At 39.3% G+C, this 288,358-nt stretch overlaps 1 long non-coding RNA gene across 1 annotated transcript; it reads right to left on the reverse strand.

Moving 5' to 3' along the window:
• Nucleotides 1–44,292: 44,292 nt before the first annotated feature.
• On the reverse strand, nucleotides 44,293–193,901 carry LOC109489991. Its single transcript, XR_002143166.2, has 5 exons — nucleotides 193,563–193,901; nucleotides 182,731–182,802; nucleotides 176,002–176,084; nucleotides 169,640–169,765; nucleotides 44,293–44,408 (listed from the first exon to the last, which is right to left on the reverse strand). It is a non-coding gene; the product is annotated as an uncharacterized LOC109489991 (long non-coding RNA).
• Nucleotides 193,902–288,358: the final 94,457 nt, after the last annotated feature.

The raw sequence follows: 288,358 nt of genomic DNA on the forward strand, positions 1-288,358 counted from the left end.
CTGTGTGCACCAACTTGAAGAAGAGGATTTCTGAGTATTTACAAAAGCCAACTTACTGCCCTTCACTCTAATTTTTACTTCTGGCCTTTCTGTTTCCATGTCCGCCCCATAACATAGCCATTTAAGGAAAATGTTCTTAAATCTTAAATCTCTGATCAAAAATGTCACAGTGACATATCATAAGTGATTCTCATGATAACAAAATTACCTGTAGATTCCAAACTGCATCTCAGATTTAATTGCACATCTACAAATTTTAGCAGTTTTTTTCTCCAGGTACAGGACACAATCACCATGTAAGAAATGCTTGAGTACAGGGAACATCATGTGATTGAGTCATTTGGTGCTTTCCAGCAACAATCCCTTTTCTCTAAAGCAATCATTGGTTGTTGGCAAGTCTACTTCTGTATTAATCTGCCATTTGTTATATATCTACTTCGGTATTTGCATCAACAAAGTGTAACATTAAAACTTTTTTTAGGGACAACTGGGTGGCTCAGTCGGTTAAGCATCTGCCTTCAGCTCAGGTCATGATCCAGGGTCCTGGGATTGAGTTCTGCACTGGGCTCCTTGCTCAGCGGGGAGTCTGCTTCTCCCTCTGCCTGCCCCTCCCCCGGCTCATGCTCTCTCTCTCTCTCTCAAATAAATAAAATCTTTAAAAAAACTTCTTTTTTAAGAAATTTTTTTAAAGATTTTATTTATTTATTTGGCAGAGATAGAGACAGCCAGCGAGAGAGGGAACACAAGCAGGGGGAGTGGGAGAGGAAGAAGCAGGCTCATAGCAGAGGAGCCCGATATGGGGCTCGATCCCATAACGCCGGGATCACGCCCTGAGCCGAAGGCAGACACTTAACCGCTGTGCCACCCAGGTGCCCCTCTTTTTAAAGAAATTTTTAAACAGATTATCTGAACGCATTGTGTAAGTGTATGATAATGAATTTCCAATCTTTTTGCCTATCATGCAGATTTTCCATAATTTGAGAAGGATGAAAGAAGCACACTCTCCCTTTGCTACCGTAGTTCTGTGACGTGTCCTATGCCACGAATGCATTCTGAACACAAAACTGGCATTTATGAGTAAAACATGGTATGCTTCTGAAATCATACAGCACTTCCATGTTTGTTCCGGTTTCGATGATATTTGCATGCTGCTGAAGTAAATATTTAGCTATTAAGCTGGGCCAAAAACTAATGGCAAGTAGCCAACTTTGGCCCTGTACTAGAACTTAAGGCAAAATTCGGTGCATTCCTAGTATAAATCTATGCAGACGTGGATGTTAGCCATGTAGGGAATGAAAAGTAAAGAAGCACAGGAAAAGGGAACTATACTATGCCCAAGCTCCTCAGCTACAGTGGAAGGAAGGTACCTGCATATCAAACAAACAGCATCAAGGTTCCAGGTGGTGATCACTGTTGCCAGAGGGTGACCCATGACAAAGCCAAAAGCAACACTACACTACAGTGTGGGTGTAAGTTAAATGCATGAAAAATCCTCTAATTAGACCATGGATTGGAGAATGTGCTTCCTTTAAAAGGGGAATAAAAGGGGCAGTCCCCAAATAGATTAAAATTAAATTACCCTGGTTATATGTTGATGAAATTCTACCCATTGACTATATCACATATGGCCACAAGCTCTTAAGTTGGTATAAAGAAGAAATAAGATTAATACTAATGTCAAACCTTTATTTTTATCTCTTTTTATTTTGGTTTAAAAAGGGTAAAAATCTCCCTATTTAATTAAAGCTTAGGATATTCTCTTACAGTTAACAATCAAGTTTTGTAATGGTAAAATGTTTGCTACCTTGCGTAATGCAGCTGGGGAAACAAGCAAATTTTCAACATCAGGACACAAAGAAGAAGCTGCAATGTCTAACCAACTAGTCTTCAGAAAGCAAATAACACATTTGTAAAGGATGTACTCATTTCAGACAGCCACTTTACATTTTTATGCTGTTATGGGCTTTCTGATCAAACTTTCTATGTGACTTCGTTATAATGTGCAACTGTTTTCATAACAGCACAGCTCTTAGATCAATGAGAGAGTATCAAAACTCACAACCACTATTTCATTCTGAGTTAACATAAAGGATTAAATTTTTCTAATCAGACACATAGATTAGAGACCTTATCCAGTGTTTTGGACTGAATTGTGTTCTCCCCCAAATTCACATGTTGAAGTCCTAAGCCTAGAACTTTAGAATGTAATTGTATTTGGAGATCAGGGCCATAAAGAAGGGGCAGTAAAATGGGGTCATGGTGGTGGTCCCAGTCCAACAGGACCGATGTCCTTAGTGTAAGAGGAAGAGAAGCAGGGAATTAAAAGGCCACGAAGACTCAGTGAGAAGGTGGCCATCTCCACACCAAACAAGGGTCCTAGGAGAACCCAAAGCTGCCAAAACCATGATGTTGGACTTTTACCCTACAGAACTGTGAGAAAATAAATTTCTGTTATTTAAGCTACCCCACCTGTAGAACTTTCTTTGACAATCCCAGCCAACTAACACACTAATAGAAAGCATGCTCTGGGCTGAGAGTGAGAGCAAAGGGGTGAGTCTGCTGCCTCTGCACCAGCTGTTCCTGTGGGGTTCCAGAAGTCTCTCTCCCTGTGATGGACGGGAACCACGTGTGTAAAGATTACCTGCCTCGCTACCCGCCATCTATCCAACCATCTAGCTTCTCTAATCTGACTTCATCTTACCTATTCCCTAGAACACTGTCTCTAACCAAAAGCTAGCTACTTCATCTGGGGCTCCGGAACTGTGCAATGAATTTCTGTTGCTTAACTCAGCAAGTCTGTGATACTGTGTTACGGTATCCCTAACAAACTAATACAGCCAGTATCAAACTCTATTTATAATTTTAAGAATATAAGCCAGCAAGAGGGACAGGAAAAGCAGGGAGAGGTCTACTACAGCCTACAAAGCTCCCAGGGCCGCCTACTTAAGCATGTAATTTCTAGATAGAATAATAGATAAAGTCTCTATGTCAGGGGTGCAGACTGTCTTTCACAAAACAAGGAAGTGTTAAAATTATGAAACACCTGCATTTTATATCCATAAGAATTGTATAGCTTATGTGACATTCTCCAGGGAGCTATGCTTCAGAAATCTATACGTTGCAAGTTTGTTTCCCACAAGTAAATGCAAAACAGAAACAGCCCACTCAAAATACTGGATAGATAAGAATTTGCCTCCTAGCAAATACTGATACATTTGCCTGGAGGTAATGTTTACAAGAAGAGTACACCCGTTTTCTGCCTGTTTTTTCTCCCCTTCTTGGAATACCCCATGATAATCATAGGGGGAAAAGATCACAGGCCAGCTGCTCTAATTCCCTCTGTGCACATTCCCCACCCCCCGAATTTTCTGGCAAATTTCCTTTAGGATATCAAAAACCTCTCTGAAGCTTTTGACCTAGGAAATTACTAATTCTAACTGAGCTATAGCTGAAGTAGAATGAACTTGAATTTAAATTCTCCTGTGATAATTTCAGACTTCCATATATAATTTTTGTGTATGAATTTTATTCTTTCTATGTCTGTATGTAATAAACACATGTTCATTGAAAAAATTAGAAAATTACCTAAAACAAAAATATTAGAAGTAGTACTAATACATGTATGTGTATCCCAATATTTTCCATATATTCACACATAAAATTTACAAAAATTAGCTTTTCATTTCATAATCTGCATTTTAAAATTAATAACATATTGTGAACTCATTTCCAGTCTACTAAGTATGCTTTTACAAAATAATTTTCATGGCCATACAGTGTATGTTTATCCTATATCATAATTATATTCCAAAGAAGTATATATATTTTAATGTAATGGTTGATGAACCAAAAGTGCACAATGATTCCGCAGATAATAAAGTACATATAGAATGCATTTGACCATTTCTCTGGATTAAAAGAGTCAAACAGTACAGCCACCCAGTGGTAAACTTATCTATGCCGATCAAAATTTATTCTCCTTTGCCTCCTGAACGCACAGCGAGGGAATATCCTTGTGTGGGTACTTTTCCAGCAAGAAGAAAAATGTTCCCACTAATTTCTCAGCAGAGAGAAAACACACAGTGAGAAGGACTGAAGTGTGCTATGTCTAGGACACTGGCACTGCTGTGGGCTCCAGCTTCCTCCCCAGGGGGAGACCCGATGCCCTTTCCATCACAGGGCTGAGCAACAAGCACTAGGACAAAGCCAGTTCTGAACTGACATCGCGGTTGGTGAGTGCCTGCAAGCCCCGAGACACTCCATGCTGCCCTGCAGTTTAAGCGACTGCATTACTGGTCGGTCTTCCCTGACCCTGAGGAATATGCTTCCTTCTTGGTGAAGTGAGAATCACCCACAGCACAGTCTTCCCTCCTGCAGCACTGCACCTCCGCAGTGTGCCTCTGAGCTTCCTTTCCCTGATCCTGAGCCTCTGCTTCCAACAAACATGCCTCCGTGGCCCTTCTGGACCTCTGCAAATCTTGTGAACACAAAGACATTTCTCATTTTGTTCAGAATGTCAAGAACTCTTTTTTTTCCCCCTGCTTCCAAGGTTACTGAAACATGACAAAAGGAGGCAACGCTCCTCTTCTACCCAATGGGAGCCCTTTCTCCCCAGGTAGTTGCTCAACCATATCATTGGTGGCAAAGGACTTTTCACATCATCATATAACATTGCTACTGACAGGATTTTGTAAATCATATAGTTAACTTTAACTTTTTATGAATGCACAAATGAATGCTTGGGGTAGTCTGAAAATTTTCACAATGTCACAACCGAGATCACAACTCAGAAATCCTATTTCCTAGGTAAGTATCCTTTCATTGGCTCCAAAATGCAAGCATAAAAAAGAGGAAAGAATTCTATCCCAAAAATTCTGACCCTGAATTTTACCTTTCCCATGATCTTTTGTGTCAAAGCAATTCCAATGCACGCAACTCATTCCATTCAACCAGGCCAAATTTTAATTGTTCTTTCATTTAACAAACATTTATTACACACCAAAAATGCATTGATTACTTTGCCATGTGCTAGAGACGAATGGTTAACAAGATATGATTTCTTCCCTAAAAGTGATAATCTTCAGTAAATAGCCAATTACAACATATTCCAAGTGGGATGTACTTTATACAGCTTGGATAAATATGGGGCATTATAGACTTAAATAATTCAAGCCTCTTACACAATCTAAAAAGTCAGAAGAGCTTCCCTAAAAAAAAAAAAAAAAAAGTTTTCAAAGGTAACATAGTCAGATAAAGGGGGTTGGGGAGGATAGGAAAAATCAAAACCATCAGATTTAATGAAACTTTGGACAAATCCCTGTCCTAGCCTGTCTCTAACGCCTCAGGCCCATTACCTGCTCTGGACTTCCTTATATGCTCTTTCTCCTAATGAAATCCCTGTTTCAAGCAACAGGATAATGCTTGTGACAGCAACTGTAAACATTAAAATCCTATTCAGTCAAAGAAAATAACTGGAAAAAAGCTTTGTTTTATTCTCTACTTACATCTCTTGTTTACCAAAGCATTATTATTCTCTACAAAATGTAACTGTATGGTGCATAAAATATCTGGCCTTCTTGTGCATGAAGGAGTATGATTTTAAAACGCTGCTGGGAAGATTCTTAAAGATTAATGAGGCATTCAAAAGTTCCTATAATTTTGAGTGGGGAAAAAAATTGAAGAAGTAAATAGGCCTGCAGTGTAGTCTCTGGGTCATGAATAATCTTCTCTAAAGTGTCTACAATTAAATAAGGAATGTCTCTCACTGACAGCATAAGGGCAAATTATTCACATACTGCTGGACACTGGGGGAAAATCTCGTAAATACAGATATTAGGTCTCTTATATTTTATTAAAGTAATAAAATTAATTAAATTAAATAAAATTAAAGTAATAATTTAAAAAATTTATGTTCCATGCTTTATGATGAAATAACACACTTATATTTTACATGCCTTAGAATATTTCCATAAAATTTAAAATAATTTTATATAAATTAGAAATCAACATATGATGAATGTTTAGAATATTCTTAAAATAATTTACAAAGTACTTAATGTGTTAACAAAATTCAGTATTTCTCAGAGAAAGACAATTATCATATGAACTCACAGATATGTGGAGTTTAAGAAACAAAACAGAGGATCATAGAAGAAGAGAAGAAAAAATAAAACAAGATGAAACCAAAGAGGGAGGCAAACCATAAGAGACTCCTAATCACAGGAAACCAACTAATGGTTGCACGAGGGGGTGAGGGTGGGGAGATGGGGTAACTAGGTGATGGACATTAAGAAGGGCACATGATGTAATGAGCACTGGGTGTTATATAAGACTGATGAATCACTGAACTCTACCTCTGAAACTGATAATACACTATATGTTAATTAATTCAATTTAAATTTAAAAATTAAAATACAATTCAGTATTTCTTTAAAGGAGACACAGGTAAAATACTGAAATTTTACTAATCAAATGTACTATATTCAAAGCATTTCAAATTGGCATAAGAAAGTCTTGACCAAAGCTCATTAGGAAAAAAAATATGAACATATCTATTTATTTCCTGCCTATTTTTAAGAAAAAGTTACTTAAAAAACTTACTACGGTATCAGAATAGATAAGAAAAACAAGACCTATCTATATCCTGCCTACAAGAGACTCATTTTAGAACTCAAGACACCTGCAGATGGAAACTGAGGGGATAGAGAACAATCTATCACGCTAATGGACATCAAAAGAAAGCCAGAGTAGCCATACTTATATCAGACAAACTAGATTTTAAACCAAAGTCTGTAATAAGCAATGATGAAGGATATCATATCATAACAAAGGGGTCTATCCATCAAGAAGACGTAACAATTATAAATATTTATGTTCCCAACTTGGGAGCACTCAAATATATAAATCAATTAATAACAAACATAAAGAAACTCATAGATAATAAGACAATAATGGTAGGGGACTTTACCACCCCACTCACAGCAATGGACAGATCACCTAAGCAGACGATCAATAAGGAAACAAGGGTTTTGAATGACACACTGGACCAGATGGACTTGACAGATACATTCAGAACATTTCATCCTAAAGCAGTAGAATACATATTCTTTTCGAGTACATATGGAACATTCTCCAGAAAAGATCACATACTGGGTCACGAATCAGCCTTCAACAAGTACAAAAAGACTGAGATCATACCATGCATATTTTCAGACCACAGCACTATGGAACTTGAAGTCAACCACAAGAAAAAATTTAGAAAGACCACAAGCACGTGGAGATTATAGAACATCCTACTAAAAAAATAATAGGTTAACCAGAAAATTAAAGAAGAAATGAAAAAAAATACATGGAAGCAAAAGAAAATGAAAATATGACAGTCCAAAACCTTTGGGATGCATCAAAGGCAGTCCTAAGAGGGAAGTATGTAGCAATATAGGCCTTCCTCAAGAAGCAAGAAAAGTCCCAAATACACAACCTAACCTTACACCTAAAGGAGTTAGAAAAGAAACAGCAAATAAAGCCTAAAACCAGCAGAAGAAGGGAAATAATAAAGATTAGAGCAGAAATAAACAATATAGAAACAAACAAAACACAGTAGAAAAGATCAATGGAATTAAGAGCTGGTTCTTTGAAAGAATTAATAAAATTGATAAACCCCTAGCTAACTTATCAAAATGAAAAGAGAGAGGATTCCAGTAAATAAAATCATGAATTAAAGAGGAGAGAACACAACCAACACCACAGAAGTAGAAACAATCATAGAAGAATATTATGAAAAATTACATGCCAACAAACTAGGCACAATCTGGAGAAATGGACAAATTCCTAGGAACATACAAACTACTAAAAACTGAAACAGGAAGAAATAGAAAATTTGAACAGACCCATAAGTACCAAAGAAGTTGAAACAGTAATTAAAAATCTCCCAAAAAACAAAAGTCCAGGGCCAGATGGTTTTGCAGGGGAATTCTACCAGATATTTGAAGAAGAGTTAATAACTATTCTTCACAAACCATTCCAAAAAATAGAAATGAAAGGAAAACTTCTAAACTCATTCTATGAAGCCAGTATTACCTTGATTCCAAAACTAGACAAAGACCATACTAAAAAGAAAAATTGCAGGCCAATATCCCTGATGAATGTGGAGGGGATGTTCATCCCACCCAATTCTCAACAAGATACTAGCAAATCGAATCCAACATTACATTAAAAGAATTATTCACCATCATTAATGGGATTTATTTCTAAGCTACAGGAGTGGTTCAATATCTGCAAGTCTATCAATGTGATACACCACATTAATAAAATAAAGGATAAGAACCACATGATCCTCTCAATAGTTGCAGAAAAAACATTTGACAAAATACAGCATCCATTCTTGATAAAAACCCTCAAAAAAGTAGGGACAGGTAGAATATACCTCAACATCATAAAGGTCATATATGAAAGACCCACAGCTAATATCATCCTCAATGGGGAAAACCTGAGAGCCTTTCCCGCATGGGCAGGAACAAGACAAGAATATCCACTCTCACCAATACTATTTAACATAGTACTGGAAGTCTTAGCATCAGCAATCAGACAACAAAACAAAATAAAAGGCATTTAAATTGGCAAAGAAGAAGTCAAACTTTCACTATTTGCAGATGACATGACAGTCTATATAGAAAACCCAAGAGATTCCCTGCCAAAATTGTTAGAACTAATACATGAATTAAGCAAAGTTGCAGGATATAAAATCAATGTAGAGAAATCTGCTGCATTTCTATACACAAATAATGAAGCAGGAGAAAAAGAAATCAAGGAATTGATCCATTTATAACTGTACCTAGAACAATAAGATACCTAGGAATAAACCTAACCAAAGAGGTAAAAGATCTATACTCTGAAGACAATAAAACACTTATGAAGGAAACTGAAGACGACACAAAGAAACGGAAAAACATTCCAAGCTCATGGATTAGGAGAACAAACACTGTTAAAATGTCTATACTACCCAAAGCAATCTATAGATTTAATGCAATCCCTATCAAGATACCACCATCATTTTTCACAGAACTAGAACAAAGAATCCTAAAATTTGTATGGAACCACAACAGACCCTGAATAGCCAAAGCAACCCTGAAAAAGAAAAGCAAAACTAGAGGCATCATGATTCTGGACTTTGAGCTCTATTACAACGCTGTAGTCACGAAGACAGTACGGAACTGGCACAAAAACAGACACAAAGCTCAATGGAACAGAATAGAAAACCCAGAAATGGAGCCACGGGTATATGGTCAACTGATCTTCAACAAAGCAGGAAGGAATATCCAGTGGAAAAAAGACAGTCTCTTGAAAAAATGGTGTTGGGAAAATTGGACAGCCACATGCAGAAGAATAAAATTGGACCACTTCCTTACACCATAAACAAAAATAAATTCAAAATGGATGAAAGATCTAAATGTGAGACAGGAATCCGTCAGAATCCTAGAGGAGAACACAAGCAGCAACCTCTTTGACCTCGGCCATAGCAACTGCTTACTAGACACATTGCCAGAAGCAAGGCAAACAAAAGCAAAAATGAACTACTGGGACTTTATCAAGATTAAAACCTTCTGCACAGTGAAGCAAACAGTCAACAAAATTAAAAGGCAGCCTACGGAATTGGAGAAGGTATTTACAAATGACATATCTGAAAAAGGTTAGATATCAAACTCAACAGTGAAGAAACAAATAATCCAGTTAAGAAACAGGCAGAAGACATGAATAGACATTTTTCCAAAGAAGACACCCAGATGACCAACAGACACATGAAAAGATGCTCAACATCACTCATCATCAGGGAAATACAAATCAAACCCACAATGAGATACCACCTCATACCCAACAGAATGGCTAAAATTAACAACACAGAAACAACAGGTGTTGGCGAGGAGGTGGAGAAAGGGGAACCCTCGTACACTCTTGGTGGGAATGCAAACTGGTATAGCCACTCTGGAAAAGAATATGGAGGTTCCTCAAAAAGTTAAAAATAGAACTACCACAATCCAGCAATTGAACTGCTAGGTACTTACCCAAGGGTTACAAAAACACTTATTGGAAGGAGCACATGCACCCGAATTGTTTATAGCAGCACTATCAACAATAGGCAAACTATGGAAAGAGCACAGATGTCCACTGACAGATGAATAGATAAAGAAGATGTGGTATATATTTATATACACGATGGAATACTACTCAGCCATCAAAAGGAATGAAATATTGTCATTTGCAATGACCTAGATGTAAGTAGAAGGTATTATGCTAAGTAAAGTAAGTCAGTCAGAGGAAGACAAACACCCTATGATTATACTCATATGTGGAATTTAAGAAACAAAACAGATGGGGGCGCCTGGGTGGCACAGCGGTTAAGCGTCTGCCTTCGGCTCAGGGCGTGATCCCGGCGTTATGGGATCAAGCCCCACGTCAGGCTCCTCTGCTGTGAGCCTGCTTCTTCCTCTCCCGCTCCCCCTGCTTGTGTTCCCTCTCTCGCTGGCTGTCTCTATCTCTGTCAAATAAATAAATAAAATCTTTAAAAAAAAAAAAAAAGAAACAAAACAGATGAACATACGGGAAGGGAAAAAAAGAGAGGGAGGCAAGCTGTAAGAGACTCTTAATGATAAAGAACAAACTGGGGGTTGATGGAGGGAGGTGGGTGGGGGATGGGCTGGATGTGTGATGGGCATTAAAGAGGGCACTCATGATGAGCACTGAGTGTTGTATGATGAATCACTGAATTCTACTCCTGAAACCAATATTACACTGTATATTAACTAAAATTTGAAAAAAAAAATTCAGAAGGATTTTTTGATAATTTTATGGTAATATTTTAGCACGAAAAGGTAATTACCAAAGCCTTGCTTTTAGGAATTGAACTCATTCTCTTTAGACTCTAACTTCAAATATGTGAGGATTTTATTTTTAAAGGAAAAAGCTCAATAATAATCTTTAAGTAATGATTTTAATGTCACATATCAGAAAGAGAACATATATGTTAAATATGAGGCATCATTTCTCCAGAAAAATTTACTATTAATGAAATTGAAATATTTGAGACATGAACAGATACGGAGAAAATTATCCACTGGGAACTATGCGATTTATTGCCCTGTGGTTTACATTCTTCCTTTCTGAAACAACCCAAAATCACACCAAGGTCAGCGCTCTCCTCACCTGCTCCCATCGTGTCCATCCTGGTCAAGACTCTTGTCTGGATCCTTTTTCCTCCGAGCCAGACTTGCACTCAGGTCATGATCTCAGGGTCGTGAGATGGGTCCCTGTATCCAGCTCCTCGCTGGGTGCAGAATCTGCTTGAGATTCTCTCTCCCTCTCCCATGTCCCTCCCCCGCCAACACCGCTCACACATGTGCAGGTGCACCTATACAGTCTCTCTTTAAAAAAACTTATTATTTTAAGCAACACATCAAATATTGCATAAGCACCAAGAAAAATACACAGAAAGAAAACAGTTCCTAGCATTCTGCCTAGTTAGGTAGATCCCAAATATTATGTTAAAAAAATTGTTGAGCTGTACAGAATTGCAACTTCAATTGTTAGGTTCTTGCATTGTTTTCATTATTTCCAAATTTGGTGATCCAGTGTCAGGAATATTTCTTACAACATTCAGAGTTTCTACTTACTTGCTACCAAAAGACTATATTATTTCAACTTTTCCCCATTTATTCTGCTGATCCTGTGCTGCTTTACAGCAATTTTTCTTACAGACCTTCGGTGTAGAGATATTCCTCATTTACATTCCTAGGTTTAAAGAAATGCATGAAAATATGCTGACCTTGTGATCTGTGGATCTGCAGCTTATAGACCTCCACTCACTGTTTTGTTTTCACTTGTGTTGCCGTTCATCTTGCTTCTGAAAACTTCTGTTAGGATAAAGTCAAATAATTTGAGGAATTTTGTGCTAGGTTTTTTTTTTCTTTGTTGTTTGATATATCAGGTGCCAACACTCACATTTTCAAATGTCTTGATTCTGTAGGAAGCTGAGCTCTAATGCAACAATTATACAACTAATTGAAGGTAAGGAGAAGATGGAAGATACATAGGCACCTAAATATTGCTTTAAATCACAGCTATGGCCCATTAGACTACAAATGAAAAGGGATGAGCGTCCTAATGCAAACCGAGGTGAACGCCGTTCGTCTGCAAGAGGCTGTAATTAATCTCGTACACCAGTGTTATCTTTCCCTGCAGCGTTCACCATGGTGCTGGGTGCTAGCCTGCTTCTCTCCATGCTCCCTGCCGCTATCTCCTTCAGACCAGTGTCATCTCTCACCCTGATTAATAAGGAGTCTCCAAACTGGCTTCTGTGCAACGTAAACATGTCTGTGGTCATGCTGCCTGACCATCTAACACTGCAGACATCTCTGGCATTCCCTGAAAAGATGGCCTCTTAGCCTTGTTCACACATCCCCAGTCAAAGGGAGCTCAGTGCCACACATTCGGTTCACAATGAACAAAACTTGTTTCCAAAATTCCATGACATCTGCTTCCCCGTAATTTTGTGTGCTTACTGTAGTTCTGCTCAGTGGCACTACATGGGTCAAAGTTCCCTTTACCGTTTTGTACCTGTGAAAACCCTGCTTCCTAGCATTCCTTCCATGTTTTAGTTCTAGATATCACCCACACGGCCCGATTTTCAGACTCATTCACAATCCTTCTTCCTCCCGTACGCACATTTCACTTGCTAGTATCTTAATCAGCAAACCACAATGATGAGACAACTTCTGGAATGGCCGTGTGGGAACCTCTGGACTCTGCACTGACATTCGTAACTGGTGAAAAGTGTGAAAACAATGCATACAGCTATTCAAAGTCTCTGTAAATGCAGCAAATGAAGATATATTTATTCCATAAAATCCACTGAATCTTAGAATGGCAAAGTCCTTGGCATTTAATCTATAATCCACTCCCTCCCATTCTTTCCAGCTTGGCGTAATCGAAACTCTACCCCAGCAGGCCCAGCTGGGAGGACAGGCTCCCTCTGTCTCCAGCTCCCAGTCTAGGGCTACGGCTCCTCCCCCAGAGGGGCAAACACCCACATTTAGGATACCTCCCAGCTCTCTGTTGCAGGAGCTCTACTCCAGGCAAGAGCAACTGAGAGGCCTGGGGCTCTGTTCCCCCCCACACGACCCCCAGCCGTAGGGCAGAAGGACACCACATGGGACACACCAAGAACACCAGAGTTCCTATCACACCTGCCCTGCACGCTGCCTGGGAAGCTAAGGTGTGGTCCTCTAAAAGAATGCAGTAACTGTCTTTCTGGCATTTCCCTGAAGGTTCATGACTATTACTACTATCCTGGAATATGATTCATCTGAACCTGTTGGTGCAAACTCTTTAAACAGTTAAAATTAAGAAAATAAAACACTCTTTTGTGCTTTGAATGCCTCTTAAATATTGCTTTCCACTTTTCTAGTTTATATATGCTATTTAACCTAACCAAGTAAACTTTTACTCTGCCTCTGCCATATTTTTCACGTATATTTCATCAACCTAAGTGAGCCTCTCACCTCCCTTCTCTGCTGTCCGTCCCCAGTGCAGATGCTCACCGTCTCTCTCTTATCAGGACATAAAATAAACTCTTCACGTTAGTTTCTGCTGTAGGAGATTGCAGACATCTCTGCCAAATTCATTGTCCAGCTCCCTAGGAAGCCACTTTCCTACTAAGAAATGTCCAAAGATTTCTTACAGCCTACAGAATAAAATCCCCACCCTCACGCTCCTACTCTCCATCATCTGGCCTAAACTTTCTTCTATATTCTAATCCCCCACCACTTCCTGAATGATATCCTAGGAATGAATGAAGAACCACTTCAGGAAATGATGCCTGAGAAACCACACCTGAATGAGTTACTAAAGACTTTTTTAAAGCCCAAAATTAAAGGGTTAAAATGCCTAATCAATTGAATAAAAATGTCAAATGATCAAATTACTATATAACCCATTTATTGAAATTCTTGTTTAAGAAAGTGAAGAGAAAAATGCTTTTGTTTGTTTTTCCTTAATTCAACTCTGGTTACTGGAAGCTCTTATTACAATATTGAGGATATTTAACAACACGATCTTAGCAAGGTTTCTTGTATAGCAGTGTTCTATAAATCCTTTTGGTCATGATACAATTTGTAGCAGATTGGAAGTTTATTTTTGAGAGCAGGAAGGGTAATTGCAAAATGACTTAAAAGGTTTTAAACTCTAAGACTTTTAAGACTGAAGTGTTTAAGGGGAGAAAATTATAGTTTTCAGGTATATTAAACATATTCCAAGTCGTAAAAGATCACTACAAATGAACAGGTCATTTTTATACTGAGGACTGTATCTTAAAGGTGTAAAGAAGAAAAAAAAATCATACTTTAGATCAACTGACCTGTCTGTACTAAATATCCATCACCTCTTATTTTAATAACTAAATAAAAAATTGAGTCATATCAAAATATTATGAAGAATTACAACATAAATGAAGTTATAATAAGCTTAGTTTAAAAAGTTAAAGCAAAATAAATGTAAAACTGACTTTTGAGCTCAAATTGATTTACTATAATTTCAGGGATTTAATTTCTTCTTCTTTAACAAGAAAAGGATTGGTCATGAGAATTTCAGAGGTCTTTTAAATTGTTTATCATTCAGAGTAGCTGTAGGATCAAATCAAATCAAATAATAATAATGTCATTATGAATAACATATAGTGAGTCCTGAGAATACACCAAGATCTATGCTAAATGCTGTCCATGCAGTGTCTCATTGTATCCTTCCAACAAACTTATGAGGTAGACGCTTTTACTTCCACTCAAGATGTGAAGGGGAAACAAAGCCCCAAAGATTTAGGGAACCTTCTAATGAGAAACTCAGGGTCCTGAACAATAGACTACACTTTGTTAAAGTGCCGAACTTGGAAAATCCTTGTAAATTACATGTGAACACTTACTCCTCCAGAGGCTCCCACACGTGCTGTGACGGTCCACGTGAAGTGGAAGGTCATGTTTTGTGCTCAACGAGGGAACTATGTGGTGACACGGAAGGTGCATGGGGAGGAAAACCTGGGTTTAGACTCTGGTTCTGCCATGTTTCAACCACATGGCCTTTCATCAGTCCCCAAGCCTCCCTCAGTCAGGTTTCTGAGACCAAGAAATGAGAATAACAACACGTATTGTATTAGTTTGCTCGGGCTGCCTTAACAAAGTGCCACAGACAGGATCGTGGATTAGACACCAAAAACCTATTTTCTCACCATCTGGAATCTGAAGTCCACGATTAAGGGGGCAGCAGGTTTGGGGGGCTGATCTCCTCGGCTGGCAGGTGGCTGCCTTTCTGTGTCCTCACAGGGTCATCCGTTGGTCTGTGTTGGAGGTATGCTAATCCACTCTTCCTACAATGACACCTGTCAGATTAGGGCCCACCTGTATGACTGCGCTTGTCTTTCATTACCTCTGTGAGGGATCCATGAAGCCCTATCTCCAAATACAGTCGCATTCTGAGGGTGAGGATGAGGATGTCAGCCAAATTGGGTGGGAAGGGCGGATAAAATTCAGCCAATTAGGTTTACCTTCTAGAGTTACAGTAAAATTTAAACAGTGTAAATCACTTGTGTGGAATTAGGAAGCGTATATATTCTAGTATCTTTATGACACAACAGTAAAGCCAGTACAATCTGGGCATCTACCTTTTCCTATCTGTATATGTTAGTAAAAGTGTACGTATATTTCAAATGCTGATGTACCAAAAAAAGATTAACACAGGAACAGGTTTTGATTCTTATAAAGACCAAAGCCCAGCACTATTCATTCAACTACTTAAGGCTAGCTTTCATTTTGTTAAAGGACGTCTAAGGAAACACACAGAAAATAAATATCCTCACTGATGATAAATAAATCCTACATACACTTCAAATCACGGACCATCAGCTCAGTGGGACTGCAGAAATGTTCTCAACCAAACTCACTCAGTTTGCGTATGAGGAGGGAGCCTGAGGCTGGTGACATGACTGGTCCAAAGTCACACAGACAGTTAGTTCCCTGCAGAGCAGGTGGTGATTCACAGATCACTGTTCCTTCCCTATCCCACCGTCACCTGCAGTTTTCCCAGGATCATGGGCTTGACCGTTTCCCAGGTGATGATCTGTTTTAGAAATAACACTTGCTTCATGTCTGGAGAGTTTCACAAGTAGCTGCCTTCCTAACTGGCCTCTTATTTCAACCTAAATCCAATTTAGGCTAAAACAGTTTTTAAAAAATCCGTGACCTCATCTTGCAAAATATTTTTTAAGCCCTCGTGAGTACCTGCAGACAAAAATCTCACCACTCAAATAATACACATTTCTCTAGTTGAAACACATAATAAAATATGTATTAACCTTCCCGCCAAGATTCATTATAGCTCAAATGATGCAGTACATGTGCACACTTTCCTACCACTATGCGTTTTTCACCATCACTTGATCAAACAGCAGGTCTCAAATAAGTTCTCAAAATGCTTCCATGTTATTGGCCATCTGTCTTAACTGTATTAAGTAAAATGAAGAACAACTCAATTACGATTCTCCCTGGAGTCCTTGGAATACTGTCCACTCAGGAAAACCCCTTCAAAGAGCCATGCATTTTAAGAACTTTCTTCCAAAGTTCTTCCAGTGAGGAATCAGTCCAGAAGTAACGTCATCCTTCAGGAGAAGCCATGATATGATCCCGTCACACTTGTTGCCTTACGGGCTCTCCTCCAGCAGACACACAGGCCTTAAAGTGGGAATGCAAGCATGAAATTTTGCTCTAATCTGACTTGGAGAAAGCGGGAGCAATGGGGAGAGCACACACTTTGGACTCAAAGAGAATAGCATTCAAGTAGAGACCCCACCATTTCCTAGTCGTGTGACCACATCGGTAAAAATGGAGGTAACGAAACTGTTGGTTTGTCATGGACGTAAAATGAGGTAATGTATAAAATACATGTAAGCCTAGTGCTTGACATGCAATAGGCATTTTTTTTTTCATGGAAGTAATTATTGACAGAATAATGAGGACAAAAATAAGGACAAAGATGATTCACTGCTTTCCAGACAGACTGCACTGCATGGTGGTCCACAGAGAATTTTTATCACAGAATTTAGAAAACCAATGACAAGCCCTACCCCCTCCTCGAGCCTTTTTTTTTTTTTTAAGAGGTTATTTAAAATCCTAAAGAAGGGACAGAACACATTTCATCTATTCACTCTTGGATGTGGAGTGCGCCAAGGAGGTTTCAAGTAAGTTCAAGATGATTCCCTGGCAGAAGATCGTGTTTGGCTCAAAGTGCTCAGTAATGGATAGGGACCTAAGGGTGTGTGAAACAAGGACAGAAATGCAATCTGCTGTCAGGACAGGCAGTAAGGGGGGACTGCCCATGACAGATGGTGGAAAACACTCTGTTTCTATCCCCACTTCCATGTTTTAGGCTTTGTCAGCCAGAGGTTGAGAGAGCAGGGCATCAATAATGTCAATGATAAGGAGTGCATTTTCCCCCCGCCACCTTTGTCCACACAGCACACTGGCTTTTGGGGACACTTGGGGGTCAAAAACCCCAACAATATCTTACAATGTAATCAAAACTTTGGGTGAACTACTTAACTTTTTAGAGCCTCAGTTTTTCCAGCAGTAAAAAGAGGCTATTATTTAAAATGCCTCACTGGACAAGCTGCAAGCTGACTAAATGTTATGTTAGCATTATCACCACCTGCACAGAGTGTTTTTGTGAGGATTATGTTAAAAACATCCATGAAAGTACTTAACAAAACATGATGCATTGTGGGCAAAATTAACTATTCCACTTTGTGTCCTAACTGAGCCATTCAGCCTCACAAGCTGCTTACAGGAAGCAGGGCTGCTTGCTGAGTTAACGGGGGCTGGCAGTATAAATCTAAGTCACAGGACAAACTCTGGCAAGCAGCCACAGGAATGTGGCCCAGCAAAACCACCCTGGGAATACCGAGAACTCTCTCCCAGTGCTACAAGCATCAACTGTGTGTATTTAAGTCTTGAAACAGTTTTTGTGCATTGATTGTGCACCTGGCCAACGGACTGAGGGGTTATCAAGATCACACTGAATATGAGCAGAGGAAACACCACTGATGGGGAATGCGGGGTTCGTGAGCATAGAGCTGTCTACACTCCAAATGTTTTCTTCTTTTCTTCCTTCTGAAGACAGAATTTCAAAACCATTAATTGATTACTATGGGCAGGAAAAACTCTACGCCACCAAATTCTAAACAAGTTACAGGATTTGGAATAACTTTTGTCTTCAGATTACAAAGGAAGAAGCATTCTTCACATTTGTGAGGAAGTGTATGCTTTTACTTCTAAGTAGAGGGGAAAAAAAAAAAAAGAACAGTGGCAGAAAGTAATCTAATTATTTCAGTATTCTTTTGGCCTCCACAGCCGTCCCTCTTATTTGGGGCTATTGAGGAACCCAAGTTCAAAAGAGAAAACACCAAGTCCCAGGCTACCTCACACAGGAAAAAATATAACATACAACTGCAAAGAAAAAATATCAAAGGATCTACTACATGCTGCTTTTTTAGACTCTTATATAAAAATTCAAATTTTATATAAAATATTTACATGTGTACTATATATATTTTATTCTGTAAATTTTATTTATATTAATAAATAAGCATTTTATGGATTTATAATTATTCTATGTTTTTGCATTCTATAAAAATTTTATGTTTCTATGTCCCACTAGTTTCTACATAATTACATATATTCTTTATGTTTATGCACATGTATATCTATATAAATGGAACAGGATGTCCCATAATCTTCAGAAGATGTTCCAGTTCTTCTTTTCAGACATTTTTAAGTATCTGTGCCATTGTTATGGCCATTTGGGATTAAGGAGATCAAAGCTTTACACACATTTATGGTTTGACTTTTCCTCTCAACACTTTACAGGACCCTCTCTAACGTCCAACAGAGTTTCCCACCAAGAGGCCATCAGCCACCTTCAGTCAGACAGGCCGGCCCCAGGCCTTCTCCAGGCTTGGTTCCACCACCCTGTCCCTCATGATCCTCCACTTGAAGGCTGACCAGGAGGGAGCAGACTGTAATTACCAGATCTGTGTCTTCAGCAAAGTGTTCTCAGACCCTCTGAGAAAATCACAAACAAATATCTGGCAGAGTTGGAGAATTCACTCTGGATGCCCCCCTTTGCCATGCCAGTTGGTGCTCCTCTCCTTCTGCACATTGCTACCGTTCCCTTTGTAGATGTGGACCACAGTCGCCCCTCCCCCACCCCCGGACAAAGATGAGGTGTATGTGGATGTGGGGGGGGGGGAGGCTACAAGTGTCACTTCCGTTTGCCCACTCAGCTCTTTTCTCCTTCAGGACCCCGCCCTAGCAGACCCAAGAGAATAGATTCTGTGAAAAATGCTTTATATAAGGGAAAATTTGCCCATAATTCTTTTTTTTTTAAAGATTGTATTTATTTATTTATTTGAGAGAGAGAGAGAGAGAAAGCATGAGGGGGGGATGGTCAGAAGGAGAAGCAGACTCTCTGCTGAGCAGGGAGCTGTAGACAGAGCTCAATCCCAGGACCCTGTAATCATGACCTGAGCTGAAGGCAGACGCTTAACCAACTTAGTCACCCAGGTGACCCTGTCCATAATTCTTAACTGAAAAGTTTAATTTTATAACCATTTTTTTAAAGATTTTATTTTATTTGACAGAGAGAGAGACAGCCAGCGAGAGAGGGAACACAAGCAGGGGGAGTGGGAGAGGAAGAAGCAGGCTCCCATCTGAGCAGGGAGCCCAATGCGGGGCTCGATCCCAGGACCCCGGGATCATGACCTGAGCTAAAGGCAGACGCTTAACAACTGAGCCACCCAGGCGCCCCATAAATTTTATGACCATTTCTGAAAATAAAAACTCAGCGGTGGTTAATACAAGCAGTTTTACCTTGAGTGAGAGACGGGTCAGACAGCTCAGTTGCTGAGGTCCAACAATTCTGTAGTGTTCAGTTCTACTCAGGATAATTGGCCCTGTCCACTTCATGGACATTTTCATCCTTAAGACCAGACATCCGTTTTTTAAAAAAAATTTTTTTTAAGCTCTACTATGGCATCTGCCCAATGAATTCTACCTAATTTCAGTCCTGAAACGTTCATCATTTGGTCAAGTAACTCAGAAAAACCCACTGATTTCTTTTTTGACTTGGTATAATGAATTATTATTACACTATGGCATACTGATTTATTTCACTTAGCTGTCCTTCCTTTGCATACCAATTGCTCTGACCACAAATAGGTGTGAATGGTAGCATGGTGACATTTAGAGTCACACAGCTGTGTGGCCTTCACCCTTTCCTGTGTGATCTGACAGGGTTATAACCAACACTATGTGTGTAAATGAAAGGACGGGACTGGAGAATGGCTGGAACACAACTTTGCACACCCTGACCCTGACTCCCGGAGGGGAGGCCTGGGCCGTGTCCCACGCCCTCCCCTCTGTGCCACAAGGCTCTGCACACTCGGTTCTCCGTGACAGGCTGCACTGCCAGGGATCTCAAGCTCTGAAGAACTTGATTGCTGCAATTTGGCATATTCAACATTTAAGAACTATGTGCTCTGTAATATTTTGGCAATCATAATGCTGGCTCACATAAAATGAAAGAAATTTATAACTGGAAAAAAAAATGGGGATTCCTAAATCTAGACAAACATAACAAAATACAAGCAGGTATCTTGACTCTAACTCAAAGGTAAGTGATGGCTGACTACTGTAGAGTTTGTTAGCACAAAAAACAGGGACTAGAAGCCAGGGCTGCTGGTGTGTAATCTCCTGCAATTTCCATGACCATAGTCCTTCTCCCATGCTAGGCTCACCCCCTGGCCTGCATTCAGTCACACTAAGAGTGCATATAATAACATCAACAATAGACTAGTATTTATCCAGCCCTCACTATATACTAGACAATGTGCAACATTTTTGCATTTATAAATTTCCTCATTTAGTCATGCAATAGTATGAGCAAGGTACAATTATCCCCATTTGACGAATACAGAAATTTGGGCTGAGAAAAGCTAAGAAATTTACTCAAGCTCACACATCCAGGAAATGTCAGTTAACCATGTTTTGGGAACAATCTGTGCCTCTGACTAGTATACTGCTGTTGTCATTCCTTTCTGATGCAAACAGTCTCTTTTTATCTTTCACCTGCAACAACTAATATAGCTACTATTCAAATGCATCCTAATTGCTTCTCAAGAATGGCTCTATTGAAGCCAGCAAATAATATCTGGATTTCCTTGGACTTATTTCCAAATGTAAGAAGGGAAAATTTAAAGTCATATAAACCAAATCTAAGAGATTTTTTTTTTTACTTGAATATGTTACTTACATGCCCAGACAAGGGAATTCTTGCCATGACAGAAAAAAAGAAAAGTTTCATAAAGCAGTGACATATATTATATTTGATCCCGAAACAAAAATTAGTTCCCCTAAAAGTCATAACAATGGTCACTAGTACTTGGTTCATTCCTTAGGAATGCCATTCAGTAGAGCAAGATTCATTTTGAGAATGTGAATTCATATTTATTTTAAGACACAAATAAAACACGCCACAAAATGGTCAGAGGAATATCACAGCAGCTCCTCCAGGTTAGTGGGGGACAAGACACAAGATTACTGCTTGACACTGAAGATGGTTAAAAGGGAGTACTCTGGATATGAAGAGAAACAGACTAGTGTTCTGGACCTAAAAATCTAAACTGAGGGTGGTCCCTGAACTGGTATTGACTCTCATCAATCACACTCAATAAAGGTTGTTCATTGTTGTGGAACAATTCAATTCTGTTCTACCTGTGCTTACTCCAGTTAAAGACAAATTTGGTTGTTACCTTTCAAATTCAGACTTTTATACTTACAGCCTCCATTAGAAAACAATGTCTAATGAAGTCTTCTAGAATAATTTGTAAACATCCATTTATACACATTAGATAAAAAATATACGCTGTAATTGCTCGTGATAAAAAGTGCCTAATTTAAGGGGACAGTAGACATTTAGGCAAAAACCAGCGTAGACTGAGCTTCTGATTATCATTTAGAGGCCATGGAGTGCAATCCCCTCCCCAGTGCCAGATCCTGTCCATATAATCAGTCTTTGAGTATTTCTAACCATGAAGAGATTTATGGTTCATGTCATTTTTCATTATCCCTAATTATCAGGAAGTTCTTCCTTATCATTGCAGAGAATCCTTGGGAAAATCCCCTTCTTCATGAGGCAGATCATCATCAGATAGTAAATAACAGTAATTTGTTCTCATGACAACCAGACTAAGATTATTACCTATGGGTTTTCAAGTCAGAGAGATGCACGTGCCCCCTCCCACAGTACAGACTGCATACACACACACACACACACACACACGACCAGGGAGAGGAAGGCAGAACAGCTGAAAATCTCATGCTTCGAGCCCCTTTGTTTAGATATCATGTGTAGTTTATTTTTAGATTTCAGTGTCTCAGAAGATGAATGGGAATTGGGCTTAAATATGGCCGCATGGGCACAATTTTAGAGCAGAGAGAAGCAATTCAAGGCTTCAGTGCCCTACACCCACACCCCTCCTGGAATGACTGACTGATCAAAGCTGGTGAATGCACATCTGTGGTTACGGTCCCACTGTAAGTCACCTCTCTGTCCCTTGAGCTGTGCCAGATCTGGGGCCCAGGGCAGGTTAAGCAGTTGAACACTGTCACCTTCATGCAGCTGGCATGATAAGAATGGGGATTTTTTTTTTTTTTTTTTTGCTGGGCACAAGATTTTTTTTTTAAATTTTTTATTATGTTATGTTAGTCACCATACAGTACATCATTAGTTTTTGATGTACTGTTCCATGATTCATTGTGGGCACAAGGTTTGATATAAATGTAAGCAATGCAATATTTTGGCCAATTTCTATTTTTTGTGTCTTGCAATTTCCATTACAACCAAAATAATAAAAAAAAATGCTTTTTGTCCAAACTCATGAAATTGTACACGTGAAACATGTACAGTTCCTTATATGTCCATTAAAGTTGTTTTAAGAAAATGTGGAAGCAGCTAAAGATAGATAAAGATAAATGTAGCATAAGATAAATTATGCTACAACAGCAAATCAGCCCCAAATGCCAGCTGCTAAATTCAATACAGCCTTCATTCACATGGCATGTTTATCCTGGGTTAGCATTGTTAGCTCACAGACCCCCCAACCCGGTAGAGGATTCCCCAACATTAACTTGGGCATCTTGAATATGCTGTTTCCTCGATGCAAACAGTGGGGACAGCACTGATGTATCTCATAGCAGAGACCAGAGGTCATAGCTCAGAAAGAATCTACCCTCCCCTTCTGCTAGTGTCCCGTTGGCCAGAACTGACCTCACGGAAATGCAGTGGCTGGGGCGCCAGAAGCAGCAAGCTCGAGATTGGTAAGCTCTAGTAAGGTCCATCACATGACCACTTAGGTAATAAATAAATGTCCTTTACTCTCCAATCTAAACATGCCTAACTCTTCCACATGTTCTCCAAATGGCCTGGTTTCCTCGACCCTTCTCCTGACTTCCTTCCAGTCACTGCTCTATTTTAAAGATTTTAACACTGGTATGTGAGCCCCTTGATTTCACAGATAGGATTTGGGGACCGTGTTTATTTTGCTAAGGAAAAGGGATATAGCTTTCAGTAGACTCTCAAAGCAGTTGTCCTGAGAAAGTTTAGGGATCGCTAATCAGGTAGCTTGTCATTTTCTAATAAAACATCCAGTTGATGCAATGTTCTAGCAAAGGTCTGAATAGCACTGCTCTGCTACTTACTCTGGATATATTCAATACAAAGATCATCATAAAATAAACAAAAATCACATTCTATTGTTTAATATACTGTTGCCCCTATGGACCAAAGAAATATTTTAATTTTTAAAAAGATTTATTTATTTTAGAGAGACACATGACACAGGATGAGGAGCAGAGGGAGAGGGAAAGAACTCAAGCAGACTGTGCTGAGCACAGAGCCCAATGAGGGGCTTGATTCTATGATCCTGAGATCACAACCTGAGCTGAAAGCAAGAGTCGAATGCTTAAATGACTGAGCCACCCAAACGCCCCTGACCAAAAAAAAAAAAAAAAGTATATATTTTAAAAGGTATACCACTTGCACTCTGACGAATTTTGCCTTTTCTTAATCAAATGGTTTAGAGTGGTCTTTGTTTTTATCGATCTTTAGACTACATGCAGAGCTATCCATTTCTCTTTTCATGGGCTCAGGACTCACACTATTTTGAATACTGATTCTAACATATATTATACCAGCTGTCTTTCCCAACAAATTTCATATCTTCTGCATGCCATCAATTTATTCACATAAATCATCTACACAAGCCCTGAACCAGTTCAGTGCAAAGGGCCAAACCAAAGAACACACAGGTGACAGTTCCCTCCAGGAAAATGTAGTCACCAGCATACTCTGGGTATTTTCCTCGTTATCTTCTCCCACATGTGTAGTTGTCTTTGTTTACCTTCTTAACATGGTGTCATCACGTCTGTCCCTATGCTATAAAGTGGTTCTCTGCTATCAAATAAGCTATTTAAAAGTCCCGTGTCCTAAAGGCACCCTGAGAGCTCTAAGACCGCTGACTTCTATTCTGATGATGCTTTGATTTTTTTTCTAACCTCCTGCACCTAAAACACACTTTTAATAGTAACACTTTTATTATAGAGCTATCACCAAAGACGATGTGAAGCAAGATTCCTAACATCTAAGGACTTGTTTTCTTTAAAAAAATGTGGGGTGCTATGGTTGGATAAATGGTCTTAAAGTTTCCTACAACTCAAGAACTGCATGATTCTGCATGATTCTGTGACTTTTGCTAAACTTTTCTTCCAAGGAGTTCAAGGAAATTCATTGATGGAACTGTACACCAGACTCTTCCTCCTCGCCAGGCATTGAAATGGCCCATGTGCCAATAGCAATTGACTATTTAGCGTTGGCTGATGCCTCCTTCTAGGTTGGCTGTTTGCTGCAGAAGGGTAAGTACATTCAAAATATTACAAGGTTAACTATGTAACAATTCAGTAAAATTTATTCTAATAAACGTTTTAAGACTGTAGAATTGGAAAAAAACAGATGTCCTACGCTTGAGTCAATTATAAATGTTTAGGCAGGTGAATGTACCTGCAGCTTACTGGCTACACACATGGGCAGTGCTTGTCCCGACCACCACGACCTCTGTATCAAGCTTCCAAACTGCCCATTCAGTACTGAAGCGCCAAGTCTGCAGCGCTGACCTTCTCCCATGAAGGTCATACCTAATCACACAATATAGTGTAACAGTCTTCTTTTGAATGTATCCAAAAGCACTTTACAGTTATAGGAGAATGTCATCATTTCACGATAGAAAAAAAAAATCAATTCTACCTTGCCTCATTAAAAAGCACAGATACACCATATTAACTGAAGGATCATGTGGCTTTAAGTATTTTTTAAAATATATTCCATATTAAGGAATCATTAAAAACTATAAATAAACCTTATTCCAATCCAATAAGTAATGCCTCCAGGTCAAATGTGAGTTGTTTACACAAGAAAAAATAATTGATCATTATTTTTCTTCCTCTTGCCTTACCTTATATAAACACTGCTTATAAAGATAATCTCCAAGGGGCATCTATAGACCTAAAGTAAATGAATTTCACTTAAAAATAAGTAAACATTATCTTTTTATTGGTCTACTCCTAATGAGGATTCTCAACAAGCAAGTTTGAGTTGAGTTTTGATTTTTGTTGTGTGTTTGTATTTGCTTACATGGGTTTACTTTGGTTCTTATTCATTAAGCAGAAATTAAAAAAAACCCTTCATTATCATTTTCGCCAATTAATAAGGCAAAAGTGGTGTTCAAATGATAAAGCATTTTGATAAATAGCTATAAATGCATTGGCTTAAGAATATTTCATCAGCAACTACTAGGTTTCCAGCACTAGCGTAAATTACTTAAAAGTAGATGGCATGGGACATCAGAAAAATGGTGTAGTAGGACATTCCAAGGGACTGTCCCTCCACAGAAACACCAAAGAAAGAAGCAAAGACTCTCAGAATAACTTCATTGAAACTGTAGAAATTAGTCAAAGGTTTACAGCAATGAAGCTCTCAATGAATCAAGAGGAAAGTGATTTAAACCCAGTAAGAGAATAATGATAGCATTTAACCCACCCAGTCCTTACCCCTGTGCAGATCTGTGATGGTCTTAAGGCAAAGTCCATGTTCCCAGTGTGGATTCCTGAACCCAGCGGGAGCACAGCAAATCTTGTTCTAAAGGAATTACACTTGCCTGTTTTGAGCCCCTATCTGGGCTCCCGGAGGGACAGATCGAAGGCACTCTCCTTTGTCTGGCCTCACCCAGAAGTCTCTCAAGGTGGATAACAGGCAATGCTGAGGGCATTCCTTGATAACCCTGACAGACACATGAACAAGCGGGGAAAGGAAGACAGCTGGGGCAAAAAACAGACACCAACAGCTTGAGAGGAAAAGCTAGAGAGACACTTCAAATAACAAGGGTTTGAAAAGTTCCTGTGTATAATAGGAATTCTAGAAAGCCACACATAGCCAAGGCACAGTGCATCAGGGAAAAAAGAAGAGAAGACCCAAAGGGTCTTTCACCTCCTGCTGCTGATGGTTTGGCTCAGGGTAAACAGAAAGAAATGCTAAAGCAAAGTCATAAACAGCACAGCTAAACAGAGGATCCAATTATCAAGACTGGGAGAGGGCTTGTTCATTTAATTTTTTCACTTGATTCCGGGCATTTTAGGAAATCATGACCTAAGCAATAGCTGACCACAAGCTAAAGGAACAGGAACTCCAGGGACCACAGGACAAAGAATACAATATTTACAAAAATAGTGTATAAAATCACTAAGCAAATACAACACTCTAACCCACATTAAGCAACAGCAACATACCCTGAAGACAGCAACAGCGGATGCCCAGAGTCCCCACATCATATTATTCAAAATGTCCACGTTTCCACAAAAGGTGTCAACCACACAAAGAAAAAAGAAAATAGGGTCTACTCACAGGAATAGAAGGTAGTAACATAAACTATTCCTGAGGAAACACAGACATTGGAAGGAAAATCAACTGTCTTGAAGCACCTGACTGGCTCAGTCAGAGAAGCATGTGACTCTTGATCTCAGGGTCCTGAATTCAAGCCCCATGTCAGGTGTAGAGATTACTTAAATAAGCAAAACTTGAAAAAAAAACAAACTCAACTATCTTAAATATGATCACATGGTGGAAGAAACCATACACAACAAAAGGAAACCAGAAGAAAGATGTCTCAATGAAAAAATATTAATAAAGGGATGGAAATTTTATTTTATTTTATTTTATTTTATTTTATTTTATTTTATTTTTAAGGAATGGAAATTTTAAAAAGGAACAAAATAAAAATTTTGAACCTGGAAAGTATTTGAAATGAGAAATGGCCTCAAAGCTTTCAACAGCATATTTGAGCAGGCAGAAGAAATATCCATTAAACTTAAAGATAAGGCTAAGTAGCAGAAAGAAGAAAGAATGAAGATAAATAAGCAGAACATAAGAAGCCTGAGGGACACTATCACATGTACCAACATATACATAATAGAAATTCCAGAGAAAGAGGCAAGAGAGAGAGAGAGGAAATTAAAGAACACCTGAAGAAATAATGGTTAAAAACTTTCCAAACTGATAAACAAACAAGCAAAAAACCATGAATCTATACACCCAAGTATCTCAATTAATTCCAAGCAGGATACATTCAAATAGATATATATCGAGACATATTGTAACCAAAATGTTGAAAAACAAAAGCAGAGAGAGAATCTTGGAGGCAGCAAGAGAGATTTACAAGAGATTCTCAGTTAAGATTACACTGAATGTCTCATCAGAAACCACAGAGGCAGTGGGAAAACATGAAGGGCTGAAAGAAAAAAAAGCTGTCCGAAAACCGCAATTCCAAATCCAGGGAAACTAACCTTCACAAGTGAAGATGAGGTTAAGACATCCAAGATAAACACACACTACAAAAAATGCTAAAAGAAGTCCTTCAGGCTCAAATATAAGTCACCAAATGCAACCTAAAACCATCCAAAGAAATAAAAATATTGTTAAATATAACTACATAGGTTAATAAAAAAAAACAGTATTAGTGCATATTTGGTTCATAACTAATCTTTTCTTTCCAAATTATTTAAAAGACAAATGCATAAAACAATAATTATAAATATATTAAGGAGGGCACATATTGCATGGAACACTGGGTGTTACATGCAAACAAGGAATCATGGAACATTACATTAAAAGCTAATGATGTAATTGTATGGTGACTAACATATAATAAAAAAGCTACAATAAACAACAATAAAAACATAAATGGGAGGGAAAGAGCTACATAAGAGTACAGCTATGCAAGCTACTAAAGCTAAGTTCCCATAAGTTTAAATTAGATTTGTTATAAATATAAGATATGAAGTATAAAACTGAAGATAACCACTAAGAAAATAAGAAAAAATGTGTAGAGAAAAGGAAATGAAAAGGGGATCAAAGGTTTACGGCAATGAAGCTAACAATGAATCAAGAAAAAAGTGATTTAAACACAGTAAGAGAACATTTTAGCATTTTTAACTCCCCCAGTCCCCACCCGCAATGCCAATGTGTGATAGTCTTAAGGCAAAAGTCCACGTTCCCAGTGTGGATTCCTGAATCCAGAGAGAGCAGACCCAACCTTTGACCTTGACCATAGAAACACTGTTCTAGATGTCTACTGAGGCAAGGGAAACAAAAGCAAAAATAAACTATTGGGACTGCATCAAGATAAAAAGCTTCTGCACAGTGAAGGATATAATCAACAAAATGAAAAGACAAGCTACTTAACGGGAGAAGATATTTGCAGATGACATATCCAAAAAAGGGCTAGTATCCAAAATATATAAAGAACTTACACAAATCAATACCCAAAAAAACCAATTAATCCAATTAAAACATGGGCAGAAGACATGAACAGACATTTCTTCAGAGAAGACATACAGATGGGTCAACAGTCACATGAAAAGATGCTCAACATCACTCATCATCAGGGAAACTCAAATCAAAACTATAATGAGATATCACCTCACACCTGTCAGAATGGCTGAAATTAACAACACAAGAAACAACAGATGTTGGTGAGGATGTAGAGAAGGGGGAGCCCTCTTACACTGTTGGTGGGAATGCAAACTGGTGTAGCCAACCTGGAGAATAGTATGGAGATTCCCCAAAAAGTTAAAATAGAACTATCCTATGATCCAGCAAGTGTACTACCAGGTATTTACCCAAAGAAAATGAAAACACAAATTTGAAAAAAACCTATGCATCTCTAAGTTTACTGCAGCAGTATTTACAATAGCCAAGATATGGAAACAACCCAAGTATCCACTGATAGATAAATGAATAAAGAAGACATGATATATATATACAATGGAATATTACTCAGCCATAAAAAATAACGAAGTCTTGTTAACTATTTGTGATAATCATTTCACAATATATGTAATCAAATCATGTTGAACACTTTAAACTTATACAGTGCTGTATGTCAACTGTATCTCAATAAAACTGAAAAAATGTAAAGAAAAAAATATGACCCAACTATATGCTGCCTACAACAGACTCATTTAGATCAAAGCACAAAAAAAAGTTGAAAGTAAAAGGATGGAAAAATACATTCTATGCAAATAGTAACCAAGGGATAACCGAAGGATACCTGGAGTGGCTGTACAAAGTCTATGGACAGGAGAAATTTAATCAAAAATTGTTACAAGACACAAAGAAGAAATTTATATGTTGATAAAAGGGTCAAGATCAAAAATATATAACAATTATGTATGGATAAGCATCTAAAACAGAGCTCCAAAATATCTGAAGCAAAAATTGAAAGAACTGAAGGGAGAAACAGAGAGTTCTACAACGAATAGCTGGAGACTTCAATGTCCTACTTCAATAATGGTTAAAAAATGAATGGAAGATTGGGAAGGAAATGAAGGATTTGAACCATGTCATAAAACTGAATCTGGCACATGTATATAGAACCCTCCACTAAAAATCAGAATACAAATTCTTCGCAAGTATACATGGAACATTCTCTAGGACAGACCACATATTAGACTACAAAGCAAGTAAGTCTCAAACAGTTTTAAAGACTAAAATCTCACAGAGTATCATTTTAAACCACAATGGAATGAAGCTAGAAATCAATAAAAGAAGGAAAACTGAAACTTCACAAATAAATGGAAATTATATAACACAGTATTAGAACAACTAATGGATAAAAGAAGAAATCAGTAGGAAATTATAAAATACTCTGAAGTGAATAAAAACAAACACAGAGCAAATCAAAACTTTTGGGGGGCAGCAAAAGCAGCACTCAGCTGGAAATGCACAGCTGTAAACATCTACATTAGAAAATAAGGAGGATCTCTGATCAATCACCAAAAATCACACTTTAGGAACTAGAATTAAAAAACAAAATAAACTCAAAGGTGGCAGAAGGAGGGACATGATAAAAATTAGAGCAAAGATAAATGAAGTAGAGACTAGAAAAACAACAGAGAAAAATCAACAAAACTAAAACTTAGGTATTTGAAAAGATCAACAAAATGGACAAATACTTTACTAGGCTGATGAAGAAACACAGGCAGGAGACCCAAATTACTAGAAGCAGAAGCGAAAGGAGGAAATGTTACTACTGACCTTACAGAAATTTGAGAAATTACATAAGAATACTATGAATAATTACTGTATGCCAACACACTGGATAATCTAGAAAATTTGGACAAACTCCTAGAAACACATAAACTACCAGAATGACTCAAGAAGAAAAAAATCTGAAGAGATCTATAACAAGTAAAATGACTGATCAGTAATCAAAGAAATGTCCAGGACCAGACAGCTTCACTGATGAATCTTATCAAACATTGAAAAGAGAATTAACACCACTCTTCAAACTGTTTAAAAAAGTAGAAAAGGAGAGAAGACTTCCTTACCCTTTTATGAAGCCAGCATTACCATGACACCAAAACCAGACAAAGATACCACAAAGGAATCTACACTCTAACATCCCTTATAAATATAGATGCACATAGCTTCAACAAAATCTAGCAAACCAAATCCAATAACGTATGACCAAGTGGGATTCATCCCAAGAATGCAAGAGAAGCAATCAATTTAACACACCACACAAATAGAATATGGGAAAAAAACACCACATGACTATTTCAATGAGCACAAAAAAAGCATTTGATAGAATCCAACACCTTTCATGATAAAAATACTCAGTAAGCTAAGATTAAAAGGGAACTTCCTGAAGCTAATAAAGGGGGTTTATGAAGAACCAACAATTTAGGTAATACTCAGTGATTGAAGACTGGATATTTACTTTGAAGATAAGGAACAAGACAAAGATGCTTGCTTTCTCCTTTTTTATTCAACATTGTGCTAGAGGGCCTAGCCCTCTGGGCCTTGCCCAGAACAATTAGGCAAGAAAATAAATGAAAGTCATCCAACTAATGAAGTTAGAACTGAAACTATCTCTATTCACAGATGATATATTATGTATAGAATTCCTAAAGAACAAGAAAACAAAAACACACACAAACCATTACAGCTAATACATAAATTCAAAAATGTTGCAGGGTATAAGATGAACACACAAAAATCAGTTTTATTTCCAAATATCATTAATGAAAAATATGAAAACTACATTAAGAACTTAAAATAGCATCAAAATATAAAATGTTTGGAAATATATTTAACAATGGAGGTAAAAGTTTATACATGGAAACTATAAAACAGTGCTGAAAGAAACTAAGAAGATTCAAATAAATAAGACTTCTTGTGTTCATGAATTACAATTCATACAGTGTTAAGATAGCAATATTCCTCAAAGTGATCTACAGATTCAATCCAACCCCTATCAAAATCCTAGTGCCCCCCCCCTTTTTTTAAGAAACAGAAAAGCCAGTCCTAAAGTTCAGATGGAATTGCAAGGCACTTCAAATAGATAAAACAATCTTGAGAAAGGAGAACAAAGTGGGAATCCTCACACTTTCTGACTTCAAAACCTGCTACAAATTATTCAAAACACTGTAGCACTAGCATAAGGTTATACATACAAGACCATTCATTTGGGAAAGAATGATGTCTTCAACAAATGCTGCTGGAAAAACTGGATGTCCACATCCAAATAAATCAGGTTGGACTCTTAGCTTACATTATATGCAAATACTAACTCAAAATAGATCAAAGCTTAACTATAACAGCTCAGACTGTAATATACTCATTAGAAAACATATGAGTACATTTTCACAATATGCAATTTGGCAATGGCTTCTTAGAAGTGACACCAAAAGCATAAGCCACAATAAGAGGAAAAAATAAACTGGAATTCGTCAAGATTAAAACCTTCTGTATATTGAATGATACTATCAAGGAAGTGGGAAAAAACCTACAAAATGGGACAAAATATCTGCAAATCACATCTCTGCTAAAGGTCTAGATTCTAGAATAAAGAACTATTACAACTCAACAACACAAATACCACACTTAAAAATAACCAAAACAAATAGACATTTTCCCAAAAGAAGACATACAAATGGCCAAGAAACACAAGAAAAGGAGTTAACATTTATTAGTCATGAGGGAAAATCAAGCCAAAGTGAAAGTAACATGTTACTTTACACCCACGAGAAAACCTAGGATTTTTTAAAAGACAGGGGATATAGACAGCAAGTGTTGGCCAGCATGTGGAGAATTTGGAACTCTCATACATTGTTAGTAATAATGTAAAATGGCGCACCTGTTGTAGAAGACAGTGAGTTGGTTTTTCCAAAAGATGAAGACATGACTCAGCAATTCCATCCCTTGCTATATTCCCAAAATAATTGAAAACAAGTATCCAAACAAATATTTGTACACAATATTCACAGAGAAGTAGCCAAAACAACCACTATTCACAACAGACAAATACAACCCAAATTCAACAAAGGATGAACGGATAAGCAAAATATGGCATATCCATAAATGGAATCGACTGCATTTATTATGAACTATTCCAAGTAGGGGGACAGACAAGAAACAGATTGGTGATTGCCAGGAGTTGGGGGAATGGGTACAGGGTGGGGAGTGAATGCTTCCTGGGTACAGGGTTTATACTGGAGGCAATGAAATGGCTTTGGAACTAGACAGAAATGATGGTTCTCAATAGGGTGAAATGTACTAATTGCCATCAAACTGCACAGTTTTAAAATGGTTAATTGTACATATGAATTTTACCTCAATAAAAAAAGGTATATGATACAGCATAGAGCTGTTTAAAGTACATCTTAGGAGAGGACTGACATATGTAATCATATAATTAGCAACCAATATAAAAAAATACATACTTTAGAACACACCAAAATCATCAAATCTTTGTACAGTTTGAAAAAGGGGAAGAACAACCAGAGCTAAGGTTTATACTGAATGTTTATGGGAAAAGTAGATATTGCTCTTTTATTAGCTCATGACAAATTATGCTGTGGTTAAAAAATATTAATAATAATACCTCAGTGGCTTACAATGACGGTATTTTTTGTTCACATATCTGTCAGCTGATAGCAGGGTTCAGGGTGACTCCATGAAATTTTTATTCCAGGCATGAGGCTGAAGGGGCAATTTCTATCTCTATTCTTGGCAGAGGGAAAAGAGAAATAGTGCAGCCAATCCCAGGCTTTTAAACTTCTGCTCAGTATGGCATATATCACTGCCACTCACGTTCCTCTGGCCAAAGCAAGTAATTCAGCCAAGTGATGGCCACAGGGTCAGGGGTTTACTCTCCCTCTGTAAGAGGTGCTGCAAAACGTCTGTCAATGAGGATGGGTAATCCTATCACAGGGACACACAATACCTGGAAATTACATCTAATCCATCATTTTAAAGGATAAACCATAGAAAAAAAGGAAAAATTCCCGATAGTGTATATAACAGGTATCTTTAGGTCCAAGGATATGAATTTTTTTTTCCAGTCTGGTACATATTCCCAAATTGTCCTATAAAAATGCTATAATAATTGACTTTCCCACCAGAAATGCATGTAAGTTTTATCAAATTTTAGTATTATCAAACTTGTTAAATGCTGCCGCTCTGGTTAGTAGAAAAAAAACCACTTCATCATTCTTCTATTTCTTTGTTTGATTTATGAAAAAAGTTGAGTATTCTATGTATATTCGCCATCTATTTTTCCTAATCTACACACTACCTGTTTAGATAATTTAAGAAGAATAAAGTTTTAGTCTGAGCAGAAAACGGAGTCAAACTGTTAAAATTCTTTGTTATCTGATAAAAGCCAGATTTGAGGCTTAGCCAGTGTGGCTAAAGCCATAAGGTAAGTAAAGAAAAAGGATCCTGGACCTGGAGTTTATGCTTGTCAGAGCAAGTGCCAGAATTTATTCTATCTCTTTTTAATTAAAATATGTTTAAGTACCATCCCAGCAAAGACGGAGGTTACCAGACGTGGAAGAGTTCATTCTGGATGAAAATCTAGGTTCTGTAGATTATAGGGTATTCCTCTATGGTGCTCCCTCTGCTGTATTTCCTAAATTGTATTCTACAGAGTATTAACTTCAGCAGATGTCACAGAGTGAAAAAGGTTTGGGTAAATGATGTGGTCAAAGAAGTTTATGAAAGACTGTCTATACTGGATTGCATCCTCAAAGAAAGACTTGCTAGCTGCATAAGCTTGGCGAGCTCAGAACCTCTCTGGGCTCGGCTTCCTCGTGTTGACAATGAGGGTAATATTAATACACATGTTGTAGACTTCTTGTATTAAACAAGTTCATTCAGGCAAAGCCCTCAGAATAGTGCCTAGTACACAGTAGGCACCTGATAAGTTTTGGTTCTTATTTTCATGATTGTTCCATCAGCATTTAAAGGCTCTGAAAAGCTCTGCAGTAAATCAACCCATTTGGTTTTGTGCAGCCAGTTTTCTTCAAATAATCTGACACCAGAACAATTCTGGTGTCTTCACCCAATGTCCTGCACTTTGGGCAGTGCTATGCAATTTACCTTCTTTTACTTAATGCCAGACCCAGCAAGTAGGAAGAGGGAACAGGGTGGGAGAATGACTGTGCTTCGGGTTGCCAAGAGAATCAGGCTGTTTGTTGTCGGTTCTCCCACAGGTGTCGGCCTGGAAAACCAACAACCCTTGTACCAAATCTCAGCACAAACATTTAATTCAGCAACGTCAAACATGATCATTATCTCTGTTGGGGAAAAAAATAAAAAACTCTGTTCCTTATCTTCTGTGTTCCTCTTCTTACACCAAGAGATACTCTATGCACACTTTTGAGTAACAAACCTGCTGGATATTTTCAAGGAAAAGATTTGAAGTCCATGCTTTCTCTTGTTACCCCGTCCACAATCAGTAAGCAATAGATTTCTATTTCCAAGAGTAGAGTCCAACTTCTTTCCTGTATTTAAATTCCAGGGTAGGATGAAATCTAACATATATTTACTTAATATTAATAAACTACTTAGTGGGAATTCTTGTAAGACACAAAACTGCCCTCCCTGGTGCTGTGACTGATGTGACCAATCAGGGTTGGTTTAATGAAAAGTTAGCAAGGTCTGTGCTTAGTAAAAAGAAGAGCATCTCCGAAACCCCTCAGAAGGCACAGCCTGTGAATCTAGTGCTTTCTATCTGGTAAAGCCAACCTGAGACATAAAAGTTTCCCCACCTGTCATTAGATACACAGATCATGAGATACATAGCACTTTGGGACAACCCTGTGACCCAGAGTCGATAAACAGAAACATTGCATTTCATATTTTATCAGAAAACACAGGAAATGTAAATTAATTTGATAAAGCATTTTAATCTGCTCACTATAAAAATATCTGGCAAATACATTTTGAATTTGAATACTTAATAGTAAATGAAGGTTCAAGCCACAGGAAGCAGTACAGCCCAGGAAACAATCTGCTCAACAGCTCGCCCTATTCCTCAAATCCAGATTCCTGGGTTACAACACTGCTGGTTGTCGACTTCAAAACCAAGAGCCAGATGAGTACCAATCTGAAGGGAGAGAATGTGTGCAGCATTGATGGTTGAGAAATCACACTTGCTTCTGGTTTGGGGAGTATTCATAGAAAAGGCCACATCTTCCACAGAGGCACACATCCTGCCCTTTCTGCTCCCTTGATGCTGGGGATCCTGTTTCCCTGCCCACCACGGGTCTGCACCATCCGAGCGCCCCCGCCTGGCTCTGCCCCACCACCTGCACTGCCACGCAGCTCCTCAGGGCTCTGTGTTCCTCAGTCTGTCCTCCACCATCTTCCACCATCCCGACCCTTCTGCTCATCCAGGACTCCCAGAATGATCTTCCTGAAGTACAACAAACTCCTTGAAAACCCTCCACGTTGCCCCGTTACTTTCTGGGTAGAATTCAAACTGCTCATTTGCCATGCAAGGTATTTTGTGACTGTTCACCTCCCTGCTTCTTACCTCCAAGCCTCATCTCTCTGCACTTTCTTGAACATTCTCCCTCCCCTGCCTCTTTGTTTCTCTGGAATGTTCTCCCTCCTTCCTCTTGCTTGGCCAATTCCCACTCACCCTCAGAGTTCCACTCAGACCCCCTCCCCCAGAAGGCTCTCTCACACACACTCGCACACGCCCACAATACCCATAGGTTGGGTCCCTTCTGTGATCGCTCAGTGCTGTACCGAAGTGATCTTGGTAGTTACGAGTGTGCGCTGCAATGCCTTCCTCCCCACCTCCCTCCTAGATAACGGGCTCCTACTGACTCGACACCAAATCTTGTGAGTCCTAACCTCTGGCACCCATTTGAGCAGTGATGGTTTCCTATGTAAAGTAATAAACTTCATTCTGAACACCAATTCAGTCAGTATTTGCTTATCTCTTTTGTGACTAATGTGATGTACACTACTAAAAAATAACAATAAAAATAAATAATAAGCAATAGGTACGAAATAAAGTAGCCTTGAAATTAACAAGCCTTTCTTCCATTTAAGCCATTCAGCTAAGCAGCCGTCCAGATCACTGAAATAGGCATCAGTCCTGTGCACTACCAACCGAAATACCACAAACTGCAGACTTCACCTCACCTCTCCTACTCTAACCCCCTAAGCCGCGGACAGTGAGTCTGGCTTTCTCAGCACCGCACTGCTGGTGGCTGCTGGGGTCACATGAACGGACACGTGCTTCTTCAGCACAACAGCCTCCTGAATCCCCCAAGGATACTATCTCAGAAATCAAGCTGCATGGATTCTCATGTCTTCAGGGGAAACTAAGTCACACCACTGGGAACTTTTTCAGAGATGCTGTTCCTGGACATCCATCCTGCCATCTGCACTCCGGGTCTTGTCTCGCAGAAGCTCTGTGACTTCATGTTTTCCTTTGTGGAAGTGGCCATCTCACTAAATTTCAGTAGAGTGGGTACGTGGGAGGGGACAATGACAAAAATATTCTTACGGTGGCAGTACTGTCAGAGAAAAAAGGTAACGTATGGCTCATGTCAAAGAAATCAGCAATTGATTTATTACAACATGGAGGAATGGATGAGCAAAAGTAAATAAATAAAACTATAATCACTACCAGACCCAACAAAAGACACAGGAAAAGGAGACTGGTGTTGGCAGAGGAGGGGAATGTCTGTTCAGTAAAAGCCAAGCCCCCTTGAGCATGAGGACCTTTCTTTCCTGAGTCTTTTAACCCAAATGCCTGGAAAATTCTTGGCACACAGCAAGCACTCAAAAGATATTTCATTATTAAATCAATGCATGAACAAATGAGAATATGGTTTTATTCAGTAACTAAAATGTAGACTGGATAATAAAAGAGAAACAGAGACTGTACATTTTTATAGGAGATACTAAGTTTTGCTAAGGAGAAACAATAGGTCTGACAGAGCCCTCAATTATACCCCTTTTGTAAAATGACCGACCACCTAAGACTACTGGTTATTATTTCAGAGTCTCATTCATGACAAGCTGAATTTTCTCTACTTCTCTGGAAATGTCTTTCACCTGGAAGCAAGAAGGAGAGAATCTCTAGAAGTCTCAGTCATATCCTTTCCCAGATACAAGCTGAGACCAGAATTACGGCCCTCCTCCTGCTAAGAGCTGACTGGGAGCCCCAGAGCACCTTCCCCCATGCCCAACCACCCGGAACAGTGGAAAGGGAAAGGCCATGAGAAGAGAGTGGAATTCTGCCTCCCCAGACCCCACAGACCCTCAGGACATCACACAGCCCTCAAATACCAGGTTGCACATATGAGATGCAGTACTTTTCAAGCACAAAGCTCTGGAGTGAAACTGTCTTAGATTTGTACCTAAGTATACACCGGGCCAGCTGTGGAGGCTTACTGAAGCTAAACCTTCCCAATCACAGTACTCACGTGGACAAATGGGGGAGACCGCTCACACCTGCCTCATCATATATAGAAGGGTTTATATAAATAGTGGGACTTTTTTAGTACAGCAATCCTAGCACAAAATAAGTGTCTTTTAACTAATAGCTAATGCTGTTATTTAAATGATCTCAAATTTCTTGCAGAAGAAAGGCAGTGATAAAAGATACGACCACCTTTATTAATTTTCTAATGCTCTGCAACAAATAACTCTGTGTGTCTCTGTGTCCAAATCTTCCTTTTTATAAAGGCGTCGGTCATATTGGATTAGAGGGTCCCTCTAGTATAACCCCATCTTCACTAATTACATCTGCAACAACCCTATTTCCAAATAAAGTCACAATTCCCATTAATCTGGATCAGTAACATTGTCATGCAAATTTCCACTTCCTTTGGAGAGGCTGCTGGAAGCAGTGTGTTATCCATCCATACAAAAGGCAATATAATACTTACTCTAATCATAATCACTGCCAGTAATAAAGCACTAGCTGTGTGCCAGCCACTGAGCTACCACCTTGCATGCATCCTCCCCTGTTCTGACCCTTCAGGGCAGGGCTTAACCCCTCCCCATCATACAGGGGCACCAAGAGGCTGACTTGCCCAAGCTCACACCGCTGGCAGGTGGAAAGGCTGGACTCAAAGACAGACTTTCTCAATCTTGATCCCAAGAGATGAACCGCCCCCTCTGCCACTCGGTATGCTGCAGGGAATCAGGAAAGATCCACGGGCAGAAGTCAGGCCTTCCTAGCTGTAAACGCCACCCGTGCCTACACGGTGGCCTACCAGGTAGCACTTAATTCAGGAAGTACAAGACGGACAAGTTATCTTATTCAAAGATGTACCCTCTTCGACTAGTATATACCTTGCATCATAATCTTGAGTGAATTATTATTTTCCTCATCTTTTTGTCACAGGTGCTTCCAAGAGATGGTTCACGGGGATAGAGGAGAACACCATTGCCAGCATCCAGTTTGCTGACCTGCAGGCTGTCCTGAGCTGGAAGGCTGGGAGGAGGCTCCAGGTCTGGCAATAATTAACTGTACCAATTTCCTTGCCAGTTTAGATGACATCCTTTCGATGGAAAGTTAAAAGCCATCAAGTCCGCCCTCCCCGGGGCAGGCCATCCATTGTCCTTTTGAACAAAGCTTCTGGGCTAGGAACTGGCACCAGTCTCAGCTGAAAATGTTCTGGGGGAGAGACTAAGAACTGGCCTTGGCACAGGGGGACATCTCACTCCGAGCAAGCCAGTGTCCTATGTGTTGGGTCCAAAGGCAGAATCGAAGTTCTTGGCCTTCTCTGCAGTAACCTATGAAAATAGGAGCGTATACAGGTACCCAATTCCAGTCACAGAGAATGTCAGTTTCAAACAGGACTTGCTTCAAGTGAAGCACTTAGGAAACATCAAAAATGTGCGATGATCTTATTTCTTTAAATCACCTTATTCTCTTAAGATGATTTGCAGTGAGCAAAATCAAAGGCTATTACTAGCCCTGAAACAAAAATGGACAGGAGAAGCCCGCAGAACACGTTAATGTCTTTATTAAACTAGGTGCAACTGCATACAGTAATTGCCAAAGGACTACAGGGTGACAGTGAAAATCCAGGGGTGAAGAATGTAAAGATTAACTGAAGAACCACCCTGCGATGACCCCCAGTCCAACCAATCCCCACCTGCCAGGTCTGCCATTCTCTGCAGAGCACGGTGGGCATGCCTTGTCTCTTCACCGCAGGGCTGCCGGCCAAGAGCTAGCCCTCCACCGGCCTCACCCAGGGCCTCCCCCCCGCCCCGCCCAGCGTGCAGTGTCCACGTTTGATCTACTACCCCAGCACAGGGAACCCCACCGAAAACACGACGTGCCCAATTTAAACACTGAACTCAAAGTCCTAGAGGAATGTTTGGTCCTCAGCGGGATTCCCTGGCCATAATATTCTAGAGCCTCTTACTTGATGTTGACTTGGGACTGGCACGTTCAGAATGACACAGAAGTCCCTACCGAGGTATGTCCTTCAAATATAGCCAGGTTTCTGGGAGCCCCAGAGCAGGGATAGCTGTCTTGGCCTGTGCACTCCCTACTTATTCCAGTGGGCTCCACCACTGCCTGGGGATGCCTAGCTCAGCCCTGCACCCTCCCCAGTCCTGCCCATGCCCCAGCCTCAGTGCTGGTCTCCCCAGGGGCCAACTCAGCTGCTCACATCCTCTCCTCCTTGATTCTGCAAGAACAGGCCCTGCTACTAACTGAGAGCAGCCCCCATCTTCTTAACGAGGCAGAACACTGACCTGACCCAGGAGGACATCCAGTTATTGCATCCTGCACAGAGTACGCTCTTCATCCAAGCTTGCTGTTTTGAATTGATTAATCAAATTACAACCCCAAATAACTGCTCTTAGGTTCAACCTAAAAAGTTAGCTGTATCAAGAAGATGCAAAAAATTTAAAAATTAGAAACATCAATATTCCCTTGAATATCTGATATCAAATAACCCAGAGGACACTTGGGACAACTCATTTATTTTATGCAATTTGTTATGAAAGAATGGCAGTAAAGTCCCATGGCTTGTCTAACATCAAACAGGTAGTTATTGGTAAACCCATGAAGGACCTTCTATCCCTAAATGTCTGTGAATAATGAATGCTTGTTAGTTAACAGTGTGATAAATTCTGCACTACACGCTGAAATAAGAGATCACATCCCACTGCTATCCCAGCCCCGTGTAGCAACTCTTCACTAAACTGCAGTTTTAATAGAAAGTGCTTTAATTTAAAGACACGACTGGATTTCAGGCCTTGGTATGGTGTTTGTGAAGTGTCAAGGTTAGACAGGCCTCAGATCCCTCCGACTACCACTGAGAGCTTAAAAGTCAGCCTGGAACAACCAAGACAAACTCTAAAGAAGAGGGATTTATGCCACAGTGTCACCGTGAGTTTTGAGAAGACAGAGAATGGCCCTAAAACAGAAGGCATTATTTATAATCCACAATATGTTTGCTGAAGTTCATGAGCCAAAACCTAATGAAATGCCTATAAATTACATTGTTATCCAAATCCCCAGTGAAATCTGAAATTTCCTTAACCTTCTTGAAACTATCTGTTCCTCTTTACCCATTCCCCCAGGACACAATTAAGTCAGCAGAGAAACTGTGAGTACAGAAAATACACACACATTATGGGAAACAAATATGAATTAAGTTTCAGCCATCAGTTCTTTGATGCTCTCTGTCATCTGCATGAGTGAACCAGCCAAAAAAGAAATCACTTGGCAAGAGACTTTTCAGCCCTAAGATGTTCCGCATGCTAATTAAGGGCTCTGTTAGGGGCCTGACCTTCAAGGACTAGGTGCTTATTAAACCCCTTTGGTTTCTCCCTCTGACTGAGACAGGATTAGATTAAAAAAAATTGTACTTAAATGCTAATAAGAAATTATTTTAGCTCAGAACTTTGATGTTGCCTGTGCACTGTGGATATGAGATTTCAACTTAATACATAACTGACAGGTTGCTCCCCATGCCCTATCCCAAAATGTAGTTAAAAGGTTTTTTTTTGCTTTTTTTTTTAATTTTCTTTTCGTAAAACATTCTATCCTGGCTTTAAGCAGATTTAGCTTATTTTATTATAACCAAGTAGATTTTCTTTTTTGCATATAATTTATGTAAACACAAGAACTATTAGGATCTAAGCCAGAAGACCAAGAGACTTTTCAAAAAAAGTATGACTCCTAGAAAACCAAAGATCAGATAAGATGCCAGATTAAATGAAATAAAAGGTGTTAAAGCAAGCAAATAGGAAAAAAAGGAAAACATCAGCAATTACCCAATAACTCCATCATTAAAGTACTAATAAGCCTAGGCATGGTGTTTCTACAGCAGATGGCTGAGAAGCGTCTACACCAGAATCATCCGTGCTCATTTTCTTTAAATGGATACTTGACCCCCACCCACCATGTCTTGCATCTGTCTTGGTAGTTGGCATTTTAATAAATTCTCCCCTAATTAAAAACCACTGTTTTTGACAACTGCTATTATTATAAAGGGACACAGAGCACTATTTCCCAGTCTCCCCAAGTAGCTTCCATCTTAAGTAAAAACAGTAACTATTTTAATAAGAAAGGAATTTTGATATTTCCCAATAATTTCTAATGCATCACCTTGTTCATTTCTTTATTTAGCAATATAAAACCCTGAAAGCAGAGAGGCAAAATCAGGGGCATCTTATCCCCATGTTTACCTGTACTGAGAATAGAAGGCTCCTGGAAGAGGGAATGATCATTATGCAAGAGTATGTTCAGAAAAAATTAGATACACCTAAAAAATGGAGTCTGGAATAGCTGCAAACCATTTGCTAACACTGAATATGATAAAGGTTTCTCATGGGGTGGTGTGGCAAAGTCAGTGGTGGAATCAGTGGAGAGGTACAATGGGGAGGACACTACCTCCCCTGGATCCTACAGCCCTAGACTTAACCGCGGCTGTGAGCATCATGTTTCACCAACACGCTCCCAGTACATGTTTGCTCTGCGAGGCACCGTATGAGAAATGCAGCCCCTAAAAGCAAAGACCTAAAACAAAGTGTGCTTCAAAAGGTTGATTTGGGTTCTTGATAGATCATTACACTCATCCTCCTGGTCGGGCTAGACAAACATTTCTGCCATTACTTGTACAAAGGGGCCATCTCTGCACGTGAATATTTATAAAACAATCTAGAACAATTACAGGAAAGTTAAGGACTCCTGTGGTAGTATCGGAATAAAGCTTTTCTTTTCCTTATTGAAAAGATGGTTAACAAAATTAATTCTGCATTCATGCCAAGAGCTAATGAAATAAACATGTTACATTAATGTTATAATGTGATTTTTAGAGTCAGATAGTCAGTAGTAATGTTTTATAAAATATACGCCTCATTGACGTCAGCCCCAAATAACAAGTTATTACTTCTGTTCATTAAATGCACATAAGTACATCAGGCAAAATTAGATTATTTTATAGCAATCTATTTCATTAATTTTTTACCAATAAAGTAAGTATTGAAGCATAATTCCTCTTCAAACACAATTTTAAATTGATAATTTACTCATTTAGAAAAAGACACACAAGCAAGGAGTGAGCCATTTAAATGGATGCTTCTTGCTATTAACGCAACTGCAAGTTACTGTGATTTATCCCCCTTGGAAAATCTTCATGTAGAGGAATTGGCTCCTCACAGAGATTCTTTTCTGGAGGGGTGGGGGGTGGTGAGTTGAAAGTGGAAACAAAGTCTATCCTTATGACACTGACCATCAAAGTTTCCTGATGGTTAAAAAAAAAAAAAAAAATTAGTCCTTTGGCAGGATCTGGCAGTCAGGTCAAACATCGAAAAATCCAGAATTCAAAATCAGTGAAGGTGCTTCTGTGAGAATGGAGCTACCTAGTAGACTCTTTCTCTGTGACTGGAAAAAAAATCAAATGCCAGTGAGTTCTCCACTGGTGTTTCAGTAGGTTTGCTAACGATGGAGGAGCTGATTTTCTACGTTAAAATTTCACACCATGGCAGTATAGTCCTCTGGATGCCTGAAACCATTTCTACTGGCATTAGTAACTCCAGAGTCTGTTTATGAATTATGATGAAATCGAGTAATATATGGTATAGGCGTCATAACGCCTCTCTAAAATCCTAAATCGGAATAATTTCTGAAAAAAGTTAAATTGTAAAGAATTTCTACCCCCAAAAGTTTTGAATAAGGAATTGTGGATCTGTATCTGTATCCTTACCTAGATCCGTTGGAGTCTGTCAACCAAATCACCATCATGGCCTGAGGCTTACCTTCACACCCTCATGGGGAGAGCAGGTGGACCATTCCAGGTTGTGGCAGGAAGCACCTGAGGGGCTGTCGAGAGGTGATCAGAGGAGGCCTCTTGGGATGACACTGAAGGTGAGACCTGAAGGGAGAAATGCTTCTCTCAATACAATAAACAGGAGCGCAGCATCCCTACCCCAGCAGAGAAGACAGCAGAGCAGATGCAAAGGCAGGAACATGGCCTGTGTGAGAACATGAGACAGAGCATGGAGCACAGTGAGGGGAGCAGAGGGAGGAAGGAGAGGAGTTCAAGTGCACAGGCAGGGACAACCCAGCATAAACAAGTTGGATTTTTATGTTAAGTGTTCTGAACAACAGGGATGGCATTTAAGGGAGGGGGAAGGCATGACCAGATTGATCATTTCAAAAGATAACCTTGGGGCAAGAGAAAACACAAGAAACTTAAATGCCTATCACTAAGTGAAAGAAACCAACCTGAAAAGGTTACATTCTGTATCATTCCAACTCTATGACATCAGAGGAAAGCTAAAACTAGCAGATAATTAAACTATCAGGGTTGCCAGGGACTAGCTGGGGAGAGACAAACAGGTGGAGCACAAAAGATCTTTAGGACCATGAACCCATGTGTATGATGCACTCAAGGTACATATGTCATTTGTCCAAACCCTTAGAAATACTCCAAGAGTGAATCCTCAGGTGAAGTAGGGACTCTGGGTGAGAGTGATGCTTCCATGTAGGTCCATCTGTTGTAACAAATATTCCCTCTGGTGTGGGGTGTTGATAATGGGGGAACCTGTGCATGTGTGTAAAGGCAAGGGGTGTTTGGGAACTCTCTGTACTTTCCTCTCGCTTTTACGTGAATCTAGAACTGCTTGAGAAAAATAAAGTTATTAAAAAAGAGGTAACTTTGGCTGATTTGTAGTGAATGGACTAAGGGGCAAAAGTAGAAAGAAGACAACCAGCTTGAAGGCCTTTTCAGCAGAACAGGAGAGAAGGGGAGGTGATTGTAGTAGGGTGGGAAGTAAGGATGCAAGTTAACATTTTCTTCTTTTTTTTATTATTACCTTTTGAGAGAGAGAGAGTGAGCACACAAGCAAGGTGGTGAGGGGCAGAGGGAGAGGGAAAGAATCTTCAGCTGATTCCATGCTGGGTATGGAGTCCCATATGGGGCTCAGTCTCACAACCCTGAGATCATGACCTGAGCCCAAATCAAGTCGGACGCTTAACCAACTCAGCCATCCAGATGCCCTGGAAGTTAACATTTTAGAGGGTTAATCATGGAAACTTCCTGAATGGACTGTACGCGAGTGAGCAGGCAGTGAGGGACAGAGACAGGGGAGTAATACTTGGAGGAGAGGCATGAATTCTGCTTTGGGTATTACAGCCCCTTTCAAATAGAGAGGTCAGTAGTATTTCATATATAGATCTGGAGTTCAGGAAGAGATCAGGAAGGAAAGATAAATTTGGGGGGTCATAAGCTTATGGAAGGCACTTAACGCCATCACCACGTAGGGAATTCACAAGATGACTTGGGGAAGGAGTATAAATAGAGACATAAGGTTGCCTGGGATCAAGACCTAGTCAACTATAAAATTTAGAAGTCAAGCAAAGGTTAATGAGAAAGAGAAGCCAATAAGATAGGAGGAAAAACAGAGAAACACAGAGAAAAAGGTACTGCAAAAAGGTCAGCTCTGTTTTGTGCTGCTGGGTTATCCAATACGATGAGGACAGTGAAGTGTCTAAACGATCTTTGCTGTCATTTCAGGCTGGCTGGCAGGTCCACGGAAAGGATGAAATACAGTTCATCCACCACAACTGTAAGCTAGCGGAGTACAGCTGGTAAGCAGCACAGAGTTCAAAGCCAAAGCCTAGGACACATGCTCCCTCTGCTCCCCTGTCCTGCAGGGAGTGACCCCCACACTGCCCTCAGCCCCAGTGTGAACGGCCTCTGAGAAGCCACCCTGACCAGCCAGGGGCCGGCACGTCCTTGTCACAGTCCTGCTTAGAAGACTACAGTCCTTCCTGTCATCACATTCCGTTTGTGTGTTTATGCCGCCATATTTTGCTGCCAAGTTTTACTTCAGCACAGGGGGAGGGGGTGAGCTGCACCCCTGCACCCACTGTCTCCAGTACTAGAAGCACAACAGGTGCTCTACAAACATCTGTAGATAGAAGAGACGTTCTTTAATGGGTGAAGACTGCTGTGGCTGACGATGGGGGGAATTTGTTTTAAAATCAGACTAACATAGTTCAGGGATCACTGAAAGTCTTACTGCTGAAACAACCTTAGATTTAAAATTATAAGTGACAGAATTTAAAAATTGCTAACTAAGGCCTCCTACCTACAAGAATTTCTTAACTTGTCTTAATAGAGGACTGGAAATTCACCTAATATTAACTCCTTTGGCTTTAAAATTCTTTAACTTACACAAATATTCCTTGAGAGAGGTCACACGTGTAGTCACGCTCAAGCACGTTCACCCGAGGAAATACTAGAGTAGTCAGCACCCAGCAGTCAAGTGGACATGACCAGGAGTGCTGAGATTTGGAATGAAAAGCAAGTGTTCTGGCTCCCAGGACGCCTCCTCCTGAAGCTAGGACTCTACACAGTCCTGGGATTCTAATAAAAGATAAGGAAGAAGCAAAGACCAATTTTCTTCCCTACACCATAGGAGTCAAGCAAGGGTAAAAACAAAAAACTAAAAAACTGGCTTAAAGAGTTGTAAATTCCAAAATCAACAACTTCTGCCCCCTGCTATGGACACAGCGCTAACAAGTAGCACAGCCAGGATTCAAGACAAGAATGGTGTTGCATGAAATTCACGCTTCCTCCAACTCCTAAAACCTACTTAGATAACCCCCAGGAGAAACTAGCCCTCCTTTGCTCCTAACTCACACTCCTGCTTGTAACCTAATACTTGCACATTTAAAAGCCCATAGAGAACACAGCCAAAGGTTAATATTACTGGTATTTTATGTACACAAACCAAGGACTGGAGTCGGCCAAAGACCTCGGGGTTAACACATTGTTCCCGGTCTGGTCAGAAATCCACAGAGATTCGATGCCTGCTACGCATCAGACACTGTATTTATCCAGCACAGCAACCCACAGAAGTCATGTCCCCACACTTTTTCAGTCAGAAGACTGAGATTCAAAGAAAAGAAATAATTTTGATTAAGGTTGAAAGCTGAGCAGTAACGAACAGATTTGCTTTCAGGTAAGAAAAGCAATTAGTGAAATTATTCCTAGTCACAGGCTTTCTGCCACCAGATCTAAATCCAGCAATCTTTAAAATGTGCTGGACTTCACAGTTTATATTTTTCCAGGACAATCTACTAAAACTGCCAAGTGAGTTAGTACCTGTACCCGACAGCCACCCACAGCTGGCATTCAGAAGTTCCAGAATCAATATTTCTTTAAGCATCAAAATGGCCTGGGGGCAATGGGTCAGACAATCTTCCTTCTCCCTATCAAGGTTGCCAGCAGTAAGCTAACAGGGCAGAAATGGCCCCAGTTGCAAAATAAAGCACTCACTCCAACCCTGAAGGTTTGAGCCAACAGGATGCCAAATGGCTGGTGTCCTTTTCTCCTCACACACGTCTGCCCTCGAGGGAACGGTCTAGCTCTTGTACCCTCGAGTAAATGCGGTCCTCATGAGGATGGACACTCACTTTTGGTGCAGACAGGCTGTGTGGACCACAGAACATGTTGCCAGCCCTCTGGGGGATAAATGACATAATAACACGTCGGTACAAACTGGGACATTATGGGCCCCTCATCAGTCACTCAGGGAATCAGCCACAGGACTCCTCCCGAGCTCCATTTTGATCTGCGTGTCCTTCCAGATGAATACCTCTCTCCTCAAAGATCTAAGTGTCCCAGAGTCTGCAGGGAAGTGTGGGGTTCCACACAACTGAACCCCACAGAGGCCCAGGCCATTGACACAGAGTCAGGGCCTCCCTCGTCAGACCAACCTGCACAGACGCCGTTCTCAAGACTCAGGGAGGCAGACACATCCCTGGCTATCCTTATTTCCAATTCCTTTTAACTTTTCTATTTTCGTGGGGGTTATAATTAAAATTACAGCTCTTTTATTTACATGATATAACTAATACAGGTATTTCTTTCACAACTTAACCTTAATTCCTCATAAGAATCCTATCTTGTGTCTAATAGGAACCCTGTGAAAAAGGCATTACAACTTGACAGAAACTAAGAACCAAGTGGCTTCCCCAGGTTCTGGGCTTATGGGTGACAGAGCCAGCAGTGTCCACCCCCAAACCTCCTACTCTTCCTACCAGGACACGGTGGCCCAGACTCCCTGTACCCACACGTTCTCACTTCAGATATCAGGGAAAGAGTGCTGAATTCAGAAGGTCTCCCCTGGCTCCTCCCTGATGGCATGACCTTGGGCACGTCACCCAGAATCAGTCTCTTCCAGCAAAACCGAGAGAGGCCAGCACCTTCCCTGGACCAGTGTGCTCTTGGCATCCACAATCCATTCTCCACGTAGTGGCCAGAACAGTATTTTTAGAATATGATGTCCTTTGCTTTCCTCCCCGCGCCCTCCAGCACTCTGACCTTGAACAATAAACAACTTTCCACTGTGATGTACTGACCCTACCTGATCTGGGTCATGCTGTCTACTCAGTTGTGCCCCTCCGCTTCCCTATTCCATCACCGTCCTGCAGCTACAGCGGCCCTTCACACATGTTTCCAACAAACCAAGCTCACTGCTGCTCTCACAGCTCCCAGCCCTCCTGCCAGCCCGTTCTCACTGCTGGGGTGTCAGAGGCTGCCCCGTGTCCTCTCTCTAAAGGAGCTCCTTCTCTGCCCTCACCTCCCTCCAGACCCATCACCCCACTGCTTCATGTCCATCACACTATCACCACCTCGCTTCTGTCTGTTCTTCTGCTTTTCATTTACTTTCCCCCTCCCCACTCTCTACTCCTTTACTAGAATACATGCCCCCTGTGTCTTCTTTACCCTCCATCTCTGTCTCCATTATCCTAATGCCTTAATGTCTGGCACCTGCTAGAGCTCAAAGCATCTTTGTCAAATGACAAATCATCTGTAAAAAGCCATATAAATAAAAAATATAACCACTATAAATTCAGATCTCAAATTTATGACATTTGTTTTGATCTGGGCCAAAACTTATTGCCCTACTGTCAAAAAAAACAAACAAAAAACCCATAATACCCTTAAGCAGATTTAAAAGGCAAAAAAGAAATTTTGAAGAAAACTTTTCTTAAGTATTAAAGCAACAACCGAGACCAAATACACCATCCGTGGGAAACCGATGAGTCTTGAAGGAAGTAAGACCTGTGGGACCTCTGGTCATAAAACTTTGTTCATAGATTACTACTGCATATTCGCTTTAACATAATGAAACAATATTTAATATTCCTTCTTGTTCCTCTAAATCAGACTTCTTTAATTTAGAGCACCTACAGAAATTCCCTACCACAACCTCCTCCTCATCCGGTCTGCCTCCTCCTTTGCTCCGCCTTCTTCAAGACTAATTACTCTCTTGCCCTAGAAAGGAAAGCTCTGCCTTCCCTTTGGAGGAGACACAGAAACCATGCACATGGATGCACTGAGCTGCCCACAATGACTCCAATCAAAGACTCAGTCAGGACCAGCACCTTGTTCTCAGTGATTCTCAATGCTCGCCAACACTGAATTTTATCATCATAACTAAGCCGCGACACCTTTGAACAAGAGCTATGTCTTCTATTTCATTCTTATTCCCCAAAGCACAGGACTTAGTAGATATCCAATAAGATACCTATAATTGATTCCCACCAATTAATATAAATTAACCATGTCTTACTTCATTTTACCTTTCTGGTATTTCCCACATCTTCCATAATCGATTAGGACTACAGAGAGAAGACCAAGTGCTAGCACATAAGATACTAAAATGCGGGAAAGTTTCTTTTAAAGATAAATAAACACAAACGGCTTTACGCACAGCTTGCAAAACCGGAAGTTAATTGATGCAAATGTGCTGACATACATTCTAATGTTTTTATTTTCTACTTCATTTAACAAATGTCGATCTCAACTATTTTTCAGAAGAGCCATTTTCTTCAGGCCTGTGTTAATGTGTTCATTATTTCAATTTTTACAATTATTTAATACTTTTCCACAAGGAGTTTTTTGGACTTTATACCCATCACACAGCGCAGAGAGGAACTTTTTCAGGAAGGAAGACATGTAAGAATAAAGCAAAGGGAAGAGTCCTTCACTGACGATACTTAGGGAATATTAATAGTTCCTATTATTACTCTTCAAACATTAATTCCTTGGGATTCTCATCAATCCAATCAGACAAGGTGGCCACATGATAATAAGTGATCTCTTCAGCCAACTTCCCGGAGGAATTTCCCCATGTGAGGAAATCTCTCTCATTTTAAAAACATGCCCTCCATCACCTACCTTTGCCATATATAGGGAAACTTTTGGGGAAATCATTCTAGCCTGACAAAATGGTTTTTGACCTCAAATACTTTGCTTCCCTAGCACTGCCTATGAGCTAGGAAATAGCAAGAAGCTAAAAAAGATTCCTTCAACAGAAGGCAGGAGCCCTTAGTCACGCCTCTGTTTCTGTAGCTGCCTCTATATCTACCGCCAAACTGGGCTTCAAAATCAACAATGACTGAAGATAGAAAGCTTAAAACAGGGCTTGAGGAAACTAACCAAATACTTAAATGTAGTTTGGGCCTTTTTTAAAAAAAGGTAAAACTTTTAAATTAGCATGATTTCAAGACATGCTCTTCAATAACATTTTCTTTTTGAATGTTCATAGAAAAATAATCTTTTTTCTCAACTAGCTGAACTATCCAACTATATTCAAAGAACTATCACCTATTATCTATCAGTAAGGAAATAAAGATTCCTTTGGAAACCTACCCTGAAGGACAACGCAAAAGACTGCCGAGGAGTGAAGCATTTCAACTGCAAATTGCACCTTCATTTGTAACATCTGCCCTTGAAACTCTTGATTTGCAGCCTTAAACTTTGCTTTCTTAAAATACCGTCCCATCCCAGGCTATTAAATTTCTACCATTTGTTCACTACTTTTCAGTGATAAATTTTTCAGATTTTAGATGTTCCCCAGATATCACAAGCAACCAATTCAGACCTCATCTTTCAAGCCATGTAAGAGAGGAGTCCCTATTCAACTTGAGGTCTGCCGAATTCAGCTGGCAGAGATAAACAGAATGAGCACTCAGAACATTCTGATAAAGACCCATGACTAACACCCGCTGAACTACTCATGAATACTGAGGTCTTCAATCCCATTTTGTAGAGAAGGACAAAAGAATTTGTGTTAGAACAGTATATACAGCCAGGAATATCTGTCTCTAGAAACTGAAATTATGATACTCTATTCCATTCAGAAAATACCTGGCTTTCATTTCAACCAGGTTTGTGAGCACACCTACTTCATTTAGGGGACATTAATCACCAACCTGACTTATTACCAGTGAGTCACCATTCCCTCTTCTGGGTTCCAGTTTGGTGAATGGTAAACCATCTGGTATCAAGCTTTTCATTACAATCACATAAAGAATTAGTTCAGAAGCTGCCAGTGAAGAAGGCATGTTGAGGAGGCCCTCAATTCCCTGGTTCAAACATTTAGAAATATTGTTGGCAATTTTAAAAATAAGTTTTTAAAACCTGTGTCAAATTCAAAAGCAAGTAAGGGGACTCTTTGGCAGAAAATAGGAACTGAAGACTGCAGCACAGAGTATGAGTTGAAGTTGCAAAATCTGGAGGTACCTAAATACATGTGAGAAGCTGGGTTTTAGCACTCAGGCTTCAACTGCTTTTGAGGCCATATTTAGTGGAAAGCTAGCCCCGTGCTTCCTGCAAAAATAAAGGCCAAAGATGGAAAGCTATCTCAGCTAGAACAGAAACTTAAAACAAAAAGACTCTGCACACTTTCTCCAAGGCTTAATCTGAAAGCAGACTTTCCTTCTGAGCTGTGGGTGAACACGGTGATTACGAAGTATGCAGAACCCTTAGCCGGCCCTTTCTTACTATTCATTTGGTATGAAAACCTAAGGGAAAAGCTAGTGTAAAAACTGGTCAGCATTGAAATCCCCATCCAAGGAAACAGTGAAGGAAGACAAGTCCCACTGAAGATGAGCTCACAGAAAAACACAAAGCACTAGAGGAAATTAGCCGAAGATGACAGCTGACCAGCCAATGGAACCTAGAGGAGATTTCTCACCCCATGTAATAGCAATATGTCCAAAGGGAGAGGAAAGGACCAACTCCCCAAATAGGCAGAATGTTATGAAAAAAGAACAAGTAAACTTAAAAAAAAAAAAGGCCAAGAGAACTTCTGGAAATGGAAAAACCATTATAAAATTAAGAAAATAATAAAACAGTCAAAAGGTAAGTGAGACAATTCAAAAGAGCAAATTTGTGATTTGAAGGACAGACTTGAACAAATTATCCTGAATGCAGTACAGAGAAACGGAGAAACATTTCTAGTGTTTCTTGACTTCAAGACTTCAGAGAGCTTTTAAGATCAAATATAGTGTAAAGACAAGTCACTCTATAAAGATCGGTAACTCTGGAGAAAGATGTTGAAATGTCAAGGGACAAAAAAAGTCAACCTGTTAACACAAATAACCTCAACTGAAAGCTCTGCTCTGTGCCGGCTGGTCCCTGAGAACCCCACTTCCCCTTGACCTTGAGGATCTGCAAACATCTGTATTATTCAGAATCCAGGAGGCTCTCTCCACATAGTCACCTGCCTCCTCTTCTTTATGCAATTAGCTTGCTCTAATATTTTAAATTCCAAATCCACAAATTTGGATAAAATATGCACAAGCAAAATTAGTTTCCTCCTAAATTTGCATAGAAGGACAGACCTTCCCTTGGTTGTCTTAAACATGTCCGGGAAAACTGAACTTCACGGCTGAATTAAAAGACCATCGCTTGCCCTGTGGTTAAAATTCTCATTATCCCATGAACTTCTGATTTAAGGTTCACAAATATTTTTTTCTGGCATAAAGAGACTTTTGATATTTTAGCTATAATCCAAATCAATTCCTAAATTTGTAACTACCTGATGTGTATATTTTACTCTGGTGAGTAAGACTCAAAATTTCTATAAAGACTTACTTCCTTCTGCAAATTTTCTGTGCCTGAGACCCCTGTCTTGTAAGTAAGAGTACACAAAACATGGAATCAGATGACACATGAGGAAGGACCTGGGCCACATTAATGAAGGGAAAATTAAAGGAAACCAAGAGTTAGTATCTGGCATCTGAAAGTCAGCTTGCCAGGAGGAAGCAAAAGGTCTACCAAGGAGTTGCTGAGATGCCAGGAAAATATGCATTAGAACAGAGGACTGATTTTGGATGAGGCAGCTAGACAAGTAACAGGAAGGCAGAGAAAATAATCTCCATCACCTCTGGACAGGTTACTATGATCTAAACAAGATTTGGCAAATACCTGGCTGACAACTACCAGATTTCCCTTGCTTGGCAATGGCAGATAAACCCATCAGAACATTATTCCCTTGATCCCAGTCTAAATAATCTATGGAAGAGAAGGAGTAGAGGACAAGTTAAGAGTATTCCAGTTTTCACGACGATGGGCTACATGGTGGGAGAACATCAGTGCACGCAGTGCTCTAGGAAGTCATTGCCAATCATCAAAACAAACATATGAGATGAACCTGACTCACAGAAATCTAGACTCTGAACTGATACAGAATTATAGCAAGCACATTCAGCTCCAAACGGCCTGCCACTATTAAAGCCAAACAAATGACAAGTTAAGGTCAATTGGAGAGGTGGTTTCATCAAAGATAGTTACCCCTTAGGAGTCTACCATCCTCTTAAGATTTCATCTCACATATATCTTCTCATTTGATCTCTAGCACTCTGGGAGGTAGGCTCAGGACGTATTATCCCCTTTGAAGATGTATAAAACAAAGATTACAGAGATCCAATGATAGAGAAAACATTGCATTGAACTTAACAAATGGCTGGAAAGAAAGGTCACCATCAAGAGTGATAAGGTTTTAGGCCAGATGCTCCTGACAAGTATAAAGAAAACTAATATTTATTTTTCTCCCAATTCATTTGAGTTTCTATGTAAACATTAGCTCACTAGAAACACCTCAGCTAAAATGACACCTAACTCCCATATTCTTTCACGTTCTGACTGTCCCTTTTGTTCCTTCCTTGCCCTTATCGGAACTTTCTGACGTATACATTTATTAACTTTATTTTTTGTCTTCCTCACTAGAACACACACTGCAGGAGAGCACGGTTGTTGCCTATGTATACTACTATATCCCCATTACCTAAGGGACATAATATAAGGTTAATAAATGTTTGTGGATGTGTGAAATAAGGACGAATACATTGAAGGTCCCATATGTTACATACTTTACAGACCATCTTATTTTTTGGAACTAGATGTCTGAAATACCATGAGATGAGTAAGAGGTCGGTGATGAATTGCTGAGACAATTCTGTTTGCATTTACACAGAAAAAAATTGTGTGTGTGTGTGTGCACGCACGTGTGTTTAATGAAAGTTGGCTGTCAAGGGAAAGCCCAGTTGGGCATGTTTCTCGTGTTGTTCAAGGTACGCTCCTTCATCAGAAACTGTTCTGAAAAAGAGGTCACCACTATCTCATTCCCTGACCACTCATTGAATGTTCTCAACAGGAAGGTAATGCTGGCTTTTTATTTTAAACTAGTATGAAACTATCTCTGGCTACAGAAAGTAGAGGCTCTAACTAGGCATTAACCCCTGAACTTTTAGACCCTAGACCAAGAAACTGCCTGGGGAAAAGGCAAGCAGGCACAGGTGTAGAAACAGAGGGTCTGCATGGATCTGAGGGTCCAACCTCATGTCCCACTTCTTCCTAGCTGTGTGACCTTGGGTCATTTTCCTTCTGTTTCCAGGCCTCCGCTCTTCCTCAGGAAAGTGGCAATGCAATGTCTTCTCACAAGGGACGCTGTGAGTGCTGACTGAAATCTTATGTGAGGGTCATGTGATGACTAAAAATTAATTATACCATTGAAACTTAGGCTCATGCGTTCGGAATCAAAGAAGAGCAAATCTGGTGATGTGACTTACCACAAAGTTAAGTAAGAATTATTCAAAAGGGAGACGGAAAATAATTTGGAAAATTTTAGATCCCCCAAACAAAACTATTTTTGAAGCTTAACATCTTTTCCTTCCATTAAAAAAGCCAAATACCTGCACACTGTCATCAAAAATAGGATCCTTTCAGGCACACTCAAAGGCTCTTTCCTGTTGTCTGAGTTCACCTGTGTCCTCTGCTTACAAGCCTGTTCCCGTCCTCACAAAGGATCTGTTCCTGGGCTTCAGAAACACTGGACTTTGAAAGAAATCAAGGCAGATAATTAAATTAACATGAACAGGAAGAGGGGTTTGGCGCATACTTCCTTGTACCATGTTAACAGCTCCACGCGGTGCTTGGGGAGTCCCTCCCCTGCCAGTGCAGGACAGAAGGAGTCAGCGTCCCCTAAGACCTAGGACGGTGGGAGACACGAGGCTCAAGCGGCCCCGGGGATGGGCTATGGGGCGAGGGGTTCCTGGATGCAGGCCTGCGTCAGGGGCTGCGCAGCGCGGCCTGGACCTCATGCATGGCCCTGCACTTAGAAGAACCAGTCTGCGGCACTGCTCTACCGTCACAGTCTTGAAATTCTTACTGTGAACGGGGACTCACAATTTAAAATTCCTCTAGGTCCCGCAAATCGCGGAGCCCGCACGACCCAGAGGACACCAGGGAGCCCTCCAGCCTCCGCAAGAACCCACGGCCGAACCAAAGACCGTGGCCTGCCGCGTCCCAACCTTGTATAGATCACGGCTGCCCCGCCTGCGCCACCTGCCCCACCTGACGGCACCCCGAGTCTCTCCCACGCCAGCGGCGCCACCCGCAACTCGGAGAACTCGCGGGTTTCCCGCGCTGCCATGGAGGCAGGGCGCCGTTGGGGGCGGGGCGTCGAAGGGGCGGGGCGTCCTGGGGCGGGATGCAGTCGGGGCTGGAGTCCTGCCACAGGGCGCCATGGGAACCGGATGCCGTCGGGAGCCAGGCGTGGAAGGGTAGGGGCGCCCTGGGGGCGGGGTGCCGTCGGGGACATGGCCTGCTCCGCGGGGCACGCTCTCAGGGCCCTGTGGGCCGACCTGTTCTCCTTAACCCTGAAACCTGAGCGGCTCTCCCCACTGCCCTGGCTCCCAGAGTGCGCATCCTCAGTTCCCCTTCAGCCTCAGGATTCACGCCGACCCCTGAACCAGTCCCCGTCACTGCCACCCCACACCCTCTGTCGTCCGACCCCTCCTGATCAGACCTGGTTTCTGCACTCGGTCTCAGAAGAAAAAGGAAGGCACTGTGTGCCGGTGGCGCATTTGGATGAAATTTCCTGAACTTTTCTTCCCAAGTGCTAACCCTCCCGTGAGGCGCCCCTCTCCTGGGCACACAGCCCCTAAAGCGGCCCGACAGCACCCCCTGCCCACGCCCACCCCTGAACACCCCCGCCCCGCGCACCCCTGCCCACCGCTGGGGCCCCGTTGCGCCCCCAACCCCCTGCGGCGCGCACCCCAACCTCCCGGGCATGAACCCGGAGTGTTGTACGTTCTCAAGCAGCGCCAGTTCATGCTTTCTCTGAGAGAATCCAGCACCTTCATTTTATTTCATTTAAGCGACAGTGTGTCCCCTTAAGAAAGGGGGAGCGAGAAGAGGAAGAAAGAGGGCCAAGAAGTCAGTTTCCGCGCTCCGGTGCCGCCCGCGGGACCGAGTCCCCGGGCCTCGTGGCCAGGGGCGATTTGCGCGGGCCCACAGCGCCATCTAGGGTCTGCGCGCTGGAGCGACGGCCTCCCAAGTCCTCTGCGGTCGCGCGCGCTGTTTCCAGCTGCTCACGTGCTCCAAGTACATCTTCACGCTCCCTTCTCAAGTCACTGGGGTCCCAACTTCCGGGATTAGGAGGGGTGGGAAATCTGCGGGGCGTAGGACTGAAGAATGCAGTTAGTGACTCTGACAAATAAAAAGGAACCCTCTGCGTGCTCCTGGAAATTAGCCCTGGGGAGCAGGGTGGAGGTCCCTGGGAGCAAGGATAGTAAATTAGTGACAACAATTTAAACTGAAGGTGGTGGCGGCCCAGGGCGCAGTTGGAGAGAAGGTGTCAGGGATGACTCCAAAGAGTTTTTACCTGAACAACTGCAACAACTGAGTCTCCATTTACTAACTTAGGGAAGACCGGGGTAAACTCAGTCCAAGGACATCTCAGCTCCACACAAATAAAATCCCAAGTAGGTAAGATAAAAGAAGCCGACCACCACCCACCACCACCGTCCCCAACTGAAGATGACCCTCTTTTGGCAGACCAGAGCTGGGGAGAAGGAGAAACCTCAATGTTGAAACAAGTTCAAAGTTTAAATTCTTTTTTTCAATACTGTATTTACTTATTTGGTGGGGAGAGACAGAGAGCCGGAGAGCACACAGAGGCAGAGGGAGAAGCCGACTCCCTACTGAGCAGGGAGCCCAACGTGGGGCTCCATCCCAGGACCCTGGGATCATGACCTGAGCCATAGGCAGATACTTAACCCACTGAGCCACCCAGCGCCCCCAAAGTTTAAATTCTTAACATGAGAATGCAGATACTACATACAATTCAGCACTTTGTCTTAGCAAGGCACAACCAGGAAAGACTTGGGGTAACTGAAGAATATTCCCAAAAGATAGAGTGAGAGATAATAAAGTTGTTTGACACATGTCTGCCATGAGTCGGTCTGTTTCAAGATGAATTGTATAAAAATTCAGGGATTATTAGCCATTTTTTAATCTATGTATTTTTCATCTATGTATTCTTCATTGTGTTTTTAAACGTCTTGTACATTGGAGGTCCCCCGTGTATTTATTTGTTCATCCAAGTATCTAATGAGCAACTGCTATGAACCTATTGATATGCCCAGAAATTTGGGGGCCAGAGATGAATAAGACATGGCCTCTGTCCTCAAGGACACATAACCCTAATGACTGTTATCACCAGTAGCTAGGAAAACTACAGTATGCACTTTGAGTGCCGCCAAAACTCAGAAAGGATGGTCAGGGAAGCTGAGAAGGGACTCTGTGAAAGAGACACTATGTATAATCTGTAAGGTGTATTTCTTTTGTTACTTAACAGAAATATTTAAATGTAGAAGGGGCAGCAATGTCGGATTTGCAGGCCAGAGAAATTCCCATGAATAAGCATGAGTTTCTATATTTTAATGTTTGGAGAGTGTGGATGTCCCTAGACACAAGTCAAATGCTGCAGGGTGATCATTTCCCTGAAAGAAAGCACTCCCCACCCCCAAGGAACTGGTGAGTGGATAGAACTTCAGATATTCCTGCAGTCCTGTCTCCCCCCGCCATCCTTCCTGAAAAATTCCCCATCTCAGTTCACTGGTACTTGAAATTTGATAGCAAGAATTTCATGTTTTAATCTTTAAAGTTTAGCCCCAGTTAAAATATGAATGCCTGTGAACAGAGAGAATACTATGTTGGAGAAATAAAATATAAAAGAAAATCTCCTCCTAACCCAGAAAACCTCTCCACAAGGTAAAAGAGAAAGAAAACAATTTTATTATTGAATAAGCATTAAACCAGAATGTGATGCTCATACAGGATAGTCTGCAAAGAGACTGCAAAGACAATAAGAAATCTTACCCTTCTACATAGCCAGGCAGATGCATTCCATTACATACATGTGTTCAAGATAACCAGTAACTAGTCCTCAAGAGGATTTACAGCAATGTTTATCACACACAGTTAATCCCGAATTTGCTTGGTAATTGTTGTGACCATCTGTTTGCTAGCTGGCTTTGTCTAAAGGAAAAGTAAATTCCTATCTTTATGAGAGGAGGTAGTTTTGCAATTTGGAGTGAGGCACTCACAGAAGTCAGGTCCCTACTGTCCCATGGAAACTGGGAGATAGGGGTGCTATCTTTCCTAATTGGTTACATTGGGAAGACAGTTCTCAGGTCCTTGCGAGAGGCATGCCTGGCAAGAGGTTTAGCTTTTAAAAAAGATTTGTATATATTTTTAAGGGATGGAGAAAACTTACAATTAAAAGGTTTCTAAGTTGGAGGGGCAGAGTTTCCTCCCTTATTTTCAACAGGGAGAATTAAGCTTCTTATAATTTGTATTTACCCTTACAACTACTAGTCAGTCACACTTTAGCATGATAGAATTTTGTAGGTAGTTGTCTGAGGGAAAGTTCTCTTAAAGGTGCAGACTGTGGTACGTACCAAGGGGCTTGCTTCCCTGGGTACAAAGGGCTTTGTCGAAGCTGACGGCAATCAGAGAGAAGAGCTGGGGGCCAACAGCCAAACACAGCTTCTGTTCCATCATTTTAACCTGTAATTTATTTCTGAAACTCACGTAAACTCCTTCCAACTCCAGCCATCTGCCTATCTTTCCTCCAGTGCCTAAATACCCAAGCTTCCTTCTAAAAAACAATTAAGAAATTATGCTAACAGATCCCAGGAGCTACTCTGACTCAGTTTGCCAAGTGAGATCATTCTTTAAGTGGTGACAGGCAAAATGACTCTGAGACACTACAAAGCAAAATAAGCATGCCAGTGTTTAGAGCCTTCTGCTCAGAAGTACGCCTCTGAGGATTGTTCCATGACCTGTCAGAAGACACCAGCTGAAAGAAGATGCTCCCCTTTGTATGGGCACCAAATCACCAGTACACATTGGAAGTGACTGCATCTAGGCAAATCTAGGTCCTCGAGATTTGCTAAAGGGGTTCTCGGCCAGAATTTCCTATGTTCCATGCTATAATTCTCTGGCATCAGGGAATTTGCAGTTGCCCTACCGGACCCACATCCAAGAAAGCGATATCCAAAATCCCCTTCAGGGGCAGACACTGCCAGCATCTATTCCTTCATTCAGCAAACGCTTCCTCAGTGCCTACGATGTGCCAGGAAATGTCTTCAGCTTTGGGTACTGGAAATGGAGGAGACGCAGCCCCTACCTTCTGGGAACTCAAAGTATGCTCATACTCAAGGAGGGGTAGGGCTGCATGTTATCAGTCAGGGAACTAACCACCAACAACCTCAGGCTTTATTTATTTTACAGAGACAGAAAAAGAGATAGAGAGAGTGACGGGAGAGGGAGAAAGACAGAACCTCAAGCAGACTCCAAGTGGAGCAGGGAGCGCCATGCAGGGCTCCATCTCATGACCCAGAGATCATGACCTAAGCCCAAATCAAGAGTTGGATACTTAACCCACTAAGCCACCCAGGCACCCCATGCCTGACACTTTTTAAAACTATGTTACGTGTATTAACTTGTTCAATCCTCACAAACAATGAGAGGAATTATCAACTTCTGCAAATTAAAGATGAGACATAAAGAGGGTTAATATCATGCCCCAAGATTACTCAGCTAGTAAGTAGCAGAACTGAGATCTGGATCCAGTCTGGCTCTGTGTGTGTGTGTGTGTGTGTGTGTGTGTGTGTGTGTGTGTGTACACACATAGGCTCACACACATACAGTAGAAACCAAATCTCTGTATGAGCACAGTTGGTTGTACCCACAGCCATGTCCAAGGCCATCATAAAGTTGATGCTCTGTTTCTATGCTTCAATAGCCCAACACTACAGTCCAGTGACTGGCCACATTTAACAACTTGTTGATATACTTGGCTTTTAAATGGATTCCACAGATTGAAGTCATTTTACAGAAGAAAGAAGAATAAAAATTAAAGAATTGAAAAAAATCTCTGGTGCCTGAACATCCCAGAACTACTGAATCATCCCCATATTCAAATTAAATGTTGGGATCTAAAAGCAAATAAAAAATCAGTGAGTCTTTTTGCTGGCTTTCCCAAGAACCTGCACATTTTTTTTTTTGAGATCTGTCTGCTCTGCACCTGCCAAGTGAATTATTAAATTTATGAGGGTGAAGCAAAGCCAAAGCTACTGATCAGTGAAATTAGTTGCAACTGGGTGGAAGAGCTTCACTGCTGAGAACTCCAGCAAACGGCAGCATCACTCAGAGCGTGCAGGATTCTGCTGTGGAAACATTATAAAGTCACATGCACTTGGATTCCTGGCTGCCAGAGGCTCAGAGGCGAAGTTACTATATGAGCCTTGTAAACGTCTATACGGTGCTGGGCCAATTGCTCCTTAAACTCATAAGATTCGAGTTTAGAAGAAATCTGGCTCAACTCTGGAACTGGCCTTTGTTTATCAAGATGTTAAATCAAAACCTACTTTCTAGAGAACACCTTATTAAAATAGCTTTACACAAGGAAAGAAAACTTTTCTTTTTCCCTTTTCAGTACCTACATGGGATGATGGATGTCAACTAAACTAATTGTGGTGATTATCCCACAGTATAAGTAAGTCAAATAATTATGCTGTGCACCTTGAACTTACACAGTGCTGTATGTCCATTACATCTCAATAAAACTGGAAAAAAATAAAATAGCTTTATTGAGCATTTGAGAACTGACCTCCTGAACTTAAAGTTATCATTCTTGATTAGTTATTTACAACTTACATGAATCATTTTCATATTTTTCTATTTGTTGTTGAAGAGTTTGTAACCAAATGTAACCAATGTAAGCAAAATGTAATTATAACGGATAGGATAAGTACTGGTACAAGAAGGAGCTTTCCAGAAGTCTGGAGAGCTATAAGCAAACACATTACTCATGGATGCCTGAGCACTGACTGTGTTCTCTCTCACGAGGAGTGAGAACTTGATCCTGTCGATGTCTTTCCTGTTCTAGCACCAGGAATGTTATAACATTTCTCTAAATAGAACCACAGGGACTGCGAGCGTAGATCTTTTGAAATAGAAATGAAAACTCACAAGTTAAATGAGCAGTGATGTGCAATAACTGTGTGTCCCAAATGATGATGGTGTCATCAGCAATGCTCAAACTTGCTAGTGTTTTCCCAGCTTACTGGCCTGGTAGAATCATGTCCCAAACAAGATTCCATGACAGACCTGGCATCCTCCTTTGCTTCTGCTTCACTGACCGTGCTGGGTTATGTGCTCAGCCCTCCTAAGATCCACAAACAAACAAACAAAATACAAAACAAAACAAAAACACAAAACACAAAAAAATAAAACAAAAACAAAAAACAAACCAGTTCACTTGGAGATCTCTGCTGAGCTAATTAGTCATCACTCTGCTATAATTATGGGTACAATCCCTAAGTTTATGGAGGAGGGGGATTCTTCTCAACCCTCAGCTAAGCCCAGGCTATTGCCTCTCCATTACGAATCAATTCTCAAGCTTTATACAAAGGAAAAGGTGGCCCCTGAGTGGTCATTTTCTCTTTCTCTCTAGACTTTCAGTAAGAACACTTTCCTGACATGTTAGAAAGTTTCAAGTCACTTCTTCCTACATTCAGCTGTTTGACATGAAATCTCTGCAGTGCACAGTAGAAACTGGGATACATTTTTAGAACTAGAAAGCTGCTATTACTAAGGCAATCGTTAAGATGAGACGTTCTGGAGTCACCTGTGTACATACATGGATGCTTTCATTGATAAAACAACAGTTACAGCTGATGAATCTCATAATCCCACCAGATCAGTATAAGTAGAGCTTGCCCTTCAGACCATAATATCTGAACATGGATTTTGATGTGCAGATCCCTGGTTTAACTTAAATTTAATTTCTTCCATGAAAAATACCATTTACTTTCCCCAAAAAAGAATCTCAAAATCCATGTGGCTAGGAAAGCTTTGTGACCTTTACAGAGCTGCTAGTGTGAGAGTAACCATGTAATAACAAATACAGCAGAATGGCCAAAATCTTAGCTAACAAGCAAAACCCGAGGACAGATGTCATTACCTTTCATTAACTGAAATCAATGTGCAATTACGAGCGACAGAAGAGGAGTCAGAAGCACTTCCACTAGAGTAAAAGAAGCAGGATGGATTGGCCGCCTCCCTCATCCCCTTCAAGCCTCACCTCCATTAAATTTTGCCACCTAAGAAAAATTGGGCTCCTAAAAATTGAAGATGTGTGGTTTAATGGAGTACGTTAAGATTTTCTGATGGTGTTATAAGGTATAAGGTATCGTTTATTGAATTCTCATAAGTTTGAAATAAACAGACATGACCAACCTGTCTAGAACTCTAATTTCTGAGTCAGCCTCCAACTGTCTCATTGGTTCAAAACTTGCAGAATACTTGGGCTGAATCCATTTATAGAATGAGATTTGTAGATATGAAATATAAGAATAAATTAGCCCCACAGGAGAATTGCTCTATGGTCACAGACCCATTAATATATCCTACTTGTAATAAAATATAATAACCAAGTGCTCTAGGTAGCTGAAGTTAAGTCCAGGATAATTAAATGAGGGCCTCGTTACTAGTAGTAAATAAAGCACGGACAGTCCTGGCACAGAGTAGCAGTTCAACTATTAAAATACTTATAGGCAGTGAACTGCAATGACACACCATTGGAAGGAAAGGAGTTAGCAGATTAGCAGGTAAAATATGATACATCAGACATTTGAGAATTATGGAGGAAATCACACCTGCAGAGTAGTGGAATTGTGTGACTCTTGCTAACCTCAGCTGGAGTTCTACAAAAAGACAAAGAGACCTGAGAGTGATTAATTGGTGAGTAAAAGCTAAATGTGCACAGGCCCAGTTCCAGTTCAAGATGGCCCCATAGGGATATCTTGAACTCGCCTCTTCCCACAGCCACACACAGTCTACAGGTGACTGTGGACCAATATCCTGCTAAAAAACCTAAAGGGTGGCTGAATGATGAGTACACATCAGGCCAATGAGAAGGAAACCACACTGCAGGAGGTAGGAGAGGCTGGCACAGGATCTCACCATAAACGCCACCACTGGCGGGGTGTCCCACCCCTGGGCAGGAACTCAAAATCCAGAGGAGAGAGTGAAGGGGTTGAACCCCACATTAGGCACCCAAACTTTCGAGACCTGCACCTGAGAGACAAGCCCCCAAAATGTCTAACTTTGAAAACCAACGGTGCTCCTATCCTGAGACCCATAAGAATGTAGTGATCTGGGAAACTACTCTTAAAAGACAGGCGCATTCTGACTCACACAACCCAGGGCTAAGCTCGGAGGCAGCCAGTTGTGCACAGACAAAAATACAATGGGACTACATCAAACTAGAAGCTTCTGCACAGCAAGAGAAACAACAAAATGAAAAGGTAAATGACTGAATAGGAGAAAACACCTGCAAATCATATATCTGATAAGGGGTTAATATCCAAAATATATAAAGAACTTACAAAATTCAATAACAAAAGAAAACAATCTGATTTTAAAAATGGGCAGAAGATCTGAATAAACATTTTTCAAAAGAAGACATCCAGATGGCCAACAGGTCTGTGAAAAGATGCTCAACATCATTAATCATCATGGAAATACAAATTCAAACTTTCATAAGATATCACCTCATACCTGCTAGAGTGGCCATCATCAAAAAGACAAAAATTTTTAAAAAGTACAACAAATAACAAATGTTGGCAAGGACATGGAGAAAAGAGAATCCTTAATGCACTGTTGGTGGGAATGTAAATTGGTGTAGCCACTGTGGAAGACAGTGTGGAGGTTTCTCTAACAATTAAAAATGAAGCTACCACATGATCCAGCAATTCCACTTCTCGGTATTTATCCAGAGAAAATGAAAACTCTAACTTGAAAAGATATATGCACCCCTCTGTTCATTGCAGCATTTTTTTCAATAGCCAAGGTATGGAAACAACCTAAATGTATCCACTAAGGGATGAATAAAGAAGATGTGGCATGTACACACACACACACACACACACACCTGAATGTGAAAGTCAGGGAGACTCCTTGGTAGTGTATAGAAAATTCTCATTCCCTGCAGTGGGAAGGCAGAGAAAGCTGAGGACAGATCTCAGGAATTAATTTTAAGAATGGCCAAGCTCCAAAGAAGGTTAAACTCTGAAACGAAGCAGGTCTGCTCTGCCAGGGAGAGGGCTCTGGTCGGAAAAGAATAGAATTTGTTCAAGTATTCACTGGGACCCCATTGCACCTTAGCTTCTCTCTGCCCTGTTGTGCTTCCTTCCTGGTCCTTCCACAGGTGCTGATCCCAATAAGTTTCCCTTATAAATGTCCCATACATTAATCTGTATCTTGGGGGGGGGGGAAGACAAGCAATACACGCCTTACCAAAAAAAAAAATGTGCAAACCTACAAAAAAGGACTGTGTATTATCAGGACGTACAGGCCTGGGAATCAGAAATACTGACTGGAGTGTAGAGGTCAACTCCGGGAAGGAAAGAGGGGAACAGGATGAGGGAGGGATACACAAGGTCTCCATCCATACCTGCAGTGTGCTATCTACTCTCCTAAGAGAGAGAGAAGGAGGAAAGAAGGGGAGGGGAAAAGGAAAGGAATGCAAGGGAATGAGGAGAGCCAGAAGGAAAAGATGGAGGTAAAAAGGAGGAAGGGAGTAAGAAGAGCAAGATGAAAGGAGAGAAGGCAGGAGAAAAGCAAATGTTTAGAATTGACCAAACTGGCTCATGGCTACACTGACATTTTATATTCTTTATATTTGTTTTTATGCTAAAAGTCTTTTTTTTAAATTAGTAGAACCCCAACATTTGAAACCTATTTAAAACTCGAGGGGCTCAGAGGGCAGGGGGAAGAGCAGAGCCCTGACCTGTCCTCCCCGACCTGGAGCCTTCAGACGGCTCCTCAGAACACACTGGGCATCAGTGGTCACAGCATCAGCTTCTTTGGGTCATGCTGTAGAAAGAGCACAGAAAAGATGTCCAGGGACTTGGGTTTTAATGTTCTCTCTGGCACAGACCATCTATGTGGCCTGAAGCAGGAGGTGTAACTTCTCAGGCCTTAAAGGATCTCGAAAGCTCCCTGATCTCCAATAAAGAGCCTATTCACAGAGTGGCCCTTCTGCCTTGAGGCCTGTGGGCTAACGACATTGCAGTCTAGACCTAGATCCCAGCAATTCTTAGTAGTACCCACAGCACCTGGGGGAGCTGTGTCAACTCTTGCCTCTCCTGGGACACCACGGCAGTGCTGAATAAAGGACGGGCTCCAGACAGAAGAGGAAGCGCCCTGACCACAGAAGCCACTGAAACACGTGGCTTGTGACACCACCATGTACTTAATCTGCCCTGTCCTCTTTGTGCACTGCAGAACGGGGGAGCTCTGTGACAAGCCCTGGTCCCGTTTAACCCAGCCATTTCTTGTTCCTCTCAGGGTGTGTCCCCCAGGGAGCAATGAACTCTCCAAGGCCAGGCTGGAAGACTGCAGGCATCCCACAGCCAATCGACTTTTTTTGGGTTTTAAAGCTGGCTCGTTGTGTCACTACAAGTTGGAGTCCGAATGTCTTTCGGTGGAGCCAGATCTCGGCAATCACCATGGCACGCTCCACACCCGTCCAGTCCCCAGCTCTTATCATCAATTTAATTGCCTACGTTGATGTTCTCTCTCTGCCTCAGAAGTTTATGATTTATGTCCAAAGGCAAGGAGTATGCCTTCATTCATTTAATCCTTAATCGATAAAATCACTTACTGCCAGGCACTGGGTTATTTCCTGTGGCTAAAAGACTTTTTTAAAGGCACCCTCATAATCTATTAGAGAGACAAACATTGTGACTTGAGTTATACATATTAAAGTTACAGTTACAATTAGAAGCATGCCTAAGGCCCCTAAGGAGAAGCAGGAGGGCTGAAGACAATGCAAGGGGAGAAAGAGGCTATCCGGAAGGATCTCCAAGATAATTTCCTAAGCTATACGTAGAAAATAGAAGTCCAGATAACCAAAGGAAAAGCAAGCATTCCTGGCTCATGGAACAGCATTTTTAAAACCACAGAGGCACGAAATGCAAAGTGAGTCAGCATGCGGAGCAGGTTAAGTGTGAGAGAATGAAGAGCTGAATCCCACAAGTGCTAACGTTGACTGGATGGGAACCCATGGCTCAACCTCAGGCATGAGGTTCTCAGGAGGACTTAACATGATAAAAGTTACTGACACCTTTGGCACAAGCCTGGCACATGGAATGCACACAGAATTTCATTTAACCTGATTCTCCCGGCAGTGCCAAGCACTGCGGTCACCTTCCGTGGACGTTCTACGGATCTCCGTTCTAGCATTCCTGCGGGCCATGCCATGATCTCAGCAAGGAAAATGTGCTGCTGTACCTGGGCAAAATAGTGTCCTCATTCGACTTTCTAGTATCTTTATTACCAAATCAGGTGTACCACATTTGTCTGCCTTTTCGTCTACAAAGGACGGGGTGGCTAATCTGTGAAGGCAGCCCCTAATGAGCCATATCTCCAAGTAGGTATTCACACTTCTATGCGGGGTCCTCACACAGTGGATCTGGCCCTGTGACTCACGTTCACCAAGAGGTGGTGGCAGAAGTGACCTGCAGCCAGTTCTGGAGCTAAGCCCGAAGAAGGCAGCTAGCTTCTGCTTTTATGTTCTTCTGAGCCTTGAGATGATAGGTAATGAGTTTGCTATCCTTCCGGGGAGACTACATGGAGAAACAGCCTAGAGAGGCCATGTGGAGAGAGACAGGAGCTCTGAAACTGTGAGGAGAGACACGGGAGTGTGGCCATCAGCACGCCCCATTTGAGCCTGGGCTTCCAGGCATCCCCAGCAAGGCACTAGATGTAGCTATCCTGGACCCTGCGGCCACACCTGCTATCTGCCCAGCCTCATGAGCTCCCAAGTGAGATCCCTCATAGAAAAAACATCCAACTGAACCCTAGTCCACCCGCGGAGGCATAAGTAGCCATAATTGTAGCATGTAAGTTATGAAGCTTTGGCCTGATTGTTCCATGGCGATCATTGGCTGAGACCGAGCAGGACTCTTATCTTTGCCAGAAAACTGGAGAAATAGCTGTATCTGTGTATGGTGGCAAATATGGGCTGATCTTGCTTTATCTGCATTCACTGTTTAAGTAATCTCATTCAGTACCTGAGTTAAATACCATCTGTAACACAGCATACTAGCTGTTCTCCAACAGTAAGAGCAGTCTCCATTTTTTATCTGATGTAAGTCTTTCCCAAATAGTGCATTCTTAAGCTCCCTTGCTTTCAGGTGTGTCCAAATGACCCAAGTTCTGTCTAGCATGCTCTCATTCAAAATGTCACATGCAGCCTTTAGACAGAAAGGGAGGGACCACTTCCTCTTACCTGCTTTCCTCCTTCTGTTGCTTAAACAGGGACATAATGGCTGGAGCTCAGCAGCCACATTAATCCACGAGATCAAAATCACATAGAGCAGATCAACAAGCTAGAAGGAGTCAAGTTCCCTGATGATTGTGGAGTCACGCTCCTGGACTGCTCAGCACCAGACTTTCTGTGTAAAGGAAATATAAACTCTGATTTCATGTCAACCAATATGATTTTGCTCTTCTGGCATTTGCAACCCAATCTAAGCCTAACAGAGAAACAATTTTTAAGCTGAAGATCTCCAAATTTATAACTCCTGTCCCCACCTCTTCCCTGAACTCAAATTCATATGCCTATCTATTTACATGTCCACATGGATATCCCGCAAGTGTGTCAGATTTAATGCATCTAAAATCAAACCCCTAATCTTACATGCCTCCAGTCTGCTTCTTCCCATCTCAATTACTGGACACTCCATTCTGTCAATCACTCAAGCCAACAACCCTGGGGTCATCTTCACTTTTCTTTTTCCTGTTCTACCTCTCCCAGTCTGTCAGCAAATCTTATTGCTCTACCATCAGAAGCTGACAGCTTTCCCATACCTCCAACCTTACCCAAGCTAGCTTGACCCTCACCCAGACATCTGTAATAGCTTCCACTCTTACTCCCTCCCAGTGGTCAGCATGTTCCTTTTAACATATGTCAGATAATTTGGCTAACTTTTCTAAAACTCTCCAATGGCTTCACACATCAGCTCAGAATTCAGAATCTTTCCCTCATCCTGCAAATCCCTACATGATCTCACCTGTGCCCTTGTAAAATCCCTCTGACTGCATCTCCCACCACTGTGACTTGTGGCTGCGTCCCAGACACACGGACCCCCTTCTTTTCCTCACCTTCATACGCTCTGACCAGGGGGCTATTAATCCGCTGTTTCCTCTGCCTAGGACACTCTTAGCCCCAGGTATATATGTATCTTGAATAAGAAAAAAAAAAAGGCTCTGAAAGGAAGAGAAAAATCTGAGGGCACTTCAACTACATTGCTCTTCTCTGTGATCTGGTCTCCAAGCTCTAAAGTGCCCTGTGGGCAAACACCAGAGTGTCCTTCCAGCTGGTGGTTCTCCAGGCCAAGTCAGGAGACAAGAATTTCAAAGAGGGGGGGCGCCTGGGTGGCACAGCGGTTGAGCGTCTGCCTTCGGCTCAGGGCGTGATCCCGGCATTATGGGATTGAGCCCCACATCAGGCTCCTCCACTGTGAGCCTGCTTCTTCCTCTCCCACTCCCCCTGCTTGTGTTCTCTCTCTCACTGGCTGTCTCTATCTCTGTCAAATAAATAAATAAAATCTTAAATAAAAAAAAATTCAAAGAGGAAAAGAGGGAAAGGCCAAAACCCAAACCAGAGGGAATGTAATGGCCCTAACAAGCCAAAAGCCAGGTCCCTAGTCTTTGGATTGTGAGACAGCCAATAACACTTAATCCTGTTCGAAGCTTGCTTCTCAGTGCTGGGTAAGTGGTACACAGAATAGCCGACCTTAAAAAGCTGGGAATGCAGTCATTAGGCACCATCATTGACCTTGCCTTGTTCATGATGATTGGAGACGTGAAAGGCTAGTTTCCAAACATGCCTGCTGACCCCTTGCTGGCTGAGGCTTTAAGGAATGTAAGCAAATTCAGTAGTTGGGGGCAAGGATCATTAGGTACTGAGTAACCCTTTTGGTTTTATGTTTTTTGCAACAAAAATCTTTAATTCCATTTAAAAGCTGTTTTTGAGTATCGAACCCATTATTTTGCAACCTTGGCAAAATCTCCCGGAGGCATTTCCTTGCAATACTACCCTCTGGACCAGAGCTTGAAAAGTCCGAAGCAGGAGGTCTGAGGTGGAGCCCAGGCATACATGATCTGGTTATGGACTTAATTTTAGCTCCAAGGATATCACAGAGGCTCAAGTTGAAAGGAGTGCCCTCATCTGTTTAAGGCTCTGAACTGAGCTCTGTGCGAGATGTCAGAAGGAAGTGACGTGTGGTCCCTGCTCCCAGAGAACACATAAATTACATTAGGGCTATCTCGGGATGGTAGGATTATGGTGGCAAGTAACCATCCATCTTTTGCTTTTTAGTTGTAGAGGCCAATGGCAGGCCACCCCAAGATGGGCCACTTTGGCATGAAGACAGTTTGAATTAAAAAGCAACCCAAACTCAGCAGATTAAGGAATCGCTCTTTACCTCCCCCTAAACTGCCTAACCAGAATTTAGATAGAGGACCTGCTCCTGGAAGAGAGCTATCACCAGAGACAGAGAACTGTAGAGTGATAGGAACTGGGTGTGGTAGACAGGGAAGAACCTAGAAGGCACTGCGACCAAAGTCCTCTCTTGGTCCCATTGTTTCTGAAAGGCCTGGCAAACATGCATTTACCAAACAAAATTACTCTTTTTCATCATCCTGTAAAGTGCATTCCTTCCCTTTGAAGGCCCAGATCCCCACCCCTCTTCTTAGTTCAGGATATAGGATATAGACCTCATGGTGCCTGTCTGTGGAATTTCCATGTCTGTGTGGATTCCCCATACGTACGCCTATTAAATTTGATTTTCTCCTGTTAATCTGTCTTATGTCAATTTGATTCTTTGTCCAGCTAGAATGACCTTAAAGGGGACAGGAATTCTTACTCTCTGATACAGTATTTTCTACATTTTATTTCTTTTTTCTTTTTTCCCCCTAAATGTTTAATAATCACCATGTATTAAAGTTTTTATTTTTTTAATACAAGGGCCTGAAATCTTTTTGTCCTCCCCACTGACTTTGTAACTATAAATCAGAATGCAACAATATCTGTGACTAACAGCATGCAGGTATTGCTATAGGCAACAGGTGCTGTACGCGAGGAATCCACAGGTATCAGGGATGGAGAAAGCTGAGGGTACGAAACCTTTGAGAAGTTTAAAGGGCTGAACAGGAGTCTCTGCAGGCACTAGAATCGTTCACCCTGTGCTGGTCTGTCCACAGTGAGAGTCAAACCCCTTTAACAGTTGTTCTGTACACAAGCTGTATTATCAAGCAGTCCTATTATGTAAAATGAAAGGGTGGTCGCGGGTCCCCTCCACCCGCCCCGCCTTGCTGGACTCAGAGAGGCTCTCCTGGAGGTCTCTGTATAGTTGCTGGTCCTTTTCTCTCGGCCAGGAGAGATGTCTGCAAGATCTCGTCCTGCCTGCTGAGTTCTCGACCTTAGTGTTCAAAGCCTGAAAGGAAACCCCTTTGAGAGCTTGAGCCAGAAGAGTACTTGAGAGTGGCTACACTTCAGCAGTCCCCGGGCCGCCTGTAATGAAAGCAGACTCAATCCCTAGGAGTCACCACCGCGGAGTAAATTCACCTGGGGCCCTGCGCCTGGAGACCCTGAGGCCCGGAGACCACCTGGGACCAGCGGGAAGGAGTCCACGCGCCCTCACAGGGCCAGGTCAGGGCTCCTGGGGCAGGGTCTTAGGCTCACGGGGCGGGGTCGCGGGCTCTTGGGCTCTTGGGGTGGGGTCGCCAGGTCACGGGCGCCCCACCCCCCGCCCTGCGCGGGGAAGCAGGCGCACCAGCCAGGGGTGCTGTGTGCTCACTTGGTGGCATCTCCAGGTGCGACCGCAGCCGCTTGCACAGCCCTCATCGCTCCTCCCGTGGGCGGCCCCATGTCCCTGGACAGTTTGTTCGACTTTCCCACTGATGCCCATTCCTCGCTGTGGTCTGTTGAGCCCGGATTTGGACTCAGTTTGAAGGCCATTGTCCTCGTTGAACAGAGACACGGATTTCTGCCGAGATGTATGCCCCACATGCCGTGCGTCTGCGGTGACGGCCAATAATGCCATCTTAGAATCGTCATTCTTATAATTTTACAGCTGTTGGGGGGGGGGCAAAATGAAGGTGGTTGAAACAACAGAAAAAGCTGAATTACAATAAACCTCCGAATCTAATCCCAACATTAATCCCAAATGATGATAAAAAGTTTTATTTGACTTTGATCAAAGGCTTAGCTAAATATGCAATGATTTGTTATATTATGTGAAATATATTTATTATACAAAATAGAGTGGCACAAAAATTATAGCAAGTTGTTTTCATTTGTTTCCTTGAAATTTGCCTTATTTCCCCCAAAAAGCTGGGTTTTTTGTTTTGGTTTGGGTTTTGAGACCCCAAGTGTATTTGCACGTCCTCCAGACCTTTCCCTAAGGAGACATTTATGAAGTAGAAAGACAATGCCTTCATTTTGAGACTGAAACTACGCAAATGAGGAACTTATCCCTGTCAATAGAACTGTGGAGAGGGCGAGGGAGAGGGATCTGCTTGAGCTATATCTAGAGGACACCTCAACAACCAACTATTCCAGTTAAACTGGAAGTGGAGGAAGTGGGGTCAAGTAGCTGTGAGGGTGGATTGTGGAACTGTTGGACAGCACTGCTTGATTATTTTTACTTTCCGTTTAATGGCTTTAGTCTCCTATACGTTTATCTGCAATGATCTTCCAACTATCCAGTAACATTTGCTCACCCTGTTCTAACTTCCTTTCTTAAAAGCTTTCTATAATAATTACAAAAACAATAACTAACCCTTCCTGTGGTCTTACTATGCGCCAGACACCATTCTTTCCATGTAATAACTCATTCGCTCCTACAACAATCCACTGTAGCAGGTGGTATTTTTATTTCCAGTTATATAATAAAACCAAAGTCAAGTCACACTGGGATTGGAACACAAATTTCACCCATATTCATAAGTATTATTATCATCATCCACAGTTCTCCATTATTACAGAATAAAAGATAATCTCCTTACTAATCATATATAAGACCTTTTATAAACTGACCTCACTGTTTCATGAACTCCCGTTTCTGCCCAAGGGTTAAGTTACCCTACATACCTGCTTTCTTATTCCTTCATCTCTCCCCAAATCCCCATCCCCACCACTGGTGTTTCCTATTTCTTTTTTTTTTTTTAAGATTTTTAGTTACTTAATTTGAGCTGGGGGGAGGGGCAGAGGGAGACGCAGATCCCCGCTGAGCAGGGAGCCAGACACAGGAGCTCCATCCCAGGCCCTGGGATCAGGACCTAAGCCTAAGACAGAAGCTTAACGGACTGAGTCACCAAGGAGTCCCCCTATTTCTCTCTTTTTTTTAAATATTTTATTTTTTTTAAGATTTTATTTATTTATTTGACGGAGATAGAGACAGCCAGCGAGAGAGGGAACACAAGCAGGGGGAGTGGGAGAGGAAGAAGCAGGCTCATAGCAGAGGAGCCTGATGTGGGGCTAGATCCCAGAGCACCGGGATCACGCCCTGAGCCAAAGGCAGACACTTAACCGCTGTGCCACCCAGGCACCCCCCTATTTCTCTTTTAAGACTAAACCCAGTTTACCTCCTTATGCTGATTTTCACTATTTTCCTAAACAAATCCCTCCCCATGCTAGCATATGCATGTTACAGAATCTTATTAGCACCTGTAAGATTATATTGTAATTATTCATGTGTATGCTTATCTCCCTTTCTTAGAACAGTATTTTCCCAACAGGGCTTGTACCTATTAGTGGGCTGTAAAATCAATTTAGTAAATCAAAACCAAATTTTTCTCTAATAAGGTAGAAAATATCACATAGTAAAACAAAAAGAATACTGATTCATGAAACCATTGTTTCATCGTGTATGTGTGCCTGTGCGTTATTATGTGTTGAATAGTGTCCCTCAAAGTATATGCTGAAGTCCTAAACCCCAGTATCTCAGAAGGTGACCTTATTTGGAAATGGGGTCATTGTAAATTGTTAAATTAAAATGAGGTTGTATGGAGCAGGGTGAGCCCTAATTCAATATGACCAGTGTCCTTTATGAAGAAGAGGCAGAGAAGAAAGAAGAAAAAGAAGGCATCGGAGAGAAAGCACTCAGGGGAAGAATGCCAAGTGCTGACCTAGGCAGAGATTGAAACATGGCAGCTTGAGGACTGCCAGCAAACTGGATGCAGAAGAGGCAAGGAAGGGTTCCTTTCTACATTTCAAAGGGATGATGGTCCCTGCCTACACCCTGAATTCAGGCTTCTAGCCTCCAGAATGTGGGACATGGATTTCTGTCGTGTTAAGCCACGCAGTTTGTGCTTCTTTGCTAGGGCAGCTCTAGCGTATTAATGCATGTATGTCTACAGGTACTGGGTTGCAAGGTAAGATGTATTCCTACTGTGGGCCCAGTCAGAAAAGTTGGAAACCATTTTTCTGGATTGTGTATGATGCAAAGTCAGTGATTACATCTTTACATTACGTGTGTGTGTGTGTGTGTGTGTGTGTGTAATGTGCTCAGTGTTTGTCACACAGGGACTTAATAAATGTTTATGATCAAAAAGGGGGAAGCAAGAGGGAGGGGGAAAAGGGAAAGTGTAGGCATGGGGAGAGAGGGAAGGGGGAAGGAGGGAGCAGAGGAAGGGAGGGGGAGGGGAAGGAGGATCAAAGAGGTAGGGGAGGGAGGCACACCTCAGAGAGGGAAGCAGCCCAATTTCGGGGCATCATGGGGTTGAAATGGAAAATCAAAGACTGGTGTAGAACAGATAACAAGAAAAAAGTACTGTAGGGACTTCCTGATTCTTTTGGTTGAGAAAAAATACAGGTTTTTTGTGAGAATGACAGAAAAAGTTACAAATTCTGCCCATGTAGAAATGGCTCACTTTTACTCTACAGCCAATTCCAGAAAGTGTCTATAAAATGAAGGGCTAATACTTAAAAGTCCTGTGATGTAGCCTCTACATACAGGGCTGGGTCACAGAGCACACAGACAACTCGTGTACAATAAAGGGGAAAGCACCTCAGCTGCTCCAGCTGCCGAAAGATGAATTCTCATGTATTTTATTTGAAATCCATTCTTTCTCTCCTTGGTCCTGTTTGCCTTCATTTATAATTCCACTTGTTAAAAAGACATTGTTCCCTGGTTCAGAAGCCACAGGGGCAGAAACAGTAAATGCTTTAAGGTAATAATAAGCCGCCTGCGTAGGTTAGAGTGGACACAGGTTCATCCACACGTGACGCGCGAGCACCTTCAGATAGTCATTCCCGTGCCAACATCTTGACAGCTGCAGAATCACAGCTTCTAAGCCATTTAATTCACTTTGAGATAGCACTAGAGTGTCAGTGCATAAGCATGCAGAAAGAAGATAAAAATAAAATATTCCATCAGGTTGCAGAAAGTAAAAGTGAAGGCTACTCCAAGCGTCATATGATCTTAATCATCATATGCCAAGACTGCTGGAACGAGAGCTTTGCGAGGGCTTATGCACTAGCTATATTACTCTCTAGCATGTATTCATGAATGCACTTTAGTTGCAGTAACAGTATTTTTATTTTCATTTTTTAAAGATTTTATTTATTTATTTATTTATTTATTTATGTAGAGTGAGAAAGAGCGTGTGTGTAGTGTGGAAGTGGGGGGAGGAGCAGAGAGAGAGAGGGAGAGAGAGAATCTCAAGCAGGCTGCATGCTGAGCACAGAGCCCAACCTGGGGCTTGATCTCATGACTCTGAGATCATGACCTGAGCTGCAACCAAGAGTCAGAAGCTCAACCGACTGAGCCACCAGGCACCCCAACAGTAACAGTATTTTTAAAATAAAAGTCAGGATATGTACACAAGTAAAAAATTTCTTTTCTTACTTCTGAGTTTACTCATAGGAAAAGGTTTATGTAGGTAAAAACAATACTGTAAATCCCATGTACACACACTGTGTACATGTAACAAATCTCTTACTTAAGTCATGGCTTTCTAAACAGCCAGGATATGGATGCCCAAAGCCATACAGTGCCCTGTGTTGACTTCCCAGTCTGGAGTCTGTGGTCCACATAATTAAGATCAATTATCAGCCAAGAGAAATTCAGAGAATTTCATTACTTAACATATACTTCTCTATGCCTTTAGTCTCAGGCCAAACACAACTTAAAGAAATCAGCTTTCAAAGATTCTATAAACCCTGAAATCATAATTCCAGAAGTTGTACAATACTTGGCTATCCACAGCAAGGTAGATAGGTAATATTCAAGGGAAAGACAGATTACTGCTGGTTTTACCTCTTTGTGTTAAAAAGTCTTTCTCATGTTTTAGTAGTCCAAATGAATCAGCTCCTGGGGGACCAAATCTCAAAAATCCTAATATCCCAGTGAAGTAGGAAGACAATGGGATATACTTCTCTTGTGCTGGGTTCTGATCTGGGGCTGGACCAGAAAAGCATTCAGTGTTTTGATATTGCTGTTAAGAGTCTTAAATATATTATTATATTTGATGGATGGATCAAATGTAATGGATGAATCATCAAGGAAATACAAATTAAAACCACAATTACTTGCTTTACACCTGTCAGAATGGCTAAGATAAAAAATACAAGAAATAACAAGTACACTATCGGTGGGAATGCAAACTGGTGCAGCCACTGTAGAAAACAGTATGAAGATTCCACAAAAAACTAAAATTAGAATTACCATATGATCCAGTAATTCCACTGCTGGGTATTTACCCAAAGAGAATCACAAAGCCTGGGAGGCTCATTCGGTTAAGCGTCTACCTTTGGCTCAGATCACGATCCCGGGTTCCTGGAATCGAGTCCCGCATCGCACTCCCTGCTCAGCGGAGAATCTGCTTTTCTCTCTCTCCCTCTGCCTGCCACGCCCCCTGCTTCTGTGCTCTCTCTCTGTGCCTCTCTCTCGCTGACAAATAAATAAAGATTTTTTTTTAAAAATGAAAGCACTAATATAAAAATATAGATGCTTCTTTATGTTTATTGCAGCATTATTTACAATAGCCAAGATATGGAGGCAGCCCTAGTGTCCATCCATAGATGAAAGGATAAAGAAGATGCAGGATAGATAGATAGATAGATATAGAGATAGATATAGAGATATATAGATATAAAATATCTATATATCTATATAGATATATAGATATAAAATGGAATATTACTCAGCCATGAAAGAAAAAATCTTGCCATTTGCAACAACATGGATAGACCTAGAGGGTATCATGCTAAGTGAAATAATTCAGTCAGAGAAAGACATATACCATACTATCACGTATATGTGTAATTTAAGAAAGAAAATAAATGAACAACCAAGGGGAAAAAGAAACAAAGCAAACAAAGCAAACAAACAAAGAAACAGACTCTTAAATATAGAGAACAAACTGGTGATTGCCAGAAGGGAGGGAGGGGATGGTTGAAATAATTATCTTGATGACCACTGAGAAACATATCGAATTGTTGGATCACAATATTGTACACCTGAAACTAATATAACACTATATATGAATTATATTTGAATTAAAGAAAACAAAAAACCAAGTGGTGAACCTACCAAGAGGCCAGCAAGGTAAGTTTGAAATGACTGATTTTTCTAGAGTTACACATCAGCCTCAAAGTCTGCCAAGACTAAATGTCATTAATCCAAACATGCAAAATTTATAAGAATTAACTGATATCATTAGTTCAAAAAGATATCCCTTCAGTTAAAATGTCCTTCCAATCAGTTTTTCCTGTCTTAGATTTTTCACCTGTTTGTTTCCTACCTAAATAAATGCTGATTTGATTTTCATTCATATGTGTCAGAAAGCAAACATAAAAACCATATTTTTTTCTATTTTTTAGACATGGCCAAAAAAGTTATAGGAAACTTCTGCCTCTGCCATTAAGAACTCTCATTAGCTCTCCTTGGAAGGACAACGGGGAACCACAGAAATAATCTGAACATGATAGTCACGTGAATAATCTAAGCAAGGTTTAGAAACCTGAAAAGAGCCAAGAGAGTCACAGTGATTCAGTACGGAAGTTCAGGTCTTAGAATCTAAGATAAAACGAGGTGCTCGACCCAAGGCAACAAAAAGAAGGCAAAGCCAGAGGGCCAGAATCTTTGGTCCAGCCAAAGAGTAAGAGCAATTACTAAGCCAAGTGGTGCCTATGGGAGACAGATGTTAAGGGCAAGTGCCAGGCATATGGGAAGATGGTATAGGGCTGAAGTGAGGAAAAAGAAGTATCCTAGGTGACTGTTTTTAATGAAACTGAAAGGTTCTGAATGTGAATGAGTCAAGATGCCTTAAAGGCATGATGAGATCAAGTAAGATTATAACAATATTTTAAATATTTTTCCTTAATACAGAAAGCTAACTAGATGAAATGAGAGGTGCATTTAAAGGCTGTCAGAAAGGTAATCTTATCGAGGACGAGTGCTACACCTCCTGGGCCAGTCACAGTTCTTAATGGTGTTGTAATAAAATATGCCTGCCCTGCCCGCAGGTCTTAAGAGGGCTCTTCAAACTATCTCGGGACCTTAGCATCCTGGCAGTGCCTAACTGGACCAGCAGTGAGCAGTTCATCCAACACCAGGAAACCCATTTCCTAATCAGCAGCAATATCATCTTTCTCAAGAATTTCTATTAAGATTAACTGTACTCAGAGGGTAGAAGACTCTTGAGCTAAAGGTCCTGTGGGTTCCCGAGGTCCCCATGGCAGATACAGTAGTGAAATAAGTAGTGTCTTACATATAGATAAAAGTAGTGAAACCCTGTCCTCAGAGAAGGAGAATGGGACAGAAGTAACGAAAGGCAGACCCTTGAGAGCCTGGACTCCAGGAAGTGCTAAGGAACGACAGAGAAGCTTCTGGAGCATTATTTTGCCCACTGAAAATCGCCGCTTAGAATGATTTACCATTCCATCGATCATCCTATCCCTCTTCTTTCATCTTCCTTGTTCTCCAAAATAATGAAGAATATTCTAACACTTAGCAGAAGAGCAGGGATACTATTTCTTCATGTCACAAGATAAATTCTAGCGTAGTTATGAAAAAAAGTTAAGCAGGGAAAAAAGGTTACATTGTTGACCCAACACAAGAAAAAAATGGATAATTTTGCTCCTGAATTTCTGGAGGAATACAAGATACAAAAGGGAAAAAAAAATCATCTGCCTAAAGAAAAATCTTTTTAATCATCTTGGGACACAACATACAAAAATCACGAAGGAAGAGAAGATCTAGTTATCAGATAGCCATTTTCAGGTCCCACAGAAAGGCCCAGGGATAAGCAATCAAATACAGACATAATCAAATGATATACTTGACAAATGTTTGGGACTCTTCTTTCTTTGCAACAAAGTAAATAGCAAGACTACATTCTTCTTCTTCTTCTTTTTAAGATTTTATTTACTTATTTGAGAGAGAGAGAGAGAGTGAGAACACGAGAGAGCACAAGTGGTGGAGAGGGAAAAGCAGGCTACCCATCAAGCAGGGAGCCTGATGCGGGACTCAATCCCAGGACAGTGGGATCATGACCCGAACCAAAGGCAGACGCTTCACCGACTGAGCCACCCAGGCATCCCAAGAATCCATTATGCTTATTCAGCAGGAAAGAACATCTTTAGAAGAAAATGATGACCAAAAACTTGGGCCAGCATTCTACAGAGAAGAGCAGCAAGCTGGCTGGATGTCATAGCTAATGTGGAGCTAACTGTGCCATCACAATGATTTTAATAATACCAATTATTTTCAGAGAACACAGAGCACAAAGGACAATTCATATCAGCTCAAAAGAACCAGCAAAAAGAAAAACTGAAGATGTTCACTGTATTCTCACTTTAAAAGTCTTTTGCATTGCTTCCACAGAACAGATGTCTTGGTGGTTAAGTGTATATGCCTACATTGGTAGGGTTTCTCCTCCAAGTGCTTTAAATGATCATAATAAATACAGTATGAGCAGCACATCCAGAAAAAGTTAACGATTCTTAACAGATATTTCTATAAAAGGTACAGTTTATGCTAAATCTAGATACCAACATTTGACCAGAATAGACAGATGGTAGCTATTCAGTCAGTATGGATGTCTTACTTATAACTGTACCTGAATGGGTGGTATTTAAATCTGAATTTTTGAATTTTATGTTAACTTTGAAAAGATTTTTGGAAAGGTCTGAACCTAATGCTGACATAGAATTGTATACATTTTAAAGTACATTAACTTAAGCATAAATGTATATAATTGTGATGAGATATTATTGAGTAGATTGGTACTGAATGGGTAAGGCTATGTTCTGTGGATGTTAAAATAGCTAAATTTAGACAAGATTTATTGAGTAATACATACCAGCATGATGACCTTGGCCAACGTAGTCTGCCTTCCCAATTTCTTTACCTATAGAATGGAAATAATATGAGGACCTACCTATTGTCCTGTTAGAAAAATAATGTAAAATAAGCCAATTAGCACAAACCGAACTCACTACACAGGCACTCAGTCCTGAGGCATGATGGTAATAATGATCATGACCACGACTATCACAGTGACATCTCTAGTTCCTCCTCCTTGTGGGTCTGCTCTGAATATTTGCTCTGTCCTGTCTCCTAATTCTTGTTTTCAATGATATCTGGTGCACGGAGGACATTGTCTTGCTCAGCACCTTTACTCTTCATAGATAGCGTTTTGTCTTCACACCACAAATATGTAAAGTTCTCTTTCACTGTAGCCCATACACTGATTTTTCTTCCCTCTACTATGCCTTATAAAAGTGAGCCACTTGTTTCACTCGCTAGCACAGGAAGGACATGCATCTGCTCTCCTTTGACACTACAGTTCCTTTCTGCCTGCATTCTCTGGGATGAGAGCACCCACCTCCCTTCTGGAATACACCTGGCAATAAATTCCCCAACTCTGTGAAATCATGATTCTTCCTGGGTAACACTTGCCTCTAACAATTAAAAGTGTATCACAGCTACCCATTCTGTACATTCAACTGGGCCAGTGTTGGATTCAAATACACCGCCCTATGATTGTTTGTTGAGCTACCTTAAATTAGATCATGAAGATAATATGTCAGAAAGCCATTGGTCAATCTTTCTTTAACTTACTGACATCTTGGCCATTGGCTGTGTGACTATTTTCTTCTCGAGGAACTCATGAGCTTACTCTAGTATCAGTAGTAGGCCATGGTCCTACCAAGGTTAGGCTGTTCAATTCCCTCAAGTCACTTATGTAAATTATGAGGGAAGGGAACAAAAACATATAAATTACCTCAGTCTTTATATATAGCTCTACTTGACATCATGGATTTTGCTTATTTGCCACATTAGAAGGTTTGATCTGTTAATAAAACAGGCTCAAGGCTCATGTACCAAATGAGAAAGGAAATGTTTCCACTCGATGTCACCATTTTCAATTACTTTGACTTCTCACTGGGAGCCAGGTCAATTGAACACCAGGAGCTCATCCGCAGTGCATGGCTACGGAGCATGGTGCACCTCAGCCTGTCTGTCCTTCCTTAGACAGAGGTGGGGTCTCCACTAATCTGATGGGCAAAATATTTCAGGGAAAGGGACTTCACCAGCCAAAAGCTGAGAAAGCAGTGAAGGTGAGTGCTTATTATTAAATAATGTTTTTCTAAAGTAGAAAATTGAAAGAATGTCTGTCAAGCACATTGTGAGTTGTGTTGTTGTGAGGAAGCTAACACTTATGTGCTTGTATAAAATACTATGTCTAGACTGAATAGGAAAGAAGGGAAAGCCAGCAAGATTCATAAAATGGGACAAAAGAGGGAGATAAGAGAAAAAAATTCATGGACTTTGGAGTGGGGGCAAAACAAAATTTCATGGGCTTTGAAAAGACTGAGCTGGGGAAACTGGATAATAAAAATAGAGTGATAGAGAATCATGGTCATAAAGCAGAGTACTTATTAAGATTTTAGAGGTAACAAATGATGGCGATAATCCTATAGGAGAACATGAGAACTTGCACTAGGGAGGTGACAATGGAAATATAGAAGAGAAATGGCTCCAAGAGCTTTGTAGAAGATGAACTTGACATTCAACACAATTAGTGAAGTTTGGGTTATGAGGACTGAGGGAAAGGAAGGAGTTCGACTTGACTACAGAACTCTAAGTGAACTCATGGGACTTCAAGGGAATGTTTTTGAGCAAATGATAAAATGAGGTTTTAGACATGATGAGTTTGAAATTTATACTTGTCTTACACCTGACTGCACTTCCATGTGGGTAGGGGCCTTGTTTGTCCTGTTCTTCATAATATCTTTATCAACAACAGTGTCTGGGGTATAGTAAATGGTCAATAAATGTCTGTTGACTAAAAGGAATTCAAGGGAAGATGCACGCAAAAACTAAGGAATAACATAATACCCAGTGTGAAATTACTTCAATAAATTTTGGTAGGCCATACAATAGACTATCTTAAAACCAAAAAACAGAGTAGTATAATATCTATACCAAAAGGATTCATGATATAAGGGGTAGAAAAAAAGAATTTACAAGAACTGTATCTGGTTAAGTACAATAAAATCATTTTTGTAAGTAATTTATTAGATAGGCAGCAATATCTAGCTTTGTTTACATTTGGATGGCAGAATAATGAGGGGTTTTTCTAAAGATCTTATTTGAGAGAGAGAGCATAGGAGACAGCACAAGTAGGGGGAGGGACAGAGGGAGAAGCAGACTCCCTGCTGAGCAGGGGGCTTGACCCAGGGCGGGGCTCACACTGGGCTCCACAAGGGGCTTGATCCCAGGACCCTGTGATCACAACCTAAGCCGAAAGCAGACGCTTAACCTTCTGAACCATCCAGACACCCCAAAGAGGGATTTTTATTTTCTTGTTCTTGGACCATCTCTCTTTCTAAATGTTCATGTAGACATGCCATTATCATTGACAGGTGTTTTGTCTTCTTTGGTTTTTGTTGAAGATAATAATAAGCCAAGTTGGAATCAAACAGAAATATCTCCGGTATGGTCACTGACAAATCTGCTAATGTTTTTGATGTTTTTTGTTTTTTTTTTAAAGATTTTACTTTTAAGTAATTTCTACAGTCAATGTGGTCCTGGAACTCACAACACCTGGGATCAAAGGGTTGCGTGCTCCACCAACTGAGCCAGCCAGGTGCCCGTAATCTGCTGATGTTCTAAGCAGGAAGCAAAAGTTGACTTTCATTAATGCTGTCCCCAAAATGGAAGAAGTTAACTGTCTAAGGTGAAGCCACTTGTTGAAGGGAAAACAATTTGGAGACTTTGGGGTTTGATTCTGTTGTCAATTTAATTTTGTTTTGTTGGACAACATATGACTGACAAAAGCTTTCTTTTAACAATAATTTGTTAGCCATAACAATAATAACTGGCTCTGGCACAGAAGGATCTTATTTTACTTTTTTCCTTACCAGCAGTTTTGTGATAAACCTTTGTTGCAAAAAGACTTTAAAAAGCACTAAAGAGTGGTTCCTGGATGGCTCAGTTGTTTAAGTATCCCACTCTTGATTTCAGCTCAGGTTGTGATCTCATGGTCCTAGGAACAAGCCCCGAGTCAGGCTCCCCCTTCAGCAAGGAGTCTGCTTGAGATTCTCTCTCTCCCTCTGCCCCTCCCCTGGCTCCTGTGCTCTCTCTAAATAAATAAATAAAATCTTTTTTTTTTTTAAAAGCACTAAAGAGGTCATTTCTTCCTTTTCCTATACGCACTAATTTTTCTTTCCACTGCTCTGGAGCTTATGTGTCCAAAATGATCTTATAATCTCTAGCTATTTTTTTTTAAATCTAGTCCTTTGCAATTGGTTGATGGAACTCAAAAAATAAAAGATAAAAATGAAGTTGTCAAATTCCAAAATATAGAATAATTGAGTTTAAAAGGACCTCAAGATGTACCTTAACCAACCACCTCATTTTATGAATGAGAAACTGAGGCTGAGAGGAAAGAGATTGATAGTTACCTTCTACCTCACTGTTTAGTGCCTGCATTTGCTAGCCAATGCCCATGGGGCTAATCAGAGCCTTCTTCACCAGGTTTCTGCGATGACTATTTCCTTCAGGAAGAGGAAGTTAGTCATTAGGAAATCCATATGCCAAATGCCAGGACCTTCTCTAACTTTTGAGAATGTCAAACCTGAATTTTATTGTCAAGCTCACTTTTTATTCTACTAAAAATCAGGTTTGTTTGTTTGTTTGTTAAACACTATCAGCTAATATCCAACAGCCCCTGTCATTCAAGTATCTTTCCTACCTCCAACTTACTCAGAACCAAGTAACTGTCATAGGGACATACTTCCCCTTAAAATACACTTAGAAAGCTTTTCCCAAGGATTTCTACCAAAACAACAACAACCAAATGTTTTTAAGCATGATCCTGAATATTAACATTCTGAATATAAATGAGCTTTCAGAGCCTCCTTTTGTTTCCTACGGGAAAAGAGTGCCAAACTACACACAACACACACAAACACACAGAGATAGCAATTTTATTAGGAAATCCCAAAGAGTGGCTTTAAATTCCTCAAGACTCCAGATGCTCTCCTGGAAAATAGAATGAATAAAGATACTTAAAAGTCATCTATATTTCCCCACTGCATACCTATATTTGACCCATATTTTAAAAGACTCTGATCCTTTCCTACTGTCACGTAGCCTTAACTGGCATCAAATGAATGGCATTTACAAGAAAGATTTATACTTGCATTAACCCTCTTTGAAATAAATGGACAGGGTGCCAACTGAAAGGAGAATCCTATTAATAATTGATCTTTTGCATTTAGCAGCGATAAAGGTTGATTTTACCTTGAGGCTCATAAACTTATAAAGCTGAATATAGAGATTAACTTTCTAATGAATGACATCTTAATCACTATGCATTAGTTTAATAGCCGAAATGTTTGCTTTACCGCCTAAGCTTTAAGCTTTACCAACAGCCACATCTCTATTTGGCCATATTCTTTGCTACTATTATTTAGCAAGTGTGCTACAACTAATTTTTAGATGACTAGCTAGGAAGCCATTGGTACTATTCACTTGGAATGTATTGTGGTACCAAAGCCCTCAGGACAAAAGCAAAAAGTGAGCTTTATTTGGCTCTAAATGTTGGTGAATGACATGGAATATACAGTAAAAGGGAGGAGGTGGCTATTCTAGCTCTGTTGGGAAGGCAGCGGATTGTTAAGTGGGGATTTTTTTTTTGAAAGTAAAAATCATAACTCTTGTACAGATGTAAGCTAAGCACATGGCAATGATTCTATTTAACTCATCATTAAATGAGAGAGCAGGGCATATTTTAAAACCAGTTCAAAAGAAAATTGAAGATAGGCACACTTATAAACCAGGATTATTGACATGAATTGAAAAATTGATGCAAAAGTGGCTTTTCCAAGGAAGGGCTAGATTTGTCCCTCTACTAGACCAAATTTTTTACTATTCCATAGACAGAAATTATTTAAATAGCTATCTAAAATTTCAAGAGTTGTAAAATAGCTGAAAAGCAATAAAAGGCACAAAGCCTTTGCACAATCAGAATCAGAATCAGATAACTGGGTGAAGATGGTGTATAAAAATGTACTGTATTTATGAAATAAAAATTTTTCCCTGGAATCAAACAGAATGCGTGGACTTTTTTTGTTTTTTAATGTAAGCACAAAATCAGTTCACCCAAGAGGACAAGACAATAAAAATCATAGAATGCTAGGTTGAAAATTCCACTGAGATATAGTTTATGCCATTGCTTCTAACTGTATTAGAAAACATCAGAGTTGCATTCAATATAGGAAGGCAATTAAATACCCTACTGCATGATCTCCATTAAAATGGGATTCACCTCTGAGTGAAAGAAATCTGTAGGATTGGACAAGAGGATGTAAAAATCAAACCCATTCTAATACAAGGATAACATTAGGAAATCTGCATGGTGAAGAATATATAAGATTACTTTCATGATATTACTGGAATTCTGTTATAATTCTCTTTATGAGACCTTCAATCCCACTACTTTATTTTTTTTTTAAGATTTATTTATTTGAAAGAGAGGAAGAGTGGGGAGGACAGAGCAGGACAGAGAGTCTCAAGCAGACTCCATGCTGAGTGTGGAGCCCGACCTGGGGTTGGAGCTGAAACCAAGAGTTGGACGCTTAACCAATACGCCACCCAGGCACCCCATCAATCCCAATACTTTAGATTCTAACTCTTGGCTGATAAAAGTTTGTAAAACACCATCATGGATATCACATAGGAGGACCACATAGCACTGAGTGCTGTAAGGGGGAACTGAACAGTCTTATCTCTTTTTAACTCTATATTTATAGTGCAACATTTTAGAAAATCCTTGTAAAAGGGGAAACAAGTCACTCTATTGTATTGTAAACAAAGAATGCCTGAAATATAACTATCTTAAATAAATAAGGATGAGAAGAAATAAGGATGGCTGAGCAATATAAAATCTGCAACTGGTTTTGTTTTTTTATTAACTACCAGTAAACTAGTGATTATAAATGAATGAATGAATGAATGAATGAATGAATGAATGAATGAATGAATGAGATATCCCGGTGTGCTGGTAGCTCACTATCAGTTTGAGAGACACATGAAAAAAAATTAGCAATAAGAGAGGAAACAAGACCAACACTCTATGTAGACATGCTGATCGCTATCTAGGGTCATTAATTATGGTGTCCTCACATAATAGTTATCTGCAAGGGTTAGTCCAGGGCCCAACAGAGTCACATTTCATTGGTGACACATTCCACACATGTAAGCATCAGAAGTGAAAATAAGTAGGAAGCAGTGTTAAGGAATCAGGAATTTGAAATATTCTGGAAATCTTCTGCCTATGGCTGGGGTTTCATAAAGTTTATTTTTATAGGAACACACACATTTAAACTTATGCAGGAAAACCAAGGAAATGGGCATACTCACAGCAGGCACAGGCATCTACACTACCTGGAATGGCTATAAGGGTTGCCTTCTCGAAGCTACTTTGTCTTCTTCCCTGGATGATTCCTTCTCTCTTCTCTTGATTTTTGAATTAATTCCCATAAAAAAAGAACAATCAGTAAGTAGCACCCATTTTCCCACCAGTATTTTCTCTGAGTGGCACTTGCAGGATATAATTTGGAAGGAGTTGAACTTGTTGAGGAAGTCTCCAATGCCCATCACCCCCTGGTCCCCCACTCACTTAAGCCATTCCTGCCTGACTCCTTCCCCAGGCCTGTAAATACTTCCCTTGAGGCTTGACAACCTCACCCTGAACCCTTCTTTGGGGTGAGAGATCAGGTGTCTGTACTCATGTTTGAAGGTGTCTTGTGATACATACAGGCTCCAGCACTGCTCACTTTCTCTTTCTCTTTATTCTTGCCCTTTCCTTTGTCCCTAAGCCCTTTGCTCTTTTTCCTCTCTTCTCCATTTGTTCTTTATTCGTTTTATAGTCAAAGCATAAATGTAGAAGGAGAATAAGTATTGAAGTAGTAAAACCAGGCTTCATTGATCTCTCCACAGTCCACAGACGTCCATCCTCGCTTAACTCCTCTGAGCTTACTTCCCTTCCTGTGAATTGAAGGTAATAATACTGATCCCAAAGAGATAATGGGAGAATTACATACTGATAGTACATCTAAGGAACTCACTGGTATTCATCACCTAAGTTAAGTATCCCCAAAAAGGTAAGTACTATTCATTATTATCATCATCAATGAAATATCCTACATTTCCTGAGCCTTCCTCCTGTCTCCCTGTGAGACCTCTTACTTCCCACAACCTTGCCTCATCTGGGTTTGATGATGACGCTCACAGATGATAAGCTGAATAGTATAAATATGATGGTGAAGATGAAGCTCATGGAATAGGAGGAAGGGGAAGAAGAGAAAGAGAAGTACATGAAATTCACATGGGCCAGATACCACGCTGGGAGTTTCCCAGACATTACATCCCAGACATGGCAATTCTAGGAGGTGTGTGCTGTTGTGACCATCATCCTTAGGCCTCCCTGGAAGGAAATGGAGGCTTGGCCACATTCACATGGGTATTAAGAGGCAGGGCCAGAATCTGAACAGTCTAGGCTCTTAATCACTTCACTACTTTGCTTCCCAAGAATGCACGATAATCTGAGACAAAGACATGGTAGGAGCTACTTGGCCTGACTTGTACAGATCAAGTATTCTTCTGAGGGGAGAAAGAGGGGAAGGAGGTGCCTGACTGATGCATGGCCTCTATAACCCCGCTGTCTAGTGTGGAGATCAAGGAAAGCCCAGGGCTTCATTCTACCTATGGAGCAGCTTTCACAGGGGTTAGAGTTCAGGTGAATGGGTGCTGCTGTGCACTGTTTATGTCCCTTCAAGATGCATATGTTAAAGGCCTAATCCCCAGTGTAATGGTGTGTGGAAGTGGGGCCTTTGGGAGGTACTTAGGTCATGAGGGTAGAGCCCTCATGAATGGGATTAGTGCCCCTCCAAGAAGAGACAGAATGTCTCTCTCTCCACCATGTGAGAACACAGCGAGAAGGCAAGCCAGAGACAAAGAACTCACCAGGATCCCCATACACCTGCCCCATGATCTTGGACTTCCGAGCCTCCAGAACTGTGAGAGGTCAGCCTGTTGTTCAGCCCACCAGTTGGTGGTACTTTTGCTAGAGCTGCACAAACTGACTAAGACAAGAGTGCTCTCTCTTCAGATGCACCCTCTAGAGTTCAGAACAATGCCAAGAACTGCTTTTCTCCTGGAAGGTCTGCTCATCACTTTTGGAGTAAAAAAGAGCATCCAAATGCTCCAGGTTTTAAATGATAAACATGCTTCTAAATCAGATGAAATCCAGGAAGGATGCAAGGACAGAGCTCTGAGTAGAGGGAACAGGAAAATAAGCTGGGTTAGCTGGTAGGTTTGTAGTGGGGGAAGTTTCTACCGTAGGACAAAGAATCCAAAGTCAAAGTCATTCTACACCTGAGAAACCCCGTAAACTCTTTCTGGAGAGGTGGCTGCTAGAAATGTAGAGTTCAAGTTTCATTTCTAGATGGAAATTCTCTTAATGCAGCATTGGAATGCCAGGAATGCAAGAGAGCAAAGAGGAAGTGGAAAGGATAGAATTTTACATATAAAAAAATAAACATCAAAAGGAAGGAGGAACATCGGGGAAGTTTTGAAGATTAACAAATCCACCATAGCAGAGTATTAAATATTAAAAAAAATTATTTTGTCATTGTTAACTTCTTGGTAGGCAATTTCTCCCAACTGAATTTCCATCCACAGTTCCTAGACTTGGGAAAATTATTAAATTGACAAAGATGAAGAAACACATATGTATATGTGTACGCATGTGTAGAGAAATATGGATGTATTTCTTCATCTTTACCAACCATATATACCACACACATATGTATTCTCTTCTGATTCCTCTACATATGATTTTTCTCCAAGATAAAATCTGGCACTGTTTATAGCACAATGATCTAAAATAAAATATTTGCCATGTTCTGAGATTCTTACTTTTGTTTGGGATACGTTACTGTATAAGGAAACTGTTTCATGGGTTGAGAGTTACTTGCAGGAAAACTATCCGATGCTGAAGTTCTTATATGTGCATATCCTCCGGGAATTTTGGAAAAATGAAATGTCTGAGAGAGTGTGAGCTGCGTTTTCTCCAGTTCCAGAGCCACTGAATGGTGCCAAGGAGCAGCACCCGTTCAACAGAAAGCCAGGCTTGGGTGAGGCTGCTGAAAGGAGAAGCCAGAGCCCAGAACAGCCCCTGATGTCTGGGACTGAGCCCTGTGAGAAACAGGACAAGCAGTGTCTTTGCACACATTTCAGGACTTTAATTTTTCTGTCAACAAAGGCATAAGGGATTAGTTTTATTATAGCCTCACTGTGTAGCACAAACTTGACATAAAAAGAGAATTTATCTTTCATGTTTCATAAATTGTTCAATTTACGGTATCACATGTCATATCTTTACAAAACCGTTTTTTAACACTGGGTTACAAGATCAAGATGTTCTTCCATCTTTTTTTTCTCACCCATGTGTATTTTAGAATTTATTTACCACTTCTGCCCTGTTCCCCCACCTGTAAAGTTGATATACTGATAGTACCTCACCTCATAATGTTACGGAAGGATTAAGTGAAGTGATACGGGAACAGGATCTAGCCTCATGACATGTGCTTAGTAAAAATCAGCTGACCACTGTTGTCGCTACTAACACGTTGGCTGGGTTTTGGTGCCTGTATAATGATGCAGTTTGGTGAGCTGGGTTTGAGGAAGGAGGGACAAGAAGAGGAGGAATACCTACCACTGACCCAGTACTTAGGTGTATTAGGCTCTGTGCTGAGCACCATCACTCAGACTGTCATTTACTACTCACGAGAATCCTACTGCAGGAATAAAATTATGCACATAAGGAAACAAAATTTCAGAAAAATCAAAGGTCAGAATAACTAGAAACTGGTGACTCTGAATCCAGGGCCTGTGTTCTTATCAAGAATACTGTTTTGACTCACATAAAAATGAGTGACTTCTTAGTGTACAGTGTGGTTTTAGGCTTAGTCTTTAAGAAGCTTCCACAGCAAGATCAAAGATATTCATGAAAGCTTTTAGGAACTGACCCGCCCACCTCACCTGTAGCTGTAGCGGGTACACAGATAAAACTGAACCAGCTGGGGCACCTGGGTGGCTCAGATAGTTGATCGGCCAACTCTTGATTTTGACCTGGGTCATGATCTCAGGGTCCTGGGTTAGAGGCCCCGTTGGGCTCCCAACTCAGTGGGGAGCCTGCTTGTCTCTTCCTCTCCCTCCCCCTGCTCATGCTCTCTCTCTCTCAAATATATAAATAAATCTTTTTTTTAAATATTTTACTTATATATTTGAGAGAGAGAGAGAGAGAGAGAGAGAGAAAGTGAACGCATGCTGGCATGAGCAGGGGGGAAGGGCAGAAGGACAGCTGACTGCCCACTGAGCAGGGAGCTGGAGGCATGGCTCCATCCCAGGATCCTGAGATCATGACCTGAGCCACAGTTAGATGCTTAACTGACTGAGCCATCCAGGCACCCCAAAGATAAATAAATCTTAAAAAAAAAAAAAAAGAAAGAAAAGAAAAGAAAAGAAATTGAAACAGTAGTCCATGAAAGTGAGGTCAAGGGTCCATGATGCTCTCTTGGGCTTCTCTCACCCACTGGTGAGTGGAAAACAGCTCCTACTAACTCACAGGAATGGATTACTTAATTAGGAATGTTATGAGCTGGTTGTTAAACATAGCTATTATTAAAAATTTCATTATATAAACTTACAAATTAATTTTATTAAAACTTAAGGAGATAAATACTCAAAACTCTTCACTTCATAATTAGATTGCTACATCTTACTATTGTGATTTACTACTTTTAACTGTATCTGTATGGTGGAAATACTATAAAATAGTGTGCCACTGTGATCTCTTCATAACTGCATGTTCAGTGATGTTATGTTGGTAGCCTGACATCAGCCTTGGAGGTAGTATTTACAGCATGGAAATCATCAAATGAAATAACTCAAAGTTTGATTTATAATTTTGTTGATTGTTTACATCTAAGAAGGTGATAGAAGTTAATAATGTAGGTTAGAGTCAAAAATGTGTCTGTACACATGAAGAAAGGCTCAAAATCACTCAGCATCAGGGAAATACAAATCAAAACCACAATGAGATACCACTTCACATGGGTCAAAATGGCTAAAATTAACAAGTCAGGAAACAAAAGATGTTGGAGAGAGAAAGGAGAACCCTCTTACACTGTTGGTGGGAATGTAAACTGGTACAGCCACTGCGGAAAACAGTATGGAGTTTCCTTAAAATATTAAAAATACAGTTACCCTATGACCCGGCAATTATACTACTGGGTATTTACCTCAAAGATACAGATGTAGTGAAAGAAGGAGCACATGCACCCCAATGTTCATAGCAGCAATGTCCACAATAGCCAAAATATGGAAAGAGCCCAGATGTCCATCGACAGATGAATGGATAAAGAAAATGTGGTATATATGCACAGTGGAATGGAATATTACTCAGCCATCAGAAAGAATGAAATCTTGCCTTTTGCAACAACATGGATGGAACTAGAGGGTATTATGCTACTCAAAATAAGTCAATCAGAGAAAGACAATTATTTTATGATCTCACTGATATGTGGAATTTAAGAAACAAAACAGATGAACACAGGGGAAGGGAAGGAGAAATAAAATAAGATTAAAACAGAGATGGAGGCAAACCATAAGATACTCTTAATTTAGGAAACAAACTAAGGGTTGCTGAAGGGAAGGTGGGTGAGGGGGATGGGGTAACTGGGTGATCAGCATTAAAGAGGGCACTTGATGTAATGAGCACTGGGTGTTATATACAACTGATGAATCTCTAAATTTTACCCCTGAAATGAATAATACAGAATATGTTAACTAAATTGAATTTAAATAAAGAATTTTTAAAAATATGTCTGTAGCTATTACATGGTGAAGAGCACAAAAATTGAGGATCTAGTCTTACAGTACTCAAAAATAACATTTTGATCATATCTAGCCAAGTCATTTACTTTATTGACAAATGAGGGAAGATCCAGTGTACATCTTTGTTTTATTTTCATTTTATGCATTAATGTAAAATAAATCAACATTCATGTTGGAACCATAGTCATTCATCAATTGCAATCATAGTTTGGCTATGGATACACGAGTATGCCAAAAATCAATGAAAGTCTCTGGAAGAATCAATTGGTAATACAGAATTTATAATGAAAAGCATTGTATACTTTATTATTATTTATAATATGCTTTGTGTTATATTAGTAAATTGGTAATGAGGATATGTACAGTGCTGTTTGCAGTCCCTGAACTCAACTTGTCTTCATGGAGGAGGGGTTTTTCCACGGATCTGACTACTTTCCTTGGGTACAGATTATACGCATTAGAGATTATATGCATAAATATTTTTTCTCCTTTCTGATGCTGCTTTTCCATGAAACCTGATAGGCCCAGCAGAGACAGGCCAGAAACCTTTTGGAGCCATTTCATTGCACTTCGATGGTGGGAGCTACAGCACCTGCTGCTTCCAGATGCCTCAGACCCTTGCCATTAAAGCAGGAAGTTCTGAGACTCAGGGGTGGGTTTGAGAGGAGGGAAGTCGGCGGAATTACATACACTGCATCAGTAAGAGAACCCAAGCCTGCTTTCCGTGTAGACAGATCATTTCTCTGTATGTAATAAAGTTTTCCACTGTGTTTTGGGGCCAAGGCCACAGCATAATGAAAAATGCTTTCCTTGTCCATCATTTTACTCTGGCAATATATATTCCCTTTGGAAACCTGGAGTACCTTAACTGGATTTTTTTCCCCAAACAGCATCTTAATCTCATCCTCTTGCATCTTATATTTATTGTTCTATATCTTAGGGTTCTCACAAGTTATAGAAACAACACACGTCTCTGATTACACTTGTACCCATCTCCCTTCCCTGCCCTCGAGTCTTCAGCAACATGTGAGCGAGAAGACAAAGCCCAATGGGCTCCAGGATCTATTTGATCATCATATGGTTCTTTGAGACACCAGGGATGATAGATAAAGAATTATAAAATAAGGCAGAGGTAGAAAAGAAAGAATCGCCCAAATTTCTGTTAGTTCTGTAATTTGTGAAACAAAATCATGGTGCTAATTGTCCTACAACAAGGTGAAAAATCTGATTGTCTTCATGACCATAGAAAATTACACAAAGGGAGCAGTAAGGCTGCTGGGGAAGGGCTGACAGCTGTCATCAGCACTCCCTGGCTGGGAAGAACAATGGTATCCCATGATGATGCCCAGGAGGTTTCAGTGCCACAAAAGCTACACATGGTGGGGGGGGGGCGGGGAGGGGGAAGCAGCTTTGGAACATGGAGCAAGGTGGCTATGAGCTGCTCTTGAATGTGGACCTTTCTGTCCAATGGATGAGTAGCTGCAAGGAATTCAGAACAGATTTCACAGTGAAAGCATATGCCTCGCCCCTCACTCCAACCTTCATTTTTCCACTTTAGATGAGCAATTTTTATAAGCAATATTTTCCTTTTAGCCCTACTATAACAAAAGCCACTGCAAAGATGATTATAAACAGCAACTAAGACTTAATCTCATTAGAGTAAAAGTGGGAAAAGGAAGTAGAATGGCAGACTAGGGACCTCCTCTTCCGTCTAAACATGGCAGCTGCTACTCAAGTGAGCAAGTGGTATCTGTAGAAATACGGTGCTGGTGCTGCCAAACCCTGCCTTATTCTACAGAAGCCAGAAATATGGGTTTTATTAGAAACATCTGAACAGTATTAAGGAGGGCACATATTGCATGGAGCGCTGGGTGTTATACACAATGAATCATGGAACACTACATCAAAAACTAAGGATGTGCTGTATGGTGACTAATGTAACATAATAAAAAAATTTTAAAAAAAGAAACATCTGAATTTTAGGCATTCAGAATTACCAAAAATAATTTTAAAATAATGATAACTTTATAGACTGGAAACATGCAAACTACACAAAATCTACCTGGAGGATAATGGTGAGACATCCATTTGCAACTAGTAACTGAAATTCAGAAGGTAATTAAAAGGACAAGAAACTTACTATCTCGTTTTACTACAAAACTAAACACAAATTAGTTCTAAGGACATATGATGCTCTATGATTTAGCGCTGACCAAAAGGAGTGAGAGAACTCTTCACTGCACTGAATCCAACCTTTCCTACTTCTAAGGCAAATGGTGCTAGTGATTTTGTTGTTGCAAAGTGTGTGATGGCCTGGTTACTATTGCTCAAGTCAGGCCAAGTAGTGATTGGAGTATCTGGTAATGACTGATGAGCTGGACCTGCAGACAGATTTCATGCACTCCATTGACATTTTAACTACAAATTCAACAAATTGATTTATTGGCACACCAGATAAAGGCATTCACACTAGGCAGAACCATAAAGTTCTATAAATCCATCATGTGGTATCTCAGGCAGCTCATCTTTGTAAGTGTCTTTCATTAAGAAATGGATTTTTATTTTGAAGGCCTAAAGCAAAGAACTCTCTTATCCAACCAATCATTAATGCCCAAGAAATGTTCATGCTATCTTTTTTACCTACTACCAATTGCTTAATGGCAATAAAAAAGAAGAGTGAAATTTACTTTCTCCTCAAATAAAGCAAATGTTTGTGTTTCATACAAATAAATAAGCAAATCATCAACTAAATAATAAAGAGATACAGGTCTGTCCCTCATCTGCTTCATTTTTACAATGGTAGCCCATTTTGATGATTTTAAACTTTCAGTAACTATACTACCAATAAACACAGCTCTTCCTGATAAAATACAAGCCAGTTTCCAAAAGCAACGCGTTGTCACTTCCATACTATTCGACGGGGCATTTTCTAATGTTCTCTTTCAATAAGAATAAGAAGCACAAACGCAGAACAATGTGTCCATGTTCTTTGAGGAAGAGTTTATTCCACACCAATGGCAAGTACAATCACACGTTGCCAGTGACCCCATCTCCGAGCTAAAGCTACAAACATGTGACCAACTTCCAATGCAATATTTATGACAGTTTCCCCCTGAGAAATAATTGCTATCTCCGTGAATGCCTGCAATAAGAAAATATAATTTGGGAGATGTAGATTTCTTTCCGGCTCGGCACAAGTTTTAGAATTAGAGGACCCCTGAAAGGGAGGTTTGGTCACCCCAATCTTTTCTTTGTCCAGAAGTAACCTACAAAGCTTAATGATTCAGGCTGCTGTAAACACAGAAACATCTTTCTTGGTAAGAGAGTTTCCCTGTTGATCTTATGCTTCCCAATGTCTCTGAAATCTAGCCATTCTACCTGACCCAGATCAAGATCAACATAAATACTGGAAGGCCATGTGAAACTATTTTCTGAGGGATATGTTTGTGATATTGATTAAACAGAACACAAAATGTCACTGATGTCGATGTTTACTGGATTTCTCGAATTCAGTGTTGACTTTCCTTGGGGTTGTGATAACGGATGTGTTAGCAAGAGAGAAAGAGGCTGGTAAAATTTAGTAAAGTAATAAGAGGAGTGGTTGGCTAATCCAGAGTTAATGATGTTTTCCCCCAGGTGAAAATGTCATTTCCCTGGATATTTTTCAATAATTGAGGCTTGCTGGGGCTACCTTGCCAACACATATACTTAAAAAGTAAAAGGTAAGTGAATCAGAGGAGTTCTTGGTACTTCATGTTATCAAATTATAAGTTCAATTGAAATAACTATTGTTAGACACAGTTTATTTAAATCGAGCGGCAGTTTGAACAGTACCCACATGACACTAAAATAGATCAACTCAAGGGGAAAAGTAAAAAAAAGCAGATTGGATTCACACACATTCAGCTGACTGATAGAACCTCCCACGTTCTGCCCTTCCACCTCTGTGTCCTGGGGACAGTCTCAGAAGCAACTTCATAGAAACTCCAGACTTGTTTGTAGAGAGAAGGGAGTGTCTGAGAGGAGAAAATGTGACTTTTTCCTCTATGATTGTGCTGGGATGAAAAGCACCATTAAGAGCACTAGATTCAGAGGTGCCTGGGTGGCTCAGCTGGTTAAGTGACCGACTCTTGGTTTCGGCTCTGGTCATGGCCTCGAGGTGCAGCTTGGATTCTTCAACTGCTCCTGCAGGCCTGCATGGTACACAGTTGTTGACGCACTGATCCGGATTCTGGGTACAAACGTTACCCAAAGGTGAAAGTCTGCCCTTCAGAATCATGTGTGCAGCAATTCAAATACGTATAGTGCAGGGATTATGACTCATTCGGTCGAAGCAGTGTCCAAAAACTTGTAATTTTTTTAAAGCAATGCAGATATTGAGGCAGAGTTGAGTACCACTTGGAACTAGATTCTGGTTATCCTGTCATTACTGAGATCCATTCTGTGATGAAATCTCTCTCTCCTTGATCATGAGAGTAAAAAATGCGGTAAATTGTTTCTTCTGTCAACCTTTTCTTGGACACCAAGACTTATAAGAAGAGATTTTCAGTAGCAAACACGATGTTCTGTCAGGGTTTGAATACAGATTTTATGTTTCTTCGAATACTCACCATTGATGGATGAGCAACGGAAGCCCAAGATGACTCTACCCCATTACTAAAATAAACAAGCAGGACCCACAAAAACGTCCGTGGCCAAGCCATCAATATGGTAAAAAGCCAATTCCCTGTGGACATTTGAAAGAGTATATTACGTGTCTCTTTCAATCAGAACACTCTGAGTGGGCTTCGTGTGTGGGGTGACTATTTAATTAAAGGAGCTCATCACCACTGAGAGAATACAAGTGCCTCCTGGACAGCTCTGCAAACTATCAGGTGCACTTCTGCCACCTAGCGACGCAAGGCTGCATGAACACTTCCCGCATCTGGAGAGCAGCAGCGCTACTGTTCATAGCCAAGGTCACTTCAGGACGGCATGGGAGTAACAGGAAATAGCACTATTTCTGTAAATAACAAAACAGATTCATCCACTCTCACTCGGTCAAAAACCAGCTGGATTCTAATAAATTAAATCATGAATATTTAGATTCATTTGTGTGGGCTGAGCCACCTTCTGATGAAATCTGGCTCCACAAAATAGGCTACCAGAACATAAAATGTCTTTAAGGCCCTACCCCATTATGGAGGCAGTGGAATGTGATCTCCACTTCAGGTTTATAAACGATCTTTTTTTTTTTTTCCTCTGATTTGAAGGACAGTAGAGGCTGGCTAGTTACAACAATTTTATTTAACTTGCAACAAGAGGTTAATAGCGAGGACTTGAGTATTTTGGTGCTGAAGTTCATATTTCACAAAATACAACTCACGTCAAAATCATCTGTCCTGACAAAATGCCTTTGGCTCACAGCTCAGTGGGTTGAGCATCCCTATCTCTGAGCCATGTGATAATGACAAAGACACTTAATCTCTCACCTTGGGCTTCTCAGCTGGAAAATGATAAGCCTAAACTTACTTTCAAAACCAAGGAAGTGGTGAGAAATAGCTACTATGCGCCATACATCTTGTATTCAAAAAGGAAGGAATGTACTGTGAGCTGAAGCAATGCCCTATCCCCTACTAGAGAAAGAGCCATAGAAGAGTTAATGAGCATAGATACAATTCACTGGGTAATGAATTTAAAGAAAAAAAGCTTTAAGTGATAACCAGGGCTTTCTTTTGACTCGTACAACTGCACTGTTCTATGTCAAAGATTTTTTAAAAAGTAATTATATCTAATGACTAACTGTCATCATGAGAATTTGCCCAAACCATCATTATGGGGGTAGTCTACACCTAACCCTTCCTCTTACTACCATTACTTGCAAACCAAAGAAACTCAACAGTATCCACTGACTACCTATTATATGCCAGGCACCGTGGCTTGTCTCATTTAATACAAGAAACCTGAGAAGTAGGCATAATTACCTCTACTTACCAAGGAAGAAACTGACATTCAGAGAAGTTAAGTAGCTACATGAAGACAGCATGGCCAGAAAAGGATAAAGTCAGAACTTAAATCAAGCTTTCTTTGATGCCAAGATGCTTTTCTACATCCCACAGCTTTCCAATATCCAGGAAATCCCAGTGCTTGTGGGGAACAAGGAGGGCATCCAAAGTCCTAGCTCCTCCCTCTCCTCCCAAACTGCTTTCACTTTCTGCATGCTGAGCTCCTTAGCTCTGGCTGCTAGAAAAAAAAATAGTCTTGAAGAATTTCAAGGGGAGCAATATGTCTCAAAGATTAGACTCTCTCTATTGTGTTTCTGACAACAAACAGTGCATTCCTCACTTAAACATATCTTAAGAAAACATTCAAAATATTTGCAGCTAATGCCAGGGTTTTTATCAAGAGCATACTAAAATACATATTTCAGTAAGTCAGGACTCCAGTCCAATCAGTTTTGCCCAAAACTAACTTTAACCAAAAAACACTTACTTCACCAGTCATGTAAATGTTCCAAGGCCTTTAATATTTTCCTGGGGTTTTGAATAAAAGCCAAACTTCCTAACGAAGGATGTGAGTGACCTACACCTAGCAGGCATCTAGTCCTGCTCTCAGCTTTGTGAATTGTCCTTTCCACTCAGTTTCCTTCATCAGCTCATCAAAATGCGTCTTACTCACTCTTCTCAGATCCTCTGCTTTAGAAATTCTGAAGCACAAACTAACCTTCCCCAATTACATGTGTGTTGGATGCTATCCATATTCATAAACATGGCCTTTGTCCACCTTTTTTCAGGGCTTTATGGTCACAGTGTTTCTCAGTAGCCACCTGATCCTGTAATATCCCCCAGCCTGTACTTACTTCTTGCTCAGTTGTGGGACATATTTTTTTTTAAGATTTATTTATTTATTTGAGAGGGAGAGAGAGAGAACAAGCGGGATGGGCAGAGAGTGAAGGGGAGAGAATCCCAAGCAGGTTCTGCACTGACTGCAGAGCCGGACATGGGGCTTGATCTCATGACCCCAAGATCATGACCCAAGCCGGAACCAAAAGTCTGACGCTTAACCAACTGTGCCACCCAGCCGCCCCTATTATGGTACATATTTTTATGTGCATACACGTTTTTCCTCATTATATTACAGGCTCTTTCAGGGCAAAGATCCGATTCTACTCTATACAGCACTGTCTTTATTAAGCATCTACACAGAGCTAGGCACTGAGTTTAGGTGACCTCATGTTCCCATTTAAAATATATTGTCTGACAGAGGGCCTGATGAAGGTGATCAGAATGTATTTGTAGAAGGAAAAGAAAAAAAAAAAAAAAGGAAACTAGCATCTTCAAAGGTACAATGTGATCCAGGTACTATAGTAGACATTTTCATGTACTTATCCCATTTTATCCTAACCACAGTCCTAGAAGTAAAGCTGTCTCCTAATTTTTGTAGACAAAGGTACTGATATTCTCAGATTATAAACAGCTGACCAGAGATCACACATTTTGTGTGTGCTGGAGTTTATATCAAACCTATCGCTCCTAGTTTCAAAAGCTATGCTTTTTTCCATCTATGTGGTAGAATTTCCTTGTCTTTAATTTAAGAGAAAAATCCTGTCTTGTCCCATGCCTAAAAGGCCAAAACAAAACCCAGTGAATTAGTAAGAGTCATACTGAACATCTCTTGTTGAGGGAGGCCCAGACCCACCAGAGGAATGTTAATTTTTAAAGAGAGATTTTCTCTTTGCCACTGAAATGCTCCCCACCCAAATTAATTGAGACTGTGGGCTCTAAGTTATAAACAAGGTAAAAGAAAGCACTTTAACATAGTAGTTTGGATTTCAGTGCAAGTGTTTTTCTTTGAATTTTAAGGATATATTGACGGTTTCACCTATGATTTTCTGTGGATTTAACTAATTTATATCATACTTTTTACCCATGTGAGTTGGGTTATTTTTTCCTAGCAGACACATCTCCAAGGAAAGGTTAGATATATCCTAATTAATTTACCAAAGGACCTAAAATCATGTAAACACGCAGGGCAGAGACATCCATACCATGGCAGATGTAGCCTCCTTGACATCAGCAAACAGGGGACACTTACGGCGGCTCTAAAAATCGGTACAGACCACTGTCAGCCATAATCCTTTTCCTCATTTCCAGGTATGACCATTGCATAATAACTGCAATTCTTTCCACTAGTTTGAATACAGCTTGTGATAATGTTCCTGGAGGTTGTAATATTTGTAAACAGTTATAGCTTATTAAACAATTTAAAGTAAAAGTTTAAAAGCAATATGTATCAAGCCCTTAACCCAACATTTTCCTTGATTTCTATTTATTTACACTGTCATTTTTACCCATGTGGACTGGACTATTTCTTCCCAGCAGAGAAGACACATTCCTGCTATGTAGGGTCTGTGATAGAGCTTTAGGATGACTGAAGATCTCCCAGGGCTTAGGTTAGGGGCTCTCAAACCTGGCTAATCATCAAAACCACCTGGTCAGAATTCCAGATACAAGTTCCCAGGCTCTGCTCTGAAGCTTTTGATTCTGCTTCTAGCAAGGCTCCAAAATATGCATTTATAACTCCCCAAATGAAAAGAATGGTTTGCCAGTGCAAAGATTTCTCCAGTTTGAGTATCTTGGGGGTCTACGAGCCTCCAATAGGCAGGCCAGAAAAATACTGGTTATTATAACAATTTTAACAGATCCAATCATTGAGTGGACTTACCAGACTTCACAGGGCATACTGACCACTTACCTAATGATTTAAATAAAGGAAAAGATGCCTACAAGAGAAGCAAGAGGGTATGAGCAACATACTAGGGCCCCCAGGCCCTCCCAGGGGCAGCTCTGATAAAGTCCTGTTCCCTGGAGGTAGGCCTTTGTTACAGAGAACAAACTGCACATATTTCAAAATGGTTCCTTTCTCCTCCCCCTGAAAAAGATACACGAGTGCTTTTCCTTGGCTGTTCACTTGGTGAGGCTCCTGGAGGTAAAGGTTCAGAATGTGCAGGGCCCCTCCTAAAATAATAGTCTCAGTATTTTCTTATTCTCAAACTGCTCCACACTCAGCCTGCGGTAATTCATCAAAATTACTATGTAAGTGTTCCTACGGTTTCCAGCCTCATGGTCTCTGCTACAGTAAGCTGCTGTTAGCTGTGTCTCTCTGCACTCACTCTCTGTCTCTCTACATTCTGAAGTGCAGTTTGCCCTGTGATTTAACCTCTCTAATGGGTTCTAGAAAAGTTGTTGATTTTCAGGGCATTCAGCCTTTTTCTTGTTGGAAGAGTGGGGATAATGGCTTCCATGCTCTCACATGTCAGAGTGGAAACCTGAAGTACAACAATATTTTTATAAAGAAGTTCAGAGTCTGTTCCGGAAAATAAATGCAAGGAAATAACAACAAAATATTACACCAGGACTGACCTGCAATCCTCTTCATATTGCAGATAATATGTACTGAATTTAATTTACTGTTTCCCTGTCAGTGTAAGAGCAGCTTTACGAAAAAATCAGTAACACTGACAAGCTTATATGGCAATATTTTCTTAATTAAAATAGTAAAAAAAAAAAAGTCCATTTTAGAACATTTTTGTAAAAATAAAAAATTTTATTTGAGAAGCAAAAACTGCTTATTTATGACACACAAATATTCAGGTTCTGTCATTCTGTAGAACAAACTGATGTGTCATCCACAGACCATCTCCAACAAGAGTGACTGTGCTCTGAGCCATTCTTATTCTTTTTATAGGAATCTCCTAAAGGACAGTGTTGCTTATCTGTAAAGGATAAATGAATGGTTCAGAGGAAAACTTGATCACGATTTGATTAGCACAGGGTACTGCTCCAAAGTAAAGTGAAGTTCTCAAATCTTTCACCTCTTACCACTCTTTAAACTATGCACTCATAGAAGAAGAATTCAAACTAGGCCACATTTTTCCAAACTTGCCTATTCCTTAAATGTAAGCCTCCCAGGCAGCTCTGAAAGTAAGTAAGCACTGGAAAGCCTATTATCTAACTTGCTTTTGCTGCTGGACACTAGTTAATCCATTCTGTTTGTCCACCTCATCTGGATTAAGGGCATGAAGATGCAACTGTTGAAATTTGAAAACTGGATTCAATGTGTGTTCTATAGAAGTACTTAAAAAAATAATGCTATGAATTGTTACAGAGTTATAAACGCATACCAATATTGATTTAGAATCACAAATAATTTTATGCTGCTATTTTCTATTTTTCATATGCCTCACAATAAAGATATTGTTATTTAGAAATTTTCTGGCATGATGATATATCAAGCAAGGAAGGATTTAATTGGGCATTTGAAAATCATTCAGTTTTACATATGTGTGATCAGGAAATACAGATTAATTGGAAAAGAAAATGCACTGTCACTAAAAGGCATATTGATTTTGCCAGATGGAAGGCGGCTATTGTAGTAATGTAGTGGGAATGTCATGGTTGGCCCTTTAAAATTCATTTTGCACTATAATTTCAAGGTTTTGAAAGCCATATTCTTTCTGCAAGTTACAAAATTATTCTGTCTCACTTCAAAAATCTATTCCTTTATGTGAATTCTCCACTTCAGCAGAAATTATTTATTACTAAATGACTTTCATAAGACTGCAGGAAGTATGTTTACCCTCTTTAATGCTGCGAGGGAGGAAAACTTTCTCCTTCCTCCCTGCTAGCTTCTTTGTCTGGCCTAATAATTACATTGCCATAAGACAGATAAACAAGAGTAAAACAAATTTAATTTTGTATGTATGGGAGCCCATAAAGTTAGGAGACTCAAAAAATGACCAGTAGAGGCAGCTTTTATACCTTTCAGCCAAAGAACAAAATACCTGTGAAGAACCTACAAGACAAGGAAGTTTGGGCTTGGGTAGTAAATCAGTGAAGTAGTGACAAGGTCTGTTTAAACAGCCTTCTGGGTCCCAAATTCCCTGTCTCTGATATGGATGATAAGGATGGTAAGGGTGCATTCTACCCTCCAGGGGCAGGAAGGGGACCCTCACATGGGAGATCTATTTCCTGCTGTAAGGGGTGGGGAAGGAGGGTCAGAGTGTCCTTCTTGCGCTGACTTAGGTAACTTTAGTTCAATAATAAATATGTCAAAGTGGCACGTTTTGAGCGGCATATTCTGCTATCCTTTAATATCCTTTTAATTAAAAATGGAATCGAATCCACAGCAGAACATTAAGGTACATCAGGAGGGTAGGAAATTTGACTAACTTCTTGTTTTCTAATGAAAGTGTTCATGAAGAGAATTCTCTATGTTTGTTTTGATTTTTATTAAACCTATTTTCCTAGAAAGAAAGCCCAAACCTGACTGTAGGTGACAAGGCAAAAATATCATCTATTTATACTTTCTTTGCACAAAGATAGAAAAAAGATAAAAAGGAAAGATTGAGGTTATTTTTTTTCTCTCACCATATGAAATTATATCATGATCACCCAGTGTTGTCTTTTGTGTTCAGACATCTTGTGAAAATTTGATTTGTCAAAATAAATAAATAAATAAATAAATAAATTACCATCCTCATCTGTTAGTAGATATTGTTCCATTATAATTTGGATAAGGTATCTTTCCAAAACAAAACAACGCAAAAAGAATTGTAAAGCATGTGTTATCTTAATTTGCTTGTTATCTAAAATTTTAAAAAGTGTGTTAATGTTTGCTAAAAATTTTAAGTGGGTGTTGCAAATTCTCTTCCTATATCACCTCCACACCCCTCATTTCACAGGTCAGGAAGCTATTCTCTGGAAGGATCACTGAAATGATAAGGTAATGACTGCAACTCTCTGTTTCCTGACTTTCCACCCCGCTGCTCTTTCTGAGTCAAATATCCATTCCCTCCTCCAGCTCGCCTGGAGCACGGGGTGGTATCCATCTGGGAGTTTTCGAGGGTGGGATGTGTGCAAGAATGAGAGGAACCCTGGCACAGGGAGGGAGACACTGCCCACACAAGCTAAGAAACACGGCACCAGGACTAAAAATAGCAAAGAGCTTCCTTCCCAGATGTAGAAGGATGACCTAAGTCTTCACAAGTTGTGAACCCGGAAAATGGTGGATGGACACATTTCAAGGGAATTCAGTTTTTCTGAGTGGAGCACTCACATGGGAGTGAAAAAGAAATTGGTCAGGTCAGGCCCATGGAGGTCATCCTGATAGTCCCTGAAGGAGAATCCTACAAAAAATTTAAAAAAAATAAAAAAAATAATTTGGCTGGGAAAGCAAAAGAGTTCTAATAATAACGCTGATGAAGTGTTAGTTGAATTGTGTTTTACACATCTTTGTCTACAAATCCCCAGTCACTTACTTACTTCCCATTCAACTGAGAGGAATTTGGATCTATTTGGGGACTACATAAAACTGAACCCTGCTTCAAGGTGGGCCCCGCTGGAAAATGTGTGCCACAGGGGCCCCACCATTCTGGTCACATGTAAATCAACATTTCCCCATCTGTGCGAAGAGGCATATGAGGTCACACATGTGCTGAAATATTGGTCCTCGTATCCCCTGGGGAAGCTGGATGGGGCCCAAAGCAGTCAGAACCCAGCAGCAAACAGAAATATACCATCAGGGATGGACCATAAAGCAGGGACTATCCTCTCTGCCTGCTGCCTCCTTTATTTACTATGTTTACAAGAAAGATAGCACCTGGGTGGCTCGGTAGTTAAGCGTCTGCCTTCGGCTCAGGTCATGATCCCGGGGGATCCTGGGATCAAGCCCTGCATCAGGCTCCCTGCTCAGTGGGAAGCCTGCTTCTCCCTCTCCCACTCCCCCTGCTGGTGCTCCCTCTCTCACTGTGTCTCTCTCTGTCCAATAAATAAATAAAATCTTTAAAAAAAAGAAAAGAAAAGAATGCATTCTGGCTTCTAGTTCCAGCTCTGACATGTAAAGGGCTTGAAAGTCAAACTCCCACCTTCACAACAACAAGCCAAACAAATTGAAAATCGATGACTTTTCTTATATCTTTCAGAGAATCGAGTTCACAGGTAGACCATGTAAATATGATATCTCTGTCCCTCTGTAGTAATTATAGACTGAAGAATTTAGTTCTTCCTCACTGTCCTGCTTTTCATGTCCTGGTTCCACCCAGGCTGAGGCATAAGAGCATTTCTCTTTCAGACCTGTCTCTATGAGGTCCTCCTCTTTCATGATCTATGGGGTCAGCTCCTCATAGAGAGATGGAGGGAGGAAGTCATGAACTCATCAGCACAGAATTCTCATTCTGGAGCCCACAGCACCTGATTCTCTTCTCTGTCCATTCCATTCTCGTCACGCTCCCATCTGCCCTGGGCTGTGGACTGCTTGGTGATGGTCCTCTGTCCCTGCATGCGCTCAAGCCATGACCCTGGGATCATGACCTGAGCCAAAGGCAGGTGCTTAGCAACTGAGCCACCCAGGCGCCCCTCCCTCCCCACTTCTGTTAGCCCAGCACCTATCCAGCCTCTCTGCTCCTGTCAGCCCTGTGGTCCCCATCCAAGGAGTCAGCTGAGGAGTCGCCATGAAAAGAACAGCAGAACGCACACATTATACTCACTAATGAAGAGGTGACTTGTGGGGTAGGGGCTGACAAGGGATTCAAAGGTGCATGCGTGCACATATGTGTGCGCACATACACACAAACACACAGATTTCCCCTTGCCATGTAGGGTGCAAAGACAGTCGAACTAATACTTCCTACACAGCAATATTAAGCTTCGCTTGCTGCTTCAGAACCAGCACCTTGAAGCAATACTTTAGAGTGAAACCACCACATTCTCCCGAAGGAGCAGAGCCAGGGCACAATTTTCTTGCCATATAGGAACCAACAATTACATCTCCAGAGGCAAAACTTCCAGGTCTCCACCAGAGACTCCGAAGTCACAAGAACCATCACACTTTGGGAAGTCCAAAGCTATGCCTCCCACCCTATTTTAGTCCTTTCTGTCCTCCCAGGTCAGAGGCAGAGCACAGGCAGAGGTGGCTTCTACACGTGCAGTGCTGCTCAGGAACACAGCAGACATTCCACCTTTATCAGGTTTCTGGGAAAAGGGAGCTAGAGAGTTAACCCAAGGGCTAATTCCATAAAATAGAAGAAAGGGTTTTTGTTAACGCTTTACTCAACACAGTGTTATTTGAAACATGAGTGTTCTCTGGAGGTTCTCCCAGAGAGAGGAATTCAAACAGAGTGAATGGAAAATGACATAGGCCACAATATAAACACGCTATTGTTTCATGTGACCCTCAGGATCAAGGTAAGGACAGGCCCAGAGGGGCACTGAGGGATTTGCCACGGCCTTGTCTAGCATTTAAGTGAGCTCAGCGCTGAACAGACTTGGACAACAGAATGAAACCCATTGGGCAGAATTTCTACAATGAGCAGTGTAGACACAGACTTTCTAGGCAGGAGCACATTTCTGAGAAGCTCCAACCCACAGAGTAATGTGTGGGAATAATTTTGTTCCCAGTTTCACACAAAGATATGTTTGCCTGGCAGCCCAAGCAATTGTGTTGATGGTCTCCAAAAGGAAAAAAATTTGTTCACACCAAACGTGTGTTTATCAGGGTATCTGCTGAATACCAGGCACTAGTGAGACCCTCTGCTCATAGTGGAACCTTCCCAGGAGCACTGACAGGCAGTTCCTAGAACAGCACCCATATGCAAATCAGGAAACGGAGGCCCAGCTAAGTGCCATAAATGGAGAGATACTGCATTGCCGATGGATCCTGGCGCCCAGCTCAAATCCTGCTCTGGCTGACCCAGGAGAGTCCCTGCTGGAGGTTTTCTCACAACCCTGGCCACTCCTCTGTCCATAAGGATGAGGCCCTACACGAGCCCAACCTGGACTACTGTTCTGGCCTGGGCCCTAGATGCAGGGCCCCCCACCTCACTACCCAATTTTCAGTCTTGCTTGGCATCACCCACATCTCATACGCCCATGACTCTGGATCAGTGGGGCTGCTGAGCAGCTCTGCTTCCCTACTCCATCCTCAGTAGCAACTGAGGCTGGCAACGGGTGCCAAGATGCAAGGACGCTAGCTTGAGTCCATGATTCCAGAGAGTCTGAGAGCCCCCTCATCCTGGATATGCTCCTGAGGATGGCCGCAGGCAAGGAGTCACAGCCGGAGCCCACCTCTCTTTCAGTAAGCAGCTCAGTATATTCCAGCCCCAGCTGGAGACTGGCCCAGCCAGCGTGCACTAGACCTGAGTTTGTCCAGCCCTACGAGATCCCCCACTCCAAACACGGCCTCCTCCTCTCAGTCACAGATTAGCCATTCTTATAATTCAGCTATAAATTACGGAGACCAACAAGAAATTTTCATGTTTCTCTTAGAATGCTGGTAAATAGAAACATTAACAGGGAGGATGTTTGCTTGTTTTCCACATGTCTCTATGAGGAAAAACGCTCACACATAATCCTGTATTGTCTAGGGAGTAGCGGACTGACTCACCACACAAAATACTACTTCTACTTTCTACAGAGTACAATGCAGTGGGGAGAAATGAGATGATTTCTATTTTCTAAATCCACCATAAAAATGATGCTATGCTCAAGATGCAGAATGAGAAAGTAACATCACTTGCTTCAAAGACTTTTCCATCCTTAAATTAAATATGTAGACTAAAGAATATTTTAAGGAAAAGTAAGAAACCAAGGGACTTACGGGCGTTTCAGGATTTTGACTGTCAGGGTAACGTGGGGATGATCCCAGTGAGTCCAAGAGACAAATCTCTCCATTTTCTGGAGGGAGGTGTCCCATGGAACATGCCCCCTGAGCTCAGCTTGATGGGGAGCCAGCTTGGAGCCATGCACCCCAGGCTTCCCGGGGAGGTATAGGAAGGGGCTTCCTCTTACCAGTCATTCCCCATTTAGGCCAATGGAAACCTCAGCCTGAGGTAAAGAAGATGAGGAGTAGGAGGAACAGGACAGGTGCCAGTCAGCAGAGGGTCTAAGTAGGCGGCCAGAGACCCTCTATCACACAGAACACCCCAACCAGATGCACAGATGAGGGATGCAATTCTCCCCACCAAATGGTCCGCTGGAATTGTCAAATACAGGAAGCTGCAGCCGAACGGTGCTTTCCATCAGTCTCTGTCTCAAATCTGTGACCTCCTATCTGGAAAGGACATCTCATTCCGCAGCTCATCATGAGCTTTTAGTTCTTGGGAAAGAAACTGGCTCTGAAAAGAATAATGTTTCTTTCCATCTTGGCTTTGAGCTCTTCAAATCACTCTGCAGATTCCACAGCTCATCAGGTCATTTTCTTCAGAACTTTTCGTCTCTTGTTGGAAATCATGGTCTATGTTGATGGGAAACTATCCCACAAAGCTCCCTTTCTTTCTCTCAAAAAACTTCAGTCATTCCATTTTCTCTCTTCACGAGATGCTGAGCTGCCCTTTCGATTGAGTCTTCTTGGGCTGGATATCGTTATAATAACCAGGCAGGTGGGCTCTCCTCTTCTCCAGCACTCACAATGTAGAACCGATGTCTCTCCAGATCATTCATTTTACACAACAGCGTCCTTCACTTCCTCCATGATCCTCTTTCCTGGTCACCCGCATGCTCTCCCTCCTCTGGCTGCACAGGCTCCTGTGTGCCCTCTTCTCTCAGAGAGCCAGCGGTCCTGCAGACATGGCGGCTGACCCTGCACACAGCCAGGGGCCGCACTATGCAGGCATTGGATCTTCTCACTTGCCCACAGTACTTTTATACGTGTGCTAGCTTCTTCTGCTTGTGTTTTGCTGGATTGTTTGTTCCTCCAGTGTCTGGATCTTAACTGCAGTCCATACATCAGTTCTCTTTCATATGAACGTTTGAGGATTTTCTTTTCCCAATGTCTTACTATAATGTATATGATGTCTCTAATCATAGGTTTGTAACAATCTGGCACTTCTGGGTTTATGTCATTTCTATTACAGAACAAGACATGTTGAGAAACATTCCACTTTGCTACATCCACCACTAAAATGCTACTGGCATGTTCCTTATCTCCTATTAAAAAACAAAAAAAGTCTTTCCTTGACTGACTGAGAATTCTGCACAAAGCCAAGATAAGGTTGAACAGCTGAACTACCACATCATCCTCCGTCATCTCCCACAGATAGCCAGAGACAGCCCTGGCCTCATATCCTTGACCATAAAACTCCCCAATATCTCCTGGGTTGTCCAACTGTACAGATGCCGGCAGGATGAAATTCCTCCCTAGTTGTCCAGTCTGATGTAGAGACCCCTGCAGCCACCATGGCCAACACATCATGGAGATCACTGAACTGAGTCACTCGCTGACCTCAACCTGCACCAGGGAACTAGGGCTGACCATGCCTGCAGAGGGCTGGGTGGGCAGGGCTAGAACAGTAAAGAAGTCACACACCCTCTCCTTTGCTCTTGGCTCTTTTCCCCTCTACTTCAACTATTCCTCCTAGGGTCCCAAATACCCACCCTGTTTTCTGTGCATGCCATTTCCTCTGCCTTTCCTCTCGTTGCCCACAGTGTAGGAGAGCTCAACCCCATCTGAAACCAGTGCCTTCCTCACCCATGTTTCCCAGTGCCTGCAACAGGGCCCGACCAGGATTTGGTGCTTAGTGCTCTATGCATGTGTGTGTGGCAGGAATAAATATATGAGCATCTGAATGAAGAACAGAGGAGCGAAGCCATTCCTGGTCACCTCTGAGGGGTCTTACATAATAATCTGTTAAGCAGCTGGTTTCTTTAAGAATTAAAACTCCTGACAATATGGAAAAATGGAGTACATGCAATGTAAATGTTGAACAAGGTTTAATATCATGACCATGTAATATTTATCAAAATTCACTATTTTGGACAACAAAAAGGTCCTCAATTTTTCAAAATAAAATATTGCAATGGAGCTCATTTCCTGTGATTACATTTCAGTAGAATTAGAAACAAGCAGGGAAAATTTAAGTATGAACCAGGAAGCCTTCACCTGACACCACGTCTGCCTGTGCAGTGATCTTGGACTTCCAGCCTCCAGGGCAGTGAGAAGTAAGTTTCTGCTGTTCAGAATCCCCCTGTCTATGGCATGCTATGTTATAGCAGCCTAAATGGAATCAGACCTTGAATGTAGTGAAACACTTTCTCTTAGATTTCAGAAAATCGGAAGACTGGAATTGGAACGTCAAGTGCTGAAACAGAGTAGCCATCTTTTTCTCTCTCACATGGAGAAGGTAGACTTTGAAATTAAGAGAGAATGGAAAAACAGAGAACAAACTCTCCAGAGCCTTCCTTCCAGAACTCTGTAGGGAGATGCAGAGAGGAGCCTCTGGGAACAGCTGTGCTGGACTCCCCACCACCTTCTCCCAGCCACGTGCTCCTCCTGCCCCTGCCATCCCCAATCACTATGGAGCCGAGACAGAGAAAAGCCCCTTCTAGGCTGGCCAGGGGGCTGCAGCCCAGACTGGAGCATGGAGCTTGTGCACGGCTGAAAAGCACAGCTTGGCATCGCCATTCAGAGAAGTTTTCTGTATAGAATGACTGGAGGCCACACTTGTAGCTCTGTTTGTGCCTCCTTCTACTAATTAGTAAAATCCATTTTCAAAGAAAAAAGTGGCAGATCACGCCCACAGGTATCTATTGGAGGACTGCTGCAAAATCTGGAGGTGCCTGTCACTGTTTGTGGAATGAATGAATGAGTGCATGAGTGAATGCATGATGTAGACACAGTTGCTGGGCATATCTACGTATGCACGATGAACTCTATGGACTCTGTAGGTGCTTTAACCAATGGTGGAAAAGCCACATGCTCCTGGTAGGTTTTGGGGGTGGGGGGACACAGGCAAACTCACGACTCAAGGAAGCGTGCTCTGCTCACGCAAAGCTGAGGGCCAGTGTACTGCTGTGGAAACAAGCTCAGAGAGAGGAGAGGTATTGTTCCCTTCACCACTGACCTTGCCCTCCTGTGGCTCTCAGGACAGGTCAGGGCAGGTCATGACAAGCTGACCCCACTGTCTGTGACGCAAACACCCCAACTGCTCTGTAGCTGCCACCTCCAACCCTTGGTCACCATATGTCAAATGAGATGGTCATCTTACCTTTTTCCAAAGTGGAGGGAGGTATCTCCTTTACTTTCTCTGCAGCATCATTTGGCAGACCTGGTTCCCTAGTACCTGGGTTAATTCCTGCTGTGCTCTGTCATTTTAATTGCAGCTTTTCTCTTGTGGGTGTGAGCAGCATCTCACTGTGATCTCTTGACTATTTCCCTGATGAGAAGTGGTGCCAATTACTTTCTTTTGCTTACAGAGCTTTTGTATGATTTCCTTTGTGCATTTTCAAGTTTTATCCCTACATTTTCATTTCTTTGCCAGAATTTTTATATATTCTAGGACACGTCATTTCTCAAATGAATTTTATATTTTCTAACAATGTGTGTCTCATCTCATTTTCTCACTGGTGCCCCTGATGAGCAGAGTTTTCATTTTTGGTGAAGGGTAGTCTACCCGTTTCTTTTTTTCTTTGTTTATGGTTTTAATATCCTACCAAGACTTTCAGCCTATTCCAATTTCATGAAGAGATTCTCCTGGTTTGTTGTTGTTTTTTGTTTTTGTAGAAACTTTACTGACTTAGCTTTTATATTCAGTCATAAAATTGAATTAATTTTACATGACTGTTTGGCAGAGGTTGAGACTGATTACATCTCTCATAGATATCCAGCAGTTTCAGCAATACTTGTTGAGAAGTCTTTGTCTTCTCCACTAAAGGTCTTTTACGCCTACTTGAAGAATCTATGTCCCACTTACAGAAACTGGGCAGATGTCTGGATTCTCTCTTCTATTTCACAAATGTATTTATGTGTGCCCATGCCAATTCAATACTGTCTTGATTACTGTATTTTTATACATGAAATCATGAATTTTATACTCCATGAAATCATGGAGTATAATCCTCCCCTAATGCATTCCATATAAATTATGGAGTAGGCTGGTAATTTCTCTAGGGTTATAATTAACATTGAGTTGAATCTAGAAAGTATCGTGTAGAGAATTGACATTGAAATTGATACTTTTACATTCTAAATTATTACTGCTAAAATACAGAAGTATAAACTGATTGTTGTAGTTGTACATTGTCCTTGTACCCTAAGACCTTGCCAAATATATAGATTAGTTCTAGTTGTTTTAAAAACAAATTCCGTAGGACTTCTCTATATCAACTCATGCCTCTGGTGAATAGGAGAAGTTTCACTACTTCTTTTCAACATTCTTGCCCACTTTCTCTTTACTTTACCATATTGCATTTACTGGATCCTGTACCCAATACTGAATAGAAGTGATAAGAGCTGATTTCTTGGCCTTGTTCTCAATCCAGGCACAAAATTTTTCCAACTGTCACCAATAACATTAGCTCAAGGTTCTTCATAAATATATTTTATCACATGGAGGAAATGCCCCTCTATTCCAAATATGCTGTGAGTTTTTTCAAAAAAAAATAATGAATGGGTCATAAATTTTGTCAACTGATTTTTTTCAGAATCTATTGAAATGATTGTTTTCTATCTGTCCCTGATTAGGCAAATATGTTGGATTTCAAAGTTTGACATATGTAAACTGTAACTTGCATTGCTGCTATTATAAATGCCACCTGGTCATGATATTCTCTATTTGCCATATGCTGCTAAGTCAATATGCTTCTATTTTGTTATGAAATTCTGTGACCATGATCATGAGGCACCCTGGCCTGTCATTCTGCTTTTGTATACTTTGACATTCGGTATCAGGAAATACTGGTGTCCCACAATTCGTCATCAAGACGTCCCTTTTCTTCTGTGTTCCAAAAGACTTAGTGTAAGGCTGTTTCTTCCTTGAAGTTGATGAAATTCACCAGGAAAGTCATCTGAGCTCGAGGCTGACTTAATGTGGAAGATTTGCTATTTGACCTGAGTCATTTTGGTGAAGTTTAATATTTATAGAGGCATTTCCTCAATATTATTGGGGTGTTTACTTGGCTGAACAGCTGCACTGAGACTTCGCTCCTAGCACTTTCTTTCCACAGGTATCCCCTCCAGGATCCACCTCATTGGAATGACTCTGCAGTGCCTTCCATCAAGTGCTTTCTTAGGAATAATTTGTCCAGACTTAATCACTGTTATCTGTGGGAAGGTCAAGCTCCTCCATTGTGGCCAGGAGGTGTAAGTCCCCAGAGCATCATGGAACAGAAAGGAAAGGACCCCTCCCCTCCAGCATCACTCTCATGCCCTCGAGTGAGGCACAGTGGGCAGGGCTTGACTGCCCCTTCATCAGGATTTCAGTTCCACACTCAGCCCCTGGCCTTGGCTGGCATACCTTGCAGATGGAAGTGAGAAGCCCTGTGGGACCACACTGGGAGATGTCCCACAATGTCTTGTGTCTTCAGTACCTGCCCTTGGTAATCCAGGGAAGTCCTCACATTTGTTCTATAGGAAATTAGGGGCTCAGATACAGTTCTGGGAGAAAAAAAGGCCCTCCCCTTCTTGGGTTTCTAGAATCAGTCCACAGACAGTCATGGATGCTGAGGTTGAAAGAGTAGACCATGAGAGAGGACAGGGGAGCCTGGCTCACCATGACCCTCATCATCATGTGCATGACCTGGCACACATAGGGCCAAGAGCCTACAATTGTCGAATATATTAAAATATAAGGGAAAAGAAGGGTGCCTGGGTGGCTCAGTCAGTTAAGCATCTCCCTTTGGCTCAGGTCATGATCTCGGGGTCCTGGGATTGACCCTCACATTGGGCTTCCTACTCAGGGGGAGTCTCCTTGTTCCTCTTACTCTGCCACTTCCCCTGCTTGTACTCTATCTCTCTCTCAAATAAATGAATGAAATCTTTAAAAAGTAATAAAATAAAAGTGAAGAGGAAAAATGAGAAATACTTGTTAAGTAAAACAGGGGAACTAGCCTAAATACAAGGAAGGAGAGTAAGCCAGGGACAGTGAGCTGCTGGGTACTCTAATTATCCTTGCAAGGCAGAGGGCAATTCCATAGAAGGGACCTGGATGACAGGACTCTTTAGGGCGCCTGGTGTATGCTGCCCTCTGCTGGTTATTTTCAAAGAAAACGTTCATGGATTTCCTACAACAGGAGAATTTTGTGAGGGAATTGTCAGGGAAGCAGGTCACACCTAGACAGTGGCGGACAGGGATGAGATGAAGTCCTGGCTGGTGTCTTTCCCCACATATTGATTTCTCCAGCAGTGATGCTGACACATTACCTTCTCCCGGCCCCTACGTGAAGCTAAAGGGCAATGAGAGAATTTATTCCAGACAGGACATATGGATGCTGGTCATCCCAGTGCCAGACCCTACATGTCCACAGGGCCCGCAGCACAGCATGGCTTTGTAATAACCCTCATGACTCTTGCGACCACATCCCAGGCCTTAGGGTGACTGGCTAAGGCTTTACTAGTCACTTCTGTAAGAAGGTAGACACAGAAGGCCCATGCCCTGCCCAGAGATGGTCCTCTCTGCCTTCAAAGCAGAAACAACCAAAGAAGATAGGGACCACAATGAAGTACTATCTCAGGCATGGGGTTAGAAAGGAACCAGAACAATCCGCCTCCAGTAGATGCTTTTCCCCAGGATCTTGCTGAAAGGACACTCTCTAATAGTGGACTGTCATAAAGAGACAGTCTCTGAAGTGTGTTGGTACAAGATCCAGTTTAATGCCGAGTCTCCAAATCTGGGTGCCCCACAATCCCTGCCCCCACCCAAATCCTCTGTTTACCTCAGTGCATGGCATGATAGGTGCAGTCTTTAGCCCTCATGGTGCTTCTATTCTCTGGGAATACCCTGGTACTTGCCCATTCCTTTCTGCACAATGCCTGGCTCGGAGGTGCATCCTTGGGGGAAGTCTTAGTATAGGCTACTGTCCATTTCTGGATAGGTACTGGCTTCCAGGTACCAGGGAGACCCTTAAGTCCTATTGGAATCTTCTCAGGACTGCTGGTAGGCAGTTCTAAATGTTGGACCCAGGTAAAAATGGAGAACCTGAGACTCAGTGGCAGTCAGATGACCTGCAGGGTCTAGATCCCCATTATATACCAAAGATCTGAGGCACAACTCCCCTGAAGACTGACGGATGCTTTGGTTGGAATGGTTGTGTCTCTGGACCATGATCCAGTGAACAAAGACTAGCCTATTGTTCTGTACTGTGGGAATTGCCTTGTCTCAGACCAAAGGCTCTTTACTTAAATACTCAAGGTGTCACCCTCGCATCCTTCATGACATTCGCCACTTGCCAAACCTGGGGACAGGCTTGATCTTGTGTCAAACTAGTTGCTGGTCAGATCTATCCCATACCCATACTCCCAGACACTCCAGCACTTGGCATAAGATGCCACCAGGGACACAACATGTAAACCTAAAGATGGCATTGTGAAGAGTGACACTGGGATAAACCCATCATCTAGATGACTATTTTGAGGGCCACAGTGGCCCAGGTCTCCTAGAGACAGGGGGCAAAGGTGGAGATTTATAAACTGACCCACCCCCATCTTCACTAAGTGTCTACATTAGCCTGGCCTCTTTCAGAGGTTCACACAGGCAAAGGGCAACAGACATGGGTGGGTCCAGTCCCACATACTCCCCACTTCATAGGCCTCTGTGTCCACTCAATCCTCATGTCAGCCAGTCTTTCATTTAAGAATATTTATTGAGATCATGAAGGAGCTTATACCTTTTTTTTTATAATGCTGCTGATAGAAACATTAACAGAGAAAGTGTCTTTTTATTTCAAATGTTTCTGTGGAGTAAACTGCTCATAGATAATATTGTTTTATTTAAAGAATAGTAGGCTGACTGATCAAATAAGAATATTATTTATATTTTTTAGAGAATATCATATAATGGGATAACTTCTATAAGCTCCTCCACAGTGGCCCAGTCTGGCACAGAAGTTCCCAGCGTCATCAAGGCCAGCTGGACCACACCACCCCATGGAGATGTCTGCTCTGGGTTCTATCCAGAACCAAACCTGCACCAGGCAACCAGGGAAGACCACGCCTGCTGAGGGCTGGGCAGGTAGGGTCAAAGCAACGAAGAACTCCACACTGCCCTTGACTCTTTCTTTCCTTTCTTTACCTTCTCCTTCTGTGGTCCCCAAGGGCCCACTGAATCCATAATGCACAGCGTTCTCTCAGGCCAGAAAGCCCCACTTTTCACTGCCCACATGTGGGGCACAACCCCACCTTAGACCCACTCTTTTCTCTCACTCAAGTGGCCCCAGTGCATGAGACAGAGCCCGGCCATGGTCCTCCATGCTCTGTGCATGTTTGTGGAAACAATCAACATGTAATGCTCTGCTGACCAGCAGATAATCCATTAGGGTATTTTAACTCTCGTGGATGTAGACTAGTAGAGTACTGCAATTAAAAAGGTTGAACAAATTTTTAACATCAGACAACCATGGCATTTTCCTCAGAATTCACCATTTTGAATTACAAAGAGATCCTCAAATAACTTTGGAAGATTAAAAACTGCAGTGGGGGTCATTTTCAGCAATCTCCTTTTTAAAAAAAATTAGAAAGAAATAACAACATTTAAAGTAAAACCAACAACTGTCTGGAAAATTCAGAGATCTAAATAATCTTTAGATCCAACAAGGCACCAAATAAAATTCTGCGCAAACCGTGGAAAGTACAAACAATGAAATATTAGCCATAACATTCTGTAGGATAGAGCCAATGTTATTCAACAAGGACAATCTGCATTATTTAACACTGAAGAACCCCAACAGAAGAAGAGAATGTGAAAATTAATCTAATAATTGAAATGTTCCCCAAACAGTTAGAAATTGACAAGGAAATTCCTTCAAAGGACGGAGAACGTTGGGCTTACATAGGAAAGGCCCGTACTTGGGGCGCCTGGGTGGCACNAAAAAAAATAAAAAAAATTTTAAAAAAAAAAAAAAAAAAAAAAAAAAAAGGAAAGGCCCGTACTGAATGTCTCAAAGACTGTTACAGAATTCCAAGAGCTTATTACAGGGAGGTTATTTTTCTTTTCCTCAGCAGAGTTTTAAACAATGAATTGAAAACTAGGAAGAGCTCAAAACGAAAGACAAAGTAAATCCTCGGTCTTCTTCCAAAACTAGGTGCAGGGGTTGGCAGAAGAGGACATGGAAGCTGCCTTGCCATGGACTCCAGTTCCCCACCTTCACTGCCAGCTGTCACCAGCTCCCTGCCACCCCAGCTGAACATGACATCACCTGGGGCTTGGCCACACACAGGGCCTTTCTCAGAAAAGGAAATCAAACATTGCCACTGGGGCAATGGAGGATGCACTGGAGGTGGGGCGGGGGGTGGGGGGCAGAGGTTGTACGGGGTCAGGTAGCCACACTGGGGCAGCACCTGGATGGGTTTTCTCAGCAAGGTTTCAGAAGTGGTACTTTCAGCCTCACTTGTAGAATTTGGTGTAAAAAAAAAGTTGACAGGGGCGCCTGGGTGGCGCAGTCGTTAAGCGTCTGCCTTCTGCTCAGGGCGTGATCCTGGTGTTCTGGGATTGAGCCCCACATCAGGCCCCTCTGCTGGGAGCCTGCTTCTTCCTCTCCCACTCCCCCTGCTTGTATTCCCTCTCTCGATGGCTGTCTCTATCTCTGTCAAATGAATAAATAAAATCTTTTTTTAAAAAGTTGACAAATATAACGATAAAAGGGTAGAATGACAGCTTCTGGATTTCAGGGCCTCTAAAGGAAAATTGTTCTCAGGAAAGATGCAAGAATAGACCTTCCTTCAGGGATGTACATGCTCCTGTTTGTGGGATGAATGAATGAATGGATGAATGAATGAATGAATGAATGGGAGAATGAGGGACCCAGACATGAGGCCATTATTGGCCAATCCATGGGGATGCACAGTGAACTCTGTGGACTCTGCAAGTCGTTCCCATAAGTAAAGCATAAAATCGTGGTGGGTAAGCCACATCCTTCTGGAGATTTTTTAGGGTCCATGTGAGGTAACCCCACATAATCTGTTCTTGAGAGCAGAGAGCCCCGTGCACAGACGTGGGAGCTGAGGCTCAGAGAGAGGAGGAGCACCGCTCCCTAAACCACTGAGGGCTCTCAGGAAAAATCAGGACGGGGCTGGCCCCCCCAGGCTGGGAAACGTGCACTCCCTCTCTGCCACCTCCAGCCCTTGGTCAAAACAGATGTCAAAGAAGGTGTTACGGGCATCTTCCCCTTTTCCTGTCATGGTACTTATTTGCTTTCTCCCCAGCAGAGTATGGCAGTCCCCACTTCCTTGTGTCTGTGAAGATTCCGGTTGTTTTCAGCTGTTTGAATTGCAGCTTTTTTCCTGGAGGTGTGCATAGGATCTCATTGTGGTTTTCATTAGTGTTTTCCTGAGGAATCATGAGGCTGACTTCTTTGTCTTGTGTTTATCGACATTTGCGTTCCTTCCTCAGTGCATTTTCATTTCAAGTCTTTAGCCCACTTTTTAAAAAATTTCTCTGCATTTTTATTGGAGAGTTGTAAGAATTTTTATATATCCTAGGGACAAGTCTTTTCTCAGATGAAGTTTACGAATCTTTCCTAACAATCTGTGGCTTGTCTCCTGATTTCTTACTGGTGCCTTTTGGTGAGTGGAGTTTTCACTCGTGATGAAGAATCTATCCATTTTTTTTCCTTTTTTCTTTAAGGATTTATTATTCTACCTGGGACATTTTTGCCTCCTCCAATTTCATGAAGGCATCCTCCTGTTGTCCTGTAAAACTTTATTAACTTAGCTTTCACATTACGGCCTTAATTTTTGTTGAGGATGTGTGACGGAGTTCAATATGGATTCTCTCTTCACAAGTATCCAGCGGTTTCAGTAATACTTGTTCAAAAGTTTTTTCATCTCCCATTAAAGGCCCTTTATGTGTACATAGAAATCCAAACAATCGTTATATATATAGTGGTACTTATATGCCACTATAATGTACATTTATAAATGGCATTCTATATATATAGTGAGATAACGTATATATGATGAGGTGCCTATATATAGTGAGGTGTGTACACATATAATATGTATATCTATGTATATATATATACCGTGAGGTGTATAATCACAGTCCAATACACTGTTAGGAACATGCATGATTTAAAACTTTCTAGAATCCACATTAAAGCAGTAAGAATAAACATTTGAAATTAACTTTAATGAAATTTAAACCAAAGTACTCAAAATATTATCATTTCAACACATAATCATATAAACACATTATTCACTGATATTTCTCGGTTACTATTTTATTATAACATCTTGCGATTGGGTGTGCGTTTACATCTCAATTCAGACTAAACATACCCCAAGCACAATGTTAGTGTCAGGTGTACAATATAGTGATTCAACACTTCCATCCATCACCCCGTGCTCATCACAAGTGCCCTCCTTCATCCCCATCGTCTATTTCACTCATCCCCCCATCCACCTCCCCTCTGGTGACCATCAGTGTGTTCTCTAGAGTTGAGTCTGTTTCCACATATGTCTCTCTCTCTTATTTTTCCCTCTGTTCGTTTGTTTTGTTTCTTAAATTCTACATAGGAGTGAGATCTTACGATATTTTCTTCCTCTGACTCATTTTGCTTAGTATTATACTCTAAACATGTATTTTTTATGTAAAAAAATGTCTTCTCTGATATAGGGAAAGGTTTACTTCTTTCCAATATTCTTGATTTTTTTTCTTTTCCTTGATATACTACAATGACTAGAAAAATGTTGCATAGAAGTAATAAGAAGGGATACCCTTGACTTTTTCTCAATGTGAGTAGTAAAACTGTCCATGTTTCACCATTAAGGCTGATGTCATCTATAGTATTTTTACTGATTTCCATGCAAGATGGCTCCCTTTATTCTAAGTTTGCTAGAGTTTTTATCATGAAAGAATAATGAATTTTTAAATGACTTTTTAAAAATCTATTAAGATGAGTATATAGTTTTTCTTCTCTATTTTGTTAATATAGCGGATTTCAGTGATTGATTTTTAAGTGTCCACTTGTTAATACAGTGGATTATTTATTATTTTTTATTATTCTTCATTTCTGGGATAAACATGACTTGATCGTGGTATGTTTGTCACAGGTTGTTGGAAACAGTATATTTTGTTAAGAATTTTTACAAACATTTATGAGCAATACTTTCTTGTAATAGTTTCAGATTTTGACATTAGGGTTATACTGGCTTTATCAACAAATTGAGAAGTATTCCTTATTCTTCTTTTCTGGAAGAGTTTGTGTAAGACTCATTTTATTTCTTCCTTCGTGTTTAATAGAATTCGTGAGTGAAACCAACTGAAACCGGAGTTGTGTTTGTGGCAAGTTTTAATAAGAAATTAACTTTCTTTGGTAGATATAGGGCTGTTCAGAATTTTCTATTTGATTTTGTATCATTGTTGTTAACTTTTATTTGTCAAGGAATTTAACTTGGCAAACTTATTGACATGAAGTTCATAGTAATCCCTTACGCTTTTGAGATCTATTAGAATCAATAATAGTATCCCCTTTTTATTCCTGATGGCTAATTTGTGTTTTTTCAATTGTTACCTTGGTCTGTCTAGTTATTGTTGTTGCTATTATTATTATTATTATTATTATTATGTTCCAATTGCCATAACTGGTAACTGGAAAAATCAAGGACACAGTAGTATCTCTTCGATGTGGTGACATTTCTTATCAAGACAGCAGAGGGTGCTCTTCTACTAAAATACACTACATTATCCACTAGGAAGTGTTTCAAAATGTTCACTGAAGAGCAAGAAATATATTTTAATACAATGATTATCTTAATGGCTTTCCTCAATTTGTTGGTTTTCAAAGGAGATCATTTCCTGAATTTAGATACCATTAGTAATATTCCTGTTCATTCAATCATCCTTGAAAATGGTAATGAAAGCTACAGACCTGCCAAGAAAAGTGATCTACTCACATGTATGTAAAAAAATGGTGAAGAATTTAGGGAGATACAAAAAAAAAAAAAAAAAAAAAAACCAACAACCAAAAAAAAACCAATTAGAATATTTCCAAAATATGCTTAACATTTTTTCAGAGCCAGTTTAGAAATTTTCTTATGGAAAAAATCAAAAATAAAAAAGTAGAGAAAACAAAATGATGAATTGATAATTCCCAGCCTTTCTCCACTATGTCCCCCCAAGAAAAACACACTGATTGATTCTGAACCCAGTTCCAATTATCACATCAATCCTGCCATATATCATGTGTGTATCTTAGAAGGATAAGAACTTAAAAAAAAAATAACCAAACAGTACTGTTATCACAGCTTAAAAAATGAACAATTCCTTAATATTATCAAATATCAGGTTATCATTTTCTCATAATTTTTCACATTGTTTGGCTCAATGGACCTAGACAAAGGTGTAGACACTGCATTTGATTATTATGTCTCTGGAATCTTTTTAATTTATAGGTCATTTCTCTTTTTTCTTCTTGTTACCCTTAAGAAAGTAAGTTTACCTTGAACCTTGCTACTACTCTTGGTACAGTCCATGGACCAGCAGCACTGACAACTCTTGAGAGTTTATTATAAGTAAAGAATCTCGATCCCACCTCACAGTGCTGTCAGAAGTTGCATTTTAACAAGATCTTTGGTCAATTTATATGTATGTTCAAGTTTAAGCACTCCCGTCAAGTTTCTAACAGTCTGGATTTTGTAGATCGTTACTCCGTGATGCCATTCATCATGTTCCCATCTCCTGCATTTCTTGTTAACTGTCACTAAGTCTGCAGGGCTGACCTGACTGCAGGTTCATTTCTTGACAAAACTACTTCCTTGGTGTTCTGTGTACTTTAACCAGATGGAGCGTAATGTCTGACTGAAACACTTTTGATGTCACTATCAGCCACCGATCATTGTTGTTTTTGCCGAATAATTTATTTTGCAGTTTCCCAAATGATATGCTAACTTTAACATCCCTTCTTTTATTAACGGGGATAATTTTTAAAAAAGAAAACAAATTTTCTCATCGTCTATTTTATTGCATTCGATATAAAATTTATGCAGAAAATGTAAGTTCAGTTTTCAGAATGCTAAATCATTCCCCCCTCGGTAGCAAAGGTGTCCAAGAGGCTTTTTAAAAGTATACTTGTGGATTCACGTGATTTTAAAAATGATATTTGGTTTTAATTCACCAAATCTTATTCTTGTTGGTCATTCAGTCGTTATTCTTACTGATTCTCAACTTGTCCCAACTTTTGCTATTTGGATACACTTCTTGCTGGCTCCTGATTCCTTCTGACATGACCATGACCTCAATACTCTTTAATAGCTTTTCTTGCTTTCTGTCATCACAAAATATTCCAGGCTTATCTTATACATTTTCTGTCCCGGTTCTGAAATCAACTGTTTTTCTAAGGACCCTCAGCTTGATTTAGGAGGAAATGGCTTTTACAGATCAGAATCTTTGCATTAATAGTGCTTACTGCAACTGAAGAATCATCGGTTATTATTTGTTGGTTATTTTACCGGACAGAGCTAAGAAATACATATTTATAAGAGTATATATCCTGAGTTTATACTAATAATCCCAAATTTAAAAATTTATTAATACAGAATTTTGGTTAATCTCAAATTTTTTTATCATGAAAATCTTGATTCTTAATGATATTAACATAATTATAGTTTTATCCCACTATACATGCAAAATAGTATTAGGATAACAATATAAAATTTTACCAATGATATAATTACTGAAAACAATTTTAATTTTTGCTTTGCTTTGGAGTTATTTTGTTCTTACGATACATCCGAGTAAAAATGTACAAATTTCTGTGCTTTAAAATAATCTAAAATAACTCCATTTTGGTTAAGTCACCAGCTCAATGCAAAATGAAGTTTATTTATTTTCTTTTGCTTTCCATGCTTCGGAATGCTTTTCATTTTCATTTTGATTTAATTTTGCTTTGTCTGTAGTCATTTTCATGGTTCCAAAGTCAAATCTATAACCAAGGTTTATTCTGAGAAGTGTAGTTATGAGAACTATTTTTAAAAAACCCTACCTGGGTTGATGTCACAACACAGAACAACATCTAAATCAAGTCAAAATGCACACAGTCCAGGGCAAGATGCAGCCAAAACAGAAAGCTTGGACTTTTTTTTTCCTTTGCTCCTCAAAGTGAAATACAGGGCAGCTAAACTTATGTTCTATAACATACCCCATGCACTTTAGGAAGTGCCCTATGTGTAATTTGGGCACAGTCCTTTGCTAGGCTGCGAACAAACCATTGCACATGCTGTGACCAATCTTACCACAGTTTTGGGCATTGAGTTCATGAAGGGAAGAGAGGCAAATATATATAGCTTAATTTGGGGCAAGTCATTTCATCTTTCTAGGTTTTTTTTGTTTTTATTTTTTTGTCTTCATCAAAATGAGAAGTTGAATCAGATGATCTTTCAAATACTTTTCAGCACCGAAATTCTGTTCTATTCTATGCATGGAAGGTAGTTTCCAAAGATGACTGCCATCAGTGCCTGCCTTTGTGTACATGCCTACTGCTCCTCACATGGAGATGGAGTCCGATTCCCCTCTCTTTGAATGTGGGCTGGCCCCAGTGACTTCCCTGACTACAGAATATGGCGGAAGTCAATTCTAGGCCTCCCAGAGCTAGGTCATAAGGAATCTGGCAGCTTCAGCTCTGGAGGAAGTGAGCCCCCATGTAAGAAATGCAGTTATCCTGAGACTGTCCTGCTATGAGGAAGCCCATGTGAGCCTCATGGAGCAAATACAAGGAGACTCAGAAGTGCCCGGCCACCCTCATCCGTTCCTGTCATCTCAGCCTGGGCATCAGATGTGTGTGAGTGAAAAAGTCGTGTTATTTATTAAGCTTAGTCAAGCCCCCAGATGACTCAAACCCCAGCTGCCATCTGACGGCAACCACATGAGAGACTCCAAGCAAGAACTATCCAACTGACCCCAAACTATGGAAACATGAAAAATGCTAATAAATTATTGTTGTAATCACTAACTTTTGAGGTGAAATTTGTGAAACTATGGACAAACAAAACAATATACGATAATTGTTATAATAAAAAAATAATCAAAAGGCACAAAAGAAGGCAAGACTAATTGCCACTGTGGGAAATAGGGACTTTCTTAACAAATAAAGTATTTTAGTTAGGTCTCAAAGGATAAGAAAACACACTGAAGAAATATACAGGAACAGAAGTATAATACAGAATATCTCAGGGAGGCTTATTATCAAGAGTATCTTTAAATAAAATTCAAAATAAACTCATTAATATTTCTTAAAGTTACATCAATTAAAAACCAAGAACGTACCACCAAAGAAAACCTCATTAAAAGCAAAATATAGGGGCGTCTGGGTGGCTCAGTCGTTGAGCATCTGTCTTCGGCTCAGGTCATAATCCCTGAGTCCTGGGATCGAGCCCTGCTTTGGGCTTCCTGTTTGGTGGGAAATCTGCTTCTCCCTCTCCCACTCCCCCTGCTTGTGTTCCCTCTCTTGCTCTCTCTCCCTGTCAAATAAATAAATAAAATCTTTTAAAAAAAGCAAAATATAGTCCAATTGTATATCCATATCCTTATGGTGGATCAGACTTCAACCAGTAATAGCATATAGACCATCAAATGGAGAGAACTGTCTGCATAACATTCAAATAGTTTTTACAGTTCATGCCCTTTCTCTCAGCTCCTCTCCTTTACAGGAGTCAGATCAGATGTTTGGTGAAACAGGTGCGAGTGCTGGCATTCTCGTTTCAATGTGCTTAAAAACCAGAAAAGTAGATATAAGTTGCTTCTATTTGGGGGAAAACTGCCAACTCTGATTAAGCTCCACAAAAGGCCATCCCATCTCTGCCTGCACATGAAAGATAACATTAGGCCGTCAACTTTTGTTTTGTTTTGTTTCAGCTTATCAATGTATTGTGAACATTTTTCATGTCATAAGTGTCATTTTAAAACATGGCTTACATTGGCTGAATATTATCCCATCCCCGTGCCTTCACATATTTAACTATTCCTCCACAACCAGGACATTTAGGTTATGAACTTTTTGCTTTATAAATAATTTGTGATGACCATCCTTACAGTAAATTAGTTGTACATATGCATGATTCTTTTTCCTTAAGAAATGAATAGATGATCTTTATAGCACTTATTTTTTTAAAGATTTCATTTATTTATTTGAGAAAGAGAGAGCACAAGCAGGCGGAGGAGCAAAGGGAGAGAGAGAGGGAAAGAAAGAGAATCCTCAAGCAGACTCCCTGCTGAGTGTGGAGCCCACTGAGGGGCTGGATCCCAGGACCCTGGGATCATAACCTGAGCCAAAGGCAGATGCTTAACCAAGTGAGCCACTGAAGCACCCCTTTATTGTACTTTTTAGTCCTGAGTGTCCATGAAAAGAAATAAAAAAAGACAGAATGGTAAAATTGGCCATAATTGAGGATACACAATAATTTAAAACACAATAACACCCTGCTTTCCCTCAATCATTATTTCTCTTTCACATGGTTCCAAACACAACTGGTATAAATCTTAGAATAAAAAACAAATTTGAAGAAGCCGAATTTGAAAAGTTCTGGATTACAGAGGTTTACAGTCTGGAGTCAAACTTGGTCATAATCACACTGGAACATTTTTAGGCAGCTTAGGCAAGTTATTTAAAAACTTTGTTGCATATTATAATCATCTGGGTATTTATTTAAAATTCAAATTCCTAAGTTCCAAGCCCCTGATATTTAGTGTATTCTTTCAGAACTACTGGCTGAAGACCTACCTATCCTGGAGACCTGGTATACATACGTTTGAACCAAAATATGGAGGCAAATTGTCCTAAATGATTATAGGCCACACACTATCCTTAGTATTCTCAAAATCGCTGCTAATGATTGTGGATTTATCTCTTGTGTTTTACCTCCAGATTCTTAACACAGATCTCTTACATGGCCCATTCTCTTCTTCTGTCTTTTTCCTCCTATGTAGTCATTATGGAGGAAAAATTGCCTTTTACCTCCACCATTCTTCACCATATGCAATTTTTAAGCATTATATCATGGCAATAAAAGTACTTTATGCAGGTTTTTCTTTTGAGATAAAGTTCTCTGTTAAGAGTTCTCCAGACACCAGTTGAAAGGAATGGTACATCCTGTGATTCGAGGCTCTAGGCAGAATTGCTGGAACAGGTGATTTGGGGTAGGTTGGTATTCAGGTCATATCATGAAGAGAGGACAAACTTTACTGAAGCAAAAATGTTCCAGGTCCATAGAGATAGCAAGTAAATCACAGTTAGGATATATTTTCATCAAATACGACATGAAAAATTATTTTATCAAAGGTAGCTGTGGAAATTTGGAAATTCAGAAATATAGCTTTTTAATTCCAATTTATTGTGCGAAAGCCCTGTTGAAGATACTACCTAACCCAAGGAAAAGAACTTGGACCTCAAGACTAATATAAAGGGATTCTGAGAAAGAGATAAAAGAAAGAGCAACAAGAAAGGAAAGGGGGATGAAATAACTTACCAAATTATCCCTCCACCTGACTGAACTTGGAAAGGAGGACATGCACCTCTCTTTCCCACACACACTCAATCTATTGATATGTTAACAGTGCGTCCTCAAAACACACTCCTCAAATTGCCTATTTTTTTTCTGCTATGATAGTACTTTTTCTTTGGCGGGGGGGTTTCACCTTTTCAGGGAAAACGTGGTTTTGCTTTTTTCATGCTTCCCAGATGTTTGCTTATTTCTCCCATCCTTGTAAATTGATCAGTGTCAATCCTAGGCTTTAAAACGGCTGACTAGAGGGAGATTTTCACTAACATAATTGATCAACACAAAGCAGACTGTTTCCTGACTAAAAACAAATCATAAACATGACTTGCTGAGAGAGAAAGGGGAATTTGAATTTACTCTATTTGTAAAATCTGGACACAGACCGGATGACCAAACAAGGGAAGGAATACAACACATCTGGACCCTAAGACCACCTGGAATCTGACACCCTTGTGCCCCAGAACTCACTCTCCATATATTCTTCAAGAAATATTTGGAGACAGTGACATCCAGTTTTACCAATCACACATTATTAGCCCAACTTGCTAAAGAGAAAGCTAAGGCTAGAAGGTTTGAATGACTTCCTGAGTTCACACAAACTAGTATGTAATAAAGTTGGACTCAAAATGGGGCCATTCTGACTCTAGAGCCTGAACTGGGAAACTCTAGGATCTGAATGCGCTGAACACACCTCATTTACTGTCTAATGTGCCAAAACTAAGTTCTCCATGCCAGCTGTCATTAAATAGGCTAATTTAAAACCTGTTATTTTTTTCTTGTGTTAAAATGAATGAAAATTAGTGAAAATTAATTAATGGTTTAACATCCATGTCTTAGATATTTTTTCATTGTTTAAAGAATATATCGAAAACAAACTGCATTAAGAAACTAACATGGAATGGAAAACAAAAATCAATCATTTTCAGTACTGTATACACCAAATGCTACTTATCTTTACCTACACGCCAGAAAAGGTAATCCTTGGATTACCAATATGGATTTGAAAAACAAGAAAATAAAGGATTTTTGGAATTTTTTATAACAACAATGACATCATCAACTACAATCTGATATTCCACAATATTGTTCTAGTAAACTGATTGTTAGAGTAAAACTGAACCTAACAATATAAACCTTCATTATCACAGTATCATAAAATATAACCTTTAAATGTTATAAATGAATAAAAAGACAAAGCTTCTCTTATCATTTATCTTGACTTCAGTGTCCTGTAAGATTTATTAATCGAAAGGGAAATTTTTTGGTTGGCATTTACCATCATCATTGTATACCTTCATCAATAATACTCGTTAAATGTACAAGCTGACCTTAATTCATTATTTAAATAATGCCATTTATTCTGGGATTTTCTTGTCTCCCTGAGAATTAAGTTCACTTAATGTTCTTCTTCCATGATGTACAGATCTACCCCAGAAAACCATTTGTAATATCTGAAAAATTAGCAATTTCTACTCTAGTTATTTTGTATCTCTTTTAAAATATACTTTTGGTATAGTATGTGAGACACTTGAATAGAAATTCTCAAAATTCTCTATAAACATCATATCCCTTATAATCTGACACCTAAAAATCATGGTACCTTTTTCAGAATCAAGGTTGAATCACTGAAAAATGATTTTTTTCTGAATATTTTTTTATTTATTTGAGAGGGAGACAGAGCACCTGAGCACAAGTCAGGGGTGGGGGGCAGACGCAGAGGAAGAGGGAGAAGCAGACTCTCCACTGAGCAGGGACTCTGATCCCAGGACCCTGAGATCATGACCTGAGCTGAAGAAAGACACATAACCAACTAAGCCACCCAGGAGCCCTGAAAAATGAATTTTAAGAGACTTCTGCATCAAGAAAGATGGAATAGATGCACTTTTCTCTATTCCTTTTGGCAAGTTCATCTAACAATCCTGGACATTATATATAAAACAAACATAAAAAGATTCTAAAAGGTGGAGAGAAAAAGGCCAATCAGCTAGAAACATCAGGACCCTAAGAACAACACAGCACTGAGTTTCCTAGGTTTTCTTTTTGTTTCATGTATTCAGGACAGGGTGCTGGAGAAGATAACACCCTGGAAATGCAAACAGGTACAGACAAAGAAGCTCCAAGAAAATCTGGATGCTCTGAGATAAAGGACCAACAGACAGGCAGCCTAGCAAGACAGAAAACTTTAACACAAATAAGCACTCTACTTCAACCAAAAACCACAGAAAAAAACAGAGGTTCCACCCAATAGCCAAGGCTAAGCAGGAGTCACCTTCTTCACCCTCTCAGGCTACAGTAAAATGCTTCAGACTCCCTGCTGGGGTGATATCACGAAGATCCAATAGAAAGCCAGGATTTTCATCCCCCTGGGGTAGTCATAAGCCCACACATGGAAGAAGGTGTCAGTGGAGCCTACACAGGGAACCTGGACTTCCCACTCCCCTCTTGCAATAACAAAGGGTCTCCCCACTCTCACGCTAGGGTGGTGCCAGAGGAGGTCAAATAAAGACTCCAACTTTCACCACTTCTGGTAGTAACAAAGCCACCTGCACCCCATGGTGTCAGTGGAAGACACATGGGTAGTATCAATGAGACACCCCTAAGTCTTCTTGCCAGCTGGTATCAGCAGAGCCCTCCTGAGAAACCAGAAGTTCTAAATCCAGCAGTAACAAGGAGATGCCACTGCAGATATAAATAAGAGGCTGAGTGGGGAATTTGTACTTCTACCCCACCTGGCAATTAAAGATGGTTTCTACCAGAGTGATTTCAGAGGAGGCCTGCTAAAACATAACATGGAAAGAAACTTTGGGTCTCATAACATTATGCCCCAAGTGTCCAATTTGTAATCAAATATCACTCCACACCAGGAATCAGGAAAATTCTAACATGAATGAGAAAAGACAGTGAACAGATGCAACCTCAAGATGGTACAGATGTTAGTATTATTTTAGGAAGATTTCAAAACAGCTAAAGTAAAATGTAAAGTAAAATACATTGTTTCATTGAGCAATACAAACATGTTTGAAACTAATTTAAAAAAAAGAAAAATTTTGCAAATTTTCACCCCAAAAAAGAAAGATATAAAAAGAACTAAATGAAAAATTTTAAATTGCAAAAATGCAATAATCAAGATTTTTTAAAAACCTTCAAGGGGTGACCTCCAAACAGAATTTGGAGGGTAGAGGAAGGAATCGGGGAACTTAAAGACAAAACAATAGAAAGTACCCAATCCAAAAACAAAGACAAAATAAATACCCCCGAAAGAATAGAACCCCAGGACCTGTGGGAGTAGAACAAAAGATCTCGTGTTTATGTCATCAGAGTCTAGGAAGAAGTTAAGTAAAAGAAAGGAACTGAAAAGATTCAAAGAAATAATGGCTGGCAATTTCTTAAATTCAGCAAAAGCCATAAACCAACAACTTAAAGAATCTGAGTGAATTTCAAACAAGATAAATCAAAGAAATCCAGACTAAGGCTATCATAGTCAAACTTCCGAATACATAAGACAACACAAAAATCCTGAAAGCAGTGGAAGAGAAACGACACTTTACTTTTGTACATATTACATTTCTCATCTGAAATCATGAAGGCCAGAAGGAAGTGTCACAGCATTTTTTAAGTGCTGATAAAAACAACTGTTGACCCTGAAATCTACAGCCAGTAAAAATATCCTTTAAAAATGAAGGGGAGATCAAGGCAGTTTCATATGAAGCAAAGATAAAAGAATTTATCACTAGCAGACTTACCCTAAAGGAATGGCTAACGTAAGTTCTCTAAACAAAAGAAAAATGACTAACAACATCAACAGAATCTTAGGATAATAAACAGGAAAAGAGAAGACCAGAAAATGAAAAAATGTGTTTCCTTCTCATCTTGAGTTTCTAAATTAATGTTTGATAGTTGAAGCAAAATTATAACGATATTTGATGAGGTTTTTAATGAGTAAAGAAGAAATATTTTAAATGACTTTTAGTAGGAGAAGGTAAAGAAAGGTGAGGTTTCTACATTTCACTTAAATTGGCAAAAAGTTGATACCAAAAGGCCATGAGAAGATATGTGTATACAATGTAATACCTGAAACACTACAGATAAATCAAAATGGAATTCTAAAAAATGTTCAGTTCAATTTTTCCATAAGAAGTCATGAAAAACAAAACAGAGAAACGAAAACCAGAACAGAAAACAAAACAGAAAATGGCAGATTTAAAACCTAACATTAAATGTAAATGTCCTAAATACACCAATTAAGAGAGAGTTTGGTAAAGTGGATTAAAAACATAACCTAACTAGGTGCTGTTCATAAGAAACTGACAGCAAATGTAATGCCATAGGAAAGTTGAAAGAAAAACAATAGAAAATGATATATCACACAATCATTAACTCCTAAAAAAGCAGGAATAGCGAGATTAATATCAGATAGACTTCAGAGTAAAGAAAATTACCAGAAAAAAGAAACATTACATAATGATACAAGGGTCTATCCACCAAGAATACACAGAACACATAAAATCCTAAATGCATCTATATCAAACATCAGGGCTGTAATACCTGTGAAGCAAAACCTGATAGAACTGGGAGGACAAACAAAAATCTACAATTATAGCTGGAGACTTCAGTAGCCTTCTCCAAACAACTGATAGAACAACAAGGCAGAAATGAGAAAGAATACAGTAGATCTCAACACAATCATCAACTCACAGGATTTTATCAACACTTATAGAACACTGTACCCTAGAACAGCCAAGTGCACATACTTTCAAGCACCCACAGAATGTATCCCAAGATAGACTGTATCCTGGGTCATAAAACAAACCTTAACGTTTTTTAAAGAATTGAAATTGTACACAGTGTGTAACCCAACCACAATGAAACAAATTAGAATCCACTGAAGAAAAACAAAAAAGTCTCTCAACACTTGAGAAAAACATTAAAAGCTGGGTAAATGTGCTCGTGTCTGTTAAAATTTGCTGTTGTTACATTTGGGAAGCTCAAGAACTATATTGTCTATGACTAGAAATAATGTGACTATTAAATTAATTAACTGATTAATTAAATGATAAGATAGACAGTGATATGGAAAAATTGAAAAATAGGGTAGAATAATTGGGATTGAGAGAATAGGGCAGTAGGGGATAGAAACAGAGAGCTAGATTATAGTATTAAAATAAAAATGGTCATGATAGGCCTCCTTGAGGTGGTAAAATCTAAGCAAAGACTTGAACAAGATGTATAAACTTGCAAGTGGTATATGGGGCATGCATAGATGAGTATTCCAATCAGAGGGATCAGCAAGAGTCAAATCCCTATACTAGACAGAAGCATCCAGATGCATATTTGGCACTGGAAGGGGGCAGCACAGATGGATGGACATGGGCCAGAGGAATAGGAGAGATGAGGAAGGCAGTGAGGTGTTTGGGGCCCCATACACTCTTGAAAAGAAATGGCTTTTATTTGGAGGTGAAATGGTTCTGAGGCAGAGGGCCAACATAATCTAAATTATGTTTGAAAAAACAGTCTGACAAGATTAGGAGCAGGCCAACTGTAATCCAGTCTACAGACAGTGGTGGCCTGGCCTGGTGGCCTGGCATGAGGACATGGAGGTAGTATGTGTGTACTTTGTGGATTTGGGAAGGAGTACTAAAAAAATACGTATGAAGATACATAATGAAATTATGAATTCTATTTTTTAAAAAAAGGATAGTTTTATTTTGCTGTTGGCAAGATGCAGAGCAGTGGGCCTCCAAAACTGATCTCTATTCTAGGTCTAATTATCTGTGTAAATGTAATGTTGCTACACTTTATTTTGCATAATCAGTTAAATAAGAGTTCTTCCTAAGGGGTTCCTAAATTCCCGTCCAGCTTCCAGAGTTACAAAATAGATTATTGTGAATGAAGTAGAATTAACTTTAGTCAGAATAGATGCCATCAAGCAACTCTGATTTCTCATTCCTCTAGTACTCGTTTATAGCATGTAGATATCAATGCATGAATCACTGGGAAGTGAAGTGAGAAAACATACAGAAAATGTTGGCCTTCTTTCCACAGTCCGAGACTTTAGGGCTGCCTAATTTCGAATAGACAATGGTCTTTCACCTGTCATAAAATTATGATTTGTTTCTGATTTGCTACCTCCATTTGCAGTATTATTAAGTGTTTCTTAAAACACTACAGTCACCCTGGACCAGAACTAAAGATTTAACTGCTAACTAACAAGGTTTTAGTGTAACTAGAAAAATGTATGAAGCCCTCATTTTGTCATATGGCCTGCAGACATTCTCATGGTTTCCCCATTATGTGAACAAGGTAATGACTGGCTCAAGTGTAACTAAAATTGATCATTGCTCAGCAAACATCTATTGTATCTGTGCCAGACACAGTCCTAATCAGTGAGGAAGCTGCTGGGCTGTGATTCCAATTCTCTTGAGTCTCACTGTGTGATCAAGAAGACAATTTAACATATATCTAAATATGATGTATGTGGTTAAGTGCTACCATGAAAGGCATGGGTGTGACTGCATGCCATCCATGCAACCTCTCTACCCCTCAATATCTTCCCATCAAAATAAAGATATAAGGGTTATTTTAAAGACCAAATGAGAGTACTATGTGTGTGACCTGTAATAAATGTTCAGCAAAATTGGTTATCATTACTGTTGTGAAAATTATATTACTATTACTATTGTAATGGAAGTTGAGTATGGAACGTCTATGAAAGCCCAGAGGTAGGAGCATTGCCCTTAAATGTCTAGTCATTCTACTGTCATTGGGCAACAAAGTCTAAAGGAGGCTGAGTGGATTGAGAGAAGTTTAAAATCAAGTAGAGTTCAAATCTCAGCACAGCCATAGGCTGTGTGAGCCTGCAACTTCCTAAACTCTTCTAAGTTTTAGTTTTTTTCCTGGACAAATGGAGCCAACCTACTTTGTAGTGTTTAGGGGAATATCCAAGAAGATAATATCTAAAGTGCTCAGTACAGGGCCCAGCAAATGAAGAGTTTTCCATAAAAGGTAGCAAATGTGACGATGAGGAGTAGGATTATAAAAGTAGATAAGGTTTGACTAGGGACCCAAAGTTCTAACCCAAGTTAAGTGACAATTCGTTTACTTCTAGATGTACTAAATCTTGAACTGGGATTAAGCTGCTTTATAGGCTTATCTGTATCTTTCAGTCTCCACTGCCCCAGTGCTGAGAGTCTTACCATGGGTCCTGCTTCACTTAGGAAGAAAGGGACGCTGAAGAGGGATAGGTAAAACAGAATCCCTGCATCTTCTCCATTATCGGAACAGATGGCTTCTTTTAAAACCATACCATATCGAGTTTTACGTTGTGCATTTTAAAGTAAGAAGTCATAAATTCTTATCATCTGTCTCCAGGTTCAAATACTAAGACTGACACACTGCCACAGTTCAGGGAGGAAGGGCCCCTTGGGTTATTGTAAGACTAGATGGTTATGATGTACAGTTTACGCTAATGAAGGTAGGCTTCCAGTCAGGAAGTGGAGTCACTCCCTGTGGTGAGGCCGTTAAGTAGCCAGGAATGAGATGTGTCTATAATTAGAGAGGCATTAGGCGTTAGTGATCCCAGTGGCCAGGGATCCTGTGCCCAGTGGACGAGTCAGACTGGCTGGCTACCCACCCAGAGCAATTTCCTACATCTTTCAAAGTCAGAAGCAATGTAATGAGGGGTGGGCTAACAAATTCCACGGAACTAAAATTACCCATTCAAGAAAAATAATAACTTTGTGAAAAATAGACTTTAAAATTGCATATGCTTAAAACAAAAACAAAGCAAAACAAAACAAAAATCCATGGTATCCAGTAAAGCAGCAGATTAAACTACAAGTAGCAAATCAGAGTATTACCACATCATTGTTCATCTTAATCATTCATAGGATCTGAAAATAGAAGAGCCAAGAAATCTGGGATGAGTTATTACATTCTTCTGGAATGTATATTTGTTTAAAAATGCACAAGGTGTTCATTGTCAAGGATCCCAGTGTACTCATCAAGAATATTTTTAAAATGTGAGTTCTGGGAAAGATGGCAGAAATGTTAGTTTACCTTCACTGTTGCAGAGATAAAAAAAATTCAAAGCTGAGAAGGAACAGCAGAAGAATTAATGTAACCACAGCTATTATTAAAATGCATCTTTCTCTGTGCACTTTTTAGCCTTATTTAATTTCCCTTTCTTTGCCTTATTTGATCCTCAGTCCAATCCAATGAAGCAGTGACTTACCATTACTCAGACGCTATACATGAGAAAACAAAATACCAGAAAGGATGAGTAAATTATAAATGCCCGTCTTTGAAACCAGCTTCCTCTGAAGCTGTGCTCCTAATAACTACATGGCACATGTCTTGTCTAGTATTTCATAGCTACCAGTATTGGTAGAGCCAGAGTTAGGGTTTAGATTCTGTGGTCTCAGGCATCCCTTCCTCTGCATCACTCCCAGTAGGCTAGACTGCAAACCTATAAATTCTGAACACAGCTCTGTTGACTGTTTGCTTATAGTTATGGGAATTCAATGACATTAAAAAGGAAAATTCCCTGTAAGAATTGAGTTCATCTAATCTGTCCAGTGGGTACTATAATAATGTACTTTATTTATACATTTCATCTGTTGTGCTCATCACTTTATCCTTATTGCCTAGAGCAGAGCCTGGGAGATAGTAAGTGCTTAATGAACAGTTTCTAAAACGAGCGACTTTATTATGTGTCTACGACGTGCTGCTAGACACTGCTTGAGGGGCTAGGACAATGGTGAAAAAGTACAGCTTCTACAATATGGAACTTGTAATAGTTGAAAGAGATAGTAAGCGAGCATATAAATACCTAAATAATTTTTAAATAATTTTTATTTTGTTATATTAGTCACCATACAATACATCCCCAGGTTTTGATGCTATGTTCCATGATTCATTATTTGCGTATAACACCCAGTGCACCATGCAATACGTGCCCTCCTTAATACCCATCCAGTCTATCCCATTCCCCCACCCCCTCCCCTCTGAAGTCTTCAGTTTGTTTCTCATAGTCCATAGTCTCTCATGTTTCATTCCCCCTTCTGATTACCCCCCTTTTCTTTATCCCTTTCTTCCCCTACCGATCATCCTAGTTCTTATGTTCCATAGATGAGAGAAATCATATGATAATTGTCTTTCTCTGCTTGACTTATTTCACTTAGCATAATCTCCTCCAGTCCTGTCCATGTTGCTGCAAATGTTATGTAATCGTTCTTTTTGATGGTTGAGTAATATTTCATTGTATATATGGACCACAACTTCTTAATCCAGTCATCTGTTGAAGGGCATCTCGGTTCCTTTCACGATTTAGCTATTGTGGACATTGCTGCTATGAACATTGGGGTGCATATGGCCCTTCTCTTCACTACGTCTGTATCTTTGGGGTAAATACGCAGTAGTGCAATGGCTGGGTCATAGCGTAGCTCAATTTTTAACTTTTTAAGGGACCTCCACACTGTTTTCCAGAGTGGCTGTACCAACTTGCATTCTAAATAATTTTTTAAGAAAGGTTATGAAGAAAATAAAACAGGATAATGTGATACAGCATAACTTGGTGGGCGCCTCGGAGGAATTCTTTCCAAAGTGTTGACATTTGAGCTGAACCCTAAATATCAAGAGGAATGCAGCCATATGAAGATCTGGGGGGGTGGAGAATTCCAGATAGAGAGGACAGGAAGTGCAAAGGCTCTGAGGCAGAAATAATTTTGGTGATTTTGAGGAAGAGAGAGAAGTGCGGCTTGAGCTTAGAGAACACACGGGAAAGTACAAGATGGTAGGCAGAAGGTGGAAGCACAGCATGGAGACAAGCGGTCCCTTGGGGCACTTTAAATACTGAGGCCTGTTGTAGATCCCACTTATAAGTGAGACCATACTTCCCTGTCCACTTGTTTCACTTTGTATAATGTCCTCAAGTTTTATTTGCTGCAAATGGGCAGGATTTCCTTCTTTGTTATGGCTGATTAATATTCCATTATATGTGTGATAGATAGAAACATATAAATATATCTATCTCACATTTTATCCATTCTTCCATCAACAGACTTAGGTTGGCCATTATGAATAATGTTGCAATGAACATAGGGGTGTAGATACCTCTTCAAGTCAGTGATTTTTTTCCTTTGGGCCAGGGACTGGGTGGGTGGGGAAAATGGGGAGATACTGGTCAAAATATACGAACTTTCAATTGGAAGATGAGTAAGTTCTGAAGATGTGATGTACAGTATGGTGACTAGTTAACAATACCATATTGTGGACTTAAAATCTGCTAAGACAGTAGCTCTTAAACGTTCTTCTCACACACACACAAATGGTAACTATTTGAGGTGATCTTACTGTGGTAATCATTCCACAATATATGTGTATATAATTTAAAATTTTAGATTTATAATTAACAAGTTTGTCTAGAATGAGCTGTGCAAAAAGTATTTTTATTTTTGTTAATTTATTATCTTTTAAAATATTTTATTTGCTTATTTGACATAAAGAAAGAGGCAGAAGCACAGGCAGGGGGGAGTGGCAGAGGGAGAAGCAGGCTCCCCACTGAGCAGACAGCCTGATGTGGGCTTAGATCCCAGGACCCTGAGATCATGACCTGAGCGGACACTTAACCAACCAAGCCACCCAGGCGCCCCCAAAAAGTATTTTTAAAAGCCATTTTGTAATTTGGGGGCTATCCCCCAGAAAAAAATTAGTTGGAGAACTCATGCATTTGGCACCTATAGCCAGACAACCCAAGTAACTCAGGCTAATTATAGTATCTTTTTTTGTGTGTGTGACTATATGTGTGCATTTAAAAGAATAATGTGCTCCAACTTCTCATGTTCTCTGTTAGAACACAGTCTGCCCCTATTTATTTAATGCTTTTGGTTGTTCCTTGTTAACCATGATCTTATGTTTCTGTTGATTCAATTTAAAAAATCCTACTTCATTAGATTACAAAAAGAGAAAAAAAAAAGCACCTTCAAATATTTAGATTAAAGCATCCTGTGTAGTACCAGTCTGATTGTCAATTACAATAAACTTTGTGTGAGGAAACAGAGATCAACAGTAAAACCACAGAAAATGTCCTTCCCCCAGCCTCTCCTTAAATGGGTGTGGTTTCCTTCAGGGCAGTCTTCACAGACTTGTCAGCCAATCCTCCTAATCACTGATGCTTGCTGATAGAGCTCACGCATTACAATTTCACAGTCCTGTTCCATCAGAGAGAAAGAACTTTGATTTACTGCTAATTAGAGTAGCCATGTTTCCTCTGGGGCAGGCAGTGTTTTGAGTGATGTAACCAAAAACCAGGGTTTTATGATAAGTCAGTACACTTTAATGGAATAGAGAAGGCATTATTTTCTCTGTGAAATACATATTACTTCTGTATCAGACAGAAAGGCTGAAAGCATTAAAGGCATTTTTCTTGCATTATAAAGACTGAGAGACAAACAGGAAATTATTCCAGATTGCTAAATCAATCTGAGAAGATTTGTATACTAAAAAAAAAAATCACAGGCTTCTGACTCATTGTCAGACAATTTGTAAACAAACAGGTATAGAATTGCTATCACTGCTCAGAAAGTGTATTTGCTTGTTTGGTTGGGAACTGAACCAGACATTACAAGTTGGTTACAAATATGGATTCACTTGAAAAAACAAACAAACAAACAAAGTCATGGGATGTGAACTCTGTTGTTCCCAAACATGAGCATTTTATTTTATTTTAATATTTTATTTATTTATTTGACAGAGAGAGAGAGACAGCCAGCAAGAGAGGGAACACAAGCAGGGAATGTGGGAGAGGAAGAAGCAGGCTCCCAGCGGAGGAGCCTGATGTGGGGCTCGATCCCAGGACTCCGGGATCACGCCCTGAGCCGAAGGCAGATGCTTAACGACTGTGCCACCCAGGCGCCCCCCAAACATGAGCATTTTAATATGGGCCACAGGAGAGCAACTCAACAACCTTGCAAGTGTCTAAGTTTAAGGCAAAAATTGTGTGGTTAACATGCTCTCAGCCATTGTATTTATATCACTCGAAATTTCCCAAGGTCACAGGTCGCTGTTTTTAGATATCCTCAATTTCAGTGCTACCAATTTTATCTAATGCTTTGGTTTATTTTGGCGGGGGGAGTAGTTTGGGGAGACATATATTATGTTTCAATTGTTTTACTCAGAAAACAAAAATGGGCATGTCTGAGTTTCACTCCAAGAAATATATACTAGAGAAACAGTACCTTTAGTATTTCAAAGAGCTGTATCGGCTGGGGTTTATAAGCTCAAGGAAAAAAAATCACCTATGTATTTAGAGAAATGACAGTGAAATGTGTGTTTCTCTTAAACACATCAAGAAGTTCCGTAATAAATAAAGTGAACTTGGACTGGTCTGTTGAGAGACCAGCCGTGAGATACGGGGTCATCGTTAAAAACTGTAACTGAAGTTTCTTTTCTCTGTGTCCGTGACACAGTCCCTTCCTAAGAAAAACTAAACAAATATATAGCACAAAAGCTACAAAACAAGTGACATAAAGATAGTTCAAAACCAACATTGAAAAAAGGAAGGATGTGACAAGGATTTTTTTTGTTTGCTTATTTCACTTTTTGCCTTTGAAATACTGAACTAAGAACCCAAACAGTAGAGCTGGTTAATAAAGTTACAGATTTTTGTAAATTATTGAATATGCCTATTTTTAATAGGTTAGAGATCACTGAGATTTGATCCAATGGAGCAACAGAACAATTCTTAGTTTCCTATTAAGAGTAAGCGCAACATTCAGAAACATTTAATTTGCTAAATAGGGCGGGAAAATCTCTGACCTTGAGATTTGCCTGTTTCAAACTTTTTCACCAAAATACCCATAGTTAGTACCCAAAATAGAAGAAACTTCTGCTTCTGAAGTATCTGCCTGTTTAGCCTGAAAACGGACTCTCACGACTTAATTTTTTTTGAAGGCTCATATTTTTAAAACCACGTATGTATTTTGTATGTTATTCTGCAATATATACTTTTGTGTTAATATAATTCTCCACCAAGTGACAGCATCAAACTGACACAGTGAAGATGTGCCGTCATGTTGGACGCAGCATACCTTCCGGCCCAGAATAAAATCGCTCTTAGAAATAAGTGCATCCCAGTTATAAAGCAACCGACTGGAGAGAGTGGCATTAGGCTGACCCAACTACTTTTTCCCCCATAAAAATAATGCACTTTATAAAATTGAGATAATATTTATAGCATTTATTGAAGAAAAAGTAAAGTGTCTGGATTGGCTATTTTAAGGTCAACCCCAGACTAGAAACTGCAGGACTTCAAGTTGTAACCGAACCCACAATTGTTACATGACCTTAAACAGGCCAAGCAGGTTGTGGTCACAATTATGTATACAAGCCGCCCACGCAAGGTATCATGCCAAGGTCAATGTGTTTGTGGCAAGCATTTTTGTCACACATGTGGAACTGCACACAGTCGTTCTGGGTACAGCAGCTGGAATAGGTCCCAGCACAAATGTGATGAACGGCCCAGCCAGAAAAAGGTGGATCAGACAGGCCACACGGAGCGTTGAGGCACTCAGGAGAATGAATCAATAAACAAGCATCTATGTTACAAAGACTAGTCTAGTGGTCTGGATGAGCTATACAATTGATCACAAAATTGCAGTTAATTGTTGAAATATCCAATAGAGATCATTTTAGGGACAGGACATTCATTCCTCCCAACTGACATGTATTTTTCCATTAAAACAATCCACGATGGTAAAGCCTAGGGGAGATGACATCAATCCATCAATAAACTTTACATTCTCAACAAATTAGTAAGCAAAACCAACTTAAATTTTTAAAAGCCAGATAACCTTAAAAATCATTCCAAACGAGTAGTCACACACTGCCAAGATTTGGTTCATACTCATGTACAAATTACATATGAGATTTGAATTTTTAAAGGAAAAGAATTTAAGCCTATTAGTGCATTTATACAATAAGGTACGTGGATTTATCTTATTTGCATTTTAGTTTTGCCCAAAAACGTGTGGAGCGCCAGTCCACAGAACGTAACCCCAAAAACTCCTGTGGAGCGCCAGTCCACAGAACCTAACCCCAAACCCTAATCACACGCAGCGATAATTCTCTGCACATCTACCCTCTTTACAGGTGCGGCGTCTGCAGTGGTAGCTTCATAATATCAAATAAATGAAAGGATTAGCTAACTCACTAAAGGAAAGAAATCAGGCAAAACAATCTGTTTGTAATTGTGTTTTTCACTTTTCTGCCTACAGCAGTAATATCACATCATCATCCTGATAATACATACTAAGAAACATGACATGTTCGGAAATTGATACCAGCATTTAGGATGAGAACTGGAAGACACCTTAATGAAATCTAATGCAAATAAAATGCCATGTTAATAAGTGGAAATTCTTGGTAAAATATGTAATGCCATATAATACTTGTTTATACACATGTTATATAAAAGCTTTCCTTCCTCACTATAGTATTGAAAGGACTAATATCTAGAATTTTTGAATGACATTCCAAGGTTAATGTTTCTAGTGAATATCAGAGATATTTAGAACCCTGGTTTCCAATATTCTTTATACACTGTGGAAAAATGTAGACTAAAGGCGTAGACTCTTTCTCTCTCTATATATATATGTATGTATGTATGTATGTTTGTATATATATATTTATATGTACTTATAAATGTATGTTTATACATTTACACATATTTTATATATTTATATAAATATTATAAATAAAATTTACATTTATTTATTTATATAAAATAAAGTAGGGTGGCCATATAATTTATCATCACCCTTTTGGAGATGAGGGATGCTGATAATAATTAATCAGGATACAGGGTATAAACGCAAATTGTCCTGGGCTAACAGACACTTGCTCTCCCTAGCAAGGGTTATCACAACTTCATGCACAGAAAGAAGAGAGGAAGTTTCCCCTTGCTTCATAATCACAGAACATGCAAGATTTTGCAAACCTAAATACATTCTCTGCCCCAACTCATTAACAGCAGAATATGTATCCCAAGCTCCAAGTGTGGAACAGATGCTCACACGTGATGTGATTATTTGGATGCAGGGAACATACAGACATAGGGCAGCTGAACCTAAGAAAATTAGAGTCAAAAGAACTCTAAGAACAAGGCAAGACCAAGGTAAGTAAGCTGATTCATAACAGCTTTGTTACAGTTTTAAATCACAGGATAAAGTTCTTGGAACTAATTTTTAACACAAGTTTCAACTAAAACTGAATTAAAACCATAAATTAATTTTACAGATTGTTATGACTCTCTTAAGTATACAATGTTTCATTATATTTGATTCATGGCTTAGGATAATGTATAGGTTTTTTATTTTCTACATGATAAACTAGAACTTTTTCTTATTAAATTTATTATGACTCATATTAGACAAATATATTCTACAAAGTGAGTTTACTCATTTATTTGCATGACATTTTAATCCAAAGTTGTGATTGCTGTAGCTGTCAAAGGGTAACAGGAATAAAAATTTTCTCATTGCTTCTCTCATTTAATAAGTATTCATCACAATGACTCTCAAAATTTGCAGGAATTAAGAATTACCTGGAGGGAGGACTCATCAAAGCACAGATTGTTGGACCATGTCCTCTGAGTTTCAAATTCACTGGGAGTACAGCAGGGTCCAAGCATTGGCCTTTCTAACATGTTCCTAAAAAGTTTCCAGGTCATTCTAATGCTGCTCTTCTGGGTGCCAAACTTTGAGAAACACCGATATATTGAACATACAATATTTGCCAACGGTTATGTGCTGAGCAGACAGCAATAAACAGAAAAACAGGCAAAAATCTCTGACCTTAGACACTTTATGTTCCAGTGGATGGAGATATACAATAAATACATAATTAAAATATATGGCATGTTAGGTAGTGGTTAAGTGCTGCGAAGAAAAACAAAACAAGAAGTGGAGTGTAATAACGTGGTGGGGGTGTGATGAAGAGGGTGGTCAGGGAGGCCTTATCAGAAGCCAAGATTCAACCAAAGATTTCAGAGAGCTGGAGAAAGAGTCAGAAACATCTGGAGTGATAGTCAGTTCAAATGCCTTGAGGCTGAAGCACCCTGGTCAAGGTTAAAAACAGGAGGAAGATCAGAAAGGGTGTCGCTAAGGGAGTGATGGGGAGAGCAGAAGGGAACAAGGAAAGGAGGCAGTGGGAAGATCAGCTTGGGTGGGGCCCTACAGATCACTGAGAGGGCTTTGGCTTTTGTTCTGAGCGACATGGAAAACCAAGGGTAAAATATGAGCAGAGAAATGGCATTGGCTGCTCTGCATTTCCATGGTTGAAATAAGACTGGCAGTCAAGAAATACGTAGGCTGGCTATATACATTTGGGAGTCACCACCATATTGGTATTCATCACTGTGAAATTTGTGAGTTCACCAAGGAATGAGTGATCTAGAGAGTAGTCCAAGAACTGGGCCTGGGGAGATCCAACTTCAGATGTCAGACAGATAAAATAAGACCATAGAAAAGGGGTGGAGAAGGAGCAGCCTTGAAGTAGGGTGAAAATCAGCAGATGTTGGCATTCTGGAAACCAAGTGAAGAAGTGAATCATTAGGAAAGAGCTTATTAGCTTCTCACGGACCAAGTAACGTGAGTAAGGGAAGTGAGCTCTTCACACAAGTAACACTAAGTCTAGTAGTGGTGTTGGCAAGAGCTGCTTCAGTGGTGTGGTGGAGACTGAGAACTTCCATAGAACATTTCATGTGCAGATGTGAAGCCAGTGTGGAGAGACAGTATGCAGGCCATTCAAGCTCTGCTGTTAGAGAAAAGAGAGACATGGGTGGTGGCAGCTGGAGTAAATGATAGATCAAGGAGAGGGCTTGCTTTGCTAAGATGGGAGAAAGTACTAAAAATTTGTAAGTTGGTGGTCATAATCCAGTAGAGGTGAAAGCACTGATGATGCAGAGAAACAGTGGATAGTACTGCAGTGATACACTTGAGGAAGAGGGATAGCTGAGGTCTTCTGCCCAGGGAGGAGTTACATCAAAACATGAACAGTGCAGGGAACCTGGTGGCTCAGTCAGTTGGGCGTCCAACTCTTGATTTTGGCTCAGGTCATGATCTCGAGGTCCTGGGAACAAGCCCTAGCTCATGCTCCACACTCAGCGGGAAGTCTGCTTGAGATTCTCTCCCTCTGCCCCTCACCCAACTCCCTTGCTCTCTCTCAAAAAAATAAATCTAAAAAAAAAAAAAAACAACCCAAAACCCACACACAAACAGTTCATCCATAGTAATAGAAAGGAAGATGGAATATATGATATAGATGCAAGTGAATGGGTAGCGGTAGTGGTGTGTGATTCAGTGGAAATAAGATCACCAACTGAGAAAATGCATAACAAAGAGGCGCCAGAAAGTCTGAGATGAGAATCTTTAAATATCTTGTAGTTGAGAGAAAGAACAAGAATGAGAACAGAGAGGAGAGATTCAGAGACTGACATTTGTTCGACAGAGAAGTGGAGCAGAATGGCTACCAACATTGATACAATCAATCTGGTATTTTGGAATTATTTCATCCCCTGAGTATTTTTCTAAGTATTCGTAAAGCTACTAATCAGAGCCAACATATAACTTCCCAAGATCTCCCTTTTTTAGAAATCTGTCCCAAAATGAAGGTCATTTGTCATTTGTTGGACCTGTCAGTGAATCTGTTCATACAGAAATGCACTCAACTGGGATTTCAAAATAAACTGAGATAAAATATACTAGTGAATTCTTGCTTTGTGAGATTGAATAAAAACATCTGATGGATAAACTATTATATATGTGTGTATCTCTTTGCTGTGTTTGAAAACTTCAAAAAAATAACTGTCTTGGTTGAGGTGAAAAGGTAGTAATTAGACAGGAACTTTTATGCAATGGCCCATCAGACCTCCTATCCTTTGGTTCTCAACTGTTTTGTCAGAAGTCTGGTGTTCCATGAACTCTTCATATGTGTGTGGCCCAATTTTGATCAATGTACAGGTATTTTCCCTATAATAAATATATATGGTGTTACAGCAGCATCTGTTAGGAAGAGTACACCCTGCAGGTAAGGAGGGATAGATGCAACTAGTTGTAGTAGGTAAAAGGAGCAGTAGAACTCCAAGTAGAAGGCCCAGAAGCATGTGAAAATCTGGCCTGTTAAGTGTGTAAGAGCCTACACGTGGCTGTAAGAAATGTGTTCCACTGCACCCCTGACCCCTTAGTAAGAAATGTTATCAATCAGCAGTGTAACTCTAAAAAACATCTACAGGAATGCAAAGATAATGACAGATGCTGTTATGGACACTCTGAGGATTCCTCAGTCTTTGTAAAGAACCCTCCCTTCATCTGAGACAGCCCTCCAGTGCAGAGTGTGGATTTCCATGTGAGGGACCGTAGAGACTTACAGGAGGTGCACAGGGGAAGGGACTCTGGAGGATAAACAACACAAATCTAAAAGATTTGGTTCTCACTGTCAAGAGGTTTATTGTCTAATCCAGGAAATACCTGGGGCGCCTAGATGGCTCAGTCGTTAAGCGTCTGCCTTCGGCTCAGGGCGTCATCCCGAAGTCCTGGGATCAAGCCCCGCATCAGACTCCTCCACTGGGAACCTGCTTTCTTCCTCTCCCACTCCCCCTGCTTGTGTTCCCTCTCTTGCTGGCTGTCTCTCTCTCTGTCAAATAAATAAATAAAATCTTTAAAAAAAAGGAAAAAAAAAAAGAAAATACCTATAAATAAAGTAACAATATAAAAAATTCAAGATACTAAACTTTCAGTATTTAGGATTCTATATAATGTAGATAATAAATATTTTGCAGGGCCAGGGAAGTCATCATGGGGAAGCTTGGTCCTCAGTCACGCAGCTGTTGGCTGGGAGGTCCCACGGTACTCTGACTTACTCTGACTTTTGCTGTAAACCTGGACAACCACCACAATGTTCTTGAGAGTTTTTCAGAAATACAGCATCCACCATATCATGACTTGTGAGTCTGGTGCCCACACTTGGCTGCATTAAGTTATGAAAGGAGCCACCTCTCCTAAGACATATTTATTTTCTCATGGCACTCGGATATTATTCTTTATCCAAGAAACAGTGAAAGACATTGTCAGCACTATTAAGAGAGAAGGTTTCTTTGATTCATTTCTACTCAAGGACGCGAGGTTCCTGACCAAAACACACTAAATCCCGAAGTTCTGTGATATAAAATAAAATCATGCTTTCTGATCTCATGTAAAAATTACACTTTTCATATATTTTATGCTATATAAATCAATTACAGTTATAGTACGTGTTTCTATTAACTAGAAACTGGCAAAATCTTGTTCATTTTTTGGAATGCTTCTCAAATGTCACCTTGTCTATGAACCCAACCTTGACCACCTCTTGAAAAGAACTGCTGCTCCCCCCACCGCAAAAGAGATGTGGGGTCCATACATACCACCAACATTGTCATCATTAGCAAATATTGAGATTTATTAATTATTGTCATGGGTTGAAGTGTGTCCCCATCCCACCCCCCCAAAATTTTATGTGTTGTAGCCTAAACTCCAGTACCTTCAAAGAGGTGATTAAGCTAAAATGAGGCTGTTAGTGTCACCCTGAGCCAAACTGACTGGTGTCCTTATAAGATGAAGAGATCTGGACACATGAGAGACACACAGACAGACACGTGTATGCACGGAGGGACGACCACATGAGGATGCAGCCATCTACACACCAAGGAGAGAGGCCCCAGAAGAAACCAACGATGCTGACACCCTGCTCTCAGACTTCTAGCCTCCAGAACTGTGAGAAAACTAATTTCTGTTGTTCAATCCCCCCAGCCTGTGGTGTTCTATGATGGCAACCCAAGCCGACTAATTCACTTGTCCAATTGTCTTACTGAGGATGAGCTCCTGAAGGGCATGGACTCTCTCTTACATTTGGTACCCAGCATAGTATCGGGAGCCTAGTAAACATCCAATAAATGTTAGATAAATTTATTTATTCAAGAGGTAATAACTGTGATTATGAAGAAGAAGAATAAATATGTACTTCAATTATACATCAAAGTTATAAATTAAAATCATTTATCAGAAGCTAAAAATTATGTTTAATTTAGAAGGAATTTAGAAAATAAGAAAAGTTACATAGAAAAATACTTACAAGCCACTTATAATCCCACTCTTGGTCATGACCCCTTTTAACATTCTTTTTTTTTTTTTTTTAAAGATTTTATTTATTCACGACAGAGATAGAGACAGCCAGCGAGACAGGGAACACAAGCAGGGGGAGTGGGAGAGGAAGAAGCAGGCTCCCAGCGGAGGAGCCCGACGTGGGGCTTGATCCCGCAACGCCGGGATCACGCCCTGAGCCGAAGGCAGACGCTTAACCGCTGTGCCACCCAGGCGCCCCCCCTTTTAACATTCTGGTATTTTTCTTTGCAGTTCTTTTTTTAATATTTACATAAACTTTTCTTTTTCATTTTAAATATATATAAATAAAATATAAATACAAATAAATAAATAAATAAATGTTCTTTAAGAACATACTTTTTAATGGTTACCTAATGCTTTATCACATTTATCTACCTGAATTTAAGTATCTCCTATTTAGACAGTTTCTGATTTAAGAGCCAATGCTACAATGAACCTCTTTGTATAACCATCTCTTCTCATATCTCTATTATGTCTTTAGGATAAACACGTTGGATTTAACACTGCATATCCAGCAACTATAGTAATATTGAAGGCTCGTTCTAAGAGAGTCAAACTCAGACTGTTATCCATGACTTCTGTAATTTTTTATCCATAGAACACACTGTAAATTGCAATATGCCAAGCCCTGCATCTTACTTTCCTACATAAAAGAGAACGCTGAGGTCTCAAGATGAACAACAAAAGGCAGCAGGAAAGTATACTCATTACATCTACACAATGCACACCAGAATCCACTGTTTTACTCTAAAGAACGTTATGGACGGGCCTAGCCCTATCATTTGAGATGATCCCGGTAAGAAGAGACATGGAGGCTCCTCTGGGGTCTCCTTTCCCTTGAGAGAAGGGAGAAGTTGCCATGGTTGACCATAATCTGGGGAGGCTTCCAAGAAAGGCTGCACTAGGCACTGAAGAATAACAGAATAACCTCAGATTACAAAGGAAGACAAAACAGACCATCTGTGGGAATCTGTGAGTATGATATCTTTCATGGCAAATGGGGAATTAACATAGCAGAAGAAATGAAGGTTGCTAATCATCTGATCTTAAAGTGGGAGATTACCTTGCATTGTATGGGGGGGTGTAACCTTAAGTGAGAAGAGGGAGGCAGAAGAGTCACAGTCAGAATAATGAGGTGGCAGAAAGACTCCATCAGTCATCTCTGGCATTGAAGATGGAAGGAGCTAGGTGCCACGGGATGCAGGCAGTCTCTTGAAACTGGAAAAGGCAAGAAACAGACTTTCCTCTAGAGCACCCAGGAGAGTAGTCTCACTGACACTTGATTTTAGACCAGTAAGACTCCACAACTTTAAGATAATAAACGTGTATTGTGTTAAACCACTAATTTTGTGGAGATTCATTACAATAGCAATAGGAAATACACCATAAAAACACGAACTATCCTGAAGGCACAAAAGCAGAATTCATGGGGGACCTGAGATAAGCATATGGATTTTTTAAGATTTGTGCTGGTGAACAGTGGGAGACAAGTCAGGGAGTTAGGTTCAGGTGGGGAGGCAGGAAATTAGGAATGTCTTTCAAAATAATCCAAACTTTATCCTGCAGATGACAGAAGACGTTTGAGCAGGAAAGCAACATAAATAAAAGTGATATGTTTCAGCAAAATTAATCTGGCCACATCATGTAAGGGAGAGTTAATGGAGAAAGAGCAGTTAAGGTTTTATAATAATCCACATGTGAAGTGTTAAGTGTCTGGATGTGGCAGCAGCTTAAAGAGAAATGAATGCTCGGGCATGAGGAACATTACAAAGGAAAATCCACGTTCTTATTTTTTCCTGTATAGAGATCATTCTACAGACTGCCCTTAATTCCAGATTGTCAAGTGGAGTGTGGATGATCTAGGTAAATTATGAGATATCAAACAGTCCCTCACAGTTAGAGCTCTCCAAAGAGAACATACATCCTTTTAAAATCTGTACCATTCAACACTGAAGTCTTTTTGAGAGAGATTGATGCTTTCTCTTGTTTCACCCCATAAACTCAGATGACTAAAACATATGATTCTCTAGTGAGAGGAAAGTGAAGCCAATCGCCTGCCATGAATGTCATTCCATCTACTTAAAAATGTAATTGACTCCAGACAATGGGAAACCTTTTTTTTTTCAGAAACTGGGCTACATTCTGCCTTCACATACAAAATATTTCTCAGAGAAAAAAAAAGTAAAACATTTCATTCTGTTTTCAAAAGAGCCCATGATTAGATGAAACTGAATGTCGTTTTCCTAGTATTTTTTACCAGTAGATATGTTTACTTAAGTCAGTAGGATTATAAGGTTACTAGAAAAACTTTACAACCCCCCCTTGCATGTGTGTGTGTGTGTGTCCACTTTATTTACAGAAGTTCGGGGTAAAATGCATGGGATCACTTAGGTGTCAACTTGTGAAGAGTAATGTTTTTTTTTTCGAAATGCCCCTCTTATCCTATCATTCCATTCTATTCCACAAAACAGGTGATGGATTGATTGATACACGAGTTAGAATCACAGGATCAAATAATGTTTACATTAGTTAAGGATTATGATACATGCTGTAGAAATGTGTTCTGAAAAGGGACTTCATCTTCTAGTAAACATTCAGCTCGCTGTTACCTGCACTGATTAATACTTGTATTACTAATCTTTTTGTGAATTTGATATATCCCTCCACTGAATAAAGGTGAGATTAAGTATCTTCCATGTTCATTATATTTGTGTTTTTTCTCTCTGGCCAGTTGTCTGTTCATTTCCTTGGTCCATTCATATGCAAATTTGGGTACATATCTTAGATAATTTACACATACAATTTTATAAGTAAAACCTTTGTGGTGACTATTTTCTTGTTTGTTATTTGTACTTTGGTATAAGTGATTTTAACATGCAGAAATTCTATATTTGAAGATACTCAAAATCTTCTATTTTTATATACTCAGAAAATTCACCCCAGACACATCTCACCTCACTCTCCTCATGAAGCATTGTGGCCTGTGAGCCTTTCCTCACTGCAATCCACAGACCTGGGTGCAGTCCCTTCGTGGCCTTACAGATGGTGTCTCCTTTCCTGAAGTCTCTCCCTTCACATCTCCTTGTCTCTTCCCCCACACTGGTTACCTCCTGTGCTCCCTTCATACCTTTCTACCTTAGCTCCAGTTGTGTCTTCCTCAGGGTCATGGTCAAGGTCAAGTATTTCAGACAACACTCTCCAGAGTGACTGAGTAGTAATTACATAGTCTTAAAGTCAATACTGAATTAATATCTCTTTGGGTTAATGTCCCTGCCTTTCTCTATTGCTCATCCTTAAACCCATAATGCCTTACTTAGCAGGAAGCCTGACAAACAGACCCTCTGTCAATATTTACTGTATTAATTGACTGTGTTTAAAATTACAGAGACAAGTAGGGAGTTAAGATGGTGGAGGAGTAGGGGTCCCCTTTTTTCAGCTGATCCTCTGAGTTGAGCTGGATAGGTACCAGACCATCCTGAACACCCACGGAATCAGCCTGAGACGCAGGAAGCCTCATAAAAGTGGCTTAATAATTTAAGAGCTATTGATATATTTCTTATGAAAAGAAGTCTACTACTTTGCAATACAATTCAAGTTAAAAAGGACAATGGTCAGGTTTGTGTTGTGTTGTTTTTTTTCTCAGTTAATTGTAAATTATTCCCCTAGAGTGAAAAATCTAAAATTGTACATAGGTTTTTTTTGGTTTTGGGTTTTTTTGTTTTGTTTTTTTGTTGTTGGGTTTTTTGTTTTGTTTTTTTGGGTTTTTTTTTTTTTTTTTTGCACTATGAACCCTTGAATTTTAACATTTAAATTCCTTCCTCTTTTGCATTATCCTGTCTTCACTGAACATCATTTGAAACAAATTTATATTCTTGAATCCTGGCAATACTCCAGGGACAACATTACCAGCAATGAAATTTCTTCCAAAAATCCAGAGAATGCAATGAAAGCCTAATCTGGGCTCAGTTAATTATATGTTTGTAAAACACTCTGCTGGGTGTTTTTTCCTCACGTATTTATTTTTAACACAAACGTATACACTCTGCTGACTGCAGTGCAACCACAGTCATACCCTCTATAGGCCATGAGAGTTTACCTCCTGCATTTATTTACTCAGCATTAAACAAGCGTTTACTGAACACCTGCATGACAGACCTGATTCCTACCTTCGTGGAGCTTACATTCTAATACACGGCATTTACTGAACTATGTTCTGGGCATTCGTTGTGTTAAATGTTCTGCTTGCATCACCTCCTTTAAGCCTCCAAGCTCACTGTAAGGAAGTGACTATTTATCGTTGCTCCCTTTATCATTATTATTGTTATTATTATTGTACAGGCAGTAAGACAAAAACTTCGAGGGATGAACAACTGAGCAGCATCTCAAGAAAGGCAGTGGTGTGTCCAGCTCAAAACTCAACAATAGTCTTCCTTGAAAGCAGTGTTGGCATATACACAGCACTGGCCAATGAATTGCAAGGTTTTAGCTGATGTGTCTGAAAAAAGCTACTTAAATAGTGCATGCTTCAGCTGGCAGATGCCCTCCCAACCTCTGGGCTTCTGTGCTCCTTCTGCTGCAATTGGACAATGGCCTGATGTCTAAGGCTCAGGGCAACCATGGAGAAAGACTAAACGAACAATAAGAGGGTTACAGTGTCAGACTGCCTCCGTCTTCTCAAGGGCGCACCAGGTCATATCGCCCCCTCCTGCAGTGTGGCTCCACATCACCCTGGCAGAGAAATCCAAAGTCTCCTAGCTTACAAAGCCCAACGTGAACTGCCTCCTGTCTCCTGCCTGCCTCTCTGGGCTCATCTCAACCCGCTTCTTCTCTGCCTCCAATAACTAAGACAGGGAGAGCCTTCTTTCTGCTCTAGAACACGCCAATTAGGCTCCTCAGGGCCTTCACACCACCTACTGCTCAGGACATGTAGGTTTTCTGCTTCTCTGCCTGCCTGACCCTTCTTGTTAGGAAGATCTTAGCTTCCTGTCACTACTTCAGAGACCTCCCCTAACCACCTACTCTAAAGCAGCTGCCAGTAATTCACTCTCACATCCTAGCTTCTCTGTGCAGGACTTATGACTATCCTATTTTTCCATGTTTATTTTTTCACTGATTGTCTGTATCACCTAACCCACTTCCAACAAAATATGAACTTTTGTTTCTACTAAACACCTCTGGCACCTAAATAATGCCTGGCACATAGTCAAACCCAACAAATATTTATCAGATGAATGAATAGTATAACAAACCTCCTCCTGAGAGATATAAACCATTGTAATTTGAAATCTCTAATTTTATCTCATGCAGGTTGTATAATTTATATTAAAAATCAGTATATTTCATCATATAAAATACTATTCCATATTTTCATCTCTTCAATTATCCTTCATTTTGATGATGAGGATGCCACAATAATGAGAAGAGAACTCAGAGCTAAACCAAGAGTAAAAAGATGTCTCGGATGAAAGACAAATGCATGTCAAACACATGGAAAAATCAACTTTAACAGGTCTTTTAAAATTTTATTATGGGAGGAATCTCTATATTCTCATCTAATCTGTATGATTTCCAACTGATACTGTAACATTTGGGTAACTGAGGAAAATATAGTTTGAAACTTTTCTTCTAAGTATCTCTTCCGTGTCTTGGGTTGAACGGAGGATATGCAGCAAGTTTTAAGTTTACTGGGGAGCTCTCTGACAGACACACATCAGGAGTCTGAGTTGTTGAACACATTATGCTGTCTTCTTACAATTCCTTTTCAACATAGTGAGGTGACATAGCATAGTGGTTAAGAGCCCAGGCTGTAGGTCCAAACTGTCTGGATTTGAATGCAGGTCCTGCCACTTATTAGTTGTATGGCCTTAAATATAATACATAACCTCTCTGTGCTTTAGTTTCCCTATCTGTGAATTGGATCTAAATAATATTTACCTCAAAAAAATAATATTTACCTCATAGGTTGGTGTGGGGTATAAAAGAAGTAATTCAGGTGTTATGGACTGAATGTTTGTATGCCCTCCAAGTGTGAATGAAGCCCTAACCCTCAATATGATGGTATTTGAAGATGGGCTTTTAGGAGGTAATTAGAATTAGATGAGGTAGTGAAGGTAGGACCCCCATGATGTATCAGTAGCTTATAAGAAGAGGAAGATCGCTCTTTAAAGGAGTCATTTCAGAGACAAAGAACCAAACAAAATGGAGGCATGAATGCTGGGGATAGAGTGGAGCTGGCCAGTGCAGGTTCATTAGAGAAAATGAAACTTAACCTTATCTAACATTAGCTGCAGGAATTTACAGTTCTTCTTATACATCAGCAGGGAATGCCAGCCAATCACCAAATGCCAAGTCTGTTCTTGCCATGTCTGGGCTTCCTTGTTCCCCTCACGTAGCCACTCTGATCCAAATGAGAAAGAAGACCAGTAGGCAGCCAATCTGCTGAAAAAGCCAAATAACTTCCATATATACCTCATAAAAACTCTTTAGTCTATGAGCAACTCAGAACTCACTGTTCCTGTAAACCTGAGTTTCCCATCTTACAGATCAAAACCTCTGCAATAAACTCATCTTTCTCTTTGTTTTCTTGGTGGACAGAATTTGGTTTTTGACAGAGAGAAGATGCCTTATCTGAAGTAATGACATCATAATTTTATATGAATCAATGATTGGTATTTTATGATTTCATGATTGTGTAATTATAAAAGGCTGAAATGTCTCAAAAGTGGGACAAATGAAAACCTTAACTTCTTCCCTCACATGAATCAACAATATACCTAAATTATATACTTTTTACTTTCCTTGATTGAGTTCTTATTTATCCTTACTAAAAGCTTACATTTTCTCCTGATTTAACAACAATAAAAAAAATGCCTTTATAATAGCTCAACACTTTGTTGGCCATATGTAATAAATCAATAGTGTAGAATTCAGGTTCTACTGGCATTCTTTCAATTATGGTTTACTTTTCTCATTAATTGTACTTAGTAATATCTTCAAAATCCTTAACCCTTAAAAATATAAAATCTGACAACCAAAATTATCAGTGCTATTCTCTCATCTAACTTTTTTCTTCTCATTATGCTTCCACAACCATCTGTCTATAGCACCTTTGATAGACATACATGAGACACAAATGTGAACCACATATGCAATTTTAGATTTTCTAAGAGTAAAAAAAAAAAGATGAAGTTAATCTTAATAGTGTGTTTTATTTAACTCAATATAATCAAAACATTATCATTTCAACATACAATAAAAGCATTAATGAGATATTTTACATTCTTTGTTTTATACTAAATCTTTAAAATCTGGTACGTATTTCACACTTACAGTACATCTTAATAGGCCTAGACACATTTCAAGTGCTCAATAGCCACATGTGGCCAGTGGCTACTGTAGTGGACAGCACAGGTCTATACTTTCAACTCTCACAGAAAGCAAGCACAAAAAACAATGGTATTCTAGCACCTGACATTGCTATATTAGTAGCGACAAGGCCTCTGGCCTGAACCATCCACACAGAGCCCCTGTGCTGCCAAACTATGAAGCAGCAAGTGGTAGTCTAATGAATTCTAAAATACTCTGTATTCTCATATTGCATGGAGCACTGGGTGTTATATGCAAATAATGAATCACGGAACACTACATCAAAAACTGAGGGTGTACTGTATGGTGACTAACATAATAAAAAATTATTATTAAAAAAATACGCTGTGTTCTGTGGATGGTATCATCTGCAGCACAATTCCAGATATGACTCTGAACAGGCCCAATTTCTAGCCAATTTTTCTAAGCCAAAATTCAGAGTATATAAAAGTATCTCTGGAAGTAGTAAAAGTCGTGAGGCAGTTACCTCCCTCCAAAATTTCTCACTTTTGTCTTTAACACAGCCTAGTTCAAATTTCCGGTCATCAGCATGCTGTCTTTCACTCAAAAGCATCTCTGTAATGGATAGAACCTAATTATTTTATTATCAGTTTCTAACAATAGGTGATTCACACTTTGTTGTTCGTAATACACCACAGGAACAACTGCCTCACTTGCTTACCAGGTACTGTGTTCTGTAGGGGCCCCTGTATCAGAGGCTCAGCTGCGTGGTATCGATGTGCTTGTCATCTGATCCACCCATTTGTCAGTCATAAACCTCTTTTAACCAGTTCAGGTTGAGGTGAATTTGCACAAATTATTGTCTTTTTCAAAAAATATTAGACTTTGCTTCTTTGAGGTAAATATCTGATACTATCTGGTTCGATAGTTTTTACACATAATATACTCCCTGAACCAAACTTCCTATTAAGAAAACAAAGGGGCGCCTGGGTGGCGCAGTTGTTAAGTGCCTGCCTTCGGCTCAGGGCGTGATCCTGGCGTTATGGGATCGAGCCCCACATCAGGCTCCTCCACTAGGAGCCTGCTTCTTCCTCTCCCACTCCCCCTGCTTGTGTTCCCTCTCTCGCTGGCTGTCTCTGTCAAATAAATAAATAAAATCTTAAAAAAAAAAAAAAAAAGAAAAAAGAAAACAAACAAAAAGCAGCTAGAAGTTCTTATACAGAACGTTTCTACAAACCACATTAGTTTCAGCAAATGGGAAAGGAACTCTCATGGTTCCCATTTTGAAGAATGTTTCTCATGTGCAGAGAAGCAGGCGCTTGCAATGCCAAGTCCTCAGCCCACATATGTGTGTCTGGAGGGGAGGAACACGGGCTCTGACACAAGGAAAGGAACTTGCACTTTTAGTGTTCAGAATAATTCAAAGTCCTACGTCTTCATGTGAAATCACACTTATTCACACTCATACTGAGTCATCTTTATGGAAAATAATTAGGGAGTGTCCCATATAATCCAACACAAATCAGTGTCTGCATGTGTACTGAGTACCTCCTTCATATGACAGGTTACAATATGTCTTGAAGACTCAAAGCACTTAAAGATGGGCATTGTTTAATATCCCTGATGGCCTGAAGACTATCCCTGAGTGTTTGGACACATTTAGTGTCTGCCGTTAGTAGGCTATGAACACATGTTTACTGAAATACTTCTTTAATTTACCCATACACTGTTTTGCTATTTTTGCTGTGTTCCTCTGCACAAAAAAAATAAAAGAAGGCTGGATAGAAATATCCTGTAAGATAGATTAAGGTGCAAAAATGAGGAGAAAAAACTGCAAAAACAGACTGCAACCCTGCAAGGCAATACAACCAAAATAGTGCATGATGAAACACCCCCAGGTTTGGAATAACTGCTAAGTCTCTCTACATAATTATATTTTTTGCAACTCTAGGCACACATGTAGGTGTCTTGCAATTTAAAATGATGACGTAAAATGTAGCAGAATCAGATATTTTTAAAAGAGAAAACTGGAAAGATTATTACTTAGCTGATCTGACTTACTCTGAGCATGAGAATCTTTTAAGTCTATTTCACTCATTTGTGGAACATAAGGAATAGCAGGGAGATCAGTAGGAGAAGGAAGAGAAGAATGAAGGGGGGATAAACAGAAGGGGGAATGAACCACAAGAGAATATGGACTCTGGGAAACAAACTGAGGGCTTTGGGGGGGGGGGCTAGCCCGGTGATGGGTATTAAGGAGGAACGTATTGCATGGGGCACTGGGTGTTATACGCAAACCATGACTCATGGAACACTACATCAAAAACTAATGATGTCTGTATGGTGACTAACATAACATAATAAAAAAATTAAAAAAAAGAATCTTCTAATTGGTTGAACCCACCTAATCTGGTAGGTTCTTTAATTCAGATATTATACAGACACATAGGGATTTGTTGAGAAGGGTGGAACCAGAACTTGGGTATGAGACATCCATGGATGTTTGGCTGCATCTTCTACCCTTAAATTCAAAGCCTTCCCCATACTTTCTTTAAATTCTCATTTTAGTCTCTAAAAAATTACAATTTTCCACTTCTGCTTCTGCATCTGCTGCCTCATTTCCACTGTTCTGATTTCCATAAAACACATCTGTTGGAGAGAAGGATCTTGTTAATTCACTCTACTGAAGATTCGCTTGGTTCTCTTGAGAGGAGTCGCATCACATAAATCAAAGTATGTCCACCATTTTTGTGACTCCACTGTCATGCTCCAGTGCCTCCCCAAAACCCTCCCATCATGAGACCCTGGGACCAAAGGAAAGTCACCTGGGAAACGGTACGTTTATCCCCTGAATTCTATTGAATACAATGCAGTCAGTGTGAGTGTGTATTGTTTACCCTCCAGTCTAAAGACCCTTTTTCTTCTCTCCACACTAAAGAAATCATGAAAATTCTAAGAAAATGTAACTGTAGTACGATCTACATTTTTCCTCATCCAGCTTCCAATCTTCTATGACCCATACTATTCTGTTCAAGGGAATCCGTGCTTAACTCGCAGCAGCCTTGTAACAAGGCCTCTTGACCATGAGAAGATTATCTGTCTCTGTGAATAAAATTTCTCAAAATTCACTTTCTGTTCCATATTAGTAAATGATTCTGTGAGGCTTTGCTTCTCTCTAGGATATTGAACAAAATGCTGGTAGCTGTTGTACTTGTCACCAAAGGAGATGTTTCTGTCTGCTTGCTCTGCCCTATGACTCTCTGTCTACACCCCTGCTCTTTATGTGACTGCAGTCCATACCCTGATGTGGGGTCCCTCTATGCTATAGCAAAAGGGAGAATTACATTTGTTCTCTTTTGTGCCTAAGAGTCAGAACCAAAAATAGATTCCTCCCCTTGTGGCACTAAGTAACTTTCTTCACAACACCACTAAGTATCTCTGTACAGCAGGTTTTCAGATATATTACTATCTAACCATGTAAACCTCCTAGTTATGTAGGTTCCCCTAATTCATCATAGTTTATGTGTTGAATCCCAGTTCAATATAAGGTCTGAAATTCAGTATAGATAAAACACACATTCTTATTATTGGGGTCCTGTAACTTGCATTGCAAATACTTTCATCCTTGACAGAAATACAATGCAATTTTAAAGTGAAAAGGAATATTACTCTATGGAGTCTATGACTAAATTCAGAGACCCAAAATTGAGGATATATGGGAATCCCAACATGATGAGCCAAAGCTTAAATTTATTCTATAACAACATAGTAAAAGACAAGATCAAATGATCAATCTTATAGCTTAAGATGAAAAACCGTAGAAAGTCTCACTTGAGAAAATTCAAAAATAAAAATGCCACTTACAATATTTGTGTACACATATCTTCCTCTTTGACTTTATGGTAGAACCCTGTGTCACAGACATTTTTCCCTTTTGAACCCCTGCACAAGCATAATGCCTTACAGACACTGACTGACTGGAAACATGGCACTGAATGAATGAATGTGCACATTATTTTTATCATGGACCTGGCAAAAAAAAGTGAGAGACCCCTTCTATTTGTTTATGGACTTGATGTTGTGAAATGGACCAAAATTAAAAATCATACCATGGTAAGGCAAGTATATCTTCTTACTGAACTTAGCACTGGGCAAATATTGACTCCACCAGTGGGAATGTATGTCAGAGAGGTCACAACTTTACCTTTCAATTTTAATTTTGTGGTTTTAGTGGTAAGAAAAAAACCAGAAAATAATAGTCCATCCGTAGCAGAAGAGTACATGTTGGTAGAGAAGTAGTTAATGGTACTGTAATTAGTGAAAAGGAGCATGATAGGCCACAGACTAATTGTTGTCTTAACTAACTGTTGAGGTTGTTTTTAACCTCAACCAGCAAGTCCTCAAGACCGAACTTCATAAAAAATGATGATGATAATACTAATAATACCTTTCTATATATTCAGAGATCCTCAATTAAAAACTAATACACTTCCACCATTTCTTTGTTCTTCCAAAATCGTAATGTACCCTACTTTATAAAGTTATGTTATTAAACAAGAGATTGCCAAACATTTAAATTTTTATTTTGGTTTTTTTTTTTTTTTGGAGAAAAGTTTTTTTTTCCTCATCCATTCATTCCACAGCTCACTACAATTAGAATTACCATAATGGTAGGATGTGGTGGTAGAAATATATGACTTCATCCTTTATAATCACCAGCATGGCATTTCCCGGAACAACACTACAGGATATCAGTGAGGCTGAGTCTCTCTTCTCGGATCTAATGTTTTTGTGCATCCCAGTCTGAAAGTGCTGACTGTATCATAACCCTGGCTGCCAACATTAAGCTTGTAAAACAACAGAAGAGCAACAATAAAGCTGCTATTTGTGTTTTATGGAACTGTGTAAAACCAAGAAAATAGCAGACTATCCAAGGGTTGGGTTTTTAAATACTCCCCATGGTCCTAATCTTTGTCCCAACTCATTATGGCAACACCTCCAAAGTTGTTTTCTTTCTTAAGCTGGCTATATTTCCAAAGAATACAATGAAATACTGATTGAAATCTGTCTATGCACACCCAAAACTTCGACCACTTGTCTGAAATGGATGGCATTCTTTTGATGATTCCCATGTTATACTACTATAATAGTTTATACGATATTGAGGGAAATAGTAATAGGAGATGTTTTAGAAATTAAGCAGATGGCTTAAGTAAGTACTCTCAATTCTAAATTAGTAAAATTTTTAGCTGTAGTGTTTCCCAGTACATAGGCTTAGCTTTATTTATAACCCTCATCAGTGCACAATACTATAATGATACAGCTAAGCACTTGATTAACTTTTAAGTGTTTACTTGCTTGAGAAAATGGTAAATAAAGTTCGAAATTTTATCAGCATCTCCCAAAATATCTGCAGGACTTTAGTAACAATCATCCTAATATTAATTTTTGCCATGGTAGATTGAAGATAGCTATATATAATCTTTACTGCTCCTCCCACTGAGAAGTGGAGTCTGATTCTCTTCCCCTTGAATGCAGTGTGACCTAGTAACTTGCTTGACAGCGTTACCTCCAGAGCGTCTGAGGTTGATAGCAAGAAACCTTGCAACATTCTCAAGCTTCTTGAAACTCATTCTGGGTCCCTGAGCTACTGGGTATGAAATCTAGCTACATTGAGACCATGTGCTGGTGAGACCACTGTACATGTCACAGTTGACAATCCAGCTGGTTCTAACCTTTCATACATTCTCTTCAAGTGGCCAGGGTCTGGAGAGGCCAGACCAGTCTAAGTGCCAGCTGGAAACCCCCAGGAATCTTAGTTGATAACATAGAGAAAAGAAGAGTTATCCAACTGAACCTTGTCCAAATTCCTGACCCACAATTGTGAGACAGAATAAAATAGTGGTCGTCTTAACTTCTAAGGGAAAACTGTTTCTCTACTCAACAATTCTGACACCGAATATGTGTTTTTTTTTTAATATTTTTACCACACCAACCAATTCTCCAACTCTCCAGATACCAATTGGGTGTCCTATAATTCAATTAAATTCTGACACTAGCTATCCAGAGTTAACACGGACCCTGCAGGTTAGGGGCATGTGACTGCCCCTCACTTTAGATGCCAATCACAAGTCCTGGGCCTCCTGTACTTCTAAGTCAATGGCTTTAAATTGGGGCTTCCCACAACTTCCTCCTCAGATTCAATAATTTACTGTAAACGTTCATAGAACTCAGGGAAATACTTAACATTCACCAGTTTATGAAGGTTCATCATGTAGGCATGATCCATTACTAATTCAGTCTCCAGCCTTTCTCCCCTCCCTGGGGTACGGGGAGTGGGGCTGAAAGTGCCAAGCTTCTAATCATGGCTCGATCCTTTTAGTGACCAGTCCCCATCTAGGAGCCTACCATGAGTTGTCTCATTAGAACAAAAGATGTTCCTATCACCAGGAAATTTCAAGGGAGTTAGAAGCTCTGTATAAGACAATTCTATTACTCCCATTACTCAGGAAATTACAAGGGTTTTAGGAGATCTGTGTCAGGAATCAAGGGCAGAGAGCAAATATGTTTACTATCTCACAGCTGCTAAAGTGTGTGGATACTCGTTAGCAGAAGTAAATAACTAGGGGAACCTGGGTGGCTCAGTCATTAAGCGTCTGCCTTTGGCTCAGGGTGTGATCCCAGAGTCCTGGGATCGAGCCTGACATCAGGCTCCTCCACTGGGAGCCTGCTTCTCTCTCTCTCCCCTGCCTGTGTTCCCTCTCTCTCTTTCTGTCAAATAGATAAATAAAATCTTTTTTTAAAAAAAAGAAGTCAATAACTATAACACATATATTGTTGTATTATCACTTATAGTCTTTTAAACTTGATTGAATTTTATTGGAATTAGTATGAAACTCTATTTTAATCCTTTTTGTGTTAAGAAATTTCATCATTTTTGCTTTTGTTTCGCATCCAGTCTCTCTTTCTAAATGCAGCCCACACTTTCTTTTGGGAAATCCACCATTAAGAACAGTCTTGGAAAAGGCAATTGCCTCCAGCAGCCGAAGTGTTGGGTCCTTCTTCTAGCTACCCTAGGTAGCCAGAAGAAAGCACTTAAATCTTCCATTCCTTTCAAATCAGATCAAGTCTAAACTCCTAACTGGGTAGAAAGTACCTTTATAGACTGTTGTAGTTTCACTCTCACACCTCATCTCCAGTGGCTTCTAGATCCTCATGCACTAATCATTCTGAACTATTTACAGATTGAATTGTGTCCCCCTAAAAAGCTATGTTGAAGTCCTAAAGCCTAGTGCATCAGAATGTGACTTTATTTGGAAACTGGGTATTTACAAAGATAATCAAGTTGAAATGAAGTCATTAGGACAGGCCATCAACCCCATGACTGGCCTCATTATAAAACTGGGAAACACGGGGGCACCCGGGTAGTTCAAGGTTAAGGGTCTGCCTTCGGCTCAGGTCACAATCCCGGTATCCTGGGATCAAGCCCTGCATTAGGGTCTCGCTCAGCAAGGAGGCTGCTTCTTCCTTTCCTTGCTGCTCTGCCTACTTGTATGCTTTCTCTCTCTCTCTGTCAAATAAATAAATAAATAAATAAATAAATAAATAAAATAAAATGGGGAAATGTGGACAGGGGAGACATGTGGAGGGAAGACTGTGACGACACCCAGGGAGAATGCCACGTGAAGACAGGGTATTGAAGAGGTGCCTCCACCTGTCAAGCAATGCCTGAGAAGCTAGGAGAGAGGTATGGAGAAGTTCCCTCCCTATGCCTTCAGAGACAGTGTGCTCCACTGACACGGAATCTCAGACGACCTGCCTTAAGACCTGTGAGACAACACACTTCTATTATCTTAATCCACCCAGCTTTGGGTACTTTTGCTATGGCCGCCCTAGGAAACCAACATGACTGCCTGTTGCTCCTCAAGAGTATCATACTCATCCTCAAAAGAAATAAGTAAATATAAGAAAGGTTTATGTCAAACATCCCAAGATTTTGGAAGAAAGGTAGAAACAACCACGGACATTTTCATGAGAAAGAAGGCATTTGAGCTAGGCATTATAGTTCACATGGGTTTCAGCAGGCAGACTGGTGGGGATGGCATTTCTAATTCAGTGAATACTTGAAGCAAAGGTGTGAAAACAGGGAAGCATACATCATGCTTAAAAGAAAAAAGAGGTTGTGTCTTTGCTTTATGTATTAGATGTGTACAGTGGATTCAAGAAATATTACTGTCAATGGCTAAGTTTAATTAAACTTCTTCTAGAAGCAAGCACACAGAAATATAATTCTAGTAGTTCCTTTGGTATACTTTATTAGTCTCTCCTCCTAATTACTTTAGGTTATTTCCAGACAGAAGTCCCCAGACTTGTAGAATTTACCAAGTAATGGTCTTTATAATGTTTGTTTTCTCTAGTAAGTAAAGGACAGACAGCATCATAAGGATGTCAGCATCTTATCTTGGGACATAAGTGCACTTGACATTATTCTTATCTTTCACTACCATAAGTTCATTAAAGGAATATATTTTTAAGATTTTTTATTTTATTTATTTGAGAGAAAGAGAGAGAGAGAGAAAACACAAGCAGGGAGACGGGCAGAGAGGGAGGGAAAAGCGGACTCCTTGCTGAGCAGGGAGCCAGATGGGCTGCCAGGACCCTAGGATCATGACCTCAGCTGAAGGCAGATGCTTAATCTACTGAGCCACCCAGGAGCCTCTAAAGGAATATTTTGACACCAAAAAAATGAAACATCATCTTTTCTGAGTAAATTATCCTTTAAACTGAGAAAAAAGACAGCTTTGCGAAGAATTTCCCACATTATCATTCTCATTTTCCCAAACCAGAGAAAACAACATGCTATCTGGTGGTGATGAAAAACTGCTTTAAAATTAAACACACCCAGGGATTTCCTCCTGTCATTCACTAAAAGGGGAGCTGAGGGTGCTGACGATTATAGATTTTATTCAACAGGTTTCGTTGTAGAGGGGCCTGTGAAACACGCAAAAATTACAATAGTCCCAAACAGGTTTCTGAGGTTCCACGAAGAAATGGACTAGTTGTTCTTTTTGGAAGAAATGTTAGTTCACCTATTTCTACACAGGGACTGTTGGTCTTTTCCAGAGATATCATTTGTTTGCCAAAGGAACCACAGGGGTCTGCAGGGTTAAAGGTGTTTGTCCGTCTGAACTAACCAGGAGAAAAGGATACACAGAGCCTCCTTATGGTCAAATATCCCCCTATGTCTCTCCTTGACCCTTTGTACACTTCTCATTCAAAAGATCACAAACATGGTTTTAAAAGAAGTAAAAACAATTAATGAAAGGAAATACAACTGAATAAGTATACTAAGAGCTAGAGTAGATTAGTTTTAAAATCTGCTACGGTTTAAAATAGATCACTAAGCAAGTAAGAGTATTTATTACAATAAGCATTAGCAAATGCTCTCTGTGCAGTTACTTCATGGGAAAAACTTCATAGCAGTGGGCTCACAGGCTAGGACTCGTCATGAGCTGTCTACCTTCCTATTACAGGCACAGCCTCACACTGGAGATGTGGACGGCATGCTCCAGTCCCCGTGAATTCTTCAATTTCTCAAACATCCCGTGATTTCAATGTCTGAGCCCTGTAAATGCTGTGCCTCTTGGTCTGCCCTTTCTCTTCCTTTGCAGCAGGCAAATATCTATTTACTCTGTTCAGAAAGAATCACCTACCTTGCTCACTACCCTCCAGACATTGTTTTAAGTACTCCACGTACATCAATTCCCGGGCAGGCTTCCTGATCACTGAGACCCCATCTTACAGATGAGGAAATCTAGGAACAAAGAGATTCTTTACTTACCCAAGGACACTAGGCTAGTAAGAGCACAGCTAGCAGGAAACCTATCCACAGAGTCCAAGCTTCTAGGCAGTACTCTGTGTTCTATAGTCCTCTGATTCCCTCAGAACTCATCAGTCTTAACGACACTCACCAAAGTATTTCTAGATGTTACATTTATATAGTCCTACATACACTAAATCTTAAGCTTCTTGAAAAAAGGAGCTGCATTTTATTTTATATTTTTTCACACTCAACTCTACTACAAATAATTTACAAGTCAATTCAAAAACATATACAAAGTGAATTAAATGAAAATAATTCTGCAAAACTCAAAATTGATCTTTTTTCTTGACTAAGACATTTGTTTCCTTTTTAAAAATCTGTCAAGTCACTATTCTTTTTTTTCTCAACGTGGGTACTTTAACTTCTTAAAGAATGATGCTCTATTTTTTCATGACTTTTAGTGCCAATCTCTGTAAGTGGTATATTGAAAGAGTAAATGAAGCACTGTTTCTATTCACTTGTTTAGTCATTCACTTATTAGTCATTCATTTATTAAAAAAACAAATACTTTTTGAATACCTACACTTGCTAGCTACTATATTAGATAAGAGACAGAATTCCTGGTCTCTAAGAAGTCACAACTGGTAAATATACTGAGAAACCAACTTAGACCAATGGACAGTTGATCTACAAGAAGAATATATACCATATTATGGCAGAAAAGGACATGGAAGATGATGGGAAAACGGTAAAGGTTTCATGGACAACGGGTAATTGTGCATCTTTTATTCTGGGAAACAGTAATTCTCATAGCTGACTGAAATTCCATAGCTGACTGAAATTCCACCACCCCCAAAGGTTGGTGATTTGCCAGGGGGCTGTTGGTATGCAATTCCAATATGGAAAGAACAGTAAACACCCATCTTTTTGCGCTCCCCAGTTTCTCCCTGCCTTTGTGGAAGACTGACAGAGAAAGGTGTGAGCAGGTGGCACAGACCCAATTCAAAGGCTGCACTCCCTGAAATACGTGGTTCCCCACAAACAAGACATATCTGGCCTAACAGAAATTTGACATGAGTCAAGATAAGCCTTAAAAAAAGTACATAAGCTTTGGTGGATCCGACTTTCAGTGGTGCCCTATAATTACCAAAATTGAGCTGCCCAGTTTTCATTTCTATACCTCGTTGCTCGGTGTTTTCTCCCCACTCTGAGTGTGCAGTGTCTCCAAATGAGGGCTTTGGGGAGAACAGCATAAATGACTGGGAAAGTTATCTTGCATTTGTAAATACTGAGGAGACCACACATGAAATGGAGACACCAAATAATTAGTAAGACAGATCCTTTATTCAATCCTTGTTTAATATAACATTGATTCCATCTTCTGGCTCTCTAGTGTATTGTAATGGGGGAAAAAATCCAGAAGGCACTCACTTTGAATATCATGGAAAGTTTTAAGAGTGAAGAAAGAAAAACTTTTTGTAATGCTATCTGGTTCTCTTATACCTTATATTCATGAACTGGTTTTGCAAATGCAGCCATGACATAAATCATCTGTGAATTAAAAGTCAACAAAACAATGAATGAAAACCCCTAGTGGATGCTCTGCTCTTTTCATAAGGCACAAGAAAAAGAAAACTATAAGGAATGAAAGAAGTTAGGCTTATAGATGTTTGGGGTTTTCCAATCACTTTATATTTTTGTGAAAGCAAATCTTTCTGATGGCTAGTTCCTGCCTCATGCTGACAGTTTACAAATAAGAATAGCAAGGTCCCATTTCAGAGTAGACAGTGTGGAGCCCTTCTCAAAAGCATTTTTAAATTAGATTGACAGAGCCTCCAACCATTCCTGGCAGTAAAGGATGAATATTCGTGCTTGAAGAAAACAATAAACTAGATCTGGATCTACAGTCTTTTGCCTTCCCACCCCCCAGTAAGAACAAAGCTAGGCCTCCTGCAGTTGGATATTTTATCTTTTTGTTTTTTACACTCGTAAGTGGATAAGGCACAATAATGTAAACCTTGTTAGCAAGACATATCATTCTATTGACATACTGCTTCATTCAAGAATATTATCCTCTGCATCCCTCCAAATCCAGACACATCAACATATATACATAATGTATGTTCCATAAAAAACCTTTTATTCCCAAATGTTATGGAAATGAAGAATCCCAGGTGAGGTGACATGGCATGGCTTGAAGACAGACAGATAGATCTACGTAAGAAATTCCGGCCTACCTTGTAGGACAGTTGTTTGTTTTATCGAAGTCTAATTTACACAGAGTGTTATGTTACATTCAGGGGTACAATATACCGATTCATCAATTCTGGAGGTTCCTCACTGTTCATCAGGATAAGCAGGCACTTAATCCCTTTTATCTATTTCACCCATCCCCCCACCCACCAGTTTGTTCTCTGTATTTAAGAGTCAGTTTTTGGTCTCTTTTCTTCTTTGTGTTTGTTCATTTGTTTTGTTTCTTAAATTCCACATATGAGTGAAATCATATTGTATTTGTCTTTCTCTGTGTGACTTACTTCATTTAGCATTATACTTTCTAGGTCCATCCATGTTGTTGTAAATGGCAAGACTTCATTCTTTGTTATGGCAGAGTAACATTATGTTGCATATACATATTTTATATATATATAATATATATATTATATATGTATTATATATATATATATCTTCTTTACCAATTCAGTTGTTTTTAATTCCTCAAAGAATTTGGTTGTTACATGAGTGATACCAGGAGCTGACCCACCCATCAAAGTATATTATCTTCTATCTGCTTTCTTATATCAGGGAGACCTTCAACTAGATGGAAACCAAAAGATTGCTGTGGTCTAGATTTAAAGCTGTTTGTCCTTGGAATGCTTTTCTTTCCCTCTGGATATATACTTTCATTTTAACTGAGGGGAGAAGTCCCGAAAAAAAAATTCCCAACAGGCTCTGCATATCAGCTTCAAATTTGTTGAACTTCTGGCTCTAGAGCTACTTAAAAAATCTTTTCAAGTATCTTGTCAGGTTTTAGCCAGAACAAACAGTAAACATTCCCAGAAGGACTGAATAACACCACTGACAGAAGAGGCATCCGCAAAGAGGATACAAAAGATACTATCCTCCCCCTACCCACAGCCACTCCCAAAGACAGCCAAAGAAAGAAAGAAAGACCTAGACAACCTCCTGAGAGCTGGCAACAGTCAGCAGAATCTTAGCTACAAATGGGGGTGGAACCCACATTTCTGTGCAGACACACCTAGCCACAAATGGAGTGCAATGTACATTTCTGTCCAGTCATATTTGGGGTCCCAACCTCACAGCTGAACTGCCTGAATATGTAAGAACAGATAACCTGGGTGCCCCAGGCAGGCAGAAAGCCAAGCCAAGTTCTCAGAGCACAAAATGAGACAAGAAAGAATGTGATGAGCACTGGGTGTTACATGCAACTAATGAATCATTGAACACTACATCAAAAACTAATGATGTTCTATATGTTGGTTAACCGAATTTAAATAAAAAAAAAAAAGAAAGAAGAAAGAAAGAGAAAAAAGAAAGAAAGAAAGAAAGAAAGAAAGAAAGAAAGAAAGAAAGCAAGCAAGCAAGCACTGTCCTTGGGATGATGGACAACCAATGGGTATCCCAAAACCAACTTAACAAGAGTCTGGATTTGGAAAGGAAGCAACAACATGAAATGTCATCTTCCTCTCTGGAAGGCAGAGATTCGAGACAACTGACTCTGGTAAGAACTCTCAACCTTTGCTGGCTTCTGCCAGTTTCCCCAGGATCCCATCTGCAGGCTCCCAATCAAGTGGGGTTTCTTGTTTATCTACCAGAATTTGGCATGGTCTTCTTCCACTAATGTTAATTTCAGTTTCTGCTGGGCTGTTAAAGGGAATAACTGGTAGGAATTTACCAGAGAATCCCTCAGAGTCTTGCCAATGCTGGGAAGCACCTATGTAGGGCCCACCTTCCAGAGAACACATGGGATCATCTGAGTTGGTGTGGAAGGATTTGACAAAACCTTTGAGGACAATCTTTCCTCCAGTGTTCCAGATGACTGCAAATGAAGACACCAGTTTCTGGGCTAGCAGGTTAATGATGGACCCCCAGGAGGGGACAGTGCAGGAGGCCCGGTGTCTTAAGTTTCTGGCTCTGGAGCTGTTGCAGTTGTAAGGACACCAAGTTGACAGACTTTTGTTTACAGTTTACAGTCTTTTCAGAGTGGACAGAGTACTCTGGTAAAGGAAGGTAAAGGGGAATAGTAGTAGCCACATCAGTCCTTTGTTTGAGGTACCTCTTGTTTCTTTAATTTTTTATTAAGCTTTTGCAATGCACCTTTCAGTAAAGGTATTTTGGCTTCTGAGATTCCCATTAGTAATAGAGCCCACGATTCCTTCATGAGATGATTTCTGATGGCTTTTAATAATCTAATTTAGATTTAGATTTGATGGTTAAAACAGTCTAATTTCTCATCTTAATTATTTCTCCAAGTCCCCAAGTTGAGGCTCAGCGAGTCCCCCCGTTACAGAATTGCAATTCCATTTTTTTAGTCCTTTAAAGCTGCCTCCTGCTATGGACCCTAACATAACTATTCCAGAGCCTTTTCAGGACCCCAGAATTTTCTGGGGATTTTTTTTTTTTAAGATTTTATTTATTTATTTGACAGAGAGTGAGTGAGCATGAGCAGGGGAAGGGGCAGAGGGAGAGCAGACTCCCTGCTGAGCAGGGAGCCTGACATGGACTCAATCCCAGGACCCTGAGATCATGACCTGAGCCGAAGGCAGACACTTAACTGACTGAGCCACCCAGGTGCTCCTTTTCTGGGGATTTGAATAAACCTCAGAACCCTTCTGGAGTCTCGGGAAACTTTCTGGGAACTTTAACAAATTCCAGAACCTTTTGAGGAGACAGAACCATCATAGAAACTTTAACAAACCACAGAAAGGGGTCCCAGAACCTTTCCGGAAAATATATATGTATATATATACGCACACACATATATATGGTTATATATCGTTACATATTGTTATACATATATTTTGTCATATGTATATACAGGTATATTTTAAATAAAATCAGTTTGGATTGGAGAGCTGCACACAAGGGAGCAGAGCTCCAATCCAAGTGACTTACCCATGGCCTCTGGTAAGGATGAGGAACTCTGATCTCGAGGGTTTTAGCAGGTGCCTCGCCTGTGTGTCTCTTTGTCCCAGAGCCTGCTAGCAGTCAGCTTCAGATCTCCTTCTTCATCACTAAAAACTGTTAAAACAATGACGAAGACAATTTAGTTGATGCAAACAAATTTTATTTAACACTCCAGGAAGTGGGAAGTCTCTGTTTTCAAGGATCCAAGGAACAGCAAAACAGGGCTAAGACAAGACACTTTTATAAAATAAGGAATAAAGACAGGAGACAAATGGAGAATATCTGATTGGTCTGAGCCACACACTCAACCTTGTTTGGGTGAGCAGACCCAGAAGTGGCCTGCTATTTGGAGACTGACTGCATACAGCACTTTTACTGTGTAAATGTGGGCTATCTACAGGGACTCAAAAGTCATCTAAGTTTTTGGTTTGCTGACACAGCACCCTGGGCAGAAATGGCTCCATCTTGGGCACAGAAAGTTATTTCAGAACTTGTTAAAAGATAAACTTTGGCATACAAAAATTTTAAGCTTATTTAAGCAAAACCAGGAGTGGTTAGATGTGCAGGGGAGAGGCGTACATGGAGAAAGTACAAAAGCAGAGAAAGGAAATTATTTGATTGGCTAGAGCTTAAAGAACAGTTGTCTTTTTGTTATTGGTTGTGCTTAGTGTTTTGCTTTTGTAACCTTATGGCATTTACAGGCTTAGAGTGTGGCTTGCTCCTGTGGGCCGCCACGGCGTGAAAGCCAGCTTGGTCTGATGGCCTTCTGGTGTAGCTAATCTAACGGGCATAAACAAGAACTGGAACCTGACAACAGCAGGCTCTTGGTGGAGAGCAGTTATTTTACTGTTACCTTGCTAACATTAGTGTCACCATCAATAGAAGCAGCTTCTTGCTGGAGGCAGACCAAGTTTTTTAACTGGTTTAAACTTCACCCTGCATTAAACAGGGTAAGAAGCAGGAGGAGGGTGGTTTCAAAAAGCTTCAGACAAACCCAGCTCGTAGCCTGGCTCTGCCACTATTTCTACAGCCCAGGAAAGTGGCTTAATCCTTCAAATCTCTTATTTAATATGAGACTAATAGCTGTATTTACTTTATAGGATTTTGGGGAGCTTAGAAAGGACACTTTAGGTACAGTTCTTATTATAATTTCTGGTTCATAATTAAGTGCTCAAATAGTGTTAGCAATTATTAACATTACGACATTTTATTATTTAGTCTCAATGAAGGACCATCCTGGAAAGAGAAACCTAAATGTCTAATCCATTATAAGAGGGGGAAATTGTATATTTAAAAAGGTCATTTGAAATCTATTACAAGAAAACAAAAGCAATAAAATATGAATGGGTGGGCAGAAAAAAGACATAAACTTGCTTTGAAAATATTGAGAGGTGAAAGGAAGGACTTAAGAACAAATGTCCTTATTTTATTTAACAAATGCTTTATAATACTAAGGGACAGGCACTATTGTAAGCACTTCACAGATACTAATTTATATAACCCTAATAATCCTACAAGGGAGGTACTATTTGCAATCCAGTTTACAGATAAGGAAGGAGAGGCCAAAGTTAAGTAATGTATCCCTAGCCACACAACCAGCCAGTAGCAGAGCTAAGATGAGAAGCCGGATGAATCCTTCAGTGTCTGTGCATTTACTCCTTTTACTACTCAAAGAAGCTTCTCTTCCACACATGTTTTAAATGCGTGCTTGCAAAGACTACTGCAGGGGCGCCTGGCTGGTTCAGTTGGTAGAGCATGTAACTCCTCATCTTGGGGTTGTGAGTTTGAGCCTCATGTTGGGTATGGAGCGTACTTTAAAAATAAATGAATGAATGAATGAATGAATGAATGAAAGAAAGAAAGAAAGAAAGAAAGAAAGAAAGAAAGAAAGAAGAAAGGGAGAATCAGCACAAAAGCGCTACAAGGGGGACTTAGGAAAAAAGACAACATTGAAGCCTTGTATCAATCAGTCACTGTCTTTGGGGAAGGTTAGGACACTAAACTTAATGGTAGGCCAGGAACCCAATAGACAAGGCTTGGATAATTCCACTGTGGGGATGACAAAAGTGTATCATCCTACTAGTAAAACATGAAATAAACGTAGGAAGTTAATTGGAGATGTAAGTCACGTGATAAGGGCCAAAAGAGTAAGAGAAATAAAATTCTATTTTCTCCCCAGATGCCATTTTGGCCCTAGGAATCCAAGAGTACCAGAGTTGGCACACACTCAAAGATGATGACTAAACATGTCATTTTGGAGAAAAAGCACACGTGCTGCCTCCATTCTGGGGTGATGATGGAGTAGAGTTTGCCAGTTGTTGATATCAAGAAGCTTGTGTTTGCAAAACATGCTGGCCCTACCTGCCCAACACACCAACATCAAATTATAAATATATTCCATTTTGAGCTCTCCATTCCTGCTACTATCACAATTTGACCTTGACTGAAAGAAACAAATAAGACAATAATGCAGAATGTAACCATTCTTCCTCTAAAGTTTCCTATAAACATTTTACAGGTTCATGCAGCCGTTAATTAAAGAAACATTATTTGAGTCTTGACCAAGACAGATTCTTGGGGCATGATGATTTATTCTAGCTATCATGTTAAGATCGGAACCACTGAAATTGTCACCAGCTAGACCCCAGGACCTCACCTTGACTACCCACCTGCTTGTACTCACCAAGCTTTGTCCCACATTTTCCCTTGAGCTCTTCTTTCCAGCTTATCTCTTAACTCAGACAAATCGAAAGCAAAACCTCCCCTCACATAAGCAACTACCCTCACAGGACCTTCAGCTGGTCCAGACCACCCTGACCAGTTTGAGCTTAATCCCTGACTCATGCTGTGCAGATGGACCATGGCATGATCTCTCAGAATGATTGATGACCACATTTACCTCATTATTCTACTAAAACCTCTGCCCAAGGAGGAACACAAATACACACAATGCATGCATAGGCATGTTTCCTTAAGGCATGCATGAACTTATGCCCACCTCTATATACATTGACAAGGCTTCCCTAACCCTAAACAAAGGAACCCAACCACCCTTGCTCAGAGAATCAGGGCTTTGGAAGTTGTTCCCCGTGATATCCTTACTTGCTGCAAATAATTTTTATTTTGTGTGACAACCTCACCTGGCATACCTGTGTATCACCAAGGAGCAAACTCATGTTGGTTTCTTTACAAAATGTACCTTTATCACCTTCCATGAGTTGAGCTCCAAAAGTAACAGTTAAATACAACTCCTATATATGAGGTTTTGTGTGAAGAACATTTTTCTAGTAAAAATTCAGTGGACAGACACCAGTGTAAATGTTAATATAGATGGTAAATTTGGCAATGTGCATCAAAAAGACTTAAAATTTTGCTTATAATTTGATCCAGAATTCCCAACCTCATAACAATTTTAAGGATGTATACAAACTTTTTGTGTAAGGATGTTTACTGTATGAGTGTTCATGAAAATTTGTGGCATCAAAAATGAATTAAATATCCAATGGCAAGAGATGGTAATTTATAATGTAGTCACCAAATGTAGTAAAATGGCCTTATTAATAAGATATTACAGAGGAATGGTTAAGAACAATGATATGCAGAATGGTTCTCAGTGCACTGCATTTAAGTAAAAGTGCACAGAAAAAAGAAAAATATATTCTAAAACATAAGCGATAACTGATTTTCATTTTTACACTTTTATTTATTTTCATTTTCTAAATTTGTTTCAGTGAACTTTTATAAGAACAGAAAATTTTCACTTTTTTTTTTTTAAATACAAAAATTTGTTCCTGGTCCGGGGAGTCCCAAAAGGATGCGCTCAGAATCCCCAGAACCTAATGCCGGTAAGTATAGACTGGATTGAACAGGGGACCTGTTAAGGACCCTCTCCTACACTACAGCTTTCCCTTAAAACAATTAGATTTGGTTTTTGCTGTTGTGTAACAGTATGCGATGTTCCCCAACCAAATGCATATTGTATTCTAGAACTCTCTTACAGGCCTGTGTCCCTGCTCACTTTCTTACTTGTGAGCTGGGATGGATACTGAAAAAAACCTTAAAGACATCCTTTGATTTTTTTCCCCCTTAAATGTTCTAGCCTACAGAAGCACAGCCCAATACAACTGTTAATATTAATGGCAATCTTCTGTATTTACACTGCACCTTAGGGTAGCCACTAGATACATGTGGCTATTACATGTCTGAAATATGGCTAGAGAGACTGAGAAACTGAATTTCTAATTTCGTTTGGATTTTATCAATTAAATGTGAACAGCCATCTGTGGCTGGAGGCTGCTATAGTGGACAGTGCAGTAGAAGTGGTCAGGAATAGTTGGCTGACGTTTCCTTTTCTGAATTCCACTCTGGAATGTCAGTGCTGGAGAGTACGGGATCAAATCCTGAGATTCCCACTAAGGGCAAATTATTGAGCCCTGACTAAGCTTCATCTGTGCCTACTTGTTAACAGGCATTTAACACATTCTAGATTGATCTGGGAATATAGTCTTTGAGGGATTATTTATTGCTAACATCAAATACATAGACAATGCTTTCTATCATAGCCTCAGAAAGTAGCTCTTCTCCAACACAGGACAATTAGTAAGCTCTCACATGATGTGAAGAACTAAGTAGACGGGATATGGCTTTCCCAATGCTGGTTGGCTATGACCAAAAGAGCACCATGCGATAAATCTTTTCTCTGGGGAAAAAAATGGCTGGCAATGCAATCTTAAATAATCCCACTAAAATTACAAGCTGGCTGGGCTTTTCTGTATTTTCCATGGCGTCTCTATGTATCTCACATCTGAAGAAAAGGTAACTCCAGATCCATCAATGCTGAGCCTGAGGCACTGATGTTCAACTGGTGGGACTGCACCACCATCTCCACTTCACGGGTCCCAAGAGAGAACATGAAAGTGTGCTGATGGCCTGGCACTCTGCCAGTGTTCCTCAGGAGTGAGGCTGGGAATGACACACAGGCCCCCGCACTCCTTTCTACAGGGCTGTGCCACACGGAATATTCTCTCTGACCTGGAGCACCACTTGCCCCTGTTGTTAGCAGCTATTAGTGAAGACACTCATCTTAACCACATCTCCCTGGCCATCATATTTGTTCATTTACAACGAAATGACGTGATACTGTTCTTTCGGGCTCTTCTCGTGAAGTGTATTAGCACTGGATGTCACTATTGTTCCATGCAAACCGAGCACAAATGTGCCTCTCCCTTGGTGACTTTCAGAATGGCTCAGAGCCTCAGGGAGGAGTTCTTCACGTCCTCTGGCAGAACCACACGATACTCCTCAAGCAGCCTAGCACTGACGTTGCTATTTTCAGATTCTAAATCTAGTCTATCCAACACCAAGCTTGGGTCCAGGGAAAAGGCCAAGAAACCTCGGAAGCACAGAGTTTATATACATTTACCCTCCAATCAGATTACTGGAAAGGTCTATTTGTGAGCAAGAAATTCTGTGCTTGCTATACATTTCCTGAAAATAGCAACCACTTAATACATTCTTTGAATAAGAACGAATGATCCATTATCCTATGGAAGAGTCCTAGAAGCATTTCTTCAATAAATGAAACACAAATATTAACTTATTGCTTCTTATCCTGGTTACTTCATTACTCAGTAACAGTCAGTAATCAAGGCTATCAAAGCTCTCAGGCTGACCTTCTGAACTGCTCTTGGACATAAGCAAGCACAGCAGGCAGTGCATTTTAGGGCAATTACAGGCATAACTCAAGTATTTACAGGACACAGCATTGTAAGAGAACAATCTTTCTGGCATTTCTGAGGTAACAGTTAGATCCTGCCACAGTGGTGGCCCATCAGTGGTGGGAAAAGACCAATTGCTCCTGAGGGTAGAAAATAATTTTGCAGTTCGAGCTAGTGAGGGATGGCATTTCTTCTTCCACTACATGCAATGTTGAATGGGCGTGCTACAGCATTTTTTTTCCCATGATTTCCCTCATGACAATGTTGTGGTTACTTTAGCAGGGGGTGGAAAACTGATAAGTTTAATTGCTGAATCACAGGATGTATAGGATGTAAATATTTGCAGAGCAATTAAAAACTATTTGCCTCTTTTGCTTCTTAAAATAAAAGGTACAACTCAACAGCCAACGAGTGGAGATTTTTTTTAAAAAGTAGACAAGATTTTAAGTGGCAAGAATATGAAATGGTTTATTGAACGTTGATTTTGTGGTCTGGTCTGATGTAATGTAGGAGGAAAAAAGCACAATATCGTGGATTAGGAGAAATGTGTCATCAAATAACTAAAAATAACTTTCAAGAGAACACCCTCAGATTATAAATGGTCACAGTGTGTGGTGCTGTCAATTACCTTACCAGGCAGGGGCTTCTTTCGGGGAGATGTCTAATTGCCAAGTCGCTATTGTAATAAGTCACAGGGTTTGCCTCATTCATATCACCTGTAGGATGGTAATTAAAATAGCCATGTCAGTAAACTGGCATCCAATAATGCCAGTTTTTCTGTATGAAGAGCTTTTCTTTTCTACTCTTATCTGGTCCACGTGTAAAGATGTCCTATGTCTCAATCTATATTCCAAGTAACATTTTGATTACATTTGACTTATCAGCTGAGTTTCTAACATTCTGATCTTCACTACCAGCAGAGATAGTGAGAAATTATTCTGTATATGTAGAGCGTGCTGAGCTTGCATAAGGTAGGAAAGAGGAGGATTAAACAGTACTCTGATACTCCTATAACGTCTAAAATTTATATACTACAGTTTGGATATACAAAAATAGTTATTTATTATGTTCTACGATGGATCCCATTTTGCCCTTGATCCTCTATTTCTCGAATTAAAAATAAATTTTATATATATGTATATTCCAAGCAAACAGAAAACCCTTAAATCTGATGATGAACAGTAACTTTGTCTCTTGTGGTTATAAAGGCTCTCAGGTTAATTGAATCTCTTAAGGGTAAATAATCATTTTGGAGTTCTTCCCTTTTTGTGCTCTTAGGAACATACCTAAGGCCATGCACTCTCATGAGCACAAGGAAAAGAGAACTCAGATCCACATATGCTCTTTTAGCCCTGCTGACTCTGACCGAGGAATAACCAGTAAGTCTTGCCATTGGTCTCTGTCCTTCCAGCATAGATTTGTTGACTTGTCTGTGGGTTAGGGCGCGAAGGTCTGTGTTCTCAAGGTAGGCAGAGTGACTGCTCCCATGAAGCTCAATAAACTCCTTGTGCTAGTTAGGCTCCACATTTTTATTTTTGCTGGCAGCATAGATTCTCTGAGACCGCATGGCCCTTCCTTGGGGCTCTTTGACTTTGCCCTGGTTTCCTCACCCTAAACCATGGTAACCCTTTGGCAGTTGAGCCTAATTTTATTTAGTTATGCTTACTTTTTTTTTTTTAAGATTTATTTGTTTTAGAGAAACAGAGAGTGGAAGGGAGGGGCAGAGTGAAGAGAGAAACCCAAGTGGACTCAACGCTGAACACAGAGCCTGACACAGGGCTCAAACCCAGGACCCTGAGATCACAAACTGAGCCGAAACTAAGAGTCAGACGCTTAACCATTGGTGCCACCCAGGCGCCCCATAGTTATACTTACTTTTAATTCTCAGCCACCTACTTCTTCCTTCACACAGTCATGCTGGGACACCCAAACCTTTTCCATGTCATGCATGGGCTACAGAGCAAGTGCTTGTTACCCTAAGGCTATGCATCTAGACCTTCCCTCTGCCTGTAGTGACCCAGCACTCTGATGTTATTTTGCATGAAGCCAAGAGAAGCACAGAGGAAGCTCAGATGATCTTTGATTTGCCCTCACTTGATCCAAAATCCCAATCAGAGTTTATCAGATTGCCTTTCCTTCTCTCCAACCTGCCAAGTGTCCCTGGGCAGCGTGCTCATCCTCACCTGTCACCTGATTTTTATAGCCCTCCATTTCCTAATATCAGAGGTAGAAGAGCTTTCTAATTCCATTTCTACCTGAAAAGAAACAGCCTCTAATATATATATTTTTTTCACAGAATTGGAGTGCAAGGCTCTCTGCCTTGATTCCCAGTTCCATTCTGGATATCAAAAGGAAGCTTTAGGATGTAGAAATACTTTTGTTGTTTCCTCACAAAATCCTGACTTGGCAGATATTATCTTGCTCTGAACCAAAACCAAAACCAGAATAAAACCAAAAAAAAACCTAGAATTTGAAACTCCAAGGTGAACATGACTTCATTCTCTATTATACTCACTGAAGCAATATAAGCAGTTGATTCTTGCTTTGACAGTTATGAGGCAACAAAATTTGGGGAAAATCTTTTTAATTTTATTTATTATTAAAGATCATATTTACTTGAGAGAGAGAGAGAAGAACAGGGGGTGGGGCGAAGGGGAGAGGGGGAGAGGAAGAGAGAGAATCCTCAAGAAGACTCCCCACTGAGCAGGGAGACTGATGCAGGGCTCTATCCCAGGACCCTGAGATCATGACCTGAGCCCAAGGTAGAGGCTTAACCAAATGAGCCACCCAGGTGACCCAGGCGGGGAAAATCTTTCAAAAATCAGTTTAATAGTTACTTTTCAGTCATTGTTTTTTATGTGGTGCATTTTGCAGTGCACCGATTTTTTGAAGTTCAAGCTCTAGGTTTCTTGAAAGATGTAAGGTCTTTCCAGTTTACTGCAGTGTCTCCTCATAGGATAAATCTCAAGCTTAACTTTGAAAAAAAATCAGTTTAATGTCTTAAAAAAAATGATTTCAGTTACATTTCTTAGTCAAAAAATCTCAGTAGCTGCCAATGCTTTTTCAACTTGTACAAAGCTCCAGGGCACTAAAGGCATTTATAGGACCCTTCCAGGCTTCCTTCTCATTTCTGTGTGGGACAGGAAGGGACCTAATGATTCTAAGCTAAGACACAGCCAATGAAGAGAAATTGCCAAAAGGTAGATTTTGCCCAATCTAGTACAGGCCCATGTAATGTCAGAAATAGGCTCTGAAATTAGCACTTAAGGTAAATACTATATTTATAAAAATCATCTGTGAAATTCCTTAAATTACCTAGAAGTACATGTCAGTCTCTGAAAAGTCAAAAAATACTATCTTTTGGTTAGCTCAATAACCAGGTTTTACTCCCCAATAACCAGGTTTTACTCCCCAATAACCAGGTTTTACTCCTGAAAAAGATCTCTCTTCAAACTCTGCAATCTTTTTCAGTGATGCCCACATTATAAACATGGGACCAATGGATCAATAAAACTATTACTTCTCCTTTCTCCAAAGGATGCAGAGTTCAAGCTGCCCAGGTTAAACATGATTATGATGCAAGGTCACCACTTGAAGGCACATGTCCTGATAAATACCGCAATTTGATAATGATATGAATGAACATGCTGATAGTAATCAGGTAATGATAATAAGGAATGACAATAACACTATTTGCATATCTCTGTCCTAGGCAGGTCATCTCATTTAACCCTTGCAACACCCCCAGGAGGTAGATACTATTATCATCCCTATTTGAAGAAAAGAAAACTGACAGGTAATATTCAGAGAGATTGGTATTTTACAGCATTAAGTAATCAGCCTACAGAAGAAGCAAAATATGTTTTTTAAAGTACTGGTAATATTAGATCTATCATTTTCTGATTTAAAAAAATCAGAAAAGGGACAGATTACACTAAATAGCATAACATAAACATGAATATTTACATGAAAACTATTGCAAAAATATTTATTTCTGCTAGAAAAGAAAAAGAGAGAAACTAATCCTAGGATTCCTTTGCTGTTACCAAAAAGCTGTAATATTCCCTTGCTTGGAATTCTAATATAAAATAATTCATAAAACTCCTTGGTGCACTCAGAATTGAATAGGTATACTTTCTACTTGATTGATTTCTATTGTTTCCACATGCACACACCAATTAAAACAATTTCAGACTTAATTTGTTATAACATAACATTATTTTCAGTTTTGCAGAGCATGTTTTTAACATTAGACTTTGTCCCTCTACACATGCTAATCTTCAAAAACACTTTCTAAATCAGCCCTTGCCTGATAAATACATCCATTTGCTTTAGCTTTTTGACTCATGTTCCATAATAATTTTGATTTTTTTCTTAGCCATAAATTGGAGGCACGGGAAGAATGAACCCAGTGGGTTTTCTTTCCTCTTTTAAGTTTATACGAAGGTGAGGAGACATGTCTTTCATTAAGTAGATAGTATAACTCCTTAAAGTTTTTGGAACCAGATGGACGAAATGATAACCTCTCTGTTGATTAGAATGTCTGATTCCTTCTAAGAGACCCTAAAGGAAGCCAATTAGCATCAGCAGATGTGTGTGCAGTAGAAAAGAGGAAAGAAAAGATGGTAGTGGTAGCTTTTTGGGGGACTCAGATGGAAAAAAGAGAAGATTGCTGGAGTAGGGCAGGGCTAAGGCTTTAGTCACAAAGTCAAAGGACACAGTATAGGATGGGAGGTGGTGGAGGGCAGGAATGGGGAAGGACTGTCCCAAATTTGAGGGAGAGCTGCTGAGTATGGGATTAATGCGGATACTGTATGGGTGCTTATCAGGGATTTTATTCTCAAGAGGTATGAGAAACCAGGAAAGCCCTCTGCTATCACATTGTCTTTCATTCTGAGATTGTACTCTGGAATCAAGCATTGTAAGGATGTTAGGTCAAAATAAGGCTCCAATATTCCTCAGGGCTAAGCCCAGCTCCCCCAAGTCATCCTGAGCACAGCCCAAACCAGCACTGCTCAACACAAGAATAATGAGAGGCAGAGAGGTAATTTAAAGTTTTATAGTAACTACAAAAGAAGGAAAAAAAAAAAAAGGAGAGATTAATTTTAGTATTATGCTTTAGCCCAATGCCTAATATATATTATCATTTCAACAATCAATATTTTAAAATATGAATGAGCTATTTTACATTATTTTTCTTATATTAAGTTTTTGAAATCTGGTGTGCATGTTATACTTACAGAGTATAGCATATACTGTGTGGGAGCTAAATTTTCACTAAGAATGTATGATCTGTACTTAGATTTCAGAAAATTTACAGCTGGAAAAGTAGATTCACCTACCGATTTTCCAAACATCTTCAATGTTTTCCAATAACTAAGGCAAGGAACAAAAAATAATTTTCTACTCATATTCACAGCGACATTGACAAAACTGATTCATCATTCTTTAGAATAACTACTTGGTCTTTAAAACAAATGTCTATCAGTTTCTAACTATGTCTATGCAAATTAAGTAAATTTGTTAACTCTTGTGTCAGCTCAACATCAACATCAAATTCAAAGAACTTCATAAATTGAAAAGCAATTCGAAAAGCTTACCAATATCAACAGCATTCCTCAAATTTTTCTTCTACTTTTTGCAGCCAAATTACATAATACTGGCAATTACAATTAAAATTCTTTTAAGTTGATTCAGACTAAAAATGTGTAAAATAATTATTACTGATTTGGAATGTGAACTGTTTCAATTTTGACATAAATTCTTGTACCTGTCTAGCTAGGTTGCAAATATTTCCTTTTCTTAGAGCTTCAGATTTTGCTTATTTTTTTTTATACAGTCTGATATAAGTGAGAAAACATAAATCCCACTGCCATTTTTCATCATTATTGCTTTTGTTTCAAAAAATCTTTTGATATGGAGGTAACAATACATCTTTATAAAATTCTCCTATGACTCACCTAATGAGCACTAGCAAAGAACACAAAATTTAATGAATCTGTTGTCTTTTCTTCCAATAGTTCCCTAAACTAGCAATAGTTCATGATCTGTGAATATATGTATATCCATGGCCTTTACATTTAAATTTGAATAATTTTAACAACTGCATTCATGGCACTTTTAAGACTCATGTAATGAAGCAATAAGGAAACATGAGTCTCTTTTTTTAAAATTCCAGTGTATTTGAATTTTTGACCTAATGTAACTAGAGTCTCTTACAATAGAAAGTGATTTTTTGAGACATATTTGAAATTCTTCTTAACCGAAGTAAGCATCCAAAATATCTACAACATAACTTAATTTTCTAGGTCATGAGTTGCAAACAGGCTTTTTTTTTGTGAACTTGAAGGCCTTTTGAGACAAAATGTAACTAAGGTATTAACAGAGCAATACCTCATATTGCATGACTCACCTTAAATCCTAAAGAAAATATTTCAATTTCCTCAATTTTCAATCAATTGATCTTTAATATTTTTAGAAAGACTGTTTTACGGGTAATTGTTTGATGGTTTCATTGAAGATCTTTAACTTTTTATAAAATGTGTTTTTTAATCTTTTTCTTGTAATTATCTAACAAAATTGCCGTAATTAAAATAATGACTTCTTATACCATCGACTTAAAAGTGATTTTCTTTTTTGTGCAAGTATCCAAGCCATTTTATAGCTTGTCAAGGTATACGCTCAGATCCTATCAAAAAAAATCTTTAAACACATTAGACATTTAATTATCAAATTTACTATGCGTTTGCTAAAAATATCTCTGAATATTGTCCACTTTATTATCTTTTAAAAAGTTTTTACACAGCCAGCAAGCAGATTTGATTTGCCCAACAAAGTGTAATTGCCTCTTATCATTGCATTTTCACATATACTCTTCCAGTTTCTTTTTCTTCTTTACTGTTCCCATCATAATACCAGCTTCTTCCTTGTCAATTGACTGCATCAGATGTATGCTTTTATTTTAAATTTGAAAATTTGTCAATGCTTACATTAATGCTAAATATAATTGTATTATTCTTAACATATTTCTATTTAATTACCAATTACAATTTACATACTTACCACTGTAACTCACGCTGCCTAAATAAAAAATTTATGTAAACACATTACAAAAATCACCCCAAGTGAATCAATCCTTTGACACTGATTCAACTAGTGGTGTATTTGTAAGACCAAGAAGAATGTGCTATTCAGCACACCCATTACAGTGCAACAGCATCTAATGCAATACCATGGTTAAAGAGAAATGAGTCCTACCAAAACAATAAAGCTGTGTTTAACTGAAAAATATTTATACTGTTTCAGTTTTTAAACTGAAATTAATTAAAAATCAAATTAAATCAAACATTTTTTGAGTCTCACCAGTTTCTCAGTAACACTTCCAAGCGCTCACTAGTTGCTGATCGCTGATGGCTCTCCTTGAGTAGCACAACCCTAGAAAAGGTAGAATGCTCACTGTTAGCTTTATTTGTCTGTATGGTGGAGATGATTCTCAACTCTCTCTCCACTTGCCACTGACCGCCTCCTACAGTGTGGAGCAGTTATCTTGATGGGACTGGCTTCCAGAACAGTGGTTAGGCCATGTCTGCTAATCTTTCATGGCTGGTTACCAAGAGTTCCCATGGTTGGTGTGGCTTTCTCTCTTGGCCTTTGCCCCTACGTTTTCTGCTCTTTTTCTTCCAGAAGAAAGTGACCCAGGCCCCAATCCCTTAATGCAGACCAGCCATCCTGAGCTCTCAGCTCCTCAGATAGGATGGGAAGAATTTAGACTTATAAATAAACTCATTTCTTTTATCATGCAAACCAGGTGGCAGTAAGAAGAGGGCCCTAAAAGAAGGCAGAAGCTCCACTTAGTTCTTGAGCTCAGATCATCTGTGAATGTCATCTTCCAGCAAGTTCCAAATGGGGCAGTTAGTAGGTAGTTAACCCCAACAAAGGGGTGGGAACTAGTTTATCATCTGTTTACCTCGTATGACTATCACCTTCTCAGAACGTTATAGGATTGGAGTGGTTAGACTCAGTAATCCTAAATTTCCTAGCTAAATAGCACTTGATTATAGCCCAATGCTACACGTATTTCTAATAATTACCATTTTACTTTAATCTTGAGTTACAATGTCATCTTTGTGATAAAGACCCTGGAGAAAAAGGATGGGGTCTTTTTATCAGCTGATTAATACATGATACTTGGCACAGGATTATATCTTTATCAGACAATGATATTAATTGTAGTGACAAATTTTGAGGTTGATAGAAGGAATTAATTAGAATACTAATAGATAATATTCCATGCTTGTCTTAAGCCTGAGTCAAAAAGGTCCCTTTAGGGGTCACATTTGATCTATGAACATCTCATACCATTGAATGAGGTTGTACAGTTTCTTATTCCACATCACCCTAAGGCCTATGGTTTAACCCTCTTTCTACCGAAAATAATTAAGGCTTCCTGAGCCACCACTGCCACCTAGTGGTAATTAAAGAAACAGGTTGATCCAGAATTGATTCCCTATTGTATCACTTCTTGTATACATTGACTCTCTTCTGTCTTTCCATCCTCAGCCTTAATGTCCTCTATGCTAATTTTTATTACATGCACTGAAGAAGGAAATCTGATATGGTGGCTGGCAGTTCACATCTAGAACTAGACTTTCAAGGTTCACCTCTCTGCTTCACCCCCTCCAGCTCCGTGGCCTTGGACAAGTTGCTTAGTGTTTTTGTCCCTCAATTGCCTCATTTGTAAAATGGAGTAATAATAACACCTATCTCTTAAAGTTGTTTTGAAGACTTAATTATATAATTTATGTAAAGTGCTAAAATTAGAAGCTGGCATACAGAAAGCGATCAATAAATGCCAATAAATGACAGCTGCTACCTACACTACTCTTTTTAAACCCTTCGCATTTCCCCTTTCTCTTCCTGTTTTGGTTTTTTTTCCATCCCTCTCAAATCAACCTAAATCACATCTGATATATTGTTATAATAAGTGATTAGAGCTATTATGTAAAAGGAAAACAATGTATTTTGACAGGAAATTAGACATGACTGACACACCTGTAAATCTCTTGGCAATACTCAGAAGACCCATTTAGAGTCTCAGTTAAAATTTTCATTTGCTTCCTATTTTCTTCTGATTGAGCTGCTATAACAAAGTACCGCAGACTGGTGCTGTATAAGCAACAGAAATTTATTTCTCACAGTCCAAGATCAAGGAGCTAAGAGATTCATTGTCAGGGGAGAGCCTGTGTCCTAGTTCATACACTGCTGTCCCTGTGCTATGCCTTCAGTGATGACATGGATGAGGGAGCTCTGTGGGCTCTCTTTTTTATAGGGACATCAATACCACTCATTGAGGGCCCCATTCTTATGACCTCACTACCCCTCAAGGTTCCACTTCCTTATGCCATCACGTTGGGGGTTAGGATTTCAACATATGAATTTGGGGGGAGATATAGACGTTCAGCTGGTAACACTTTTTTAAACTTTCTCTTTTTAAAAATCATCAGCTGTCAAGAAAAAATTTTAAAGTATTTTACTACAATTTTTTAAAATCAAATCAATGATTTAAAATTATTTGAATTACACAAAACAGTAAATGAATACTTTCTTGTTGCAAAACCTTTAAACCAGAGAGTATGCAAAACATCTCCTTGGCTCCCACCTCCTCCAATTCTACAAACGGCCCCAGACATAAAGATTATCCCTTTCATGTACTTCCTGTAGGTCTTTCCCAAGCATTTTTCCATTGTCTCAAATATTTAGAAAATTCCTAACTGACTCTGGACACTTGTATTCCGGTCATGGTAGGTCATGGTATCCATTCTCCAACCCTGTGCTAGGAGGCTTACAAATGTCCCCAGGGGATGGATGGCAGGGATCTGTTGTCTACACTAACAAAAGAGTAGCTCAAGGCCCCTCTACCTTACTCCCTGGTCCTATCAAGAAGGTTCTTCTTCTCAAGTGAGGACCTAGTCTACCTGCTCCTTTCTCTCTTCACCTGTTTTCACTAGTCCTATGAGCAGAAAAATTGTCTCTTGACATTTTGGAGCCTGAAGCAAAATCTTTCCATCTTAGACTTAGGGCAGCACTTTCTTTAAATTTCTGCTTCTGCTTCCCCATGGACAAAGAGCACCCTTAGGGTTCAAACTAAGACAAATAAAGAGAAACCAAAAAATTAATATGTTGACATGTTAATCTATCACACATTTATTTATGCATATAAATATGTATATATAGCTTTATCTTGACTTACCATTTTCCCACAAATATGACCACTGTGTACGTATTTTTTAGACTGTTTTTTTTAAACAATCCTCTTGACATAAATTTAAAAATATTTATGGAGCACTACTACATGGAATAACTAATGAGTTCATGACTTAGGAAGTACTCTAATGGTACTTTAAGAATGTCTTTCCCACTATTTTGCAGTGCCAAATTTAGCAAATTTTTTCAACTTTGCTATCTCTAAGCATGTGCACTTTTAAACTATTAACTTACAAATGAACTTTATCAAAATAATCTACTTCTAAAGAGGTGGCCTGTATTTATATTAGAATTTTTCTTAAACTTAGCTGTTTTCACTTAATCTCTCAAGAAACTGCTTCTAAAAGTTCTCTTGTGATATGGTTCCAAAACGACAACAAAAAAACTCCTTAGAATACACAATCAATATTTTAAATCTTTCATAAGTGCCTTAAAATACAATTTGATCTTTCTATACAAAAATTTATATAAAAAATTTTTAAGAGTGTTTTGCTATTTTCTCCTGTGGCAAAATGTACATAAAGAATTTTCTCATGCACAATCATTCACAAATCAAAGGACTACTTGGTCTAAATGAAAGTGGAATTAAAGGTGAAACTATATTATAGTTTATGAACAAATTAGGATATATGTTTAATTTAAATATATTTCATGTATATATACTTCTTGTGCTCGGTGCTATGTACAGAGTAAGTAGCTGAAGAAAACAATATCATAGACAAATACTAAGAGGCAAATTCTGTTAAGTTTTAAAAAACATAAAAAGCTCACTACAATATTGGGTGTATTTTGGCTAATTCATAGACCCATTTTTCTTTTGCCTAAAATAATTCCCACTTTTTTATTCACAGTGTATATCTCTGTAACTACTATTGACAGCTCTCCCAACTCTTGGACATGTCTTTTTGGAACAGTATTTGTAAATGACATACAACTGCCTATTCCATGTGTGAACTTCTGTCACACCAAAAAGTAAAAAGCTTTAGAAAATTTAATTCAACTGTACTTTATTTTTATTTTTTTTTAAAGATTTTATTTTTAATTTATTCGACAGAGATAGAGACAGCCAGCGAGAGAGGGAACACAAGCAGGGGGAGTGGGAAAGGAAGAAGCAGGCTCATAGCAGAGGAGCCTGATGTGGGGCTCGATCCCATAACGCCTGGATCACGCCCTGAGCTGAAGGCAGACGCTTAACCTCTGTGCCACCCAGGCGCCCCCAACTGTATTTTAAAATATTTAAATATTTTTTAAAGAAAAAAGAAGAATCAAGTCATCCTTTAAGTTATACTAGGTTTGTACAATGGAGTCAGGGAAGGACACTTTAGGGTAGCAATTGTTATGCTGATAATAGTAAGTTGTGTTCTTTTTCTTGTTAATATATTGTACTTCACTATTTATTAGTTTTCTAATAAACCTGATACTGCATTCAAAATACAAAGTACAGTTAGAGGTTTGGATCCTTTGAATTTCACAAAAGTCTTTGATCATCAACCTGAAAAAATTTGTATAGAACATTCTCCAAAAACCTTACACACACACCCCACATCTTTGCTACAGACACGTCTTTGGCCTCGGAGCAGCGAGCACACATAGGGTGGAAGAGAAGAAAGGATGAAAGAAATGAAGAAATATTGTTTTCTGTTGTTCTGTCTCTATAATGTTGTAGCACTGAAAATAGCACCGGACTTACAGTGGGCAAGAAAATTATTTTTAAGCTAGTCACTAATTGGATATTCATGTGGGATATGTAATATGTAATCACTATTTTTTTTTTTTTAATTCTTGGGATAGTTAGCACTTTGCCAGCATCTCCTGATGTGGTCCTGGGGTAAGCATTTTCATGATCTCATTTTTGCAATTACTATCTCTTATTCCCAGGTAAGTGGTTAAAAAATGCATGCTGTGCATTTGTGGATTCTGTGTCTCTCTCAAGGGCTAATTGGTTTACATGCAGTTTTCTGTGGTTAGCCGCTGAACTTGGAAGCTGTCTTTTACCTCATGATTCATGATTCATGGCATCCTTCTCACTATATCAGGTCCTAGAGCAATTGTTCTGGTGTGGTTAGACACGTAATGATTTTCTCATCATCTGTTTTTGTCTCCCATTCTACACCATTCTGGGTTCTTGCCAAGGTGAAAGGAAAAGTTTAAAATTAGTGTAAAAGTTGCATCAACAATGTAAGCTTAAGTAGCAATGCCTGAAATCCAAATGTTCACTGCTTGGCTCTTCCAGAACACTCAGATATCACATAAATGCGATGATGTAAAGGATTTAGGTATACTCCCATGGCTACTCTTCCCTATCTCCTTCCAGATTTCAGCATAATTGTAAAATAGTATAAGACTATGTACACCCAAATATAATTGGTCTTTAATTCTGACATTAAATTGGTCACTATTCAGTGATAATACACACACACACACACACACACACACACACACACACCCCTTTCTGGTGGGCACCACGGAAGATATAATACTTAGGAAGGATGAGAATCTTCATAGAGGAACATGGTGGCAAGACCATAGGCACGTCTTTTGATTTCTGGGCAGGGTCCCAGTCTCTGCCCCTCCTTTTCTAAAAAAAGTGTGCATTGTATGATTGCTGGGGGGATTGAATAACATTTGTTTAGCACTTAAACAGTGCCTTCGATATAAAGAGCACACCATTAAGTACTATTAGATTATTACAGAGCATTCCATTGACAAGTACTGAACTTCATGGGATTGACCATGTGAGCACAGACATTTTGAGTGTGGTGACTATCAAGAAAGCTTTTATGCCCTTTGGGCTGGGCTTTAACTAAAGAAAGCAGGGCCTAGGACAGAGGAAAATGAAAACAAAGGTAGAAGGTGGTTTATCAGGAGAAACCATGAAGACCCACTTGACAGGGATGAAAGGGTGATGTGATGAGCAAAGCCATGTGGGACTGTACAAAGTGAAGATGAAAACTGGAGTGTGTTGAATTTTGTGTACTCGCCAGTGTAGTTTTTAAATCTTTAATATAAACTTAGAAACTCTTCAGAAAGTCCTTTCCTTTCTAAGGAGAGCCTGGTGTGTTTAAGCCAGAGAGACTCACTCCCAGGATCAGAGATGATTCCTACACATTTTGACTGTCTTTGTTTGGACAACAGTTAAATTATTTCAACAACCAGCCTGCTAAGATGAGAACTATTTTAAGAAAACATTTAGCTATTTGAGAGCAATGGCCTTAAAAATACAGGAAAAAGGAAAAACTGCTCCGAGGTAGGAGGAGGAGAATTACAAAGAAAGTGGGGTGATGAATATTCACGGATACATTTGCATCATCACAGTGGTGGAGCCTAAAACAGAATGTGAGATCTGTAATAACTAAGTCCTTGCTACCTTGCAGGGCATTCTTTGTTCCTAATGTCCCACTTGCTTTTCAAGTTCAGTTTTTTGTTTTATTTTTTAAATATACCCTTATCCTCTCAAAATCTCAGAAAGGGTGAAATTACAAGCGATTTGAAATTTAAAAACATTAAAAAAAAAAAAAAGAAAAAGATTGAAATTAGTTATGCAGAAGATAACATCCAGTACCTTCTTGCTGTTTGGGCACTGCCTGGCCTAGGGTTAGGGCTTGATTCACTGCTTACACAAGGATAGACCAGTGCATACCTGGAAGTCTTCCACTAATTCAAGGCATACCTCACTAATGACTGGCTAGACAGGCTGGTGTTTCTTTAAAGTGCCAGCCATGTATACATCATTCTTTTCCTCCCTGAAACACAGAAACCCTTGTACAAACATGGGCCAAGTCCAAACTCCATGTGATGTGTGTCTTCTGTTATTCAAACATCCATTAATTGGGCAGAGAGGCCAAGAAGTCCTGGAAAATTATCCTACCCTCTACACATACTTACGTCAGTTCTCTCCAGAGTAGATCAAGCGTAATAAATGGCAAGTAGCAGCATAATAGAATATGACTCAAAAAATAATAAACCAGCTTACCTGCTCAAAGCTCTCTTTTCAACCGACCTGAAAAAAGTCTAAAACTTCTACCCACTTCTTACAAGAAAGCATTAACTTCAAAAATATGTAAAACTGTGTTATTTGTGAGTAAACGTGTCACCCATAATGACTTTAGCAGGACGGGTGACTTAAGGAATGGGACAGAGGACAGGTTACTTTTGTTCAGACAGATGGAAACATGGGGATCTAGAGCATGATGAACTTTCCAGACACTCCAGGATGGACTTGCCACACACTGCAGTCCCACAGATAAACAGGAAGCTCCTCAAAAACATTTGGATGGGAAAAGGATCAATAAAAATGTATTGGGCTTATTAAAATGATTTGTATTTATTTTTAAAACTGTATGTGGAATATATTTATAAAATATTATTTTGTCACTCCTAAGCTAGTAGTACTTTTGGATAAATCACTATTATTTTGTACTGATCCATTATGACATATGGACACCAAGTACTATAAGATCTTATTCAAGAACACACTTGAATATGATACCATGAATACTGTTCACAATACATCCAATGTACTTTTAGATTTCTAAGTAACAATGCACAAATCTGAAAAACTTAGTCTTACAATATCTATCTTTAAGGATACTCTTAGCTATTAAAGATGTATTTTTATCCAGATAAATTAATATGATTGAGGTAATTATAAGATTTTACAAAAGTTATAACAGACTAATTGACCTATAAAGAGTATAGGTTTACTTCACTTCTTGAAGTACTCAATTGCTTTGAATAAAATAGGTAGTACAAGGAAACAGGTTTAAGATGGAATGAAATACCGAGGGTTTTTTTGGTCTATCTAAACACAAATGACACCATTTTATTTTATATTCAGAGGAAAAGAGTTTTTTACTTTCATCAATTTATCCAGGAGAGTTTATGAAAGAATTTTGTATTTTATTAATGAATGAATGATCAGTAAATACCTAGTCAGTGCACAACTCTAGGCAATCTCAAAGGAAGTAAGATATATGTTTAAGTCATCACAGGACACAAAGACATAAATATAAAAAATTGACCAAAGACCAGGCTATAATAAACAATAAACACTATAAAGGTTACAGTGTTGCCAAAATATATTTCACCGAAGTTTCTATCATACCACAGTCAGAGACTTTGCCTACTTTAGGGTATAAAATATTTTTATGGATGCCAACCCACACTAACAGCTAACCACATCACTTAGCACTCTCAAACATTGGGTCAAAGGAAACAGAGAAAGAAAATCTTTAGTTCACTCATCATAAATCCCTACAGCTTTCACTAAGGCATTTTATTTGAAAAACGAAGGTAGGTGTGAAAGTACAGATCCAACCCATCAGAGTCGGTTGGTGGAACTAGTCAGAATTTCAAAAGAACTGTTTGACGTCCCTCCATAGAAGTCCCTCCAAAGACGATGGCCCAAAACCAGACAAAACTGGACAAACTTGAAAATCCAAAGAAAGCACATGCAAATTAGAGGTTTTACCAATGTTTTAAACTTAGCCAAACAGTTTGCTGAAGGTTACATAACTTGTGCCTTGTATTTTTCTCCACCGAGTGCTGAAAGACTCTCTGGGACATCTCTTTTTCTCTTCCCTTATTAAGTTTGAAGGGAATGAGAGGTTTTCTGGGAGGAATGTGGTAAAGCTGATCATTTGCATTAGCTCTTATACTTGAAACCTGATCAGTAACATTGTATGTGCTGACCTTAGCCCCCAGTATGCTAGAGTATATACAAATCTGTTGCACACAAGGATTCCTGGAACCCCATGCAAAGTCTGTGACAGCTGTTAAAAATCATTACTTTGTTCACTTTTTGTTTGATAATAAGCTGGCACTTCTCCCAGTGCACCTGTAATAGAGAATCATATGCCACGTCCATGTAACTTGACAAAATGACAAAGCTAGCTACTACCCAGCTTGAGTCTAAGCCATGCACATCCCTCCCTAGATTCTCTGAAAGCACTTTCCACTATTTAAGATCACTTCTATAATGCATTATTTTTAATAGTGGGGAAGGAAACTGTGAAGATAACTGAAGAGAACTTATGTAACAGATCTTTCAGACCATATATACCTTGCCTTATAGTCATAGATACATTAGCTTTTCGGGCTAGAAAGGGCATTACTGACAATTTAGCCCAACCACTGTATCTTGTTAAAATAAGATTGTTGAGGCCTAAAGATATTACCGACTTATCCAAATCAGTTACTGGTATATAGAAAATAAAATTCATAATCACTGTCACAGTAAACACTGACTAGCATTTTTGTTTTTCACTATTGCTGCAAATGCTTCACATGCATCAACTAATGTAATTTTTTTTCAACATCTTTATGAGTACTTGTCCCCATTTTACCGATGGGGACACTGAGATGCAGAGAAATCGAGTAACATGCTAATTAGTGGCAGAGGAAAGGCTCACATTCAGGTTTATGATCCCAAAGAATGCTCCTGAGAGCTATCTTACAGGGAGGATTAGATTATCAAAGTTTCATGAAGATTTAATTGAATCTTAATTGTTCACAAAATGCAGAGAGAAGACTACCCTAAATATGGACAAAACAACTGATCTCAAAGAAACCTGATTTAATAATGTATTATAAGTATCACTTATGTAGATTCAATTTTGTAAAGACTTTCAATTGACAAGTGTGTCTGAGTGAAACTGCTAGAAGCATGGTGCAACTCTCGGCAATGGAGATGTGAAGATGATAATTGTCCTTGGATAAAGTCGAAGTTACTTTGTTTACCCAGCGACCCAATGATTGTGTAGAAAAAAACATAACTGGGAAGTTGAGAGGAAAATATGATACAGGGAATCCTCATATGAAAAGCTGAGAAATGACACTAATTATATATTCACATGGCACTATTTATATACCGACACCAAAAATATTAAGAATTATATTTTCTATTTCATATGGTCTCAAGTTAAGGTGACCCTATTTTTCAAGTCCAACGCCTTAACCACTCAGCCATCGCTGCCACAGGTGACCCTATTTTTGAAGTAAAATCTTGATGTAACGATATTTTTCAGGATGCATCAGCCTATTTAGGGGGAAAAAATATCGTTTCCCTTTTGAGATTAAGTTTGAGAAAACATATTAAATTCAACCCAAAACAGTATCACTTGATATATATATAATTTTTGTGTATCTTGACTCAGAACATCTTTCCCAGTGAACATTTAAATGTAATATTTTAATCAGTTTTATTGCTGAAAAAACTGATTTTTTTTTCTTCAAAGTGGTATTTACTACCCTTTGGCTTGGTTCGATTTTACAGGAGATTCCAGTCAACTTTAATTTGTGCTATTTTAACATTTTACTACAGTTCTCACCCCTTTTGAGAAAGAATTTATTCCTCCTTCAAAATTTATGAGATTCCTTTACAACTTCTTTCTTTAAGAAAAATCAGGCAGGTTGCAATTAATTCTCTTACAGATAGTTTATGAAATTAGTGCTGACTCTGTCCCTTCCTTTGTGAGGCCCTAAAATGTCATTTAAGAGGTGAGATGATAAGCACTTCCTCATTCAGGAAAAAGCAAGAGGAAGTATAAAAGCCTCGCAGAACGGTTCTTCCGTCGGCATTGTGAGTGGAGCGGGTGTGTCCCCTGTGAGTTGTGTTCTCTCAAAATAGACGGTGGCAGCTTGTTAGGTTCTAAATTCGAATGTGGTCTCGCGAAGGCGAGTCGGTTTACATCCGGAGGAATCTTCTGGAAGCCCCGTTTAGCTGGTACCTGCCATCTGCCCCCCCATCCCCCACCCGCGTGCTGAGCAGCAAGCCTCCTCCTCAGGGGGAGCCCTCAGCAGGCGGCAGCGCTCCACAGGCCTGACTCGCACCCCTATGAGGGAAAGACGTCCACGGGAAGGCAGGAGGCTGTGCCATCTTGCATTTCCCTCGCCCCGGCCCAGCCTCAGTTTCCTCAGCAAAGAACACCTACCTGGCGCAGGGCGCGTGGCAGGCAGTGCCCCTTCCCGCCTCTCAGCTCTGCCTCCGCTCTTCCACAACCGTGGGGGTCTGCGGCACTTGCGAGAACGGAGGACAACCGGCAGGCCCCGGCCCCTCCATGGCTTCACTGTAGCTGCTTTCTGACAGCAGCGCCTTCAGCTCTGCCAGGTCTTGGCCCGGCAGTGTGGAAGCCTACCGCCTCCTTCTGACCTCACGTCGGAGGTCAGCGGTAGCGTATCCTGCGCCACCACGCCTGCGTCACCACGCCTACGTCACTCGCCTCACATCAGTGGTCAGCAGGAGCCTATGTTGCTCACGTGAGGTCAGAGGTCAGTAGTAGCCGATTGTGTGCACCGTGCCTACCTCATTTACCTCTGGACAGAAGTCAGTAGCATCCCAGGGCTGCTTCGCATCGCCTGTGCCCTTCACGTCATGGCAGAGGTCAGTAGTAGCCTATCCCTATGTCAAATGCCCTCGCGCCTAGCCTCACCTTCTCAGGTGGGCATTTTATCGTCTCCCACCATCACGAGAAGCATGAGCGCAGTTCGCTTAAGACACTGAGAGAGAGGGAGAGACCGCACTCCACCACTTCTATTCCAGTATATTGTATTATTATTGTTGTGAATCACTTACTGTGCCTGCTTCATAAATCACACTTTCTCCTCCGTGACTTTTCTCCGGGAGAAAAGGGCATCTAGAGAGCTCCCCATTATCCGCGGTTTCGGGCATCCCCGGGGGTCTTGGATCCTAACCCCCATGGATAAGGAGGACTCCTTGGGCCAAATTATTTAAAGATATCTTACAACTCCTACAATTCTCTAAGAAACTTTTAAAAGTGCAGGGCAAAAATGGACAATAAAATTATAAAACAAAAAATATGTGACCAAAAAAGGTAAGATGTTAAAGCTAGCAGTGAATCATTCTTGAAGGGGAAAAGGAAAAAACAAAAAAGCAAAACCCCATGACATGACCCTCCCACCATAAACAGAGGGACTATTTGAATGTAGGCATAGTCCAGCATTTATGAGAGCCCCGCCCCTATTCTTTCCAACACAGCCCTATTCATCTGTTGTAACACTCTGTCTGAGCCTCAGATTTGAATTTGGAACTGCAAAATGTTTATCACCCCGCTAACCATTTTACCTACTTCAACTTACCACCCCTTTCAGAAGGTAATTTCAGTTTCTCTGAGTTGCCTGAGGCTCATATAGATGACTCTTGCCCAAGACCAACACTTGGCAGGTGGTGTAGACCGTCCCTGACTAATTCTCTCTGCCTCCGAGGCCTGTGCTGCTGACCACTCTTGTATTCTTCTCTCCAAAGTAAGAACAAGAGAACTTGAAAGAAGATAAATCCAACCCGAACCTGAACATTTCTTTCATTCATTTCAGACAAAGTGCTTGCCCATTGCCAGGCAATGTTCCAAATGGAGGGGCTGCAGTGGTTAATAAAACAGAGATCTGAGACACCTGGTTGGCTCAGTCAGTTGAGCGGCTGCCTGCCTTCACCTCGGGTCATGATCCCAGGGTCCTGGGATCAAGTCCCACAACTGGCTCCTTGCTCCCTGGGGAGCCTGCTTCCCCCTCTGCCTCTGCCCCTCCCCCTGCTCTCTCTCTCTCTCTGACAAATGAAAAGATCTTAAAAAAAAAAAAAAAAAGATCCAGTATGTGTGCTTGTCGGGAGACAGATAATAGGATTGGCAAATAAAATATAAAGTATATTGATAAAAAAATAAAGCAAGGACAGTCAGCATAGGGGACTATCTCTGAGAGAGTTGGTCAGGAATCTTCTCAGGAGGAGGTAATAATTCAGTGAGAAAGAACTCAGTGAAGTGGGCGGAGGGTGGTGGAGAGCACTTCACACCCCTCCACACAGAGGGAGTACACAGATCCTCAGTGGGGAAGCCTGCATAGTGGCCCAGACACTGAAGTACAGAGATCAGGTAAGAGTAGGGGAAGCAGACTCAGGGAGGTGATGGGGTTGAGGAGAGCAGGTGGAGTAGAGCCCCCGTCCCCCGCTCCCACAGGAAAAAAAAAAAATTCATACTGTGAGGTCCTAACCCCCAGAACCCCAGAATGTGACTATATTTGAAGATATGGCCTTTAAACAAGTGTTAAAGTTAAAATGAAGCCACTAGAGTGGGCCCTAATCCACCATGGCTGGTGTCCTTAAGAAAAGAGATTAGGGCACACAGAGGACACCAGATGGGAGCCCACTGAGGCCACAGGGAGAAGGTGGCCCTCTGGAAGCCAAAGAGAGAGGCCCAGAAGAAAGCACACCTGCTGACGCCTTTGTCTTGGCTTTCTAGCCCCCAGAACTGTGAGAAAATAGATCTATTGTTCAAGCCCCCTGGTCTGTGGTGTCTGGTAACAGAGGACTAGTAAACTAACACAAATCCCTTAGTAAACCACATGATCAAATGCATGTTTTCTTGGCGGGAATGAGCCCACTCAGACCGTAAAAACAAGAGCAAAAGTACTTTTTCTTTCTATTCTTCCCCCCATAAAGATAAATATATTTCATATATATTCTTTAATATAAATATCTGGGCAGAGTATATCCTACCTCAGTCAGTGTGGCAATCAGAGACATACTCAGGTCTTCAGCTTATTTGACACATGCATAATCTTAAAAGGAACTGCTTCACCTAAATATTGCCAATAAAGCCAAGCTATTGTAAGCCACCAGAACTTCTATTAACCATTTTCTTACATACGCTCTAAGGAAAATTCTAATTTCTAGATTTTTTCATAATGATTGACTTTTGTTTACTTGCGTATATTTTCTTTTTTTTTAATTTTTTTTATTATATTATTTTAGTCACCATACAGTACATCCCCAGTTTCCGATGTAAAGTTCGATGATTCATTAGTTGCGTATAGACCGGTGATGGGTAGTAAGGAGGGCACATATTGCATGTGCACTGGGTGTTATACTTGCATATATTTTCAAAAGTGTTGGAGTTGAGTTTGTTCAAGAAGAAATCCTCTTGAAATAATTTAGAATTTTGAAAAAATTGTTCATCTTATTACTTAGATAAACTTCTTAATTGTCCTCAAAATCTCCTTTTTGTCCTGAAGACTTAGTATTAGGCCGAATATAAATTGGGGAAATTCTGGCATAGCATTTCTGATAAAACCAAAGAAAATGCAGAAAAGAAGGGAAGAAAATAATGCAAACAAACCAAATGCCTGAAGAGCCTCTGAGCTTGAGGTTGTTGGGGGAGGAGGGTGAATATGGAAATCTGTCTTTTTAGGTGCCTCACATCTACACACACACACACACACACACACACACACACACACCCCAGCAAGCAAGCATGCACACATGCCCACCACAAGGGCTTGCCAAATAAAATACAGGACACCTGATTAAATTTGAATTCAGGTATATAAGAAAAAAATTGTTTAGTATACATATATCCCAAATATTGGCTGCATTTTTATTTGCTGAATCTGGCAACCCTGCCTCTGCAGTCGTCCCCTCAGTGGTGTGTGGAAATGGCTTGTTCAGGCTCGAAAGAGCCCATTGTACAGTTTTCTGGAATTTTGCAGCCTGGTTGAAATCAAGTTGGTAGCTTGAAATTGGCCGGGATAGGAGTATTAACACCACAGAAACTGGCAAAACTTAAACAGCAGGGCTTTTCTATTTGGAGGACTGGTTGTTGAGAGGATACCAGAACACCACTGCTTCCTGAGTGAGCAGACTACTCAGAGCATCATCTGAAACTATCTCTTTACAGGAATAAGGATAGCTTACAATTGCAAAACACTTTGCAGTTTACAAAACTATTTCACATCCTTTACTTCACTGAGCCATTACAATAACCCTGTGTTTGTTTTTAGTTAGGAGATGGGGGGGAAATTTCAGGGAAATAAAATAACTTCCTTGAGGTAAGCAATAGGTTAAGATCCAAATCAGTGAAAGAAGGAAGGACAAATAAAGTTAGGAAAAGTGTAAAATGACCTCCCAGATAACTTATTATAGAAAGAACTGGTTGTAAACACCTTAATCAAGGGATCAAACAGTGGCCAAACCTGACATGTGGTCAATACTGATGTGATGCAACATGAAATATACAATGTCACTGATGAGCTATTCTTGTCAAAATGTTACCTGGAATCTAATCAAGCTGTAGACCTAAATTTCAATTTATAGGAAGTACAGGCGATAGGGGGACATGTTACACTCCACAATGAGGAAGCAATAAAGTGAATTCAGAATATGGAACATTTTATGGATAAAATGGCCTAGACTTTTTTTAAAAAAGAATGTCGTAAAAAAAAAAAGAGGGGTGTATAGAGGGAACTATGTGCTAAGAGAAACTGAAAAGATGGCAGCACACACAATGTATGAGCTTAGGTTGAATTCTTTTAGAGAAAAACAAGAGCTCAAAAAGACATCCTTGGCGTACATGGGGAAATCTGAATATGGACTGAATATTAGATGCTAGCAAGGATGTTAATTTTCTTAGGCATGTTAATGGTATTATACTTATGTAACAGGCGGCTGTTGTTTTGAAGAATTTAAGGGTGAAAGTATTAACGCTGTCTGAAACTTATTTTCAAACATTTCAGAAAACAGATGTGTGTGTATTCATATAGAGAAAGATATAAAACATAGCAGAATGTTAATTGTTAAATTTTTGTGATATGAATACAGTTATCGCTGTACTAGTGTTTCAAATCTTCTGGTTGTTTGAAAAAAATTGTAATAAAAAGTTGAGGATATAAAAGAAAAACAATAGCATGGGTATTGAACAGACTCAAAGATAGCAGACACTGGTACAAATGGAGAAGCAGTGGTTATAAAGAAAAGAGAATGCTAAAAGTTTTGTGAGGACTGGCCGATAGGCACTCAATTGGCCACTAGAGACAAACCAGAGTGACTTTTTTTTTCTTTATTAGGTATATGGTATATGCTTATAAAATAAACAAAAACTTTCTCAAGTCATCCAGAATTTTAAACAGGTTCAAGATCCTTGCTACCCCATTGATCATGTAGAAGATAGGAAGCCCATGAGTTTAAATTCAGTTGCAAGAATGCAAGAAGTATAAATTCCTTGATAATTCTCAAACAGCCTGATTTCTATTTCAGTTTCCCTTTGTTCCTTTTTCTACTCAAGTTGCTTGTATATTGCAGGAGCTCTTGAAATAGCAGTCACCTCTCCGTCAGAAGAGGCTGCCCCATGGCTTCTCCACCCTCCACTGAGATATAATCTATCTGTTCCTGGTTCTCCACGCACAGTAGTTGCTACTGGAACATCCCTCACCCTCATCCAAAGGCCTTCTTTTGTCCAGTGTCTTCTAGTTGTTTCCCTACTCCCCCTGAAGTCGCAGGGGACATGTCAGTGCTCTAGGTCATGACCCCGTGGGGCCTCTGGATGTATAGTAGAGCTAGATAAGGCCATGTTTCCCAGTGACCCATCTACTTATTTCTGTTTTACAGCCCAGGGTCATGCTGGTTAAAGCCACAACTCTGGGACCTCACTACCTTGTTTGCATAAGATTTAGGTCCCCTGTTGTGAATTCTTTTATTTCCCTCCTCACCACTTGGTGGCCTTCATGAAATTCAGGGCATAGGTCCTTTCTCAGGGATACAACCCTATCTAAACTCTCTTGGATTTTCTTCCTCTTCTTCCCCACCCTCCCCCAGCTGCGGGAAGGGAAGCTTTATCTGCTTTTGGAGATAAGACAAAATCATTCAGGCTGCTTAGAGTCTTCCCAAATCTTTTGTTTATGCCCCAGTTCTAGACTTTTAAAACTCAGAAATAAATAGCTTCTCTTGTTCTCTGGATTCTTCTGGGTCATCACTTCCCTGAGGTTAAGTGTAGTCAGACCCAGATGCTACCTTAATTAGATGGAGAACAATATAACAGGCACATGGGAAAACTAAGCCCTTTGGGGTTTTTGTTTTGTTTTGTTTTGTTTTTTACATTGTTTTTTCCCATAGCTTTTTGGGTTTTTTTTTTTAATTTTATTTATTTATTCATGAGAGACAGAGAGAGAGAGAGACAGAGAGGCAGAGGGAGAAGCTGGCACTCCACTGAGCAAGGAGCCCTATGCAGGACTTGATCCTGATGCAGGATCACAACTAGAGCCTAAGGCAGACACTTAACTGACTAAGCCACCAAGGTGCCTGAGCCCTTTGTTTTAAATATCAACACAGTGTCCACTACATTAATAAAAACATTAACATTTACTTACCCAAGATTCTGCCAGAGTACCATCCTCCCACAAACATTTTATAATTCAGAGTATTCTAATTCTTTCTAATCACTTTTGATAATCAGGCTTTTGTGTGGGAACAAAATGAATTATCAAAGGGAAATCCAATGCAAATATAATGCAAAGTGTATATGAAATTTTAAATTTTCTAGTAGCTAAATTGAAAAAGTAAAAAGAAACAGCTGTAATTCATGTGATAATTGTTTCATTTAAATAATATGTCCAAAATTTTATTTCAACATGTAATCAACAGCAAAAATTTAATATTTTACAGTTTTTTCATGCTAAATCTTTGAAACACAGCATATATTTTACATTCACAGTGTGTATCAACTTGCATTTAGCCACATTCCAAGTGCTAAATATGGTAGCTACTGTATTGGATGGTGTGACTCTAGCACTGTTTTTCAGTATACAACAAAATATCAGAAACTTCAAAAGTGAATATTATTTATTTTTCTAAGTGGATTAAAGGCTTCCTGATGTTTGTAATATTGTCTTCATTTGATTCATGGGGGCAAACAAAGGATAATAAAAATGTCTCTATATCACACATAAAAACCATAATCCTCTGTCTTGGAAAACTATGCTTTTAGGTTTATACAATTTGTTTCATATATATATGCGCATATATATATATATATTTTTTTTTTTTGGAGAGAAATTTGCCGAGTGCTGATCTTTTTTTATTATTATTATTATTATGTTCAGTTAGGCACTGTATAGTACATAATTTATTTATTATTTTTGTGTTTATCCATAGTATGTATGGCTTGTCAGTAATGATAAATAATAATTGTGACTAGACTCTAAATACATAGGATCATTGTTGATTAGATGATGGAATTATCTGGAAGAGAACACTAGGTAGGGGAAGAGACAGAAAATGTCAAGAGTAAGAAAAGCTGAAGATATTTTGAAAAACTGGATTTTAAAAATTTTAACTAGTGTTTCCTGATGACACTTAGCTGAAGGGCAGGGTCAGTTATAATTTATGAAAATTGGAAGACAGCCTCGCAACTAGGAAGGTTCAAGTGAAAATTTCAGCTTTCAAAAAGGAAATGAAATATGTAAGGAGACATGGCTTCGCCATTTTTAATGTAGTGAGGCGCCATCTGTGGGGATACAAATGAAAGGCTCTCTGGATCCATGTTTCCCTAATGGTCCCATAGTGTTTCCCACATGTCTTAGGAACATAATATTTTTATATCAAAGAACACAGCAGAAGTGCAACTTGTTGAAACCTGGCACAACAGTGAGATACTAAGTAACTAGGACATAGGTTATATGAGTTTAATTCTTTATATGCTTTGATCAAAAGCCAAAAGCATGGCACTCGACATAATAATTTTTCCTACATTTGATTTACATTATGGTCGTTCTCAACATAATGGTCCCCACAAAATTCTGGAATTTGTGCTTTTTGCAAATATCCCATGTTCTGCATCTATCAATTTTTAAATTCCTGGATATATATGGCACTAATATTTGATGACCAGGCCATTCTTATAAATATAGCCAATGTCTGAATAGTTCCTCAAATGCAATTACTTTGTAACTAAAATGGTGGCTTGGCAGTCATATGGTATGCAGCTAGCAATTACACTGGGAACCAGCAGGTCAGTTTAGTCCTTTCTATAACCTATGTTCAATTCAGTCATTTATAAAGAGCTGATCTGATCAGTTATATAAAATTGATTATAGAGTTATTCACAGTTTTTTAATCCAGCATTATATGAATTTCCTATACCTAATGCATCAAATATTAAAAATTATAAATTTGAGCCAAAAGCTTGTCTTAAAGTGGTATAGGATATTAATTTTAGAAGTACCTGGCTGGCTCAGTTGCTAGAGCATGCAGCTTTTGATTTCAGGGTTGTGAGTTTAAGCCCCATGTTGGGTGTGGAGCCTGCTTAAAAAAAAAAAAAAAAACGATTAAAAGAAAAAATTAATTTTATTAGTAAAGGAATTGCTTTAAGTAGGTGAGAAATGTTTTTCTATGAACTGAGATCATAATAAAATTGGGGAAATTTTGATTCCACTTAACTTGGGAAGGCTTCTGACAATCTGGACAAATTGCCCAGGGAATTTTAAAGATATAATGGGGGGGGGGAATCCGATAGGAATGCAACATTCTTTTTCTAAGGGTTGGTGTAATTTAATCTCATTCAGTAAAAGAAACGTCTGTGACTCTTTCCTAGTAAGGGATCTCATAAAATTTGGAAAATATCATTTGAAGTTATGTTCTAACTCTCTAAGAGCACGCTTTTGAGAAAGCATAATGAAGGCTTTAGATTTCAGGGCATAAATATAGTCTGAAATGATTACTAAGTTATATTTGTTAGATTTATTATTTCCTTTAAAGAACTTATGTAGCTGCCTAAGATTTATCAAAGTGATGGATACCAAGAAAATAATCTGTGGTCTTAATTACTAAGTTCCCAAACCATAAAGAATGATACTAGGATCAGAGTGTAAAATCACTGCTTTGATCATATGGAATAAACATCATAGAATCTTTACTGCCGCACAAATGCATCTCTATGAGGAATGGTGGCTTTCTTTTGGTTTTTTTTTTTTTTGGTTTTTTGTTTTGTTTACATAATACACAACAATTACATTGTTTAAGGTTTGTTCAGATAATTAAAAGCCCAAGCTAGTATTTAGCTATAGTAGTATTGAGAAGCACTCTACTTAAAAATAATCAGCAGGACCAGTAGATGATATCTGATGTATCTCCCTTGTGAAGTTCTACGGTCCTATGAAGATTTTCAAATTTGGAAGAGGAATGGAGTTTTCAATTCAGCTTAGGAAAATCTTGTGTTTTTGATATCACTATCTATAGCTTCAACTCTGAACCAGTGAGTCTCGAATCTGTACCTAAAGCTCAAGCTTCTCCCTTTGGAGGCACAGATACAGAGACCCAGCTCATCTCTGAACACCTCCACCTGGTTCTCCCAGAAGCACCTCAAACTAAACATGTCATCTATCCTCATCCTCACCTTTTTTGTCACTTATCCTGGTAGATGATGCCACCACTCTTTCAGTCTCACAGGGCAAAAACAATTGGAGATATTTTAAATGACTCTTTACCATCCACATTCAGTCTTTTCAAAAGTTATGTAATAAAATGGTGTGACATAGGGAATTGAAATTGTTTCCTGTGTCTGCAAAGTAATCAACAGAGCAAGGCATTATGGTGAAGACCACTTCTACTTTCTTTGGGTAAGACCCTCAGCTTTTCCCCAAGTACAAGAGAAACTGCTTTGGTGGTCTTTATCAGCTAGAGGCACAAGAACGACCTGGGAAAAGAAAAAGGTCATCATCTTCTGGGACAGGCAGAGCTTGGAGAATGGTAATCCTCCCATTCAGTTTTCATTTCTCTCTATAAAGGAGAATATTCAACCCTTCTGTCCCCCTCTGACAAGATTACAGGTCTCAAAACCTCCCTTTCCTTGTCACACTGAGTGGAGACTAGTAAACATGCTTGCCTGAAAGTTGTTGAGCTATCAAATTGGTGGAACACCTGATGGTATTGGATGTGAAGAAAGGGTCAAGAGAGAACAGGGCAGCTGAGACAGGGAGCACTGAGATGCACTTGTATTGGGTGGAAAGAAAGGGTCAAGAGAGAACAGCAAGGGGCGCCTGGGTGGCACAGCGGTTAAGCGTTTGCCTTCGNGGCCAAGACAGGGAGCACCGCGATGCAGTCGTATTGGGTGTGAAGAAAGGATCAAGAAAGAACAGGGCAGCCGAGACAGGGAGCACTGGGATGCAGTCTGCATTTCCCATGCAAGGATCTGTGACTCTACATTTCCCTTGTGTAGACTGGAGACTGAGGCTTATGTCATACTTCCGGCTCCATCACCACCACCCCAACAAGGGCTGAGGGCATTCCATCATTAAGGGATCCTTCTCAGCAGGAAAAGCTATGGGATGAACAAATCTCCTATTGGGAATCTTGGAGGGAAGGAGGAACTGTCTAATTCCCAAGCCAGATCTCCCAGGTCAGAAGACCCCAAGGGATAACCTTGTAACATCCTACAGATAAAAACAAATGTGCCCACAAAAGAGAACTGATACTTGGAAGTCCGTCTGCAGATAGCTTTGCCCTGAAGAGTAGTGACCAAGACAAGGAGGAAAGTATTCCTGTCAGGAGCAACTTGTGTTGTTCAGGTAAGCCAGTGCCACCCCTCCCCCACACCTGTCATTGGTAGCTGGCAGCTTGGGGGGGGGGCGGTCTGAGAGTAGGAAAAGTAGAGGGAGGGAAATAGAAAGAACCAACCAAGAGCCCCTTCCCACAAGTTTCATCTGTGCTAAGGGAGCAGAACTTTGAATAGCAGAAAAAGCTTTTTGAAGAACACAAGTGACCAAAATATTATGAGATTATACTGAGATGTTATGAAAAGAGTCTGCTTCTCAGGAGAAAAAGAAAGTCTATAATTAGAAGCAGTTTGGGAAAGATAAAACTGTCCCATATTCAACATCAGTATGAGCAGAGACTTCTCAATCAAATCAGTGCATGAATATCCGAGCTCCTAAATATTTCCTAGATCTACTCTTAGCGTTCTTGTCCACAGGCCAAGCTCTGCATGATCACCTCTGACCCTGGCTGTTACACTAGTTCTTTTTTCTTCCTTCCAGGCTCCAGTCTTTCCCCAGCTTTTTCAGGACCTTTTCTTCTCTATCTTTTCTCACTTACAAATCTGATTGTCACTCTTCAATAGCTTTCATTTGCAGCAAATCAAGTTTTATTCATTTTGGATGACATTCAAGCCACTTGATGATCTGGCTTCCTGCTTACCCTTTCATCTTTATCTATTGCTCAAAATTTATACAAATGCAAACCTGAATTACTAAGAAGTCTGCCATGAACATTCCTTTCTCTTTTAGCGCATATGCATTTGTGTGTACTTTTTTTCTCCTTGCTTGGAATGCCAGAAAGTTCTGCTAGGTAATTCACCAGTTTTCAAGAATGACCTAAATGCTGACTAGCCATGAAGACTTCTCCCATTTCTGCAGGCTGACTCAAATGTCCTTCTCGTAGGTTCCCTCTGAACTCTGTATACATCATTAAACTCCTTCATTGATTCATTGCAGTTGATTGTCATTGCACAATAGTAAAAATTAACTAGACTTGTTTCATAAGGATTCACAAGAGGGCTTTCTCTTAGCTCTTAGTATTAGGAAAAGATATGCTTCTCCTGAATAATGTATTGGACTTTAATGAAAGGACACCTAATACTGTGCTTGTCTTTAGATGATTATAATACCCTAGGTGCTAAAGCACCTAGCAAATACTAGCAGATTAATTTATTTTTCTTGAATGAATAAAGAAATGATGATATATCTTTCTTGCATTGGTCACTGGGAAGCTCGAAGCTACATTTTTATGGCCCATCTTTAGCAACCACACAGGACTTCATGGCATGCAATTGGTGTATTAACCTTAATTTTCGTTTTACCTTATTTTTTATACGTTTTTATTCTTCATTATACATATCACGTCATCAGTTTATTTTTCTTTTTTAGAATGTATACATGCCTCATTTTCCTTCTGAAAGCAAAATAGGGCATAATCATAAGTTGTGATTATATGTTCATTATTTAATGAAAAAAGAATTGATGTAAATACAAAACCAAAAAAGTCTTGGCAGAGTTTAGTAAAAAAGATCATTGAATTTAGTTTGCTTGTAGACATAGTTATAGCAGAAAATGATAAAGCTTACCAATCATTTTTTAATTCACTTTCACTGTTCCATACCTCTAAACTTACATAGTCTAAACTGTAGATATGACTGCTTCTTAAAAAAAGTTGTGGCTGATTTCATCAGACTTTCAGCAAAATATGTTTCAGTGACAGGCATGAAATGATCAGAAAGATTATATCACTCTAGTTTTACTATACCAGATAGGTTTTTCCATAAGCACATCCTTGATGAATACCTAAAACTACAATGAACTTTTCTATTTTGAATTTCCCCAGTAATAAAGGAAATGTTTGTAACACAGGGACTGTTCCAGACTCCCTATGTGTGGTTCTTGTTAAGTTATCTGTACCTTCCATTCCTCAGCCCTTAGATAGGAAAATGTTTGCTAATACCACAGGGAGAGAAAGTTTGTGCTTTAGGAGATAAACGAACAGATGCCAAGCCATGATTCTTAGTGCTATTTTTATATTTAGCTGTGTGTGTGTATATATATATACACACACACATACATATACACACATACATGTATGTATATAACTGAAGTATAGTCACACAATGTTGCATTAGTTTCAGATGTACAACATAGTGACTCAACATCTCTATAGTTTATAATGTGTTCACCACACAAATAGTTGTGGATTTTGTGTTACTTGAATCCTGATGAAAAAGAATAATTAAATTATAATATTATTGAGGTTTCTAGTATAAGAAGAAACCCACTTGGGCATGATTCAACCGAAATGTACTTATGTGTCATACGTCATTTAAATATTTCTTGACACATAGGATAATGACACAAATGAGGTGACTTCCCCAAGGTCTCCCTAATTAATATACAGCTGAAACAATGGGTTAGGGGCCATGAGATGAGAGGTAGCCCAAAATAAAGGAACAGTTATGAACCAGATATGGATTTGAAACCATTGTCACCCACTAGCAGCATGGCCCTAGCAAATTACTTACCCTGAGAATCTGTATGGTGATAATTACACCTACCCCTTAGTGTTGTGAGAATAAATGGAATTGTGTATCAGAGATAGGGTACATGCTAAATAAATGTTTGTTCAATATATCAACAGATAATTGCTTAGTGAAAAATTCAGCATGGCTTTTAATGAAGATTAAAAGGATTAATATAAATTATTATCTAGCACAGAAGTACTAATAAATGTTAAGTAATATATTATTTATTATTAAGCCTCTAAACAATAAGTATTATTGTTGTTAATAAACTAGCTGCTACTGTTATTATTATTATTATTATCTTACCAAATTTGAAATTCAGCTCTTAGCTCCTGCTTACTTGTTATCCTGATTAGAAATTAAAACTATCCAGCCTGTCTGGAGCAAAACAATCTCTCTTCAAAGTGAGAGCCGAGAAGAGGCAAGTCTTTTGTGCTCTCCTCTCTGACCTGGCGAACCTACTTGTATTCCACATCTTGCCTGTCTTTCCTTGCTTGTTTTTGTAGAGTTCTGTACAGTGCTTCATGAAAAACTGCCCATGAACATGGCTACTTCTCAAAACTTGTCTCCCTAATTGGAGCCAGCAATAGTCCGTGCTCCCCTTCTGCTGGCCCAGGGCTATTTCCTTGCTTTAGGAGTGATGTGACACTGCCATTTCCAATTCACAAACCCACATGTCACTGTCACAGTCCCGGTTTGATCTTTGAAGCACCTCTTCCTAAACCGGTATCCTTGCTTTTAAGGAAGGGAGACCTGGTGCCTCCATCACATATTATTAACCTGAGGAGAAACACAAATCCTGCTGTGACAGATGTGGCTTGTGACATAAGCATGCTGTCGTCTCCAAGAGTCTGGTACAGACACACAGTCTGACGGCCACAGCCCCGCCTACTGACTGGCATGGCATGCACAGGAAACCATCCGGACAAAGAGCTGAATCTGTTTCAAATTAGGTGAGCAGAAATACAGTAAGATGATTGCACTGTGATTAAATAACTGAAAACTATTTATCAGCTCAATAAGTTGCCACACCATCTGTCACATAAATGAGTCAGTAAAACAGATTTGGCCTACAACACAGTCTGATGAAATGCAAACTGGATCAGATGATTCCTTTCTAAATTCCCGGTTTTTATTACCTTTGTGGAATGAACTTCCGACTTTTAGTAGTCACTCATCAAGACTCAGTCCTCGCTGTGAGGTCCTTGTGTTTTTGCTCTTTCATTTTCTGAAATCTTATTTTAGGAAGCAGGACTCGAAGACTGTACCAAAGTCTGTCGTCTTTCCATTCATTTTAAGAATCAATGAAACCTTAACAATAGCTACCATTTGTTGAATTATTAGGTACCAGCCTAAATGTTTACTAGGCGAGCTCATTTAATCCTCACAGTGACCAGACTAGATAGGGTTTTTTTAATGCTTACTTCAGGGATCCAAAAGCTGTGCCTAAGAAAAATTAAATAATGTATGCAAGGTCACACAAAGCTTAAGTGAAAGCTCTGGAACTTAGACTCAAGTTCTGACTCTTTGTCTGACTCCAAAGACTGTAGTTTGTACCACCTACTGTTCATTTGGACCCAATTCAATTAAAAAAAAAAATCATGAGGACCATCAGCCAAATACTGTGAGGAAGTCAGAGTCAGGATACAGCAGATTCAGGTTGGTAGGTGCAGTTGATAAGACAGTCTAGGGAGACAGGGTATAACTATTAAAACTGAAGTAAGTTCAATTCCTACCAGACTTAATCAAGCCAGTAACATATAACTACATAATATAAAATGTAACTATGTAAGCCCTATGGAGAAATTCTAGAAGTGTGCCACACAAGGAGCTGTGGATATAAATAGCCTGTACCTTAATGAGATTTTTGTAAAACAGATTTTCAGCTTACTTCAGATAACTTGTATTCTGATCTTATAGCCTGAACTGGAACATAGGTAATTTTCCCAACATTTTTGAGATATACAGAACCAGTTAACAATTTGTTGCCTCTTTGCTCCAAATCCACCCTTCTTTGCCCTGTAATCCCTCTCTCCTTTGCCAGCTGGCACAGCACCCTATCGGGAGCTTCTGAACTTTCTGCTGCTGTGTCTCTGACTCTTAACAGTTCAGCTGCCAGTGGACGGCTTCCATGCCAGCAGGTGGGCAGGCAGACCGGTCCCCTGCCATTGGTGTGATGGGTCTCCATAAGTACCCTCTTCCAAACAATGTGGCCAGCACAGCCATGGGCATCTTTCCAGTGAGTCTCGCCAGCTGGCAACTTCTCAGCAAGCCTGTATGGTACCTCCAGTGTGTGGTTTCCTTCTTCACAGCTTCTGCCTGCAGCACTCAACAAAGTCCACTGAGCAGTGGGCACAGCCACAATCGCTTCAGAGAAGTCTGGATCCCAGCCTTGGGCAGAGAAGGTGGGGGCCAGTTCTTCCAAGTTAGCTCCTTCCTTGGGTTCCCTCTCAGCCCCAGAGCTCTTCTCTCTATTATCCCTGCACGTCCTTTTTCTTGAAAGCCTAAGACAACCTCCTCCAGAAATCCCTTCAGGCTCCTAACGTTATTACCTCTGTTCTCTCAAGTTCCATTAAAAATTTATTTAAACCTCTCAAATTCTCCTTGGCTCTTTCTCTCTTATGTTTTAGGTGTAATAATTATGGGTTGTTTCACACCACTCAGGGTATGAATGAGACCATACTGTTTACTTCTCACATTAAATTAGTATTATGTTCTAGAAACACAGAACAGGTCTAGATGAGCGAGAAGTCCAGAATCATATTCTTGATGCCACCTCCTTGACAACCTATAACATCCAGGAAAGTGAGTCCAGAAAACAGGTCCTGAGTCTTCCGTTCTCAAGAGGGGACAAGTTAGTGCTTACCTTTTATACAGAGTAAGTAAGCAAAGGCTTACCACCAGCAAAAACGGCATCAGCAAGATGAGGAAAGTTCACTTTTTTCTTATTTTTTCATATTTTTTTCATCTGAAAATATATAAAAAGAGTATTTGAATTTTAGCACACATACAAGTTTTACATTGTATGGTTTAGTGTTGACTTTGATTTACATATGGGGTAAGCAGGTGAAAGTTTCTTAAACTTTTCAGGGCTCTGAACCCCTGAAGGACCTACCTGGGAAGAGCACTGGCATCTCAGTCAGCCCCCAACATCACCTGCTGGTATAGTGCCACTGCTGAGTTGTTGGGATCTCCCTTCCTCTGCTGACTGCTATTGTTTCACACTGAGTCCCTGCCTGGGCCAGGCTGGTCTTTGGAAGGAGGGTGGCTTTGAGCATGATTTCATTCCCTCATTACCACTTTGGTTATGACTCACCCTTTTGCTCAGGTTCCCGAGGCCAGAACTCTAATGCCAGTCCATCTGGGTACCCACATAGCCATCCTTCTCTGAGGCCTTTCCACATCAGAGCCTCTGAATCCAAGTAGGGCCAAATACTTATCCCCACAGACCCTACAAACTATGTCTCCCACGCTCTGAGAGATCATCCAACACAAAGGGTTCCTTCCACACTCTGAAGATTCATTTGCAAAGCCTGATGGTCATTAGAAAGGACTGAAAGCAAGGCTCCCTTCTAAGAGAATGAGTCACTGCCTCATTCCTTCCAATCAAGTCATTCTTTCCAGGGGTGGATGTAGAACGTCTTGCAGCAGTAGCAACACACACACACACACACATACACACACGCATACACACACACATACACACATACACACATACACACACATACACACACACACCCACACACACACCCCCACACACACACTTCCTGGTCATCTCGATATTCTTTATGACATTATCTTACCTTTTCTACTAGACTCAAAATTCCAAATGTGAACTCAGTGCCTAATTTATTTCTGTCCTTCCTGCAATACATAAAGTAATATTTTTGTATGTGGTAAGTGAATGAGGTATTTGTTGATTGAGAGAGTGAATGAACTGCATTATTTTTAATTCCAAGAAATTAGGTTGATTAGCATAAATCACATAATTAACATTTTCATTTAAAAATAATGTATCATTGAGAGTAACAGAAAAAGAACTCAGAAATTGCTTACCTAATTAGAGACTAGCTATAATAATCAACCATTAGAAAAACGTTTATTAGGCACCTACGATGTGCTGGGAAACATGTTAGTTTTTAGGGTCACAAAAGTAAATAAGATGCCAGTTCTCAAGGAGTCCGTTGTCTAAGGAGGAAAGCCAGCACACACACAAATATTTATTTTTCAATGTAATGAGGTCAGTAACGGTGAATAGAATGTACTGGAGATGCAGAAAACACACAGTTATGTGGCACCCTGTAATTCCCCCAATATCACACTCAGTGCATTCTAGGGTAGCGTAACTACCAGCTGAGTCATTGTCCTCCCGAAAAGACTGTAAGCGTTGCAAAGTTTGTGGCTGTGTTTGCTATGTTCGTTAGTCTCCAGCTGTAAGAGAGTCTGACATATGTAGGCACTAAGAAATATTTTGAATGAATGAATGAATGAATGATGACAATAGTATCACTGCTACTACTACCACTAGCTGGGAAGATCAAGGGAGTATAGGATTTTGGTTTAGGAGATCAGACACTGGTATTGGATGGACTTGATTTTAATCTTCACTTTGCTACTTCCTCGCTGGGTGGCCTAAGGTACTGGCTTTCTACTGCCTTGGTTTTTAGATCTGTGAAATGAGAGTAATACTGTGTAAGTCATAGCTTTATTGTGAGGATTAGACAAACCAGGAAACATAGTCACTCGGCACACTGCCTACTAAGAATAATTACAGTAAATATTAACTGTTTCCTGTATTGTATCTTTTTGTTACTTATAACAAGTGGAGGAAAATAGTGGCAATATGTTTCCTCAATGTAAATCTGATAATAGTGCTTCACATTTCTTGACAGTTGGGAAAAAGGAATCCCTGAACCCTCCCTTGAAATGCTGGTAATTTGTAGTCCTGATATACTAATAATTTTCACAATTTAAGATTCAAAGGCTGTGTCCTTATTCAAACCTCCTGTATAAGTTGATGATGAAAATTGACAGAGTACTGATTTCAAAGACTAAAATAATTCTCATTTCATATTGGAAACCTTAAAAAATATGAATATCCTTTGTCCAATCACAGGATGTATGCAATTATTTCAATCCAAGTTTGTTTAAGTCAGTGATATTTAGAGTAAAAATGGGAGTCCAAATACCCAGTAATGAGAAGTGGTTATATTATGACTCAAAGGAATAAAGGAACACATTAATACCATTAAATATAATGGTATCGAGAATACTAATGACAGGAAATAGTGCTTAATATATTAATCAAGAGGCTTGAAACTGTACATTCAATAAACATGCATAAACATGAATGTGTCAATGTTTATAAATATCCCTATATTTGTATGCATATAACATACACACACTACACACACACACGCACACACACAAAGTATATAATCAAGATATTAACAGTTGATATTTTCTTTAATAGGAGTAAAACCGTTTTCTGGTGTCCTTTTCATGATTAACTTACAGATATTTGATGGTAAATAGCACTTTAAAAAATAACATAGCACTGCTTTCAATTTTATGACTCCAAATAATTAAAGGCTTTATTTAGGGACTTCAAAATAATTTTTTTCTTTAAAGTGCCATCTTAAAATGGCTTAATTGGGTAAATAACAGGACAAAATTGATGACCAATATGTTTGTATCCATTTGAACACCCATTACTATAAAAATTTGTAAGAATATGGTAGTTATTAAGCTAGTTGTTTTATTTCTAAATGCTTTACAATTTAAATTTATAGAGAGAGAGCTGACTTGGTAATTCTGCATTTTTATAGAGTAGCAAAACTTATCACTACTCAACTCCCATCTTGCTGGTTAAATATATTTCAAGGTATATAAGATAAAAGGTATATATGACTGTGCTGTAGCTCCATTTGGTTGTCAGATAAGCATCTACGGTAGGAAGAGTAATAATGCCCACCACCAAATGTCCACACCCTAGCTTCCAGAACCAGTGCACATGTTACCTTCCATGGGAGAGGGAAGTTAAGACTGTAGATGGAAACTAAGTTGCCAATCAGCTGCCCTTAAAACAGGGAAATTATACTGGATCCTCTGGAGGGAAAAAGTCCAGTATAATCACAAGGGTCCTTCTAACTGGAAGATACAGAACAGTCAGGGAGGTGCAGTCCAAGAAGGACTTAGCCCATCTTAGCTTCGAAGGTGGAGGAAGGGGCCCCAGGCCAAGGAACATGGGCAGCCTCTAGAAGGAGGACAAGTCAAGGAAACAGATTCCCCTTCTGGAACACGGTCCTGCTGACACACTGACTTTAGCCCAGTGAAACCCATGTCACATTTTAACCTACAGAACTGAAAGATAATAAATTAGTGTTGTTTTAAGCTACTAAGATTGTGGTACCTAGTGACAGCAGTAATAGAAAATAATGCAGCATCTCAAAGTTAACAAAGCTAAAATTACATATTTGATCTTTCTCTCATACCTAACTGCTCCTCTGATCTTTCTCACTTAGGAAATGCACCTGCTATCCTCCAGCAGCAAGGCTGTGAATCTTGGAGCCGTCCTCGCCTTCTTTCTTCTCACATCCCATCTGCAGGAATTCTGGTCTGATCAACCTTTTAAATACCCAGACTTGAAACACTTTTCATCTTTTCCGCCTCTATGGGGTTGGTTATAACCATTATTTCCTCAAAGATTGCAGAACCGATTCTGGTCTCCCCACCTCTTCCAGCCCCATCACAGACGCTTGCTTGCACTGTAGTCAAAATGATCTCTTTGTGCCACTCTGCACAGATTCTGCCTGTGCCTTTCCACCTTAATGGAATAAAGCCCTTTCCACAATGGCTTACCATGGTCTGTGTGACGTGGCTCCAGAAACCTCACAGTCTCATCCTTCACCTCTTCACCCTTTCTAGAATTCTCCAAGCATGTTCCCACTGAAGAACTTTCCCTCCCTGGTGCAACGCTGTGCGCAGATATCCATCCAAACCGCTGGTTCCACTGGTTCCTTCTGATTTTCCCGGACATCCCACCTAAGAGACCACCTCCTTCTCCTAGACTTAGGGTCTCCTTGTCCTATTTTATGTTTTTCTTGGCACTTACCACAATTTTACCTATTATACCATTTATGTCCCCATTTGAATGTAATTGAGAACAGAGATGTAATTCATTCTCCCTTCCTTCCTTCCTTCCTTCCTTCCTTCCTTCCTTCCTTCCTTCCTTTTCCTTCCGTCCCTTCCTTCCCTCCCTTCCCTCCCTTCCCTTCCCTTCTCTTCCCTTCCCTTCCCTTTCTTTTTTGCAATTGTTCACTACTGTACCTTCCTCATCCAAGTTAATGTCTGAGTCCCAGAAGATGCTCAGTAGACATTTGTTGACAGAAGGAGTAACTGATGTTTAAGTCTCCATCATGCTGTTCATTAGCTCAGTACATAGTCGCTTTGTGAAACTCAAAGCAATTACATTAGACACACAAGATGAATGATTCATTTTCATTCATGGAAAGACATTATAGCAATCATAGGAGACATTTAAAATCTAGCCACAAAAAGAAGTCCAAGGTTCAAACTATATCAGAGCATAGACTCTGGGATCAGGCTGCCTGCAGTCAAAACCCACCTAATTCTGCCACTTATAAGCTGTGCTATCTTGGGTAAATTACTTAACTTCCCTGTGCCTCATTTCTCATGTATAAAATAAGAATAATTTTAACAGCCTACTTCATGATACATTGTTTTAAGTATTAAACAAGCTAGAATTTGTATAATGCTTAGAATGATGTCTGACATGTGGTAAAGTTCTACAGGATAGTTTTGTAAACAAATACACCCTCCTATCCATTTATATATATATTTCAGAACATAGAGAAAAAGAGAAAATTTCCTGAGTTCTTTTTTACAAAGTGTAACATTGAAACTAAACCTGATGAAAGTACATACTGAAGATCAAACCGTAGAATAATTACATTTTTGAAAATCAGTGTGAAAATAACATAGATAAAATATTAACAAATAATTCAGCAGTGTATTTAAGGTATGTTACAGAATAGAGAAGTATGATTCAAATGTGGAAAGCAAGAATGATTCAATAGTATAGGAGAAAAATTATTATCTTAATTGATGATGAGGGGGGCATTTCACAAATTTTTATTTCTATCCTTAAATGATGGGGAAAAACATTCAACAATTTCTAATTGCCTTTTCTTCTAAATTTCCTGATACATATGCCACATTTTATTCTAAAAAACAGACTAAAAATAAGGGACCATGTCAGTTGGAAACATTGATGTAGCATAATAAAAACAAAATAATATTTTTGTTCATTTTAAATAAGCAATATTCAACCAGCACTATTACACAATTCTAGAAACAAATGGTATTGTTTATTTTATCTTGATAAAAGAATCTAGACAAAATTTTCTGGGTTTTCCAACTTAGACTTGAAAGAAAAATTCACTTGAAATCTATAATAAATATTATCATTACTATGTAAGAATTAGGGTAGTTTTTTTACTCAAATTATATTGAAATGCCTACGATAAGGATTTGGGTGCAATATAATAATCAAATTAATTCTTTTTGGTGTTTTTTATTTTTTTGCTTCATCCTTGCTACTGAAAAAGCCTTAGTCATGGTTGAAGATTAAGTTTAACTTAATTTTGCTGTGATGATTGAAAATCACTCAGCATTATTATTTTTAATTATTTTAATTAAGTTCATTTTCCCAAATTACAGAAGTAGCACATGCAAATATTGATAAACTGCCCCAAGTTCGCCTCTCCATTTCTACTTCATGGCCATTCTCCATGCTGACTGTCTATCCAGCAGCCATTCCCTCTGAGAACTCTCTGATGGAACGCTGATTTTATGTAGTCCTCCTGCCCACGAGAAAGCTAACCCCTCCCTGATACCCTGGAGTCTGCATAATTGGTGTAAGGAAGGGTTTCCAAATTTTTGGTCTCAGGGTCCTCTTTATACTCCTCGAATTAATAAGCTTTCCAAAGAGTTTTTGCTCATCTGGGTCATATCTGTTGGTAAACACCATTTTAGAAATTTAAAATAACATTTATCAATCATTTTAAAACAGCAATAATAAGCCTATAATACATTAACAAAAATAATTTATTTTTATAAAAAATGGGTCTCAAGGGACCCCCCGAGGTCTCGTAACTGCACTTTGAAAATTGCTGGTCTACAGGAATTTACTCTCTATTTGATGGCTGAGGTGCTTGAAAACACAATTGACATTTGGCATTCCCACTGGAATTGGATCATAAAAGGCGATATTACTAACTGAGGCCAGTGACTCTTGAGAAAGATTTCACTTAGGTCTTCTGAGAAGTTGGTTTTCCCTCTCATGGTAAAGCCAGAAGAAAATGCCATCTCTTAGGATGCCTGGGTGGCTCAGTCAATTAAGTGTCTGACTTCAGGTCAGGTCATGAACTCAGGGTCCTGGGATCGAGCCCCTCATCCAGCTCCCTGCTTAGCCAGGAGTCTGCTTGTCCCTCTCCCTCTGCCTGCTGCTCCCCCTGCTTGTGCGCTCTCTCTTCCCTCTCTCTGCCTCTCAAATACATAAATAAAATCTTTAAAAAGTAAAAGACAATGCCATCTCTCTTTCTCTCTCTCTTCTCTCAGGTGTTGTGACATGTGAAGGGTGGCCATAGTTCTCAGTCTGCCTGGGAGTGTTCTGGATTGAGTATTGATAGCACCACCTTTCACTCTCCAAACTTCCCCTATTTAAGTGATGAAGTAGACAGACACCTAGGCGTGGGGTTAGGAGATAAAGAATTACAGCAGCTATTTTGCCAGTTTGCAAAAAGCAGAAAGAAGACAGAATCAGTACTCAAAACCTTCAAAGAGAGCATCCAAAGAAATCAGAGAGCACAGCCAGAGAGACACTGATCCCAGAATCACCCCAGGGCTTGATTTCTAGAACAGATTCCTATTCTAATCTCTTTTTGCAGTTTCAAAATCAATTTGAATTGAGATCCCTAGGACTTGCAGCTGAAGGCAACCTAACTATGTGCTTCCACCGCCTAACGTGACAGGGGATAGTGGTTTGGTGTGGATTCTGCCACCTTTCCTCATGGTCCTATAAGTTTGTTTTTATAAGAATGGAATTACTATATGCATATTAAAAATAATTTAATATGAATGTGCAAACCCTCTGGGTCTGTAGATACATATCTGATACTTTTTTCATAATTCATAGTATTTCATCACAGAAATGTACCACCCCTTTTCCCCCTGTTCTTGGTCATGTAGGTTGTTTCCAGGTTCTGCCACTTTTAATAATGACTTTAACACATATATCCTTTGTACTGTTGATTTTATTATGATAAAAGAGATTCCTGTATCTTTGACTTCTTTTTTTTTTTTTTAAAGATTTTATTTATTTATTCGACAGAGATAGAGACAGCCAACGAGAGAGGGAACACTAGCAGGGGGAGTGGGAGAGGAAGAAGCAGGCTCATAGCGGAGGAGCCTGATGTGGGGCTCGATCCCACAACGCCAGGATCACGCCCTGAGCCGAAGGCAGACGTTTAACTGCTGTGCCACCCAGGCGCCCCCCAGTTTCTTTGACTTCTTGATCAAAGAGAAGATGAGGATTATTATTCTTACAGGTGTTGGAAAGCTTTTAGATGGAGAAGCCATGTAATAAAGACCCCCAGGACGTATTAGAAGGAGCAGTGATCTAAAGTCAGTGTACTTCTTTCTCTGAGGGTAAATTTGGGGAAGGAAAGAGGTTTGGGATCTCTTTAATTGCCATCCCCAATTTTCCCCGGTATTTTGAAAAGAGAATATGGATGGAGAATATAGAGGGATACAGTCCCTTCATTTCGGGAATGCTTTTTCTCCCTCTTGGCATGTCGAGGATATCACACAATTGATCAGGGTCTATATGAAATATAAACTACTCAATTAATTAGATACATATCATTTTATTTAAAATGACAATGGACATTTTTGTCAGTATCTAGAAAAGTGATTTTAGAAATCATGATAGTAGGTAGAAGATTAAACTCCTGAAAGCTATTTTAATTATGAGACATAAAAAAATACATTAAGTTTAATAGTGCCTCATTCAAGGCATAAAACTAATTTATTTTAAGGCTCTGACGTTGACAACCTGTATAACCATGTATAAATGAGCAAAAGGAAGTCATAAACTGAATATTAGGTTGTTTTTCTATTAGTATTCATGCAAAAAAATACTAATGTTCTGGATTTTATAGCAATATCCACTTTATAAAATAAATAGTTTTAAATCTCTGTTTCTCTCTAGTTCTCTCTTTGTTGCCCCTGCAGTATGGAGTAAAGGTTGTGGAAACCAGGCAGAAGAAACTGGAAATAGAGGTTATACTTACAATTAAGTATTCACCAATTTCTTTCATTATTTTCTAATTAAAGGGTTTAAGAGATTCACACAATCACCAATTCATTCCTTATGGAGTTCAAACACTTCAGAATTTCCAATCTATAGATTTTGAGGGAGTATGAAAACACAGAGCAATTATTTTTTAAGTTGTCTATTTTAATTGAGATATAATCAACATATTAGTTTCAGATGTACAACAGAATGATTTAACATTTTTATATATTTCAAAATGATCATTGCAATAAATCTAGTTAACATTTATCACCACACAGTTACAATTTTTTTTTCTGGTGATGAGAGCTTTTAAGATCTATTGTCTTAGCACCCTTTAAGCATACAATACATTATTATTAACTATAGTCTCCATGCTATATATATATATTATTACATCCCCGGAACTCATTTGTTTTATAACTAGAGGTTTATAACTTTTGACCCCCTTCACCCATTTAGCCCATCCTCTTATCTCTGGCAAACACCAGTCTGCTCTCTGTATCTACAATTTTTTTTTTAGATTCCACATATGACACGGTGTAATAGACAAGAATACGTATGTGTGTATTATTGCTTTTTACAGAAATGATAGTCTGGTACTGAAAGCATCATGTTTTTTTCATACTTAACATTGTGTCATAGAGTTCCAGTCCAGTTCCAATCAATATGTACCTATAAAGCACAGTTTTTAATTAATTAATTTATCTATTTTACTATCTTATTTTTATTTTTTTAAATTTTTAAAATTTAGATTCAATTAATTAACATATAATGTATTATTAGTTTCAGAGGTAAAGTTCAGTGATTCCTCAGTGGTGTATCAACACCCAATGCTCATTCCATCACGTGCCCTCCTTAATGCCCATCACCCAGTTACCCCAGCCCCCCCACCTCCCCTCCAGCAACCCCCAGTGTGTTTCCTATGATTAAGAGTCTCTTATGCTTTGTCTCCCTCTCTGATTTTGTCTTGTTCTATTTTTTCCTCTTTTCCCTTATGATCCTCTGTTTTGTTTCTTAAATTCCACATATGAGTGGAATCATATGGTATTTGTCTTTCTCTGATTGACTTATTTTGCTTACCATAGTACTCTCTAGTTCCATCCACATCGTTGCAAATGGTAAGATTTCTTTTTTTTGATGGCTGAGTAATATTCCATTGTATATACATACAACATCTTCTTTGTCCATCCATCTGACATTGGACATCTGGGCTCTTTCCATAGTTTGGCTACTGTGATTGCTGCTATAAACATTGGGGTGCATGTGCCCCTTTGGATCACTACATTTGTATCGTTGGGGTAAATACACAGTATTGCAATTGCTGAGTTGTAGGGTAGCTCTATTTTCAACTTTTTGAGGATCCTCCATACTGTTTTCCAGAGTGGCTACACCATCCTGCATTCCCACCAACAGTGTAAGAGAGTTCCCTTTCTCTACATCCTCACCAACACCTGTTGTTTTCTGACTTGTTAATTTTAGCTATTCTGATCAGTGTGAGGTGGTACCCCATTGTGGTTTTGATCTGTATTATCTTTTTTAAATTTTAATTCCAGTATAATTAGCATATTCAGGTATACGGTATAGTGTAATGTGCACTCCTTCATCCCCATTACCTATTTCACCCACCACCCACCCTCCTCCCCTCTGGTAACCATCAGTTTGTTCTCTATAGTTAACAATCTCTTTCTCGGCTTATTTCTTTTTTTTCCCCTTTGCTCATTTGTTTTGTTTCTTAATTCCACATATGAGTGAAATCATAGGGTATTTTTCTCTGAGCAGCTTATTTTGCTTAGCATAATACTCTGTAGCTCCATCCATGTCATTGCAAATGGCAAGATTTCATTCTTTTTTATTGCTGAGTAATATTCATATATTTGTATGAATGTATATACATATGATGTATATACGTACATATATATAGGAATGTATATACATATATATACATATGAATGTATATACATACATATGTGTGTGTGTGTGTGTGTGTGTGTATATATATATCACCTCTTCTTTATCCATTCATCTATTGATACACACTTGGGTTGCTTCCATTTTTGGCTATTTTAAGTTATGCTGCAATAAACATAGGGATACTTTTAGAATTAGTATTTTCATATTCTTTGGGTAAATGCCCAGTAGTGGAATTACTGGATCATTAGGTAATTCTATTTTTAATATTTTGAAGAAACTCCATACTGTTTTCCACAGTGAATGCACCAGTTTGCATTCCCACCCACAGAGCAAGAGGGTTGCTTTTTCTCCACATCCTCTCCAACACTTGTTATTTCTTGTGTTTTTTATTTTAGCCACTCTGAGAGGTATGAGGTGATACCTCATTTTGGTTTTGATTTGCATTTCCCTGATGATAAGTGATGCTGAGCATCTTTTCATGTGTCTTTTAGCCATCAGGATGTCTTCTTTGGCTGTCTGTTCATGTCTTCTGTCCATTTTTAAATTAAATCACTCACTTTTGGGGTGTTGGGTTATATAAGTTCTTTATATATGTTGTATTTTAACCTTTTATCAGATATGTCCTTTGCAAATATTTTCTCCCATTCAGTAGGTTGCCTTTTAGTTTTGTTGATTGTTTCCTTCACTGTGCAGAAGGTTTTTATTTTGATGCAGTCCCAGTAGTTTATTTTTGCTTTTGTTTCTGTTGCCTGAGGGGGCATGTCTAGGAAAATATTACCATGGCCAATGTTAGAGATATTACTGCCTGTGCTCTCTACTAGGATTTTTATGGTCTCAGGTCTCACATATAGGTCTTTAATCCATTTTCAATTTATTTTTGTGCATGGTATAAGAAAGTGGTCCAATTTCATTCTTCTGCATGTGGCTGTCCTGTTTTCCCAGCACCATTTGTTGAAGAGACTGTCTTTTTCCCATTGGTTATTCTTCCTGCTTTGTCAAAGGTTAATTGATCATATAATCATGGTTTATTTCTGGGTTTTCTATTCTGTTCCCTTGGTTTATGTGTCTGTTTTGTGCCAGTACCATACAGTCCTGATCACTACAGTTTTGTAATATAACTTGAAGTCTGGAATTGTGATACTTCCAGCTTTGCTTTGGTTTTTCAAGATTGCTTTGACTATTCAGGGTCTTTTGTGGTTCTGTACAAATTTTAGGATTGTTTGTTCTAGCTCTGTGAAAAATGCTGTTGGCACTTTGATAGGGATTGCATTAAATCTGTAGATTGCTTTGGAAGTAGAAATATTTTAACACTATTTATTCTTCCAATCCATGAGCATGGAATGTCTTCCCATTCCTTTGTGTCATCTTCAATTTCTTTCATCAGTATCTTATACATTTCAGAGTAGGTTTATTTCACCTCTTTGGCTAGGTTTGTTCCTAGGTATTTTATTATTTTTGGTGCAACTGTAAATTGATTGTTTTTTCAATTTCTTTTTCTGCTACTTCACTGTTAGGGTATAGGAATGCAATAGATTTCTAGGGGCGCCTGGGTGGCTCAGTCATTAAGCATCTGCCTTCAGCTCAGGTCATGATCCCAGGGTCCTGGGATCGCCCCGCATCAAGCCCCGCATCGAGCCCTGCATCGGGCTCCCTGCTCAGTGGGAAGCCCTCTTCTCCCTCTCCCGCTCCCCCTGCTGGTGTTCCCTCTCTCACTGTGTCTCTCTCTGTCCAATAAATAAATAAAAATCTTTAAAAAAAAAAAAGGAATGCAATAGATTTCTGAACATCGATTTTGTATCCTATGATTATTCTGGATTCATTTTTAAGTTCTAATAGTTTTTTAGTAGAGTCTTTAGAGTTTTCTTTTTTTTTTTTTAAGATTTTATTTATTTATTCGACAGAGATAGAGACAGCCAGTGAGAGAGGGAACACAAGCAGGGGGAGTGGGAGAGGAAGAAGCAGGCTCACAGCAGAGGAGCCTGATGTGGGGCTCGATCCCATAACGCCGGGATCACGCCCTGAGCCGAAGGCAGGCGCTTTACCGCTGTGCCACCCAGGCATCCCTAGAGTTTTCTATATAGAGTGTCATGTCATCTGCAAATAGTGAAAGTTTTACTTCTTTCTTACCAATTTGGATGCCTTTTGTTTCTTTTTGTCGTCTAATTGCTGTGGTTAGGACTTCCAGTAATATGTTGAATAAAAGTTGTGAGAGTAGGGGCGCCTGGGTGGCACAGCGGTTAAAGCGTCTGCCTTCGGCTCAGGGCGTGATCCCGGCGTTATGGGATCGAGCCCCACATCAGGCTTCTCTGCGATGAGCCTGCTTCTTCCTCTCCCACTCCCCCTGCTTGTGTTCCCTCTCTCTCTGGCTGTCTCTATCTCTGTCGAATAAATAAATAAAATCTTTAAAAAAAAAAAAAGTTGTGAGAGTAGACATCCCTGTCTTATTCCTGATCTTAGGGGAAAAGTTCTCAGTTTTTCCCCACTGAGTATGATGTTAGCTGTGGATTTTTCATCTATGGCCTTTATTATGTTGAAGTGTTTTCCCTCTAAGCCTAATTTGTTGAGGGTTTTTATCATGAACAGATGGTGTGCTTTGTCAAATACTTTTTCTGTATCTAATGAAATGATCATATGTTTTTTATCCTTTCTCTTAGTGATGTGATGTATCACATTAGTTGATTTGGGAATATTGAACCACTCTTGCATAACCAGGAATAAATCCTACTTGATCATGGTGGATGATATTTTTTTCAGTTTTAAAATTTTTAATTCACATATTGTTGGATTCTGTTTGTTAGTATTTTGTTGAGGATTTTTGCATCTATGTTTATCAAAGATACTGGCCTGTAGTTCTCTTTTTTTCTGTGGTGTCTTTATCTGGTTGTGGCATCAAGGCAATGCTGGCCTCATAGAATTTGGAAGTTTTCCTTCCACTTCTATTTTTTGGAATAGTTGAGCATAGTTCTTTCAGATGAGCTGCATATACTGTTTAACCCTTCTCCTGTTATACATCTATATTCTATTTCAATTGTTATAAATAATACTGCAAGAAATATCTTTGCACATGTCCTATGCTTATGTAGGAAAATTCCTAGATGTCAAAGGCATTTGAATTTTACATTTTGACAGTATTGCAAAATTGCCTTCTATAGAGATGGAACCAGTTCCACTAATTGTGTGTGGGTAGTCTGCATGCCACAAAAATTTTTAAATCTTTTGCTTGCAAATCTGTTAAATAAAAAATGGTACCTTACAGTACATCCCTGGTTTCTGACTAACATAATAAAAAAAAAGTTAAAAAAAATGGTACCTAATTTTCATTTTGTTTGTCTAAATATAAGTGAGATTGAGAATCATCTTATATGTTTAAGAATTTTATTCTTTCCTGCTGACGGTTTATATCCTTTGCTCATTTTTTTTTTCTGTTGAGGCATTGGTCATTTTTTAATTTGTTGTTGCTCTTTCTGTATTACAGTAATCAGTTCTTTATATGTAGCACTTATGGAAAATGTTTTCTTAGTTTGTCATTTATCTTTTTAAATTTTTATTATTCTTATTATAGGTAATTTTAAATATTAAGGTCAATAATTTTTGATGTTACAGTAAATAAAATTCATTTATTTTCTTCTGTGGCCTGGATTTAATGTCAATCCTATAATGGTTAGTTCTTCAATTTTTCTTTTTGAACATATATTTTCTCCTAGTTGCTAGTTTTATTTTTCTTATTTAAATGTCTGATCCACCTGAAATGTATTTTGGTATGAGTGAAATTCAGATTGAACTGTTTTCCTCAACCCATTTATTGATTAACCATCTGAAGACACAAAGAGACAATGCCACTTTTTTTCATATAATTTATTTCACACAATAAATTATATACAGAAAAAATACACATGTAAAAAAACAAAATATGATGTCTTAGTAATCAGGCTAGTTTCCCCTATACTTGTAATTTTTCAGAAGTTTTCTGGCTATGTTTGAGTCCAGGATTGTTCCTCAGAGCAACAAACTTAGTGTGTCCTGCAAAAGGATATTTGTGGGAAGGGTAGTGAGATTTAGAAAGTACTTATGTAATCTAATATAATTCCATTTAAATTTATTTAAAAAAATTCAAACAAGAAAAGCTTTTTATTAAAAGGAGAAGATAAATCACTAGGGGTGCAGACATGACATCAAATTATATAAATCTCTGCCCTCCAAAAAAACACACATAACAACATCCTTATTCCAGTGGGGTTCTCCTCAGAAGATAATTTTTGTATTTGGTTGTTCAGTTGTTGTTATTTGGGAAATGTGACATATTATCTGAATTTCTACAATAAAAGAAAATGGTGAGCACTTTTTTTTCTTTTTCCCCATGTTTTCAGAACTAGTTTCCACTAATTAAGCAGCAATTTAGCTCCTTACACTTTGAAGTTTGGCTCATTACCTGGCTTCTGTATGTCAACAAAAGGCAACATCTAAAGCCCTCAGTATTGAGCCATCACTTTGGGGACTGCTAATTGAATGTAATTACTTTATTTTGTGCCAGGGTTCATACTTGTTACATTGCCTTGTAATAATTTAAATTGTCTGCATACTGCAGGGGGACTGTTTGACGCCAGAGTGGAGACGGCCAGGCAGCCACTTGGGTCTTGGAAACAAAGTCAAAAGTAAGGCGACATTGTCATTTGCTTACCTACTCATTAGCTGCCCTCTCTGTCTGTTGTTTGGTGTGGACAGGATGTGTAGTGACTGAATCTTGCCCCTAAAAATAGTTGTGAAAACATGCATTTGGGATGTACAGTAATTGGTTGCTTAGTCGATCACAGATATTTTTAGACCTTGAGAAAAGGCAAGATATTTTTAAACCATGACCTTCCAATACCACATTACTTTCCTCTCTCTCTCTCTCCCTCTCTTTCTCTGTCTCTGTCTTTGTTTCTCTGTCTCTCTCTTTATAAAAAGAAATAAGAAGACAGAAGAATTGTAACAGAGCAAAGATCAAAAGGATAAAACAGAGAGTTATCCTTCATTATCTCATTTGAGGAATTTGAAGAACAGTGTGTCCTTGAAGAATAAAACCATGTATTTTTGCCATTTCAGTGGCCTGATATTTTGACAATCACCTTACTTTCAACAGGAAGCATCACCTGAACTTGCCATTTTAACTGCATGTTAGAAGGAAGTTTGTTGTAGAAGGGGAAAATTATAAGCTTGAAGCCCTTAACAAGCTCTGGAAGGGCCCTCTGACCCACGCACAAGGTGCATTCCCAGCTGAATTTTTGCCTCCATTCGGGTGATTAATCATATGGTGAATCTGGTCTCACTAGCTCTAATAATGGGGCTTACTGTTTGTCTTTGTGTGGAGCAGGGAAGTAAGAGCACCTTCTCTGAGTGTCAGAATCCTTCCCTTTTGTTCATGGTGCCAGCAGGTCTAAAGCACTGGCAGTTAAACCTAACGTGAACCTTGTATTCTCAAATTACATTTGAGTATAGAAAGAAAAAATGTTATGGTTTTGAAGGAAAGGGTAAAGTGTATGGTAACAGGGAAAAAAATCACTGAAAGAAACAAAATGACTTTGAATTGGATAAAATTAAATGTAAATCTTGATTTACCTGAATCCTGTGTAATTATTTCTTCAAGATGATTAGAAGAATAAAATGACCACCAAAGTAATAGATGCCAATTCTTTCCTAATATACATGTATTTAGTGTGTGTTTTTTAAAGATATAATTCACATACCATAAAATTCACCTTTGTAAAGTGTGCAGTTGACTGGATTCTAGTACATAAACAAAAGTTCTATAGCCATAATCACTAATTCCATAACATTTTCATCACCCAAACATGAAACTCCATATCCATTAGCAGTCACCCCGATCCGCACCTTCCCCCACCATCCCCTGGGACCCTGTGTTCTACTTTCTGTCTCTATGGAGTTGCCTAACCTGGACATTTCATATAAATGGAATCACACAATATGTGGCCTTTTGTGATTGGCCTTTTTCACTCAGCATGTTTTGGAGGGTTCGTCCATATTAGCCTGACTCAGCGTTTCATTCTTTCTTATGATTGAATAGCATTCCAGAGTTTGGATACACTGCGTTTTGTGTATTCATTCATCACCTGCTAGATATTTTTAATTCTACTTTTTGGCTCTTTTGAATAATGCTGCTATGAGCATTCATATACAAATTTTTATGTGAACACATGGTTTTGATTCTCTTTGGTATAGTATCTACCTAGAAATAGAATTGTTGGGGCATATGGATGCTCTGTTTTAATTTTTGAGGAACTGCTAGACTGTTTTCCAAAGTGGCTGCACCATTTTACATTCCAACCTGTAATCGATAAGGATTCCAGTTTTTCTACATCCTTACCAACACCTGTACAATTGCCTATCTTTTTTTCCCATTTTTTAAATTTAAAGTCAAGTAATTAACATATACTGTATTATTGGTTTCAGAGGTAGAGGTCAGTGATTCATCAGTCTTATATAACACCCAGTGCTCATTACATCACCCAGTTACCTCATCTCCCCCATCTATTGTTTTGATTATAGTCATCCTAGTGGATATGAATTGGTATCTCATAGTTTTGATATGCATTTCCCCCAATGAGTAATGACATTATGCATCTTTTGTTGGATTTGTTGGCTAATTCTTTGGGGGAAAAAGTCAATTCATGTCCTTTTCTCATTGGACTATTTGTCCTTTATTGTTAAGTTATAAAAATTTGTTTGTTTTTGTTTTTTTTTTTTACATATTCTGGAAACTAACCATCATCAGATATGTGATTTGCAAGTATTTTCTCCATTCTGCCGGTTGTCTTTTCACATTCTTGAGAGTATTTATCCATTTTATCTATTTTTTCTTTAGTTGCTGGAGTTTTAATGTCTCCTCTAAAAAAATATTGTCTAATCTTAGATTTCAAAGGTTTACTCTTATGTTTTCTTCTAAGTTTTATAGCTTTAGTCCTTACATGTAGTTCTTTATTCCATTTTGTGTTAATTTTTGAATATGCTGTGAAGTAAAAATCCAGCTTAATTCTTTTGCATGGGGATATCTAGTTATCCTAGCACCATTTGTTGAAAAGACTACTCTTTCCTACTGAATGCTCATGGCACCCTTGTCAAAATTTAATTGACCACGTATGGGTTCTTTCATTTCTATTCCATTAATTTATAATTCTGTCCCATTAGCAGCACCACACAGTCTTGATCACTGTAGCTTTGCAGTAAGTTTGAAATTAAGAGGTGTAAATCTTCCAAATGTACTCCTTTCCAGATTGTCTTAAGTGTGTGTGTGTGCTAGATTTAATTATTATTATAATCAAAATTACAATAGAATTTTTTGACCTGAGAATACCAGGAAGCACAATTTGCTTTTAAAAAGTATTTTTTAAAAAGATCTTATCATAAAATAAATATTATTAGATAACCTGAACATCTCAGTCCATAAACTACTCTCCAGTAAAAAAAGGAATTTTTTTTTAGTAACTTCCTAATGCATCCAGAAGCCAATTAACATTTGACGAGTTGATATGTTAGAATGCTAAATTGTTGTAGGAGTAGAGCATGCCATAAAATATTCAGACTTACATGCGTAAAGGAGAATTTGTGTCAGAATACCTATGTTTTTCTTCGAGCTCTGCTATTCACTGCTGATGATCTTGAACAAGGCACTTTATCTTTCCAATCTTGCCCTCTTCATAATTTGTTCCTGACAGCTGGGAGAAAAAGGGAAGTGGTAAGCACGTGTTTTCCATGTAGACTCAATCTTGAGTATTGCCCAGATCATTTCCATTCACCCGGAACTTAGTTACAAGACCATTGCTAGCTGCAAGGGAGCTGGGAAATAGTCTTAATTCTGGACATCCATGCTCTCAGCTAAAATTTGGAGGAATTATCTGCTACTGGTGAGATAGCACTGCCATTCTGTCAAACTCTTCAATTAAGTCCCAGTATCCCTTTACTTCATTTGCATGGCCAATTTGTATATCTCGCAATCAGAAAGATTTTTGCATATTTTTAATGACACACTTTTTATGATTGCAACACTTTCTCAGAACATGCAAATGATTTTCTCAGACCCTCCCAAACATTTTTTCCTTATTTTTAGATTTGAGTTTTATCAAAAACTATAGGTACTTGATAATAAATCAAACACCACAGAAAAGTTTATAATAAAAACCATGGCCATTCCCTGTGCCCACAGCCTGAAATTTGTTTCTGTTTTTAATTCTCATGGTTGTAACTTTCATAGCCATACATGCTCGGACTTCTGTTTCCTGTTTTATCTCCTTTAGACAGTACCTGTTGATTCTCTGGTATGGATGATAAAGATTTTCCTCACCTGCTGTATCCCACTCCCTGTGTACTCACTCATATCAATGTATAATATTTGCTTTATTGTTATTTTTATTGGTTACCTTTATAGCCTTTAATATACTTCTAGCTCTGATTCTTATTCCATTAATTTTCAGAGTATTTATTTCTACTTTGTTAAATGAATATATAAGTACCCCCACTGTTTCAACTGCCTTTCCTCTCTTTATTTCACATTTTTATATCAACTTCATTTTTACTTGTACATTATCAAAACTGTGAGCAATTTCATTCTGCCCAACAACTACATAAAGTACTGATAAACATCTTTCCTACAAGTTGGCTCTAAAAGTTGGGGAGTGATTATAGGATTTACATTATTACGACCATGTAAATAGTTTGATAAGTTGGTTTAAGTCATGTGCTGGAATTACATTTTCGTGTTTACAGGTCCATTGCCACAACAATTGGACAAACCAAAGGAGACTGTTCCTAGCATTAGTGCCGAATGAACTTTTCTTTCTTATGCCTCATCAGTTACTTAAAAGCATGCTTCATTTGAGTTTGTTTCTTGGTTGAAACAAAAATTTCTTGTTCTTGAAACTTCTAGTGTTCTCTATTTCAGTATTTGCCCTTATCATGAACTGTTTTTTTCTTTCCAGTTCTCTATCCAATCATTTTTCCATTGGTCCTCTCACGTACACTCTTTTCCTTACAGACCTTCACTGCAAAACCCTCCTTCTCTCTACTCTAGTTAGCTGGCTGTCCTTGCCCTGCTGCTCAGTTGTTAACTGGACCTTACTATCTCTGCTTTCCCGCATTGAAACCTTTGCTCCTGGGATCAAATTAATTTTACTTTTTGCTTTCATTTTGCTGAAACATTTCACATAACTTTCTAAGAAATGTCCATGAAATGTAAATGTCTGAGTCCCTCTTCGTATGAAAAAAAAAATGTCTTTATTCTGTGCTCAGATTTGAATGCTTAATTTGGCTGAATGAAGGATTTAGGTAGACATGATTTTTTGTCAGAATTTAGGATGCTTTGCTCCATTGTCTTCTAACATACCATATTCATGGAAGCATGCCAGTTTGATTTTCAGTTCTTTGCACAGAATTTGATGTTTGCTCTTGGAACTTCTTTGTGATTTTTCTTTCATGCTAGGTGCTCTGAATTTCAGTCTTTGAACTAAGCATTCTCTGAGATCCCCACAGCAGCTTCAGTGTTGCTGCAGCAGGGCCTGTGTGCCTTGCTGTACCTGTATTCTACTTATGAAATCAACTTTTAAAGAACCAGACTAGGAAAATCACAGCCAGTATAATCAAAATTACCCTCACTATAGTTTTATTTTCTTGATGATGAACTTTTTCTTTCAAATGAATTAAACATTTAAATTTTAAAATAATAATAAAATGGGCTGGCATAAAGTATAGGTATATATATATATGTGTGTGCGTGTGTGTGTGTGCTTGTGTATACATATATATGTGTGAATCTAGAAGTGAAAGACTTTCTAAGCAAAGACTAAAGGGAAACACGACCAAGAAAAACTTCACAAGTTTGAATATATAAATTTGGGAAAATTCTATGCTAAAAAACATAAGTAAAATATTATAAGGCTGATGAAAAACTGGGAAAGTTTTTAGCAAAATAGTCATAGAAGTTTGATATTCTAACGATGATAGTGAACTCTTAAACATCAAAAAAATGAAAAATACTCCAAAAGACAAAAAAAAACATGGAAAGATATGAGTAGGTCATTCATAAAGGAAGGAATAGAAATAGAAAATAAATTATGAATTAATATTCATTTAAAAATCAAAGAAGGTAGCCAAAATTTGAATTTTTTATGTATCACATTGCAGAACCAAAAATAATTTTAAATAAAGATGTTTATTTAGGGATGACAAACTATGGGAAAACAGGTGCTGTTTTACCCAGCTTGTGCCATTAAGAAGTCATAAAACTGAATGGTATTCAGTTGACCAATATATATCAAAGGCCATAAAAATATGCATTTCCTTTTACCCAGCAATTCCACTTCAAGGAATCAGGGGGAAAAAATCAAGTAATAAGTACATGAGGGTGCATGGTTTTCAAAACACTGAGTTGTTTAGAAGACAATTGGAAACGCTCTAAGTGTCCAAAAATAGTGGTTGGATTTATGGTGCACTCATGTAAAAGAATTAAAAATGATGCTATATTTATGGACAATAGGAAGATACCTAAAGTATCATCTAGCAAAAACTGCATGCTTCAAAACAATAGGTACAGCACAATTCCAATTGACCCATGTAATTAAAAATCATGCCAGGTTTGATCCAGAGGCTCACATAGCACCATATATTATTACAGATTACAAAGGACATACACAATAACATTAAGAGTGCTGTTCTCTTGATTGTGATTTTGGTTTTCTTCTTTATGATTTTTGGTATTCTCTAAAATTTCCAAGATGAGCAAGTACTTCATAAGAACAAAACCAAAAAAAGTTAACTGATTTTCTTTCTTCTAAAGATTTTTTTTTTTATATCCAATGGATACAGTGTGGGATAAGTTCCCATTTCCCATAGCAGCTTTAACTTCTCTTACCTCACTTCTTAGGCCTCCATATTAGACTCAACCACAGTAAAATCTATATTTCCCACATGCTACTTCCTTTCTGTGGTCTCACATTTTTCACTTACATAAAGGCAAGCACTCACTCTTCATTTGGACAAAATGTTTTGTCCCTATCATTTGGGATATTTTCACAGGATATATAATAGGTTTTTCCTTATGAATTTGACTATTAAAACATAAATAGTTCACACTAAATTTAGATGTAACAAACAACCCATTTAATCAGACCCCATGATGTGATTAAAACTGCTTTCCGGTAGACAGAGTGTAGGTTGAGTACTTATCCAGATAACTTGATTACTGTAAACAGTCAACTTAGCCTGAATTATCTAGATAATTGCCTCACCTCTCCATTTGACATAGCCTAAGGTTCTAGGTTTATTTTTGCATCCTATGGGCCACTTTTTGCAGTGATCAGCAATCAGAGAAAATCAGATTATCACTCTGTTTAACCTTCCTGTGCCTTGGGTAATTAAGTCAACAAATTAGCCGAAGGCTCCAATGCGGAAGGGGATTGGTAGACTGTGGTCAAGACACATATTTATGAATTTTCCCTTAAGCTGCTTTTCTTGAGGAAGCTTTGATAAGAAACATATGATCTCAATTATCATTAACTCTCTGTGGTTTCCGTGTTTGGGAGCTTGACCTAGACTTGAGAAGGCCTAGGACCCCCTTCAGTGTGTGCCTGAGCAGTATATTGCCAGTCCATTCACATTTTCCATCTTGTTATCTCATGTTGAGAAAGGGACTTAAATCACTCTTCACACACTCATTGCAGACTTAGGGGCAATACTGCATATGCAGGCTGCTTTTAGTTGTTTTTACTGCCCTTTGGTAATATGCTTTTCTAACCAACCAAACATCTTTCTTTAAGGCTGTTTTTCAATGTAAGATTCTTTAAATAAAATCTGTTAAGGTCAAAGGGAAAATACGTAGACATGAAAACAATTCCTGTCATACACAGCAAATAAGAATTGAACAAAAAATACCGTTGCTACTGTTTGAAAATCTAACCCTGTAAAAAGAGATTTGTTTTTGCTTTTAGAATTTTTGATTTAGTTTCCTTGTATGAAAAAAACTTAAAGGATATCAGAATGTTTAATTGCTAATGAGTCATAAAACCATCTTTGAAAACACATATTGAAATGCTACTCCAAATGTTAACTTGATTCAGGACCAGGAATGGGGCTCCCAGTAAGGACTTGTCAGGGCTGGCTGGAATATGTGGGTTGACCATCCCACTGCACAATTTAAAAGGGGCATTTCTGTCTCCCTAATACTACCTAAATACATATGCCATTCAAATCTTAATCAAATAAAATATTCTGTGCAATGAACCCTTCATGTGTATAACAGATAGCTTTAAGGAAAGAGATTAACTCCCAGAATAATTATCTTAAACAACTTATTTGTGACCAGAGGATGAATTATTTACTTATCTATGTGTACATTATAATGCTCCAGAAGGAAAATATTTTAAATATTATCACTGTACTCTATTACCTCCAAACCTAGTAAGCAGTTTAGCTTAGCTAATGAAAGTAATATATGAGCGTTACTAAATCTTGAAAAGTTAAAAAAATAGTTGATCAAGTAGAGGCATATTTTACACACTTACCAGTGTTTTCTGTGAATATGCATCTTTCCTCATTGAGAACACACTGCATAATACAATTTTGATTCATGCTTTTTTTCCCCTCTTCCTATTATAGCACACCGTGTGTCATTTAGTATTATTATGTTCCAAGGGTCAATAAACCCAACTTAAACTGGCTGACACACACCCAGGAAACGATAGCTATCGAACTGAAAAGTCCTGAGGATGAAGTGGGCTTGAGCACAAACCAGAGGTTCATCAGGACTCTGGTTCCATGTGCCCATATTTCTCTCAGATTTGCTTCCTTCATTAGGGTTTATCCCCATGCTAACTCCCCTCAGATGTGGCACCAAATCCAGCAGCACCACACCCCTTCACCAGTAGCCAAAGAGAGAGGCTCTTCTCCTAAATCTATGAAGAAAGTTTTGTTTCCACATTTCCAGCAGAAGCTCTCAAGTGCACTCTAATTGGACCTGCTTCAACCAGGTGCACACCCCCAGAGCTGTTACCAAGATAAGGGAACATTTTGCTTTGATAGACTTAATTTGGGGCCCATGCTCAGACCCAACCAGGCTGCATGGGCTAGAGTACACTTTCATAATTTTTTTACTAACACATTAAAAGCATTTTCACAAATGTCATCATAATGTCTGTGTGCTGTCTCATTTTATTGTAATATCAACATTTTATTTAACATTCTTGTTAGACATTCAGTCTGTCTCCAATTTTTCTCTAGCACAAGTTATATTGTGAATGTTCCTTTTTTATAACTTCTCGGCTGCCTTTGGTTTTAATATTAGGATCTATTATAGCAAATGTAGTTGTTAGGCCAAGGAACAGAGTATTTTTCTTTGTTATGTTGCTTTTTAGAAGAACCAGGTGTCTCATAAACAAGGCTACCTGTCTTATCACACTCTTGCCAGCATCGTCATTTACAAGTGTTTGCTAAGTTGTCTAGTGAAATGTACATCATGGCTATTTTTCATTCAGCTTTCTAAAATTTACAAATGGAGTTAATGTTCTATAAAAATAATTGATAATAGTATTTGAGCATTACTATTCTTATATCAGTCATTGGTCTGGGCATTTTAATACACATCAAGTCATTTACACCTTATGAAATATATATAACTAATGAACTTATCACAGGCAAAATGGACAGGAAGTGGATGGCCAGTCAGGATTCCATCCCATGTCTACTGACTCAATCCTTCGCTTTCAGTAGTCATGCAAAGCTATTTCCTGTGTTATGCGTAGTGACTATTTGTATTTTGTACAATATTTGGTTGCAATATTTACTAAAATGCACTGTGAAGAAGCCTAATCTCTGTGTCTAGAAAGAATCTAATATAGAAAAAAAGACATCAAAGTTGAAAATGACTATAGAATTGCAATTTTCTAAGCAAAAACGAAACCTCCAAGTGAGAGTAAGGGTTGCCACAGAAATTCCCATCATTGTCAGTCCGCGGGTGCTTAACTAGAGCTCTTTCTACGATTTTGTATTTTTAATGCTTGCAAAGTGGGAAAGAAGAAAATACGTGTTGCTCTGGCTCTCCTGTCTACATCCTTGTCTTCTCAAATCCACATTGCTTTGGTAATGCTCGGAATTTTTGTTACTATTTTGTCCAGATTTCTAGCTGTTCTCAACGGGAGGATTAGTCTGTTACAGGCAAGTCTGTTACAGTTGAAAGCAAAGTCAACAAGTGTTAGTTAACCATCTCCTTATAGTGTGTGTTAAGGATGCTTACAAAGTTGTCAAGGTAAAGAAGACACAGTGCAGATCATACCTGTAAGCTGGAGGTTCTAATGTGCCACAAGACAGGAAGAATCATAAAATGAGTGTCTCTGCACTTGTATTAGGTTGAGACAGGGTTACACCCGCAGAATGCCTCCGTGATATCACTGAGGAAATTCAGTGCAGAGCAAAGAAACCCATTCTTCCTATAGCATTAAGCATAGGAAGCCACAGGGAAAAACTTCTGTAAACTTTCTGGGGCATCAGTTTGCCCACAAGGTGATCAATTTTTACATCCTAATTCATTCCACTAGAAGTCTGCATAATCCACAGAAATGACACATATATGTCACAACTCAGTCTCTATAACCGTTAGAGAAGAAAACCAAGTAACCATGCGGCATTTATCTTCAAATAGCCTTCCTCTTCCTCCCACCAACACACACACATACACACACATAATGTGCATTGCACGCACACCACACCATACACACCACACACATACCACGTATCACACACACATACCTCACATGCACACTGCATACTACACATACACAACACACACACACCAGACACCACACACACTTCACTAATACATAGCACACATGCACACACACAGACACCTCACCACACACACCACATTTCACACAAATACCCCACAGGCACACCACAGACTACATACACATAACACATGTACACCACACACCACACCATACACACACCTCACCAATACACACACACAGTGCGCACGCACACCCCACCGATATATACATACCACACACCATACACACTACACACACACAACACACACATACCACATGCCACATATACACACTCCATTAACACACACACACCACTCCACATGCACACCACATAGGACATACACATGTAGACAGCACACATATAGCCCACCCACACAAATACATACCATAAACCACACACAGAGTAAAACTGTAAAATGTTCTTGGTCACTGTACTACCACGACTGATAAGTCAGTACGGTTGAGGAGATACATATATTCTTTCTGACATCCCAATGTTCTTCTGTGTCCCTCAAATGTGAAGGGGTATTAAGCTATTAATTTGGATAAGTCCTAAAGCATCAGTCTCAGCCATATTACCAGATACTGTTTATGCTCTTTTCTAAAACTTTCTGTTTATCTTCTTTTGCTTGGTATATCAAGTTCTCATCTCTACCTCTAAACCTGTCATGAGCCTGTATCATTTACTTGAACCCTTATTTCACAATACGTTCACCCTAAAACTCACCACACAGAATTAGAAAGCAAAAACATATACACACACAACAGAAGGCAAAAACAGGGGTGCCTGACACAGGTTAAGTGTCTGCCTTCAGCTCAGGTCGTGATCTCAGGGTCCTGGGATCAAGCCCCACTTCAGGCTCTCTGCTTAGCAGGGAGTCTGCTTCTCCCTGCTTGTGCTCTCGCTCTCTCTCTCAAATAAAATCTTTTTAAAAAAGACAAAAACATTGAAATTAAACAAACATAAATCCTATTTGGCTAAATATAGAAGAAATACACTTTTTAATAAATATAAATACGCTTTTCCTAAAAAAATAACAGTTCTTTAAAGAATTTCTGTAGCAATGGTGACAAAAAGGTAACAGTATGCTAACTCATAAAATATGTATTTAAGTAAGTTTAATATTCCATTTTGAGACTTTGATGTATGTTAGGAAGTCACATACTCAACTTAGTTTTATTGCACTTATATTACTTCAAAAAGTCACCAGTAGAGGGAGTAAATAATTTAAAATTGACTTGATATACTTTATTTTGAACTTGTATATGAATTTAACTATCTATTGCTGTAAACTGTCTGGATTTAAAGGTCATGAATGTGAGGCTCCTGGGTGGTTCAGTTGGTTGAGTGTGTGACTCTTGGTTTTGGTTCAGGTCATGATCTTGGGGTTCTGAGATTGAGCCCCATGTTGGGCTCCATGCTCGGTCGGGAGTCTGCTTGAGATTTTCTCTCCCTCTCTCTTTGCCCCCCCTCCCTGCTTGTTCTCTCTCTAAAATAAATCATTTTTAAAAAGGTCACTAATGTAATTTATGCAAGATATAGAACTTTACAGGACACAGAACAATATAAAATAACTATAAATGTAATTTGTAAATCTCTTCCCAATCTAACCATAATCACAGTCTTATGAAAAAACACGGCCTGGGACCCAACAAACCCAAATTATGCTATTCTTTCCCATTATTTTTTCCAATTCTGGGACTTGGGGAAAGCCACCCAATTTCCCTAAGCTTCATGTTTCATGGCTTCAAAATGGAAATAATAAATCATGGAGACAGGATGTCACAGAGCATATCTGAGAGAATTAGATATGATGATGTATGTTAGGAAATTAGCACCCATAAAAACAAAGGTTCTTTACTTCAATAGATTTCCCCATCTGTGTGGAGAAAGTGTAGATCCCACCCTAAAGACACCCTCCCTTCTGGTCCCATTTCTCAGCAGCCACAACCCTGTCTCACAGCACTGTTGATGTATATCAAACTTTCCTGCTGGGTTTACTAACTGCAGGGATTAGGATGTTGAAGGGAGAAAATTAAAGAAAAGTTTATAAGTAAATATGACTTTTGCCAAAGTCTAATATAAAGGCACCCATGAAGTTGGATACTGGTCAGTGAAGACAGTCTCAAGAGCATCCCCTGTTCTTGAAGTCACCTGCTTGAGCTCAGGTTTGAGCTTTCTGGGAAAGCTCTCATCTGTAAGTCTTCCCTGTGAGTTAGCATCCTGAGAGATTACAAACCGAGGCTCACAGCTGCTGGTCCTCCTCCAGACCCACTACCTCCCACAGGATGCTTCCCCAAGACTAAGCTGTTCAATTTTGCCTAATAGTGCAGCCTTCCTGCAGGACACCTCCAGTGTCCTTGGGCTCTCCAAATTCCACAGAGCACTCCAGTTTGGTCCCCTTGAAAATCTCCTCATTAATCTTACTATTGACAGGTGAACAGCTGTTGGAGTCCACATGTGGGTGTGTGTGCTCATGCATATGCACACATGTACGTAAACACACACATCTCTGAAGGACACAGGTTTGTTCTCATAGTGCATTTAATTTTTTTAGAGAGGAGAAACATGTTTTCCTAACTGCATTATCATTTGCAAGGTCACCCATTTTGCTAGGTGTCAGTAATTCACATTTCAGGCAGACCAACTGAATGTTTTTTTTATTTGACTCTCAAATTGTGCCGCTTAGTGTGCTGCAAATAAGACATAAGCCAACTGGTGACTCATTTATCTGCTAATCATCATTGCGATAACCACACAAATACATGGCCAGAGTTTCAACTTTATTCCTCATAAGGCCTTCTGTAAACTTCTTAGAAAAAATGCCAGTCTTCTCTCTAGATTCCTCAGAGAGGAGAGAACTATTCCGTATTTCTAGATACACATATGAACTCAAATAATTGGAGGGGTATTCTGAAGGTTTGTGGTCCTGAAAGTCAAGTATGGGAGAGAGGAGATTCTTTATTGGAAGCTCGTCATTTCCGCTTCAGAGTTACGACTTCTGATTGCTCAAAAAAGCAGGAGGATGGAGGAGAAACCTTTAGTTCTAAGACTTAGAATGTTGTGTGTCAGGATCTAACTGGAAAATTTGGTAAAGATGAATGAGAACACCAAGAAAATGAGTATTAGAGAATGACTATAGAAGCCACAGGGTAGGAGACTAGAGAAAAGAAACTCCTTCCAGCTCACGTGCTATCAATCCACTGATGGACTAAACATTTGATCCATGTTTTATTGCTGAACCTGGAACTTCTTTCTATTAACTTGGAGTAACTTAATGGGAGTAGGGAGTGATACGTTCTCTAATCACCATAGCTGATTTTTCTAGAACCTGAGCAGAATATCCCTGCCAAGAAGGGATGTTCCTAAAAAGAGTAGATGAGACCTTGTGCTAAAAACATCACTAAAACTAGTGTTATTTTTATGACTTTCTCTTAAGAGAATTGTGGGAAGTGGTCCACATAAAATAGGGATGAAGAAGAAATTTAAGTACTGGAAGCATAGGGGAGGAAGAAGAACCAGGATCAGTCCTCTGTGACAGTATGATCAGAATCTGATCATCAGAGTACGAGATAAAGTAATCTGTGCTGGTAATTACTGAATGAATATAAACAATCAGTCTATATTACATTAAAAATGTGATTTCAGGTTCTTACATTTTTGACTCACCTTCAATAATTTGAGAATTTCAGGCAATGGCAGAACTAACCATCTACCTCCTGCCACTTTGTGACTATAACCTTAGATCACACACTACTTTCAGTGAAATTAGATAAAACACGATCTCTCTAATTTCTTTGGCAATTTCCTTTAAAAATATCAATTCACATTTCAGAAATATTTCTTAACTGTCACAAATCAATAAGTCAATTGGCTATAATATACAGGTAGTTATTTATATCAGATAAATTTAAAATCGTTTATAAGAGATGAAAGTTTATTTATAAAAATTGTTTATGATAGATAAAAATTAAAGGATATTTTCCCTTTTATGTTCAATTAGTGTTTTAAGTTGCTGTGATTAGTCCCATGGATAAATATTAAAGACCAGCAATATACTGTATTATTTGTTGACTTGTTTTTTGGTTCATTTGTTCTGGTGTTGAAGGGTTAAAATATTAAGGTAGGAATGACAGCCACCTTTCTTTTAAGTCCCCAAATCAATAAGCATAGCACTAGGAAACACTCAATAAATTATTCACTTGATCTGCTAGTATTTTCCCTAGCTAGAGAAAGGATTCCCACATCCAGTGAACTTGGATTCCACAAGTCAGTTTAAGAATCACAATAGAAGACTTCTTTTGGCTTTATTAATTTATTTTTAAAGATTTTATTTATTTATTTGACAGAGAGCACAAGTCAAGGGAATGGCAGACAGAGGCAGAGGGAGAAGCAGACTCCCCACTGAGCAGGGAGCCCGATGTGGGACTTGATCCCAGGACCTTGAGATCATGACCTGAGCTGAAGGCAGATGCTCAACCTACTGAGTCACCCAGGCGCCCCTTCTATTGGCTTTATAAGACTAAGGGCATTGAAACCTCCCTTACTAGTGATCAAATTACCATTCTTTCATTGATAATGTGCAGCAGCATTTTCCTAGTGAGTACCCCCAGTGACCTATGGGAAGGCTCCATGGAGCATAATGTGAGCACCAGCAGGAGACAGGTACAGATGCCACCCAGCATAGGAAAGATGCTTCGGGGCCAGTTTCAGGGCCTGGGGACACCTTAATAGTGCAAAGTGAGCAGAGCAAATGTTACCGATGTGAAGGGAGACACAGGTACAGAGTCACTTAATGGCCTCAGTATTCGACAAGCACAAGTACCTTACAATTCTCCTTCCTCCACCTGGGCTTAATAAGCTCACGTTGCTTTTCCTTTATATATTTTTTTTCTTTACTAGAATGTTACTAGAGCAGAGCATCCATCTTCCTCTTTACTTACAAACCACAGAACAATATTAAATTCCTTATATGTGCCAGACACAGTGTCAATCACTGGAAAGCTACAAATAAACAAAAACATTGATGTAGGCCAGAGTCATGTGCTCCTACCCAGATTCTCAGCTTGTGTAAAGTCTTACTCCAAGCACCTGTGCTGAGAGAGGAAAATGTGGCTCTTCAGGAGGAGTGTGCATTGTGGTCACCAAAAGAAAGGAGCTCAAGGGCTGGGTGGCCAGAAAACAAAGTCTCCACTACAACAACACAGCCTTGTATCTCCAGAATTCTGCCCAAAGTGCATAAAGGGAAAGCTTTTACATTCCCTAAGATTATGATGCTGACGTGATTTATGCTTATTACTCTTTAATTATCACTAAATTTCAGAAATCTTTTTGCATATCCATACTTGTCTCAGCAGTGTTACAAGTACGTGCTCAGTGCTTAAGGACAGACTGTCGAAGTCCCCTGGACCAGGCACAGGGTGGCAGAAGGTATCAGCAGAAAATTCTGAAGCCAGGGATAGAACAGGAGAAGGTTCCTGAAAGGAATCAGTCCAGCATAATGATAATAAGCTTGAATGAACTGGATACAATTCTTATTAAGACGGCATTTCTTTATACATAAGAAAGGTTGGAGTCCCTGAGAAAAGAGAAGTTGCTGTCCTGTGCATTCCCAAAGACATAAAGACATGGTTAATGTTTTCATGTTCACTTTGATAAAATCTCAATGCCCTTTCAGGCACAAAACTTGAGCTCTGTTAGTCTGAAATGTCGAGCTGTTTTATCTTTGTGTGCTCGAAACTGTTCTTCATTATGAACCAGCTCCTTCTAAAGATCTATGCTTTTTCACTCAAGATCTATAGGAAAATAAATAATACTGGTTCCAAATATCTTTTGTATTCTTTTGTGTTCAGAAGTTTGATCATATGCAGGCCTCTTTGTTGTGATACAGTAAACCTTTGATTGCATCACACTATCCAAACATGTTTCTCCTGTCTGTCTGTTTGTGTGAGGAAATCAAGATTGGTTTTCTTGGTTGGTTTCCTGTTTTGTTTCTCTTAAAGCACAATGGCATCCAGTTGTTCCTGGAGCCGTATGTTCTGCTGAGGCTTTCTCTTATCAATCTGCTAGAAGAAGAAAAAAATTTGTAAGGATGTTTGTTTTTGCAATAATTAGGAAGGAATTCTACCTTCTATATTCTCACAGATAGCAGGAAATAGACCCACTGGCCACAATCCTAATCACTAAACTTCTGATTCCTTAAAAGCTCTATTATTTTAACTACCATTCTCTTAAAAAAAAATGGCTAGTTGTGGATACCTCCGGAAATGCACAGGAAATAACTGCCTGAGAAAATGTGAGTCAGAATTGGGTCATATAACAAAGTGGTATGCCATAACTAAAACTACACCCAAACACTATTACTTAACTGCCCCAACCGTCTTTGTTTGTGGCATTACATTCTTGTAAAGAAATGACAGTCACAATATGGAGATCATGTCTTAGAAATATCATTGCTCAATTAGGCCAACAGCCAAGACATCCAGTTAATTGTTGACTTTCCAGGGCAAGGGGAAGTGGAGATCAGAGTCAATTATTCAGGCAATAATCTTGCTACTGAGAGAATTTGTGTTTAAAGATTCCGGAGTGATTGGCTGCAGAGGCTGCCTGCAATTCAGTGTTCATTTTGATTTTGGATATCCATTTGATTTACAAGTTTATGGATACATGAAATTGTGAAGATAGAGTCTCTGACCCTTTTTCTCAAATCTTTCTGGCTGATGTTTTGCACTGGGGAGAGCCAATGTAAATATGAGGCATTCCTTCTGATTACTCAAGACCAAGGCAGCTGCAGATTCCATGGTGGGCAGACCTGAGTTTACATCCCAGCTTTGCTACTAGTATAGTGTGTGTGAATTTGGACATGTTTTTAAAGTCACTAAGGCTCAGTTTCTCTGTCTATAAGATGGCAGTAATAGTACCTTCTTCTTTGGCTTAATGATACATTTAATTTTACATTTGAATATTTCTAAATTTTGAATGAGTTATATTAACTGATGCATGAATTTAATGTGGTGCTCTTATTTTTCCTAATAAGAGAGAAAGAAAGAAGTTTACAATCCCCAGAATACAGATGTAGATAAAATGGTCCTAACTCAGGTTTTTTTTATAAGGATTTGATGAGATAACACTTGAACTTTTGTTGTCAAATACAGAGTACTAAGAAAATGTTAGTTACCACAACTACTACCACCATTTTAAGTATAACTACCATGACTACAAATACCAATCTCTCCATCTGTTTCCTCATGTGTGAAATAAGGGGAATAAGACACACCTCATCTCCTAGGGTTTATGTGAAATAACTTATCTAAGACTCTTTGCATGGTGCTTGGCACGTAAGTGCTCATTCCGTGTTAGCTACTCCTTTTATTCACAATTATAACTATGACCGCCATTACAACTGCCACCACTACAACCATTTTTGTTAGGAAGACTTACATCCTCATTAATCTCAAAGAACTTGAACACTAATTATAAAATCATTAAAGTAAAATATCTCAAAACGGAATTTTCTTTCAGTGTTATTCCATTTAGCTGAGCCAGACACTGGAGAAAATCAAAATCACAAGGCTTAAGATCAACTAACACCATGGAGGAAATTTCTGCTTCTTTTTTCCAATGTCCTCAGTCGAGAGAGCTTGTCAGTGTTACCATGCATTAGAAACATTTGCAGAGCACCACTGATGCCAGATAACTGGCTTTTAAATCCATACAGTTGGTAGCTGAGTTTCTGATCACATTTCACTCTTCTCCCTAACCCCACCGTTTGTGCCCTGATGCACTTACACAAACATGTACACATACAAGTTGGCCAGAGCTGGGGAAGGTAGAAGAGGAAACCCAAAATGAGCAGCATATGATTGATTATACCTTATAGCAATTCAGAAGAAAAAAATTGTTTATAGGATGTGTGTCTACTACCTGTTCTGCCTTTTTCCTCCTCCTCCCTCATCTCCACTTTCAACCCTGGTCTACTCAGCCCTTCTTAGTTCTTTTCCTAAACAAGCTGTCTGTAGGCCACCAGAACTAGTGTGTGCCCTTGCCTTGGTGTGAAGGGAGTAGGAAACATGTCTAACAATAAAAGAGAAAAAGGTACTCTGGAAAGAAAAGATGAATGTGAAAAGTTATATTATCTGTGAAAGGAAATATTTTCTTTTCACAACTCATAGTTTCCTTACCTAAATCTGCTGTTAATAGGACCATATTCCAGGAGTACTCAGAACCTAATTCAGTAGAAAAAGATAAAAAGTATATGATAGGGGTGCCTGGGTGGCACAGCGGTTAAGCGTCTGCCTTTGGCTCAGGGCATGATCCCGGCGTTATGGGATCGAGCCACATCAGGCACCTCTGCTATGAGCCTGCTTCTTCCTCTCCCACTCCCCCTGCTTGTGTTCCCTCTCTCACTGGCTGTCTCTATCTCTGTCAAATAAATAAATAAAATCTTTAAAACAAAAAAAAAGTATATGATAAGCATAACTATATATTTTTTTTACCAAGTCTAGCAAAAATGCACATTATGGTTGTTTTATTAGAACCCATTTCTTGGAAGTGACAGAAATCCAAATCAAACTAGCTTAGGTAAAGGGGGGTGGGTATTGGCGTGTGTAGCAAACCCCAAGAAAACCAGTGGTAGGGTTGGGGACAGTGAACCGGCCTAACAGACAATCCACAGAGTCTCCCCCTCTTTCTGACTCTGGGCGTTGGCAGAGTAACTGGAAGATCTCCTGTTCTATGTCACAGCTTTGCCACTGGACAGAGGCTGAGAGATGCTTTCTGTTGTTTATATTAAAAAATCCTAGGCAAGAATTCTGATTAAGCCTAACCCAAGCTGAACCACCTGCAGGTTTCTATTCTGTGATTCATCAAATCAGTTTCCTGAGAATTAATTGCAATGTAAATGAACCCAGCACTATGTTCATCTTCGTTTTTTAGTTTTCTCTGGAGTTGTAATAATTAGATCAAGAATTTCCATCTTTAATTATGCAGGTCCATGCTCATACAAACTATTTACATTCAATTAAATGAAGTATTACTGAAATGTAACTTCCTACTCGAATCACTTTCTGTTATCTCGTAGTTCTTGTTTAGGGACTATTTCTTCTATTGCTTTAATTTTCAAACTTTTTTTCTTAAATCAAGATATATAGGAAGCCACACTAAATTCAGCCAATACTGTAATAATAAACGTGTTTTTATGTAATCTCTTGAAATCAAATCACAGAGGTTAACTGTATAGTGTGGTTTGCATGATTTGGGAACGAATTAAATTAAACAAATTAAACATTTTTATGAAAATCCAATTGGAAACCTATGGACTAAAACCAACAAAACTCATTCAGCACCTGTTTATGTGGTAACAGCACGCAGCTGTGATTCTGTTCATTTCAGTTATTACCAAGACAAATTAGAAGTTTTTGTTTAAGGATAAAAGGTACCTTCTTTTCATTCGACATTTGAGTATTAATTTCTGTTAACCAATTCTAAGTATAAGATCATTAATGAATGTGAAGGACTTAGTAAAATGCTGGGAGAGAAAATAGGATTGATGTATAGGAAGAACTGAAGTGAAATGCTCTTTAGTTATTCTGAGGGCAGGCAAAGATGGTGGTATTGGGAACGGGGTAGCTCCTGGCTTAACAGGAGACCACAACTCTGGATTATGATTAATCACATTGTATAGTCTCAGGATCTGATTTAAATTCTCACCCCAGCAGTAAGCAAATTATAAAACTATACTCATTGACACTAGCTGTTAAGCAAAAACAATTTTTTTTTACTTGCTTTATATTGTCCCACCAAGTGCATTCCATGTTTCCCCTGGTGACACATTACAGATGTCTTCCCTAAAGTTACCTCTCAGTTGAAGGCTGAAGGATCCTTTAAAAAAAATGAGAAGAAACCTGAAATACGAAGCAAACTGTTTCCCCGGGTCCTCCTTGAGGGGAGGAAACAGATTGGCAGAGGGTGTTTATTTAAATTACTTAATTACCTTTATAGCGACTTGAAGCCAGGGAGGTACTTATTTGCAAAGCTGTAATAGAATGTCTTTAGCAGGAAATCTTAAATAAGGGCAAAACCACTTCAGGACCTTGGCTGGAATTTTGAACTATGAACATTAAGCAATCAGCAAGAAAATAATATAGCATTATTTCATTGATACAGACTGCTATAAATAAGCAGAAATGAAGGAAGGAAGCAGTATCCTTCATTGCTTTGGTACTAAATTTCCCTGGCAAGGAAGAAACTAAAATAGGAAAACATAATAATTTGCTTTAAAAGCAGAGCAATTAAGATTTTTTAAAAAGATTTTATTTATTTACTTGACAGAGAGAGAGAGCGCGCGCGCAAGCAGGGAGAGCAACAGGCAGAGGGAGAAGCAGACTCCCTGCTGAGTAGGGAGCCCGATGCGGGGCCTGATCCCAGGACCCTGGGATCATGACCTGAACTGAAGGCAGATGCTTAACCGACTGAGCCACCCAAGTGCCCCTCAACAAAGATATTTTGAAACATCCTTAAAAAAAAACCAGAAACAAAAACAAAAAAAAAAACCCTAATCATTAGCACTAAACATCTATCAAAACTGGAAAGCAGCAGAATAAGAAGAAAAGTCACAAAGCACAGTTTTCTTCCTTGGGCTTTTTTTAGTCTCTTAGTGGTGTGGAATTAGAGCCACAAGCTGAAATGATTTATGAAATGAAAATTCCTGCCCACCCAGTTCACAGACAATCATAGGCAGTAACTACTGTGTTCTGCTATTTGCCATAATATTTAGCTCAGATGTAGTCAGAAAATCCCACTACACACACAGAAGAGTCAACCATAAAAAGAAACAGATTTCCTTGCATTTCTCTCTTATGTTTGTACACGGACAGACAGGAAAATAATACATGCGTATTTTTGCACACATCAGTAATTTCCCTTTTATCTTACCCATTTGCTTTTCTTTTCCTTTTTTTTCTTTACTTTTACTTTTGAAGTAATTCCTGTATAAACTTCTCACCTCCTTTCTCCATCTCAAACCCCTAACCTTTTTTGCTCTCTACGAGACTCAGAACCAGGTTGTTACCTGAGTAATTTAGCAAATAACCATTCATCTACATGGAATTGTTGGGCCACAAAAGTGGTTTTGTTAACTACTGGTTTTCTTTATGTTCCTAATTAGCTTTATTAGGTATGTGACTACTCAGGAGAGTATAGTCTGCTCTGAAACTGTAAATAGTGCATTTGTTTGTGCTGTTATACAAAACTTAATGAAACATTCAGGAGAAGCTGCATTAGATGAAGAACTACCATTAACTGATAGATACAGGACTACTGGTAAGTCCTTCCACACATACATATTTAACTCAGAAAAATGTGATCTGCTGTGAAAAAAATGAATGAAGAAGGCAGTCCTATACTTCCCTCTGACAACCCTGTATTATGTTGGAAAGACTTACACACACAAAAGTAGGGACTATTATAAACTATCTACAATCAAACACTCTAGTAGTTAAGGGAAATGGAAAGACTGTCATAAAATGGGAGAACTGGAAACACTTGATGAAAATGTGGGACTTCACATGAGTTTGAAATACAGTCTTGGGTATTAAGACCTTGCATACCATGCATGGCTCTTGTCACAGTGGACTGCCTAGAAGTGACATTAAGAGCCAGACTTCCATCGTCCCAGGTAATCATATTTTTCCATATCCTCTGGGTATCTGAGGCTACAGGGAAGTTTGAGAAACAACAAATTTAAGCTAGAAAGAATGATGCAAGTAGTTGCATAGGAAGAGGTATGATAGAGATAAAGGAATATTAATTTCATCTCTGCCATAATCTCATGGTGAATTTTTTTGGGAGGCATTTAAAGCAGTCTCTGCCTCAATTTCTTAAGGATAATGATCACATTAATGCCAAAGGTTTTTTAGAGGATGAATGGGTGGAGAGCAAAATGGTTCATAGTACAGGGGTAGATATCAAAACCTCTGACAGACAGAAACTTTCTAACTATTCCTACAGGAGAGGGTCCTAAGTGACATTGTAAAGAGCCTTTAAGTCACCAGCCCCATCCTCCTGCCCCTTCTTTGTCCAGCACATAGAGCTGGATGAGGATTACTTATTGTAAATATATACAGATGGGGATAGGGGTGGGGTACAGAGTTTAGAAGTGTATTCTTTATTTCTCATTCCTCTTCCTCAGTTAAAAATTGTTTATTTGCATATTCCTGTACTCCATCCTCGAGAATTTATTTAGGCCCACAGCTAAATTCCAATGCACTTTTCTTTTTTTTTTTTTTATAATTAATTTTATTTTATTATATTATGTTAATCACCATACAGTACATCCCCTGATTCTGATGTAAAGTTTGATGCTTCATTAGTTGCGTATAACACCCAGTGCACCATGCAATACGTGCCCTCCTTACTACCCATCACCAGTCTATCCCATTCCCCCACCCCCTCCCCTCTGAAGTCTTCAGTTTGTTTCTCATAGTCCATAGTCTCTCATGTTTCATTCCCCCTTCTGATTACCCCCCTTTTCTTTATCCCTTTCTTCCCCTACCGATCATCCTAGTTCTTATGTTCCATAGATGAGAGAAATCATATGATAATTGTCTTTCTCTGCTTGACTTATTTCACTTAGCATTATCTCCTCCAGTGCCGTCCATGTTGCAGCAAATGTTGAGAATTCGTTCTTTCTGATAGCTGAGTAATATTCCATTGTATATATGGACCACAGCTTCTTAATCCAGTCATCTGTTGAAGGGCATCTCGGCTCCTTCCATGATTTGGCTATTGTGGACAATGCAGCTATGAACATTGGGGTGCATATGGCCCTTCTCTTTACTACGTCTGTATCTTTGGGGTAAACACCCAGTAGTGCAATGGCTGGGTCATAGGGTAGTTCAATTTTTAACTTTTTAAGGGACCTCCACACTGTTTTCCAGAGTGGCTGTACCAACTTGCATTCCCACCAACAATGTAGGAGGGATCCCCTTTCTCCACATCCTCTCCAACAATTGTTGTTTCTTGCCTTGTCTATCTTTGCCATTCTAACTGGCGTAAGGTGGTATCTCAGTGTGGTTTTGATTTGAATTTCCCTGATGGCTAATGATTTTGAACATTTTTTCATGTGTCTGTTAGCCATTTGTATGTCTTCATTGGAAAAGTGTCTGTTCATATCTTCTGCCCATTTTATGATTTGTTTATTTGTTTCTCGTGTATTGAGTTTGAGAAGTTCTTTGTAGATCTTGGATACCAGTCCTTTATCTGTGGTGTCCTTTGCAAATATATTCTCCCATTCCGTGGGCTGTCTCTTAGTTTTTTTGACTGTTTCCTTGGCTGTGCAGAAGCTCTTTATCCTGATAAAGTCCCATAAGTTCATTTTATCTTTTATTTCTCTTGCCTTTGGCGATGTGTCGTGAAAAAGGTTGCTCTGGCCGATGTCATAGAAGTTGTTGCCTATGTTCTCCTCTAGAATTTTGATGGATTCCTGTCTCACATTGAGGTCTTTCATCCATTTGGAGTTTATTTTTGTGTATGGTGTGAGAGAGTGGTCAAGTTTCATTCTTTTGCATGTAGCTGTCCAATTTTCCCAGCACCATTTATTGAAGAGACTGTCTTTTTTCCACCGGATGTTTTTTCCTGCTTTATCAAAGATTAGTTGCCCAAAGAGCCGAGGGTCCATTTCTGGGTTCTCTATTCTGTTCCATTGGTCGATGTGTCTGTTTTTGTGCCAGTACCATGCTGTCTTTGTGATCACAGCTTTGTAGTACAGCTCGAAATCCGGCATTGTGATGCCCCCAGCTTTGTTTTTCCTTTTCAACAGTTCCTTGGAGATTCGGGGCCTTTTCTGGTTCCATACAAATTTAAGGACTATTTGTTCCAGTTCTTTGAAAAATGTCCTCGGTATTTTGATCGGGATAGCATTGAAAGTGTAGATTGCTCTGGGTAGTATGGACATTTTAACTATGTTAATTCTTCCAATCCATGAGCATGGAATATTTTTCCATCTTTTTATGTCTTCCTCAATATCTTTCAAAAGTGATCTATAGTTTCTAGGATATAGGTCCTTTACGTCTCTGGTTAAGTTAATTCCAAGGTAACGTATGGTTTTTGGTGTTATTGTAAATGGGATGGATTCCCTAATTTCTCTTTCTTCAGTCTCGTTATTCGTGTATAGAAATGCAACTGATTTCTGGGCATTGATTTTGTATCCTGCCACCTTACTGAATTGTTCTATAACTTCTAATAGTTTGGGAGTGGATTCCTTTGGGTTTTCCATATAGAGTATCATGTCATCTGCAAAGAGAGACAGTTTGACTTCTTCTTTGCCGATTTGGATACCTTTGATCCCTTTTTGTCTTCTGATTGCTGTTGCAAGGACTTCTAGTACTATGTTGAATAATAGTGGCGAGAGTGGGCATCCTTGTCGTGTTCCTGATCTTAAGGGAAAGGCTTCCAGCTTTTCCCCATTGAGAATAATGCTTGCAGTAGGCTTTTCATAGATGGCTTTTATGAGATTGAGAAATGTACCCTCTATTCCTACACTCTGAAGGGTTTTAATCAGGAAAGGATGCTGTATTTTGTCAAATGCTTTTTCTGCATCAATTGAGAGGATCATATGGTTCTTGAGTCTTTTCTTGTTGATATGATGTATCACATTGATTGATTTGCGAGTGTTGAACCATGCTTGCATCCCAGGTATGAATCCCACTTGGTCATGATGGATAATCCTTTTAATGTACTGTTGGATTCTATTAGCAAGGATCTTGTTGAGGATTTTGGCATCCATATTCATTAGAGAAATCGGTCTGTAATTCTCCTTTTTGAGGGGGTCTTTGCCTGGTTTGGGGATCAAGGTAATATTAGCCTCATAGAATGAGTTTGGTAGCTTTCCTTCTGTTTCTATTTTTTGAAATAGCTTTAGGAGAATAGGTATTATTTCTTCTTTGAATGTTTGGTAGAATTCCCCAGGAAAACCGTCTGGGCCTGGAGTTTTATTATTTGGAAGGTTGTTTATCACTGACTCAATTTCTTCATAGTTAATTGGCCTATTTAAGAAATCTATTTCTTCCTGTTTCAGTCTTGGTAGTTTATAGGTTTCCAGGAAGGCCTCCATCTCTTCCAGATTGTTTAGTTTTTTGGCATATAGCTGTTGATAAAAGTTTCTAATAATCCTTGCAATTTCAATGGTGCTGGTCGTGACCTCTCCCTTTTCAGTCATAATTTTAATAATCTCAGTCCTTTCTCTTTGTTTTTGGACAAGTTTTGCCAGTGGTCTGTCAATTTTATGGATTCTCTCAAAGAACCAGCTTCTAGTCCTGTTGATCTGCTGTACTGTGCTCCTGGTTTCTAATTCATTGATTTCTGCTCTAATCTTGGTCAACTCCTTCCTTGTCAGTGGGTTAGGCCTGTCCCTCTGTTGCTGTTCCAGTTTCTTGAGGTGAGAATATAGAAACTGCATTTTAGATTTTTCTATTCTTTTGAGTGAGGCTTGGATGGCTATGTATTTCCCCCTTAGGACTGCCTTTGCAGTATCCCATAGGTTTTGGACCGTTGTGTATTCATTCTCGTTGGTCTCCATAAATTGTTTAATTTGTTTTTTGATTTCCTGGTTTATCGAGTCATTCTTGAGCAGGATGGTTCTTAGCCTCCAAGTGTTTGAGTTTCTTCCAGGTTTTTCCTTGTGGTTGAGTTCCAATTTCAGAGCGTTGTGGTCTGAGAATATGCAGGGGATAATTTCAATCTTTTGGTATTGGCTGAGACCTGTTTTGTGTCCCAGAGCATGATCTATTCTTGAGAATGTTCCATGGGCATTTGAATAGAATGAGTATTCTTTGGTTCTGGGGTGTAGTGTTCTATATATATCTATGAGGTCCAACTCGTCGAGTATGGCATTCAAAGCCTTTGATTCTTTGCTTAGTTTTTGCCAGGGTGTTCTGTCTATTTCTGATAGTGGGGTGTTGAGGTCCCCTACTATTACTGTGTTCTTATCTATATGTCTCTTTATTTTGGTTAAGAGTTGGCTTGTGTATCTTGCTGCTCCCCTGTTGGGGGCATATATATTAATAATTGTCATATCCACTTGTTGAATACTTCCTTTAAGAATAATATAGTGCCCTTCTGTATCTCTCTCTATGGCCTCTAGTTTAAAATCCAGTCTATCTGATATGAGAATTGCTACTCCAGCTTTCTTTTGAGGTCCATTTGCGTGGAAGATGGTACTCCATCCCCTTACTCTAAGTCTGAATGCATCTTTGGGTTCAAAATGAGTCTCTTGTAGACAGCAAATGGATGGGTCATGTCTTTTTATCCAATCTGCAACCCTGTGGCGTTTTATGGGAGAGTTTAAGCCATTTAGATTGATAGAGATTATTGACAGATATGATTTTAATGATGCCATTTCTCTTTAAAGTCTTTGTATCGGTTGTGACTTGCTGCTCTGTATCACTCTTGGGGCCTTTTTACCTTTATAGAGCCCCCCTTAATATCTCCTGTAGGGCTGGTTTCGTGGTTACGAAATTGGTTAATGATTGGCGATTTTGGAACGTCTTTATTTCTCCATCAATTCTGAATGACAGCTTTGCTGGATAAAGGATCCTTGGCTGCATGTTTTTCTCTGAAAGAGCTTTAAAAATGCCCCCCCAAGCCTTTCTCTCATTCCAGGTCTCTGTAGACAGGTCTGACGTAATCCTGATACCTTTGCCTTGGTACGTGAGAAATTTCTTTGCCCTGGCCGCTTTCAATACTGTATCCTTGGATCTAATATTTGCGAATTGCACTATGACATGCCGTGGCGTAGGTTTGTCCTGGTTGAGCTTGGATGGGGTCCTCTCTGCCTCTTGGACACGAATGCTTGTTTCCCTTGCTAGATTAGGGAAGTTTTCAGCTACAATTTGTTCAAATATCTCTTCTAGACCTCTGTTTTTCTCCACCCCTTCAGGGATGCCGATGATTCTGACATTGGATCGTTTCATAGAGTCAGTAATCTCCCGTAATCTACATTCGTGGGCGTGGATTTTTTTAAGACCAGCTTCTATTTTCGTTTTTTCTTCTACTAACCCATCCTCCAATTCGCTAACGCGTTCCTCTGCCTCGGTGACCCTGGCCGTCAGAGCCTCTAGTTTTGACTGCATTTGGCTCATAGAATTTTTAATTTCTGTCAGATTCGCTCTCATTTCTGCCCTTAGGGATTCTATATTCTCAGCAACGCTTTCTCTGATGCTTTTTTCAAGTTTACTCATCATCTTGACCATTGTTGCTCTGAATTCCATTTCTGATAATTGGGATACATCCATATGTATTAATTCTGTGGCCGAGGCCAATTCTGTGGCAGAGGCCACAGACTCATTATCTTTTCTTTGCTGGGGGGGACTTCTCCTTCTCGTCATTCTGATGAAGAGAGATTGCAGGGTTGTCCAGAGCCCAAGTGTTGACTGGGACCCAGGCCGTGCGCCCTTGTTTTATAGAGATCTTAGGGATGTGGGCTTCTTCCTTAAAGAGTTTATTTATTTATTTGAGAGAGAGAGAGACAGTCAGCAAGAAAGGGAACCCAAGCAGAGGAGTGGGAGAGGAAGAAGCAGGTTCCCGGTGGAGAAGCCCGATGAAGGACTCCTTACGGAGCGTTGTGATCACACCCTAATCCGAAGACAGGTGCTTGGTGACTGCGCCACTCAGGCGCTCCGGGTTGTGGGCTTCTTGATTTTTCAGCCTGCCTTCTGGGGGAGGGGCCTGCCTGCAGGTACTCAGAAAACCCTGTTTGGGTAGAGTCTCTGTGTCCCTTGCGAGGGGGGATGGGGATGGGCACCCTGTGAGCCGGTATTTCCGGGCTTTTGTTCTCTGGCGGCTTTCCCTGGCGGTTTGCTATGCCTCTTCTGAGAGAGCAGCAGCGGCTGAAATTCAGCCTCTGTCTCAGAACAGAGGGATCGCGGATCGTTCTCCACTGATGTTCTGGCCACTTTAACTCTGTTTCTGTTGGTGCTGCTCAACCCTGCAGCATCCCGGGCTGTGCGCCCCACACCCGGCGTCCCAGCCCTCACTTCCAGGGCCGGCACGTCTCTGTCCTTTGTGTTTCCAACCCCGCCAGCCGCCAGCCGCCCCGCGCGGGCTCCCGGAGCTCCCCGTCTCAGTCTGGTGTCTCACGGGTGCTGACCGCGAGTCCGCCTGCTCCCCCGTGCAGGTGGCCCTCCAGCCGCCAGCCGCCCCGCGGACGCTCCCGGAGCTCCCGGTCTCAGCCTCGATCCAGTGAGCACACCGGAGCTCCGGAGCTCCGTGAGATGCTTGGTGGTGCACGCTCCCGGCTCACGGACTCAGTCTGCCGTTTCCAGAGTGCGGGTCCGCGGTCCGCCCGCTCCCCGGTGCAGGTGGCCCGCCAGCCGCCCTGCGCGCGCGCTCCTGGAGCTCGCGTTCTAAGTCTGTTGTCTCGCGGGTGCCGTCCGCGAGTCCGCCTGCTCCCCCGTGCAGGTGGCCCGCCAACCGCCAGCCGTCCCGCGTGCGCTCCCGGAGCTCCCTTCTCAGCCTGCTGTCTCAAGCGTGCGGGTCCGCGGTCTGTCCGCTCCCCCTTGCAGGTGGCTACCGCTTCCCGGCGCCCTGACACGGCGGCTCCCTCCCCCTTCTGTTTAGCTTCCGATATCTGTGCGCGGTTTCACGGCTCCCCGCTTCGTACCTCGATACTCAGCGCTGGAGATGTTCATTTGTAGAGATCCAGATGTATCTTCCTGCGTCTCAGGCTGATTCCGTGGATATTCCTGCTGGTCTGGTACCTATCCAGCTCAACTCAGGGGACCGGCTGAAAAAGGGGTCCCCTACTCCTCCGCCATCTTCAATACTTCTTCTTTTTTTCTTTTTAAGATTTTATTTATTTGAGAGAGAGAGAGAGAGAGTGTGTGTGGGAGAGAGAGCACAAGTTGGGGGGAGGGGTGGAGGAAGAGGGAGAAGCAGGCTCCCCGCTAAGCTGGGAGCCCAACATGGGGCTTAATCCCAGGACCCTGAGATCATGACCTGAGCTGAAGGCAGACACTTAATCAACTGAGCCAACCAGGTGCCCCTCCAATGCACTTTTCAGTGGAATATCAGAATGTGTTCGTGTTTGACCCAAAAACTAATCATGATAATGCTTTATGATCTGAGCTCAAGGCAGATAATTAATGTCTACATGACCTCTTGCTATATGAATTTGGAAATCATGTCCTTAAGCATACCTTTTAAAGATGTTTCCATCTTTATGAAGCGTGACCACTCTCTCACACCATACACAAAGATAAATTCCAAATGGATGAAAGATCTCGATGTGAGACAGGAATCCATCAAAACCATAGAGGAGAATGTAGGCTGTAACCTCTTTGACATTGGCTACAGCAACTTCTTTCATGACACATCTCCAATGGCAAGGGAAACAAAAAAAAAGGAAATGAACTTGTGAGACTTCATCAAGATAAAAAGCTTCTGCACAGCCAAGGAAACAGTCAAAAAAACTAAGAGACAGCCCACGGAATGGGAGAAGATATTTGCAAACGACACTACAGATAAAAGACTAGTGTCCAAGATTTACAAAGAACTTCTCAAACCGAATACACGTGAAACAAATAATCAAATCAAAAAAATGGGCAGAAGATATGAACACTTTTCCAATGAAGACATACAAATGGCTAACAGACACATGAAAAAATGTTCAAAATCATTAGCCATCAGGGAAATTCAAATCAAAACCACATTGAGATACTGCATTACGCCAGTTAGAATGGCAAAAATTGACAAGGCAAGAAACAACAAATGTTGGAGAGGATGTGGAGAAAGGGGATCCCTCTTACACTGTTGGTGGGAATGCAAGTTGGTACAGCTGCTTTGGAAAACAGTGTGGAGGTCCCTCAAAAAGTTAAAAATAGAGCTACCCTATGATCCAGCAATTGCACTACTGGGCATTTACCCCAAAGATACAGACGTAGTGAAGAGAAGCCATATGCACCCCAATGTTCATAGCAGCATTGTCCACAATAGCTAAATTGTGGAAGGAGCCGAGATGCCCTTCAACAGATGACTGGATTAAGAAGATGTGGTCCATATATGCAATGGAATATTATTCAGCTATCAGAAAAAGCAATTACTCAACTTTTGCAGCAACATGGATGGGACTGGAGGAGATTATGCTAAGTGAAATAAGTCAAGCAGAGAAAGACAATTATCATATGTTTTCACTCATTTATGGAACATAAGAAATAGGAAGATTGGTAGGAGAAGGAAGGGAAGAATGAAGGGGGGTAAACAGAAGAGGGAATGAACCATGAGAGACTGTGGGCTCTGGGAAACAAACTGAGGGCTTCAGAGGGGAGGAGGGGTGGGGGATCGGGATAGGCCGGTGATGGGTATTAAGGAGGGCACATATTGCATGGTGCACTGGGTGTTATACGCAAATAATGAATCATGGAACATTCATCAAAAACTAAGGATATAATGTATGGTGACTAACATAACAAAATAAAAATTATTATAAGAAAAAATATTAAAGATGGTTCCATCTTTGACTATAGTAGATTTAGAATTGACATTGATTTACTGAAGACTTTTTAAATTAAAATCTATGTCTTGATATTTTTCCAGTCTCTTCTAGTTAAACTGATTCCCCAATCTATAAGTTGAATATACTGGGCTAGGTAAAAACATACCTAAATGGCTTACTTAGCTTTTTTGTATTGAACGGTCAAAATGGATACCATTCTCATGGAAGCAGAGAATAAATTCCTTCAACCTCTAAAAGGCAGTATAGAAAAAGGTATAATCACTGGAAACCTTTCAGTTGGAATTGATAAAAACCATACAGAAATAGCATAAGTAAAAAAATAAGAGACACAATATTTGAGAGTCTTTGAGGGCCATGTCATTAAACGTCCAATGATACATTTCTTCAGGTATGGCTGAGAATCAAGGTCTTAACAGATTTCCATCAGTAAATCACCTCTCTATCCAACGGCTGTCTTTTCACATGGCTGAATGATGGCCAGCAAGCAGGTATTGACATGTGACCATGGAGAGTGCCTTTCTTAGCTTGGATCATACATTCTGATTAGCTAGGCCAGGGTCACCTGCCCATCATGTGGCTTGGTAGACAAGAGTTCAGTTTCATCCCAACTGAATCATGTGGAATGTTTTTCAGATGAAGTAGGGTTTCTGTTACCAAAAGGAAGGAGAAGAAAGGGTAAGTCTACCACCATATGGGCAAATTCCCAAATATGCTAGGATTTCAGCACTCTCACTGTTAGCCTCTTCCTAAAAACTGCATAGAAAATATCTTTTTTTCTTCATTTATTTTATTTTCTAAAATTTATTTTTGTTTTTCAATACCTTGAGAAAAACAGGGATAAATAGAGTGTGGTGAAAGATCCATTTGTTTAGGTACTGATTGCATTCTAATTCCTAAGACAACCAAAGCTCCATATGAAAACTGCAATATTTTCTAGGATTTCTGAAAAAAATCGTAGCCAATATTATTTGAGCCTTTATTATGTGTACGTGAAGTGTAAGGAACTACTCTCCGTGATTTAGATATATTACCTCATTTACAACTCACAACCATCTTATGATGTGAGAGTTGCTCTCATTCTGTAGAGAAAAAAATTGAGTCACTGAGAGATTAAATAACTAAACCAAGTCACACAACAAAGTTGGGATTTGAACCATTCTTAACTACATTGCTTACATTATGTCATCCAACAGTTTACATAGGTTTATGGGTTTCCTTTTTTTTTTTTTTCTTCAAGCTGGAGTTTTTTCTTTCTGGAAAATGGGAGTTAATTAAACAGAATAAGCCATACCTGTAGACAAAGACTTTCTCTTTTTTCCTTAGGGCCTAAACTATATAGTCTAGAAAAATATTTATATATATAAATATATATATATATATATATACACACACATTTCATTCTCAAGCTTTCAGCAGACTTTTCTTAAGTAAATTGACCAAAACAAAACAAACTCATTATGGTTTTAACTCTTTATTATTGGTCAAACTTAAAAATAAAGTCAATGAATATAACCTTATATCATTTTTAATATCTCTCTGATTATTAAAAAGACTCAGAATGAATTTTCCATTCAGAGTTTTGAAGTTGTAAACACTTGGTTTTCTTCTTATCCCTCAATTCCTACATGAATCCACATGGACAGAGAAATGACTTCATATGGCTAGTGAGAAATACCAAGTCATTTGCTCTCTCAATAGAGTCCATCTGAATTAGGTTGGCATAAAAGGCATTGGAGAGTATTGGTTAAGACTTGTTTGGTTGCAAGTGACATAAGGTTAAGCCAAAAGGGGAAAGGATCATAGTATTTCTCAGGAACATGGAATAAAGTTTTAAAACTGAGCCTCAGGAACAACTGAAACCAAGGGCTAAGTACAATTAGGATATTTGTTCTGTATTGCAGCTTTTTGTTTTATCTATTTATTGCTGAACAGTATTTTCTGCTGTTTGCACAAGAGAAGAAAACACTACTAATACCCAAATTTATACCTTCCTCTCAGACATACCTGTATTTTTGGTCTGATTCCAAATTCCCAGAGAGACTAAGAAGTTCAGCTTGGAGCAGTTGCTTATTCCTGGTCTAATTAGTTGTCACCAGGGAAAGGATTAGAGTTGGCTGAGGTTTGCTCAGTTATCCACTCTTGAAGCAAACACAATAGCACATGTGGATGGGGGGAATGGCAGTTTTCAGAATAAGAGGAGTCTAGCAAGTCAAAACAATACGTACCTACAGCCCTGATCCTGGTATTTAAAGTTTCTATCTGATTTCTACTTACTCGGCTGAAAGGGACTTGAGACTTCATTATTTTCCAATAGTGTTTATAAAGGTGGTACATTTTCTGCAGGTTTCAAAGGGCAAGAAAAGCCAAATGCTTAACTCTAGTAACTCATATATTGGCCATGTGAATGATCTCGATAAATTTTGCAGAGCAACACAGAGATAATGATTTACATAGGAAACACAAGAAAATGACCTGATCTGTATTTATTCTCATTCAAAGTACACCAGGTGCTAAGAAGGAGAAAACGTAATTGATGAAATTTTTGCCTTTCTTTTCTTCTTCTAACCAGAAGGAGAAAACAATATACATCTAGGAACCAACCATAAGAGAAAGAGGTAGAGGAAAGACAGGAAGGAGGACATCTAGGAGATGGCTGGGGCGGGGTGGGGGGCTTCTATTGACTGAGGACACTTTGATTATAATGAGACTATTTAAAACTGATTATGAAAGGGGTGCCTGGGTGGCTTAGTCGGTTCAGCATCTGACTTCAGCTCAGGTCAGGATCTCAGGATCTCAGGGAGTCTGCTTGAAGATTCTCTCTTGCCCCTTCCCTCTGTGCCTCCCCCTGTTCATGCTCTCTTTCTCTCTAACAAATAAATAAAATCTTAAAAAAAAAACTTATGATTACAGTTCTTCCACTGATGGAACAAGGCTTGAAATAGAAGAAATAGAAGTAAAGTTATAGCATACACAGAAAATNATAAATAAAATCTTAAAAAAAAAACTTATGATTACAGTTCTTCCACTGATGGAACAAGGCTTGAAATAGAAGTAAAGTTATAGCATACACAGAAAATTCCATTTCTTTTTTTTTTTTTTTAAAGATTTTATTTATTTATTTGACAGAGATAGAGACAGCCAGCGAGAGAGGGAACACAAGCAGGGGGAGTGGGAGAGGAAGAAGCAGGCTCATGGCGGAGGAGCCTGATGTGGGGCTCGATCCCATAACGCCGGGATCACGCCCTGAGCCGAAGGCAGACGCTTAACCGCTGTGCCACCCAGGCGCCCCAGAAAATTCCATTTCTTGAACACTATGTATGCAAAAGTTTGTAGTCATTACTTGTTCAACAGTAAAATTGAGAAAAATGATGGCCCATTAACTATTTTTCACTTATTTTTCCCCAATGAAGTATGTTTTCTAACCAAGAGGCTGAAAATAATTATTTTAAAAATGATCTCCATGATTACTCTTTTGTGTTTGTGTGTGTGTGTGTGTGTTTTAATATTTTCTCCCTCTGCCTTGAAGCCTTGGGAATCAAGTTTCCAGACATTTTAATTATTTGGCTATCCATTCAAATGGGATGACTGCATTTACTAGAAATTTTTATTTGTTCCTTTGGGATTCAGTCCTACTTGGTGTTTAATTTATGAATCTTTCTTCTTTTGTCTACTCATTTCCTCACTTCCTCCAACTTTCTAGTTTTTAAAAACATCATCAGATTGGGACCTCCTTGTTATTTCTCAGTTTGCTAGTGATAAAAAAAATCTTTTAAATATACTTCCATAGAGGCCACATGTGTACCATATATAGGCCTTAATGTAAATCATGAGGAGAGGGCCTCCAGCATCCTAGGAGTAAAATCTTGAAGTTGGTATGCTATAGTAGTTAGTCTTTGATCCAAGGAAACCCACAATTGAATTAGCAGAGATGATTTCTTTTTTGCTTTCTTCCCTTTTTCATGCCCCCAGTAGATCTGTAGCTCAGAAAACTATATCCCCAGAGAAATAGGAGGAATCATTCTATTTGTAATGTCTGCAGCTTCTCTGACCCCAGTGACTATGAGCAAAGGAAAGTGAAAAAGCTAGACCATTTGAGAGAATGAAACTTCTCCCAGCCCTGTGGTAATAGTCTCTTTATTCCAGAGTGGGGAGCAGAGCGAAGTGAACGTTATAGCCAAGTGATGAATCAGATTATGCCAAGTCCCGCTCTACCACATAACCTTTAAGATGTGCATTTTGCTTATTTGTGTTCTAGCTCTACATGGAGTGACAGGGCAATGTCATATGGAAGACATTTATTAAAAAAAAAAAAAAAAAAGCCCTCCCAGCTTGGGACTTCTGGTCTAAGTCGGCAGTTGACCTCCGCTCTCTGCAGTGTCAGGCTTCCAATAAAAAGGGACCAAGAAGCTATAAGCTCATGTGCCTAAGCATGTTGGGTTATAAACAACAGTTCTCTAAATACCCTGCATACTCCATATGAATACCTAGTCTTCTCCTGAGTATCCCCCACCATATTAATGTTATGTCTATATTTTTGCTTCATCTTGTTTCCAAAGGATTTATAGTGATACATAAAATACTTTAAGTTAATATAAATTAGAAGCGGGTAAAAAAAGGAGAAAAAAATACTGGTATATTCAATGAGGTTAGGAATGAGGCTAACTCAAAAATGCATATTACGTGATCTTATAGAGGCATACAACATTTATCTAGCTTTATAACAGGGCAAGGAGAAAATCTGATGGGTTAGTTATATCTGATTTATCATGGTGTTCATCAGCTCATAATTGTTTAGAAGAAATGGAAGGAAAATCATCAGAAGGATCCTCATGGTAGAAAGAACTTCTTAGCCCTTGGCACTGTGCTAGATAATAATAGGTACTTGACACAGTCTCTGTGGTTAATGGGACAATTGAATCTATGACTACTAACCCAAATTATTATTTTGGATCACCTACGTTTTTGAAGAAATAAGAAACAAAAGTCAAAATGTCTTTTAAAAAACATCTTTCTTATTTCTAGCGAGTTCAGCAGAGACAGATTTATGGCACAGATGTTTGCTGACATTAGAATGTGGAGGTGAACCCTTTGTCTTAGGACGCTTCCTACACCACACATTGGAATTAGCTCATACAGAAATTTATGAAGGTCTTTTTTGCTAGAGGGTGAAACTGGTCATATCTGAATTTAAAATCTGGATAGAAGAATGTGGGAAAACTTGAATAGTTGGGAACATGCCTTTTAACTTTCATCCTTTGATACATGACTCATTTCTTTAGACTATGACATGGGCTTACTATGTGAGTCTGCCCTGGAATCCTTTACCATCCCACTAGGGAACTGATTTTAGACAGCATTAAGAATTTGCATTTCGGGGCGCCTGGGTGGCACAGCGGTTAAAGCTTCTGCCTTCGGCTCAGGGCGTGATCCCGGCGTTATGGGATCAAGCCCCATGTCAGGCTCCTCCACTATGAGCCTGCTTCTTCCTCTCCCACTCCCCCTGCTTGTGTTCCCTCTCTCACTGGCTGTCGCTATCTCTGTCAAATAAATAAATAAAATCTTTAAAAAAAAAAAAGAATTTGCATTTCAACAGTTTTAGAAAAGTTGATGCAAATTTTTATATTTTTGAAATATGTGAAGATGAATAGACATAGAATTCATTGCACTGCCCAATTTGTCAGTTAAACTGACCTGGTGGTATAATTGGCCTTGAATACAGTCATAGAACAATGAGCAAAAGACTCTTGACCCCTCCAGGAGGCAGAGCTTACTCCTCTCCCACCTCACTTGAGGATAGGCTAGACTTAGTGACTCACTTTCAAAGAATAGAGCATGGAAAGGAAACAAAATAGTGGGGAAATCTGGCAGACATTGGCTTAACCAAGTGATGAAGGTAAACATCCCCAGTGATGTCATGTGACTATCGTCTACCCCTGATGTGATGTGATGAGAAGGGCACGTCACCTGTGATATTCTTCCACAAACTCTGTAACCCCAGCCTAACCATGAGATAGCATCAGATAAACCCAGAATGAGAGCAATCTGCAGGGTACCTGGCCAATACTCTGCAAGAAAAACAAGAAGGGAATGGGGAGATACCACGATGAAGTGGAATATAGCAGCCTGCATTGGCTCTTGGAGCAGAAAGAGGATGTTAGTGAAAAAGCTGAAATCCAAATAATGTCTGAAGTTTAGTTAATAATAATATATCAGTGTCTGGGCACCTGGGTGGCTCAGTCAGTTAAGCGTCTGCCTTCGGCTTAGGTCATGACCTCAAAGTCCTGGGATCTAGTCCCATATCAGGCTCCCTGCTCACAGGGAGCCTGCTGCTTCTTCCCCTCTGCTCCTCCCCACCGCTTGTGAGCACTCTCTCTCTCTTTCTCAAGTAAATAAGTAAAATCTTAAAAAATATATGTGTATCACTGTCAGTTTCTTAGTTTGACAAGTGCATACTGGGACATAAAATGGCAAAGCTGGGTGAGTGATATACAGGAACTCTGTATTGTCTTTGTTTCCTTAACTGAAAAACTAATTAAAAATTAAAAGCTTATTTAAAGAAAGAGCCTCAAGATATGTATTATTAAATAGTTTTGTGATCTATTCACTTTGGATAAAGAATGAATCTTTAAATTTAAGAGGGAAAATCAGTGGCAATAGGAAGAGAATTGTCTAAGCACAAATTAGCTAAGAAAATCAATGAGGCATACAAGCGATGGCAAAAAAAAAAATTCTTTGGAACACAACAAATGTGAAAAACAACTTGCTGTAGTTCTGTATAAAGATGAAACTCTCCATACTCTTTTATAATTCCTCAGAGACATGTATTCTCCTTATATTTCCCCCCTTGTAACATGAACTTCTTCTTAATATTAACCACATATACTTATCTCCATTATACATAGTCCCCTGAGTCTTTCTTTAGCAAGTTCAAAGGGGATTTTTTTTTCACACCCAAATTATTCTGAGGTATTTTCCTTCTTTCTTCTTCTGGCATGTTTATCTTGTTTTAATCACCTTGCCTCTACCATGAAAAACAACAAATGGTGTCTGAGGTTCTGCTCTGTCAAGCTGGTGAGCAGTGCAGGGAAGCTGGTGACCAGCTGCTTTCCATTTCTGCAATGGAAAGGAGAGCAGAGACCAGTGCCCAACTGACAGAACTGCATTGCATAGTTTCTGTGAAATCCTCTTTCAATGACCTTTTGCTGTTAGAGGAGGTACAAAAGCAAAATGGATTCTACCACATTTTCTAAGTGCTGTCATGCATTTGAAACAAAATTGACACACATGGACTGGATCTATTCATCCAAGCTGACTCAATAAAAGAATGAATGATTAAAAGGGGAAGATATTCATGCTACATTTTCCTACAAGAACATAGATGCAGGATACTTACTTAATAAACTAATACAAAACCTTTCTGCAGAAAATAGAGATGTTTGGAAATGAGAAAGAAGTACATTCAAGAGCTTTCATTCTTCTGTAGCATATTTAAGCACTAAAAGGTATACAACACCGTGTTAGTTTGCTGGAGGAAAAAGAGGGTACAAACTTCATAAACCTAGAGGGAGAAATGACCTGAATCTCTTATGAGATATGAGATAAATGTTAATTTCTATAATGACAAATGTCACACTATTTTATAATAACCACATTGACCTCAGGGGCACTACTAAGAACTTGTGTATCTTTTTTAAAAAGTTTTGGTTTGGTTTGGTTTGGTTTTTTACAATATTTAATAGCTTGAATTTATAGTGGGAAGTTGTCATCTACTAATTTCCTGCAGGGGGCAGAATTATCCCGGAGGAAATAGATGGTATAAAATATGAGGAAACAAGAAACAAAACAAAACAGAAAAGTAAAAGAAAGTTTGTATATTTTGGACTTTTTCCAAGTTGAAAAACACATTACCAATTTTTAACAAAACATTCTTCATGAAATATTTAGCCAGCAGTAGCCTAGCATTTATCACCAAAGGCAGTTTCTTCGAGCTGCTCAGTAGAAAGATTGACTTTGTATGGTGCCCTATATCAATTTCTTACTATTCCTATAAGTCAAGGAGAATAGTTGAAGCACTAAAAGAGAGAGAAGAGAAAATAGTTGAGCATTTTCACAAGAGTGTCCCAAAGCTTTCTAAGCTTGAATGTTTGCCTTCTCAATATCTAAACTTTGTTGGAAATTCTTTTCTTTCTAACTAAGCCTTCACTGAGTCAAATAAGCAGTGCAGTGGAAAGTTGTAGCTAGTGGTGAATGTTGAACAACCAATTTTCTAGAGGGAAAACAAAGTGTATCTGTGTGTATATACATCAGCGTTTTATAAATTTTACTGATAAAAGAATGTGAAGGCTTTCGTTAATTTTTTTTCCAACTGCTGTTAATTATAGCCAACCTATAGTTGCAGTTGACAAATACCTGTGGTCTGGATGGGAATGTTTGTTGATACTTTACTTTTCTTTATTCTCTAAGATAAAAGAGAAACAATAAACACCAATGTCAGAATTTCAATCCTTCATCAATAATGTGAGCAACATCTTTGCTGAATCAGATAATAATGCCTTTTCTCCTTTATCAAAATGAGTTGACTGTATTGATGAAGCTCTATTTTGGGCTCTTTATTCTATTACATTGATCTCTGTGACTGTTCTTTCCCCAGTATCATGCTGTCCTGATTACTATAGCTTTATAGTAAGTCTTGAAGTCAGGTAGTATTGAGGAATAGTAGATTATTTCCTCAATTTTTTGTTACATGATGTACCAGAAATGACACACTTTTTAGTGCAATCTGCATTATCACCATTTTCTCCATCACTTTCTTAAATACAGAGGCTATAAACAAAACAATAAATTAAGCCCTGATTTTTGTGTTTGCCTATTTCTGTGATATAAGTATTTTCTCCATGGCCCATTACAAATTACTAATGTAATGCTACTGAACAGAAGGTTTGGAAGTGATGTTCAGTAGTTTATGATTTTACAGTATTGCCACCATATAGACACAATTGAGCAAATAACCTAAAAAGCACAGATAATGACAAAATATATATGATAACTAGGAAGTGTTGAATATTAAATACATATTACCTTTGTTTTTAATATAGTTTAATTATTAATAAATGTATTTAATTGTAAATTTATATAATTTTATTTTTAATAATGGTTCTGTTTAACAATCATCTTGCAAGCTGACCAGTAATGGAATGATCCACTCTTGCAAGCTGTTATGACCCAGTTCAGCACACTGCTGGTGTGGCAGGAGGTTTTGTGAACTTTTTAGATAAAAATTTAACACAAAAGGAAATAAAATCAAAGCAATCCAAGATAGACCACATTCTGGGTGATACAACACACCTTAACAAATTTAAAATAATAGAAATCACAGTGTCTGCTCTCAGAGCACAGTGAAATTAAGCTAGAAATCAATAATAGAAAGATAACTGGAAAACCCCAAAATATGTAGAGATTAAACAACAGACATTTAAATAGCTCTAGTCAAGAAATCTCGACAGAAATATAAAATATATTTTGAAGTAAATGTAAATGAAAGCACAACTTATAAAAATGTGTTAGGTGCAGAGAAGGCAGTACTAGAGGGAAATTTATAGAATTGAATCCATATATTAGAAAAGAAGAAAGATCTCAAATCATAATCTAAGTTTCCACTTTAGGAAACTAGAAAAAAAAAAAGAGCATAATACATCCAAAGTAAGCACAAGAAAAGAAATAATTGGGGTAGAAATCAATGAAATTGAAAACATGAAATCAGTAGAGAAAATCAATAAAACCAAAATCTGGTTCTTAGAAAAAAAAATCAGTAGAATCTATAAGCCAAGTTAACTAAGAAAAAAGAGAGAAAAAATTACTAATATCAAATATGAAAAAGGGGACCTCAGTATAGGTCCTACAGAAATTAAAAGGATAATAAAATAATAAACAACTTTATAACTACAAATTTGATGACCTAGATAAAGCAGACCAATTCCTTGAAATACACAATCTGCTAAAATTCATACAAGAAGAAATAGATGTTCTGAATAGGTCTGTATCTATTAAAGAAATTGAATCAAGAATTAATAAGTCTCCAAAACAGAAATCACCAAGCCCAGATGGGTTCACTGGTAAATTCTACCAAACATTTAAGGGCAAAATTTTACCAATTTTCTACAGTCTCTTTTAGAGGATAGCTACAAAGGGAATACTTCCTAACTCATTCTATGAGGTCAGCCTACCACTAAAATCAGATAGAGGCATCACAAGAAAAGAAAGCCATAGGTCGATATCTCTCATGGACATAATGCAAAAATCCTCAATAAAATATTTGCAAATTGAATCCAGAAAATATAAAAAGAATTATATACCATGACCAAATGGGATTTATCCTAGATATGCAAGTCTGGTTCAACATTTGAAAACCAGTTAATGTAATCCATCACATCAACAGACAAAAAAGGAAAAATCACATGATCATATCAATAGATGCAAAAAAGGGCAGTTGACAAAATCCAACACCCATTCATGAGGAAAATTTTCAGGAACTTAGGATTAGAAGGGAACTTTCTCAACTTGATAAAGGATATCTTTTTTTTTAAAAAAAGCCTATAGCTAATATCATAGTACATGGGGAAAACCTCTGAAATTTTACCACTAAGATCAGGTACAAAGCAAGAATGTTCCCTCTTTCCACTGGTTTTTAACATTGTAATGGAAGTCTCTGCTGATGCAGTAAGGCAAAAAAACAAAGTAAAAGGTACACAGATTTGGAAGGAAAACATAAAACTGTCTTTGTTTGCAGATGGTGATAGTCTACGTAGAAAATCCAAAAGCATCAACAAAAAAACTTCTGAAACTAATAAGTGATTATAGAAAAGTTGCAGGACATAAGGTGAATATACAAAAATTAATTGCTTTTCTACATACCAAAAATAAATGAGTAGAATTTGAAATTAAAAACACAACATCATTTATATTAGCACCCCAAGATACTAGATAGTTAGGATTAACTCTAACAAAGTATGTACAAGATCTATATAAGGAAACCTACAAAATTCTGATGAACAAAATCAAAAAACTAAATAAATGGAGACATTCCATTTTCAAGGATAGGAAGACACAGTATTGTCAAGATATCAGTTTTTCTCATTTTGATCTATAAATTCCATTCAATCTCAATCAAAATCCCAGATTTTTTTTAATGGATATCAACAAATGGATTCTAAAATCTATTTGAAGAGGAAAAATACCCGTTAGAGCTGACACACTATTAAAAGAAAGGAACAAAGTTAAAGGACTAACACTACCTGATTTCAAGACTTACTATAAAGCTATGGTAATCAAGACAGCATGATATTGCACAAAGAACAGTCAAAGAGATCAAGGGAATAAAGAGCCTGGAAATAAACCTTCATCAATACAGTCAACTCATCTTTGACAAAGGGAAAAAGGCAATGCAATGGAGACGAGATAGTTTTTCAACAAATGTTGCTAGAACCAGACACCCACATGCAAAAAAAAAAAAAAAGAAAAAAAAGGGCACAAACCTTAAATAGTTGACAAAATTTAACTCCAATGGGTCATGTACCTAAATGTAAAATGCAAAACTATAAAATGCGTAGAAGATAACATAGGAGAAAATCTGGATGATGTTGGGTATGGTGATGATTTATTAGATATAACACCAAAGACACATGATCCATGAAGAAACAATTGATAAGCTGGATTTCATTAAAACTAAAAACTCTCTAAAAGACAATATAAAGAGAATAGGGATGCCTGGGTGTCTCAATCAGTTAAGCATCTGCCTTCGCCTCAGGTCATGATCCCAGGGTCCTGGGAGCGAGTCCCCACATCAGGCTCTTTGCTCAGCTGGAAGCCTGCTTCTCCCTCTGCCTGCTCTGCCTGCCATTCCCCCTGCTTGTGCTCTCTCTCTCTGACAAATAAAATCCTTAAAAAGAATAAAAATGAAAAAAATAAAAGACAGTATAAAGAGAATGAAAGAACAAACCACAGACTGGGAGAAAATATTTGCAAAAGACACATCTGATAAAGGACAGTTAAACAAAATATACAAAGAACTTACAAAACTCAACAATATGAAAACAAATAATGTAATTTTTTTCTTTAACTGCAGAGTTTCTCAGTCTTTTTTATTAATTTTTTATTTTATTATTTATTGTTATTGTGTTCAGTTAGCTACTGTATAGTACGTAATTCGTTTTTGATGTAGTGTTCAGTGACACATCAGTTAAGTCAAACACCCAGTGCTCAAGCAGATGCCCTCCTCAATACCCACCCTCCTCCATCTCTGAAACCCAACAATGTGATTTAAAAAAAATGATCCAAAGACCTTAAGAGATACCTCACCAAAGAGGATATACTGTTGGTAAATAAGCATATGAGAAGATGCTTCACATCATATGTCATGAGTGAAATGCAAATTAAAACAACAATGAGAAGCCACTGCACACCTATTAGAATGGCCAAAATCTGGAATGCTGACAGTACCAAATGCTGGTGAAGATGTGGAGCAACAGGAATTCTCATATGCTGCTGATGGAAATGCAAAAATGGTACAGCTATTGTAGAAGATAATTTGGTAGTTTCTTATAAAATTAAACATACTTTTACCATAAAACAGACAATGACACTTCTTGATATTTACCCAAACAGTTGAAAAAGCTATGTCTACACAAACATCTGCTCATGGATGTTATGGCAACTTTATTCATAATTGCCAAAACTTGGAAGCAACCAAGATATCCTTCAGCAGGTGAATAGATAAATAAATTGTGGTACATCTGGATGATGGAGTATTATTCAGTGTTAAAAAAAAAAGAGCTATTAAGCCTTGGAACATAAGGAGGAAACTTGAATGCATATTTCTAAGTGAAAGAACCCAATCTGAAAAGTCTGTATACTGTATAATTCCAACTATATGACATTCTGGGAAAGGCAAAAATGTAGAGACAGTAAAAAGACTAGTGGTTACTGGGGGTCGGGGCTGGGTGGCCTGCAGGGATGACTAGGTAGAGCAGAGGGAATTTTTAGGGGAGTGAAATTACTGTGTGATATTATAATGATGGATATATGTCATTATATATTTGTCCAAACCTATAGAATATACAATATCAAACATGAGCTCTAAGGTAAACTATTGATTCTGGGTAATTTTGATGTGTCATGTAGGTCCATTCTTGGTAACAAATGTACTGTTCTGCTAAGTGATGTTGGTAATAGGGGAGGTCATGCAAGAGCGGGAGCAGGGCCTTTCCCTTAAGATCAGGAACACAAAAAGGATGCCCACCTACTCTTGCCATTATTGTTCAACATAGTACTAGAAGTCCTAACAACAGCAATCAAACAACAAAAAAGAATAAAATGTATTCAAATTGGCAAAGAAGAAGTCAAACTCTCTCTCTTCACAGATGACATGATACTTTATATGGAAAACCCAAAAGGCTCCACCCCCAAATTACTAGAACATATACAACAATTCAGTAATGTGGCAGGATACAAAAATCAATGCTCAGAAATCAGTTGCATTTCTATACACGAATAATGAGACTAAAGAAAGAGAAATTAGAGAATCGATTCCATTTACAATAGCACCAAAAACCGTAAGATATCTCAGAATAAATTTAACCAGAGAAGTAAAGGATCTATACTCTAGGGAGTACAGAACACTGATGAAAGACATTTAAGAAGACAAAAAGATGGAAAAACATTCCATGCTCATGGATCGGAAGAATAAACATAGTTAAAATGTCTATGCCTCCCAGAGCAATCTACCCTTTCAATGCCATCCCGAACAAAATAACAATGACACTTTTCAAAGAGCTGAAACAAACAATCCTAAAATTTTTGTGGAACCAGAAAAGACCCTGAATCGCCAAGGAAATGTTGAAAAAGAAAAACAAAGCTGGCATCACGTTGCCTGATTTCAAGCTATACTACAAAGCCGTGATCACCAAGACAGCATGGTACTGGCACAAAAACAGACACATAGACCAATGGAACAGAATAGAGAACCCAGAAATGGGCCCTTGACTTTATGGTCAACTATCAGGAAAAAACATCCAGTGGAAAAAAGACAAGTCTCTTCAATAAATGGTGTTGGGAAAACTGGACAGCTACATGCAAAAGAATGAAACTTGACCACTCTCTCACACCATACACAAAAATAAACTCCAAATGGATGAAAGACCTCAATGTGAGACAGGAGTCCATCAAAATCCTAGAGGAGAACATAGGCTGTAACCTCTTCGACATCGGCCACAGCAACTCCTTTCATGACACGTCTCCAAAGGCAAGAGAAACAAAAGAAAAAATGAACTTGTGGGACTTCATCAAGATAAAAAGTTTCTGCAAAGCAAAGGAAACAGTCATCAAAACAGAGGCAATCCACAGAATGGGAGAAGATATTTGCAAATGACACTACAGATAAGGGACTGGTATCCAATATCTATAAAGAACTTCTCAAACTCAATACATGAGAAACAAATAAATCAAAAAATGGGCAGAAGATATGAACAGACACTTTTCCAATGAAGACATACAAATGGCTAACAGACACATGAAAAAATGTTCAAAATCATTAGCCATTAGGGAAATTCAAATCAAAACCACATTGAGATACTGCGTTACGCCAGTTAGAATGGCAAAAATTGACAAGGCAAGAAACAACAAATGTTGGAGAGGATGTGGAGAAAGGGGATCCCTCTTACACTGTTGGTGGGAATGCAAGTTGGTACAGCCACTTTGGAAAACAGTGTGGAGGTCCCTCAAAAAGTTAAAAATAGAGCTACCCTATGATCCAGCAATTGCACTACTGGGTATTTACCCCAAAGATACAGACATAGTGAAGAGAAGGCCATATGCACCCCAATGTTCATAGCAGCATTGTCCACAATAGCTAAATTGTGGAAGGAGCTGAGATGCCCTTCAACAGATGAATGGATAAAGAAGATGGAATATTACTCAGCCATCAGAAGGAATGATTACCCAGAATTTCCAGCAACATGGATGGGACTGGAGGAGATTATGCTAAGTGAAATAAGTCAAGCAGAGAAAGGCAATTATCATATGGTTTCACTCATTTATGGAACATAAGAAATAGTAGGGAGATCGGTAGGAGAAGCAAGGGAAGAATGAAGGGAAGTAAACAGAAGGGGGAATGAACCACGAGAGACTATGGACTCTGGGAAACAAACAGAGGGTTTCAGAGGGGAGGAGGGGAGGGGGATGGGCTAGCCCAGTGATGGGTATTAAGGAGGGCACGTATTGCATGTAGCACTGGATGTTATACTCAAACAATGAATCATGGAACACTACATAAAAAAAACTTTTGATGTACTGTATGGTGACTAACAACATAATAAAGAATTAAAAAAAAAAAGAGTGGTTGCAGAGTATATATAGAAAATTCCTGCACTTTCTTCTCAATTTTGTTGTGAACCTAAACCTGACCCTCCCCTCCCAAAATAAAGTCTTTAAAAACTTCAGTGCCAAAGACATGAAAATAGAAATGAAGGGGGCGCCTGGGTAGCGCAGTCGTTAAGAGTCTGCCTTTGGCTCAGGGCGTGATCCCGGCATTCTGGGATCGAGCCCCACATCAGGCTCTTCGGCTGGGAGCCTGCTTCCTCCTCTCCCACTCTCCCTGCTTGTGTTCCCTCTCTCACTGGCTGTCTCTCTGTCAAATAAATAAATAAAATCTTTAAAAAAAAAAAAAGAAATGAAGTTAAACTTTTCTCCTTTTTCTTTCGTTAGTACTAATAGTTATAAAAGCATTGAAAGAAATTAAATTCATTGATAAGTCATATATAAATTTTCTGAACACATCAAATCATACCTAGTACTTTTGTGTTTCATCCCAATATAACATAATACATACATATTCTTGTGTTTCTCTAAAATGAAATGAGTTATAGGTAAAATAAGACCCAAGGAAATTTTACATTAGCATTTTCCAAAATTTTTCTTTCAGTTTTCATGATGCCTTAAACATTTCAGAAATTTTCTCTAGCTGGGCCATGCTGATCATCCTAGCCTGTCTGAGCTTTGTTTCCCAGCTGGCTCCCTGCATAGTTACATCATGGCTGTAGCAGATAATGGTGTAAGTCTCCTCATCACCAGAGAATGTTTCCGAACAAGATTCCTGAGATTCATTCTGATGGGAGATATGTAGGCCACATGCTCACCCTTGAAGCTAAGAGTGAAGTTATCTTCTCTTGAAACATGCAGACTCTATTGAGGTGAGGTCAGTAGGTATCCAGAATGAAATTCTGAAAACTCTTAGAAAAAGTGGAGCAAAAAACAAAGGTCAGATAAGAACCAACAAATGCCTATTCTGTGCCCTATGCCAAAGTAACTAGTGGATCTCAGTTAAAAAAAAAATCAAGTTTGAATTTCTGTTTTCGAATTGTGCCACAATTTTGTCCCACCCTAACTCCCCCACTTTATTTCCTACCAATCTCTCTCTATTCTGGACAGTCCAGTCTCATCTCCAAGGAAAAGAAATGTTTAAACCTTTTTTTGTACATCATGGTGTTCTCTACATGTGGAAGATCTTTTCCTTTTTCGTTTCTCCCAACTGTGTTTATCTAGGAAGGCCCAATTCAAAACCGACATTCTGTTTTTTGTCTCATCATGAATGATGACAGTTCAATTCAATTTGTGTACTAAGTAGCTGACAGGTGTGACAAAGGAAGTTTTTTAGGAGCATGTTGAGTTTGAAGTACTTGGGGAAAAGCTACATATAGATATTAATTAAGAAGTTAGAAAACTAAAGATCTAGAGTAAAGAGTTGATAAAAGATACAGACTTATTTATATAGAAACCGGAATTTAAAAAGTTGCCTAAGATAAAACTATAGAGAAAGAAAAGAGGACAAAATATAGGTACAAGAAGTGAGATATGCAGCAAAGAGTGGTGCCTGAGCCCTGTCAGGTAGAGATAGAAGACAAGAACACGGTAGAGAAAACTTCTAAAATTTTTAAGGTATTACATAAATCAAAAGAGGAAACCCTCAATTAAAAAGGAGTCTATATAAAGGTGTTGACTATCGTTGAATCAAGTATGATGTGAGTTTTGACTCACTAGTTCTTACCATTGACTGATTGCAGTCTTTCTTTCTCCTAGTTTTAATTTTGGTTACACAGAATGGATTTGTCACTGATAAAACTCGCTTATGTCTGCCCCCAATCCCATTAGCCTTGGCCAGAATAAGACAGACCTTGTGCTGTAAACAGAGTTACCGCTTCTTTTCCACATGGCCTATGTCAGACAGTTTCCAAAAATGGGAGCGTGGAGGAGGCATGCCACCGCAAACTGAGTCTTCTTCAGCAATTAATTTTATCCTCCAAACACTCCAGTTGACATCCCCCTTGTCACATACCTATCATTGAAAGAACGAAGAATGCCCTTAGTTGGATTTCAATTTAATTTCAATTGAGATGGCTCTTTCCTTCAATACTTGGTATAATTTGGCATGTCCTGTGATTTTCACTGGTGAGGCACATTAATTTCTTAATCACCACTCTATCACTTCAAACCAAGTAAAAACTTTATTTAGATTTTAAAACAATATATCTGATCTTAAACCAACTAATTGCCCCCCAGCTCTGCACCAAAGAAGAAGGAGAAGGAGAGAAAATCATCCAGGCATTAACAGGAGTTTTTCTTCCCTATTCTGTGAGTCCCAAAGTTTGATGCCATAACATAGGTGCTTTCTCATCCACAGACTGGAAGTTGCATGACATAATTAGAGGCAACTATATCTCACTGATTTAAAATCTGTTTCCCAAGGGCACCTGGGTGGCTCAGTTGGTTAAACATCTGCCTTCTGCTCAGGTCATGATCCCAGGGTGCTGGGATCAAGCCCTGCATCAGGTTCCCTGCTCAGCAGGTAGTCTGCTTCTCCCTCTGCCCCTTCCCCTGCTTGTGCTTGTGCTCATGCTCTTTCGCTCTCTCTCTCTCAAATAAATAAGATTTTAAAAAAAATAAGATAAAATCTATTTCCCAAAGTATCCTTCTCACAGCATAAGGCTACCAAGTACATTTTAAGGGTATCAAAATTAGTCTACTCAATACCTAATTTACCAGGGATACTTATATCTTAAGTGAAAAATTTCCCAAATGTACTTAAGGAACAAAAAGACATTCATATTTGCACATCAGGGCTGCTAATGCTGATGGAAGGAGAAAGACATGGACAATAAAATGGGACATAAGGGAGCTTTCTTGGTTGATGAGAATACTCTGTCTTGATTGGTGGTGGCAGTTACATGACTGTAAAAATTTGTGAATATTCATCAAAGTGTACATTTAAAGTGGATTTTAGTACTAGAAAATTATACCTCACTAAACAGACAGAAAGAGAAAGAATGTGAAGATTAAAATAAAATTAAATAAAAGTAATTTATTCATTTAAAAAATTATTTCCTGAACCTCTTGGTAAAGAAAAGAGAGGAGGGATTTAAAACTTGCCCAAATCACTTACTCTGAAGAATTTCTGAATTACATAATTTTCACATGCTGAGAAGTTAAATTATTAAATATATACATCCTTACAGACTTGAAAATGCAGTGAAATGAAGATATGTAAAATACGGAGACATAACTTAAAAAATTGAAGGACATAGTAACTTCCAGTCCTCGAAATTTGGATTTTACTTTTTTTTCCATCTTCTCATTTAATTCAAATAGTTTTTTTTAAGATTTTATTTACTTATGAGAGAGAGCTCACTAAGGGGATGAGGGGCAGAGGGAGAGGCAGACTCCCTGCTGAGCAGGGAGCCTGATGTGGGCTTGATCCTGGGACCCAGAGATTGTGACCTGAGCGGAAGGCAGATACTTAACTGACTGAGCCATCCAGGCGCCCCCAAATAGGTTTTTTTTTTTAATAGTATTCTCATTTCAAGGTACTTTAAAATAACTTACAATAAGATTCTTTGAAATGTTATATAATATTTCAGACAATCCAAAATGTAAAAATTAATGAAACAATATAATTCCATTCATTGAATATGAATAGCATCTACTAAGCATGTAAGACAATGTTAGTTGTTTTAACAATGACTAGGAAGATGAATAAGCTGATTACTGAATTAATGGAAGAAACAAATATACATAAGACAGAGGCTTTAAGCAAGGCTGAACCCACGCACAACAAAGAGGGATATTGGGGCTTCTAGAAAGCTCAGCTATAAAAGCCTATGTTCCACTAGGACAGAAGGAGTAGAAAGTACGGCCTGTTAGGAAGTTTAGAAATCAGAATAGTAGAGTGAGGAGGAAGCTGAGCAGAGAGAATTTGTGTTTGGAATACAAGCTCAGGACACTGGAGTATCACAAAGTCCTCAAGAGAACCGTTGCAAGCACCAAGAACAGTATCCAGGGAAGAGGTTCGTCTCATCCAGGAGCTGGGTTACTTCTTTCTCAGAGACAAAATACAAACAACTAAAATTAAAACATAATAGGTGTTGCCACATGATAGCAGAGGATGGCCATTGTGCTCCTGGGGAGCTCAGGGTTAGAGTGATTACTTGAGCAACACCAAACACTGAATTGATGGTGGTGCCCCAGCTCTGCGTATAAATCAAGATCAAAATAGTATTAAAAACAAAGTATTTGTAATGAAGTCAACAAAGTTCTGGTATTTCCTGTAAATAAATACTTCTGTTGCCTTACTCTGAAATACTAAATTATTTTAAAAGAAATGATGTTTAGCGTTACTGCTTTGCTGGTCCCCAAATTCACATGTAGTCTGTATGTTGTTGGCTGGTTGCTTGGCCACGTGCAAAGGATAGCATCACCTTAGTGAATGAACAAAGTGATGGGTCTAGTCCTTAATATTATCAGGTCATTTGATTAGTCTCACAGGGATGTATCAAACTAAACAAACTCGTAAGATCTGTGATGTAAATGAAAAAGCAATTGCATTACTAGAGTGAGAAATTTTATAAGCAACCCTAAAATATCCTAATTTTAGCACACCTTCTCCCTTTGCTATTTAACCCACGGCAGGGATATTCTTTTCCAGGGCTTAACGCGCATACGTCTGCATTTTTGCCTTTATCAGAGGACCTGATAAAACAGGCAAAGGATTAGAAATGTACATACTGTGAACACAGAGCAGAGCATTCGCTCCATCACCAAGCCTCCACATACCAGGAAATAACCAAGCACTGTCATGCACTGAAAAATGCAGGAGGTACATTATGAACCTCATATCTTAGAGCCTAGCAGAGGAAAGAAACATGAAAATAACAATGATAAAAATAGAATTCTACAAAATAATGGAGGAATTGATTTAGTGGATGTGGCCAGTGGAGGCATCTCTGAGAAAAGCACATGGTAACTAACATTTTGCTGTATAGTCTTGATGTATATTCCACCTAGTTCTTGTGCTACTTTGGAGAAAAACATGTGCCTAAATGACCAGAAGTTTTGTATATTGCAGATTAATGTAGCAGCTGGTATTAAAAATCAGGACACTTGGTAGTCATGAAGAAGGTGTGTTCTGGGGTCAGACCATCTCTTGGAGAGGCTTGCTGGCTGCAACACCTTGGACTAGTGATTTAACTTGTACTACATCAGTTTCTTCACCTTGTAAAATAAATGTAAATTATTGTCAAGATGAACTGGGGCAACTTCAGAAAGTAATTCGCACAATGACTGGCTAACGGTAAATATTCAATACCTACTGTCCTTGCTGCTGTTGTCATACTAGGTTTCTCTTCTGGAAATGCTGAATAGACCTTGCCAACTTTCGCTCTCAGGAGGGTGGTCTCTGTAATATTCATGGAGACTGTTCCTGTTTTATTGACACATTTTTTCTTTAAATACATGAGTATTGGGGCGCCTGGGTGGCACAGCGGTTAAGCGTCTGCCTTCGGCTCAGGGCGTGATCCCGGCGTTATGGGTTCGAGCCGCACATCAGGCTCCTCTGCTATGAGCCTGCTTCTTCCTCTCCCACTCCCCCTGCTTGTGTTCCCTCTCTCGCGCTGTCTCTCTCTCTGTCAAATAAATAAATAAAATCTTTAAAAATAAATAAATAAATAATAAAAAAAAATAAATACATGAGTATCGGATCAAAGGACAGACTTGGCTTGAAGGCCTTCTGTACTTTTAGGTTGACTACTTCGGAAACCTGGTAGGTACATCATGATTTTGATAGGTTAATTGCCTGGGAGAGAGGTGGTGTTGTAGTAGAGGTTAGGGGGATGGATTCCAGACCCAGACTACCTGGGTTAAAAATCCCAGCACTGGGGCGCCTGGGTGGCACAGTGGTTAAGCGTCTGCCTTCGGCTCAGGGCGTGATCCCAGCGTTATGGGATCGAGCCCCACGTCAGGCTCCTCTGCTATGAGCCTTGCTTCTTCCTCTCCCACTCCCCCTGCTTGTGTTCCCTCTCTTGCTGGCTGTCTCTATCTCTGTCGAATAAATAAAAAATCAAATCTTTTAAAAAAAAAAAATCCCAGCACTATAATTTACTAGCTGAGTGACCTTGAAGAAAATACTTAAAACTTTCTGTGGCTCAATTTCGTTATATATAAAACGAGAATAATAATAGTGCCTGTCACATACTATTCTTATAAGGAATAAATAAGTATGTTATGCAGAGAACTTAAAACCTTGTCTGGCACTTAAACACTAGTATGTGCATCAGCTATTACAATGCTTTCATTAAATCTTCTCAACAACTATATGCATTCAATATTAATATTTAATGAGATTATAAAGTCTGTGGAGGCAGGCACTTTTAGATATAATTCATTATTCTATTTCCAGTATTTAGAACAGCATCTACTCAACAAATACCATAAATATAAACATAAATAAATATAAATAAATTAAATCAGTGGATAAATGAATGTTGAATGGATCTCGACATTATAGATAAGGAAATTGTAACTGAAAGTGGTTTGATAATCTGTCCAGTACACTCAGAGCATGTAACAGCATTGACCTATGTCTGTCTGACTATAAAACACAAGGCTTAACTGCACACATTTCTAGTGGAAACATGCAGGGCCCAGCTCTGGGAGAAGAGAAGGCAGATGGTGGAAATTACCAGTTTGGGGAACTGATATGGTGTGACAGAAAAGTAAAAGGGAGTCCAAACATGGTTTATGGAAAATCCTATCCTAAGCACTTTTCCAAATTGGAATCTTTTAGGATGGTGCTCTGGAATCTGCATCCCTGATGAACAGCCTGGTAGTTCTATGCTCTCAATGCTTGGGAAGTCCTAAGAACACATTCCTAATGGGCTGAAGTGGTGGACATTAAGATTAGGAAGTGAAAGGCAAGAGTAGTCAGAATGAAGCTGAGAGTGGAAAAAAGAGAGGTTACAATTGGGAAATAAGTACTAATTTCAAAGGAGATCATAGAGGATCTCTCCAGCAAAAAGGCCAGAATTCTTGTTATTGGAATAAACTCGTTAAAGTATCCTATGATCTACGAAAAGTATATTTTTGTTACTTGAACTGTTTAAAGGGTTTTTTGCTTGACTTGGTAGGGATTTGAAGAAATAGAATCCTGAGATTTTAAAGAGGAGTTCCCACGACACGCATGTAAACATTCTGGGCAATGCCAGGCTTAACTTGCCCTCCACACTTCTGTGTCCTGGGACTGCCATTGGCAGCGTGGAGTCTGGTTCTATGGCTGTGGTGCCAGTTACGGGTATAATTGCCACTGTGGGGCTCCAACACATTCACCTGTCCTAGAGACAAAAACAGCAGTGTCAAAACTCTAGCCTACACCTCACAAAGTCCTAAGTGCTGGTCGCGTGTGAAATTAGCAAGGAGATAGTTTAAATACTTATTTCTCAATTATTGTTGATTATTAAATAACAATAAATCTGCCTTTAGCGTCACCCTTCTTTATGGTACTATTTTAAAAATCACAAGCATAAGTTTAAAAATAAGATATTGTTTCAAAAACATTTATTTCACATTTGTATGATTTTTTAAAAATACTCAGAAATGTTGTTTTGATGTTCCCAAGAAATGAGCGTTAGGCTTAACAATAGTGGGCCCACAGTCCCCAAGGTCTTTCACATATGATCCTAATTTAGTACTTTTCTCCAGACTAAAGAGGAAATGCATTTACAATTAATAATTCAATGCATTTGTGCATGTTTAGATGAATATTTTGGATGCCATCCTTAATATAAGAAATGAAAACTATTCTTTAAAACTGCTTCATAAATACTCAATATGTCTCTCAGTTACTAAATCTGTTTGCATATACACCTGTCTTTAGATACCGTTAAAGAATTCTCGAAGATAATTGTCACTTTCTTGCAAGTGGAATGCCTCCAGAATTGGTTTAAAAATGCTTAATCAGGGGGCGCCTGAGTGGCTCAGTCATTAAGCATCTGCCTTCTGCTCAGGTCAGGATCCCAGGATCAAGCCCCGCTTTGAGCCCCGCATAGGGCTCCCTGCTCAGCAGGAAGCCTGCTTCTCCCTCTCCCACTCCCCCTGCTGGTGTTCCCTCTCTCGCTGTGTGTCTCCCTCTGTCCAATAAATAAATAAAATCTTTAAAAAAAATGCTTAATCAGGGCGCCTGGATGGCTCAGTCGTTAAACGTCTGCCACTAGCTCAGGTCATGATCCCAGGACCCTGGGATTGAGCCCCCTGCTCAGTAGAAAGTCTGCTTATCCCTCTCCCCCCTCCTCGTGCTCTCTCTTTCTCTCTCTCTACTCTCTTTCTCAAATAAATAAAATCTTTTTAAAAATGCTTTATTAGCCCATTTTATGTTATCTAGGTATATACCTACTCTCCTATTTAATGTCATATTGGTAAATATTCAGTTATCTTTTAAAACTTCTTTTATTGGCTCTCCACTGCTTTGTGCTATGCTGTCCATCTACTTTTTTACCTTCTTCCAACTTTCCAGAGATCCTCTGGCTACTTTGCTTCCAACTCGTTTAACGAAGCTACTCTCTTGAAAATTATTACCAAATCTAATATATTTCCCAGTCCTCATTTTTAAAATGAGTGCCTGTTCTAACAACTTTGCCCTCATTTTATTTCCAGAAAATTGAAAGTGTTTAAATATATTTTCTCAGTCTCCTTTCATTTTTAAAATTTTATATTATGCAACATACTTACAAAGATAGAAAATAATATAACAGATTTCTCATAGACTCAGCACTAAAACAGATGTTAACGTTTTGTCATATTAGCGTAAGACTTCACCTTTCTAACAGAATAAGAAGAAAAGGATTCACAAACAGCCAGAGGCCTAACCAGAACCTTTGTCCACTCACGCCCTCCCCACGGGAAGTTGCCCATCATTTCCACACGTAGTTTTGTACATTTACCACATAGGTGTATTCATAAACAATACACACTATCATCATGTCTCAATATTTGCACGAATCTTACCATATTCTGCATCTCTTCCTGCAACTTGTTTTTTTACTAAAAATTATGTATTTTTAAAATTGTCCATGTTTATGCATGTAAATCAAGTTTATTCATTTTATCTGAATAGTGTTTCATTATATGAATAAATCATGATTTATTCATTTCCCTACTGAATGACATTCATTTTTCTTTTTTTGCAATGACAAACAGTCCTGCAATTATTATCTTTGTACACGTCTCCATGTGTAAGAATTTCTCCATGTGTAAGAATTTCTCTGTGTGTTGAGAATTTTCGCACAGGTAGACCTTGAGCAGTAGAATTAATAACTCAGAGGGTATGCATATCTTAAGTTTTATTAGTTATTAAGCTGTTTCCCAAAGTGGATACACCAATTTACGTTCCCACCAGTGGTACATGACTGTTTCCTCTTCTCCATGTTCTCTCCAACACCTGCTGTTACTAGATGCACTAATGTTTTCTATGTGATGGTGATGGTATAATACCCTCTTCTTTTGATTTGTATTTTCCTTATATTACAGTGAAGCTGAGCATCTTTTCCTATGTTTATTGGACATTGGTGTTTATATCTTGTCCCTGCACACTCAGCCTTTGCCCATCTTCTTTCTGTTGGGCTGTTTTGCTTATTAGTGTATAAAAGCACTTTAAATAGGCACTAGTCCTTCGTTACTTACATAGAATGCAAAATATCTCTGAGACTTTGTAAAAAAAACTTCAAAAAATCTTTGAAAAAAAGCCCTTTGCTTGTTTCCATTTATCATGCAAAAGTTTTATTTCACATGTTATTGTTTAAATGTTTGGTATATGTTGTGAAATGATGTTTCCTACGTGTTACTCCGTTGGGTACAGTGTTAATGGTATCATTAGATTAATCTTGTGGAGTTGGTTGTTCAAACCCTCAGCATTATTCTTTTCTCACCTGATTTGTCTATTAATTACTGATGGAAGTGTGTAAAAATCTTCCATTACAATGATGACCTTCTTAATTTCTTCTTATACTTCTATCATAAGATATTTTAAGCATGTTCAATCTATGCTTAGAAATATTACATTTTTCAGGTGAATAAAACTTTTTGTCAGTATGTATTAACTACGTTTATCTTAATGCTTTTTACTTTCAAGTCTATTTTGTCTCATATTCTATATTTGCACCAGTCTTGTTGGAATATCTCTTCAATTTTTTCCCATCTCTATGTTCTCCCGAAATTCTGATTAGACTTTCTCACTCTATAGATCTTTTACAAGCTCTTTGATATTTTCCATTGCTTTCTCTGTGTTTCGTAAGAGAATTGTTTTTCAGGTGAGTTTTTACATATACTATTTTGATCTTGTATTGAATTCTAATTTCAATGATATTTCTTGTATCTAGAAATTATATTTGACTCTTTTACATTTTGTTATATGTTCTTATGTGTAGTCCTAATTTTTCCCACTTTTATTTCTTTATACTCATTAAATACACTTCTTTAAAAATGTATATCCATTATCTTCAGTCCCTTCAGGGACTGTTTATGCTGTTTTATATGTCCTCACTCATATTATCTTGCTTCTTTATAAGTTTGTGATTTAAAAATTTGAGTGCACGTTTCTTGTAACTTTATCCGCATGAATCCTTTGTTGGTTGGGATGAAGATGTGTTCCTTTAGAGAGGATTTGCATCTGCTTCTGCTGGAGAACACTTCCAACCCAAGGTTGCTTGAAAACACATGGAATGTTAGGTGTTTGGGGGAACCGCATTAGTGCTATGTATTCTGGCTTCCAATTCATGTAAAGGACACCTTCCAGTTGATACTTTTTAGAGAATTCTTTTTCTCTCCTTCATTCAGAATTAAGGCCCAGAGAGGTAAGGCTTCTTACAATCTTCCTTTGTAGACAGGTTTTTGTTTGTTTGTGTGCTTGTTTATTTATTTTTATTTTTTTAAAGATTTTAATTATTTATTTGACAGAGAGAGAGCATGAGCAGGGGGAGAGGCAGACTCCTCACTGAGCGGGGAACCCCATGCAGGGCTCAATCCCAGGACCCTAGGACCATGACCTGAGGTGAAGGCAGACACTTCACCGACTGAGCCCCCAGGTGCCACTATTTGTTTGATTTTTTAGATCACACATACAGGGTGCTTGTTTCATGTGGAGGTCTTTGTCCCTCCTTCCCATCTTGACTGGGCCCTGGGATATGTCTCCTTTCCTGCATAAGCAACTGAGTGCATGAAACTTCCACTTCATAGAATAAGAACAACTTGGGGAGAAAGACCTTGAATTCAGGCTTAGACATATTACATCCAAGTGTTTGTAAAACCACCAAACAGAAAGGCAGGCAGGTGCTTCAGCGGGCAGAGTAAGCAGGGAAGTGAGGGTGAGAGAGTGTGTGCAGCCTTTGCTGTGCCTGATGCTGGTTACATGTGTGCAGAGGAAGAAGAGAAGATTTGGGAGAGCCCAAGGTACACCTACAGGCAAAGTCAAGTGGAAAAGGCTACCACAAACATAGCTTGTACATTCCATGCAGAATTTTAAACAAGTTGAGCCTATGTTTAAAAGTCAGAGCATTTCATATAAAAATATGCTTCTGTTGTAAAATCAGAATTCTGGCATCAAGGGGTCCCCATTACAAGCGAGAGTGGAGTTAGCCTATCCAGTTTGGAGTGCCACGTGTTTTCTCACCCAGACTGCATTCATCATGTACATCACCTGTCTTGACTCTTCATGCACTAGAGTTTGCTCCCTGACCTTGGCTAATACTGGCTCTATACTATGTGATTGTTGAAGAGGATATGGACCTTGATGACTGAAATAGGAGGGAAAAAGAGCAAAACCCAAAATATTACAGGGATATTGAGTGGCTTTCTCAAGACTGGAAAAAACATATGTACTTCTATTTTTGATGGAAGAAGTGTTAGGGAGTGGGGTTCCTGCCCATTTCCATACAAAGCTCCCCACGGAAGTATGACTTAAGAGTGTTTGCCATGCCTGCTTTAACAGAACACACAAACCCAGAAACAGCAAACCTGGGCCACCCAAGGCACAACAAAAACATGGATCTTTAAAGGTGGCAGTTAATGCCAGAAAAGGAGCGAGTTCCACCCATAATGAGTTAGGAATAGCACTGGATCCCTTCAGAACAAATATCCCCAAAAGAACGATTTAAGTAAATTTGTAGTTTGAAGGTTCCGAGCAAACAGAAAAACCAACAACAAAAACCCAGCACTTCAGACGGCTGCGCTAGGAGAAGGATCCAGTGAAACCCAGTTCTCATGGCATTGCGGACAGGGACAAAAAGCTATCGAATGTACCCTAGTGGATTCATAGTCATGACAGGAGGGAGGGGAGGCTGACATGTATCTGGGTCCCCTCTGACCTTTGTGGAATTGAGGGTGTTGGGGCAGCAGACTGATCCTCAGCATGGGATCCCATCCGATGACAAGAAGCCAAGGGAGCACCATTTAATTTCAGTACTTGGGGCTTGCTTTCAGCCCTCTTAGAAGGAGGACAGTCTTAATATAGGTGAGCAAGAGGGCAGAGATCATTAGAACCATTGAAATAGGGAAAACTCAACTGATACCCCAAAAAGTGTTCATTGATACGATTCAGGAAATTTTCCTTAAGATGGATAAATCCTGCATCTGTAGATGGCTATATAATGCCATCTAGCAGAATATTTCATACAAATATCAGGGCATTCCATTATCTAATCTAAGGCTACAGACATTTTTTTCTAGGCATCAAGGCAGCAGAAAGATTTTTTTCTACCAGAGGGAAAAATTCAGTTGGTTTCAGCCTTGTCCAAAGTAAATTTAAAGAGAGAAGAACACTGAGCTATTGCCACAGAATTTTCAAGGTAAAGAGGTTGTGACCCAAGGATTACATCCAGCCACGGTGTTATTATAAAAGCATCAGGCAAGTATTCTTAAAACGCAAAGAACTCAGGAAACACAGTACTCATGATCCCCCTTGAAAACTCTATTCAACAATAAATTCTGGCCACATAACCATCTATGAATAAAGAATTCAGGAATGGAGGAGCTGGGTTACAAGGTTGCTTCTGAACTTTGAAACCTATTTAAATAGACTCTAGAGAGGACATTGTTTTTTACATTTGGTCTTTGTAACTGCTTTGAGAGGACTGATATATATTATTTGAAATATTTGTTATGAAAACCCCTTTCTATCAAGAGACCAAAGGACAGGACCTGATCAGCCTGAAATATTCTTTGATAAAAAGTACCAATTTAAAATAAAAAGTATAAATTTTGGAAACATCAGAGGGAAAAAAAAGCTTCTGGGTTCCCCCGCCCTTTCCCTAAAAGAACACAAAATCATCAACAGTGAAATTCTGGGAAGACCCTGGAACCAGATAAAACAATCTTATTAAACATTGAATCACGGTTAAAGAGCAGTTGCCCAGCAACCAACAATCTCATCATTTCCTTCAAATCCTCCACAGTGCATTTTTTTTTTAACAATCTCATAAAACTGGGACAGACTAAGAAGTCATGGAAAGAGGTGGGAAATGAAGAAGGTTGAGGGAGGGGTAAAACTGAGTATTATTTGCCTGCAAATTTGATCCAGATACTCAAAGCCTGCACCAGGTCGAGCCATTGATTTGGGCCACAAAACACATGAAATCCTCATATACCTCCGTCATCCACAGAGCAGGCAATGGGAGAAAAATGACACAGGAGCTTCAAAGTCCACAGTTAAAGGAGAATCACAAAACACTGGGGCAGGGAGGATTCTGAGGCTCCAACCCCTTCATTTGGCCGATGAGCAAACACACCAAGACAGGCAGAGTGGTGAGTCTGGGGCCCACCACACAAGGGGCTCAGTGAAGCGGGCCCCTGGGGCCCACTCGTGGGTTACCGTCCTTTCTAACAGCCATACTGTCTCATATTGAAGACAGGTGCTCTTGAAGAGGCAACACGTGTCATTAAGCAGTTATTAACTAGTCAAACCTGGCTATGATATCAATAACTTCTAAGAGATCAAAAATTTTAATTCTAGTAAAAGGCAGCTTCCACTGGATATAAAGTTTTAGGGTATGTTTATTACCGAAGCTTTATAAATCATGATTTCTTTGATGAGCACACACACCCACTACTCTCATATCAAGGCAGGAATAATTCTTCAATTGTAAACACTCTGGCAATGGACATTTGAAGCGCACATGGCCTGTCCTAAGTGTGAATACCTGTGGAGGAATCCAAACATCTTTAAGGGGACCTGGAGCCCTGTCAATTTCTGGCATTGCCATGCCCGTCAAAATACTGTCCTACCAACAAAATCACTGGCTGTATAAAATACCACTAATTACCTGAGTTTGGGCTGCTTTCACGAACTTCCATGGACTGGGTGGCTTGAGCAACAAACTTATTTCTCTGAAGCTGGGAATCCCATGCCGGCATAGTTGGGTTCTTGGTGAGGGCCTCCTTCCTGTTTGTCCTCATGAGGCTTTTCTGGTGATGGGTGGTGCAGGGAAGGGGAGGGGGATTTAAGTGGACACAAATGTATACTTTCTATAAACACAGGGGAAATCATTCTGTTTCAAATATGTCAATTTAATCTTTCTGGAAGATCCCTCTGAGTTACAGAGTGGTTTGGTAAACAGAGTAGGGAAAAGTACATTCTAGATGTGGGATATGGCTTGAGAGAAATTTTAAGTTGGCAGAGGGTGGGATAAAATACAATTACTAGTGCCTGGAATTGTTCTAAGTGCTTTGGATAGGTAATTTAATTTTAATTAAAGCCCCTAAAAAATGGGTTAATTTATTATTGCTATGTTGCAGCAGAAGTTGATTCTTGGAGAATTTGAACCACATGCCCAAGGTAGATCCAGCAAGACACAGGGCCAACTCGAAGCCAGAATTCCTGATTCCAGAACCAGGCTCATAAATACTTTGTTCTGCAACCTCTCTCAGAATATCACAATGAGTAAATGTACTCCATAAACTTGATTTTTTAAAAGAATGTCTTCATATTTACTTTTCAATAGCATGCTGCATTTATCTCTTTTCATAAAATGTTTACTGAATATTTAACACAGTTATAAAGCTAATAATTCATGATTTTCTGAAGACATAGTTTAAAAGTTATTGATTATTTAATAATCAACAGGTTACTAGTTGAACGGAACATGTATTTCTTTCAGCTCTCTTTGTAGTAGATGTGGGCCATTTAGGACAAAACATAGAATAGAGTCCAGCTTATCTGTACATATCAATTAATAAAGTAGTGCAATGAGGAAATTATTCAACTAATAAATCAAGAGCACAGAATTATCTGAAACAGAAAAAGGAATTTAATATAAATTTTGAATTTCTGTATGTTATCTCGAATTTCAAGTTTGAATCAGAGAGAGCTCAAATGTGAAAGCAATAAGAACATGCGAGATTTAAAATTTTTTGCAAAAATATTAAATATGTAAGTTAAATTTTGCCATACTCTACTAAGTACATAAATGACAATCAGAAATACTTGGAAACAAACAAACAAAAAGTATATACCAGACATTGCAAAAAGTACATTTGACTAGATAATTCCCAATTTTTATTTTTTGGAATAAAAGAAAGATGAGTATATTTATGACACAGTATTTCAGTGCTTTTGAGACAATTTTTTTAGTTTACCTCCCCCCCAAAAGCCTTAACCAATCACAATTGAGAAACATTGCATTGTACACTTTCTTTTCTTCTGTCTACATTGTAGCACCTCATAATAATTCCCTGACGAAATTAAAAATCGTAATTGGTAAAAAAAAAAAAAAATCACAATTGGTTTTTCTAAAGACACCCACAGGTACTTGAAAGTGGCAAACTAAGCTTTTTTTTTTTTTTTTTTCCTTCCCTGTTAAGATTCGAAATGTTTTGACTGACTTCTGGTAAACACCCTTTTTTTCCTGGAAGACCTTAGCTCCTTGTGTACTGTATCTCTCCCCAACATTACTCCCATTTAATATTTGGTGACTTTTGATATACTTAGATGGTCTGACTGACTGAAGACTGGTGTATCAGTTCCTTCACAGCCTCTTTTCCAGTGAGCCCTCATGGTCATGCCCCTACCCTGTCTTTATCAGTCACTACAAGTTCTCCAGAACCACAGCTTCAAGTGTCTTATTCTCCAACCACCACTTTCTACCTGTCCAGCTACTGCCTCTAGTTGGAACCCAAAGTCAGATGACCCTTCTGCCACCCTGGCACTTAAAATCTATTCATACTACTACCTGTCTGTTAAATTTCATGGCAGTCATTATTATCTCTTGTTCGCATGCATCCTAACTCCTGCTCCAGCTCTTGAAGATTCGTACTCGTTTGCCAAAACCCCACCTGTAGTTAAATCCAATGACCTAGTTACTCTGCCCAGTGGGAGAAAAACACAGACTTGCCAAACACTTGAGTTTCAATGACTAGAAATCCCGGGTGAGCTTTAATAACACCAGCAGCCATACTTTATTTCCTTACTCCATTCACACTCCCAAACTCCTTGGTAGTGAAAGCCTCCTGTCTCCTCAAACGTTTAACACCTTCTCTCCCATGCTCAATGTCAGCTCATGATTTACTTTCCTGATAAAACAGAAGCATTCAGAAAGACAACCTCCTCAAATCCCCACACCTACAGCCAGCTGTTTGCCAGCGTCAGTACATGTGTGCTCAGCTATTCCCCCTGAGAGACTAACCGCGCATACTCACCTAAACCCAGTCCTTCCAGTTGTGTGCTAGACCCATTCTCCTTTCTCAGAGACCTCTCTTCAGCTCCCTCTCTCCTGCATCATTAATTATTCCTCTGTCTCTCTCTTTCCTCTTCACTCCTTCCTGGACCATTTCGTTAACATACAAACATTCTCTTATTCCCCCACCCCTTCCCATTTTGACAGGGTGCTTTGCTCAGAAATCTCATTAACAACTTTTCCCCCCAGTTAGATAGCCACATATTTTGAAAGAAAGTATCTCTATTTCACTGCTGTGCACGTTTAAGTGAGTTGGTTGAAGCTAATAAGGAACATGAGTTATTGATAAATGGCAATCTCTGTCTCTAAAGGAGAGCTAATGAGGTCATACATATTAGAACACCGTGTCCTGACCCTAGGTTTATGTCACTACATCATGAATGGAATTACCTTAAACAGCTGAGTGCTACAAAAGCAAGAAGGAACAACTGGGCGGTCTGCCGAAGTGTTTCCATCTGTGCCCAGGGAGCGATGCTAATAGAGACAGGCCCTTTCCTCAAGTTAATAGGGACAACTTCTTTAATTGAAGGAAGATCAACAAGTGATGAGGCTTCCAGCAGCAAGGCAAGCAAATTCCTTAAGATAATGTTGTAAGTTCATGCAGGCTAAGGGTACACAACAGAATGAAAACATGGTAAATCATTTAATTCTAATTATAGATCCTCAGTTAAGCTGTGAAATTTAAAAGCAATCATTTGGACAGGTCATTTCTTAGAAGATGATTTCCATTTGTTTGAGCATTAGTTCATTTGTAACTCACACTAACTGTGATGCTTTATATACTCATTAATGCCAATAGAATTAACCTTTTATGGGAAATGTTAGAGGAATGGCCAAACACAGTTTAACCAAAATTCTAGAAATGCCTGTGTTTCTAAATTATTTCATGCTTTGCCAATATTTTTCCAAGTTTCTTTAATGACTAAGTCTATCAGAAATGTGTGTTCAATGCTGAAACAAGAAAGAGCAGGTCCATCTAATGGGTCAGAAGCTATGTGGATTGGTAAACTGTGTTCTTAAGGCATTTGGGCTCTTTCCATATTTGGCTATAGTTGATAATGCTGCTGTAAACATCAGGGTGTATGTATCCCTTTGAATTAGTATTTTTGTATCCTTTGGGTAAACACCTAGTAGTAGTGCAATTGTTGCATCCTAGGGTAATTCTATTTTTAAATTTTGAGGAATCTCCATACTCTTT

The sequence above is a fragment of the Ailuropoda melanoleuca genome, chromosome 6, assembly GCF_002007445.2.
Source record: "Ailuropoda melanoleuca isolate Jingjing chromosome 6, ASM200744v2, whole genome shotgun sequence".
Taxonomy (NCBI): domain Eukaryota; kingdom Metazoa; phylum Chordata; class Mammalia; order Carnivora; family Ursidae; genus Ailuropoda; species Ailuropoda melanoleuca.